Source organism: Musca autumnalis, unplaced genomic scaffold (genome assembly GCF_047663935.1).
Source record: "Musca autumnalis isolate F117 unplaced genomic scaffold, ASM4766393v1 scaffold_4, whole genome shotgun sequence".
Classification (NCBI taxonomy): Eukaryota; Metazoa; Arthropoda; class Insecta; order Diptera; family Muscidae; genus Musca; species Musca autumnalis.
The window spans coordinates 240,658,288-240,935,750 of record NW_027411977.1 but is presented as its reverse complement, the minus strand read 5'-3'; the positions used below and the strand labels follow the sequence as shown (position 1 = coordinate 240,935,750).

Sequence of the window (277,463 nt, the reverse complement as noted above, 5' to 3'; positions counted from 1 at the left end):
ATTCCTCTTTTATTGGACAAGTTTGTTATCGAACAGCATTTTGTAAAAATTTGTGCAAATTTTTGGATTATCGAGAAGGCCTATTATGTCCAGATTTACATTATGCAATTTTCGCACTAAACCAATTACATATGTTGGGCTTTGTTTCATTTCCTCTATTTTTCGTTATAAACTTCATTACCCGGCATTAAAAGAACACTTTCCAATTAATTTCATTAATCAATCAGAAGGTAAACAGATAGAAACTCGAAATTCTCCCGTATTACACAATTGCTGTATTTAAGGTATCACAAAAACCATGGGACAAAAGTCAATTTAGATGAATCTGATGTTGATGATATTAAGTATCTTATAAAATTTTGGGGGATTTCCGTAACAAACTCAAGAAAATATTGCATATATTCATATTATTGTACGATACTATGACATTTTTACTTCAAAATATGTTCAAAAACTTCATAAAAGCATTGCCTCCATTATCCAGGAAAATGGATTATCCTTAATGCCTCCGGTCCCGACCATCACAGATAATCGAGGTCCGACTGTACGATCACATGCTATTTATTAATACAAATAATGGGTACTTTACCCGATATGTTGTTTTACATATGTGTTGTCACTTTGCATATTCCTTTTGTATATAAAAAGTGACAACCCATACGTAAAAAACATTTCGTGTAAAGTACCCATAATAAAATATTAATATTTGCACGCCTACATCATTTTATTCGATTCAATGATATTGCCGCCTTTTTTACTGAATATTTTCTTTATAGAATTTTTCCCAATGGGAAACACTGTGAGATCAAACCAAATGACACACACTCTCATTACCATCCACAAACAGTCTGCGGTGTTTTTTGACATTCCACATGTTTGCTTTCATTAAAAAACACTCGCTTTTTGTAAAGGGGAAATACAAGAAAATAAAAGAATAAACATACCTTGATGTGATTTGATGAATATTGATTAATAAAACTAATTCTGTTTTATATTTTGTTAAAAAATTAAACAAAAAATAAAAATTAAAAACGCGTAGGTACGAAGTGAATAGAGCCGTTCAAACAATGTTGTTCGTCGTTTTAACAATATACCGACCCATGTTGTGTCAACAGACAGAGAATGGGAGAGAGGCAACAAGTGACTGGAGTGTTTACTATTGAATATGTAGGGAGAATATTATTATGAAAGAAACATTGGATTCCACAACTAATTTATAAATGGTCTGTTCCTTTACTTTTAAAAATGATAACAGTGGGCAAAAAAATGGTAAAAGTGTATAAATCTGTATGTATAAATTGTATGCTTTTAAAAGTAATACTATGTTTACATTTACGAAATCCACTCGATTTCATCTGTCAATTCCTTTGTGTATACGTCAAATGAAAACTCATCTGAAATCGATTAGATTTCATTCGACTTTTGAGCAATGGAGTCGACAGTTGAAATCGAGTGGATTTCGTAAATGTAAACATAGTATAAGGAAACATTTTTCAGATAAACAGTGGTAAAAACTGGTAATCTCAAGCACGTAAAGGAACACGACTAATAATACTAGCTTCGTTCCAGTACTTTTTTAATGGTAAAATGTGCAAAAGAGAAAACTGTCAAAAATGAGTTCAACGCATACATTTTTCCAAAATGTACGGGAACGGAAAAATGGCATAAACGTCAAAAATCTAGAACAAATGTCAAAGTCGGCATGTCAGCCAATCAGAAGGCGTTAAACATGTTGCACCTTTTTGGTCGCTCAATTTTTTCGTGTAAAAAGTTTCTAAAGTAGCTTTCTCTTTTCAGCGCCATTTTTGTTGAAAGAGAAGTGAACATTTTGCAACTTTTTTGGTGTATGGGAACGCATTTCGGGTAAAAATGTGCAAAATGTGTAGAAACTCTTTAGTTCAGGAACGAAGCTACTATTCCAAAACAATAATAAGTCTGTCTGGTTACTTTCCCAGCAAGAATTGTCCAGCAATAACTTTCTCAGAGAGTAAGGGGTTTTTATTCTCTTTTGCTAGAAAATTGTAAAAAGTAAACAGACACCTTCCCAGCAAAAACCAGCAAGCAATCAGCTGACTTGCATAAACAGAACAATTTGTCGGCATAAAGGAACTAAAGGAAGCAAAAATGTTGTATTTTATTAAAAATAAAAAAGAAAATGACCCAAAAAAGTATTTCTCCACTTTACAAATTTGTTCTCCATAAAACAACACAATTAGGACCATTATTATATGTGTTCTTTTACTATCTGATGGATTTGAAAACGCAAAATAAACCAATTTGAAGGCATTAAAAATATAATTTTTACATTGAAAGTTAATTCCAAGAAGCTCCTCCTTGAAATTCAATCATCACTTTTAACTTTAAGTTAAGCGGAACGCTATAAATCTGTTCGGTAAATCCAAAATATAACAAAAGAAGACTTGTAACAATGGGGGTTAGACTATGTTATTTCCACAATAAAATTGTTTTTAATGTTCACAAACATAAATCAACAAAAAACTAAAAACAGATGATTGACTGTTTTCAGGAAGAAGAAGCATTGCTAGTGCATGCTAGAAGAAATTTGTCCAGCAAGAATTTGCAAACTCTCAGTGAAACAACTGTCAAAATGTCTCTCTCGAATCGCTTTTTTGTGCTGGTTTTTTGTGTTAACAGACGACTTCCAGCAACAATTGGTACAAGTTGTTACACATTTTAGGGTAACCAGACAGACCTAATATTGAAAATGTAGTAATTTTGTTGTTATTTTGAATAATTTGTATGAAAACATAAACAAACATTTTGACATATTGAAAAATTCTCGGCCGAACAAGATTTTTTGTTGTACTACTTACGTGAGCTCTTGCAATAAATGAAAAATGATACTTTTAGAAAATTTTAATTAACATTTTTATTAAATTAATTTAAGTGACTTTTATTACATTACATTTCATTGTGGACATTTTCGGTGTTGAAAACATTTTCAATCAAAATGCGCCTGTTCGATGATATCATCCACGACACTTGGAGATAATTCACTGTCTGAAATCTTTTTTTGTAGTTCCTCCTTTTCTTTGGGATGCGACCATTTAATGTGTATCGTTAGATCGAATAATTCCTTATAACATTTTCCACAAGCGGGACAATGGTGGCCATGATTTTTAAAATGATTGATGAGGCCGGACTTCGTCTTCATAATTCTACCGCATTTCGGACATTTGTATTTGGTCTGGCTGTCGGAACGAATTTCTGGATGCATTTTTACATGCTTAGCAAGTCCTCTTTCTGTGGTAAACTTTTTATGACATATTTTGCATATATGTTCTGTATTTATAGACGAAGGATGTTTATTTCTTAAATGTACCCGGAGACTACTATCATCTGTATAAGAACAATCACACAGTTCACATTTATGTTTACGTGTTTGAGTGAAACGAATTTCTGGATGTTTATTTCTCATATGCATTTGGAGAGCTTTTGGTCGTATGTGATAACTACCACATATTTCACATTTATGTTCAGTAGCTACCGGATGCCTCCGGTAAGAATGCGTAGCAAGTCCTATTTCTGTGGTAAATTTTTGATGACATATTTTGCAGATGTGCTCTGTATTTATAGACAAAGGATGTTTATTTCTTATATGTTCCCGGAGAGTATGAGATCCCCTATAACAATTACCACATATTTCACATTTATGTTCAGATTTTTTAGTATTATTATTTTCACAGGTTTTATCATAATTTTTGCATTTTCGAACATGCCGAGAACCTTCTTTCTTATTGTTGATCTTAGAGTGTTCATCATCAGTGACTTTAATACCTTTACTATCCGGCTCATCTTCGTGCACATCAATTATTTCTAATTTGGGCAAGGATATCTGTTCAGTTGTTATATTAGTTAGATAATGTTGTGTACCACGTTCATGTGGTGCTTCATCATGGATAATCGCTTTGGTACAATCATCAGATTTCCATGTGAGTGATGACGGTGAGTAGATGCTAGGTGAATCCTTAGGTAAAAACTCTTCCATTTTATCCACGTCCTCTTCTTTGATTACATCAAATGCTACTTTGTCGATCTTCTCTGGTAAAAATTCTTCCAAGTCTAACCTGTCTTCTTTGATATCGTTTAGCATATTTGTAAAATTTTCAAGTTTTGTTGTAGTGTAGCTTAGCGTATTTGTATTATTGTTACAATCTTCCGGTTCACAATCTTTGGCAATGGGTTCAGTTTTTATACAAAAGCTTTCCGACATTTTTACTTGGAATATTTTAGTTATCCGAGTACAAGGTATTTAGGGTTGGCTGTAAAAGAAAAACAACAAATTTCGCATGTAAATATTATTAAGTGTTTGTAAAAACATTTAATTTAAATTTAGCCATTTGAAGCAATGTTCTATGCATTTCCACGGGCAAAATTTTTGAAGATATGGCAGCCCTAAACGATGGCGAAGGAAACGGATATAATAATTTTCCTAAATTCATATTTTAGCTGTGTTCCAGAACTAAAAAGTTTTTACAATTTTTACGACTTTTACACATTTTACCCGAAAAAGCGTTCCCGTACACAAAAAAAAAAGTTGTAAAATGTTCACTTCTCTTTAAACAAAAATGGCGCTGAATGACGCTCTCTTTAAAAACTTTTTACACGACAAATTTGGGCGAGTAAAAAAAATAGTAACATGGTTGCCTGCGTCTGATTAGCTGATACGCCGACTTTGACATTTGTTCCAGTTTTTTTGACGTATTTTCCATTTTTCCGTTCCCGAACTATTTCAAAAAACTTGTGTGTGAGAAAAAAATTTTTGCAGTTCTCTCTTTTACGAGTTTTACCATTAAAAAGTACGGGAACGAAGCTATTATTTTCATTATTTTCTCTCGTAACCATGGTACAAATACACAGGTAGCCGCATCAGCAATTGTTGGTAACATAAGATGTCAAAATTTGACATCAATTCAATGCAATTGACACATTATAGCTCTGTTCCAGAACTAAAAAGTTTTTACAATTTTTACCACTTTTACGCATTTTGCGTTCCCGTACGCAAAATTTATATGAAAATCGTTTACGACTTTTACAACTTTTACGACTTTTACCACTTTATAAAGTACGGGAACAGTCCATATGTTACCATCAGCTGGCTTGATAATGCTACCTGTATTATTGTACCATGCTCGTAACTAATTTTGTCATTAGGTCTGTTCGATAACTTCCCATTCCTGTTTTATTGAACAAGTTTGTTATCGAACAGCATTTTGTAAACGTTTGTGCAAATTTTTGGGCTGTCGAACAGGCCTATTATGTCCAGATTTACATTATGCAATTTTCGCACTAAACCAAATATGACTTTTTGCAAACAAAATATCATAAAATCCTTTTGTAAAGTCGTTATTCTATGATCACATGCTATTCATTAATAAAAATAATAAAATATTAATATTTGCACGGTTACATCATTTTATTCGACTCAATGACATTAGCTCTGTCCCAGAAAGTTTTTACAATCTTTACCACTTTTACACATTTTGCGTTCCCGTACACAAAATTTATATGAAAATCGTTTACGACTTTTACAACTTTTACCACTTTATAAAGTACGGGAACAGGCCAATTGCCTCCTTTATAGAATTTCCCCAATGTAGAACACTGTGAGAGCAAATCAAATGACACACACTCTCATTACCTTCCACAAACAGTCTGCGGTGTTTTTTTGACATTTCACATGTTTGCTTTCATTAATAAACACTCGCTTTTGTAAAGGGAAATACAAGAATATAAAGGAATAAATATACCTTGATGTGATTTGATAAATATTGATTAATAAAACTTATTAATTCTGTTTTATATTTTGTTAAAAAAATTCAACAAAAAATAAAAAGTAAATAACGCGTAGGTACGAAGTGAATAGAGCCGTTTAAACAATAAGTCTGTCTGGTTACTTTCCCAGCAAGAATTGTCCAGCAAGAACTTTCTCAGAGAGTAAGGGGTTTTTATTCTCTTTTGCTAGAAAATTGTAAAAAGTAAACAGACACCTTCCCAGCAAAAACCAGCAAGCAATCAGCTGACTTGCCAAAACAGAACAATTTGTCCGCCAACAAAGGAAGCAAACACGTATTTTATTAAAAATAAAAAAAAGAAAATGAAACAAAAAAGTATTTTTTCACTTTACAAATTTGTTCTCCATAAAACAATACAATTAGACTATGTTATTTCCACAATAAAATTGTTTTTAATGTTCACAAACATAAATCAACAAAAAACTAAAAACAGCTGATTGATTGTTTTCAGGAAGAAGAAGAGCTTGCAAGTGCTTGCTAGAAGAAATTTGTCCAGCAAGAATTTGCAAGCTCTCAGTGAAAGAACTGTCAAAATGTCTCTCTCGAATCGCTCTCTTTTGCTGGTTTTTTGTGTTAACAGACGACTTCCAGCAACAATTGGTACAAATTGTTACAAATTTTAGGGTAACCAGACACAGCTAATGTTTTTCGTCGTTTTAACAAGAGACCGACCCATGTTGTGTGAACAGAGAGTGAGAATGGGAGAGAGGCAACAAGTGACTGGAGTGTTTACTATTGAATATGTAGGGAGAATATTATTATGAAAGAAACATTGGATTCCACAACTAATTTATAAATGGTCTGTTCCTTTACTTTTAAAAATGATAACAGTGGGCAAAAAATGTATAAATATTTGGTCTGTTCCAGTACTGCAAGAATCTACTATTTTTTACTATTTTTTCTGATAACATAAAGGAAAACATGTTATCGTAGTAAAAAGTAGTAGCTTCTTGCAGGTTCTGGAACAGAGCAATGTATAAATTGTATGCTTTTAAAAGTAATACTATGTTTACATTTACGAAATCCACTCGATTTCATCTGTCAATTCCTTTGTATATACGTCAAATGAAAACTCATCTGAAATCGATTGGATTTCATTTGACGTTTGAGCAATGGTATTGACAGTTGAAATCGAGTGGATTTCGTAAATGTAAACATAGTATAAGGAAACATTTTTCAGATAAACAGCGGTAAAAACTGGTAACCTCAAGCACGTAAAGGAACACGACTAATAATACTAGCTTCGTTCCAGTACTTTTTTGATGGTAAAATGTGCAAAAGAGAAAACTGTCAAAAATGAGTTCAACGCACACATTTTTCCAAAATGTACGGGAACGGAAAAACGGCATAAACGTCACAAATCTAGAACAAATGTCACAGTCGTCATGTCAGCCAATCAGAAGGCGGTAAACTCGTTGCACATTTTTGCTCGCTCAAGTTTGTCGTGTTAGAAAATTCTAAAGAGAAAGCTATTCAGCGCCATTTTTGTTGAAAGAAAAGTGAACATCTTGCAACTTTTTTGGTGTGTGGGAACGCCTTTCGAGTAAAAATGTGGAAAACGTGTAGAAACTTTTTAGTTCAGGTACGAAGCTACTATTCCAAAACAATATTATGATAGTATGTTTACATTGTACTGTATTTAGTAAAAATCAGTGGATTTAAATTGTCAGTTTCATTGGGGAACAACCTTCATAAAGATTAACCTGATATAAAAACCCTAATGTAAACATATTATAAGTTGACAATTGTTATGTTTTTAATACCGTATGTTAAAGAAGGGGGTGACGTAGGGGATGGAAGATACCAAGGAACGGTCCTGACCGGTTTTAACATGGCAAAGCCCAGGATTTATCTTGGTCCCTCTTTCATCCCAAGTGGACACTGACCTCCCCGTGGTGTCACCTGGGGAACTGCCTTTAACACCCGTTAAAGGTAGTGAGCTAACATGTGCCGCGCGTTCCCCCATAAGAACGTTAAAAACATGGGTTTGGGCGTCGGGTTAGTAACCCTCCCCTAGAAAAAACAGCCTACTATGAAAAAACGAAAGAAAAGAAAAACAAACCCCTCTAAAGTTGACGAACACCGCAAACGTTTTAAGGAGCATGATCTGAGAATCTGCACCAAGAATGTTCGCCGGAGACTAAAACATTTGGTATCAAGCTTCACCCCAGTGAATGAAAGACTTGCTGCAATTCGAATAAAAGCAAAATTCTTCAACATCAGCTTTATTTGCGCTCATGCTCCCACTGAAGAAAAGGACGAACAGACCAAAGATATATTTTACGAGCGCTTAGAAGAAACATATGACCGTTGCCCTGCCCATGACATTAAAATCATTCTAGGCGATTTTATTGCCAAAATTGGAAAGGAGAATATCTTTGGCCCAACTGTCGGGAAATTCAGCCTCCACAGTGAAACATCTGACAATGGTAGGAGGCTGATAGACTTGGCAGCTGCAAAAAACATGGTCGTTCGCAGTGCCAGATTTAAGGTAGAAACGCAATGAAATACGCCGCTTTATCACGCTCAGTTTCATGTAAAATATTAAAGGCCAAGTACTACCTAATTCAAATTAACTAGGCAGCATTTGAATTAGGTAGTACTTGGCCTTTATTCTTCTACATGAAATTGAGCGTGAAGCAAGCAACAAAGTTCAATGTATTTTAACCTTTAATCATCTCGACATTCATAAGGGCACCTGGCTGTCTCCAGATCAGAAAACAAGAAATCAAATTGATCATGTTGTGATAGATGGAAGACATTCATCGAGCGTGTTGGATGTACGATCGTTCAGAGGCGCAAACATTGATTCGGACCACTACCTTGTTGCGGCATAGGTACGTACCAGATTAAACGTAGCAAACAAAGTGCGAACAGACACAACACGGAAGTTGGACATCGATAGGCTGCAAACACAACAGATAGCCACAGCATATTCCACTCAACTAGCCCAATTGCTTAACGCGAGCACTCCTTTTCCCGATAACATAACAACACAATGGCAAAATATTGCCCACTCCATGCAAACAGCCGCAAAATCCATACTTGGATTCCAGAGACCTCCACAAAGGAATTCATGGTATGACCAGTAGTGTCGTGCTGCTACCGAACAGAAAAATGCGACATATAGAGCTACTTCACAATCAGTAGCAACGCGTAGCGCACGAGAGAGATATCGGGAGAAAAGGAGAGAAGAGAAACGTCTTTTCCGCAAGAAAAAGAGAGAAATGAAAAAGCGGAAGTGTGAAAAAATCGAGATGTACAGGACCCAGAATGAAGTCCGAAAATTCTACCAAAGAGTCAAGCATCAAACTGACGGCTTTGGTACAGGCACATCCTCCTGTAGAGACCAGCAAGGTAATTTGGTAACTGATACAAATAGTGTACTCAGGATATGGAAAGAACATTTTTCAAATCTGTTGGTATCCAATAGCAGCGAAGACGACGAAGATACCACAGTCCCAATCCCAGAAGATGGTATTGAATGTATACCGCCCAGCCAAGATGAGGTAAAGACAGCAATAAATCGACTGAAGAATAATAAGGCAGCAGGGGCCGATGGCTTACCAGCCGAGCTGTTCAAAACCGGAGGCGACACGCTGATAAGGTGTATTCATCAGCTAGTTAGCACCATCTGGCAGGAAGAACGAGTACCCGACGATTGGAACCTGAGTATCCTGTGCCCCGTCCACAAGAAGGGAGATAAGACTGTATGCTCTAACTATAGGGGCATAAGTCTACTCCCTATTGCCTACAAGATCGTGTCAGGGATATTGTGCGAACGACTAAAGCCAATGGTCAACGAGATTATTGGACCATACCAATGCGGCTTTAGACCTGGCAAGTCCACCATTGACCAGATATTTACCCTGCGGCAAATCCTGGAGAAGACCCAAGAGATGCAGATCGACACCTACCACCTTTTTGTCGATTATAAAGCAGCCTTCGACAGTCCGCTGCGCTCAAAGGTATTCCAAGCCATGTCTGAATTTGGTATTCCCGCAAAGCTCATCCGGCTTTGTAAAATGACTTTAACTGACACGAGGTCCTCAGTTAAAATAGGAAAGAACCTCTCCGAAGAGTTTGGTACCAAAAGAGGTTTCAGACAAGGAGACAGCCTTTCGTGTGACCTCTTCAACATCCTGCTAGAAAAGGTTATACGAGAGGCAAACGTCAAAAGAAGTGGCACAATCTACACCAATAGTCACATGTTACTTGCTTATGCTGATGATATAGACATCATGGGTCGATCAGTAAAAGAAGTAACTGATACCTTTATAAAAGTCGAAGGAGAATCTGCTAAAGTGGGTCTGGCGGTAAACGGTGAGAAGACCAAGTTGATGGTGTCGACGCGCAATGCGTCCATTGAGCTCGGACCGACTGTGGAAGTTGGTTCCTATAATATTGAGGTAGTAAAAGACTTCGTCTACCTCGGCACCTCCGTCAACACAACAAACGACATCAGTTGTGAAATAAAAAGAAGAATTGTATTGGCCAACAGATGCTACTTTGGATTAAGTAAGCAGTTTAAAAACAAAGCCACATCTCGTCAAACAAAAATAACGCTCTACAAAACACTGATACTACCCGTGCTGATGTATGGCTCCGAAGCCTGGGTACTTGCGCAAGCAGACATGGCAGTGCTTGGTGTGTTTGAGAGAAAAATTCTTCGAAAGATCTACGGACCAATCTGCGTTGACGGTGAATATCGACGTCGCATGAACCACGAGCTGTATCTGCTATACAACGACATCAATATTGTTAAACGTATCGAGATGCAGCGATTGCGTTGGCTAGGCCATATCAAAAGAATGAGCGATGATGAACCCACTAAAAAGGCGTATGAATACATGCCACATGGCGGTGCACGCAGAATTGGCAGGCCAAGGAATAGATGGCGCAAACAAGTGGATGATGAGATGACAAGGCGCGGTATTCCAGAGAGCAAAGCAACAAATAGAGAGGAATGGAGATCTCTTCTTAGTTCGGCCTATAGAACAAATGTTCTGTAATGGGCCAGCTAAGTAAGTAAGTAAGTAAGTATGAAAAACAAAACCGCTTCACTTGCAAAAATCATCGGTCATTATGTTCGACTCCAACGAGAAATTAATTAAATAACATTATAAATTTATCTTCGCCCTAATAGGCAAAAATTTCAAATAAAATAAATACGGCAGTTTTTTAATATTTTCAAACAATTTCCCCCAATGTGATACACTGTAATGCTTGGTTTACATTTACGAAATCCACTCGATTTCAACTGTCAAATCCATAGGTTAAACGTCAAATGAAATCAAGATGAGATTATTTCCGACCGATTTCTGCATTTATTGGCTTGATGTTGTCATTAACAAGTAAATCAACAGATATTTACAAAAAGCCCAACATTATTGAAAGAACTACTTGTAGTAATTCCTAATTAAATATCTAAATTTTTAAAAATTCATCGTTTGCAATAATATAGTTGACTAACTGTATTTGTAAGAGGGAAATAACTCGAATAAATATAAATATACATACTGATGAATATTGTTTAAAAACACTAATTTATTATTATTATTTTCTTATAAACGTCAACCATAAAATCAAGAGTAAATAACGCGCAGGTACGAAGTGAAGAATGATGCCGGCCAAACTATTTTCTGTTGTCGTTTTAACAAGAGAGCCAAGTTGTGACCACGGTTGCCACCGGGTAAAAAAATTGTCTACCAAAATTTTCCGAAAAACTTACCGAAAAGTTACCAACAAATTATATTTGCAATTTCGTTTGTTACACACCGAACTATGCATCGGAAACCCTGTAAAATGTATATATTCTAGATCAAGGCATATTTATATAAGGTCATGGTGTAATAACAATTTTACAATAACAACATAATTTTATGGGAATTAAATGTCAATGGCAAAGTTTGAATACTAAGGTCTTTCCAAAATATTTCAGAAAAATTTACAAGAAATAAATAAAAAGATTTAAAATTTAATTCTAATTGGCATCGAAACTACTATATATGTATATAATGTGATACATTCTACACTTCATTTATTTATTGTGCGGCACTGAGTAGAACAGATTTGAAATCTATTTATTAAAGTTTGGAATATTCGGGGTAGATCCTAATATATTCTGACAATTCAGTTTATAAAAAAGGTTCAAAGCCGTATGATTGTAACTTACACCTTATATTATTACACCATGTATAAGGTAAATGAATGAATTACAACAACAAACAAATTTACAAAAACAACATAGTTGTTATTGAAAAATTAATGTCAAAGAAAATATTAAATAATGGGGTCGTTCTACAAATATTCTCAGGAAAAACATAAATACATTTTGAAAATCCCCTAGCCATGGCACAATTACCAAGGTAGTGACATCGTAAAATTCTGAAAATGTTATGTAAATTTTTTATGTTGTTCGCGAAATTACAACAAAATTATTTTTTATAAAGGGATTTGACTTTTCATATTCGAACAGCTGGTGTGATACCACTACCCGGGTAACTGTGACATGGCCCTAGCATAGAAAAATTTTGAATCAAAATGCAAAAATAAAGCATACAGAACTGTCGCAGGCCATTATTATTACACGTTTACGATGAAAAGAAGCATTTTATGGTAGCAAATTTCGATGTTTCAAATTTCATGAGTAGACCCTATTACATTTTGAAAACCAATGGTATGTTCCAGTACTGCAAGAATCTACTAATTTTTACTATACGTTGTCGATAACATAAAGGGAAAAATTTTGGCGTAGTAAAAAATAGTAGCTTCTTGCAGGTTCTGGAACAGAGCACTTATAGTTTGTTCAATCAAACCTTAAAAAAGTTACCAAACCAAAAACGAAATTACCAACCCAATAAAAAGTTACCAAATTTGGTAATATTCTACCAACTGTGGCAACCGTGGTTGTGACAACAGAGTAAGTGAGAGAGAGAAGCACCCTAAAGGCCTGCGTACATAAGCTGCTTTGCCTGATTGCCTTGCTTTGCTGCTTCAATAAAAAAATAAAAGAACAAAGAAGGCCGACCCAATTTCCAACTGATGGCAACCCAGTTCGAAATTTCGTCTTTATTCTATTATTTTTATTACGTCAGAAATGAAGCAGGTAAGCAAGGCAATCAGGCAAAGCAGCTTATGTACGCAGGCCTTAATTTGAGCAAACAGTGTTGTTATTGTGCATGGTACAATTACCAAGGTAGATGCATCATCCTAGCTGATTGAACGTGAACTGTTAACAAAAGTTTTTGTAGATTGAACTATACAAAACAAATTTTAACATTTTAATGGTACAAAAAGAGGTTTTTTGTTGTTATTATGTCGCAATATGCCTACCACAACCCTGTGCATTTTCTTTTGCCAGACATTGGCCTAGAGCACTGTAGGCCTATTCTGTAACTTTTATCGATTATAAAGTTGTTAAAATTTCTTTTGTTTTTGTAACAACTACAAAACAAACAAATGAAATTGTTGTAAAATAAACAATGAGTAAAGTTGTTAAAAAGTTAGAGAATAGGTACCCTGATTTTGTTGTCATTTTTTTAATATCGCCACAATCGATTTTCGAAATTGAAGTTTATTAAATTGCAAAACAATTGCCTGACTTACCTGTATCATAGACTAAAAAATTCATAGACGAAGGATTACACAATTTTTCCGCGGTCAAGTAACTCAAACCCGAAAACTCAAAAAAGTTCGAAGTTCATTCAAAAATGTAACCAGTATTTATTGCTTTATGAATTAGGATCATAGAATGCAAAAATCTGAACATTGGAAAAAAATTTGGAACACTATTTATAAATTGAATGAAAAAATACTACTTATGGGTGACGTGGGGGATGGAAGATACCAAGGAACGGTCCTGACCGGTTTTAACATGGCAAAGCCCAGGATTTATCTTGGTCCCTCTTTCATCTCAAGTGGACACTGACCTCCCCGTGGCGTCACCTGGGGAACTGCCTTTAACACCCGTTAAAGGTAGTGAGGTAACATGAGCCGCCGCGCGTTCCCCCATAAGAACGTTAAAAACACGGGTTTGGGCGTCGGGTTACTCCCCTAGAAAAAACAGCCTACTATGAAAAAACGAAAGAAAAGAAAAACAAACCCCTCTAAAGTTGACAAACCCCGCAAACGTTTTAAGGACCATGATCTGCGAATCTGCACCTGGAATGTTCGCACTCTTTATAGAGAAGGTGCAGTCTTCGCATTGGCAGACGTACTTGAAAAGTACAAGACCGATATTACTGCCATACAGGAAATACGATGGATTGGGAAAGGCGTCACAACAACACCTAAAGGTGACGCACTGTATTATAGCTGCCATGACGTAAAGCATGAGTTTGGTTGTGGATTCGTAGTTAGTCGGAGACTAAAACATCTTGTATCCAGCTTCACTCCAGTGAATGAAAGACTTGCTGCAATTCGAATAAAAGCTAAATTCTTCAACATCAGCTTTATTTGCGCTCATGCTCCCACTGAAGAAAAGGACGAACAGACCAAAGATATATTTTACGAGTGCTTAGAAGAAACATATGACCGTTGCCCTGCCCATGACATTAAAATCATTCTAGGCGATTTTAATGCCAAAATTGGAAAGGAGAATATCTTTGGCCCAACAGTCGGGAAATTCAGTCTCCACAGTGAAACATCTGACAATGGTATGAGACTGATAGACTTTGCAGCTGCAAAAAACATGGTAGTTAGCAGTACCAGATTTAATCATCTCGATATTCATAAGGGCACCTGGCTGTCTCCAGATCAGAAAACAAGAAACCAAATTGATCATGTTGTGATAGATGGAAGACATTCATCGAGCGTGTTGGATGTACGATCGTTCCGAGGCGCAAACATTGATTCGGACCACTACCTTGTTGCAGCAAAGGTACGCACCCGCTTAAACGTAGCAAACAAAGTACGAGCAGACACAACACGAAAGTTAGACATCGGTAAGCTGCAATCACAACAGATAGCCACAGCAACTCAACTAGCCCAATTGCTTAATCAAAGCCCTCCTCATCCCGATAACATATCAGCGCAATGGCAAAGCATTGCCCACTCCATGCAAACAGCCGCAAAATCCATACTTGGATACCAGAGACCTCCACCAAGGAATCCATGGTATGATGAGGAGTGTCGTGCTGCCACCGAAGAGAAAAATGCGGCATATAAGGCTACTTTACAATCCGTAGCAACGCGTAGCGCACGAGAGAGATACAGGGAGAAAAGGAGAGAGGAGAAACGTCTTTTCCGCAGGAAAAAGAGAGAGATGGAAAAGCGGGAGTGTGAAAAAATCGAGATGTACAGGAGCCAGAATGAAGTCCGAAAATTCTACCAAAGAGTCAAGCATCAAACTGATGGCTTTGGTACAGGCACATCCTCCTGTAGAGACCAGCAAGGTAATTTGGTAACTGATACAGATAGTATACTCAGGATATGGAAAGAACATTTTTCAAATCTGTTGGTATCCAATAGCAGCGAAGAAGACGAAGATACCACAGTCCCAATCCCAGAAGATGGTATTGAATGTATACTGCCCAGCCAAGATGAGGTAAAGACAGCAATAAATCGGCTGAAGAATAATAAGGCAGCAGGGGCCGATGGCTTACCAGCCGAGCTGTTCAAAACCGGAGGCGACACGCTGATAAGGTGTATTCATCAGCTAGTTAGCACCATCTGGCAGGAAGAACGAGTACCCGACGATTGGAACCTGAGTATCCTGTGCCCCGTCCACAAGAAGGGAGATAAGACTGTATGCTCTAACTATAGGGGCATAAGTCTACTCCCTATTGCCTACAAGATCGTGTCAGGGATATTGTGCGAACGACTAAAGCCAATGGTCAACGAGATTATTGGACCATACCAATGCGGCTTTAGACCTGGCAAGTCCACCATTGACCAGATATTTACCCTGCGGCAAATCCTGGAGAAGACCCAAGAGATGCAGATCGACACCTACCACCTTTTTGTCGATTATAAAGCAGCCTTCGACAGTCCGCTGCGCTCAAAGGTATTCCAAGCCATGTCTGAATTTGGTATTCCCGCAAAGCTCATCCGGCTTTGTAAAATGACTTTAACTGACACGAGGTCCTCAGTTAAAATAGGAAAGAACCTCTCCGAAGAGTTTGGTACCAAAAGAGGTTTCAGACAAGGAGACAGCCTTTCGTGTGATCTCTTCAAGATCCTGCTGGAAAAGGTTATACGAGAGGCAAACGTCAAAAGAAGTGGCACAATCTACACCAATAGTCACATGTTACTTGTTTATGCTGATGATATAGACATCATGGGTCGATCAGTAAAAGAAGTAACTGATACCTTTATAAAGGTCGAAGGAGAATCTGCTAAAGTGGGTCTGGCGGTAAACGGTGAGAAGACCAAGTTGATGGTGTCGACGCGCAATGCGTCCATTGAGCTCGGACCGACTGTGGAAGTTGGTTCCTATAATATTGAGGTAGTAAAAGACTTCGTCTACCTCGGCACCTCCGTCAACACAACAAACGACATCAGTTGTGAAATAAAAAGAAGAATTGTATTGGCCAACAGATGCTACTTTGGATTAAGTAAGCAGTTTAAAAACAAAGCCACATCTCGTCAAACAAAAATAACGCTCTACAAAACACTGATACTACCCGTGCTGATGTATGGCTCCGAAGCCTGGGTACTTGCGCAAGCAGACATGGCAGTGCTTGGTGTGTTTGAGAGAAAAATTCTTCGAAAGATCTACGGACCAATCTGCGTTGACGGTGAATATCGACGTCGCATGAACCACGAGCTGTATCTGCTATACAACGACATCAATATTGTTAAACGTATCGAGATGCAGCGATTGCGTTGGCTAGGCCATATCATAAGAATGAGCGATGATGAACCCGCTAAAAAGGCGTATGAATACATGCCACATGGCGGTGCACGCAGAATTGGCAGGCCAAGGAATAGATGGCGCAAACAAGTGGATGTTGAGATGAAAAGGCGCGGTATTCCAGAGAGCAAAGCAACAAATAGAGAGGAATGGAGATCTCTTCTTAGTTCGGCCTATAGAACAAATGTTCTGTAATGGGCCAGCTAAGTAAGTAAGTAAGTATGTTAAAGAAGGAGTGTTTCTATAGACCGTTTCACAAAGAATTGGTGATTCTTTAGACTCTTTCTCAAAGAAAGAGTGCTTCTATAGACCCTTTTCTAAAATAGGGAGATTCTATAGACGCTTTTTCAAGGAAAGGGTGCTTCTATAGACCCTTTCTCAAAGAAAGGGTGCTTCTATAGACCCTTTCTCAAAGAAAGGGTGCTTCTATAGACCCTTTCTAAAAGAAAGGGTGCTTCTATAGACCCTTTCTCAAAGAAAGGGTGCTCTATAGACCCTTTCTCAAATAAAAGGTGCTTCTATAGAGATTCTATAGACGCTTTTTCAAGGAAAGGGTGCTTCTAAAGACCCTTTCTTAAAGACAGGGTCCTTCTATAGACCTTTTCTTAAAGACAGGGTCCTTCTATAGAACCAATCTTAAAGAAAATTTGATTCTATAGACCCATTCTTAAAGAAAATTTGATTCTATAGACCCTTTGTCAAAGAAAGGGGGCTTCTTTAGACTCTTTCTTAAAGACTGGGTCCTTCTATAGACCCATTCTTAATGAAAATTTGATTATATAGATCCATTCTTAAAGAAAATTTGATTCTATCGACCCTTTGTCAAAGAAAGAGGGCTTGTTTAGACCCTTTCTGAAAGAAAGATTGCTTCTATATATCGATTCTGAAAGAAAGATTGCGTCTATAGGCCCACTCTATGAATTTTGTTCTCCCAAGCAAAAACGTTGCAGAAAATTATCGCACAACATTTTTTAAGTCACAAAGCGTCAAGAAATCTCTCTCAACGCGCTTTCTTTAACTAAAAAATACAAGTTTTTTTCGAATTGAGTGTGTTGACCAAGAAACGCAATTTAAGTGCAAAAAAATACAATCAAATAAATATTTTGTTCTGACAAAAGTCTACATAGGGTTAGTTTTTGATGGGAACTATATCCTCAATAAAAAATCCAAGAAATGCTTGCTATTTTTCCAAAAATCGTTTTCGAATTATTTTGAGTTTTCGAGTTTGAGTGGTTTGACCGCAGAAAAATTGAGATATCCTTTATGTTTATATATTTATTAATCTATGATCGAACAACATTCAACCTTCATAAAGATTAACCCGTTAAAAAGATCTAATGTAAACATATTATAAGTTAACAATTGTTATTGGCCTGTTCCCGTACTTTATAAAGTGGTAAAAGTCGTAAACGATTTTCATATAAATATTGTGTACGGGAACGCAAAATGTGTAAAAGTGGTAAAAATTGGAAAAACTTTTTAGTTCTGGAACAGAGCTTATGTTTCTATAGACCCTTTTCTGAAAGAAAGGGTGCTTCTATAAACCTTTCTGTGAATTTTGCACTTTTTTACTGAAAAATAAAAGTTTTGTTATCGACTAACATTCAGTAAAAATTTGTACGAATTTGTACAAATTTTTGGGTTATCGTATAGACCTAATATGCCTGTTCGATAACTTTGCAAGTTAAAAGTTTCTGCAAGTTCTTGCAATTACTTGTAAGACTTCTCAATTCTCTTTTACTGACCAATTGCTGCGAAGTTGTATTACAAAGTAGTTTCAATTCATCACATTTTTACAGGTATATTTTTAGATTTTATTTTTATATCTATGTATGTATAACTATATCCATATTACTATGTAAAAACAATTTTGTAATAATTTGATTGAATGTAGTATACTATCGGCATATGGCTTTGCTACAAAATGATTTCTATGGTTTCCTTTTCCGAAGGATGGTGGTTTTCGATTCAGCGAGTTGCGACTGTATTTCACATGGATGCACCCGGTTAGAATGTCTCTTAAGACCCGCCTGTGTGGTAAATCTTTGATTACATATTTCGCAGATATACTCTAAATCCATAGATGAAGTATGTTTTATTCTCATATGTTTCTGGAGAACATATGAATTCTTATAGCTATTACCACATACTTCACATTTATGTTTAGTAGATTTTTGAGGTTCTGGATGCATCCGGTTGTAATGCATATCAAGACCTGTTTGGGTTGTAAATCTGTGATTACAAATTTCACAGATATACTCTGAATCTATAGACGACGGATGTTTTTTTCTTGTATGTGCCCTCAGAGACCCAGATTCCGTAAAACAACTACCACATAATTCACATTTATGTTTTGAAGGTTCAGCTCCTGGATGCGTCTTGTTAGAATGCCCATTAAGGGCTTTTTGTGTTGTGAATCTTTGATTACATATTTCACAGATATACTCTGTACCTATAGATGCCGGATGTTTCTTTCTCATATGTGACCGGAGACTAAAAGATTCTCCATAACAACAACCACATATTTCACATATATGTTTTGAAGGTTGAACTCCTGGATGCACCTTGTTGGAATGAATATCAAGACCTGTTTGTGTGGTAAATCTTTGATTGCAAATTTCACAGATATACGCGGAATCTATAGACGAAGGATGTTTATATCTAATATGTCTCCATAGACTTCCAACTTCAGTATAAGAATTACCACATTGTTCACATGTGTGTTTTTTCTTTAATACTATGGAAACTTCTTGAGGGCTCTTTTTATTATCACTGACGTTAGCGTCTGTATTACTACCATTGATCTCAAGGCCATCACTATCATGCATATCCATTATTTCTAGTTTGGGTACGGATATCTGTTGAGTTATTGTAGGATTTAGATGTCGTACTCCATCATCTGTAATAATTTCCGTAATATCATCAGGTTTCCACGTAAGTAATGATGGTGAATAGAAGCTAGGTGAATCCTTCTTGTCCATTTCATCCACGTCCTCTTCTTTGATTATATTAACGGTGTATTCATCGACATTCTCTGTTACATATTCTTCTATTTTATCCAAGACTGGTTCATCTTTAATATCATTTGCCATATTTGTAAAATGTTCAAGTTTTGTTGTACTGTTGCTTAGTGTATTTGTATCATTGTTACAATCTTCCGGTTCACAATCATTGGCTATGGGTTCAGTTTTTATACAGAAACTTTCCGACATTTTTACTTGGAATATTTTACTTATCCGAATACGAAGTATTTAGGGCTGACTGTAAAACAAATAAAGATTTCGCATGTAAATTAATGTAACAAATCGGGATATTGGCAAAAAATATTTTTAATTTTTTTGATTTTTTTTTACTTTATTCTTTTTGAATAATAATGCTCTACACTTCACAATGATATTACTAGTATTGAATGGGGTGGTTAAGTGTTTGTAACATTTAATTTTTATTTAACAATTTAAATTAAATTTAACAAGTATATGCACTCTTTAGCTTTGTTCCAGAACTAAAAAGTGTTTTTAAGTTTTACGACTTTTACACAATTTACCCGAAAAACTGTTCCCGTACACAAAAAAAGTTGTAAAATGTTCACTTCTCTTTAAGCAAAAAACGTATGTGTGAGAAAACATATCTTATCGTTCTCTCTTTTACGAATTTTACTATTAAAAAGTACGGGAACGAAGCTTTTATTTTCACGGGAAAAATCTTTGAAGATATGGCAGCACTAAAGGATGGCAAAGGAAACGGATAAAACAATTAGTGGTCTGTTCCTTTACTTTTGAAAGTGGTAAAACCGACTGCTTCCATATGAATTGTATGGTGTCTGAAGTAAAGGAACGCTTTTCGAGTAAAAAGTTGTAAAACTTGAATATTCTTGCACGTAAAGGAACAGAGCTTTGTAGTTCCTCTCCATGGCATGATTTGATGCAAGTTTCGAAAATCCGTTATGGACCATGGCAGAACTACCAGTAGTGCGATTCTCTAACTCATTTTTTGAGTTACCGACAATTGTCGGTAAAATTAAAATGCTTATAGTTTCGGTAATTAGCGATGTTTTTCGGTAAGTTAGCGACGAATATAATGCAGACGTAAAGTACTACCGATAACAAGAGTGTTGTCAACTTTTATTTGAACTTTTCATTCATAATTTTGCGTTTTAATTTTAGCGATTTTTGTAGGTAACTCAAAAAATGAGTTAGAGAATCGCACTTCTGGTAGTTCTGCCATGGTCCATAACGGATTTTCGAAACTGAAGTTCAGTATAGATGTGTTCGTTTACACAAAAATAGGTCTGTCTGCTTACCCTAAAATTTCTAACAATTTGTACCAATTGTTGCTGGAAGTCGTCTGTTAACACAAAAAACCAGCAAAAGAGAGCGATTCGAGAGAGACATTTTGACAGTTCTTTCACTGAGAGTTTCCAAATTATTGCTGGACAAATTTCTTCTAGCAAGTACTAGCAATTCTTCTTCTTCCTGGAAACAGTCAATCATCTGTTTTTTGTTGATTTATGTTTGTGAAAATTAAAAACAATTTTATTGTGGAAATAACATATGCTCTGTTCCAGAACCTGCAAGAAGCTACTATATTTTACTACGATACCAATTTTTCCTTTATGTTATCGAAAAAAAAATAGTAAAAATTAGTAGATTTTTGGAGTACTGGAACAGACCAATAGTCTAATTGTATTGATTTATGGAGAACTAATTTTTAAATTGGAAATTACTTTTTTGTTTCATTTTCTTTTTATTTTTAATAAAATACAACATGTTTGCTTCCTTTATTGGCGGACAAATTATTCTGTATTGGCAAGCCAGCTGATTGCTTGCTGGTTTTTGCTGGGAAGGTGTCTGTTTACTTTTTTCAATTGTCTAGCCAAAGAGAATAAAAACCCCTTACTCTCTGAGAAAGTTCTTGCTGGGAAAGTAACTAGACAGACTTAATTTGTACAAACATGTACAAGTCCAGTAATTTCTTGCAATCGACTAAGCTCTTTTGCACTGTACAGGAATAATTTTGTTTTGAGCATTTGCTATGTACTGAACAAGCAAAGTGTCAGCCAGAAATGTCAAAATCAGCATTCTGTAGATTCTTTCTCAAAAAAGGGTGCTTCTATAAACGCAGTCTATGAATTTTGATTTCTTTTACTGAAAAAAAAAAATTTATCGTCTAATATTTGTAAAAATTTTTCGGTTATCGTACAGACCTAATGTTTATCCACGTTTTAGACGTTGAATTCATTCCAACATCTAAATTCAGAAAAAAAAAACATGTATATAACCGTGTTTTAATACTGAATAAGTCCAGATTTACATTAGGCGTGTTTACTTGCGGCAATTTATCTCGTTACTTTTTAAACTTGCCTCTTGCGTTTATGGGCGAAACCTACAGCTCTGCGTGTGCGTTCAAAAATACAAAAACAAAATACATGTATTTGTTGTTGTTTTCAATTTGAAATACATGTATTTTGTTTTTGTATTTTTGAACGCACACGCAGAGCTATAGGTTCGCCCTATAAAAGGCAATTCTGTTCCGACAAGTTTTGTTTTCAAAACAATGAAAATATGTCAAATACGAAAGTACGATTTGTACCAAATAAAACAGGGTTCGCTTAAGATTACGTTCCTACAAAGCTTTATTTAATTTATTACACTTATTATTAACTGACTATTATAGCAATAAAGTACACAGCTTTACTTTACTTCTTTACTAGTCCATGATTACACTTCGCGATAAAATTCATAACTGAATCGTCGTTGCTGTATTTATACCACCTGTATTTATACCAAAATCTCCCTGTTGGGGAATTTTCCAGAACGTCTGGTAACACCTCGAATTTGTGCAACGAACACACAGACGCACATTCGCACTAAGGGGTAGTTTACACTATATGTAAATGTCATATGACATACAATTTTTCATCATTATATAGTCGCTAATATGTGCAATATTGGGAATTTTCCTTACGCTATTTACTTTGTGCGTCCACACGAGCAAAATGTAATAAAATTACGTCTCCACATTGTCTGCGTGGGTAGATATGGAATGTTTTTATTTCGTGTCATATTAGCCCGTTTAGACTAGTCATTTTAAATCGACTCGATTTCTAAATCCAACTTTCGAATCCTAGTTGTTTAGACTAGTCTAAAACGATTTAAGATGCCAGTCAGCTGATCTTTGTTTACATATACATACGCGAATTTGCAAAAAGAATTGCTTGAAAATTAAAAATGGAGTGGAATACTGCAAAAAATAATCTGACAAATTGCTATTAAATATGTTTTTTACAATTTATATTAAATTATAGCTACATCCACTTTATTTTTATTTAATATTTTTTCTATGTTTCCCCTTTTGTGTTTACAGTTATTTGAAAAATGTAAATAATAGGGTTATGACTTTTTTACAACCGTACATCCCTGTGTCATATTTTGATGAGCTTTTGCATAAGATGAGATAAAATCATATTGCAAGGTGATTCGATAGAAAAAAGCTCACGTACAAAAAGCTTTTAAAGTTTTTTATAGACAAGCTTTTTGGAAAAATTTTGGAGTCACTTTAAGCACATAAATAACTCAAAACAATCGTTAAAGCCACACGGCATATCCAGAATGTCATCAGCTTTTGTTTCTCACCAATTTTATCGTCATATTATTACATATATATCATTTTATATAATATATATATTCCATGTATCACATAAATTGAAAGTGCTTTGTGCGGGAACTTTTTCAATATTTTAATGGAATAAAAATTATTTTAGTCATAAATATGCAAAATGTCACTTATTCGTGCAACAGGAAAACATTTTGGAGCAAATTTTTAATAGGCAAAAGTTTATTCACTCTCGCTACAGGAAATCATTTTTGAGAAAAAAAGGTCAAAAAGTCATAACCCTAGTAAATAAACGACACATGAACATAGTTGCCCATTTTGGTACAGACTGCAATAGTTGCATTTTTAGGAGCAAAAAGCAGTGTTGTATATCAAAATATTTTGATTTAACATTTGATTTAAAACACATCCAAGGGTATAGTCTAAACGGGCTATATGACATTGATAGATAGTGTAAACTACCTCTAAGCGAACAACCATACTCATATACATGTGCGAAGATCAATACAAGTGGAATAGCACACTAATGACGTAATTACAACAACAAACAAATACAAAAAGTAACAAACTAAAAGATAATTAAATGATTGTGGCAAAACAAAAGCACATTAATGAAAGGCAAAGTAAGAACTAGAATGATGAAGAGAATTCTACATGGTTGTTGTTGTTGCTTAAATAAAGTAACTGCGTAATAAAACATTACGTTATAATTCAAATTTTTAAATTAACGGAAATTAAACTAAATTAACTTAAACCTATCAGTTACATTCGACTATATTTCACATTTATGTTTAGTAGCTGTTCGAGCTACTGGATGCATCCGTATTAAGGGTTTTTTGTGTTTGAGCTTCTGGATGCATCCGTAAAGAATGTCTAGTAAGACCTGTGTGTGTGACAAATCCTTGACTACATATTTCGCAGTTATACTTTATATCTATAGACAAAGGATGTTTTTGTTTTATATGGTTCTGGAGAATATAGGATTCCGTATAACAACTACCACATATTTCACATTCATGTTTAGTAGATTTTTGATGATGCGTCGTGGAGGAATGCCTGTCAAGACCTCTTTGTGTGGTAAATCCTTGACTGCAAATTTCACAGATATATTCGGTATCTATAGACAAAGGATGTTTACTCCGTATATGTTTCCCCAGATATTTAGCTCCAGTAAAACAACTACCACATATTTCACATTTATGGTCAGTTAGTGTTTGAGATTCTGGATGTGTCTTGTTATAATGTGTAAGTTTTTGTGTGTACTCTACTGGATGCATCCGCAAAGAATGTCTAGTAAGACCTGTGTGTGTGGTAAATCCTTGATTACATATTTCGCACATATACTTTAAATCTATAGACGAAGGATGCATTTGTTTTATATGGTTCTGGAGAGAATAAGATTCCGTATAATAATTACCACATATTTCACATTTATGTTTAGTAGGTTTTTGAGCTCCTGGATGCTTCCTGTTAGAATGAATATCAAGACCTGTTTGTGTGGTAAATCTTTGATTGCAAATTTCACACATATACTCGATATCTATAGACGAAGGATGTTCCATTCGCACGTGTTTCAGTAGACTTGAAATGTGTGTATAAGAGCTACAACATACTTCACATTTATGTTCATTTAGTGATTGAGCTTCTTCTGTATGCATCTTGTTCGAATGTATATTAAGCGCTTGTTTTGTTGTAAATCTTTTATGACATATTTCACAGATATACTCTCTATCTGTAGAAGCCGGATGTTTCTTTCTTATATGTGCCCGGAGAGTTCTAGATAGAGTTGTGTAGTACCGGAACGAACTAGTTCATTGGAACTATTCCGAGACTGGAACGATCGGAACGATATCCGACTCGTTCGTTTATATAGTTCCTTTCGTTCATCTCGTTCCTTTTGTCCATCTCGTTCTATTCGCTCATCTCGTTGTTTTTGTTCATCGGATTCAAACGTTTGTTTTTTCTATTTCTTTTGTTATTGACGACGCGTGTGTTTGTGTGTATGTATGTGAAAGGTTGTGATGAAATTAAATAGATTTTGCGTTTAACTATCGAAATGTGTAGGAAAATAAAATAGATTTTCAATAAAAATTAAGTGTATGTTCCCGTAAAAAAGCAATGTCGAGTTTGAGAAATGGCGGTAATTGCCTCACTTATCATTAGTATTATTCCTTAAATAATGAGACGAAAAACTCGCTTTCATAAATTATAAAAATTTACAAAAATTGTTTACTACACTTTAATAAAGTGCATAAATTCTATAAAATAAAAACAATAAAAAAATGTTTTTTATTCGCTTAACACTAAAAGAACCGCAAAATACCATTGAACGAACAATTGATCAAAAGGAGTAATTTATCCAAGAAGAATATTTGAGTTAAATGTCAAACGAACGAAGGAACTATATGGAACGAAGGAACGATATTAAGGAACTAGTTCCTTTTGATAAAAGGAACGAGAAAGATCGAACCGTTCAGTGAACTAGATTGCCCAACTCTAGTTCTAGATTCCGAATAACAACTACCACATATTTCACATTTATGTTTAGTGAGTTTTCGATGCGTCCGGTTACAATGCCTATCAAGACCAGTTTGTGTGTAAAATCTTTGATTACAAATTTTGCAAATATACTCGGTATCCATAGACAACGGATGTTTGTATCTTATATGTCTCTGTAGATTTATATATTCTGGATAAGATTTACCACATAGTTCACATTTATGTTCAGTGTGTGTTTGAGATTCCCGAGAATGTGAATTGGCAGTTTTTTCTGTGTTTTTATCTTTACAGGTTTTACCTGTCTTTTTATATTTTAGAACTTTTTTCTTTAAAACCATGGAAACTTCCTGAGAGCTGTTATTATCATCATTGGCGTTTGTGCCTGTATCACCATCATCACTATCATGTACATCCATTATTTCTAATTTGGGTACGGATATCTGTTGAGATGTTGAAGTAGTTAGATGTTGTTGTAACAATTCGTCCATTTCATCGACGTTCTCTTCTTTGATTATACCAATTGTGGATTCATCGATATTCTCTGGTACATATTCTTCAATTTTATCCATGACTAATTCATCTTCTTTGATATAATTTCCCATATTTGTAAAATGTTCAAGTTTTGTTGTACTATAGCTTAGTGTATTTGTATCAATGTTCGAATCTTCTTGTTCAATGGGTTCAGTTTTTACACAAAAGCTTTGCGACATTTTTATTTGGACAATTTTAGTTTGGAAAGTATAAAGTATTTTGGGTTGACTGTAAAAAAAACAACAAATATTTCACATGTAAATTAATGCTACAAACCGGGATGTTGTGAAAGAAAAAAATATATTTTTTTTAATTTTTTGTTATTTTTTCACTTGTTTCACAATGATTTTACTAGTATTACTAGTGGATTCTATCGCGATTTTCTGTTAAAGGACCGATAATGTAACCCTTGGTTAATCCGTTACCGTATTTGCATTGCCGCCTTTTTTACTGAATATTTTCAGTAAAGAATTTCTTCAAATGTGAAACACTGTAAGAACTAACCAAATGACACACACTCTCATTACCATCCACAAACAGATGGGGGTGTTTTTGACATTTCACGTGCTTCATTTCATTAATAAACACTGCCCTTTTCTAAAGGGAAAAATACAAGAATATAAAATAATAAATTTACCTTGATGTGATTTAATGAATATTGTTTAATAACGCTTATTAATTCTGTATTATATTTTGTTAAAAACTTAAACAAAAATAAAAACTAATAACCCGTATATACGATGTGAAATTCACATTATGAATGGAACCGTTCAAAATTATTTTTGTTGTCGTTTTAACAAGAGACCGACCCATGTTGTTTCAACAGAGTGTGGTAGAAAGGGGGAAGCAACCAGGGATGCCAAGTTGGTGGTTTTCCCGCTACTTGTGGTGATTTTTGACGAACAAAAACCACTTTTAAGGAGCTGTAGCGAATTTTTATTTTAAATCGCTACAGTAGCGATTTTGGCTGTTTAAGGTAGCGATTGCAGCGATTTTTACGCAGCATTGTTTACTGTCATCACTTCTAAAGCAAACGAAAAATAGTATATTGTGCAGTGAGTGAAATATTCATACATTTAGAGGCCAGATAGTGTTCAAAAATTCAGAAAAGCATGGGAATTGAGATATTTCATTGAAGAAATGGATATAAACATGTATGTGCAATTTTTTTAAACTTCTCTCTTTCTGTGTAACGGTTGATAATTTCTGCCGTTTTTACACATTTTCTTAGTGGTTTTTGGTCATAGTCAGTGGAGATTTGTGGTGGTTTTTAACACAATTTTTTTGTAGCGAATTGTGCCTCGGAACAGTTGGCATCCCTGCTAACAGTTAGAGTCTAACTGGTGGTTAGCGAGAGTAAATTTACGCTCACGAAACTCATATTAGACCTGTTCGATAACTTCGCAAGTAAAAAGTATTTGCACGTTCTTGCAACTACTTGCAAGTGCTTCTCATTATACCCTCAGCATTTATGCTAACGAGGGTATATATACACTTTCATACGGACAAAATGTGCCTCATGGAAATAATGTTTTTAGACCCCAAGTATGTTTGGACGAAATCCGTTTCAGACAATTTGGAGTTGATTTAGCCATGTCTGGCTGGCTGGCTGGTGCGCACGATAACTCTCGAATGGATCAACCGATTCGGTCCAAAATTTGGCTTTCGTAATATTTTGCCCAAACTTAGTTTATGTTCGAAGATGGGCTTTATTGCTCCACTCCTTCCGGTACCTCCCCCACAAAAGTTCGAAAATGTTCGGAGATTTTGTGCGCACGATAACTCTTGAAGGAAGTAACCGATTTGGTCCATACTTTGCATTTCGTGAAATTTCTATCAGACTTAGATAAGGTTCCAATATGGACTCAATCGGTCCACTCCTTCGGGTACCTCCCACACAAAATTTCGGATAAGTTCAGATTAGGACCTCCTTTCTAATCGCTTTGATTTTTGTTGCAGCAACTTGTATTGACTGCCCCCCCCCCCCCCCATACGCCGGTACAAGTTTCATCGGGGGCAAGTCCATACTTCCTGAGAAAATAACCTGAAAGATGCAAAAACCCGCTATGACACGTGTGTAGTGGTTGGAGCGCAAGATAACTCTCGAACGGATCTGTTGGGAAAAATTGTGCGGACAATAACTCTTGAAGGGAGTGACCGATGTAATCCATACTTTGCACATCCTAATATATCCACCAGTAGTGCGATTCTGTAACTTTTTTGAATAACGAACCGACATCGGTAGTTAACGAAAATATTCGGTTGAGTTAACGAATGTGCTATTCTGTAACTTTATGTTAACGATTGTAGAAATCGTTAACTCATACCGACGAAAATCGATAGGAAGGAAATGTCAAATATTATATTTTAATATTAATTAAAATATATTTTGAAGTTGAAAACATTATTTCGTCGCGAGTACAAAACATAAAGCGTTTAAGGAGGAAACAATTCAGATTTTTGAAGGAATTTGGCTCAAATGTGTGCTTTTGGATGAATACGGATGCCAGTAAAGAAGGATTTCTTAAGATGTTTTTATTGTGTGTGTGATTTAAATGTAATAAAAGTGATAAAACCATCATTAATCTTTTTTAAAAGCGCAGTTGTATTTTTTTAATTAAAATTGGGATCATATTTTGGGTTGTGGCGCTCTGTATGGAAATTCAGCTTTGATATTTGACATGACTTAAGCAGCTTCAGTGATCGTGGATCCACGTTACCGTCATTTGAGTTTATATATTCACATATTCAATTCACGCCCACATTAAATGAAATTTCTCATAGCGGAGAGTATGAAAAGTTCGAAAATCCAAGCTTATACGCCATTTTTAGCATTCTGATTGTTAGTGATGCTGAGTTAAAATCTATAAGATTATCACAGAACAAAGTAGGTTATAGTAATACTATTCACGTGTTGGCCTCAATGCTAAATTAAAGCCAACGAAAGCCTCCTAGAAAGATATTGTTACGGACATTGGTATAGGTCTTACATAGCAGTACCACACTTGTGTTCTTTTGAAGCATTAGATAACGTTTTTCCTCTTTAGTAAGTAAAACAAAGGTTAGCGTAGTCTTCATATGTAGGATATCATGGGGCAGCTTCGCCACTGTTGCGCCTTCGCCAGCGCCGATTTAATTGATGCTACATGAAGGTGCTCTAAAGGAAATTTATGAGTTAATCGAAGATCAAAGAGAACTTTGATGATCTTTATGCAGTTTCAATAAAATCGGCGCTGGCGAAAGCACAACAGTGGCGAAGCTGACCCATGTTATCATACATAGTTAACCCTTAGGTAAACGCTTTAAGAAGATTTTTCTCAATAAGGCAGAATTTACCTTGTGTACACTCCTCATTAACATAACATATGCTCATATAAAAACGCCGTTTTTAAAAGAAATCAACAAAATATTGCAATAATGTACTGTCGTTAAGACTTAACAACAACTTTTTTTTGGTTGTTAACTTAACAAAAATTTTCGGTAATTAACGACAAAATTTACCGACAAAAATTGTTAAAATTGGTATACAGAATAGCACTTACCGAAAATTATCGTTAACTACCGACATTCGTCGTTAATTCTGTCGTTAAGGAGTTACAGAATCGCACTACAGATATAGATCAGGTTCGAATATGGATTTTATTTGTCCACTCCTTCGGGTACCTCCCACACAAAATTTCGGATAAGTTCACTTTAAGACATGCGCTCGAATCCCTTTGATTTTTGTTGAAGCTATTTGCTTTCGCTACCTCCACTACGATGGTAAAAGTTTTTTCAGGGATAAGTCCATATTTTTTGGGAAAACAGCCCGAAAGGTGTAAAATAGCCCCTATGTCACCATATGTGGCGGTCGGAGAGCACGATAACTCTCGACTTCTCCCCAATATTTAAAAAATTTCACTAAAATGCTAGGACGATATCAATTAAAAGGGGCAACCAATTTCGTGCAGACATTGGATCTCTTAATATTTTGTCAAAATTTAGTTTAACTTCTAAAATGGCCCATATCGGTCCTCCCTAATGGTACCACCCGCACAAAAGTTCAACATTTGTGTCTTAGTGCAGTTAATTCCTAATCCACGTTTTTGTCGACAAGTTCAAATGTCTAAAAAGGGCCACAAAATTCTGAAGAGACCTTAAAAACATTCGATCCGTCCGTAGGTGAAAGTTTCACTTCACATTGGCTGAGGGTATACATACATATATCTGTCGGCAAAGCCGACTGACACTTTTTTACTTGTTTCTCTTTTACTGAACAAGTTTTGTAAAAGTTTGTACAAATTTGTACAAACTTGTGAGTTATCGTACAGACCTATTGCCTTACTCTGGACTGGAGTGATTACTCTTGAATATGTCGGCAGGGATGCCATATTTGACGATTTATTGTCATTTATACTATTTTTGGGTCGAAAATTGCTAAACGATGATTTTTACCCAAAAAATTAAGATTTTTTTTTAAATATGTATTAGTAAAAACTGATCAAATATTCTCTGTTGATTTTAATAATTAATTGTTAAACAATAATCACAAAATGTTGTTCGATACAAAATGTTGTTCGATAACAAACTTGTTCAGAGAAATGAGATGTAATTGCAAGAACTTGCGAATAGTTTTTACTTGCGAAGTTATCAAACAGACATATATGGTCTGTTCCTTTACTTCTGAAAATGGTAAAACCGGCAAAAGTAGTAAAAGTTGAAAACTGCTCCCATATGAATTGTATTGTGTCTGAAGTAAAGGAACGGTTTTTGAGTAAAAAGTTGTAAAACTTGAATATTCTTGAACGTAAAGGAACAGGGCTATAGTTTTGTAGGCTGAAAAGTTGTCTTAGAGTTGGCATAAATAAATATTTCATTTACAGTACCGTTATACTAAAATTTTACCCAAAACCAATAAATGGACATTTGAAGGGGTTATGGCCACATACAAATTTTACAATCGACAAATTTTTATTGGCTCATGTTAAAGTACAGGTAGAATAGAATATGTTGCAAAAAACAATTCGAGTCGATCGTACAAAAATTAGTTCAAAAATGAGCGTTAGAAAGAGAAAATTCATTGTGATTTGTATGTAACATCGAAGTTTGAAACGCAGTTTTTCCAAAATGAGTTACAGTGGGCACCGCAAACAGCTTTAGTAAAAATTGAACATTGTATAACTTTGTAAAAAAAAATCCGAAAATAACTCCAGGTGTAATCTATCAGATGAAAACAAAAGCTTGGTTTCAGCATTTTCTTAATGGTAAAATGTGCAAAAGAGAAAAAATGTCAAAAACAAGTTCAACGCACACATGTTTCTAAAATGTACGGGAACGGAAAAAATGGCAGAAACATAAAAAAATCTGGAACAAATATCACAGTCGGCGTGTCAGCCAATCAGAAGTCGGCAAACATGTTGCACATTTTTCCCTGTAGGAAGCAGAAGATTGTGGAGCCTGACGAATATATTGTCCTGTCTCGCTGGAAATGATAAACACAAATTACATCTGATATTTGGACACGGCATAATAATGACTTACAATGTTGAAGGGTTATTATTTGGCAAAAATCGATTGCGAGATTTTTGCAAATGTTTATACATCTTCAATATGAAAGCAAATTTAGGAACATTTTGTTTATTTATGCTTATTTACACATGTTTATTCCTTCCAAGTCCTAGAATCGCCTGATTAGCCAGCCTTGAAAACATTGGCTTTATTTACTAATTTTGTGCTTATGTGGAATCTTGGGCTTAGCTCTTTATAAAGATAAAAAAAGACTGTAATACGTAATTTGTACTTTTTTAGTATTTTCATAATTATATGTTTTTCTTTAATAAAATATTCTATTTAAACAAAAGTATAAGTATATAAGTTCATCGTCTTATTAAACACACTATATAGTTTTTTAATCTATAAAAAGTTCCAAATAGGCCAAAAAAACTTAATAGTGAAAAATTTGGTACCAATGTCTCCATATGACCCTTAATGTACTATTGACTCACTACCTCCAATGTCTCTATTAACTCACTAGTTCCAATGTCTCTACTGACTTACTACCTCCAATGTCTATACTGACTCACTACCTCCAATGTCAACACATTGTTCCTCAGAAACTACTGACTTACTACTGACATACTAGTTCCAATGTCAATACTGTCTTTCGAATGACACGTTCATAAAAAATGTCTATAGGAAATTACATGAGTTGTCTACAGTTTGTCAGTAGTACCATAGACTAATTAAGCAGAGACTACGAACGCTCTCATTTTTCATTCTCAACCAGATGTCGCACGAATCGATTTGGGGCCAGTCATCTGACTCAAGCCAGACTGGGGCTAGTCAAATGACTCAACTTCGAAAACAATTTATTTGTTTTTCAACCAATTAGGGTCTTTGTTTGCAAACTTCTCCACTTTAAAATGTACTTTACATATGAAATTAACTATGCCACTCTTTTTGATAGGCATATAGTTGGTAAATGTTAATATTTTTAGGAGTTTTCGTTTGAGTGAAACAAGTAGCTGTCACTCAAACCACAAACATGCGTAAACGACATCTGTCTCGCCGCAGAAAAATGGTGAGAGCCATTCTTTGTCTCTACATTAATTAGTCTATGGTAGTACTGTTGACAATGTTAGTAGTAAGTCAGTATAGATTCACTATTGACATTTCCTACAGGGAAGTTTCTAAAGAGCGCCATTTTTGTTCAAAGAGATTTGAACATTTTGGAATTAAAATGTATTAAATGTGTAAAATCTTTTTAGTTCTGGAACGAAGCTAAAATATTCCAGAAAAAATGGTATATTTCTTGCAAAAAATTCATGAAAATGTTTTTTTGTTTTTGGGCTCAATAAGTGGCCATACCCAATAAATTGAACATTGAAAATGATGCACTCTAATAAACACTTAATAATTACCAAATACAAGGCTTTTTATTAGAGCTGGCAAAAAATCAATGGCACTATCGATAATATCGATTGTTATTTATAAATTCAATATCGATAGATAGTTTTACCTATCGATATTATCGGAATAAAAACCCCTAACCTGAAATTCATTGAAATAAATAAAAATTTCGTTACTTTTCGGTTATATGTGTGTGAGATAGTAAGCCCTTAGTCACACGTACACATTTTTCGGTAAAGTAAAATGTATTTTTTATATTTTTTATAAAATAAAAGTAATTGTTTCACATTTCTGTGAACTACTTGTGCAAAATTTCAAGAAAATCATTGACATTTCCGCCATTTTCATTTCCAAATTAATGGTGATGACAACTTAACGATAATATCGATAGCACTCGATATTTTAAAACATTATATCGAAAATATCTAATGTTGGGAATATCGATGGTTTGCCAGCTCTACTTTTTATGCCATTTTAGTAATCAAAAATGGTCGAATATGAGGTTCCCTATCGTTTTCAGTAGTTTTGTCATTGATTCCGATAGAAAGAAAAATGTTCCTGACGTAATTTTCTCATAATTATAACACTGTGTAACAAAATTTATTTTTCAAAATTATGGGAAACCCCGATTAGGCGGGGGGCAAGTTTCGTCCATTTTTAGTTTTTTTTTTTTTTTTTTTTTTTTTGAAATATTCGAGTTAAGATATCTTGGAATCCTTGCATTTTAGATATATAGAGCCTTTGGCAATTTTACAGAGGAGGATGTAGAAAATATTTTTGTTAAAAATTGTGGCCCACATGCGTTTCACCAAAGGCGTCTTTTTGGTCGTCTTTTCGAAAATCTTTTTAAAAAACTCCTTTAAAACGTGATCGATCATACCAAATCTAAATAATCTACAAAGATGTTCAGAATAAATACACCAAATTGGAAATTTTATCTATTCGCCAGAAATCTCTAAAAATGAAAAACACGTTTGTGGTTAATGTAGGACTTCATCTGAGTTCATTCGAAATCCTCCCGGATTATTAAAAAAAAATTAAAAAAAAACCGAAATTCCGGCTTCAAAATTTCAACATCAATTTTAGGTGGATGCAGCGGATATATTGAAAAATCATACACTAGGATCTTGTTGCCCATGGAGTGTTCTGTGATATTTTCTTTGGGGATAGGTCTATAGAATGTAAGGTTAAGCCAGAAATCGGAAGACAACATTTTTCTACATTGATGACAACACAGCTTCCACGAAAATTAATTTTAATTGTCGACATTATGGGATCTCTTCTAAAACACTTCATTTTAAAGAACTTCAGTCATATTATACTGATTTGACAAAGCTGACCCTTGTATTTATTGAGACTTGGATGCTTCTGCATCTACCTTTGATACGGATTCGATATCATCATATATGGTCTGTTCCTTTACTTTTAAAAATGGAAACAGTGGCAGAAAATGGCAAAAGTGGTAAACTGCTATCATATAAATTGTATGCTATTAAAAGTAAGGGAACACTTTACAGGTTAAAAATGGTAACCTCAGGCACGTAAAGGAACAGAACAATAAATTGCATGGATTGCATGGACTTCGATATCATCATATAAATTGAAAGGATTATGTGTCAAAGTTTGCTTAACAAACGACGGAATGTGTGTCAAGGTTTGCTTAACAAACGACGTAAGAAACGAGACTGCAGATATTAGGGGTCACGATATATTTGCTCTCATATGGACATGTGATTTATTTGACAAAGATGACCCTTGTATTTCTTGAGACTTGGATTCTTCTGCATCTATCTTCGAAACGGAATTCGATATCAATTTATAAAGTCCATGGATTGTGTGTCAAAGTTTGCTTAACAAACGACGAAACAAACGAGACTGCAGATATTATGCGTCACGATATATTTACTCTCATACAGTTCGCGAATTCTGAATGGGTGAAACTAGGATTCATCGATTGCAAAATATTTTTGTTTTTTACCATATATGGTAACATGGGGCGCCTTCGCCACGTTTTTGTTCAAAATGTTCTCATACCGACACCGTTAAAGTTTTTTCAAATATTATTTTTGGTACAAATATTAGCATATCTTGACTATAAGTTTTGATATATAAATTGTTATAATTTTGTTTTTAAAATATTATTTTTGAGAATTTACAACTTGTGTAAAAAGTGGCGAAGCCTCCCCACCCATGGGGCAGCTTCGCCATCGATATTGAACATTCTCCAACGGACTCTAAAACTGTAATTTAACATACTTCTTCCTTAAATATCAACATTATGCAAAACAGGAACATGTTTTCTATTGAATAATTAAACATTATTTTAAAATTCACAAAAAGTAACCGATTCTAGTGGTTAATTGAAGTAGGTGCCTTGATTTTAGGTACAAAAATCATAAGATAACTAAAACACGATACGTTTAGGATAATATTTGATTTTAAATTCATATTATAGTGTGGTATATCTATGGTATAAAGAATTTAAGTTAAACATGACAAATTTCTAACATTAACCCACCATGCCCCAATCATGGCGTAGGCACCCCACCCCATACATATTTCATAATATTAATATATTGACATTTGCAATTGCTTTTTTCATGCGAATTATTGGGATTTATATTATTCAGTAGTTGTCTTCTAACGGTATAAAATGTGTTTTTGATATCACAAAAGATAAAGAAGATATCACAAAAAATACCTACCATAATTATTTTTCCCAATACCCTGAAAACACAAAACCGCGTGCGTCCGCTATCATACCTATGACACAACAGCCAACTTTTGGGATATGATAGATCTTCATTAAACTCACAATTTTGCTTTTAACGGATTTTTTCTAGCACTTATATTTTGCGAGAAAATCGGCGCTGGCGTAGCCGCCCCAGTGGCGAAAGCGCCCCATGTTACCGTATTTATTTTAATATTTTCACAACACAGCAAAGTATACGTACCCCTAAAACAAATTGAATTTCAGTTAAACTAACTTAAAAAAACACACATTGGAATATTTTCATTTCTTTTGTATTAAGTGCATTTAATGAATTTTTTATCGAATAGACAAGTTTATAAGTAGTTTACATGGCATGGGGATGACATTTCCCTGCTCAGGCCAGTTTGATTTTCTATGTTTCATGACTACAAACTATAGATCTTCATGGAATGTTCCCATTTAAAGAACTTTTATCACATTAATGTTTAGTAGATGTTGGTGTTTGAGCTACTGAATGTATCCGTTTAGAATGCCTACCGAGACCTCTTTGTGTGGCAAATCTTTCATTACATATTTCGCAGATATACTCTAAATCCATAGACAAAGGATGTGTGTTTCTTATATGCCTCAGGAGTTTTTTAGATTCCGTATAACATTTTCCACATATATCACATTTATGTTCAGCAGGTGTTTGAACTACATGAGAAGATAAAATTGGAGATTTTTCATTGTTTGTATCTTCACAGGTTTTATCTGATTTTTCGTATTTTCCAACTTTATCAGCTGAAAATATGGAAATTTCCTTAGAGTCGTCCTGTTCATTGTCTTCTTGACCATTACTACTCAGCTCATCTCCAGTACAATTCCGTAGAATTATTGATGTTGATTTGTCGCTTGGTAGCGGTAACTGAGTTTGATGCTTCTTCCTATAATGCGTAGCAAGGCGTACTGGGGTGCCAAATCTTCTATGACATAGTTCGCATATGTATTTTGCGTTTATAGACAAAGGATGTTTATTTTTCATATGTACCCGCAGAGATCTAGATCTTATATAACTACTACCACATATTTTACATTTATGTTTAGTAGTATGTGTTTGAGCTACTGGATGTACCCGGTTAGTATGCCTACCAAGACCTCTTTGTGTGGCAAATCCTTGATTACATATTTCGCACATATAATTTGAATCCATAGACGAAGGATGGTTTTTTCTTATATGTGCCAGGAGATTTCTATATTCCGAATAACGTTTTCCACACACATCACATTTATGTTCAGCAGGAGATTTTTCATTGTTTGTGTCTTTACAGGTATTATCTGATTTTTCGTATTTTCCAACGTTGTTATTTGAAACCATGGAAACTTCCCCAGATTCGTCCTGGTCATTGTAATTATCTTCATGACCATTACTATTCAGCTTATCTTTGTGCACTTCAGTACAGTCATTAACTGAAGGTTCAGTCTTTAGAATTTGATGCATCTTCCTATAATGCGTAGCAAGGCGTACTGGGGTGCCAAACCTTCTATGACATATTTCGCATATATATTTTGCATTTATAGACAAAGGATGTTTATTTTTCATATGTACCCGCAGAGATCTAGATCTTACATAACTACATCCACATATTTTACATTTATGTTTAGTACTATACGTTTGAGCTACTGGATGTAACTGATTAGAATGCCTACCAAGACCTCTTTCTGTGGCAAATCCTTGATTGCATATTTTGCAAATATACTCTGAACCCATAGACGAAGGATGTTTTTTTCTTAAATGTGCCAGGAGATTTTTGGATTCCGTATAATATTTTGCACATATATGACATTTATGTTCAGTAGGTGTTTGATTTTTAGAGGTTTTATATGTTCTTTTGTTTATTCGAACTTTCTTCTGCGAAACCATGGAAACATTCATATAGCCCTCTTCACTATCGTTGGCATCAGGACCACTACTAATCTGCAGTTCATCTTCATGCACATCAATTATTTCCAATTTGGGTACGGAAATCTGGGGAGTTATTGTTCCAGGTATATGGTGTTGTGTCATATTTTGCTGCTGTTCTTCATCCTGGGTAATCAAAAATTCATCCATTTCATCCGGTTCCTCTTTTTTAATTATATCAATTGTGAATTGTTCGACATTCTCCGGTAAAAATTCCTCCATATTATCCAAGTCCAGTTCGTCTTCTTTAAGATCATTTACCATATTTGTAACATTTTTAAGTTTTATTGTATTGTAGGTTAGTGTATTTGGATCTTTGTTAGAACTTTCCTCTTTACAGTCGTTGGCAAAGGGTTCAGTTTTTATGGTCGAAAATTCCGACATTTTTACTTGGAATATTTTACTTTTCAATTAACGAAAACAAGATCTTACTACAATATATTTTGGGGCTGTAAAATAGAAACAAAAATCACATACATACGTCAGTATTTTACAGTTTTTTAACAACATTTAATTTTTATGTTAATTTCGTAATTTTTTTAGACATTTTTTTATTATTGTCACATTTAAAATCGTCCAAGTACAATATGTGCGCCTGTATCATGGCACAATAATACAGGTACAGCGACAAAAACAGCTGATCTTCATACCAGTTGTCAAAATGCGTTATTGTGAATAAAATCACATACAAAATGTAAACAAGCAATTCACAATAATACATTATTGTGGCCAAATTTGACGTTTGGTATGATTTGATGTAACACCTTTTTATTCCACCATGTTCTGTACCAAACATGAACACGAAGAGATCGTTTGTATGGTAAATCGTATGAAAACGTAAAGGCGAGTGCTCATCTCGTTCATCTATGGTACAATAATTCTTAGGTAGGCCACAGCTAACAGCTGATTACAATTTTTTTTGTTATGGCTTAATCTGTCAAAACCGTGTTGACATGCAGAGTTGATATTTATTAATGATCAAAAAATTCAACTCTGTTTTATTTTCATTTCAACATTTCGTTCTTCTTCTTCTTTGTTTACTCATCCGTTATCATTCATCAAAACAATTTTGACGTTTTAAGCCATAGCGACAGGGTTGTATTTTTTTGGCGATTCTCATACCTGGCCTACCTATGAATTATTGTACCATGGTCTGTACGTATAGTACGTTTAGACTTATAAATCCACTCGATTTCAAATGTCAATTCCATAGTATATATCAAATAAATCTTAGTTCTAAATCAACTGGATTTTATTTGACGTATATTGTATGGGATTGACAGTTTAAATCATAGAATAAGTCTAACAGGCGTTTTAGTCTCGGTCCACACTAGAGTGATTTCATTGAAAAACTTGCATGAAATTATGAGTCTCTAGATCGACTTCCATAATAGAGTAAAATCATAAAATCGCTGTAGTGGGGAAACGCCTAATTTCATCAATTTTTTTCATGTGGGTGACGTAGAGAATGGAAGATACCAAGGAACGGTCCTGACCGGTTTTAACATGGCAAAGCCCAGGATTTAACTTGGTCCCTCTTTCATCTCAAGTGGACACTGACCTCCCGGTGGTGTCACCTGGGGAACTGCCTTTAACACCCGTTAAAGGTAGTGAGATACACAACAACATGTGCCGCGCGTACCCCCATAAGAACGTTAAAAACTTGGGTTTGTGCGTCGGATTAGTAACCCTCCCCTAGAAAAAACAGCCTACTATGAAAAAACGAAAGAAAAGAAAAACAAACCCCTCTAAAGTTGACGAACACCGCAAACGTTTTAAGGAGCATGATCTGAGAATCTGCACCAAGAATGTTCGCCGGAGACTAAAACATTTGGTATCAAGCTTCACCCCAGTGAATGAAAGACTTGCTGCAATTCGAATAAAAGCAAAATTCTTCAACATCAGCTTTATTTGCGCTCATGCTCCCACTGAAGAAAAGGACGAACAGACCAAAGATATATTTTACGAGCGCTTAGAAGAAACATATGACCGTTGCCCTGCCCATGACATTAAAATCATTCTAGGCGATTTTATTGCCAAAATTGGAAAGGAGAATATCTTTGGCCCAACTGTCGGGAAATTCAGCCTCCACAGTGAAACATCTGACAATGGTAGGAGGCTGATAGACTTGGCAGCTGCAAAAAACATGGTCGTTCGCAGTGCCAGATTTAAGGTAGAAACGCAATGAAATACGCCGCTTTATCACGCTCAGTTTCATGTAAAATATTAAAGGCCAAGTACTACCTAATTCAAATTAACTAGGCAGCATTTGAATTAGGTAGTACTTGGCCTTTATTCTTCTACATGAAATTGAGCGTGAAGCAAGCAACAAAGTTCAATGTATTTTAACCTTTAATCATCTCGACATTCATAAGGGCACCTGGCTGTCTCCAGATCAGAAAACAAGAAATCAAATTGATCATGTTGTGATAGATGGAAGACATTCATCGAGCGTGTTGGATGTACGATCGTTCAGAGGCGCAAACATTGATTCGGACCACTACCTTGTTGCGGCATAGGTACGTACCAGATTAAACGTAGCAAACAAAGTGCGAACAGACACAACACGGAAGTTGGACATCGATAGGCTGCAAACACAACAGATAGCCACAGCATATTCCACTCAACTAGCCCAATTGCTTAACGCGAGCACTCCTTTTCCCGATAACATAACAACACAATGGCAAAATATTGCCCACTCCATGCAAACAGCCGCAAAATCCATACTTGGATTCCAGAGACCTCCACAAAGGAATTCATGGTATGACCAGTAGTGTCGTGCTGCTACCGAACAGAAAAATGCGACATATAGAGCTACTTCACAATCAGTAGCAACGCGTAGCGCACGAGAGAGATATCGGGAGAAAAGGAGAGAAGAGAAACGTCTTTTCCGCAAGAAAAAGAGAGAAATGAAAAAGCGGAAGTGTGAAAAAATCGAGATGTACAGGACCCAGAATGAAGTCCGAAAATTCTACCAAAGAGTGAAACATCAAACAGATGGCTTTGGTACAGGCACATCCTCCTGTAGAGACCAGCAAGGTAATCTGGTAACAGATACAGATAGCGTGCTCAGGATATGGAAGGAACATTTCTCCAATCTGCTGGTATCCAATAGTAGGGAAGACGATGATACCACAGATCCAATCCCAGAAGATGGTATAGAATGTATACCGCCCGGCCAAGATGAGGTAAAAACAGCAATCAACCGGCTGAAGAATAATGAGGCAGCAGGAGCCGATGGCTTACCAGCCGAGCTGTTTAAAACCGGAGACGACACGCTGATAAGGTGTATGCATCAGCTAGGTGTATGCAGGAAGAACGCGTACCCGACGATTGGAACCTGAACATCCTGTGTCCCGTCCACAAGAAAGGAGATAAGACGGTATGCTCCAACTATAGGGGCATAAGTCTTCTCCCTATTGCCTATAAGATAGTGTCAGGGATATTGTGCGAACGACTAAAGCCAATGGTCAACGAAATAAATGGACCATACCAATGTGGCTTTAGACCTGGCAAGTCCACCATTGACCAGATATTTACCCTGCGGCAAATTTCACCTTTTTGTCCATTATAAAGCAGCATTCGACAGTCCCCTCCGATCAAAGCTATTCCATGCAATGTCTGAATTTGATATCCCCGCAAAGCGCATCCGGCTTTGTAAGATGACTTTAACTGATACTAGGTCCTTAGTTAAAATTGGAAAGAACCTCTCCGAAGAAATTTGTACCAAAAGAGGTTTCAGACAAGGAGACAGCCTTTCGTGTGACCTATTCAACATTTTGCTGGAAAAGGTAATACGAGATGCAAATGTCAAAAGAAATGGCACAATTTACACCAACAGCCACATGTTACTTGCCTATGCTAATATCATAGACATCATGGGACGATCAGTAAAGGAAGTAACTGATACCTTTAGGAAGGTCGAAGCAGAATCTGCGAAAGTGGGTCGTGCGGTAAACGGCGAAAAGACCAAATTGATGGCGTCGACGCGCAAAGCGTCCATAAAGCTCGGACCAACGGATAAAGACTACCTCGGCACTGCCATAAACACAACAAACAACATCAGTTGTGAAATAAGAAGAATTGTATTGGCCAACAGATGCTACTATGGTTTAAGTAAGCAGTTAAAAAAAGCACATCTCGTCAAACAAAAATAACACTATAGAAAACGCTGATACTACCCGTGCTAATGTATGACTCCGAAGTATGGGTATTGCGCAAGCAGATAAGGCAGTGCTTGGTGCGTTTGAGAGGAAAATTCTTCGAAAGATCTACCGGCCGATTTGCGTTGACGGTGAATATCGACGTCGTATTAACCACGCGCTATATTAGCTATATAAAGACATGAATATAGTTAAACGTATCGAGATGCAACGATTGCGTTGGCTAGGCCATATCATAAGAATGAGCGATGATGAGCCCGCTAAAAAGGCGTATGAATACATGCCAAATGGCGGTGCACGCAGAATCGACAGGCCTAAAGGCCGCTGCACATACGGCGCGTTGAGCGTTGCGTTACAACAACCACCTGGAAATTTCAAGAACAAACTTGGCATCACTTACACGTTTTTCATGTGGTTGTTGTTTCCAACGCGCAACGCGTCACACAACGGACCGTATGTATTTGGCCCATAAGCTTCGATTGAGCATACAAGTGGATGAAGAAATGAAAAGACGCGGTATTCCGCCTTTCGGTCTTTTCTTAGTTCGGTCTATGGAACAAATGTTCTGTAATGGGCCAGCTAAGTAAGTAAGTAAGGACCGGAACTTACAAGTTCATACTAGAAGAAATTTCTCCAGCAGAACTCACAAGTTCTCAGTGAAAACTGTAAACAAAAGCTTTTTTCCCGAACTTTTTAATAGTAAAACTTGTAAAAGAGAGAAAAATTGTTTTCACACCAACATTTTTTTTTCAAAAAGTTCGGGAACCCAAAAATGGAAAGCTGGAACAAATGTCAAAGTCAACGTACCAGCCAATCAGACGCCGGCAACCATGTTACTATTTTTTACGCGCTCAAATTTATCTAGTAAAGTTTTTAAAGAGAGCGTCATTCAGCTCCATTTTTGTTTAAAGAGAAGTAAACTTTTTACAACTTTTTTGTGCACGGGAAAGGTTTTGCAGACAAAATGTGTAAAAGTCATAAAAATTGTAAAAGTTTTTTAGTTCTGGAACAAAGCTAAAGTGTGTTAACAGACAAATTGTTACAAACTTTTAGGGAAACACACACAGACCTAATATGGCAACCCTAAGCGACGTACAGTGGGAAAAATGCAGCGTGCACTAAATAAAAGTAGATGTTCTGTTGTGTGTTTATCTACAATTATGTAAGAATAGCTTTAGACCAGGGCTGGGCAAAATGGAGAGAGAGGGAAATTTAAGGGAGAATTAATATTTAATTTTTCTTGATGTTTTATTACTTATTTCAACATTTTTTTTTAAACATTAAAGATGTCTAAAATCTTCCACAATGCAAATTATTAAAAATATAAATAAAAAATTGCATAAATGTTTAATTATTCACGGTTCACAAAAATTAAGAGGACGTTTTCACAATTTGCCTGCGTGCTAGCACATAGGCGTGCTCACCCCTGCTTTAGACTGACATTTTTACTTCATTCATTGATATATTCGTAGTTTTCAGATATTTCTGGTTTGAGACCAGCATAGCATAGACAAATAAAGATATAGACGCCGGAATGTTCTCACCGAGTATGTTCGAATTGAGTGTGGTGACCAAGAAACTCAATATAAAATGCCAAAAAATACAAGTTAATAAATATTTTGTTCTGGCAAAAGACTACATGGAGTCTGTTTTTGATGGCAACTATATCCTCAGATAAAAATATTCAAAAAATTGTTGCTATTTCTTCCAAAAATCATCTTCGAACTACTTTGAGTTTTCACGAGCCTAATTACGACATTCGATTCGATCGAGAATTCGAGAATCGTCTGTTCTTAAAAGAACATTGAGAAGGTAGGTGGTTAAAAATGTGTTTATTTTGAAGAAATACTAAAAAAATTTAAATTTATTAATGAAAGAAAGGAAATATTTGTTGAAATCGTTGAATATTAATTTCGGCATGAATTTGTACTAGAAAACTGTACTGAATGATTTACTTTTGTAAAACTTTTTGACATTGTTGTAACAAATTCCTAATGTATCTGCCTTAGTAATTTTCATTCTCGAGCAAATACTCGATCGAATCGAATGTCGTTATTAGGCCCCAGGTTTGAGAGATTGACAGCGGAAAAATTGAGTAATCCTTCATCTATACCTTCATTAGCCTATGACCTATAGGACATTGCTTACATGTATATTATCTATATATATAACCCTATTAGTAGGGACATTCCTATGTCTAATATTTTTTTATAGGCCGTTTATATATAACAAGGTTAACCCAGTGGGTCTGGGTTTCAAATGTCATTTCCATTGTATATACTTCAAACAAATCCTCATAAAGAAGGTTAACCCTGCAAAAAACTATAATATAAACGCCGTATAATACTTGTTAGCAGTTAATCCTTGTTAAGAATAAAATTCATTAAATGTCATGATTTGTAAGCAACTGCCGAAAACATTGGGTATTTTGGAACTGTCATTACATTTTGAAAACATTTAGTTGACACCTTGCATTATGCCTTAACCTAATTAATTGCGTGTTGCGTGTGCATTCAAAAAACAAAAACAAAATATTTGTTTTTGTTTTCAATTTGAAATACATGTGTTTTGTTTTTGTAATACCCTAGACAGACGGCAGAGTTAATTTGCATTAAAAAATTCCTAATTTGAATTAAATTTTCACCCCGACAGACGATAGTTTCTGCATTTATGAAACAGCTGTTTAGCCCTCGGCACATACGGTCCGTTTAGTGACACGTTGGGACACGCGTTGTCCCAAAACAGTTAAATTATGTTTAACTTTAATGCGTTAGCCATATTGTTGTTTTTCAAAAAACTTGGCATCACTAACACATTTTTCATGTGGTTGTTGTAGCGCGACGCTCAACGCACCGTATGTGCCGAGCGCTTTTGTGTTGTTTTTTTGTACCCAGCAGACCATTTCATATAGTTTTACAAAAGTTCGCCAAAATATGCGAAACAAATACACTTTCTACCTTTGATCTTTTCACCACGATGAAGCAAAAATAAATTTAATTTATTCGCGATATTTTTGAGTCTTTTTAATATTATAAAAATATTGCAAAGCTTTAAAAAACATTTAAGGAAGGTATAATTTTCGATAGAATTGGTATGGTGGGTAATGAAATTTTTTGTGAAAATAAAAATTTGAAAAAGAGATTTGTTAGAAGGCGTGAAAAACGATTAGCTGCTATTCTACTTGCGAAAGACCACTACTTATTTCGAAGAAACGCGAAAATAGCTGATTTGCTTTCCCTTTTTATTTTCTTAAACATGGAAATTTGAGAAAAGACAATTGATTTTCAACAGCATTGCCATATTGAAATTGCTAAATTCAGTTTAAATTTCCTTTGATTTTGTGCATTAACAATGTGGATAATGCTCGAATTAATTTGAATTAAAGCAGTTAATGCAAATTAACGCTGCCGTCTGTCTAGGGTATTATTTCGAACGCACACGCAACACGCAATTAATTAGGTAAAGCCTTTACATGTTAATTTATTAGTTTTTGTTATTATTAGGTGTGTTCGTTTACTCGATAATTTCTACAAATTTGTACAAGTCCAGTAACTTATTGTAAACGACTAAGGCCTTTTGCATTGTACTGTAGAGTAAGTCGATGGTCAGACTAGCACGATTTCAACATGGCGACGTCAAGTTTATAGGCGAGGGGTATGAAGTAGTGAAACCCATGTACATGGTTTTCTGTGTTTGTTGTGTTGCCTCTTCTTGTTCTTCGTTGCAAGATTTTTTCTTCAATTTTCTTTCATTTTTATTTTCTCAAGCAAACGTTAACAACAGAACAAACATAAAAAGATTTAATAAAAACATTTAATTAATGAACTAGTGAAAATTTAACTATTAATATTAATTTTATTATTAATGTTAATTATTTTGTGTTGTTTTTTGGTTTATTTATGTCTTCTTTTGTTTTTGTTGGTATGAGAAACACAACAAACGCGAATGGTAAAATAAAGAGGACACGCAAAGATCTTAAATTTCACGTTAACCGATTTAAACAAATAAACTTTTTCTAAAGAAATTATTCACCCCTTTAAAAGGAAGAAGGATCACTAGAAATCCGTTGTGAAAAAAGAATATATGCCCGTTTAAATTTGAAAATGTAAGAAACCCAGATTTGCACCACTTTTACCGTTATAAACAAATAAAACGAAGTGAACCCAACTAACTAAAGGCATTTTCGTTGTCCATGGATCCCAACACGATAGAAATTTTGCATCAGAACGCTTGAATAATTTTCTGGTCAAATTTTGTAGCACAATGTCATTTATCGACATTTTCCGAAAAGTTTGCACATTATTAAGGCCAAAACTGCATGAAGGAGCGTTCCAATGCTTTTGCGATGTATTAGGGAGTTTTCAATTGATGTCTTGGCTACAATTTTTGTCTTTGTGTTGAATCGAAAATCTCAATGGTTTGGCTGTTATACGCCAAAATATCCAAAAAACGTCAATAAAAAACTTCGGGAGGCTCGATTTTCACGGTAGATTGTATATCGGCCAGTGGACTTTTTTGCTCAGTTCAATCCCTGGAATCAGAAACGCGAAGGGCTCATTAAGGTTTTTTCCTTCCACATAAATCGCCCCACCCTAATGTACATTCAATCTAGTATTAAACAAGTCGACCAACTGATATTTGCAAAAAAACCAACATTTTTATCACAACCATTTGTCGTTTTTCACTAATTAATGCATGAAAAGTGTTCATTTTACTAGTGTGAAAACAATAACTTGACAAACTGTTTTCAAAACGTAATGGCAAACTCAAACTCCCTTTTTTTCTAAATATTTTCTTTAAACAATTTACCCCAATGTGAAACACTGTGAGAGCAAACCAAATGACGCTGACTCTCATTACCTTCCACAAACACAGTAAGTGGTGTTTTTGACATTTCACATAATTCGTTTCTTTGTCAGACGGACACTTTTACATTAATATAAAAAATAAATATACCTACCTTGATTTTGAGGTGAGCTTATGAATATTGTTTAATAGCACTTATTTATTGTTATTTTTTATATTTTGTTATTAACTTCAACAAACAATTAAAACTAAATAACGCGTAGGTACGAAGTGAAGAAAGGTGCCGTTCAAACTACGCTCTGTTGTCGTTTTAACAAGAGACCCCAGTTTTGTCAAAAAAATGTGAAAGAGAGAAGAGAAAACATTGTTGTTATTGTGCATGGCACAATTACCAAGGTAGATGCATCTGTCCAGCTGATCGAACGAACTATCAAAATAAATTTTTGTAATTTGAATTCTCAAATGTTGACATTAGCTTTGTTCCTTTACTTTTTAATGGTAAGAGTGGTAAAAGAGAATATTGTCAAAATTGCTCTCTCATGAACATTTTTACCAGAAAAGTAAAGGGAAGGAAAAATGGTAGATCTGGTAGCAATGTCAAAAAGAAACATAACAAAAAATCAATTTTCGTCTTTTATTTCACAGTTTTTAATTCAGTTTTGTCAGCGTTCGACTTTTTCTTCTGTTTTTCGTCCATTTTATTCTTCATTGTGAAATAATCGTCAAACAAAAGTCGACAAATCAGTTCTGCCATTTTTTACCTGCAGAAATTTGTCTGGTGTGCTCTCTCTCCTCCCTCACTCTCTTAAAAATTGCTGCCAGCTTTACCACTTTTTGGGGTTAAGGAACGCTTTGCAGGTTAAAAATGTTAAAAATGGTAACCTCAGGTATGTAAAGGTGTTTACGATAACTTTCCCAGCAAAAATTACTCAGTCAGTGAATTTTACTCTCTCAAGCAAGAAAAATGTCAGAAAGTTATCGAACAGCAGTTTGCAAAAACTTGCATGAATGTCAGCTATTTTCGAAAATGTATGAAATTTGTTTTTGTTTCTTTTTGATATTTTAAAACAAACGGAACAGAAACATAAATTTTAAAATTGCAGTTTACTTATTTATGCTTTAATACTATCCACAACGCCATGGTAGAACAAATACAAGGTAAAGTTAATACTACAACAAATACAACTCGAACAACAACCACAAAGGAATTTGTTTTTGTTTGTAAACCTTAGTGTCAACGTAAATGTAAACAAAACAAGGAAATGTCCATAAATTATTGGAATTTAAAAAACTAATAATTTTTCACATTTGATTGAATATTTTGGAAAACATGAATGAAAACTCGTTAGATTTTCAATTTGAATGTTTCCATATCATTCCACTAAATGCATCATTTCTCGCAGAAAGTAGAATACTTGCAAAAATGTTTCGGGTCGCTGGTAATTCATTGAAAAAAGAGTAGCTGTTTCAATCATTTGCTTTTGAAAACAAAAAAGCACATGCTTATTAGGGCTTTATTCTTTTCAAGTTTAACAAAATACCACACATATTAACAAATATTGTACCGCCTCTATAAGCGGTGTTTTAGTGTGCGGCATGTCGTTCGGACCTGGAGGAGGTTACATGTCAATGATATGAAGCCGTCTTTATGGGAAATAGTTTTTTTTTCTGATGAATAAATTTGTTCTTCAAAAATATTTATCCCTAATATACATCGAACATAGAAATAAATACATAAAATGTCGTATGGAATTTGACACTAACACTACAGCCCAGTTCAGTCAGCTGGGTATTGCTGCTACCTTTTCTTGTTCTACCATGCCACAACGCTGTATAATCTAAAAAAATGTGCAATTGTGAAATTTTCTTGGTCAAAAAATTTAACATTTCGAATTGTTTACATTGAACAGGTGATTAAAAGTCAGCTGATTAGACTTGCAAATTTTCCCAGCAAAAATTGAAAGTTCTCAGTCATAAAACTCTCCAAATTTGCTCTCTCTTGCTGGATAAATTTGTTATCGAACAGCATTCAGTAAAAATTTGTAAAAATTTCCGGGTTATCGTATTAGGTCTGTTCGATAACTTCGCAAGTAAAAACTTCTCATTTCTCTCTCACTGAACAAGTTTGATATCGAACAGCTTTTTGTAAAAGTTTGTACAATTTTGTACAACAACGTGAAATCGATATGAACATTTTCCCGGTCCCTTGAATTACAAATTATCGTGACTCTATTGTGGATCAAATTGAAATAGTAATGAAACATCTTTTACACTAAATAAAACTCTCTCATAATTTTTATTAATTGGTATCTTTATTTAATAATTACATTTGAGCGACTTTTCTTTTCCGTAGGATGAAGGTTTCGGTTAATCGAGGTGCGACAGCATTTCACATTTACGTTCAGTAGGTGTTTCATCTAACCGATGTTTCCAACCAGTATGCCTATCCAGACCTACTCGTGTGCTAAATCTTTGATTACATATTTCACAGATATACTCTGTACCTATAGACGACGGATGTTTCTTCCTTATATGTGTCTGGAGATTTCTAGATGCCAAATAACAACTACCACATAGTTCACACTTATGTTCAGCGGGTTTTTTATCTACCTGGTGCATCCGGTAAGAATGCCTATATAGACCTGATTGTGTGGTAAATCTTTCATTGCATATTTCACAGATATACTCTGTACCTATAGACCACAGATGTTTCATCCTTATATGTGTCTGGAGAGTTCTAGATTCCAAATAACAACTACCACATATTTCACACTTATGTTCAGCGGATGTTTGAGCTACCTGATGCATCCGGTAAGAATGCCTACCTAGACCTGATTGTGTGGTAAATCTTTGTGTTTGAGCTACCTGATGCATCCGGTAAGAATGCCTACCTAGACCTGATGGTGTGGTAAATCTTTGATTGCATATTTCACAGATAAACTCTGTATCCATAGACGAAGGATGTTGTCTTCTTTTGTGAGTCTGGAGATTCCAAACATCTTTAAAACAAATACCACATATATCACATTTATGTTCAGTAACTGCTCTATGAATCTGGTATGTATGCCTATCAAGACCTCTTTGTGTGGCAAATCTTTGATTACATATTTCACAGATATACTCTAAATCTATAGACGACGGATGTTTTTTTCTTATATGTGTCAGGAGATTTCTATATTCGGTATAACATTTTCCACATACATCACATTTATGTTCAGATTCTTCATTGTTTGTATCTTCACAGGTTTTATGCGATTTTTCGTATTTTCCCACTTCATCATTTGAAACCATGAAAACTGCCATAGAGTCGTCCTGCTCATTGTCATTATCTTCATGACCATTACTATTCAGTTTATCTTTGTGTACATCAGTACTGTCATAAACTGTATGTTCAGTCTGTAGAATTTGATGCATCTTCCTATAATGCGTAGCAAGGCGTACTGGGGTGCAAAACCTTCTATGACATATGCCGCATATATATTTTGCATTTATAGACAAAGGATGTTTCTTTTTCATATGTACCCACAGATATCTAGATCTTGCATAACTACAACCACATATTTTACATTTATGTTTAGTACTACATGTTTGAGCTAGTGGATGCATCCGGTAAGAATGCCTACCTAGACTTGATTGTGTGGAAAATCCCTGATTACATATTTTGCAGAAATACTTCATAGACGAAGGATGGTTGTTTCTTATATGTGCCAGGAGATTTTTGGATTCCGTATAATATTTTCCACATATATCACATTTATGTTCAGTAGGTGTTTGACCTACACGAGAAGATAAAATAACTGATTTTTCTGATTTTTTATATTTTCGAACTTTCTTCTTCGAAACCATGGAAATATTCATAGAGCCCTCTTCACTATCGTTGGCTTCAGGACCACTACTACTCTGCAGCTCATCTTCGAGCACATCAATTATTTCTAATTTGGGTACGGATATCTGTTGAGTTATTGTTCTAGGTAGATGGTGTTTTGTCACATTTTGCTGCTGTTCTTCATCCTGGGTAATCAAAAATTCCTCCATTTCATCTGGGTCCTCTTTTTTAATTATATCAGTTGTGAATTCATCGATATGCTCTGGTATAAATTCTTCCATGTTATCCAAGTCCAGTTCGTCTTCTTTAAGATCATTTACCATATTTGTAACATTTTCAAGTTTTATTGTATTGTAGGTTAGTGTATTTGGATCTTTGTTAGAATCGTCCTGTTTATAATCATTGGCAAAGGGTTCAGTTTTTATGGTAAAAAAATCCGACATTTTTACTTGGGATATTTTACTTTTTAACGAAAACAAGATCTTACTATAAAATATTTAGGGCTGTAAAATAGAAACAAAAATTACATACTTTCGTCATTATTTTAAATTTTTTTTAACAACATTTAATTTGTTATATTAATTTCGTACTTTTTAGATAATTTTTTATTATTTTCACGGTTAAAATCGTCCAAGTACAATATGTACGTCTGGTTACTGGAGTTGTTAAATCTAGTTCATTTGAACGACCTAGTTCACTATATAAACAAAGTAGCTTCGTTCCAGTACTTTTTTAATGGTAAAATGTTCAAAAGAGAAAACCATGGTAGAACAAATACAAGGTAAAGTTAATACTACAACAAATACAACTCGAACAACAACCACAAAGGAATTTGTTTTTGTTTGTAACGTTACTGCCAGTTGTATTTGTAAACAAAACCAGGAAATGTCTATAAATTATTGGAATTTAAAAAACTAATAATTTTTCACATTTGGTTCAACATTTTGGAAAACATGAATGACAATTCGTTACATTTTCACTAAATGCATAAATCATTCCACTAAATGCATAAATTCTCGCAGAAAGTAGAATTCTTGCAGAAAAGTTTGGGGTCGCTGGAAATTCATAGAAAAAGGAGAAGCTGTTTCAATGTTTTGTTTTAGAAATCAAAGAAGCACATGTTTATTAGGGCTTTATTTTTTTAAATTTTAACAAAATACCTCAAATATTAACAAACGTTGTATCGCCTCTACAAGCGGGGATTTACTGCGCGGCTTATCGTTCGAACTTGGAGGAGGTTACATATCATTGATATGGAGAAGTCTTTCTGGGAAATGTTTTTTTCCGAATGATATATTTTTTTCTCAAAAAATATATGTCCCTAATGTACATCGAAATAGAAATAAATGTATAAAATGTCATATGAAATTTGACACTAACGTTACAACCCACTTCAGTCAGCTGTGTATTGCTGCTACCTTTTCTTATTCTACCATGAGAGAAAACTATCAAAAATAAGTTCAGCGCACACATTTTTCCAAAATGTACGGGAACGGAAAAATGGCAGAAACGTCAAAAAATTTGGAACAAATGTCAAAGTCGGCGTCTCAGCGAATCGGAAGCCGGCAAACACGTTGCACATTTTTGCTCGCTCAAATTTGTCGTGTAAAAAGTTTCTAAAGAGAAAGTCATTCAGTGTCATTTTTGCTCAAATAGAAGTGAACATTTTGCAACCTGTCCGGGAACGCATTTCGGGGAAAAATGTTCAAAATGTGTAAAAACTTTTTAGTTCTGAAACGATGCTAGAGTGTTAACAAACAACTTTCTGTAACAATAGCTTCATTCCAGTAATTTTTTAATGATAAAAGTGTCAAAAGAGCAATCTGTCGAAAATGAGTCCATTACACAAATTTTTCCAAACTATATGGGAACGGCAAAATGGCAGAAACGTAAAAAAAAAGTGGAACAAATGTCAAAGTCGGCATGTGCGCCAATCAGAAGCCGGCAAACATGTTGCACATTTTTGCTCGCCCAAATTTGTCGTGTAAAAAGTTTCTAAAGAGAAAGCTATTCAGCGCCATTTTTGTTCAAAGAGAAGAATGTGCAAAATGTGTTAAACGTGTAAAAACTTTTTAATTCTGGAACGAAGCTAATTTGTACAAATTGTTATACTCTAGACCAGCGACGACCACAGAAATACAACCAAAGCGAAGACATGTATGAACGTATGAGTGAAAAAAGCAACAACCACATTATGCTTTTGTTTGTTTTCATTCATTTACACTGTACGTGAGAGAGAGAAGCAAATGCAAAAACAACTCAGTGGGCGCCCTCACTATACGATCTAAGCAAAGAAGCTCGTCCCTGCTCTAGACAGACGGCAGATTTAATTTGCATTAACTGCATTAATTCAAATTAATGCATTATACACATTCTTAATGCACAAAATCAAACTGATTTTAAAGGGCATTTAGTTATTTCAATATGGCAATACCGTAGAAGAGAGCCCATATTCATATGAGGGAGACATGGTAGAACAAGAAAAGGTAGCAGCAATACCCAGCTGATTGAACTGGGCTGTAATGTTAGTGTCAAATTTCATACGACATTTTATATATTTATTTCTATGTCCCAATTTACATTAGGCGAGTTTACTTGCGGCAATTGTCAGTTTGTAGGTGAGAGAGGGTGCTGAGAGGCAAAGGGTTACCATATGCCTCACCTCTCTCTCCTACAAAATGACAATTGCCGCAAGTAAACTCGCCCAATGTAAATTGGGACTATGTTCGATGTATATTAGAGATATATATTTTTGAAGAACAAACAAATTTATTCAACAGAAAAAAAAACTCTTTCCCATAAAGACGGCTTCATATCATTGACATGTAACCTCCTCCCGGTCCGAACGACATGCCGCACACTAAAACAGCGCTTATAGAGGCGGTACAATATTTGTTAATATGTGTGGTATTTTGTTAAACTTGAAAAGAATAAAGCCGTAATAAACATGTGCTTTTTTGTTTTCAAAAACAAAAGATTGAAACAGCTTCTCTTTTTTCAATGAATTACCAGCGACCCGAAACATTTTTGCAAGTATTCTACTTTCTGCGAGAAATTATGCATTTAGTGGAATGATATGGAAACATTCAAATTGAAAATCTAACGTGTTTTCATTCATGTTTATCAAAATATTCAATCAAATGTGAAAAATTATTAGTTTTTTAAATTCCAATAATTTATAGACATTTCCTTTTTTTACATGTACGTTGACGCTAAGGTTTACAAACAAAAACAAATTTCAATGTGGTTGTTGTTGAGTTGTATTTGTTGTAGTATTTACTTTACCTTATATTTGTTCTACCATGTGAGGGAGAGAATATTCATGCTCTGAGACCATTGATGGGCAGAAATGCTCTCCCTCACACACAAAAGTGTAAAAAATACATGAGTCTCTCGCAATTTGCCCATCAGTGCTCTGAGACACAAGGAATACAAAAAAATACAGTGCAAACAACAACAAAACAGCAATCAGTCAGGGGTGCTCAGAATAGTTGGTGTATTAGTAGTGGTAAGACACTCTCCCCATTGCTAAGCAATGGCAAATCAGAACTAAAGAGAGAATACGTGTGGTTTGTTTTTACGGTACCGTAAGGGAGCGAGCACCAATGCCCTAGGGTTTTTTTTTTGGTTAAAGGCAAAAATCGGTCAAATTAAAACTCAAAATTATGGAAGAAAATTGGGATACGCAGTGAAATGCAATAATCGGGTTTTCGATTATACGGTTTTCGTAAATAACTTAAAGGGGAGTGCACACTAACAGTCAAAACTGACAGTCAACGTACTTTTAGGACAATTTTCCGGCAAATAACAACTTTTATTTAGCTAAAAACGTTTGAAATACAATATTTACGGTATTATTTAGAGATTACAAAAGAAATTTTTCAGTTATTCTTTGATATTCACGAAATAGACCTCGATGACTGTCAGTTTTGCTTGTCAATGTGTACTATACTTAAAACTCGATTTTCGGTTAGTCGATTATTTGAGAGTGTACTTAAAGTCGAGTTTCGATTATTCGTTAACCGCGGAAAACCGATCATAATCGAATATAATCGACCATTTTCTTTGATGCAATCTGTGATGTACATATGTACAAAAAAGTACCGTCTATTACGCGGTTTTAGCACACCCAATAGTCAACTACGACTAATAGTCGTCCACGATTAATAGTCGACTACGGATAATAATAGATTACGACAATGGTCGACTACGAATAATAGTTGACTCCGACTTTCGAAAGTCAATTAAGAATAATCGGTTATACGGTTTTCGCACCGTCAATAGTCGACTACGATTTTTAGAGATTTTACGGCTAATAACCGATTAATCGATTAACCGAAATCGGTTTTACGTATCCCTAGATGAAAAGTTCAAATAAAAATTGGCAACACTGTTGCTATCGATAGAACTTAGCGACTACTTTTTATTGGGTGCTAACTTACCGAATAATATCGTTAATTACCAAAATTAAAAACATTTTATTTTAACGATTTTTGTCGATAACCAAAAAATGCGTTAGAGAACCCAACTACAGGTGTTTCGAAAATGCAGAAACTGTCGTCTGTCAGGCTAAAATTAAATGCACATCTTAATGCAAATTAACGCTGCCGTCTGTCTAGGTTATTACACACTTTTAGGGAAACAGACAGACATAATATGGCAACCCTAAGCAACGCACAGTGGGAAAATGCAGCGTGCAGGAAATAAGACGAAGATTTATTGTGTGTTTACCTATAATTATGTAAGAATAGATTTAGATTGAAATTTATAATTCATTTATTGATATATTCGTTGTTTTCTGATATTTCTAGTTTGAGACCTATAGCATAGACAACTACAGATATAGATGCCGGAATGTCCGAATTGAGTGTGGTGACCAAGAAACTCATTATAAAATGCAAAAATAAAAACAACTTAACAAATATTTTGTTCTGATAAATATCTACATAGGGTTAGTTTTTGATGGGAACTCATTAAAAAACTTCCAAGAAATTGGTGCTATTTTTTCCAAAAATCATCTTCGAACTATTTTGAGTTTTAAGATTTGAGTGATTTGACCGCTGAAAAATTGAGTAATCCTTGTCTAAACCTTCATTAGTCGATGACTATTAGGACATTGCTTACATGTAATATGATCTGGAACCTCCTTTGTCCATATCGTAACCCCATTAGTAGGCATATTCTATGTCTAATATTGTTTATATTTGTTAGCAGTAAATCCTTGTTAAGAATAAAATTCATAAAATGTCATGATTTGTAAGCATTTGTCGAAAACATTGGGTATTTTGGAACTTTCATTACATTTTGAAAATATTTACTTAACACCTTGCATTATTTGTTTAAAAATTATCTAAGGTTTTACAGACCGTCCGTTATATCGGACGCTATCCACTGGGAACACTTTGCGTGTGATATATTTTATTACTGTTCTGAAGAGCATATATTTTAGATTTTGCAACAATATGCCCGAGAATGTCCTCCGTACAAATAGTTAAAAGAATTTTATTGGGGTCTTTGTGGACTGCGCTTACCGAGTGGGCCCGATTTCCATCCCCCTTTCAATTCGGTAACATGGATCTACTACTATACGCCAATTTTTTTTCGACTTTGAGTATCCGCTTCATTCCACAAACATTTCAATTGCTTTGGTTATAGGTTGCTTAGCTTCTGATATTTAAGTGAATTTTAAAAATATTTTCTGTGGTAATTTGACGCTGGTAATTGTCCCTTTAATGCATGTTCCGAGGAAATGTGAAATAAATTTTTTTCTAATTGGTTTATCGTGTGACGTTAAAAAGCCATGAATGTCCTCTTCAACACATTCAAAGCCAAATATATTATTTGTTATATATATAACGCAAATCGAATGTGTAACGCAAATCAAAACAAAATCTATTATTTTTTGTTAACGCAAAACGAAACGACGCAAATCGAGGTATTAGTGTACATATTATTCTTCTATATCTGTGTCCAGCAGAGAAGTGGTTCCATGTTCATATTCAATGACATCGGAATGTGCGTCATTTTCATTGCCCTTAATGAGAGGAACTACAAAAATATTGATCGTGATTATAACACCAGTCTATGCAAGATCGTCTAATATTGTTAATACAGTCAATGTAAATGTTAGTAACCGTTTTATCGGACGCTTTAAAAAATATTCATTTTCTCTCTATTAATACCTGTTTCAGTAAGACGAATCGAATACTACAAATTCGTTCGAACTACTAACAAACTTCTGTTTTTTGTTTTTCAAAAATATTTGATACATTTTTTTTTTTCAAACAACATTTTTTTACAGCAACAGGAGTTTGGTAGTTATTCGAACGAAATTAAATTCGAATCGTCTTAGAGAAACAGGCCATAGATATCAAACAAAGGCAGAACCCCTTAACTTTGGGAGTATACGAAATAATAACGCGCGCAAAACCATAATGTACTGACTTTTATAAAATTTAATACACATTTACCAACGTGCCGACTAATTGGTTCACTATAAACTTGAAATTCGGTGGGAATCACTTCATAATTATAAATTATGAAATGTTGTCAATCACCCCAAACAGTTTTATACCGACCATCAAGCATGGTAGAATAAGAAAAGGTAGCAGCAATACACAGCTGACTGAACTGGGTTGTAACGTTAGTGTCAAATTTCATATGACATTTTATACATTTATTTCTATTTCGATGTACATTAGGGACATATATTTTTTGAGAAAAAAATATATCATTCGGAAAAACCATTTCCCAGAAAGACTTCTTCATATCAATTATATGTAACCTCCTCCAAGTTCGAACGATAAGCCGCGCAGTAAATCCCCGATTGTAGAGGCTATACAACGTTTGTTAATATAGTTCTGTTCCTTTATGTGCAAGAATCTTCAAGTTTTACCACTTTTTACTCGAAAAGCGTTCTTTTACTTTAGAGACCATACAATTCATATGGTAGCAGTTTACAACTTCTACTACTTTTGCCTGTTTTAACATTTTCAAAAGTAAAGGAACAGGCCATATGTGACGTATTTTGTTAAAATTTAAAAAAATAAAGCCCTAATAAACATGTGCTTCTTTGATTTCTAAAACAAAACATTGAAACAGCTTCTCCTTTTTCTATGAATTTCCAGAGACTCCAAACTTTTCTGCAAGAATTCTACTTTCTGCGAGAATTTATGCATTTAGTGGAATGACGTGGAAACATAAAAATTGAAAATGTTACGAATTTTCATTCATGATTTCCAAAATATTCAACCAAATGTGAAAAATTATTAGTTTTTTTAAATTCCAATAATTTATAGACATTTCCTTGTTTTGCTTACAAATACAACTGGCAGTAACGTTACAAACAAAAACAAATTCCTTTGTGGTTGTTGTTCGAGTTGTATTTGTTGTAGTATTTACTTTACCTTATATTTGTTCTACCATCACCATCAAGCTAAATAAAGAATTGGCGTAAGAAATAAAAACATCCGTTTAAAAGGACGCTATGCATTAATGGGTTAAACAAGTCGACCAACTGATTTTTGCAAGAAACCCGAATTATTACCACAATCATTCGTGTGTTTATGTTATCAGTGTGAAAACAATTACTTGACAAACTATATTCAAAACGTAATGGCAAACACAACCGCCGGTGTTTTTTGTAAATACTTTCTTTAAACAATTTAACCCAATGTGAAACACTGTGAGAGCAAACCAAATGACAGAAACTCTCATTACCTTCCACAAACACAGTAAGTGGTGTTTTTGACATTTCACATAATTCGTTTTTTTGTCAGACAGACACTTTTACACTAATATAAAAAAAATAAATATACCTACCTTGATTTTGCAGTGAGTTTGTGAATATTGTTTAATAGCACTTATTTATTGTTATTTTATTATTATATTTTGTTATAAACTTCAACAACAAATTAAAACTAAATAACGTGCTGGTACGAAGTGAACAATGGTGCCGTTCAAACTATTCTCTGTTGTCGTTTTAACAAGAGACTCCAGTTTTGTCAACAAAGTTGAGTGAGAGAGAGAAGGCGAGAAATGATTGTTGTTATTGTGCATGGCAATTACCAGGTAGATGCATCAGCGCAGCTGATGGAACCAAATATCAAAAAAAGTTTTTGTAATTTGAATTCTCATACAAAAACAAAACAAATTTTGACATTTTTAACGTACAACTAGAGGTTTTTGTAGTTTGTTTCAATGCGATACATATATCACAACCCATGGTTTAATAAGAAAGGTTAGCCAAAGCTTTATGTCAATTTACATTTTTTTATTCGAGTATTCCTAAAACTTCAAAACAATATACACAAACTGTGTATGTGTGTGGTGTTTGAATAATATGTCAAACAATTTTAAAAACAATCGAATTCAATGATTTTTAAAATTATTTTTGGAACATTTGTATGGAAATAATTCGTCAGGTTATCATTGAAACAAACATTTAATCATATCCACAACTTGATTATGCGGAGAAACATTGGTCCTTCATTCATTTTTCGCGATTTTTATAAAATGCTCAAAATTGGTGTTGTAAACAAACCCACTTGTTGCTTAATTTTGAAGTTTTAGGAATTCAGGAAAAACAAGGGTTCTACAGATTTTTTTCATTTAAATCTACCTCTTTACTTATACCATGTCACAACCTCGTGGATGCTCTTTTGCCTGACATTAGCTTATGCCTGATTTAGACTATGCTGGATTTAGCTAATCCAGTGGATTTATGTTGTCATTTTCATACAACATAGGGTAAGTGCACCAATAGTCGGCACTAGAGTAGGGCAAGCTCGTTCCTTTTGCGGTTCGATCTTTTTCGTTCCATTCCGCAAAAGGAACTAGGTCGTTCAGTTAGTTCCATAATCCCTTTTAGTACCAACCTTTATATGTATGTATGTATACCCACACTCATACTCGTTCACTCAGTTCATATCGTTCGTGCTTCTTCTTCATCAAAACAAAAGAAAAATAAATTGTTTTCGTTTTTCTTAATGGTAGATTACAAATATTTAAAACAATTTTGTAATCGTTTTGTAATTAAAAATACTTAAATTGCTTTTTTTTAAATCGGCAAAGATCAGTTTAATAAGAAATGAAAAACGAAATGACACTATGAGATTTCTTATTCACTAATAAAAGACAGGGAGAGAGACAACTGATGTTAAATGAACTGATGAAACTAACTGAAAGAGAAGAGCAAAAAGAATGGGAGAAAAACGAACGAGGAAGCAAAAGGAACTAGCTGAACCGCATAGTCGGACCTAGTACCGGTCCTTCCATTTGTGGAGTAGTTCCTTTGTACTAGTTCGTTCCGGAACGACACAACTCTAGTCGGCACTTATTGTTGAATGCATGGTTTAATAATAAAGGTTAGCTAAAGCTTCCTGTCAATTTAATTTTTTTTCTTTCGACTGTTCCTAAAACTTTAAAACAATATACACAATCTTTGTATGTGTGTGTGATTTTTGAATAATATGCCAACAATTTTAAAAACAATCGAATTCAATGATTTTCAAAATTGTTTTTAGAACATTTGTATGGAAGAAATCCTTCAGCTTATTATTGAAACAAACTTGTTATCATATCCACAACTCGATTAGGTGGAGAAACCTTGGCCCTTCATTCATTTTTCGCGTTTTTTATAAAATGTTCAAAATTGGTATTTTGTAAACAAACCCACTTGTTGCCTTTTTGTTTACTAATTTTGAAGTTTTATGAATTCAGGAAAAACAAGGGTTCTATAGATTTTTTTCATTTAAACCTACCTCTTTACTTATACCATGGTTGAATGTTGTTGAAGCCTTTTTGATATTATTTTCATATTTTGTTACGGTAATTTTGAGTTATTTAAACTCAAATACGAAAGATGCCGACTACTGGTACATGCCGGAGATAGGAGCATTTACCTTATGTCAAATAAAGCCAGATACTTGCTAAATCCAGCGTAGTCTAAATGAACTTTTACAGCACTCACTCTATTTTAATTCCCAAGAATTGTTAAAATTTGTCTGGACCTGTAATAACGAATTATCGTGAATTATGAATTATTCAATTGCAATATTACTTAAATAATACCCCGGTTACACTATTGAAGGTTAACCCACTGGGTTTAATAGATCCAGTGAGTTAATCTTTGCTGGTTACACTTAGCTTTTCGAGGGTATAAACTGTCAGCTGATGTTTGTTTACGTATACATACAAAATAACTAATAAAGTCGTGTGTTACACTTTGACAATTTCTCGTATGAAATATCGTCCCTTCTTTGCTCATATTTTTATATTTTACACACAGGGATACATTTTTGTATCATGGTATCAATCGTACTTTTTGTTAAAAAAGTGGCTAATGAAGAAAATAAATAATTTTATGATTTTCAAATAACTTTAGACTTCGACAATCGTAAACGTGTAAAACACGACAAACTCTGTTGCAAAAACAGTTGCAACTTTTGGTACTTTTTGAGTAGAGTTGTTTTTTTGCACAAATACCGAATACAACACTGTATTTTTGGTGGATTTGTGCCGGATTTAAAATAAACCTAGCCATGAAAGGATTTAAATTTTGTATGGCAAATCTGGTCAGATTTGAGCAGATTAAGCAAATAAATCCTCATGAAGTGGGTTAACCCGGCAAAAAGCTGTAGTGTAACCGTGCTATAACTCTTGAAATAATAAAAAAAAAACTTTTGGAAAATTTTAATTAACATTTTTTTTTAAATTCATTTATTTCATTTGAATGACTTGTGGACATTTTCCACGATCCTTAGAACCTTAGTAAATTCATATGACAACACAATACGACAGTCGAGCGAAATGCCATATTACATACTTGACATTTGCATAACCCTTTATAATTATCTTCAATATGCTGATGTAATGAATTCACAGAATCACTTGTGTGTTAACAATATTTTCAATAAAAATGCTTCGGTTCGATGATATCCATGACACTTGGAGATAATTCATTGTCTAAAGTATTTTTTGTAGTACTTCCTTTTCGTTGGGATGCGACCATTTAATGTGTAGGGTCAGATCGAATAATTCCTTATAACATTTTCCACAAAAGGGACAATGGTGTCTGCAATTTTTAATATGTTTTATGATGCCAGATTTGTTTTTGGTCTGCCTATGTACCCCGGAATGAACTTTTGGTTGCATTCTTACATGGGTAGTAAGGGCTATATGTGAGGTAAATCTTTTATGACAGATTTCGCACCTATACTCTGTATCTATAGACGAAGAATGATTATTTCTTATATGTCTCAGTAGATTATAATGTTCTTTATAACATCTACCACATATTTCACAACTATGTTTAGTAGATATTTGAGGGGAACGCGCTTCTGGATGCTTCCAGGCAGAATGCCTAATAAGACCTTCTTGTGTGGTAAATCGTTTATTGCAAATTTCGCAGATATACTCGGTATCTATAGACAAAGGATGTTTATCTCTTATATGTCTCCTTAGAGTTGATTCTTTTATATAAGAACAAGCACACAGTTCACATTTATGTTTAGTAGGTGTTTGAGCTAAACGGGTAGATGAAATAACAGATATATATTTATTATCACTGACGTTGGCGTTTGTATCACCAATGTTGTCAAGGCCTTCACTATTATCCTCATCTGTGTGAACATCGGTTATTTCTAAATTGGACAAGGAGACTGGTTGAGTTGTACTATTTAAATGTTGTTGTGTAATATGTTGAGGTTGTATTTCATCATGGATAATAACTTCGGTACGATCATCAGATTTTAATGTGAATGATGACGGTGAGTAGAAGCTAAGTGAATTCTCCGGTAAAGGTTGGTCCGTTTCCTCCACGTCCTCTTTGTTAGGTGAATCTTCTGGTAAAAATTCGTCCATTTCATCCACGTCCTCTTCTTTGATAATATCATTTGTGTATTTATCGATATTCTCTGGTACAAATTCTTCCATTTTATCCAAATCGAATTCATCTTCTTTAATATCATTTACCATATTTGTTAAATGTTCACTTTTTGTAATATTGTAGCTTAGCGTATTTGCATCATTGTTAGTGTCTCCCAAATCATAATCTTTGGCAATGGATTCAGTTTTTATATAAAAGCTTTCCGACATTTTTACTTGGAATATTTTAATTATCCAAGTACAAAGTATTAAGGGCTGACTGTAAAAGAAAAACAAAGATTTCGTCGCATGTAAATATTTTAAAGTGTCTGACATCATATAATTTTTATTTAACAATTTAATTTAAATATAACAATTTGATGCACTTTTTATTTTCACGGGCAAAATCTTTGAAGATATGGCAGCACTAAACGATGGTGAAGGAAACGGTTAAAGCAATTAGTAGGTCCTCTCGTAGACTAATATTCTCATTATGTCGAGATTTACATTAGGCAATTTGCCTACCAATCGTAAAAACCGCCATAAAGTTTTTATTCTACAATCAATCATATGCTATTTAATGAAAAAAAAAAAAAAAAAATACATATATGTAGTTAGTCCCAATTCACATTGGGCGAGTTTACTTGCGGCAATTGTCATTTTGTAGGAGAGAGAGGTGAGGCATATGGTAACCCTTTGCCTCTCAGCACCCTCTCTCACCTACAAACTGACAATTGCCGCAAGTAAACTCGCCTAATGTAAACTGGGACTTAATGCTATTAAAAGCTGTGTTCCTTTACTTAGTCCCAATTTACATTAGGCGAGTTTACTTGCGGCAATTGTCAGTTTGTAGGTGAGAGAGGGTGCTGAGAGGCAAAGGGTTACCATCAGTGTGACCAGATCTAAAAAAGATTTACAGCTAAATCAACTTTAAAATTATGCTAAAAAATGCTAAAATAAATATTAAAATGCCAAAAAATAATGCTAAATTTAAAAACGATATATTTTAAGAAAATATACCCTCTACCATAGTATCATGTAGTACCATGCATAGTATGGAGGGTATATTATGTTTGTTTTTCCGTTTGCAACGCATTGAAATAATCGTTCGCAACCCTTCTTGATCAGGATAAAATTTTTAGTCGAGCTATGCATGTCCGTCCGTCTGTGGAAATCACTCTAGCATCCACAAAAATTGAGAGGGGACACTGACATTTTGGAAAGATGTGTCTTTTGTTCAAAGGTGGACTATATCGGTCAATGTTTTGGTATAGCCTCCACATAACGATACCGACCGATTGCTATTTTTGGATACATGTTCAGACCGAATTAGCTATGATTTGGCATATAAGATTCCAAAAGCTTTACCTCCAAAAATTATGAACATAGGGTCCACGTTTTGGAATAGTCCCTATATAAAGTTTTTCTGGTATTTTTATGTTTCAGCCACATTTTCAGACGGAAGTAGATACATATCTATAATTTAACCTTCAACAAACTTCTGTATTAAAAGTTGTTGACATAATTAGGCGTATCCTCCATATGTTCATTTTCGGTTTAAATTTACTGTAATTTAGCATTTAGGTTTCGTAGTGATCAACAAACACCGCTGCCAACAGTTTCGGACATAGGTCATCGTTTTGGAATAGGTAAAAACGGTACCGGCTGATTTAAGTTATTTGGATGGATTTGGCTATTGCGCCATACAATGGCACAAACTAATTCAGTTTTTCTTTTAGTTTTTATCCACATTTTCGGGTAAAATTGGATGTCATTAGGTATTTATAGTTTCCAGTAGTTAAAAACTTTCAATCAAAAATTGTGTAAATAGGCCCAAGTAGTGTGCATGCCTCATAGAACGGTACCGGTACCGTTTTTAGCTAACTGAATTTTTAGGTATTTGAGGTTTTCCTTGGTCAATAACATTTACACCTACCACGTTGGTACTTTTGGAACAAAAAGAAAAAACTAATTATTCCGTATTAGTTCAGAATATTTCATGGCGGCGGCTACAAAAAGTTCGGCCCGTCCAAACTTAATGTTTTTCATTGTTTTATTTCAATTTGCTTTGCACACTTTCATTCGTTTAACGCCCTGTTTTTTGTAACTATGTAATTTTTTTCGTTTATCTAGGTATATGCGTAATAATTTAGGCATCGATAGCTCAGGCCTTAGATGACATACAGACTTAATTCTTCGTAGATGCGTTGTTTTTCGTTCTTTTGAGCTGTTCAAACATATCCCATATTTTATTTTTAATCACTTCATGCTTCTATGCAAGGCATATTTATACAAGGTAGAAGTGACAATCAGCTGTATTCTTACTTTTTTTTGAAAAATTAGTTTTCAAAACGTAATAGGGTCTACTCATGAAATTTGAAACTTCGAAATTTGCTACCATGAAATTCTTCTTTTCACCGTAAACGTGTATTAACAATGACCTACGACAGTTCTGTATGCTTTATATTTATATTTTGATTCAAATTTGTTCTATTTTAGAGGATTTTCAAAATGTATTTATGTTTTTCCTGAACAAATTTTTGGAACGACCCTATTATTCAATATTTATCTTTGACAATTAATTTTTAATAACAACAATGTTGTTTTTGTAAATTTGTTAGTTGTTGTATTTCATGCATTTACCTTATATGAATATGCCTTGCTTCTATGTATGTTTAAATGTGTTGTCAATTAAAAATTATCAGATTTTTTTATAAAAAAAGTATTTGCATATTTGAGGTTTAATGGATCGAATAATGCTAAATTAATAATTGAAAAATGCTAAAAAATATGCTAAATGCCAAATGGAAATTTCGCGGCTAAATACAAAAAAATAATGCTAAATTTAGCTGCAAAAATGCTAAAATGGCCACACTGGTTACCATATGCCTCACCTCTCTCTCCTACAAAATGACAATTGCCGCAAGTAAACTCGCCCAATGTAAATTGGGACTTACCTGAGGTTACCATTTTTACCATTTGTTACCATTTTTAACCTGCAAAGCGTTCCTTAACCCCGAAAAGTGGCAAAACTGTAAGCAATTTTTAAGAGAGTGGAGAGAGAGCGAAAATGGCTTTCTCTTATACTTTTTGAGTTACCGACAAATATCGGTAAAATTAAAATGCTTACAATATCGCTAAATAACGAAAATTTTCGGTAAGTTAACAACCAAAATAAAATTGTCACTAATTCCTACCGATAACAATAGCGTTGTCAACATTTATTTGAACATTTCATTCAAAATTTTATGTTTTCATTTTACCGACATTTGTCGTTAACTAAAAAAAAATGAGTTAGAGGATCGCACTACAGATCTACAATTTTTTCGTTCCTTTACTTTTCTGGTAAAATTGTTCATGAGAGAGCAATTTTGACAGTTTTCTCTATTCCATTAAAGGAACAAGGCTTTTAATCCCCATTATTATAAGTCTTCTGTTGTTATAGTTTGGATTTATCGAACAGGTTTATAGCGTTCCGGTTAACTTAAAGATAAAAGTGATCATTAAATTTCATGGAGGACCTTCTTTGCATTAACTTTTAACGTTAAAATTATATTTTTAATTCCTCCAAATTGGTTTATTTTGCATTTTAAAATCCATCCAATAGTAAAAGAACACATATAATAATGACCCTAAGACAGGGTCGAGCTTCTTTGCTTAGACCGTATAGTGAGGGCGCCCACCGAGTTGTTTTTGCATTTGCTTTTCTCTCTCACGTACAGTGTAAATGAATGAAAACAAACAAGAGCATAATGTGGTTGTTGCTTTTTTCACTCATACGTTCATACAAGTCTTCGCTTTGGTTGTATTTCTGTGGTCGTCGCTGCCCTAAGACCATGTTTATATTATGGCCTTTTGCAGGGTTAACCTTGCTTATGAGGATTTATTTGAAATATAAGCAATGGAATTGACATTTGAAACCCAGTGGGTTTGTTAAACCCGTTTATACATATATAAACGTTCTATAAGTGTGTTTGTTTGTACACTGTACAACAAGAAGTGTTCTGTTGTTATTAGCTCTGTTCGATAACTTCGCGAGTAAAAAAGTAATTGCAACAACTTCTCATTTCTCGCTTAATGAACAAGTTTGATATCGAACAGCTTTGTACACTTTTGTACAACAACGTTAAATCGATATGAACATTTTCCCGGTCCCTTGAATTACGAATTATGGTTATTCGATTGTAGATCAAATTGAAATAGTAATGAAATAGATCTTGCAATAAATGAAACTCTTGCATAATTTTTATTAATAGCTATCTTTATTTAATATTTACATTTGAGCGGATTTTCTTTCCCGGTAGATGGAGTTCTCGGTTAATCGGGGTGCGACTGCATTTCACATTTATCTTCAGTAGGTGTTTCATCTAACCGATGTTTCCAATCAGAATGCCTATCCAGACCTATTCGTGTGGTAAATCTTTGATTGCAAATTTCGCAGACATACTCTGCATCTGTAGAAGAGGGATGTTTCTTTCGTATATGTGCCTGGAGATTTCTAGATTCCAAATAACATCTACCACATATTTCACACTTATGTTCAGCGGGTGTTTGAGCTACTGGATGCATCCGGTATGAATGCCTACCTAGACCTGATTGTGTGGTAAATCTTTGATTACATATTTCACATATATACTCTGTATCTATAGACGAAGAATGTTTTCTTCTTATATGTGTCTGGAGAGTTGAAACTTCTTTAAAACAAATACCACATATTTTACATTTATGTTCAGTAACTGATCTATGCTTCTGGTATAAATGCCTATCAAGACCTCCTTGGGTGGTAAATCTTTTATTGCATATTTCACAGATATACTCTGAATGTATAGACGACGGATGTTTCTTTCTTATATGTGCCTGGAGACTACTAGATTTCAAATAACAACTACCACATATTTCACATTTATGTTCAGCGTGTATTTGAGCTACTGGATGCATCCGATAAGAATGCGTATCACGACCTCTTCGTGTTGTAAATATCTCATTACATATTTCACAAAGGTACTCTGTATCTTTAGACGAAGGATGTTTTTTTCTTCTATGTATCTGGAGATACACAACTTTTTTAAAATAAATACCACATATTTCACATTTATGTTCAGTAGGTGTTTGAGCTTCTGAATGCTTCCAGTAATAATGTTTATCAAGACCTCTTTGTGTGGCAAATCTTTCATTACATATTTCGCAGATATATCCGTCATTTGCAGACGAGACAATAGATCTCTCTTTATTATCACTGACGTTAGCGTCTGTATCACCATTGATCTCAGGGCCTTCACTATCATTTTCATCTGTGTGCATATCAATTATTTCTAATTTGGGTAAGGATATCTGTGGAGTTATTGTACTAGTTGGGTGTTGTTGTGCAGCATGTTCTCTGTGCGCTTCATCATGGGTAATAACTTCCGTACACCCATCAGATGTGAGTGATGACGGTGAGTAAATGTTAGGTGAATCCTCTGGTAAAAATTCGTCCATTTGATCCACGTCCTCTTTTTTGATAATATCAATTGTGAATTTATCGACATTCTCTGGTACACATTCTTCCATTTTATCCAAGTCTATTTCATCTTCTTTAATATCATTTACCACATTTGTAAAATTTTCAAGGTTTGTTCTATTGTAGCCTAGCGTATTTGCATTATTGTTAGTGTCTCCCAGTTCATAATCTTTGGCAATGGGTTCAGTTTTTATACAAAAGCTTTCCGACATTTTTACTTGGAATATTTTAATTATCCAAGCACAAAGTATTAAGGGCTGACTGTAAAAGAAAGACAAAGATTTCATCGCATGTAAATATTTGGAAGTGTCTGTAACAACATATAATTTGTATTTAACAATTTAATTTAAATTTAACGGTTTGATGCACTTTTTATTTTCACGGGCAAAATCTTTGATGATATGGCAGCACTAAACGATGGTGAAGGAAATGGTTAAAAAAATTAGTAGCTTCTCTTGTAGACCAATTATCTCTTTATGTCGAGATTTACATTAGGTAATTTTCCTACCAATCGTAAAAACTACCAAAAGTTTTGATTTTACAATCATATGCTATTTAATAATAATAATAAAAATAAACATACAGTTAATGCTATTAAATTAACATTGCCGCTTTTTTACCGAATATTTTCTTTATATAATTTCTCCCAATGTGAAACACTGTAAGAAAAAACCAAACATGGTACAATAATACAGGTAGCATTATCATAGACTAATTAAGTAGAGACTACGAACGCTCTCATTTTTCATTCTCAACCAGATGTCGCACGAATCGATTTGGGGCTAGTCATCTGACTCAAGCCAGACTGGGGCTTGTCAAATGACTCAACTTCGAAAACAATTTATTTGTTTTTCCACCAATTAGGGTCTCTGTTTGCAAACTTCGCCACTTTAAAATGTACTTTACATATGAAATTAACTATGCCACTCTTTTTGATAGGCATATAGTTCGAAATTTTAATATTAATATGAGTTTTCGTTTGAGTGAAACAAGTAGCTGTCACTCGAACCACAAACATGCGTAAACGACATCTCTGTCGCCGCAGATAAATGGTGAGAGCCATTCTTTGTCTCTACATTAATTAGTCTATGACATTATCATGCAAGCGGATGGTAACATAAGCTTCGTTCCACAACTAAAAAGTTTTTACACATTTGAAAATTTTTCCCCGAAATGCGTTCCCGTACACCAAAAAAGTTGCAAAATGTTCACTTCTCTTTGAACTAAAATTGCGCTGAATAGCTCTCTCTTTAGAAACTTTTTACACGACAAATTTGAGCGAGCAAAAATGTGCAACATGTTTGCTGGCTACCGATTGGCTGACACACCGACTTTGACATTTGCTCCCGTTTTTAGACGTTTTTGTCATTTTTCCGTTCCCGTACATTTTGGAGAAATTTGTGTGTTGCACTCATTTTCGACAGATTGCTCTTTTGACCAATGAACGGAAACAAACAAAACGATTCCCGTACCAATCACACAAAGCCACAAACTTTTCAGCTTCTCTGTATCGTTTCATTCTCACAACCAAAACAAAAACACAAACTTTTCAATGTAAAAAGATGAAAACTGTACGATTGCTGTAATGTAACTTCGGCTATGCTTTGCCGAGTTGTTTCATTCACCACCGAAACGACAAGTATTTTTGGGAAACGTTTGCCGTGCGTATTGTCAATGGCACACTCAGACACACACACACATGTGATTGCTTAAGGGTTGTTTACACCATCTATCAATGTCGTATGAGATGTCAAATTTTCTACCTGCGAATGTTGTACACATAGTGTGACCACTATGAAAATTTTCATCTATCAAAATGATTTGGCAACTCATATGTAAATTTTTCATTTAGGGAGCGCTCTACTTGATCCGGCATTCTCGCATGTAAACATAAATTTATCAGCTGTTTTCTGGCATTCTCAAAAAAAAAAAAAAGAAAAACAATATCTTTTAAAAAAGAAAATAGAAAGTTATGTATATTTAAGTATTTAGAAAAGTAAATAAAGGGTGTTTATAATGTTATTTTTAGATCGATTGGTCGAAAGGAGCAGTGTTGGAAATCATTGCTTTGTGGCAAAACATGAATGCCTCTATAACCCCAAAAACCTATTCTACCACAACAAACATGTTAGATATTCATTTTCCTTCAACCAAAATTAAAAATTTGCGCAAATTTGTAACTCAACAATAAATGTAAACAATGACAAAAACAGCTGTTTTTATATTTATAGGTTGTGTCATACGAAAATAACACTTGTAGGTATGAACGCACAAATTGAAAGTTGTATGGATGACGTCAATTTTGACAAACATAGAGAATGTCGAATGGGTGAAAGAAATGACAGCTCATATGACATTGATAGATGGTGTAAACAGCCCTTTAACAACCCTATAAGTTAGCATCAGCACACCACAGTGAACACAGTGAATTTTATCAACCACCAAACGTTTTTGATTTATTCGCATGTGCCTAGTACTACTCCGTTTTCTATCTGCTCTTGTGGAGTTGAGTACTTTTCGTTTTGTTCGTACTCACGAATGTAAACAAAACAAAACTAAACAGCGAGCTCGGCCAACGTGGGTTATGTTTCGTTTTGTATTGTTCCTATGGAAAATACGAAACGAAACGATTGGAAATGTTATTAAAAGTATTTCTACGTACGCTGCTTTTAACACTTTTATCATTAAAAAAGTAATGGAACGGATCTATATCAAACCCGTTCGTGGGTATTGATTTGGTTACGAAGTTTTTCGGCAAATCACACACACGCGACCCGAACGCAAAGTAACAGAGCAAATGTTTTGATTTTTTTACTTCAGTTTTGTACTGAATGTCATGCAAGCAGGTTGATGCCGCTTTATTTGTTTTTTTTTTTTTTTTGTACACTGAAAAGATTTTGCAGTTGTACAGCAAATATGTGGAGGGAAGAATTTGAAAATGATTTTTTGTTTTGTATTAATATTTTTAATGACGCAGAATGCCTCGTCTGCAATGCAACAATAAAAAATGTACATATGTATATCCATCTTACCTTAGGCGTCATTATAATACGCATACAAAATATCATTTAATGACGGGAAATGTGCGAAAAAAATAATTTGAGTTGATAATTTTCACTGTGCGTTTGAAATCGATGTTGTTTAACAATTTTTATTTTTTTATCTAAATTTACCCGAATTTCGTTAATTTTATTTTATTATATTTAAGTTAAGACCCTAATGTACAAATATAAAAAGAACGAAATCGCAATCATTAATCAACTCTTAGCAATCGCAGTTGTAATAAAAGAAACTGAAGTGGATACTTTTGACTGTGATTCGCTGCATATTATTTTTAATTTTAGTCATACAAAGCGAACGCGCCAACAATATATTTTTTCTATTTGAAAATTTTGCCTTTTTAGGCGAAGATCATTTTTAGTATTAATTTTTTTTTTAATTTATTAATCGAGCTTTTTTATGATCTATAATGCAAATGAAAAAGGAAAGCCAACGATTCGAACCCACACACCCACCACTATGTTTGGCTCTGAACGCTAACACGCCGTGACAACTTTTTTCCTGTGTTTTTCATTTCATACTCAATATGAAAATCATCACCCTGTTCTGTTCTGTCAGTGTAATTTTACCCACACATAAACAATTTAAGCGCTCGCTCTTCTTGGTCGGCTATGATCTATATTGTGTCAATTGCATTGAATTGATGTCAAATTTTGACATCTTATGTTGCCAACAATTGTCGATGCGGCTACCTGTGTATTTGTACCATGAAACCAAATGACTGACACACACTCTCATTACCATCCACAAACAGTTGGTGGCGTTTTTGACATTTCACATTATTTCTTGATAAACATTTTCTATTCTAAGGGGTAATAGGTACACTAATGTAAAAAAACGTAAAAATACCTTGAAGTTGATGTCAGCTGATGAATATTATTAAAAAACACGTATTTATTGTTAATTTATTATATTTTGTTATAAACTTAAACAACAAATTAAAACTAAATAACGCGCTGGTACGAATTGAAGAAGGGTAGCGTTCAAACTATGCTATGTTGTCGTTTTAACAAGAGAACCAAGTTTTGTCAACAAAGCGAGTGAGAGAGAAGAGATAACATTAGGTGTGTACGATAACCCAATAATTTGTACAAATTCGTACAAATTTTTGCTGAATGCTGTTCGATAACAAAATTATCCAGCAAAAGAGAGCGAGTTTGGAGAGATTTTTGGAGAGTTTTGTGACTGAGAACTTGCAAATTGCTGGGAATTTGTCCCGCAAAAATTTGCAAGTCCGATCAGCTGACTTTTAATCACATGTTCAATGTAAACAAATCGAAATGTTAACATTTTCGACCAAGAAAATTTCACGATTGCACATTTTTTTAGATTCTAAAGCGTTGTGGATAGGATTAAAGCATTAAATAAGTAAAGTGCAATTTTAAATTTTATGTTTTTGTTCCGTTTGGTTTAAAATATCAAAAGAAACAAAAACAAATTTCATACATTTTCGGAAACAGCTGACTTTTTTGCAAGTTTTTGCAAAATGCTGTTCGATAACTTTCTGCAATTTTTCTTGCTTGAGAGAGTAAAATTCACTGAGAGAGGTTGCTGGAACTGACTGAGTAATTTGGTCTGTTCCTTTACTTCTGAAAATGGTAAAACCGGCAAAAGTAGTAAAAGTTGAAAACTGCTCCCATATGAATTGTATTGTGTCTGAAGTAAAGGAACGCTTTTCGAGTAAAAAGTTGTAAAACTTGAAGATTCTTGAACGTAAAGGAACAGGGCTATTATTGCTGGGAAAGTTATCGTACACACCTATTGTTGTTGTTATTGTGCATTGCACCATTACCAAGGTAGATGCATCAGTTGATATAACTTGAAGTGGCAAAATAAGTTGCTGTAACTTGAACTCTCATGCAAAAACTCAACAAATTTTGACATTTAAGTGTACAACAAGACATTTTTTGTAGTTATTTTTTCGCGATGCATCTGCCACAAACCCGTGGATTTTTTTTTTGCCTGACATTGGCTTTGAGCCGGTGGTGCTAAAAATAGTTTGTGCATTAGTCCCTCTGATCCTCGGGGGAGCCTGTAACCCCTAGAGGACGCGTCCCCAGGTGGCGGATAGGGGAATGCTTCCCAGATATGGGTGGGTGGTAGGAGGGAAATCAAATACCTCTCGCGGATCTACAGGCAGAGGTGTCTGTTTCCACAGTGGGCGGCTGCAAACAGCGTCTGTACTCTATTAAGAGCGGGTGAAATCAAGACGGTAAACTTAAAACCCATCAGAAGATAAGGGGACAACACTGATGTATTTATCCCTCGAAAACCATATAATAATGAATGCAGAACAAAACACACGGCCCTCAATCTCCGGTAACTCGAGGGTGCTAAGAATCCCCGGAGGTAAAACCAAAAAGACACTGAATATTGGTACATGGAATATTCGAAGCAGGAAAACTGAACAATACCATAGCTGAAATGAATAGACTCAATGTGGACATACTGGGAGTGTGTGAAACTTGGTGGCCAAACACTGGAGATTTTTTTATCCCAAAATGCAAAAATATACTTTTCAGGTAATTCGGATAGAAATCATCGGAATGGAGTTGGCATTATAGTGAAAGAATATATAGCCAAAAGTGTCATCGGATTCATTCCAAAATCTGACCGAACTATGATAATAATAATAAAAATATCAGCAAAACCAGTCAACATTAATATAATCCAAGTCTATGCACCTACAGCAGATAAAAGTAATGACGAGATTGGAGCGTGGAAGGGAAGTGCGTATAGCCAAAAGTAACCACCTGAGCTTGAGCGACTGATGTCACTGCACGACGACTTTCAGTTACACAAGAAAATGAAAAAAGCAGCCGGCATTTACAGAAATACCAAATCATCAGTCCCTTACAACAATAATAATGAACCCGTTTTTGAAACTGCTGAGAAGAAAGATATCTGGAAAGAATACATACAAAACTTATTCAGAGACTCTACCAGATCGGATTATGACAACCGGGTATCACAGCAAATGACAGGCGAGGCAATCACAAACAGTGAAGTTGTAGATGCATTAAAATCCTTCCGAGAACGAAAAGCCACGGGTCCTGATGAAATACCTGCCGAAATTCTAAAAATGATAAATGGTGACAATGTTGACCTGCTGACAAGACTATTCAACTACATATACATATGGCACCGGACAATACCCCCAGGATTGGCTGAAGTCCACATTTATAACCATCCCAAAAAAATCTCCCCCGAGAAGATGCAACGATTACCGACTTATCAGCCTAATGAGCCATGCCCTAAAAATCTTCCTTAAAATTATACATAAACGGATATATGAAAAATGCGAAAAGGAAATGGGTGAAACACAATTTGGCTTCATAGAAACAAAAGGAACGCGTGAATCACTATTCTGCGTACAAGTGTTGGTTCCAAAATGTAGAGATGTCAATAAGGATGTTTTTATGTGCTTTATAGACTACGAGAAAGCATTTGACACCGTACAGCATGACAAGCTCATGGATATTCTGGCGTCAATTGGAATAAGCGAGAAAGAAATTATATGCATTAAAAGTCTGTATTGGCATCAAAGTGCACATGTTAATATCAATGGAGAAATGACGGAAGAAATATCTATATCCGAAGGAGTAAGACAGGGCTGTACACTGTCCCCACTATTGTTTAATATTTATTCCGAAAAAATATTCAAAGAATCAATCAACAACGTCCAAGATGGATTCCTAATAAATAATGAATACGTAAACAATATCAGATACGCTGACGATACTACCCTAATAGCAGACAGCTCATCGGTTCTACAAAACTTTGTCACAAGACTAACTGCTTGTAGTGAAACATATGGATTAAGATTAAACACCAATAAAACATGGTATAAGTAAAGAGGTAGGTTTAAATGAAAAAAATCTATAGAACCCTTGTTTTTCCTGAATTCATAAAACTTCAAAATTAGTAAACAAAAAGGCAACAAGTGGGTTTGTTTACAAAATACCAATTTTGAACATTTTATAAAAAAACGCGAAAAATGAATGAAGGGCCAATGTTTCTCCACCTAATCGAGTTGTGGATATGATAACATGTTTGTTTCAATAATAAGCTGAAGGATTTCTTCCATACAAATGTTCTAAAAACAATTTTAAAAATCATTGAATTCGATTGTTTTTAAAATTGTTGGCATATTATTCAAAAATCACACACACATACAAAGATTGTGTATATTGTTTTGAAGTTTTAGGAACAGTCGAAAGAAAAAAATTAAATTGACAGGAAGCTTTAGCTAACCTTTATTATTAAACCATGCAATAAAACAAAATATATCATAATAAGCAGGAAAAATAATTTTGAAAACATGAATATAATAATTCACAACACTCCACTCGAGAGAGTGTCGAGCTTCAAATATCTCGGGTTTTCAATAAATGATCAGTGAGATAACTCCAAAGAAATGCCGGATAGAAATTGCAAGAGACGCCTTTCACAAATACAAAAGAGTATTAACAAGCCATGATATTAACATTGCAACAAAGACAAGGTTCATAGAGGCCTACATATGGCCAGTTTTGTTATATTCTGTGGAAGTATGGACTTTAAAAGCAATAGATGTCAAGCACTTAGATGCCTTCGAAATGTGGATATATCGAAGAATTCTTAAAATACCGTGGATAGCTCACCTATCAAATGACGAAGTTCTACGAAGATTAAACAAAACAAGAGAACTCTTCGATCACATAAAAAAGAGAAAATTTTCATATCTCCCTTAATTTTCTCGAAATTGGTAACCGAGTCCTGAATGGCTTTCAGAAGATAGAAAATATACACTAACATTCCAAAAAATCGTAAGGATAAAGTCTTTCATGGCCATGACCTGTTTTTTGGCAAAATATTTAACAAAAGTTACAAAAAGCGAATATTTTGGACGCATAGAAAACATGATTCACAAACTTTTTATTGTTATTCTCTCTTATAGAGTTGCCATGGATTCATGTTATATACATTTTTAATTGCCACAGGACCAACATTTTTTTAAGTTGTTGGTTTTTTGGTTATTTGGTATGGACTTAAAAAATACTGAGGTGTTATTATTGGTAAAATTGAAAACCGAATATTTTTGACACTCAGTGTAAGTCGAATTCTCTATAACAGACCTGTAGTGGGATTCAGTAACTCATTTTTGCTGTTACCGACAAAAATCGGTAAAATTAAATCGCAAAATTATGACTAAAAACATAAAGAAAAGTTGGCATCACTGTTTGTGTCGGTAGAGGCTAGCAACTACTTTTTATTCATCGTTAACTTACCGAAAAATTTCGTTAATTATCGAAATTATAAGCATTTTAATTTTACAGGCAATTATCGATAACAGCAAAAATGAGTTACAGAATCACACTATTGGTTTTATGCACTTTTCTTAAGGCCTCGACACATAAGAAGCATGACATTCTTGCTTAAAGGCCTCGTCACATAAGAGGATTTCTGGTATAATTCAATAAGTTGCATGTTCTTCCGGCTTTAAGCTAAAAGTCAAAGCATACGAAAATCGTGTTTCAGCACACATTCAGCCGCGTATAGTTGCCGATTTTCGTATGCTTTGACCTTTGACTTATTTAATGAATACAGCCAGAAATCCTCTCATGTGACGAGGCCTTAAGTCATATTTGGTAAATGACTAAAGACCAAGCTCGACCTAAATCAAATGTGATTCAGAAATCTTTTTATTAGGTCGAACTTGGTGTTTAGTCTTTTATCAGATATGACTTCAGCAAGAATGCCATGCTTCTTATGTATCGAGGCCTTTAAGGTAGAAACACAATGAAATACGCCGCTTTTTCACGCTCAGTTTCATGTTAAAGGCTAAAGGCCAAGTTCTACCTAATTCAAATGATTTAGGCAGCATTTGAATTTGGTAGCACTTGACATTTAATCTTTTACATGAAACTGAGAGTGAAAAAAGCGGCATATTTCATGCTGTTCACACCTTTAGTCTTCGGAAGAAAAGACTGCGACATCTTTTGTAGTGATCAAAAAATTGGCTGGTGAAAGCATAACTCTACATTGCAGCACCTCTTCCACTGTAGAGTGCTTCTGTAGAAAGGGTGCTCTCTCAAGCAAAAAATTTGCAGGAAGTTATCGAACAACATTTTGTAAGTCATAAAATGTCAAAAAATGTCTCTCAAATTTGTACAAACTTTTACAAAATGCTGTTCGATAACAAACTTGTTCAATAAAAGAGAAATGAGAAGTAGTTGCAAGTACATGCAAGAACTTGCAAATACTTTTTACTTGCGGAGTTATCGAACAGGTCTATTCTTTATAGAAGAGACATATTTGTTATTTATTTTTGATTGAAATAGATACGAATTTGTACAAATGTTTGGATTATCGTACAGGCCTAATGTTTATCTGTTTTTGTGTAGTTGAATCCTTTCAAACATCTGAGAGTAGTTTCAATTCATCACATTTTTTACTGTTATATTTTATACTTATATATAACTATATCTATATTATTATGTAAAAACGATTTTGTAATAATTTTATTGATGGCTTTGAAATGAATTAATAATAATAATAATAGAAATTTATGCTTTCTTTTCCCGGAGGATGGAGGTTTTCGATTAGTCGAGGTGCGACCGTATTTGAGATTTAAGTTCAGTAGGTGTTCAAGTTACTGGATGCATCCGTACAGAATGTCTAGTAAGACCTGTGTGTGTGGTAAATCCTTGATTACAAATTTCGCAGATATACTTTAAATCTATAGACGCCGTATGTTTTCTTCTTATATGCGCCTGAAGACCATAAGATTCCGTATAAAAAGTACCACATATTTTACATTTATGTTTAGTTGATTTTTGGACTATCGGATGCATCGCGAAAGAATGTCTATCAAGACCTGATTGTGTGGTAAATTTTTGACTACATATTTCACACATATACTCTGTATCTATAGACGAAGGATGTTTTTTTCTTATATGTGTCTGGAGATACAAAATTTCTTTAAAATAAATACCACATATTTCACATTTATGTTTAGTAGGTGTTTGAGCAACTGAATGTGTCCGGTTAGAATGTCTATCAAGACCAGTTTGTGTTGTAAATTGTCGATGACAAATTTTACAGATATACTCAGTATCCATAGACATAGGATGTTTATCCCTTATATGTCTCCACAGATTTGTTTCTTCTTTATAAGATTTACCACATAGTTTACATTTATGTTCAGTATGTGTTTGAGCTCCACGAAAAGGTGAAATAGCAGATTTTTCAGTGTTTTTATCTTCACAGGTTTTATCTGTCCTTTTATGTTTTAGAAGTTTTTTATTTAAAACCATGGCAACTTCTCGAGAGCTCTTTTTATTATCACTGACTTTAGCGTCTGTATCACAATTGATCTCAAGGCCATCACTATCCTGCTCACCTTCGTGTACATCCATTATTTCTAATTTGGGTAAGGATATCTGTTGAGTTATTGTAGTAGTTAGATGTTGTGGTGTAACCTGTTGATGGTCAAGTATATCATGGGTAGTTACTTCCCTAAGATCATTAGATGCCCATTTAGGTGATGACGGTGAGTAGTTGCTAGGTAAATTCTCTGGTATAAATTCGTCCATTTCATCCACGCCCTCTTCCTTAATTATATCAATTGTATATTCATCTGCATTCTCTGGTAAAAATTCTTCCATTTGATCCAAGTCTAGTTCATCTTCTTTAATATCAGTTACCATCAAGTCAATTTTTGTTGTATTGTAGCTTAGTGTATTTGTATCACTGTTAGAATTTTCCTCTTCATAATCTTTGGCTATGGGTTCAGTTTTTATACAAAAGCTAACCGACATTTTTACTTGAAATAGGTATTTAAGTTATCAAAGTACAAAGTATTTAGGGCTGGCTGTAAAAAAAACACAAAGATTTCGCATGTAAATATTTTTAACTGTTTGTAACAAAAATTTTTATGTAAATTAAACAATTTGTTGCAGTTTTATTTTCACGATCAAAATGTTTGAAGATATGAAGATACGGACAAATCTTTGAAGCACTAAACGATGGTAAAGGAAACGGATAAAACAATTAAGCTTTAAGTTTCTTCAAGTTTTACCATTTTTAACTTGGAAATCGTTCCTTAACCCCAAAAAATAGTAAAACTGGAAGCAATTTTTAAGAGAGTGAGAGAGGAAAGAGCTGGCTTTCTCGTTTACAGCTTTTTGCTTTGACAATTAGGGCAAAAGGAAAAAGAAAACTATGCGCTTTGTCAAAGCAAAATAATAAAAATTGAAACCAGTGAAATACAAATATTGACATTTATTCTATTTGTTATTTTTTAAGCAGCCATGTTTGTTTTTGACATTAGGTCTGTCTGGTTACTTTCCCAGCAAGAATTGTCCAGCAAGAACTTTCTCAGAGAGTAAGGAGTTTTTATTCTCTTTTGCAAGAGAATTGTAAAAAGTAAACCGACACCTTCCCAGCAAAAACCAGCAAGCAATCAGCTGACTTGCCAAAACAGAACAATTTGTCCGCCAATGAAGGAACCAAAGGAAGCAAAAATGTTGTATTTTATTTAGAATAAAAAGAAAATGACCCAAAAAAGTATTTTTTTCCACTTTGCAAATTTGTTCTCCAAACAAACAACATAATTAGGCTTGCTATTTCCACAATAAAATTGTTTTTAATTTTCACAAACATAAATCAACGAAAAATTAAAAGCAGATGATTGATTGTTTTCAGGAAGAAGAAGAGTTGCTAGTGATTGCTAGAAGAAATTTGTCCAGCAATAATTTGCAAACTCTCAGTAAACGAACTGTCAGAATTTCTAGCTCGAATCGCTCTCTTTTACTGACTTTTTGTGTTAACAGACGACTTCCAACAACAATTGGTTCAAATTGTTAGTCTATGGTCATAGACAAATAAATTTATAGACGAAGGAATACTCAATTTTGCCGCTATCAGTTACTCAAACTCAAAAAAGTTCGAAGACGTTTTTTGCGGAAAATGACAATATATTCATGGATATTTTTATCTGAGGATATTGTTCCCATCAAAAACTAACCCCAAGTTGTCTTTTGCCAGAACAAAATATTTATTAACTTGTATTTTTGGCATTTTATATTCAGTTTCTTAGTTACCACACTAAATTCGAACATACTCGGTGAGAGCATTCCGAAGTCTATGTTTTCATTAGTCTATGCTCACTAATACCAATTTTTTTGCCATAAAATAATTATTTTTCTCCACCGACAACTATTTATCAATAAAATGTAATCCTTTAAATTCGTTGAATTTAATGTGGCTTTTTTAAAAATGTTGACAGATCATAGCTTTGTTCCTTTACTTTTTTAATGGTAAAAGTGGTTAAAGAGAAAACTGTCAAAATTGCCCTCTCATGAACATTTTTAGCAGAAAACTAATGGAAAGGTAAATCTGGTAGCAACGTCAAAAAGAAACATAAAAATTCAATTTTCTTCTTTTATTTCACAGTTTTTATACCCTCCACCATAGGATGGGGGTATATTAAGTTTGTCACTACGTTTGTAACTACTCGAAATAATCATTGTAGACCCCACAAAGTATATATATTCTTGATCAGCGTGCAATTCTACATCGATATAGCCATGTCCGTCCGTCTGTCCGTCTGTGGAAATCACTCTAGCGTCCGAACGGATTGACGTAGGTTGATGAAATTTTGGGAAAATATGTTATATTTACGTAGGACTTTTGGTATTGAAAGCGGGCTATGTAGGTCCACGCTTTCGTATAGCCCCCATACAAAATGACGCGTGACGCGTCGTCGTTTTAAGGAATTTTTAAGATATTTGGCCCATTTTACCACCAAATTGGTTGTAATTTGGTACTTTGTGTCTCCAGGGGCCACAAAATATTCCTACCAAAGTTGGGTTATATAGGTCCACGTTTTGGTATAGCCCCCATATAAGGCCCCATATAAAGTACGCGTCATTTTAATATATTTTGAATGTATTAGACCCATTTGACCACAGAATCGGTTGTAACTTTGTATTTTGTGTCTCCAGAGGCCACAAAATATTCCTACCAAAGTTGGGTTATATAGGTCCACGTTTTGGTATAGCCCCCATATAAGGCCCCATATAAAGTACGCGTCATTTTAATATATTTTGAATGTATTAGACCCATTTGACCAAAGAATCGGTTGTAACTTTGTATTTTGTGTTTCCAGAGGCTAAGAAACATTTGTACCATAAAATGTTTATATAGGTCCACGTGTTGATATAGCCCCCATAATAAAATATATCCCGATTTTCGATATTTTGAACGTTTTAGCCTCATTATCACACCGATATGGCTGAAATTTGGTATTTAGTCTTCTTTAGGCGTATAAAACTTTCCCCCAGAAATTTGTAGGTATAGGTCCACGCCATCATATAGCCCCCATGGAACGGTACCTTCCGAATTTCGGTATTTTGAAGGTTGTGGCCACATTAATCCACCAAAACGGCTGAAATTTGTGGTGGAGGGTATAAAAAGTTCGGCCCGACCGAACTTAACGCTTTTCTTACTTGTTAATTTTGTTTTGTCAGCGTTCGCCTTTTTCTTCTTCCTTTCATTTTTCTATTCATTATGAAATAATCGTCAAACAAATGTCAAAAAATCAGATCTACCATTTTTTACCTGCAGAAATTTGTCTGGTAGCCTGTGGTAGAGGAGATAGGCATTTGTGTCCTTTCTCACTCTCCTAAAAATTTCTGCCACTTTTTGGGGTTAAGGAACCCTTTGCAGGTTAAAAATGGTAACCTCAGGTAAATAAAGGAACACAGCTCATATTGCGTCAAATGTTTCTATGTGGTAATTCCCGGTTGCATTTATGTACCTTATTAAATGTGCCTGAGATCAGCAATATTTGCTCTCAGACTCCAATGTCTCTCTTACGTGTACATATATGGTATACAGTGTTGTCCATATTGGGGATTTCCCCCAAATTGGGGACTTTTTATTTGAAATGGGGGAAAAAATTCGACTTGGGGAATTGGGAAAATTTTGAGGAATTTCTTTTTTGACTATCTACTTCAGATTATCTGATCTTTTTAATTTCAGATCGTGAATAGTAGTAGATAGTAATTACCGAGAATTCGTAAAATTTTCCTGGTCCCTTGAATTACGAATTATCGTGATTCTACTGTAGATCAAATTGGAATAGGAATGAAATAGCTCTGGCAATAAATGAAATTCTTGCATAATTTGTATCAATTTTTTTATTTAATTTATTTATTTTTTATTTATTTTATTTAATATTTACATTTTAGTGACTTTTCTTTCCCGGAGTATGGAGGTTTCGGTTAATCGAAGTGCGACTACATTTCACATTAATGTTCAGTAGGCGTTTCATCTAACTGATGTTTCAAATCCGAATGCTTATCCAGACCTCTTCGTGTGCTAAATCTCTGATTACATATTTCACAGATATACTCGGTATCTATAGACGACGGATGTTTCTTTCTTATATGTGAGCGGAGAGTTCTAGATTCCAAATAACAACTACCACATATTTCACATTTATGTTCAGCGGATGTTTGAGCTACTGGATGCATCCGATAAGAATGCCTACCTAGACCTGATTGTGTGGGAAATCTTTGATTACAAATTTCACAGATATACTCTGTATCTATAGACGAAGGATGTTGTTTTCTTATATGTGTCTGGAGATTCGAAGCTTCTTTAAAACAAATACCACATATTTTACATTTATGTTCAGTAACTGTTCTATGCTTCTGGTATAAATGACTATCAATACCTCTTTGTGTGGTAAATCTTTGATTACATATTTGACAAATATACTCTGAATCTATAGACGACGGATGTTTTTTTCTTATATGTGTCTGGAGAGTTCTAGAATCCAAATAACAACTACCACATATTTCACATTTATGTTCAGCGGATGTTTGAAGTACTGGATGCATCCGGTAAAAATGCTTGTCACGACCTCTTCTTGTTGTAAATCTTTCATTACATATTTTACAAATATGCTCTGCATCTATAGACGAAGGATGTTTTTTTCTTATATGTATCTGGAGATACACAACTTTTTTAAAATAAATACCACATATTTCACATTTATGTTCAGTAGGTGTTTGAGCTTCTGAATGCTTCCAGTAATAATGTTTATCCAGTCCTATTTGTGTGGCAAATCGTTCATTACAAATTTCGCAGATATATCCGTCATTTGCAGACAAGGGATGTTTTTCTCTCATATGTCTCATTAGATGTCTCTTTTCTTCATAAGAATTACCACATAGTTCACATTTGTGTTTGGTATGTGTTTGAGTTATAAGAGAAGATAAAACAATAGATCTCTCTTTATTATCACTGACGTTAGCGTTTGTATCACCATTGATCTCAGGGCCTTCACTATCATTTTCATCTGTGTGCATATCAATTATTTCTAATTTGGGTAAGGATATCTGTGGAGTTATTGTACTAGTTAGGTGTTGTTGTGTAGCATGTTCTCTGAGTTCTTCATCATGGTTAATAACTTCCGTACACCCATCTGATTTCCATTTGAGTGATGACAGTGGATAAATGTTAGGTGCACTCTCTGGTAAAAATTCATCCATTTCATCCACGTCCTCTTCTTTGATAACATCAATTGTGTATTTATCGACATTCTCTGGCACATATTCTTCCATTTTATCCAAGTCTATTTCATCTTCTTTAATGTCATTTACCACATTTGCAAAATTTTCAAGTTTTGTTATATTGTAGCTTAGCGTATTTGCATCATTGTTAGTGTCTCCCAGTTCATAATCTTTGGCAATGGGTTCAGTTTTTATACAAAAGCTTTCCGACATTTTTACTTGGAATATGTTAATTATCCAAGTACAAAGTATTAAGGGGTGACTGTAAAAGAAAAACAAAGATTTCGTCGCATGTAAATATTTTGAAGTGTTTGTAACAATAATTTATTGCTATTTAACAATTTAATTTAAATTTAACAATTTGATGCACTTTTTGTTTTCACTGGCAACATCTTTGAAGATATGGCAGCACTAAACGATGTTGAAGTTTTCTCGTAGACTAATTTTCTCTCTATGTTCTGATTTACATTAGGCAATTTTCCTTCTAATCGTAAAAGCAGCTATTAACCCAGATAAAGCCACTGGTCGTTTAAACACCACAAAACATGGTTGCAAAAATTGGCGTAAAACTATACTATAACTCATTTTGTTATAGTATTATAGGTCATTTAGATATGACATCATTAGCCGGATTTAGTCCATTATCAGGTTTTATTTGCTAAATCCGGCCAAAATCAACCAGATTTACCATACAAAAATAAATCCTCGTATTGAGTGGATTTGTTTTAAATCCGGCATAAAACCTCGTATACAACTCTGTTTTTTGCAACATGTTGCTGGAAAATACAAAAAGTTGCAAGCTGGCACAAAAAACAAGGTATATGCATCGGTTAATTGCTACAACAAAAATAATTTTAAATGTCAAAATTTGTAAACAAGGCTGAAAAATCAAGTCTTATGTCAGACTATGAAAATTTTCTTGTACGTGAAAATGAGTTTATAGGCAAGAGGTGTGAAGGGGGTGAAACTCTGTACACAAGGTTCTGTAATCTGGAATTATTCTTTGTGTTTAAATTCATAACTCTCAAACCAATGTAAAGCAAGGGAAATATCAAAATTTTCATTTGATTTAATATACGTGTGTGGATGTCAATGAAATTTTAGAAGAAAATGACAAAGAGTTTTCAATGAAAATTTTCATAGTCTGGCATAAGACTAAATTTGCTTTGATAAACAAAGTTGATTTTAATCAAACAAGACTAATATTTACGATGTCTAAACGATAAAATAATTCATTATTTGGTCATTAGTTAGCTTTAGTAGCATAATGTGCTAACATATTCAATATTAAACAATACATTTGTAATTTGCCTTATGTTTTTTGAGACGAATTCAATTTACAATAAATTCTTTTGACGTTTCAAATTCGATCAGATGGGCTGATGCGTCTACCTTGGTAATTGTGCTATGAACAAAAATCAGCTGACTACCATTTAAATCATCCAAAGGTAGATCTAAATGCAATGAGATTTGTACTGGATTTATCAAATTCAGTTGAGGATTTCCGACTAGTCTAAATGAGCTATTACCTGTTATCTGTCATTTCACGCTTATAAAGCCTTCATTTCCACGCAATTGGCATAAAACCAAAGCAATTAAAAAAAATTGACTTTTTTGTCATTTTCGACTTTTGATGAAAAATTTAAATATGCTATAAAAATTTAATCGTAAATGTTAGAATCGTATAAAGTCAGGGATTTATAGGAATAGGAATATAGTAAGAGTATTTTCTCAATCAAAAACCAAGGTATTGGCATATAAGGATACACCTATATTACCCTCCAAAGTTTTTGGCACTTTTAAAAGAAGGCTCGATTACAGGTAAACTATACGTTTTAGAGAAAAAAGTAATTTATTAAAAAATACTTAGAAAGTCTCAAAAATATTGTTTTCATAGACAATTTTAAGTTTTCTCGCAAAAAAATTCTCGGCGCTAAGTGGGTTGTTTTTATTCTACAATCATATGCATGGTAGAACAAATACAAGGTAAAGTTAATACTACAACAAATACAACTCGAACAACAACCACAAAGGAATTTGTTTTTGTTTGTAAACCTTAGTGTCAACGTAAATGTAAACAAAACAAGGAAATGTCTATAAATTATTGGAATTTAAAAAACTAATATTTTTTCACATTTGATTGAATATTTTGGAAAACATGAATGAAAACTCGTTAGATTTTCAATTTGAATGTTTCCATATCATTCCACTAAATGCATAATTTCTCACAGAAAGTAGAATACTTGCAAAATGTTTCAGGTCGCTGGTAATTCATTGAAAAAAGAGAAGCTGTTTCAATCATTTGCTTTTGAAAACAAAAAAGCACATGTTTATTAGGGCTTTATTCTTTTCAAGTTTAACAAAATACCACACATATTAACAAATATTGTACCGCCTCTATAAGCGGTGTTTTAGTGTGCGGCATGTCGTTCGGACCTGGAGCAGGTTACATGTCAATGATATGAAGCCGTCTTTATGGGAAATAGTTTTTTTTTCTGATGAATAAATTTGTTTTTCAAAAATATATATCCCTAATATACATCGAACATAGAAATAAATACATAAAATGTCGTATGGAATTTGACACTAACACTACAACCCAGTTCAGTCAGCTGGGTATTGCTGCTACCTTTTCTTGTTCTACCATGAATCATATGCTATTTAAAAATAATAAAACAAATATATAGCTATGTTGTTAATGTTATTATATTAAATTAATTTAATATAATCTTTTGAAACGCTTATGACATTGCTGCCTTTTTTACCGAACATTTTCTTTATAGAATTTCAACCAATGTGAAACACAGTGAGAGAAAACCAAATGACAAACTCTCTCATTACCACCCACAAACAGTCTGTTGTGTTTTGACATTTCACATTATTTCTTGATAAACATTTCCTAAGGGGTAATACACTAATATAAAAAAAAAACATTAAAATACCTTGAAGTTGATGTCAGTTGATGAATATTGTTTAATAACACTAATTTATTGTCAATTTATTATATTTTGTTATAAACTTCAACAACAAATTAAAAGTATAATAACGCGTAGGTATGAAGTGAAGAATGGTGGCGTACAAACTATGCTCTGTCTGTTGTGTTTTTAAAAAGAGACCGACCAATGTTTTGTTCAGGGATGCCAACTACTCCGAAGTAGAAATTGCTACGGCCACATACGTCTACATACGCCACATACGTATGTAGGTCTGTAGCGATTTTTACCTTAAAACAGGTAACGTTCTTGGTTAAACAGTGGTTTTTGTAGGTCAAAAATCACCACAAGTAGCGGAAAAACCACCAACTTGGCACCCCTGGTTTTGTCAACTGTGTTTGATGGACATTGCGTGGAGAGAAGGAGTTGCCATTGACTGGTATGTTTACTCGAGAATGTGTAGGCGTCAGCGTTTGACTTTTTCTTCTGTTTTTCGTCCATTTTTTTCTTCATTGTGAAATAATCGTCAAACAAAAGTCGAAAAATCAGTTCTACAATTTTTTTACCTGCAGAAATTTGTAGGGTAGCCTGTGGTAGAAGAGATAGGCATATGTGCCGCCTCTCCTCTCTCTCAAAAATTGTTGCCAGTTTTACCACTTTTTGGGGTTAAGGAACGCTTTGCAGGTTAAAAATGGTAACAAATGGTAAAAATGGTAACCTCAGGTAAGTGAAGGAACACAGCTATTATGAATGCAGCATTGGATTCCACAATAAATTAATAAAAATTACTATTCCAATAGAACGTTTACATTTAAGCGGCTAATAAACCCAGTGGGTTGCAAATGTCAATTCGTGCTTTACTACTGTTAAGTTTCAATCCAGAGTAGTTTCAATTTATCACATTTTTACTGTTATACCTATGTATTCTATGTTTATATTTATGCATAACTAGTGGACTCTGATTTATACATCCACATTATTATTTAGTTCAAATTTCATTGAGATCATTTTATTTTTTTGATTGTAAAATACGTTTATGGTTTTGTTAGATTCATTTAGTATTTCCTCCCGTTGACTAAATTTCTCTTTATGTTCAGATTTACATTAGTCAATTTTTCCACTAAACTAAATATGTATCACTTTTTCGATGAAAATTTTTGTAAAAACGGATATAAAGTTTTTATTTTATTATCATATGTTATTTATTATAATTTTTACATGCCTGCATATTTTGTATTCTATTCTTTTGAAACGGTATCACAACGTTATGACATTAGCTCTGTTCCTTTACGTGCAAGAATCTTCAAGTTTTACCACTTTTTACTCGAAAAGAGTTCCTTTACTTCGGACACTATACAATTCCTATGGGAGTAGTTTCCAACTTTTACTACTTTTGCCGGTTTTACCATTTCCAAAAGTAAAGGAACAGACCAATTGCCGCTTTGTTTTCTAAATATTTTCTTCATAGCTTTTCTCCCAATGTGAAACACTGTGAGAGCAAACCAAATGACTGACACTCAGTCTAATTACCATCCACAAACGAACAGTGGTATTTTGACAATTCACACGCTTGCTTTCTTCAATAAACACTGGCTTTTTGTAAAGGGAAAATACAAGAAGAAATATAAATATACCTACCTTGAATTTTATGTGAGTTGAAAAATATTGTTTAATTATTTATATTTATTAATATTAAATCTGTATTATATTTTGATAAAATCTTTATTAAAAGTCAATAACGCGTAGCTGCGAAATGAATGAAACCGTTCAGGCGATGTTTTGTGTTTTGTTTTAACAAGAAACCGAATCATGCTGTGTCAAAAGAGCGAGAAAGGGAGAGAGGCAAAAGTTAATGAAGTGCATAGCTGCCAGATTTGACGATTTATCGTCATTTTGGCGATTTTTTGGTCAAAAATTGATAAATGACGATTTGACGATTTTTACCCAAAAAATGACGATTTTTGATTATTTTGCTAATTAAGTCATAATTAATTTTGTAAAATACGACTTCTAAAAACTGCTCAAAGTTTCTTAGTTGATTTTAATAATTAATTCTTAGACATTAATTAAATATATTTATGTGTATACACAAAGGAATTGTTAACGGAAAACAAAACAGGACTCAAGTGAAATAAGCAAAATATACAATTGCTAGTCTTCAGAGCCTGCAAACATCTATTTTTTTAACTTTTTGGAAAATTTATGAAGAAAAATTGGTAAAAAATTCAATAATAGTAGACTCTTGCAAGTTCTGGAACATAGCAATTAACTGAAAGTTTTAAAATGTAAATATTTGATTGTGAAAGCATTTCTTTAGTTTTTGGACATTTTTAAAATATTTTCACATTTCGTAAACATCGAGGAAAAACAAAAAATGGATTCAAAATTTCGTGAACTTAGATTTTTGGATATTACGGAAATGTTATAAAATAATGGAAACGGATTTATTTCGCTTTTGGAATGGAATATTCCGTTTGAAACGTGGTGATGTCTCATATGCATTTACTATAAGAACAAAATTTGTAAAGAAACCCACCAAAAATACCCCTTACAAAATCCCTTAATAACCCTTTATCTTAAGAAGGGCATGTCGCGCAAAATGAATGGTTATTTTTGGCCACTAAAATAAGTAGTGACGACTTAAAGTGACCACATTTTTAACTACTTTTTTTTCAATGGCCAAATAATAACTACTTAATTGGCGCGACAGGCCCTTGTTAAAATAAAGGGTTAGTAAGGGGTTTTGTAAGGGATATCTTTGCTGGGAGCTAATGATAGGTATTACCTCATTCGTCAGCAAATGTTGAATGTGTTCTCAGCCAAGTAAATCTTAATAAAATAAAATCTCAAAATTCTCCTCATAATAGCTCTGTTCCTTTACGTGCAAGAATCTTCAAGTTTTACAACTTTTTACTCGAAAAGCGTTCCTTTACTTCAGACACCATACAATTCATATGGAACCAGATTACAATTTTTGCTACTTTTGCCGGTTTTACTACTTTAAAAAGTAAAGGAACAGACTAAATGATTCAATGGAGTGTATACTTTATACCAAAGATGATTTAAAACTTAACAAAACATATTGTTATGACATATTTATAAAGCCCGATCTCTTAAAGATGAATCGTCTTACTTAAACAGGCTATTAATGACGAAACGTTTATTCACTATCTTATTTATCAAATAAATCGCTTCAATTTACTGATTGAAGTAAAAACATGTTTAATAACTTGAATATCCATTTTCTTATTAAAAGAAACAATAAGAAATATATTAAAAGATATATAAAAGTGTGTATTTTAATGTTTGACGATTTTTTTTGACGATTTTATAAAATAGATTTGACGATTTCTAAAATAAAAATCGTCATTTTGACGATTTTCCATAAAAATAATCTGGCAGCCCTGATGAAGTGACGTGTTTAACTCTTGCACAGTGTAACCGTTGTGCTACTAAAGTATCAATATTACTTTTTTAGGCTTTGATACTTCTGTGCCACATATCATATGTGACACTTTTTGAAATTTTGTGCCAATTTGTCATACCTTGTGATACTAATTTTGAATTAAATGCATTGTAATGAAAACTCTGTGGTTAAATCACAAAGAATACTAGTAAAAAAAGGGTTTTTCTATAGTCCCTTTATGAAAGAAAGAGTGCTTCTATAGACCCTTCCTGAAAGAACGGGCGCTTCCAGGGTCCCTTTTTGAAAGAACGGGTGCTTCCAGGGTCCCTTTCTGAAAGAAAGGTTGCTTCTATAGTCCCTTCTGAAAGAACGGGTGCTTCTGGAGCCCCTTCCTGAAAGAACGGGTGTATCTAGAGTCCCTTTCTGAAAGAAAGAGTGCTTCTATAGACCCTTCCTGAAAGAACGGTCGCTTCCAGGGTCCCTTTTTGAAAGAACGGGTGCTTCCAGGGTCCATTTCTGAAAGAAAGGGTGCTTCTATAGTCCCTTTCTCAAAGAAGGGGTGCTTCTATAGTCCCTTTCTGAAAGAAAGGGTGCTTCTATAGTCCCTTCCTGAAAGAACGGGTGTATCTAGAGTCCCTTTCTGAAAGAAAGGGTGCTTCTATTGACCCTTCCTGAAAGAACAAGCGCTTCCAGGGTCCCTTTTTGAAAGAACGGGTGCTTCCAGGGTCCCTTCCTGAAAGAACGGGTGCTTCTGGAGTCCCTTCCTGAAAGAACGGGTGTATCTAGGGTCCCCTTCTGAAAGAAAGAGTGCTTCTATAGACCCTTCCTGAAAGAACGGGTGCTTCCAGGGTGCCATTTTGAAAGAACGGGTGCTTCCAGGGTCCCTTTCTGAAAGAAAGGGTGCTTCTATAGTCCCTTCCTGAAAGAACGGGTGCTTCTAGAGTCCCTTTCTGAAAGAAAGAGTGCTTCTATAGACCCTTTCTGAAAGAAAGAATCAAAAACTTGAATTATTAATATTATTATTTTCTCTAAATTTTTCGAAAAAAATCTCCTTAGGATTTATACTAAATTGTTACCTGTTTTACAGCTTCAAAGATCCGGTTGTTCCTATGCAAATTGTCTAAAAATGTCACAAGAAGTAGATATAAAACCTGAAACTTACTACATAAATCCAACAACAATAAAAGTTGAATATGAAGAAACTTCAGCCACTAATTTGACAAATGAAATTATGCAAATTGTTAAAACAGAAGACTGTGAAGCGGGAGAAGGATGTCCATCAATGGAATTTATCAAATCGGAAGATAGTTTTGGGAAAAATTCCTTCACAACAATAACACCCATAAAACAAGAAGAACATGCTTCAAATCAATTAGTAAATCCAGAACCACCACCTTTTCTTGCCTTAAAGTGTATTGGTTGCAGTGAGACTTTTAACAATGACCAACTGTTACGTCAACATTTTCTCCAAAAACATGCACGACCAAAAAATGTCCAGCAGCAAATAACTCTTCCAAAATTGGAAATAATGGATGTGAATGAAGGCGAAAGCGACGAGGAGGACGATGATAATGAATGTGATGATGTGGATGAATTAAAAGATCGTAATAAGAATGCAAAAGAAAGTTATGCAGAATATCCAAAGAAAGGCCGCAAAACTAAAGAATCCGTTGTTCACAATCTTATAAAATCCCAGTCTGATACTTGGCAACCCATTATGCATTGCACGAAATGTCCCGAAAGTTTTAAAGAATACCACTTGTTACGCCGACACTTTAACCAACAGCATACCGAACATAAATTCTACATTCCCTGTTGCAAACGGAAATTTTTCTCACAATCTCAAATTGAGGAACATTTCAGGTTACATCTCAATCCCCATAAACATCAATGTGACATATGCGACAGCTGTCACACTTCTAAGGAGACTTTGTGGCAACACAAGAAACGCATGCATCCAATGCTTCTAAGTAAGGAATATGCATGTCACCAATGTAATACAATTTTTACCTCCCAACATGGCCTAAAATGCCATATGATCCATATACATTCAGGTTCTTCAGATCGACCCCAACCAACAGTGACGGTATTGTCAAATGGTGTTAGGCAATATGGCTGTACAAAATGTGGTTATGTTTGTGATAATAGAGAGAAATTCAGCCAGCATTGGTCCTACTCGCACCGCCATGTGCCAAAATATAAATGTGGGAAATGTGGTAAAATTGTCGATAGAATCGGCTCCATACAAAGACATATAATAATGCATACATCAAATCTAAAATGTCCTGCTTGTGGAAAGATGTGTAAGCGTCGAAGCGATTTAACAATGCACATTAATGCCAAACATAAAGCCGAACGGGAAGAAATTCAGAAGAAGTTATTAGAAACCCAGGAGCCACTTCCAGCTATCATACGTATTGATGATGATTCATTTCCTTGTAAATATTGTAATTATAATGGCGATTCGTTGGAGTCACTGCGTCATCACATTGACGAAGCCCATAAACTGAAGCACAAGTGTGAATTTTGTACCATGCTGTTTTATTCGAAACGTGGTTTAGTTTCACACATGAGAACCCATAAGAGAGGTGGTATTGATGACGAGGAAAAATATGAAATATGCATCTTTGAGGAGAGTGACACCACCAATGATGAGCAGAAATAACAACATATAGCAGGTGATGGAACTAGCGAAAAAATGGGGAATTCACCAAACATAAGGGAATGTACAACAATTTAATATTTAAAAAAAAAAAATAGAATATAAACACCAACACCAATATGCCACATATATTTGTAATAATAAAAAATATTTTTAATAATAATACGTTAAAAACAACAGTAAACACACTTTTTTATTGTAAATTATTTTTGTTGGCGTTTTTTTATTGTTGGACTGCAGAATTTTACATCTTTGTGTTTATTTCAGCTCTAGTCCATATTTTGTTGTATTCAAGTATTTGAATAACAACAAAATGTTTTACAGTGGATATGAAATTGATTAGTTGCGGGCGGAGGGTGAGGAATACTATAGTTTCAGTTGTCACCAAACAACTTCATCAGTTCCCTTTTCCGCCGACTCTGTATCGATAAACAGGTCAATAAGCCCATCCAGCAAATTAAACAAAATGAGAAAATTGGAACTGAAGGGAACTGATGAAGTTGTTTGGTGACAACTGAAACTATAGTATTCCTCACCCTCCGCCCGCAACTAATCAATTTCATATCCACTGTAAAACATTTTGTTGTTATTCAAATACTTGAATACAACAAAATATGGACTAGAGCTGAAATAAACACAAAGATGTAAATTATTTTATAAATATAAATAATAGTAAATAGGCGTTATGTTCAGATGGGAGGGGCCGGCATTCCATCCATAAATTATATTGAAACCAAATCATTGCAATCTATTTTTCAGAAAGGGTCTATAGAAGCACCCTTTTTTCACAAAGGGTCTATAGAAGCAACCACTCTTTCACAAATGGTCCGTAGAAGCACCCTTTATTTCACAAATGGGTCTATAGAAGCACCCTTTCTTTCACAGAGGTTATATAGAAGCACACTTTCTTTCACAAAGGGTCTATGGAAGCACCCTTTATGTCATAAAGGGTCTACGAAAGCACCCTTTATGTCATAAAGGGTCTACGGAAGCACCCTTTATGTCATAAAGGGTCTACAGAAGCACAGAAGCACCCTTTATGTCATAAAGGGTCTACAGAAGCACCCTTTATGTCATAAAGGGTCTAGAGAAGCACCCTTTATGTCATAAAGGGTCTACAAAAGCACCCTTTATGTCATAAAGGGTCTACAGAAGCACCCTTTATGTCATAAAGGGTCTACAGAAGCACCCTTTATGTCATAAAGGGTCTACAGAAGAACACTTTATGTCATAAAGGGTCTACAGAAGCACCCCTTATGTCATAAAGGGTCTACAGAAGCACCCTTTATGTCATAAAGGGTCTACAGAAGAAACCTTTCTTTCCAAAAGGGTCTATGGAAAGAAAGGGTGCTCCTATAGAACCTTTCCGAAAGAAAAGGGCTTCTATAGAACCTTACTGAACGAATGGGTGCTTCTATCGACCCTTTTCTTTACACCCTTTCATTCAGAACTGGTACTTCTATAGACTCTTTCTTTCAGAAGGAGTGACTGTATAGACCCTTTCATTCGGAACGGGTGCTTCTATACGCCCTTTCCGAAAGAAAGGCTGCTTCTATAGACCCTTTCTGCCCTAAAGGGGGCTTCTGCAGACCCTTTTTGACATAAAGGGTGCCTCTATAGACCCTTTCTGAAAGAAAGGTGCTTCTATAGACCCATTCTGAAGTCTCTTTCTGAAAGAAAGGGTGCTTCTGTAGTCTCTTTCTGAAAGAAAGGGTGCTTCTGTAGTCTCTTTCTGAAAGAAAGGGTGCTTCTGTAGTCTCTTTCTGAAAGAAAGGGTGCTTCTGTAGTCTCTTTCTTAAAGAAGGAATGCTTCTATAATCCCTCTCTTAAAAAAAGGGTGCTTCTATAGATCCTTGGTGAAATAAAGGGTGCTTTATAGACCCATTCTGAAAGAAACGGTGCTTCTATAGACCCATTCTGAAATAAATGGTCCTTCTATATTCCCTTTCTTAATTCCAGTTTTGAAAGAAGGGGTGCTTCTATAGTCTCTTTCTGAAAGAAATGATGCTTCTAAAAGAAAGGGTGCTTCTATAGTCCCTTTCTAAAAGAAAGGGTACATCTATAGTCCCTTTCTGAAAGAAAAGCTGCTTCTATAGAACCTTTCCGAAAGAAAGGGTGCTTCTATAGAACCTTTCCAAAAGAAAGGGTGCTTCTATAGAACCTTTTCGAAAGAAAGGGTGCTTCTATAGAACCTTTCCCAAAGAAAGGGTGCTTCTATAGAACCTTTCCGAAAGAAAGGGTTCTTCTATAGAACCTTTCCGAAAGAAAGGATGCTTCTTTAGAATCTTTCCGAAAGAAAGGGTGCTTCTTTAGAACCTTTCCGAAAGAAAGGGTGCTTCTATAGTCTCTTTCTGAAAGAAAGGGTGCTTCTATAGTCTCTTTCTGAAAGAAAGGGTACTTCTATAGAACCTTTCCGAAAGAAAGGGTGCTTCTATAGTCTCTTTCTGAAAGAAAGGGTGCTTCTATAGAACCTTTCCGAAAGAAAGGGTGCTTCTATAGTCTCTTTCTGAAAGAAAGGGTGCTTCTATAGTCTCTTTCTGAAAGAAAGGGTACTTCTATAGAACCTTTCCGAAAGAAAGGGTGCTTCTATAGTCTCTTTCTGAAAGAAAGGGTGCTTCTATAGAACCTTTCCGAAAGAAAGGGTGCTTCTATAGTCCCTTTCTGAAAGAAAGGATGCTTCTATAGTCCCTTTCTGAAAGAAAGGGTGCTTCTATAGTCCCTTTCTGAAAGAAAGGATGCTTCTATAGAACGTTTCCGAAAGAAAGGGTGATTCTATAGTCCCTTTCTGAAAGAAAGGGTGCTTCTATAGTCCCTCTCTGAATGAAAGGGTGCTTCTATAGAACGTTTCCGAAAGAAAGGGTGATTCTATAAAACATTTCCGAAAGAAAGAGCGCTTCTATAGACCCTTTCTGAAAGAAAGGCTGCTTCTATAGACCTTTTCTGAAAAAAAAGAGTGCTTCTATAGAATTTTTTCAAAAGAAAGGCTGCTTCTATAGACCCTTTCGGAAAAAAAAGGTGCTTCTATAGACCCTTTCTGAAAGAAAGGCTGCTTCTATAGACCCTTTCGGAAAAAAAAGGTGCTTCTATAGACCCTTTCTGAAAGAAAGGCTGCTTCTATTGATCCTTTCTGAAAGAAAGGTAACGGTAACCCATTAGCACGCATTTCTTTAATACTAACTCCCTTAAATCGATACCCTTTTCCTTTTCCCTTTGAGTGACTTTTAAAAAACTTGAGATCACTATTTGAATTTTATTGTTTGTTTCTTATCATCTTTATAACATATGAGGACACAATTCGGTAGCTTAGCGAAATGCCAAATTAAAGAATTGACATTTAAAAATCCGTTTATGAGTATTTGCAATATGTTGATGAAATGATTCCAAAGAAGCATTCGTGTGTTGAGATATTTATGAAAACTGGAGATAATCAATTGTCTAAAATCTTTTTTTCTGGTTTTTCCTTATCGTCAGTGTTTTTTGTTAGATCGAATATTACCACAAGCGGGACAATGGTAGCAACGATCTTTTCAATGTTTGATTAGGTGGCAGGTTTTCCTCTTAATACTTATATGTACTACATTTCTTACATTAGTATTATGGTAGTATCGTTTCATGTTTTTCATTCTGAAAAATTGTTGTTTTAGCACGTGGTACCGGCGATTCAGTTTGATGCATCTTGTTAAAATGCATATCAAGACCTCTTTGTGTGGTAAATCTTTGATAACAAATGTTGCAAATATACTCTGAATCTATAGACGAAGGATGTTTTTTCCTTGTATGATCTAGGAGATGTTTAGATTCTTTATAACATCTTCCACATATTTCACACGTATATTTATTAATACGTCTTACATCTACTGGATGCTTATTGTACAAGTGAATATGTAGACCGTGTTGTGTGATAAATCTTTGATCACAAATCTTGCAGATATACTCTGAATCTATAGACGAAGGATGTTTTTTTCTTATATGTGCCCGTAGATTTTTATCTATTGTAAAAGAACTATCACATAGTTCACAATTATATTTATTAGGTATTTTAGTGGATTGAGCTCTTTGATGCATCCGTTTATAATGCATATCAAGACCTGTTTGTGTGGTAAGTCTTTGATTGCAAATTTCACAGATATATTCGGTATCTCTAGATGATGGATGTTTATTTCTTATATGTGACTGGAGTGTTTTAGATTCCATATAACAACTACCGCATATTTCACATTTATGTTCAGTAGTAGATGGTTGAGTTTCTGGATGCGTATTGTACGAATGTCTGTCAAGACCTCTTTGTGTGGCAAATTTTTGATTACAAATTTCACAAATATACTCGGTATCTATAGACAAAGGATGGTTTTTTCTCATATGTCTCTTTAGATTTTGATTATCTGTATAAGAATTACCACATAGTTCACATTTATGTTCAGTAGGTGTTTGAGTTTGTGGATGCGTCTTGTAAGAATGCCTATTAAGACCTGTTTGGGTGTCAAATCTTTTATTACATAGTTCGCAGATGTACTCGGTATCTGTAGACAAAGGATGTTTTTCTCTAATATGTCTGTTTAGGTGTTGATTTTTTGCATAAGAATTACCACATAGTTCACATTTATGTTTACGAGAAGATGAAACAATCGATTTCTCTTTATTATCACTGACGTTAGCGTCTGTAACACCATTGATCTCAAGGCCTTCACTATCCTGTTCATCTGTGTGCACATCAGTTATTTCTAATTTGGGTAAGGATACCGCTTGAGTTGTTGTACTAGTTAGATGTTGTTGGTGTACTTCTTCATCATCTTCCGGTAAATATTCGTCCATTTCATCCATCTCCTCTTTTTTGATAATATCAACTGGGAATTCATTGACATTTTCTGGTAAAAATTCTTCCATTTTATCCAAGTCTAGTTCATCTTCATTAATATCATTCCCGGTATTTGTAAAATTTTCAAGTTTTGTGACATTGTAGTGTAGTAGTGTATTTGTAACATTTTTAAAATCTTCCGCTTTATAATCATTGGCAAAGGGTTCAATTTTTATGGAAAAATTTTCCGACATCTTTACTTTGAGTATCTCTGACTTTTCAATTTAGGTAAACAAGATTTTTCTGCAATGCATTTAGAGGACTGTCAAAGGAAAACAAACATTACAAATGTAATTAGTTTTAAGCTTTTGTAACAACTTTTAATTTTTTTTATATTAATTTCGTAATTTTATTCAAGACCATTTTAAGCGTATTTTATTTAAGGGGTGTCCCAACTAGAACGCAATTTTTAATAAAACAGATATTTAAAAAAAATCTTGAAACTTTATTACCTATATCGTAGACAGAATGAGGTTAGGTATGGAACAAGATATGGTGCAGAAGGCCGCCGCGGCTTTGCTGGCACACACTTGCAAGACTTCTCAATTCTCTTTTGCTGAACAAGTTTGTTATCGAACAGCATTTTGTAAAAATTTGTACAAACTTTTGCGTTATCGTACAGACCTAATATGTTATTGTTTTTATAATTATTTTCTTCATAGAAGCTTTGCTCCAGAACAGCCGTGTGCACGGCCATCCACTGGTGGTTTCTGTAAAATACTCTTAATTTAATTACTTCAACAACACTTGGGTGTATAAGTCTTTTTTGTAATAATTCTTTAATAACTCATTTGTAGCACGATTTTAGATAACATTAGTGCTTAAAAATGTCTAAGTACACAGTCTTACATAAGTATACGTACGCCCCATAAATCTCGGGTTTTAGAAAAAGTAATGATATTTATGAAATTCCAAGTACACAGGTTTATTTCGTCTCACTAATAAACAATATTTAATACAACAAAAGTATATTCCATAATATAAAAACGGTAAATTTTACAAAAACCATAAAATGATACTTACAAAAGTATACATACGCCCCAAGGAAATATGAGTATTATCGTACAATTTATGGAATTAGCAGCAAAATTTATACATTTTATTGTTTTGGCGAATGTGTCTGGGTGTCCGAGATATATTTTAGAAAAAAAAAATAATTTTTGGGTGTTAAGTGCCGTTATTTAATTCCAAACTTCTTGTATAGCTCGTTAAAGCGGACCGTTGCTGATTTCTTTCCGTTTTAAGTATTTGAGTATACAAAAGCCACAATATTAGAGTCAGATTATAGATTTTGAGATCCTAGAAAGCTTTTTAGTTGACCTTGTGCATAACACACCTTCCTGGGTGTCGATAAATTCACATTTTTCCTAGGATATCTCAGGAAGTTAATAGTTTCCTCGGAATTCTTGGCTCATATTACATACAGAAGACCTTGAATTGTATTATAATATGGTGTTATATAATCCTTGGACACCAATTGAATCAGAAATGTGAAATATTCTGTTAAAAACCTGCTCCCAAAGCATCAAAATATAATCAATACCAAAAAGCATGAAATTTACACTGTGAACAACGTAGTTTTCGTATTATAACCATTACCGTCAATATAGGGTCGGAAAGTATCGGATAATTGTACATTTCTAATACAATTGGTGTCCAAGGATTATATAACACCATATTAAAACACAATTCAAGGTCTTCTGTATGTAATTTGAGCCAAGAATTCCGAGGAATCTATTAACTTCCTGAGATATCCCAGGAAAAATGTGAATTTATCGACACCCAGGAAGGTGTATTATGCACAAGGTCAACTAAAAAGCTTCCTAGGATCTCAAAATCTATAATCTGATACTAATATTGTGGCTTTTGTATACTCAAATACCTAAAACGGAAAGAAATCAGCAAGGGTCCGCTTTAACGAGCTATACAAGAAGTTTGGCATTAAATAACGGCACTTAACACCCAAAAATTATTTTTTTTTTCTCTAAAATATATCTCGGACACCCAGACACATTCGCCAAAACAATAAAATGTATAAATTTTGCTGCTAATTCCATAAATTGTACGATAATACTCATATTTCCTTGGGGCGTATGTATACTTTTGTAAGTATCATTTTATGGTTTTTGTAAAATTTACCGTTTTTATATTATGGAATATACTTTTGTTGTATTAAATATTGTTTATTAGTGAGACGAAATAAAGGCCTGCGTACATAAGCTGCTTTGCCTGATTGCCTTGCTTTGCTGCTTCAATAAAAAATAAAAGAACAAAGAAGGCCGACCCAATTTCCAACTGATGGCAACCCAGTTCGAAATTTCGTCTTTATTCTATTATTTTTATTACGTCAGAAATGAAGCAGGTAAGCAAGGCAATCAGGCAAAGCAGCTTATGTACGCAGGCCTTAAACCTGTGTACTTGGAATTTCATAAATATCATTACTTTTTCTAAAACCCGAGATTTATGGGGCGTACGTATACTTATGTAAGACTGTGTATGTAATAAAGCAACAAGAAAAATTAAATATTAATTCTCTCTTAAATTTACTCTTTTCCTATTTTGCTCACCATTGCTCCAGAACAAAAAAGTTTTTACAATTTTTACGACTTTTACACATTTTACCAAAAATTGTTCACTTCTCTTTAAACAAAAATGGCGCTGAAAGAAGCTCTCTTTAAAATTTTTTACTCGACAAATTTGAGCGTGTAAAAAATAGTAACATGGTTGCCGGCGTCTGATTGGCTGGTTCGTTGACTTTGACATTTGTTCCAGCTTTTTTGACGTTTTTTCCACTTTTGCTTTCTCGAACTTTTTGGAAAAACTTTTGTGTGAAAACAATTTGTCTCTCTTTTACAAGTTTTACTATCAAAAAGTACGTGGACAAAGTTAGCATTTCTACCAATGTAAAACACTGTGCGAGCAAACCAACCCAGTGGGAAAATGGAGAATATATTACATTGATAATAAATAATTTATAGCATTATATGATTTACATTATAGAATTTGTCAAAAATAATCGAGAAAAGAATGCAATTTGAGCAAAAATTAATTATAACACTGTTGTTATAGGATGCATTATATTATTCATCCCAATTGAAGCGAAATGGTAATTTCATTTCACGAAATTTACAGATTGATTACCGTCTATATTCCAGAATCTGTATATGATGGAATGTGTAGTTTCATACTTTGTTTTTTTTTTCTTGATTTTGTGTCCCCTTATTTTCGGACGACTTCATGTCGCGTCATTGTTAACTTTGTAAATTTGTTTAGTTTTGTTTCATTCGTGTGACGGTAAAGATGTATGTACGTTTTTTAAATGTATTCAAAGCGACATTGGAGGCGTTTAATACCAAATAAAAAGAAATGTTGTGCAAGTACATACATCAAATGAAACCAAGTAAAATTGTTCAACATTTGCAAATTAAATACTTTTATAACATAAATACATATTAATATAAATTATTTTTTACAGAAGTGTCAAAGTGCGAAGGATATGACGAGAAAGAATACATAAAGGAGATTAGAAAGACATTCCATCTGACTAAATTAAGACAGTTTAATAGTTGGTTTACTTTTAAGAAATCCTCTCGATTTCAATTGTCAATTCCATTTCTCAAACGTCAAGTGAAAGCCAATGGATTTCGGATGAGTTTTCATTTGACGTATACGCAAAGGAATTATCAGTTGAAATCCACTCGATTTTGTTTTTGTATTCTAGGAATAGGTGCATATATTTATTAAACTATGTTTATTACTAATAAAAAAATAATAAAATTGAATTAAAATATATATTTTTTAAATAAAAAATATATATTTTTAATCTATTATGAGGGAATAAATTAAGTAAATAGTCAATTATATAATGTATTCTTGAAATAGTGTCCAAACATGTATTATATTGAATGCATTATATTACGAATCACTTAGGCAAACAAAAGGAATGCATTATTTTCCTAGGACATGCACCGTGTTATCAATAATGTATTCTGGAATCAATAAATCATAGTGTTTATGCATTACCTCCTCGTTTACCATTGCTTCCATTTTCCCACTGGGAAATGACACACACACTCTCGTTACCATCCACAAACAGTCTGTGGTGTTTTTGACATTTCATATGCTTTGTTTTGATAAACAAACACTACCTTCCCTTCTCGTATTAAGAAACAGGAATGTAGAATATAACAAGAATATAAAAGAATTAATATAAAAATAAGTACATACCTACCTCGGATTTGATGTGAGTTGATGAATATTGTTTAATAACACTTATTTATTATTACCCTGTAGGGACTGTGGCCGATTTAAGGCTCACATAAAGCTAGCTTTTTTTTAAACATAAGTGGCATTTTATCGATAATTTTGCCTTATGCCAACTGACTAATTTTACAAGGCGATGAGCGCCTGAGTAGTCAGTATTGTCCAACGCCAGATAACTTTTCGACTAATAATAAACTAACTTTTTTTTTGCCTATTTTTAGTCAGTTTAAAACATAATGTGAAAAAAAACAATTTTTGTTTCTGTGTGTTTTTTATTTTTGACTTTTCATATTCTCTCTCTCATTCTCTTTGTCTCTCTCTCTTTTTTGTTAGAGAGAAGAAGGGGCAAATTTGTATATTTCCTTTGTGTTCCTTTTTAATTCCAGAATAATATGAGTAATATGTACGAATATGTTCAGTCCATCAACACTGTATTCTATAACTGGATGCTGCATTTATACGAAGAATATTAAGAAAAAGCAAGTGCGAATTATTATACATTTGTGCCTTATTTCTTCGACAAACCCAAAATACTTTGCAGACGGTACATGTTTCTGTTTTTCGAGTGGTTAATCTCTAGATAACTTTTCGACTAACTTTATATTGGTCGAAAAGTTATCTAGACATGGACAATTGCCGAAATTTTTTTTTTGTTCAAAGTGGTTCATCTCTAGATAACTTTTCAGCCAGTTTTTAGTCAGTTTAAAAATTATCGATCTATTATCAATCATTTTATCAACTGGTTAATAAAAGTCCGACAGGGTAATTATATATTTTATTTTGTTGTAAACTTAACAAACAAAAAAATACAAGTTAATAACGCGTTGGTACGAAGTGAATGGAGCCGCTCAAAAGTACGTTTTATTGTCGTTTTAACAAGAGACACAGAGCACAGATCGAGAGAGGGTTGCCATTGACTGGAGTGTTTACTCTTGAATATGTAGGGAGAGTAGTATTAAGAAAAACGCATTGTATTCCACAACATATTAATTGAAATTGCTATTCTTTAGTCATTATTATAGCTCCCCGTTCATTTGCGTTCAAGAATCTTCAAGTTTTACCACTTTTTACTCGAAAAGCGTTCCTTTACTTCACACACAATACAATTCATATGGGAGCAGTTTACAACTTTTCCTACTTTTGGCGGTTATGCCAGTTTAAGAAGTAAAGGAACATACCATAATATAGTACGTTTACATTGTACAAGATTTATTAAATCAGTGGACTAAACAGGTTAATTTCATTGCAAAGCAACTTTTATAGAGATCAAACCTAAAAAAGCTCTAATGTAAACGTGTTATAAGTTAGCATTAGTTATAAGTTAGCATTTGTTGTACTTCTATAGACCCTTTCTGAAAGAAATGGTGTTTCTATTGAACCTTTCCGAAAGAAAGGGTGCTTGTATAGAACCTTTCCGAAAGAAAGGGTGCTTCTATAGAACTTCTGTGGAACCTTTCCGAAAGAAAGGGTGCTTCTATAGAACCTTTCCGAAATAAAGGGTGCTTCTATAGAACCTTTCCAAAGGAAACGGTGCTTCTATAGAACCTTTCCAAAGGAAACGGTGCTTCTATAGAACCTTTCCAAAGAAAACGGTGCTTCTATAGAACCTTTCCGAAAGGGTTCTTCTATAGCACCTTTCCAAAAGAAAGGGTGCTTCTATAGAACCTTTCCGAAAGAAAGGGTGCTTCCATATAGAACCTTTCCGAATGAAAGGGTGCTTCTATATAACCTTTCCGAATGAAAGGGTGTTTCTATAGAACCTTTCTGAAAGAAAGGGTGTTTCTCTAGAACTTTTCCAAAAGAAAGGATGCTTCTGTGGAACCTTTCCAAACGAAAGGGTGCTTCTATAGAACCTTACCGAAAGAAAAAGTGCTTCTATAGAACTTTTCCGAAAGAAAAGGTGCTTCTATAGAACTTTTCCGAGAGAAAAGGTGCTTCTATAGAACTTTTCCGAAAGGGCGCTTCTAAAGAACCTTTCCAAAAGAAATGGAGCTTCTGTAGAACCTTTCCCAAAGAAAGGGAGCTTCTGTAGAACCTTTCCGAAAGAAAGGGAACTTCTGTAGAACCTTTCCGAAAGAAAGAGTGCTTCTATAGAACCTATCCGAAAGAAAGGGTGCTTCTGTAGACCCATTCTGAAAGAAAGGATGCTTCTATGGAACCTTTCCAAAAGAAAGGGTGCTTCTATAGAACCATTCAGAAAGAAAGGGTGCCTCTATAGAACCTTTCCGAAAGAAAGGGTGCTTCTATAGAACCTTTCCGAAAGAAAGGGTGCTTCTATAGAACCTTTCCGAAAGAAAGGGTGCTTCTATAGAACCTTTCCGAAAGAAAGGGTGCTTCTATAGAACCTTTCCGAAAGAAAGGGTGCTTCTATAGAACCTTTCCGAATGAAACGGTGCTTCTATAGAACCTTTCCGAATGAAATGGTGCTTCCATAGAACCCTTCCGAAAAAAAGTGAGCTTCTGTAGAACCTTTCCGAAAGAAAGGTTGCTTCTATAGAACCTTTCCGAAAGAAAGATGCTTATATAGAACCTTTCCGAAAGAAAGGGTGCTTATATAGAACCTTTCCGAAAGAAAGGGTGCTTCTATAGAACCTTTCCGAATGAAAGGGTGCTTCTACAGAACCTTTCCGAATGAAATGGTGCTTCTATAGAACCTTTCCGAATGAAAGGGTGCTTCTATAGAACCTTTCCGAATGAATTCTGAAAGAAAGGGTGCTTCTATGGACCCATTCTGAAAGAAGGGGTGCTTCTGTGGACCTATTCTGAAAGAAAGGGTGCCTCATAGACCTATTCTGAAAGAAAGGGTGCCTCATAGACCCATTCTGAAAGAAAGGGTGTATCTATAGACCCATTCTGAAAGAAAGGGTGCTTCTATAGACCCATTCTGAAAGAAAGGGTGCTTCTATAGACCCATTCTGAAAGAAAGGGTGCTTCTATAGACCCATTCTGAAAGAAAAGGTTCTTGTATAGACCCATTCTGAAAGAAAAGGTTCTTCTATAGACCCATTCTGAAAGAAAAGGTTCTTCTATAGACCCATTCTGAAAGAAAGGGTGCATCTATGGACCCATTAGGAAAGAAAGGGTGCTTCTATGGACCCATTCTGAAAGAAAGGGTGCTCCTATCGACCCATTCTGAAAGAAAGGGTGCTTCTATGGACCCATTCTGAAAGAAAGGGTGCTTCTATGGACCCATTCCGAAAGAAAGGGTGCTTCTATGGACCCATTCTGAAAGAAATGGTGCTTCTATGGACCTATTCTGAAAGAAAGGGTGCTTCTATGGACCCATTCTGAAAGAAAGGGTGCTTCTATGGACCCATTCGGAAAGAAAGGGTGCTTCTATGGACCCATTCTAAAAGAAAGGGTGCTTCTATATACCCATTCTGAAAGAAAGGGTGCTTCTATATATCCATTCTGAAAGAAAGGGTGCTTCTATATACCCATTCTGAAAGAAAGGGTGCTTCTATATACCCATTCTGAAAGAAAGGGTGCTTCTATATACCCATTCTGAAAGAAAGGGTGCTTCTATATACCCATTCTGAAAGAAAGGGTGCATCTATGGAACCATTCTGAAAGAAATGGTGCTTCTATGGACCCATTCTGAAAGAAAGAGTGCTTCTATGGACCCATTCTGAAAGAAAGGGTGCTTCTATGGACCCATTCTGAAAGAAAGGGTGCTTCTATGGACCCATTCTGAAAGAAAGGGTGCTTCTATGGACCCATTCTGAAAGAAATGGTGCTTCTATGGACCTATTCTGAAAGAAAGGGTGCTTCTATGGACCCATTCTGAAAGAAAGGGTGCTTCTATGGACCCATTCTGAAAGAAAGGGTGCTTCTATGGAACCATTCTGAAAGAAATGGTGCTTCTATGGACCTATTCTGAAAGAAAGGGTGCTTCTATGGACCCATTCTGAAAGAAAGGGTGCTTCTATGGACCCATTCTGAAAGAAAGGGTGCTTCTATGGACCCATTCGGAAAGAAAGGGTGCTTCTATATACCCATTCTGAAAGAAAGGGTGCTTCTATATACCCATTCTGAAAGAAAGGGTGCTTCTATATACCCATTCTGAAAGAAAGGGTGCTTCTATATACCCATTCTGAAAGAAAGGGTGCATCTATGGACCTATTCTGAAAGAAATGGTGCTTCTATGGACCCATTCTGAAAGAAAGGGTGCTTCTATGGACCCATTCTGAAAGAAAGGGTGCTTCTATGGACCCATTATAAACGGAAGAGTGCATCTATGGGCCCATTCTGAAAGAAAGGATGCTTCAATGGACCCATTCTAAAAGAAAGAGTGTTTCTATGGACCCATTCTGAAAGAAAGGGTGCTTCTATGGACCCATTCTGAAAGAAAGGGTGCTTCTATGGACCCATTCTGAAAGAAAGGGTGCTTCTATGGACCCATTCTGAAAGAAAGGGTGCTTCTATGGACCCATTCTGAAAGAAAGGGTGCTTCTATGGACCCATTCTGAAAGAAAGGGTGCTTCTATGGACCCATTCTGAAAGAAAGGGTGCTTCTATGGACGCATTCTAAAAGAAAGGGTCTATAGGACCGGTACATATAAAAGCTGTGATCGATTTGCATTTTTCTTTTCTCCAAAATTATTGTACCGATATGACCGGTAACCGGTGTTGCCGAATTTGACGATTTATCGTCATTTTGACGATTTTTTGGCCCAAAATTGAAAAATGACGGTTTGACGATTTTATGGTCCAAAATGACGATTTTTCACTTAAGCCAGAAATGCATGAAATATTTGCACTTTGACCAAAATTTCCGAAAGATTTTAAGGAAAACAATGTTCCAAACTCGATTTTTGAGATTTTTTAATGTTTTATAGCAATTTCCAGACGGAGTAGCTATATTTAGGCACATATCTGGAATACAGGTGTTTTCATAGTTTTTGCACCACATTCAAATTAAATCAGCTGAAAATTTTCGTTTAGTTTTGTTAATGGATGAAAATCTTCCTCGAAAAGTTTTCGAGATAAAATATTAATTGTATCTCTTTTGTTGTAAAAAATATGAGTCCAGCTTTATTAACTTCCTATTAATGCCCCCTTTAAACTGTCAGCCAGTTTTGAAAGACAAGTTTTATCGATTTCCGACTGCCCAACAACCAAAATGTACGTGTACCGACAAACATGGACGGTCACACTGTCAAGAAAGCGATTTTTGAGCTAAGATGTAATTCAAAATGACAATGTGTACCCAGCTTTACCATGCTGCATTACTGCAAACTCGATAACCATAGGAAACTAGCATCTACTGAGTGCTGTTTTTATAGGGTATTTAAGTGATATTGGGTTAGATTTACTGCTGTGGGTTGTATATCTTATGTTGCCAGTCTCATTCACAAAAATATCAGCGAAAAATCGCATTAAACGGTAACCAAACCGAGTTTTAGACTATGTTGACGATTTTTTGTCGATTTTCCAAATTTTAATGACGATTTGACGATTTTTTTGACGATTTCCGATCAAAAAATGTTGGCAACGCTGCCGGTAACCCGTTAACTTGAATTTCTTTGACACTAACTCCCTTATATCGAAACCGCGCTAAATCGTCATTCCTAATATTTTCGTAATATTTCGTAATATTTTCTTTGTCGCTTTAATTACGAATGATCGTGATTCAATTGCCGATCAAATTGGAATATTAAAGAAATAACTCGTGCAATAAATGATAATTGAAACTCTTGCAAAATTTTTATTTACCATTTTTATTTAACGTGTGCATTTGAATGAATTTTAAAAAACTCGACATCACTATTTGAATTTAATTGTGAAGTTTTTTTTTAATTATTTTTTTTTATCATCTTTATACCAAACGGGGATACTATTCAATAGCTGAGCGAAATGCCAAATTACACAATTGACCTTTTTGTATCCGTTTAGATTTTCTTCGATATGTTGACGAAATGACTCCAAAGAATCATTTTTGATGATATTTATGAAAACAGGAGATATCAATTGTCTAAAATCTGTTTTTAGTTGTTCACTATGCCACAATTTTTCATTAAATCAAATATTTCCTTATACAGTTTACCATAAACAGGACAATGGTGGTTATAATTTTTCAAATGTTTGATCCAGGCAGTCCTTCCTCTTAATACTTATATGTACCACATTTCTTACATTAGTATTATGGTATCGGCTCATGTTTTTCATTCTGAAAAGTTGTTGTTGTTGTTTCAGCGCTTGGTATCGGCGGCTTAGTATTATGCATTCTGATACAATGCACAAATAGGCCTTCAGGTGTGTGAAATCGGTTCGAACATATTTCGCAGATAAACTCTGTATCTATAGACATTGGATGTTTATTTCTCATATGTGCCCACAGTTTACGAACATCTATATAACTTCTACCGCATATTTCACATTTATGTTTATTAGTATATGTTATAGCTTCGTGATGTATCTTGTATAAATGAATATCAAGACCTTTTTGCGTGATAAATCTTTGATGACAAACATGGCAGGTATACTCTGTATCTATAGCCGAAGGATGTCTATTTCTTATATGTATCCGCAGTTTTTTAGATTCTATATAACATCTACCGCATATTTCACATTTATGTTTATTAGTAGGTGTTATAGCTTCGTGATGTATCTTGTATAAATGAATATCACGACCTCTTTGTGTGGCAAATCTTTGATTACAAATTTCGCAGATATACTCTGTGGTATCTGTAGGCAAAGGATATTTTTTTCTCATATGTTTAATCAAATTTTGATTTGCTGCATAAGAATTACCACATAGTTCACATTTATGTTTAGAAGGTGTTTGAGTGGAATGGGCTCTTTGATGCATCCGTTTATAATGAATATCAAGACCTTTTTGTATGGTAAAACTTTGCTTGCAAATTTCGCAGATATACCCTGTGGTTTCCGTAGACGAAGGATGTTTTTTTCTTATATGTTCCCGGAGATTTGAAAATACCTTATAACAACTACCACATATATCACATTTATGTTGAATAGTAGCTTGAGTTTCTTTATGCATCATGTAAGAATGCATATCAAGACCTCTTTGTGTGGCAAATCTTTGATTACAAATTTCGCAGATATTGGTATCTGTTGGCAAAGGATGTTTTTTTCTCATATGTCTCTCAAGATCTCCATTTTTTGCGTAAGAATTACCACATAATTCACATTTAAGTCTTGTACCTGTTTGATTTTCTGCATGCAACATGTAAGAATGCCTATCAAGGCCTTGTTTTGTGGTAAATCTTTGATTACAAATTTCGCAGATATACTCAGTATCTATAGACAACGGATGTTTATGTCTCGTATGTTTCCGTAGATTTGCCTCTCTATTATAAGAAATACCACATAGTTCACATTTATATATAGTAGGTGTTTGAGCTACACTAGAAGATGAAACAATAGATCTTTCTGTTTTAGCACTGACGTTAGAGTCTGTATTACAATTGATATCAAGGTCTTCAATATCATCCTGATCCTCTTGAGTTGTTGTACTAGTTAGATGTTGTTGTGTACCACGTTGATGTTGTACTTCATCATGGGTAATAGCTTCCGACGATGAGTAGATGCTAGCTGAATCCTCTGATAAAAATTCGTCCATTTCATCCACGTCCTCTTCTTTGATTATATCAATTGTGGATTCATCGACATTTTCTGGTAAAAATTCTTCCATTTTATCAAAGTCTATTTTGTCTTCTTTAATATCATTTTCCATATTTGTAAAATTTTCAAGTTTTGTGGCATTGTAGTGTAGTGTATTTGTATCATTGTTAGAATCTTCTGGTTTATAATCTTTGGCAAAGAGTTCAGTTTTTATAGAGGTAATTTCCGACATCTTTGCTTTGAATATTTTATTGTTTACGAAAACAATTTTTGGCTGCAAAGTATTTAGGGATGGCTGTAAAAGAAAACCAAAGATTTCGTATGTAAATACTTTTAAGTTTTTGTAACAACATTTAATTTAAATTTAACAATTTAATGCAACTTTTCATTTTCTTTTGGGATGTGGCAACCCTAAACGATGGTGAAGGAAATGGATAAAACAATTTTGTTAAAATTCATTTAGTGTTGCCTCTCGTAGACTAATTTTCTTTTTATGTCCAATTTTTCCCACTAAAGTTTAGTGGGTTTAGTTTAGTGACTAAACCAAATATGACTTTTTGGAAACAAAATGCTGTAAAACCCGTTGTAAAGTTTTTATTCTATATATTTATTTCCACATCTGTATATTTTGATTGCTATTCAATGACTTCTTCTTTGAAACGTTATCAAAACGTAATGCCATCGCCACTTTTATTTCTAAATATTTTCTTCCTAACATTTCTCCCAATGTGAAACACTGTGAGAGCAAACCAAATGACTCTCAGTCTAATTACCATCCACACACAGTCTGTGGTATTTTTGACATTTCACATGCTTTGTTCCTTTTCTTATTAATAAACAAAAGAATATAAAATAAAAAAAAAATAATAATATACATACGTAAATATACATTCCTACCGTTGAATTTGATGTGAGTTAATGAATATTGTTTAATAATAAATTCTGTATTATTTATATTTTGTTAAAAACTTAACCAAAAAATAAAAGTTAACGCGTAGCTACGAAGTGAATGGAGACGTTTAAAGTTTAAACGATGTTTTGTTGTCATTTTAACAAGAGACCGACTCTTGTTGACTCGTTGACTCAACAGAGTGTGTGTGAGGCAGAGTTTGCCATTGACTTGAAAATTTGAAAATTTTAGAGAGAATAGTATTAAGAATGAAACCAGTATGAAATTGGAATGCATTATCTTCGTAATCGTTGAGGCTTTGTATTATGTATGAATCTTGAAATAAGTAAATAAAAGAATGCAAATGGCATTGATTACCTACTACATAGGTATATTCCCAAATCCAATGGTAATGGACTCAGTACACACAATTCATAGATTACACATTAATTTCTTCTGGACTCAAGAAAAGAATGCATTATTTTCCTAGGACATGCTCCGTGTTAACAATAATCGCATTTGCATTCTTTTCTCGATTACAAAGGTAATGCATTCCCCATTTTCCCACTGGGAAGCATTGGGTTTCATAATAAATGAACAAAAATACTATTCCTAAACAATATTATGCTGTTACGTTTACACGTTTGTACATACTGGATTTAGTAAAAATCTGGGGATTTAATTGTCAATTTAATTTTATTCGAAAGGAAGCCTTCATAAAAAATAACCCGATAAAACGTTCTAATGTAAACATGTTATAAGTTACCAAAATTGTTATGCTTCGATCATGGTATAATAAAGAAGGTAGAACAGCTCCTGGGGCTCAATTCTGTTTCTATGAAAATGTGAAATGAAAACTTGTATAAAGGAGAAAACTGTCAAATGAAAAAAAAATTGTAAAGGAAATATTTTTCCTTTCAAATTTTCATAGAACAAGAATCCAGTCCCAGCTCCTGGATTCTTGTTCTATGAAAATTGAAAATGAAAAGTAGTTTCTTTATAAATTTTTTAATTGACATTTTTTCCTTCCAAAAAGTTTTCATTTCACATTTTCACAGAAACAGGCTTAAGGAACTTATGAAAAAATGAATGAAACACCATGTTTTCTCTTCACAATTTAAAATCCGCGCTACTAAAATACTACATATGTATTTCCAACGTGACTTCGATAAATATCATCTACGACAGGTCTATAAAAACGGGGTTTATTGCAATAAATTTTGCTTTACAGCTACAGAGGTATACCTAACTCTCAGTCCGACGTACAAAAATTATTCACCAACCTACCACAACAACGCTCTCTGAGCGTCCGTATTACCCAAATACGTTGAGTCCAAAATCACATTTAGAACACAAAATCGGCGACCGAAACTTACTTAAATGTTGTCTTTCGTAAAACAAATAATTTTCCTTTGCAATGAATTGTATTTCATGTTTTGTCTATATACCCTTTCTAAAAGAAAGAGTGCTTCTATAGACCTTTTCTGAAAGATAGGATGATTCCATAGACCCTTTCTTAGAGAAAGGGTGCTTGTATAGGAGCTTTCTAATGGAAAGATGGTACCCTTTCTGATAGAGAGGGTGCTTCTATAGTCCCTTTCAGAAAGAAAGGGCGATTCTATTGTCCATTTCTGAAAGAAAGGGTGCTTCTATAGACTCTTTCTGAAAGAATTGGCGCTTCTATAGTTCCCTGCAGAAAGAAAGGATATTCTTCCTTTTTGAAAGAAAGGGTTCTTCTATAGATCCTTTTTGAGAGAAAGGGTATTTCAATACCCTGTCTGAAAGTACGGGTGCCTCTATAGACCCTTTCTGGACGAAAGGATCTTTATATAGATCCTTTCTAAAAGAAAGTGTGCTTCTATAGAATCTTTTCGAAAGAAAGGGTTTTTCTATAAACCCTTTATGAAATGAAGGGTGCTTCTATAAACCCTTTCAGGAAGAATGGATACTTATATAGACCCTTTCTGAAAGAAAAGGTGCTTCTATAGACCCTTTCTTAAAGTAGGCGTGTTTCTATAGACACTTTCTGAAAGAAAAGGTGCTTCTATAGACCCTTTCTTACAGTGGGCGTGTTTCTATAGACCCTTTCTGAAAGAAAAGGTGCTTCTATAGACCCTTTCTTAAAGTAGGCGTGTTTCGATAGACCCTTTTTTAAAGTAGGCGTGTTTCGAAAGGCCCTTAAAGTAGGCGTGTTTCTATAGACCCTTTCTTAAAGTAGGCGTGGTTCTATAGACCCTTTCTTAAATTAGGCGTGTTTCTATAGACCCTTTCTTAAAGTAGGCGTGTTTCTATAGACCCTTTCTGAAAGAAAAGATGCTTCTATAGACCCTTTCTTAAAGTAGGCGTGTTTCTATAGACCCATACTTAAAGTAGGGGTGGTTCTATAGACCCTTTCTTAAAGTAGGCATGTTTCTATAGACCCTTTCTGAAAAAAAGGTGCTTCTATAGACCCTTTCTTAAAGTAGGCGTGTTTCTATAGACACTTTCTGAAAGAAAAGGTGCTTCTATAGACCCTTTCTTACAGTGGGCGTGTTTCTATAGACCCTTTCTGAAAGAAAAGGTGCTTCTATAGACCCTTTCTTAAAGTAGGCGTGTTTCTTTAGACGCTTTCTTAAAGTAGGCGTGGTTCTATAGACACTTTCTGAAAGAAAAGGTGCTTCTATAGACGGTTTATTAAAGTAGGCGTGTTTCTATAGACCCTTTCTGAAAGAAAAGGTGCTTCTATAGACCCATTCTTAAAGTAGGCGTGTTTCTATAGACACTTTCTTAAAGTAGGCGTGTTTCTATATACCCTTTCTGAAAGAAAAGTTGCTTCTATAGACCCATTCTTAAACTAGACGTGTTTCTATAGGCCCATTCTTAAAGTAGGCGTGTTTCTATAGACCCTTTCTGAAAGAAAAGGTGCTTCTATAGACCCTTTCTTAAATTAGGCGTGTTTCTATAGACCCTTTCTTAAAGTAGGCGTGTTTCTTTAGACCCTTTCTTAAAGTAGGCGTGGTTCTATAGACACTTTCTGAAAGAAAAGGTGCTTCTATAGACGGTTTATTAAAGTAGGCGTGTTTCTATAGACCCTTTCTTAAAGTAGGCGTGTTTCTATAGACCCTTTTTTGAAGTAGGCGTGGTTCTATAGAAAGAAAAGGTGCTTCTATAGCCCCTTTCTTAAAGTAGGCGTGATTCTATAGACCCTTTCTGAAAGAAAAGGTGCTTCTATTGACCCTTTCTTAAAGTAGGCGTGTTTCTATGGACCCTTTCTTAAAGTAGGCGTGTTTTTATAGACCCTTTCTTAATGTAGGCGTGTTTCTATAGACCCTTTCTGAAAGAAAAGGTGCTTCTAGAGGCCCTTTCTTAAAGTAGGCGTGTTTCTATAGACCCTTTCTTAAAGTAGGCGTGTTTCTATAGACCCTTTCTTAAAGTAGGCGTGGTTCTATAGACCCTTTCTGAAAGATAAGGTGCTTCTATAGACCCTTTCTCAAAGTAGGCGTGTTTCTATAGACCCTTTCTTAAAGTAGGCGTGCTTCTATAGACCCTTTCTTAAAGTAGGCGTGGTTCTATAGACCCTTTCTTAAAGTAGGCGTGGTTCTATAGACCCTTTCTGAAAGAAATTATACTAATATACACACTTTCTGGAAGAAAGGGCGCTTCTATAGACCCTTTTTGAAAGTAGGTGTGCTTCTATAGACCCTTTCTGAAAGAAAGAATGCTTCTATACACCCTTTCTTAAAGCAAGGATGCTTTTATAGACCCTTTCTGAAAGTAGGTGTGCTTCTATAAAATATTTCTGCAAGAAGGGATGCTTCTTTACACCCTTTCTGAAAGAAAGGGTGCTTCTCTACACCCTTTCCGAAAAAGGGTGTTTATAGAGAATCTTTCCGAAGGAATGGGCGCTTCTATAGAAACTTTCCGAAAGAATGGGTGCTTCTATGGACCCTTTTTTAAAGTAGGCGTGCTTCTATAGACCCTTTCTTAAAGTAGGCGTGTTTCTATAGACCCTTTCTTAAAGTAGGCGTGTTTCTATAGACCCTTTCTTAAAGTAGGCGTGGTTCTATAGACCCTTTCTGAAAGAAATTATACTTCTATACACATTTTCTGGAAGAAAGGGTGCTTCTATAGACCCATTCTTAAAGCAAGGATGCTTTATAGACCCTTTCCGAAAGTAGGTGTGCTTCTATAGACCCTTTCTTAACCCAGATATGCCCAAGGCTTGACAGTGACCATGATAATTTTTTACAATTTTTTTCTATATTTTTCTCACAAAAATTAAAATTTTTTGTACTGGGCCCCTCCGAAATGGTATGCAGATGTATTTCTAGCTATATCCTTGAGGTCAGAAATAAAAACGTTAGTTTGATAAAGCTTACATGTCATGAGAACAAGAACTTTTTTGTGTCCTATATATAGGACATTGGACATATCTGGGTTAAAGAAAGAATGCTTCTATACACCCTTCCGGAAAGAAAGGGTGGTTCTATAGAATCTTTCCGAAAGAATGGGTGCTTCTATAGAACCTCTTTCCGAAGGAAAGGGTGCTTCTATAGAATCTTTCCGAAAGAATGGGTGTTTCTATAGAACCTCTTTCCGAAAGAAAGGGTGTTTCTATATAACCTTTCCGAAAGAAAGGGTGCTTCTATACACCCTTTCTGAAAGAATGTGTGCTTCTATGGACCTTTTCCGAAAGAAAGTGTGCTTCTATAGAATCTTTCCGAAAGAATGGGTGCTTCTATAGAACCTTTCCGAAAGAATGGGTGCTTCTATAGAACCTTTCCGAAAGAAAGTGTGCTCCTATAGAATCTTTCCGAAAGAATGGGTGCTTCTATAGAACCTTTCCGAAAGAATGGGTGCTTCTATAGAACCTTTCCGAAAGAAAGTGTGCTCCTATAGAATCTTTCCGAAAGAATGGGTGCTTCTATAGAACCTTTCCGAAAGAATGGGTGCTTCTATAGAACCTTTCCGAAAGAAAGTGTGCTTCTATAGAATCTTTCCGAAAGAATGTGTGCTTCTATAGAATCTTTCCGAAAGAATAGGTGCTTCTATAGAACCTTTCCGAAAGAATAGGGGTTCCAAAGAACCTTTCCGAAAGAATAGGTGCTTCTATAGAACCTTTCCGAAAGAATAGGTGCTTCCAAAGAACCTTTCCGAAAACAAGAGTCTATAGAACCAGTACATAACAAAGCTGTTATCGTGTCGCATTAAAAAAAATCGAGGTTCAAAGTGTTAAAGAAAAACTGTTGCAATATATGATAATTGAAACTCTTGCATAATTTTTATTTACCATTTTTATTTAATGTGTACATTTGAGTGACTTTTATAAAACTCAAGATCTTATATTGTGGAAATTCTTTTTCTTTTTTCATTTTTCATCATCTTTGTACCATATGAGGACATTATTCGGTAGCTGAGCGAATCCGTTAATGATTTTCTTCAATATGTTGATGAAATTATTCCAAAGAATCACATGAGTGTTGAGAATTTTTTGCAATCGAAATCCTCAAGTTCGATGATATTTATGAAAACAGGAAATAATCAATTTTCTAAAATCTTTTTTTAGTTGTTCACGATGCCACCATTTAATGTTTCTTGTTAGATGGAATATTTCTTTATACCATTTACCACAAGTGGGACAATGGTGGCCATGATCTTTTAAATGTGATAATGATAAATCAGGCAGTCCTTCCTCTTAGTACTTACATATATGTATGTTTTATGGTATCGGCTCTTGTTTTTCATTCTGAAAAATTGTTGTTTTTGTTGTTTCAGCGCATGGTACCGGCGGCGATTTAGTTTCATGCATTTTGGTACAATGTATATCAAGGCCTGTCTGTGTGGTAAATCGTTTCGAACAAATTTCGCAGATATACTCTGTATCTATAGACAATGGATGTTTCCTTCTTATATGTGCTCGCAGTTGTTTAGATTCTGTATAACATCTACCGCATATTTCACATTTGTGTTTATCAGTAAATGTTATAGCTTCGTGATGTGTTATGTATAAATGAATATCAAGACCTTTTTGTGTCATAAATCTTTGATTACAAATTTTGCAGATATACTCTGAATCTATAGACGAAGGATGTTTTCTTCGCATATGTTCTTGGAGATTTTTAGATTCTTTATAACATTTTCCACATATTTCACACGTGTATTTATTAATACGTCTCATAGCTACTGGATGCTTAGCGTAAAAATGAGTTTGTAGACCATTTTGTGTGGCAAATTTTTGATTGCAAATGTTGCAGATATACTGTGAATCTATAGACGAAGGATGTTTTTTTCTTATATGTAACCGTAGATATCTATATCCTGTAAAAGAACTATCACATAGTTCACAATTATGTTTAGTAGGTATTTGAGTGGAAGGAGCAGCTCTTTCATGCATCCGCTTACAATGTACATCAAGACCTTTTTGTGTGGTAAACCGTTGATTGCAAATTTCGCAGATATATTCGGTATTTATAGACGACGGATGTTTATTTCTTATATGTATCAGGAGAGTTGCAGATTCCTTATAACAATTACCACATATTTCACATTTATGTTCAATAGTTGTAAGAGTTTCTGTATGTGTATTGTAAGTATGCCTGTCAAGACCTCTTTGTGTGGCAAAACTTTGATTACAAATTTCGCAGATATACTCGATATCTGTAGGCAAAGGATGTTTTTTCATCATATGTCTCCGTAGACTTGAAGCTTCTGTAAAACAAATATCACATATTTCGCATTTGTGATCAGTAGGTGTTTGGGTTTCTGGATGCGATCTGTAGTAATGCCTATTAAGACCTGTTTGGGTGGCAAATTTTTCATTACATATTTCGCAGATATATTCGGCATTTACAGACAAAGTATGTTGATTTTTTGTAACTGTAGACAAAGAATGTTTTTTCATCATATGTCTACGTCGACTTGAAGCTTCGGTAAAACAAATATCACATATTTCACATTTATGTTCAGTAGGTGTTTGAGTTTCTGGATGCGTCCTGTAGTAATGCCTATTAAGACCTCTTTGGGTGTCAAATCTTTTATTACATAGTTCACAGATATACTCGGTATCTGTAGGTAAAGGATGTTTTCCTCTCATATGTCTCTTCAGATGTTTATTGTTTGTATACGATTTACCACATAGTTCACATTTATGTTTAATAGGTGCTTGAGCTACACGAGAAGATGAAACATTAGATCCCTCTTTATTATCACTGACGTTAGCGTCTGTAACACCATTGATCTCAAGGTCTTCACTATCATCATCATCATCTGTGTGCACATCAGTTATTTCTAATTTTGGTAAGGATACCGCTTGAATTGTTGTACTAGTTAGATGTTGTTGTGTAGCATCCTGTTGGTGTACTTCATGATCTGCCGGTAAATATTCGTCCATTTCATCCACCTCCTCTTTTTTGATATCAACTGGGAATTCATCGACATTTTCTGGTAAAAATTCTTCCATTTTATCCAAGTCGTCTAGTTCATCTTTTTTAATATCATTTCCCGTATTTGTAAATTGTTCAAGTTTTGTTGTATTGTAGTGTAGTGTATTTGTATCATTGTTAGAATCAAAGGGTTCAGTTTTTATGGAAAAATTTTCTGACATCTTAACTTTGAATATCTCGTACGTTTACGTTTAGGAAAACAAGATTTTTCTTCAATGTATTTAGAGAACTGTAAAAGGAAAACAAACATTACATATGTAATTAGTTTTAAGTTTTTTTGTAACATGATTTAATTTTTTATATTAATTATGTAATTTGTTTAGACAGTGTCGAAGGTCACACTAGAGTGTTTTTTTTAGGTGATCTTAAATCGAGTTCCCCACTGCAGTAACCGCATCATATTTCTCTAGTATGAAATTAGACCTAGGAACCCTTGGTTTCATGAAATGGTTTCAATGAAACCATATAGTGTGACCAAGGGCAATTTGAAACGTATTTTATTTATATATACATATGTATGTATATATTAATTAATTTATAATTTATATTAAATTAGCGCTTTTCTTGTTCATCTATGATTTAGTATTTCCTCTCAAACACTTGCTCCATATTTTGTTAGTGTTTATAGGTATAATTATAATGTTTATTTTATGTTATGTTTATGTTTATTTTATCTAAATATTTTCTTCATAGAATTTCTTCCAATGTAAAACACTGTGCGAGCAAACCAAATGACACACACTCTCATTACCATCCACAAACAGTTGGTGGTGTTTTTGACATTTCATATGCTTTCTTTTGATAAACAAACTACCTTCCCTTCTCGTATTAAGAAACAGGAATGTAGAATATAACAAGAATATAAAAGAATTAATATAAAAGTAAGAACATACCTACCTGGAATTTGATGTGAGTTGATGAATATTGTTTAATAACACTTATTTATTATTAATTGTATATTATATTTTGTTGTAAACTTAACAAACAAAAAATACAAGTTAATAACGCGTTGGTACGAGTGAATGGTGTTCAAAGTATTTTTTTTTGAGTTCTTTTGTTGTCGTGCCGACCCTTGTTGTGTCAACAGAGTGTTTGTGAGAGAGAGTTTGCCATTGACGTTTACTCTTGAATATGTATATGGGTGAACAGTTTTAAGAAAAACGCATTGTATTCCACAATAAATTAATTAAAATTAATAAATATTATGCTGGTATGTTTACATTGTACTAGATTTAGTAAAATCATTTAATTTTATTGCAAAGCAACCGACAACCTGACAAAAAACCCTAATGTAAACATCTTATAAGTTACCAATTGTTATGATTCTAAAGGTACAATTTTTCTGAAAGAAAAGCTGCTTCTATGGACCATTTATGAAAGGAAGGATGTTTCTATAAACATTATAAATGATAGGATGCTTCTATAGACACTTTCTAAAAGAAATTGTGGTTCCTTACACTCTTACTGAGGAGCTTTTTTTCTGTGGGAGCTTTTTGAAAGAAAGGGTACATCTATAGGTCCTTTCAAAAAGAACGGGTGCTCCTATAGACCCTTTCTGAAAGAAATGGTCTTCTTTAGACAGGGTGCTTCTGTAGATGTTTTCTGAAAGAAAGAGTGCTTCTGTAGACCCTTTCGTTCTATAGACACTTTCTAAAGGAAAGGTACTTCTTATACCCTCTTTAAAAAAGGGTACTTCTTAACCCTCCTTAAATGAAAGGGTACTTCTATAAACCCTTTCCGAAAGAAATAATCACTTAATAGGTAGTATTATTTGAATCATTAATATTATTACATATTTTCACTACAATTTTCGATAAAATGTCCTTAGGAGCCGTACTAAATTGTTACCTTTTTTACAGCTTCAATTATCCAGTTGTATGTACGCAAATGGTCTAAAAATGTCACAAAAAGTGGAAATAAAACCTGAAACTTCTACATTAGCCGCCGGTGACTGTGACATGCAAAATACCTCCAACAACACAAATACACTAAACTACATAAGTACAACAGCAATTAAAGTTGAATATGAAGAGACATCAGCAACCAATTTGGCAAATGAAATTATGCAAATTGTTAAAACAGAAGGAAATGGAGGAGGAGGAGGAGGGGGAGAATATCCATTAATCGAATTTATCAAAAAGGAAGATTTGTTTGCAGAAAATTGCATCACAACTCCTGCACAAATAAAACAAGAAGAACCAGTTTTAAATCACATAGTAAATCCGGAACCACCACCCTTTCTTGCCTTAAAGTGTATTGGTTGCAATGAGACTTTTAACAATGATCAATTGTTGCGTAAACATTTTCTCCAAGAACATGCACGACCAAAAAATGTCCAACAACAAATAACTCTTCCAAAATTAGAAATAATGGATGTGGATGAAGACGAAAACGATGAGGAGGACGACGACGATTGTGATGATGAGGTGGAATTCAATGAGGGTGTTGATAATGCTAATGATGATTCTACAGACTCGCCAAAAATTTGCTGCATAACTAGAGCTTTCTGTGTTCATGCTCTCATAAAATCCCAGTCCAACACTTGGGAACCCATTATGCACTGTTCTATATGTCCCGAAAGCTTTAAAGAATACCACCTGTTACGCCAACACTTTAGTCAGCAGCATCCAAGCCATAGATTTCACATCCTATGTTGTGAACGCAAGTTGTACTCAAAATGTCAAATTGAGGAGCATTTCAGTTTACACCGCAATCCCCGTAAATATCAATGTGATATATGCGATAGCTGTCATATCTCTAAGGGCAATTTGCGGACACATAAAAAACGATTGCATTCAAATCTATTAAATATGCAATATGTCTGTAACAAATGTAATAAATGTTTTACCTCTCAACTGGGCCTAAATTCCCATCTGAACAGTATGCATGAAGGTTCTTCATTTCGCCCCCAACCAATATTGACGATATTGCCAAATGGTGTTAGGCAATATGGCTGTAAAATATGTGGTTATGTTTGTATTAATAGACAGAAATTTAAAGATCACTGGTCCCACTCGCACCGCCAAGTGCCAAAATATAAATGTGAGAAATGTGGTAAAATCGATAGGATCGACGTCATACAAAGCCATGTTCGAAAGCATACAGAAAATCTAACATGCCCTGCATGTGGAAAGGTGTGTAAACGCAAAAACGATCTAACATTGCATATTAATCTCACACATAAGGCCGAACGGGAAGAAATAAAGAAAAAGTTGTTAGAAATCGAAGGACCACCGCCTGCAGTCATACGTATTGATGATGATACGTTTCCTTGTAAATATTGTAGTTATAATGGCAATTCCATGGACTCGCTGCGTCATCACATCGAAGAATCCCATAAACGAGAGCACAAGTGTAAAGTTTGTAATATGTTGTTTTATTTGAAACGTGGTTTAGTTGCACACATGAGAATGCATAAGGGAGAAGCAGATGAATCATCTTCGAAAAGAAATGTCGCCATAGAAACAGAACAGCCACCATCGGTAATTGAACATCGATGTGGTGTATGTGACCTTAGGTTTGAGGATTATAATGAAATGCGTCAACATTATTTTACCCACAAAAAGGGAAACATGTTTATGTGTGCACTGTGTCATCAACAATTTAAATATGCAAATTCTCTGAAAAGGCATCACTTACGTTTGCATGCAAACGAATCGGAGGAGGAGGAGAAGGAGCAGAATGAGAAGAATGTGCAACCTAAAGCAGCTGAGGAAACAACTGAAATTAATGGGAATCCCATAGCTACAAATAACAAAGAATGTACAAAAATTTAATATCAATCATTTTGTTTCTAATAAAAATAAATAAATAAATAACAATAGTAAAATAAACTCTTTAAAAAATCCACGTTTATTGTGCTTAAAGGGACCTCCTAAAAATCTTTAAAAAATCCACGCTTATTCTACTTTAAGGTGCCTCCTAAAATGTTTAAAAATCCTGATTTATTCTGCTACTAAAAATCATTAAAAAATCCACGCTTTTCTGCTCTAAGGTGGGTACCTAAAATCTTATAAGGAACCTCCTAAAAATCTTTAAAAAAATAAACGTTTATTACGCTTTAAAGGATCTCCTAAAGATCCACGTTTATTGTGCTTAAAGGGGCCACCTAAAAATCGTTAAAAAATAAACGTTTATTACGCTTTAAAGGATCTCCTAAAGATCCACGTTTATTGTGCTTAAAGGGGCCACCTAAAAATCTTTAAAAAAATAAACGTTTATTACGCTTTAAAGGATCTCCTAAAGATCCACGTTTATTGTGCTTAAAGGGGCCACCTAAAAATCTTTAAAGAAATAAACGTTTATTACGCTTTAAAGGATCTCCTAAAGATCCACGTTTATTGTGCTTAAAGGGGCCTCCTAAAAATCTTTAAAAAATCCACGTTTATTGTGCTTAAAGGGACCTCCTAAATTTTTTTTAAAAAATCCACGTTTATTGTGCTTAAAGGGAACTCCAAACAAAAATCTTTAAAAAATCCACGTTTATTGTGCTTAAAGGGACCTCCTAAAAATCTTTAAAAAATCCACGTTTATTGTGCTTAAAGGGACCTCCTAAAAACCTTTAAAAAATCCACGTTTATTGTGCTTAAAGGGACCTCCTAAAAATCTTTAAAAAATCCACGTTTATTGTGCTTAAAGGGACCTCCTAAAAATCTTAAAAAATCCACGTTTATTGTGCTTAAAGGGACCTCCTAAAAATCTTTAAAAAATCCACGTTTATTGTGCTTTGAGGGACCTCCTAAAAATCTTTAAAAAATCCACGTTTATTGTGCTTAAAGGGACCTCCTAAAAATCTTTAAAAAAATCCACGTTTATTGTGCTTTGAGGGACCTCCTAAAAATCTTTAAAAAATCCACGTTTATTGTGCTTTGAGTGACCTCCTAAAAATCTTTAAAAAATTCTGCTTTAAGGGACCTTCTAAAAATCTTTAAAAAATCCAAGTTTATTCTGCTTTAAGGGACATTCTAAAAATCTTTAAAAAATCCAAGTTTATTCTGCTTTAAGGGACCTTCTAAAAATCTTTAAAAAATCCACGTTTATTCTGCTTTAAGGGACCTTCTAAAAATCTTTAAAAAATCCACGTTTATTGTGCTTAAAGGGACCTCCTAAAAATCTTTAAAAAATCCACGTTTATTTTGCTTAAAGGGACCTCCTAAAAAATCTTTAAAAAATCCACGTTTATTGTGCTTAAAGGGACCTCCTAAAAATCTTTAAAAAATCCACGTTTATTGTGCTTAAAGGGACCTCCTAAAAATCTTTAAAAAATCCACGTTTATTGTGCTTAAAGAGACCTCCTAAAAATCTTTAAAAAATCCACGTTTATTGTGCTTAAAGGGACCTCCTAAAAATCTTTAAAAAATCCACGTTTATTGTGCTTAAAGGGACCTCCTAAAAATCTTTAAAAAATCCACGTTTATTGTGCTTAAAGGGACCTCCTAAAAATCTTTAAAAAAATCCACGTTTATTGTGCTTAAAGAGACCTCCTAAAAATCTTTAAAAAATCCACGTTTATTGTGCTTAAAGGGACCTCCTAAAAATCTTTAAAAAATCCACGTTTATTGTGCTTAAAGGGACCTCCTAAAAATCTGTAAAAAATCCACGTTTATTGTGCTTAAAGGGAGGGACCTCCTAAAAATCTTTAAAAAAATCCACGTTTATTGTGCTTAAAGGGACCTCCTAAAAATCTTTAAAAAAATCCACGTTTATTGTGCTTAAAGGGGCCTCCTAAAAATCTTAAGAAAATCCACGTTTATTGTGCTTAAAGGGGCCTCCTAAAAATCTTAAGAAAATCCATGTTTATTGTGCTTAAAGGGGCCTCCTAAAAATCTTTAATAAATCCACGTTTATTGTGCTTAAAGGGGCCTCCTAAAAATCTTAAGAAAATCCACGTTTATTGTGCTTAAAGGGGCCTCCTAAAAATCTTTAATAAATCCACGTTTATTGTGCTTAAAGGGGCCTCCTAAAAATCTTAAGAAAATCCACGTTTATTGTGCTTAAAGGGGCCTCCTAAAAATCTTTAATAAATCCACGTTTATTGTGCTTAAAGGGGCCTCCTAAAAATCTTAAGAAAATCCACGTTTATTGTGCTTAAAGGGGCCTCCTAAAAATCTTAAGAAAATCCATGTTTATTGTGCTTAAAGGGGCCTCCTAAAAATCTTTAATAAATCCACGTTTATTGTGCTTAAAGGGGCCTCCTAAAAATCTTAAGAAAATCCACGTTTATTGTGCTTAAAGGGGCCTCCTAAAAATCTTTAATAAATCCACGTTTATTGTGCTTAAAGGGGCCTCCTAAAAATCTTAAGAAAATCCACGTTTATTGTGCTTAAAGGGGCCTCCTAAAAATCTTAAGAAAATCCACGTTTATTGTGCTTAAAGGGGCCTCCTAAAAATCTTAAGAAAATCCACGTTTATTGTGCTTAAAGGGGCCTCCTAAAAATCTTTAATAAATCCACGTTTATTGTGCTCAAAAGGGGCCTCCTAAAAATCTTAAGAAAATCCACGTTTATTGTGCTTAAAGGGGCCTCCTAAAAATCTTTAATAAATCCACGTTTATTGTGCTCAAAAGGGGCCTCCTAAAAATCTTAAGAAAATCCACGTTTATTGTGCTTAAAGGGGCCTCCTAAAAATCTTTAAAAAATCCACGTTTATTGTGCTTAAAGGGACCTCCTAAAAATCTTTAAAAAATCCACGTTTATTGTGCTTAAAGGGACCTCCTAAAAATCTTTAAAAAATCCACGTTTATTGTGCTTAAAGGGACCTCCTAAAAATCTTTAAAAAATCCACGTTTATTGTGCTTAAAGGGACCTCCTAAAAATCTTTAAAAAATCCACGTTTATTGTGCTTAAAGGGACCTCCTAAAAATCTTTAAAAAATCCACGTTTATTGTGCTTAAAGGTACCTCCTAAAAATCTTTAAAAAATCCACCTTTATTGTGCTTAAAGGGACCTCCTAAAAATCTTTAAAAAAATCCACGTTTATTGTGCTTAAAGGGACCTCCTAAAAATCTTTAAAAAATCCACGTTTATTGTGCTTGAAAAATCCTAAAAATCTTTAAAAAATCCACGTTTATTGTGCTTAAAGGGACCTCCTAAAAATCTTTAAAAAAAATCCACGTTTATTGTGCTTAAAGGGACCTCCTAAAAATCTTTAAAAATCCACGTTTATTGTGCTTAAAGGGACCTCCTAAAAATCTTTAAAAAATCCACGTTTATTGTGCTTAAAGGGACCTTCTAAAAATCTTTAAAAAATCCACGTTTATTGTGCTTAAAGGGACCTCCAAAAATCTTTAAAAAAATCCACGTTTATTGTGCTTAAAGGGACCTCCTAAAAATCTTTACAAAATCCACGTTTATTGTGCTTAAAGGGACCTCCTAAAAATCTTTAAAAAATCCACGTTTATTGTGCTTAAAGGGACCTCCTAAAAATCTTTAAAAAATCCACGTTTATTGTGCTTAAAGGGACCTCCTAAAAATCTTTAAAAAATCCACGTTTATTGTGCTTAAAGGGACCTCCTAAAAATCTTTAAAAAATCCACGTTTATTGTGCTTAAAGGGACCTCCTAAAAATCTTTAAAAAATCCACGTTTATTGTGCTTAAAGGGACCTCCTAAAGATCCACGTTTATTGTGCTTAAAGGGGCTCATAAAAATCTTTAAAAAAACCACGTTTATTGTGCTTAAAGGGACCTCCTAAAAATCTTTAAAAAAATCCACGTTTATTGTGCTTAAAGGGACCTCCTAAAAACCTTTAAAAAATCCACGTTTATCGTGCTTAAAGGGACCTCCTAAAGATCCACGTTTATTGTGCTTAAAGGGACCTCCTAAAAATCTTTAAAAAATCCACGTTTATTGTGCTTAAAGGGACCTCCTAAAAATCTTTAAAAATCCACGTTTGTTGTCGTTTAAGGGACCTCCACCTAAAAACCTTTCATAACAGAAATGCTGTGTCAAACAAAATGGTGCATTTATTTTTTGTTTACAAAATTTGTATTTAATAAAAAGTTAATTTTTAACATAAAAAATAAATTTACCTTTTACCTCATAATTATATTATACATTAAAATATATTTTATTTATAAATTACATAAAACAAGGCACAGAAACTGTTGAGGAGTTTTAATCCTATTCCTAAAAAAACTTTATTTTAGCTTACATTTTGATTTAGGACGTTACGTTTAGACCTACTCTTCCCTAGTAGAATCATCTGTATCATATCTTAAAATATATTCTTCTTCGTCGCTGCATTCATCTAGTTCCACTGTTGCATCCATGCTTTCAGTGTTATTTTCTTCACAGTGTCTCGTTGCAATACCTTCATTTGGTCCCGTTGACATACCTTCATTTTTATGCTGCAGTATATGATGGCGATATTGGGTACGTTGTTTAAATGTGAGACTGCAGATGCTGCATATATGTTTGGTATTATGTTTTAACAAAACGTGGTTATTGTATTTGGAATAATTGGTGAATATTTTCGAACATAGATTACAACAATATAAACCCCTATCATTGGTTCTAAGGGGTGCAGTTATTTCTTTATCTTGGTCTTCTTCTCCTACCTCCTTTGTTTTATTAACTTTATAAATATTTTTGGTAAATGTATAGACATAGGAGGAATTCGTGGAAAGTCTTCCCTTGCCAGACCGTTTGTTAATACGAGGAGAATTCGTTTCACCTAATTTGCAATTGGATTCTATTTTCACAATGTGTTTTGATTGATTTTGATCTGAAGATTTTATGGTTGATTTTGGGGACGACCTTGAGGGACTTTTCTTGGAGGATAAATGTATGTGGCACGAGTGCTGTAATAACTGTTCCTTATGGCCAAACGATTCGTTGCAATGTTCACATCGTAAAGTTTTACAAATAATCTTATTTTTATCACTTGGACTTTGCTTTTTCATGGACCGCTGGATAGTAGATTCGGATGTGGGACTCTTTACTTCTTTTACTTTAACTGGAGATATTGCACATGTTTCGTTCTTCGGAATGAGCTCTTTGGTGTTATAGCCATGCAACCAAACACATGTTATGGACGATTCTTCCTTTGCATGCAGAAGTTCCTTGGTTTCCTTTTTGATCTTTATCGTATTTTTGTCATCTATTTTATTATCTTGAATTTCATTATTAAAACTTTTCGTATCCAAAAGTTTTATTTGAGCCAAACTTATTTTCTCCTGGAAGCTTTTAAAATCTTTAATAAATTCAAAACATTGTAAACATACAGAGCTTAAATGCTTGGCCTCATCCATATTAACCGTCTGTAAAATAGAATATGGAAGCAAAATTTAAAATTTGTATTTTTTGGAAGTTATTTTTTAATTTACCTCAGGATGAAAATACTTGTAGAGCATTTGATGCAGTTCACTGGTTTGTCCATCTTTGTTATAAAGTTTTTTGAAATCTTTACACTCATTAAGGCACAATCGGCAAATATCGACTTCAGTCATGCCAATCAAAGAGAATTCAGGCAATATCTACGTTTTGGGTCTGAAAAATATCAACAATAGGACAGAAAGATATCAAATTGATAACACAGGCCGCCCCTTTAATATCTAAAAAAATCCACGCTTATTCTACTTTAAACGGAACATTAAATATCTAAAAATCCACTTTTATTTTGCTCTAAGGGACCTCCTAAAAATCCACGTTTAGTGTGCTTTAAGGGATCTCCTAAAAATCTTTAAGAAAATTCACATTTATTGTGCTATAAGGGACCTCCTAAAAATCTTTAAAAATCCACGTTTATTTTGCATTAAGGGACCTCCTAAAAATCTTTAAAAAATCCACGTTTATCTGCTTAAAGGAACCTCCTCAAAGTCTTAAAAAAATCCACATTTGTTGTGCTATAAGGGACCTCCCAAAATCTTTAAAAATCCAATAAAAGCCTTTAAAAAAATCTACATTTATTGTGCTTTAAGGGATCTTCTAAAAATCTTAATTATTCTTCTCTAAAGAACCTAATAAAAATCTTTAAAAAAATCCATGTATATTCTTATCAAAGGGTTCTCCTACAAATTTTTAAAAAATCCACGTATATTCTTCTCTTAGGACCTTCTAAAAATCTTTGAAAAAAAAACTACGTATATTCTTATCTAAAGGAACTCCTAAAAATATACTATTACTTTGCTTTAATTCTACTTTAAGGAACCTTCAAAAGATCTATAAGAATACTCGAGTCTAAGGAGCCTCTTTAAAATTTTGAAAAGTACAAGTTTGTTGTGATCCATGGTTCAAAATCAAAAAATCTTTTAAATCCTATTTTTTTTTAATCCACGTTTATGCTTTCGTTTAAATGCCGCCTAGATTTCATTTTATTTGTCCTTCAAAGCGTCTGCGCCAAAAGACCTGCTGTTCCCTTAGAATACAGACACACAAAGCAGTGTGGACAGTTGTAAATGGCCAAAATAAAAATACCCGGTGTCGCCAATAAAATTTGTAGTTTTTTTTAGGAATAATTAATTAAAAAAGAATTGAAAATAGAGTGATAAATAATTAAACTAAAAGTATTCTAGAGGAAAAAGAATAAATATTACAAATTATTAAATTTATAATCCATTAATAACAAGATATAAAGTGGAATTAAGGAAAAAGTGGCGATTCAATGTGTTTCGGGGGTGTGTGTGTGAGTGTTTGGAAAATTTGTTTAAAGAAAAATCGCATTAAAAGGCATTAATTATAATAAAATAATAATAAATTGATATTTCATAACCAAACTGCAACAAACTAAAACAAAGGAACCAAGAAGGTACGTGAGTGCTATTTAGTTTTTTTCTCCATTGCATGAGACACCTTAATCATGGATGGCGTAGGTTCAATATTGATTTTTTAAGTTCAAGTTCATATGGTCAAGAAATTTACATACGAAACGTCGAACTCGGATGTGGGCAGGCGGATCCTTTAGGGTTGGTTGGGAATGTTAAAACTTTTTGCTTTGGGACATACCTAGTATGTCGTAGGTATATTTTTTTCATTTGAGAATTTTCTAAATGATATTTTCTGTAAGTTTACAGAGTGTTGGCTCACATCTTCATCGCATGTACCTATGTTAGATATTTATTTCACTAATCCAACAGGAATCGCTGTCCACAATAGTGTATCCGATAACATCTCTTCATGGTCCAAAACATTGAAAATAAGTATAAGGACTCCACCAATTTCCCAAACTAGTGACAAGATTATATTGTTTGCAGTTAAATACAAAAGAAAGGGGTTTCCTATGGACATGCCTCAAAACATAGATTTCGTTGGAACACGTACCTATAAGGAGTTCACCAATTTGCCAAATCTTTCACACTACAAAGAGTGAATGGTTGTTTAGCTTGATGAAATAGATATGGATTATGACAGAGTTATAGATCATTCATTGATTAACGAATTTAATGCTGCGATCCTCATATCAGGCCTAGTCTACGATTAGGAACACAGACTTTGCTGTATGAAGAGAAGGTTTAACCACAATCCTCACGGAAATTCACAACCGACAATTTTGCCTATAAATAAGAAAATATGTATTGCTTAAACATATTCAATTTATTATAGTAACAACATACTACCAAAACTATCTACATTTCCAAGTAATTATTAATACGATTCTTTGTTTTTTGTTTTTGGTACCATCAAACAAAGACTCCCTTGCATTAAGATTTGCAAATCGTGGGTGGAAAGGGATATTCCCGCTATAGATTCCGCTTTTAACAACAAATTATTAATAAAGTAATTGTTTACGATGTATTAGATAAATCCAAGTATTCTTTTAACAAATTTACAGGGATTTGTTTTCCCTGACAGCAACTCTCTCTCATATGTATCTGACTTTTGCATTAATTAAAAAAGAAAGAAAACGGAAGATTTGCATTTTAAACTCACCTTTAGATAAAAAAATATTGATAAATTGTGTTAAATTAGGTATCAAAACATTCAACAATTTCCAAAGTATTTTTTTTTTTGACTTTTGTATTCTCTCACAGTCACTTCCGCACATTCATTAGCACTCTTAAAAGGAAACTAAATAAAAACACAGTAAATTTAATTTGAATCTATAATCAATACATTTTTACAGAAAATATGCGTTTTTTTATTTTCTTATCTCCTATTTTGCTACTAATTTATTATTAAATAATTAAATAAAACAAATCCCAATACAGTGGTCGATAAACATTGAGAGAGAGAGAGCAACAATAGATCGCATTGGGAGAGAAATTTCTCATTCATTCCACAATGTTTTGCTTGACATTTGCCAGCCAGCAGCAATTTGTAAACAAACCGTGTACATGAGAGATTTGTTTATCGATTTTTGTATGTGTATGGGTGTATGTGGAACGACAGATCTTGTGGGTTGTGGATTTGGATTTTGTATGACACACAGAGTTGTATTTTTAATCATACGAAACAGAAGCTCAAAAGCAAAATCCACAACAATAAATTGTATTTTTTGTAGAATATTTGATTAGTGGGTAAAAAATCAATAAAGGAAAGAAAATATTGCAATAGAACTAAAAACAAGATTTCATTGCAAATGTAATTAAGATTTCTTTAAAAAGTGAGCAAATAATCGTGTAAATTAGTTGAAAAGTTCGTTGTGAAACTAAAGTGCTAGCATCATATTTGCTAAAAAAACGTGAAAAAAGATTGCAGAGACGCCACCAACTCCCCGCTTGAAAGCGTTTTGGAACTGTGGTGTGTGGTATGTATTCATGGAAAAAATCAAAGGAAATGACTAAATAAAATTCGCATATTTTGTAGATCAATAGGATGCCATTATTGGTGCTGGGCAAAAGAAGTAGCCCCGTTAGTGTTTTGGTTTATATTGCGAAATTCCATTGAAGAACTTCAACTACCTTTTGTTGATTTTGGGGCATATCTTTCCTTTACCGACAGTGTTCGAATATGAAATTGTCACCACAGATAGTGCTTTTTATGCTGATTCCAAGGCTGTATAACTTTTGTTGGGGAAATGTATACTTCCCGAGATATGGGACTCTGAAGTTCCGAAAATTCCCTTATTGAAAGGCCTGCTACTTAGAGAAAATTTTTAATTTAAAAGAAAATGGTGTTCCCGTTCCCGAGATTGGCTCCTGTCCATAGGAGAAAATCATTAATCCCCTGCCGAAGGCCGGCTAATTAAAGAAACTTAACATTTAAAAAAATTGCGAACTGTCGGTAAGGGAAATTTGTTCCTTGCTATTTTAAGGTCTATAGAGGCAGTATTGTTATATTTCATTTGTAGATTGACGACCCGACACCATTACCGGCATTGATGCTGCCTTTTTGGAAGATTTTTTTTTTTTCAAACACATCAAGTAATTGCCTCATCCAATATCGTTCAGCCAACACCCACGATATGGGTTTGTTTCAATAGGTTCACCCTATAGACGTGGACCATACAAGTAATCCACTTAATTGCAAGCGATAGTAATGTCCATATACAGCACATTTAGGAAACTCTAAATGTCATTGACGTGTTTTAATGGATGTTAAGAGGGATTAATAACCATCTGCACTGCATTAGATAACCCTAAATTTGATCCTGAACTACAGAAGATAACCTTAAGGGTCATCTGCACTGAGGTCCATCTCATGTTTAAAAGGATAATGTAAGAGACTTTTACTATATATAACAAGGCGTAGAACGTTATTAGTCATTAGACACTATGTAGAGAGATCCTAAGGATATTATACTCGTTGATTAAGGGACCAGACAGAAATTTTCTACGTGGCGTATGCCCACAAGTTTCATAATTTTAATTTTAGTTATATGGGCATTTGTCTTTTCTGATTATTATTTTTCTTCTGATATCCATTCAATATTTTAATCTTCAAAGAATTTAACCCATTTTTTTCTTTTACCATTCAGTTGAAACATTAATTGCAGTTGTCTCTTGTTCACATCATATGGGAAGTTCCGTACACCAATAAGCACCTGCCAACATTACCAGGTAGGTTATTAAAAACTATATTCATATTTTATTAGCTGTAATATTAAGAACATTTGAGCCGACAATTTGCATTACAAAAGAAAAGATTAAGAAGAGATTAAGTTAAACAAGTTGTTATTTCCTAAAAAAGGCAAAATGTTTAAATTTCCTTGAGAAGTTGGTTTAGCGAGGAACTAAGTATCTCAAAGGCATTAATATTTTAAAAATCGTTGTGTTTGTCCATTCAGGCCGCATAAACATAAAAACGGGATATAAAAATAACGAGGGAGCAAAGAGGTAAGTATTTTTTTGCACGTTACAAAATGTTCATGTGAAACGTGATCTTCATTGAATTTATGAAGTGTGGGATAATTCCTAATTTACACTCATGTGCAGTACGCGAATTTAATTATTTTTTTAAGAATTATCTGACATTGCCATAATGACATTCGTTCCTCGTTTGTAACGATAACTCATACGTTGAATAACACTATAATAGATACATTTGCTCTCCACCATCGGTTGTGTGATGCAGTCTAAACACCCCAAGGGTCCTCTACTAAAGAGTAGACGACCCCAAGGGTCCTCTACTAAAGAGTAGACGACCCCAAGGGTCCTCTACTAAAGAGTAGACGACCCCAAGGGTCCTCTACTAAAGAGTAGACGACCCCAAGGGTCCTCTACTAAAGAGTAGACGACCCCAAGGGTCCTCTACTAAAGAGTAGACGACCCCAAGGGTCCTCTACTAAAGAGTAGACGACCCCAAGGGTCCTCTACTAAAGAGTAGACGACCCCAAGGGTCCTCTACTAAAGAGTAGACGACCCCAAGGGTCCTCTACTAAAGAGTAGACGACCCCAAGGGTCCTCTACTAAAGAGTAGACGACCCCAAGGGTCATCTACTACAGAGTAGACGACCCCAAAGGTCCTCTACTAAAGAGTAGACGACCTCAAGGGTCCTCTACTAAAGAGTAGACGACCCCAAGGGTACTCTACTATAGCGTAAACGACCCCAAGGGTACTCTACTATAGCGTAGACGACCCCAAGGGTACTCTACTATAGCGTAGACGACCCCAAGGGTCCTCTACTATAGAGTAGACGACCCCAAGGGTCCTCTACTATAGAGTAGACGACCCCAAGGGTCCTCTACTATAGAGTAGACGACCCCAAGGGTCCTCTACTATAGAGTAGACGACCCCAAGGGTCCTCTACTATAGAGTAGACGACCCCAAGGGTCCTCTACTATAGAGTAGACGACCCCAAGGGTCCTCTACTATAGAGACCCCAAGTGTCCTCTACTATAGAGTAGACGACCCCAAGGGTCCTCTACTATAGAGTAGACGACCCCAAGGGTCCTCTACTATAGAGTAGACGACCCCAAGGGTCCTCTACTATAGAGTAGACGACCCCAAGGGTCCTCTACTATAGAGTAGACGACCCCAAGGGTCCTCTACTATAGAGTAGACGACCCCAAGGGTCCTCTACTATAGAGTAGACGACCCCAAGGGTCCTCTACTATAGAGTAGACGACCACAAGGGTCCTCTACTATAGAGTAGACGACCCCAAGGGTCCTCTACTATAGAGTAGACGACCCCAAGGGTCCTCTACTATAGAGACCCCAAGTGTCCTCTACTATAGAGTAGACGACCCCAAGGGTCCTCTACTATAGAGTAGACGACCCCAAGGGTCCTCTACTATAGAGTAGACGACCCCAAGGGTCCTCTACTATAGAGTAGACGACCCCAAGGGTCCTCTACTATAGAGTAGACGACCCCAAGGGTCCTCTACTATAGAGTAGACGACCCCAAGGGTCCTCTACTATAGAGTAGAAGACCCCAAGGGTCCTCTACTATAGAGTAGACGACCCCAAGGGTCCTCTACTATAGAGTAGACGACCCCAAGGGTCCTCTACTACAGAGTAGACGACCCCAAGGGTCCTCTACTATAAAGTAGACGACCCCAAGGGTCCTCTACTATAAAGTAGACGACCCCAAGGGTCCTCTACTATAAAGTAGACGACCCCAAGGGTCCTCTACTATAAAGTAGACGACTCCAAGGGTCCTCTACTATAGAATGGACGACCCCATGGGTCCTCTACTATGGAGTAGATGACCCAAGAGCCCTCTACTATAGAGTAGACGACCCCAAGGGTCCTCTACTATAGAGTAGACGACCCCAAGGGTCCTCTACTATAGAGTAGACGACCCCAAGGGTCCTCTACTATAGAGTAGACGACCCCAAGGGTCCTCTACTATAGAGTAGACGACCCCAAGGGTCCTCTACTATAGAGTAGACGACCCCAAAGGTCCTCTACTATAGAGTAGATGACCCCAAAGGGTCTTCTAAAGAGTGGAAGGTCCCAAGGGCCTTCTACTATAGTGTAGACTACAAATTAAGTGGAACCATGGATTCTATAGGTCCCCTAAGAATCTCCAAGGGTACTATACTATAGAATATACGACCCCAAGGGTCCTCTACTATAGAGTAGACGACCCAAAGGGTCCTCTACTATGTAGTAGACGAACCCAAGGGTCCTCTACTATATATATAGTAGACGACCGCAAGGGTCCTCTACTATAGAGTAACCGATCTGAGTGGTCCTCTACTATAGAGTAGACGACCCCAAGGGTTCTCTTCTATTTAGTAGACGATTCCAAGGGTCCTCTACTATACAGTAACCGATCTGAGTGGTCCTCTACTATGGAGTAGACGACACCATGGATACTCTAGTATGGAGTCGATGACCCCAAGGTTCCTGTACTATGAAGTACACGACCCCAAAGGGTCCTCGGCTATGAAGTAGATGACCCTAGAATTTCTCTTTTATAGAGTAAACGATCGCAAGGGTTCTCGGCTATGGAGTACATGAACCCAAGGCCCCTCTCCTTTGAAGTCGAAGCCTCCAAGTCTTCTACTATGGAGTCGAAGGCCCCAAGAGTCTTTTACTATAGAGTAGGTGAACCCAACGGTCCGTACTTTAGAGCTGCCGATCTCTACGATTCTCCACTTAAAATTAGGTGGAACCTATGATTCTACAGGTCCCCTATGGATCTCTATTATAGATTAAATAACGGCGACGTCCGTGCTAGATCCTATGCTATTGAATAAATGAACCAAGATTTTAGGGTCATTAATTTTTTATGTACCTGTAGGCCTATTCTGTAACTTTTTTTGATTGCAATTTTTTAACTCGAACTTAAAAATACTCGTTTAAAAAAGTTTCTCTAAAACGATTTTTCCTTTTTTGGTTTCTTTTTAATAGAACTTTGTTCCTTCTCTGCCCATTTATTTTGTGGCATAAGTCGCTCTCGCAAAATTTTTTAGATGGTGGGGAATGCTCTGCAAAGATGTCTCAGAAGAATAGCTGCCGTTTATGTGTGAAGTGGTGCGAAAACTTTAAAAGTCTTTACGATGATAGTGGTCAACCAAATGCCTTATACGAAATCATTGTAAAATATTTTCATCCCACGGTAAGAATGATGATGATGATCACCACCCACCCTCCCATCATGCATATATGTTAACATTTATTGGTAAATTGCTACGTAAAAGCGATTGGATTGGCCACCGAAAGAAGTCTCGCCCATGACACAAACAAAAACGCAAGCTACTTCTGAGATGTGAAAAGCATTTTTTCTTTTGCAAATTCCGAACAACTTCAAGTGAAATTTGTTACTGATACACCTTCCACTCGCTTTGGTAGTAATTTATCACTAAATTGCCTGGTTTTGTAAAAATCTGTTAATTGATTTTAAATCTTAGGTTTTGAATATCGAAAAGTACACCTACCTACATGGAATTTGTCGCCAATGTTGGATTCACATCAAAGAGTTTACAACTTTTCAAAAATCCATTAAAGAGGCCCAAATAAATCTACTCAGTTCCTTTCCTGAGTTTCTAAATGATGCAAAATTGGAAGAGGACTTTGAGTGTGGCAACAATGCAGACAATATTCAATTTGTCATAACCTCAAATGTTAACATCAAAGATGAATTTGACGATAATGAAGCGGGGGTAACATGTGAGGAATATCTTGAAGATGATTACAATAACTCTCCGCATAGTCAACAGTATGAAACAAATATTATTAATATAGAAGAATTAAGTGATGGAGATGGTGGTAATTTTGAAGGTGAGGGAGGAGAATCAATTTTACTTAACAACGATGAAACTGAAGACGATGAGGCCAACCAAATGGAATTGTTACGTTTACAAAATGAATTTGAACAGCAGCAGCAACAACACAATATTGATGAAATGAATGCTGCTTCTGGGTCCTCGAATTATAACTCCCACGATTTTCAGGAAATGCCACAAACTAACAATGAAATTCCCAGTGAAAGTCAGGTAGCCCAGGATTTATACCATGATCCATGGAACGAAGAAATGACAATTGTGGCGGAAGATTTGCCGTTTGGTGATGGCTCTCACACACAATTTACCCACGATGAAGGGCAAGAAGTCTTTAACCCATCAACGGATACTGGCCAAGCCACAAATGAGGACTCCTCAATAGTCTTACTAAATGATGAATATCAGCTAGAACCTGCAATGATTTTTAAATGTAAATTTTGTGGCTACTTTTGGAAATCCAAAAAGGAATTGAAATCCCATGTCATGCAGCAGCATAGGGAACAATTGAGGAAAAACAGAAACACGCCACAAACCAGCAGCAGCAGCACTACCTCCAACAATCGGAGTTTATTGCAAGCGCCCAAAGAACGCCTTACACAAAGACCAGCTCAACACAATTCCAAGCCCCCAGAAACGCTATTAAAAGAAAGCAGTCACCATCATCAACCGCTTCCTCCACTAATTCCAAAGAAATATATACTCAATAAAGATCTGAAAACGAATACCACTGTATCCAAAACAAAAAGCGTTGATGATTTCAAACTCTTGCAATTGGAATGCAAAGCCTGTACTAAATGTTTTAATACCGAAAAGGAATTCAATGGGCATCGTTGTATACGTACCATTATTAAGCCGAGAACTGAAATTGCCGTGGGCAAGAGGACTTTTAAAATACCAGTCACAGCAACTAAAATGTTGCAGCATTCAAAAAGTTTACAAAATAAATCACAATCTTCGTCTTCTTCGGCCTCCGCTGCCGCAGCCAATGCTCCCAGTTGGATATATGCCTGTGCATTTTGTCCGAAATCTTATTCAACATATGGTGAACTGAATCACCATCGTGAAAAGGAACATCCTTTGGAACAGAATACAAAATATCTTAAAATTCTGCGATAAAATAACATTTTAATTTATTTTTATTATTCTTTAGTTTTGATTGAAATAATTTCGTAATTTTTGATTATTTCTTTTTCGGCGGAATTGAAATAAAATAAAAAAATATAATTTTGTAATAAATAAATTAAGGAAAGTTGTTTTTTTTTCTATTTTAGATTTATGGAGTAAGCCTTAATTACTCTTCTAAACAACAACAGGTTTTATCTACTTTATATAGGATGAAACCATGGTTCATCTACTCTACAGTAGACGACCCCAGAGTTCATCTACTCTACAGTAGACGACCCCAGGGTTCATCTACTCTACAGTAGACGACCCCAGGGTTCATCTACTCTACAGTAGACGAACCCAGGGTTCATCTACTCTACAGTAGACGAACCCAGGGTTCATCTACTCTACAGTAGACGACCCCAGGGTTCATCTACTCTACAGTAGACGAACCCAGGGTTCATCTACTCTACAGTAGACGAACCCAGGGTTCATCTACTCTACAGTAGACGAACCCAGGGTTCATCTACTCTACAGTAGACGACCCCAGGGTTCATCTACTCTACAGTTGACGACCCCAGGGTTCATCTACTCTACAGTAGACGACCCCAGGGTTCATCTACTCTACAGTAGACGACCCCAGGGTTCATCTACTCTACAGTAGACGACCCCAGGGTTCATCTACTCTACAGTAGACGACCCCAGGGTTCATCTACTCTACAGTAGACGACCCCAGGGTTCATCTACTCTACAGTAGACGACCCCAGGGTTCATCTACTCTACAGTAGACGACCCCAGGGTTCATCTACTCTACAGTAGACGACCCCAGCGTTCATCTACTCTACAGTAGACGACCCCAGGGTTCATCTACTCTACAGTAGACGACCCCAGCGTTCATCTACTCTACAGTAGACGACCCCAGCGTTCATCTACTCTACAGTAGACGACCCCAGCGTTCATCTACTCTACAGTAGACGACCCCAGCGTTCATCTACTCTACAGTAGACGACCCCAGCGTTCATCTACTCTACAGTAGACGACCCCAGCGTTCATCTACTCTACAGTAGACGACCCCAGCGTTCATCTACTCTACAGTAGACGACCCCAGGGTTCATCTACTCTACAGTAGACGACCCCAGGGTTCATCTACTCTACAGTAGACGACCCCAGGGTTCATCTACTCTACAGTAGACTATCCCAGGGTTCATCTACTCTACAGTAGACGACCCCAGGGTTCATATACTCTATAGTAGACGACCCCATGGTTCATCTACTCTACAGTAGGCGACCCCAGGGTTCATCTACTCTACAGTGGACGACCCCAGGGTTCATCTACTCTACAGTAGACGACCCCAGGGTTCATCTACTCTACAGTAGACGACCCCAGGGTTCATCTACTCTACAGTAGACGACCCCAGGGTTCATCTACTCTACAGTAGACGACCCCAGGGTTCATCTACTCTACAGTAGACGACCCCAGGGTTCATCTACTCTACAGTAGACGACCCCAGGGTTCATCTACTCTACAGTAGACTATCCCAGGGTTCATCTACTCTACAGTAGACGACCCCAGGGTTCATATACTCTATAGTAGACGACCCCATGGTTCATCTACTCTACAGTAGGCGACCCCAGGGTTCATCTACTCTACAGTAGACGAACCCAGGGTTCATCTACTCTACAGTAGACGACCCCAGGGTTCATCTACTCTACAGTAGACGACCCCAGGGTTCATCTACTCTACAGTAGACGACCCCAGGGTTCATCTACTCTACAGTAGACGACCCCAGGGTTCATCTACTCTACAGTAGACGACCCCAGGGTTCATCTACTCTACAGTAGACGACCCCAGGGTTCATCTACTCTACAGTAGACGACCCCAGGGTTCATCTACTCTACAGTAGACGACCCCAGGGTTCATCTACTCTACAGTAGACGACCCCAGGGTTCATCTACTCTACAGTAGACGACCCCAGGGTTCATCTACTCTACAGTAGACGACCCCAGGGTGCATCTACTCTACAGTAGACGACCCCAGCGTTCATCTACTCTACAGTAGACGACCCCAGGGTTCATCTACTCTACAGTAGACGACCCCAGGGTTCATCTACTCTACAGTAGACTATCCCAGGGTTCATCTACTCTACAGTAGACGACCCCAGGGTTCATATACTCTATAGTAGACGACCCCATGGTTCATCTACTCTACAGTAGGCGACCCCAGGGTTCATCTACTCTACAGTAGACGACCCCAGGGTTCATCCACTCTACAGTAAACGACCCCAGGGTTCATCTACTCTACGGTAGACGAACACTGGGGTCGTCTGCTGTAAACGACCCCAGGGTTCATCTACTCTACAGCAGACGACCCCAGGGTTCATCTACTCTACAGTAGACGACCCCAGGGTTCATCTACTCTACAGTAGACGACCCCAGGGTTCATCTACTCTACAGTAGACGACCCCAGGGTTCATCTACTCTACAGTAGACGACCACAGGGTTCATCTACTCTACAGTAGACGACCCCAGGATTCATCTACTCTACAGTAGACGACCCCAGGGTTCATCTACTCTACAGTAGACGACACAAGGGCTCATCTACTCTACAGCATACGACCTCAGGATTCATCTACTCTACAGTAGACGACACAAGGCCTCATCTACTCTACAGTAGACGACCCCAGGGTTCATCTACTCTACAGTAGACGACCCCAGGTTTCACCTACTCTACAGTAAACGACGCCAGGGTTCATCTACTCTACAGTAGACGACCCCAGGGTTCATCTACTCTACAGTAAACGACCCCAGGGTTCATCTACTCTACAGTAAACGACCCCAGGGTTCATCTACTCTACAGTAAACGACCCCAGGGTTCATTTACTCTACAGTAGACGAGCCAAGGGTTCGTCTACTCTATTGTAGACGACTTCAGTGTTCATCTACTCTACAGTAGACGACCCCAGGGATCATCTACTCTACAGTAGAGGACGCCAGGGTTCATCTACTCTACAGTAGACGACCTAAGGATTCATCTACTCTACAGTTGACGACCTAAGGATTCATTTACTCTGCAGTAGAAGACCCCAGGGTTAATTTACTCTACAGTAGACGACACCAGGGTTCATCTACTCTACAGTAGACGACACTAGGGTTCATCTACTCTACAGTAGACGACCCCCAGGGTTCGTCTACTCTACAGTAGACGACCTAAGGATTTATCTACTCTACAGTAGACGACCTAAGGATTCATTTACTCTACAGTAGAAGACCCCTGGGTTCATTTACTCTACAGTAGACGCGCCAAGGGTTCGTCTATTCTATTGTAGACGACTTCAGTGTTCATCTACATCTATTGTAGACGACCTCAGTGTTCATCTACTCTACAGTAAACGTCCCCAGGGTTCATTTACTCTACCGTAGACGACCCTAGGGTTCACCTACTCTACCGTAGACGAGCCCAGGTTTCATCTATTCTACAGTAGACGACGCCAGGGTTCATCTACTATACAGTCGACGACCCGAGGGTTCATCTACTCTACAGTAGACGACCCCAGGGTTCAGCTACTCTACAGTAGACGACCCCAGGGTTCATCTACTCTACAGTAGACGAGCCCAGGTTTCATCTACTCTACAGTAGACGACCCCAGGGCTCATCTACGCGACGCCAGGGTTCATCTACTCTATTGTAGACGACACCAGGTTTCATGTACTCTAAAGTAGACGGTACCACCGAACGTCTTTTCTATAGTAGACGATCCATAGGGTATTATGTAGTAGACGATCCCATGTGACATCTAGTGTATAGCAGACGACATTTATTGTGTAGTAGACAACCCCATGAGGCATCTACGGTATAGTATACGATCCCTAGGGGCATATAATTAATATTAGTAAACGACTAATGTAAAGTAGATGGGATTTACCATGCAATAGGCGGTCTCATGGACATCTACTGTATAGTAGATGACCGCATGGAGCATCTACTTGATAGAAGACATCCCCATAGGACATCTACTTAATACGAGACATCCCCATGGGACATATACTCGTGGACAAACTCCGGAACATTAGGTGATCCCATGGGTAATTTACTCTATGGTCCATTAAATCTACACAAGTGTATTCTAGGGGTCATCTTATCTATAATAAAGGACCTAAAGTCCATCTACTCTATACTATAGAATACTCATGAATGGGTCGGTCATCTGCTTTCCAGTAGAGGACTCATGGGTCATCTTCTACCTAGTGAACGCTAACGGCTATCTTCTCCAAAATAATCTGCTTGTAAGAATAGGAACCTAAACTTAGGCAAACAAACTGCGACAGTCTACTCCGCCGTAGAAGTTCCAGTAGTTTTTAGTTGAAGACGCGAAGCGTCACCTAATTGTTATGTGAGGAAAAAATGGATCATCTATTGGATAGTTAACGACAATGTCATTTTATTCCTAGCTGAACACTAAGTGCATTTTTGGTAGTTTTGGCACCTACGGGGTTTTTCCATCGTAGAAGATAGTAAAGCTTATTTACTCCGTAGTACTAATACACCTAAACCTTGCCTTCTTCTTCATCTTTAAATCCCAAACACAAAAAAAATTAAACAGATTTTTCCACAATTTTTCACTACAATTTTCTTTTTTTTATTTTTTTGGTCTTTAGGGAAAAACGTTTAACGAACGACTGACTGCACTTTCTGGAGAATACTTTGAGAATTCTTCAATATGTCCCTGACCAAACGCTGTCGTTTGTGTGTGGGTAGATGCGATGAAGGCAAGAGTTTATATGACGATAGTGGACAAGCCAATGCTTTGCATGGAATCATTGTCAAATATTTTCATCCGACGGTAAGCTTTTGGGGACAAGTGATGTACTGGTGGCAAATACTCATGAAATTTCAATATTTCTTGAATATTTGGCATCACTTAATAGCCTTTAATGTTTTGTCAAAATTACCAACAATTAGTTCTCTTCTATCCCTTAGATTATAGACATAGGAAAATATCGACATCTAACTTCGATATGCCGCCACTGTTGGCGACAAGTATGGAAATTTTGTAATTTTCAAAAATCTATACATGAAGCTCAGCTTAAGTTACTTGATGAGGAGGTACAGTTGGAGGCCAATAAATCAGCCAGTGTGGAACCACCAAGTTCAATTAGTTTTACTCAGCCGAGTGTTGAACAACATTTCAATGCACAAATTTTCCATTGCCCCGAGAGTCAACATCCATCCTCAGAGTCACAACATTTTGATGAATTAATTAATATTGAAACTGATGGCGGTAGTATTGAGTTAAAACCGATAATAATTCAGGGATCTAACGGAAGTAATACGCTTGCAAAAAAGCGCCTTCAAGCTGTAGAAGTGGTGCAGGAATCTACAAAGGAGTCCCAACCTATTGTAAATGAAGCGCCTGCAGATGACCATAACGTTGTAGGTATGGAAATATGCCCAACCAGTTATCGTCAACCGATTATTCAACAAAATTTCAATATACCAAATGTTCAATCTTTGGCGGCTACAACATTGCAAACAACGGAACCAATATTGCCTACCTTGGAATCAACATTACCCTCAACACAACCAACCTTTAATGGATTAATTAATATCCAATCTATGAATGGTAGTATCGAATTACAACAAAAACCAAATTCGGAACTTGAAAAATCTCTACCTGCAACAGACACTCTACCCGAAGAAGAATTTATTTCTCAGCCGGTCATAAAACAAGAAAAACTTAGTTCAGATTTAGATAGCGAAACTGTTCTTGTAATCGATGATTCATCAAGTGAAACGGAAAATAGCCTTCTTGTCGTGAAAAAAGAAGTACAAGAACCGGAACCTTTTCACGGGACATATGGTTTAAGTGTCAATGATACCTTAACAGAATCCGATTTAACCGATTCCACGAAACGACCCTCAAAATGTTATATCTGTAAGAAATTTGTGAAAACGCGAAAGGCGTTGCGGCTGCACATGGATTTATATCATTCCACAAATATTAGCAATGAACCGGTTGAGTGTAAAATTTGCCACTGTATTTTGGAAAATAATATGGCCCTCTATGTCCACTATCACTGTGGCCATCAGTTAGCCACATACAGCTATTCATGTACTCAGTGTAATGAGTTGTTCAACAAAATGGATGACTATCAGACACATCTCAGTTTGGCACATGGTCGAGAATCGTATCAGTTTGGATACAAGCAGCCACCAACAGCAGCGACGGCGGAGTCGGATAGCAACGATGGTTGTGGGCAGAACAGTAAAAGACGACGAAAACAAACTTTAAGGATAAAAAGGGAGTAGAATAAAAATAATAAAAAATAACCATAATTAAAATATAACTTAGGTTTGTATATTGACATAATTTAAATCTTTTTAGTTTCTGCAAATAATTTTGTAATAAAAAAGGATGAATAATTTTCTTTATTTTTTAAATAAAGTGCTGCAAATAACATTCACATTTTCCATTGCATTTTAATTTATTTTCGACTTTCCACTGAATTGACATTTAAAAATATTGTATCACAAAAAACTATTAAAATGACATATTCTTTTACTAGAACGTGGAAGTGTTTGATTTTTTTTTAATAAATGGCCATTTAAAACAAAAGACTTAAGACACATATCGAGCCCCTCCCTCATCATTACCTCACAGCAATCCCTATAGGAGAGACTCTCTTTTAAAATGTATATTATATTATATTTATATATACAACTCAATAACACGATGCAAAAAGGAAACAATTGAAATTGTCTACGAGCCTCTTATCGTTTCACTGAGATTAGCAGGGATACAAGGTTGGTGGTTTTCCCGCTACTTGTGGTGATTTTTTACGTACAATAACCATTGTTTAAACAGGTATGACAACTCTTTCGAGGTTAAAATCACCTTAGAACAGTTGGCATGCCTGGAGATGAGCAAAAATAATAATAGGTGTGTACGATAACTTTCCCAGCAATAATTACTCAGCAAGTTCCAGCAACCTCTCTCAACGAATTTTACTCTCTCAAGTAAGAAAAATTGCCGAAAGTTATCGAACAACATTTTGCAAAAACTTGCACGAAAGTCAGCTGTTTACGAAAATGTATGAAAATTGTTTTTGTTTCTTTTAATATTTTAAACCAAAATTGCATTTGACTTATTTAATGCTTTAATCCTATCCACAACGCTTTAAAATCTAAAAACATGTGAAATTGTGAAATTTTCTTGGTCACAAAAGTTAACATTTCAAGTTGTTACATTTAACAGCTGATTAAAAGTCAGGTGGCCGAACTTACAAATTTTTACGGGACAAATTTTCCCAGCAAAAATTTGCAAGTTCTCAGTCACAAAACTCTCCAAACTCGCTCTCTTTTGCTGGATAATTTTGTTATCGAACAGCATTCAGTAAAAATTTGTACGAATTTGTAAAAATTTTTGGGTTCTCGTACAGACCTAATGACGTGTTCTAGAAGAGTAGCACGAATTTAAAACTAAAGACTTAAGACATATACAGCTTTAATGGGACAGACAGACCTACTCTCTCATTTGCTACTGTACTGTTGACACACTTTGGAAAATACCTAGAACGCAAAATGGGATTCTCCTCCCCCTAGAATGTCTAACAAAACACCCAATCTCTTATTCCAACATCATTGGAAAATTGAACGAGAGTACCCCTCTCTTTTTGTTTCTTATGACCAAGTTTTCTTTTAACTTAAAGGGTCATCTGCTTAAATGTAAAGTGTCATCTATCCTTTAAGAGTAATTTACTCCACAGTAAAGGACAGTACTGTTCCTATAGTTTGCAGTATACGACCCTAAGGGTCATCTAAACATTATCTACTCTACAGAAGATGACCCTAAGGTCAACCAATTCTATAGTATAGGACGTAAATGGTCATCTACTCTACAGTAGTAAATCCTAAGGGTGAAATGCTCTAGAGGACTCTAAGGGTCATTAAATTTATAGAAGACGTTCCTAAAGTTCACCTGCTCTACTTTAGAGGGTACTAAGAGACATCTGTTCTAAAGTAGAGGGTTCTAAAGGTTAAGTAATCTACAGTTGAGAACACACAGAGTCATCTCTGTTACAGTAGAGGACTCAAGGGCAATCTACTCAACAGTAGAAGACCCTAAGAGTCATCTACTCTGTAGTAGAGGTCCACAAGGGGCATCCACTCTCTAGTAGATGACCCCACTTGCCATCTTATCTACAGTAGAACACCCCAAGCCTCATTTGCTCTGGGTAATCTGCTCTGCTGTAGAGGATCCCACGGGTCTATAGATGAGGACCCCTCGGGTCATCTATTCTACAGTAGAAGGCCCTAAGGGTCATCTACTCTACAGTAGAGGACCCTGAGTATAGGACTTATGGGTCATCTACTTGACACTAGAGGACCCTATGGGTCATCTACTTGACAGTAGAAGACCCTATGGGTCATCTACTCGACAGTAGAGGACCCTATGGGTCATCCACTCGACAGTAGAGGGCCCTAAGGCTCATCTACTCGACAGTAAAGGACCCTAAGGGTCAACTACTCGACAGTAAAGGACCCTAAGGGTCATCTACTCGACAGTAGAGGACCCTAAGGGTCATCTACGCGACAGTAGAGGACCCTAATGGTCAACTACTCGACAGTAGAGGGCTCTAAGGGTCATCTACTCGACAGTAGAGGGCTCTAAGGGTCATCTACTCGACAGTAGAGGACCCTATGGGTCATCTACTCGACAGTAGAGCGCCCTAAGGGTCATCTACTCGACAGTAGAGGACCCTAAGGGTCATCTACGAGACAGTAGAGGACCCTAAGGGTCATCTACGCGACAGTAGAGGACCCTAAGGGTCAACTACTCGACAGTAAAGGACCCTAAGGGTCATCTACTCGACAGTAGAGGGCTCTAAGGGTCATCTACTCGACAGTAGAGGGCTCTAAGGGTCATCTACTCGACAGTAGAGGACCCTATGGGTCATCTACTCGACAGTAGAGCGCCCTAAGGGTCATCTACTCGACAGTAGAGGACCCTAAGGGTCATCTACTCGACAGTAGAGGACCCTAAGGGTCATGTACTCGACAGTAGAGGACCCTATGGGTAATCTACTCTACAGTGGAGGACCCTATGGGTCATATACTCGGTAGTATAGGTCCCTAAGGGTCATCTACTCAGCAGTGGAGGATTCTTAGGATCATCTGCTCGTCAGTAGAGGATTCTTAGGGTCATCTACTCGACAGTAGAGGACCCTAAGGGTCATCTACGCGACAGTAGAGGACTCTAAGGTTCGTCTACTCGACAGTAGAGAACTGTAAGGGTCATCCAGTCTGCAGCGGAGGACCCTAAGGGCCGCCATCTACTGCACAGTAGAAGACTTCAAGGGTCATCTACACGACAGTAGATGCCCCCCAAGTGTCATCTACTCGACAGCAGAGGGCCCTAAGGATCATCTACTCGACAGTAGAGGACTCTAAGGGCCATCTACTCCACACTAGAAGACTTCAAGGGTCATCTACTCTACAGTAGATGCCCCAAGTGTCATCTATTCAACAGTAAAGGACCCACAGTTGAAGACACCAAGGATCTTCTTCTTTACAGAAGAGGACCCTAAGAGTCATCTACTCCACAGCAGAGGACCCTAAGGGCCATATACGAACATGTACACACTGAGGTGGCAGCCGCTGGCCGGAACATTGGTTTTGTGTTGTTCCGATGTCAATCCGGTACGAAAAAACCCGCTGCCGTGGGATTGAGAGACAACCCTCCGGCCAAGCTTGAAACGTTGGATAGTCAACTATATGTGTGGACGCCAGTCGTACGTGGAATTCAGGAATAAGAAGTCCAAACCCCGTAGAGTGAAACAGGGAGTTCCCCAAGGTGGGGTGATATCTCCGGAACTGTTTAACCTCTACCTCTCCTGTATTCCACCCCCTCCAGACGGCATTGAGATCGTGACGTATGCGGATGATTGCACGATCTTGGCGTCGGGTACCTATCCTGATGACATCTGTGAGAGACTGAACAACTATTTAACTGATCTTACCACCTTTTTCCATTCGAGGAATATGCAGATTTCCCCCACAAAATCTACAGCCACTCTGTGCATCACATGGACAGCGCAGTTTGGACGTGAGTTGAATGTCGTGGTCGACGGTAGCAAAATTCCGACCACAAACTGTCCTAAAATTTTAGGGGTCACATTCGACACTACATTCACGTCGTGCGCACACGTCACAGCTATCTGCGACAAGTTGAAAAGTAGGAACAAGGTCCTCAAGTCCCTGGCCGGCAGCACTTGGGGTGCAGATAAAGAAACCTTGTTGATACATATAACGCGATAAGTCGGTCTGTGGTAAGCTATGCGGCTCCAGTCTGGTCCCCGAGATTGTGTGATTCGAACTGGAAAAAGATTCAAACTTGCCAGAATGCCGCCCTGAGAACAGCGACAGGGTGCCTCCTCAAATCTTCAGTGGACCATCTACATGAGGAGGCAAAAATTCTTCCTGTAAAGCAACACAATTAGATGCTTTCGTTGCAGTACCTGCTTGGATGTTATCGTGGGAGCCATCCCAACCACCATCTTGTGGGTAGGCCCGGCCCATTCAGGGAGATCAGGAAGGATATCCATGCTCTAGAGGGAGAGGTCCAACTATACAGGAGAGAACCCCTAGATCAACAAGCATATCAAGCAGGATTGAATAGCATTCACACGGACGCAGTTGCCAAGGCCTTAAGCAATTATAGTGTGAATAAAGTACTCGGAGTACATCCTCCATCTATCGCAGCTGAGGAGCGTCAGCTGCCACGACAAACTAGAGTAGTTTTGGCTCAACTACGCTCGGGATATTGCAGTCTTATTGGGCGGAAATCGATCGCGCCGTGCAAGACATCTGCCCAGTATGCGGCATGGGCCCGCACGACACACAACACCTTTTTAACTGCCCCGCCAAACCTACCCATCTAACTCCAGTGAATCTGTGGCTACATCCCATCGAAGCAGCCACTTTTCTGGAACTGGAGATAGACCCAGAGCCAGATTGAACAGAGGAACGAACAAATAAACATAACAAAAACACTGTTACAACAACAACAAGGGTCATCTACTCCACAGTAGAGGACCCTAAGGGTCGTTTACTCGACATAGATGACTCCAGTAGAGGTCCCCAAGGGTAATCTAATCTATAGTGGAGGTTCCAAAAATTATCTGCTCTACAATAGACGTCCCCAAAGAACGTATACTACACAGTAGAGTACCCCAGTCATCTATCTAGAGTAGGGACTCCAAATGCCACCTTCTTTACTGCGGAGGTCCCCAAGGGTCATCAGCTCTATAGTAGGACACCACGGGTCATTTACTCTATATTAAACAATCTAAAGGGCCATCCTCTCTACAGGCGGACCTTATGTGTCGTAGGACCTTATGTGTCTTCTAATCTATATTCTTCAAAAAATACCCTAATACTGAAATTCCCTAAGTGTAATTTATTATTCAGTAGAGGACCTCAATGGAATTCACTCTACAGTAGAGGACACTAAGGGTTATCTACTCTACAGCAAAGGACCCCCAGGGTCCTCCTCTCAATACTGGAGGTACCTAAGGATCATCTACTCTATATTAGAAGACTCTGAGTCGCATTTACGCTACATAAGAGAATCCTAAGCGTTGGTCATCTACTCTATAGTAGAGGATCCTAATAGTTGCAAGTTAATAAGGGTGAATGTCGATAACCAGGAGCTCTATACAGATCTAAATGGATTACGGGGAGCTCTGTAGGCTAAACTGCTTATGAAGAGCACTTTAGATTTGCTGTTAGATTATGTGGAGGTCTTGAGGTGTTCGAAACGAGTTTGAGGATTCCTTTAGAGGTCTTATACATATTATTATAGAACCTTCTACGGATTAACGATCGAAGGCGAAGTATAGGTTGTTTAAAGATGCGAATTTTATGCTTGTCAAGATTTTTTTTATGTAGAAATACATCCTAATCAAATATCGCAACAACATCATCACTAAGGTATTGTTTTCTTTTGTTTTTTTTTTTGTTTCTTTTCATTTCCCAATAGACTCCTTCCTTCGAGTTGTGATGACAGGGGTTTATTTGAAAGTTTCCGAAAATCATGTCCCAAAAGAATTTGTGTCGTTTGTGTCTTAAAACTTGTAAAGACTCTAAAAGTCTCTATGACGACGCGAGTGATGGTGTTGGTAATGAGTTTTATGAACTTGTAGTGAAATATTTTCATGCACCGGTAAGCCTTGAGATCAATTTTTCAAAATTTCAAGAAATAACATGTATTTTTGGTTCCCTTAGATTGTGGATTTGAAAAAGTGCAAACATTTGAAAAAGATCTGTTGGGAATGTTGGAAACACTTACACGATTTTGATAATTTTCAAGCTCAAGTTGCAGAGGCACAAAAGAAATTGCAGGTTACAGATAAGGATGTGGCTGTGGAAAAGAAGGCAGATGACTTTGAGGGTTGTGCAGGATCTACAAGGAGCAAATTGAGGAAGCATAGCGAAGAGGGAAAAGATTCACTGCTTAGAAAAATTCGTAAATCACCAGACTTTTTGGAACATAAGGAAGTTTCCTGTTCTTCATATGACCTTGATGAGGATGATGACATACCACCAACAGATTGTCAATATTTGACAGAATTGGATTTAAGTGAAAGTGAGGTGGACTATGACATAAGTCCAGATTATGAGCCTCCTTCAAATAGGAAAACAACGCCAAAAACTAAAAAGCGAAACACTTCCTCCAGCAAAGCTGAGTTTACACAAATTTTTGAATTTCCCTATGACGTAGAAACTGACCTTTCTAGCGAATTGGAATTGACGGAAAGTGATGAAAATGAGGATTCGGCAACTTCAGAAACTTTAAATTCAACACAACAACATTCCCAAGTGCCACTGTTTGTGGATAAAAGTCAGGCATTGCCACGTAAAACCAAACGGGAATATCTCGAGCAATTGGTGGCCAAATTCATACCCACAGTGAAATGCACAGCTTGCGGTGAAACGTATCCTAACTTAACATCACTACAAAATCATTTTCATCGACATCATCCCAAAGAGAAATTCCAGGTCGAATGTTGCAACCTGAAGCTGCCTGTGCCGACACGATTGCGGGAACATTTAATTGTACACGATGACCCGGATGCATTTAAATGTAAAATATGTGGTCGAAATTATAGTCTAAAATCGGGTCTTCTTAATCATTTAGCCTTACGCCATCCAGAATCTACGGAACCGCAGAAGTTTCCCTGTAAATTATGTCCCAAGACATATAACTCAGTGATACGTTTAAATTTCCACATCAAGGTTACACATGCAAAGCATCAGCGTGAGGGTCGTCAACGTCGCCGACGTTTTCGTTATTGTTCGCAAGAAGACAACCTTTTACCTGATGATCCCAACGGCTATTATACTTGTTCAGAATGTGGCAAAAAATTTAGCACTCTACGAGGTTATCGCAAACACCAATGGCAAAGCCATAACATAAAGACCACACACTCATGTCCCACGTGCGGAAGGACGTTTAAATTAAGGCAGGTCCTACAAAAACACATGGCCATTCACACCGGATACTCGTGTAAATTTTGTTCGGAAACATTTACAAAAGTTGGAGATCTATACAAGCATCGTAATTTGCATCATTTAAAAGTTAAGTCGGAGGCTACAGAGAAATGAAGTAAAGAAGAATAAAATTTGAAATTGCAAAAACATAACTTTTAATGGAAATCATTACTTTAAAATGTAAGTGGCGCCCAACATGGGTCACATCTAGATTTCAGTTTTTGGTAATTAACAAATTATCTAAAGGACCCAAAGTGTCATCGTCTCCAGAGGCAAGGGCCGTAAGTGTCATTTGAACATTAGGGTCATATTCTCTACATTAGAGGACAGCAAGTGTCATCTACTCCACATTAAGGAACCCTCATAAACTCTACATTAGGGGACCCTAAGGATCATCTTTCTTACAGTAGTGCATCCAAAGGTCATCTACTTCACATAAGAGGTCATCTACTTTACATTAGATGAGCGTAGGGGTCATCTACTTTACATTAGAGGACCCTAGGGGTCATCTACTTTACATTAGATGAGCGTAGGGGTCATCTGCATTACTATAGATGACCCTTAGTGTCATCTACTGTAAAGTACTACTTTACAGCAGAGGACACAAAGGGTCATCCACTTTGCAATTAAATACCCTAAGGGTCACCTACTTTTCAGTAGAGGTCCCTAGGACCCTACGAGTCAGCTACTTAGAAGTAGAGGACCCTACGGGTTATCTACTTTGCAGTAGAGGACCCTAAAGGTCTTCTATGTTGCAGTAGACGACCGTACGGGTCACCTACCTACTCTTCTAGAGGACACTATGCGTCATCTACTTTACAGCAGAGAACCCTAGGGGTAATCCTCTTCCCCTAAGGGTCATCAACTTCACAGCTGAGGACCCTAAGGGTCATCTACTTTATAGTAGAAGATCAGGGGTCATCGACTTTACAGCAGAGGACCCTACGGGTCACCTATTTAGCAGTAGAGGAACCTGCGGGTCACCTACTTAGCAGTAGAGGACCCTATGGGCATTCTAATTAGCAGTAGAGGTTATATACTTGCAGGAGAGGACCGTATGGGTCATCTACTTTGTAGTAGAGGACCCAAAGGGTCATCTACTTTACAGGAGGGGACCCTACTGGTCATCTAGAGGAGCCTACGGGTCACCTATTTAGCAGTAGAGGACCCTATGGGCATTCTAATTAGCAGTAGAGATTATCTACTTTGCAGGAGAAGACCGTATGGGTCACCTACTTTACACTAGAGTACCCTACGTGTCGCCTATTTAGAAATAGAGGACCCAACGGGTCATCTACTTTGTAGTAGAGGACCCAAAGGGTCATCTACTTTGTAGTAGAGGACCCAAAGGGTCATCTACTTTGTAGTAGAGGACCCAAAGGGTCATCTACTTTGTAGTAGAGGACCCAAAGGGTCATCTAAATTATAGCAGAGTACCCTAGGGGTCATCTACTTTACAGCAGAGGACCCTACTGGTCACCTAGAGGAGCCTACGGGTCACCTATTTAGCAGTAGAAGACCCTATGGACATTCTAATTAGCAGTAGAGGTTATCTACTTTGCAGGTCATCTACTTTACAGTAGAGGACCCTACGTGTCGCCTATTTAGAAGTAGAGGACCCTACGGGTCATCTACTTTGTAGTAGAGGACCCAAAGGGTCATCTAATTTATAGCAGAGTACCCTAGGGGTCATCTACTTTACAATGGAGGTCCCTAGGATCATCTTCTTTACAATAGAGGACCCTAAGGGTCATCCACTTTACAGTAGAGGACGCAAAGGATCATCCACTTTGCAATTAAAGTCCCTAAGGGTCACCTACTTCTCAGTAGAGAGCCCTAGGACCCCACGAGTAGCAGTAGAGGACCCTACGGGTTATCTACTTTGCAGTAGAGGACCCTAAAGGTCATCTATGTTGCAATAGACGACCGTACGGGCCACCTAGTTTGCAGTAGAGGACCCTACGGGTCATCTAGAGGATACTACTTTCTATCTTTACATCAGAGAACCCTATGGGTAATCCACTTTACAGTAAATAACCCTAAGGGTAATTTACTTTACAGAAGAGGATCCTTTGGGTTATCTAGAGGACACTATGCGTGATCTACTTTACAGTAGAGGACCCTACGGGACACCTACTTAGCGGTAGAGGACCCTACGGGTCATCTATTTTACAGTAGAGGACGCTACTTTACAGTAGAGGACCCAGCGGGTCACCTACTTAGCAGTAGAGGACCCTATGGACATTCTAATTAGCAGTAGAGGTCTCTACGGTCATCTACTTTGCAGGAGAGGACCCTACCTGTCACCCACTTTGCAGTAGAGGACCGTATGGGTTATCTACTTTACAGTAGAGGACCCTAGGTGTCGCCTATTTAGAAGTAGAGGACCCTTGGGGGAAGACCCAACGGGTCATCAACTTTACAGCAGAGGACCCTAGTGATCACCTACTTAAAAGTAGAGGAGCATACGGGTTACCTATTTAGCAGTAGAGGGCCCTGCGGGTCACCTACTTAGCAATAGAGGACCCTAAATTACATTAGAAGACCCTACCGGTCATCTACTTTACAGTAGAGGACTCTATCGGCCATCTTCTTTACAGAAGAGGACCCTATGGGTCATCTACCTTACAGTAGAGCACCCTACGGGTCATCTACTTTACTATAGATGACCCTAGGGTCATTTACATTACAGTAGAAGACCCTAGGGGTCACATACTTTAGTAATCTACGTTACTGCAGGGTTTTATAGTAGAGGACCTTAGGATCTCTATAGAGGTCCAAATAGATTACGGGAAGGTCTGTGCGTAAAACAGCTTTATGGCGCCCAACGTGGGTTAAAATTAGATTTTAGCTCTTGGTAATTTACAATCTAGTAGTAGGGCAGGTCAGGTAATTCTTGCCAATAAGTGGACATAAAAAAAATCCAAAATGGAAAAATTTCGAAGCTTGTTGAAGAACTAATAAGAAGCCGATTTAGTAATAGAAAAATTCTGATAAAAAGAATAATTGATGATACGCAATAGAGAGCTTAAAAATCCAAAATTCCATGGACCTCTTTATCTTTGATTCCAACTTCTATACCCCCTTACAGCATTATTTTGAAACTTCTAGTGACCTGTGTATAATCGTGTCAGTGCTTTGTTCCCTGTATTCTGTTTTGTGTTGTCCATGCCCTCCACGTTTGATGGATTCATACATTCCTTTATAATCCTTACAGTTTGGCAATTAAAATAACCTTTGAAATAATTCAAAAATGGAAAATTCAACTTTGTCGGATTTATGTAACTGCTGTCGTTTGTGTCTAAATACGGATCTTGAGAACGGAAAAACTCTCTATTCTGACACGGGTCAGAAAATGGAATTCTACGATAGTGTTTCAAAATTTTTGCATCCTAAGGTAGGTTTAAAAATATAAATATGATCCAATAACTGATGTTCCCTTATATTTTTTCTAGATTGTGAATTTGGAAATATTTCGCCAAATGAGAACAGTGTGTCTTGTCTGTACGCAGATTATTTGTCACTTTGAAAAATATCAAAATTTGATTGAAGAGACCCAGAACGAGCTTATTGGTGAATATGGATACATGAAGGATGTGGAAATAAAAGATGAACATGAGGGCGAAATAACATTTGCTGAAAAGAATTTAGAGGCTGAGGAGGAGAATGAAGTCGAGAATATTAAATCGGAAGAAGAATTTATGGAACTCTCTCAAACAAGTAATGCAAATGTTTCAGATGTTGTTACAGGGGCCAATATTTCACAACATATCCTAAATGAAGATCCAGAAGAGACTTACGATTCGGAAACTCAAAATCAAAATGATATTGTTGCAGATGTAAATATGTCCCAAAATAGCCTAGATTTTTCTGCAAAAGAAAATTGTTTGCCTTCTCACCGGAAAACTTCAGTAACTTCCACATGTGTCCAGGGAATTAGTGAAGAGGAAACAGATGAAGGCTCTAGCTCTACAAATATATTAGAATGTTCTGCAATAGTCCCTCCTTTGACAACAATGTCACCAACATCCATCTCTCCACGTGAAATCACTGATCACAGAGAATCATCATCTTATGAGGTTGATATAACATCCAGGGAACTCAATGCCACCTCTTCACATAACATAGATGGCATAGAACCGTTAACCGGCGGCGATTTCCATATGGATACGTCAACATTACTAACTCCCAGCACAGGATTGGAAAGCAGAGATGAATTACCCATAGCTACGGAAAATTCTTCGCCAAATAAACTGGATGCACCAACAACTAATAATCACACTAATAGCGAATCAGAAACCCAGCAATCTTCCAACCCTGCACATGACCTCGATTTAAACGTAATCTCTCCAAACCCAGAAGACAACTCACCAATAGATTCTTTATTTCAAATTGATCCTGAAAACCTCTTAATACCCATTGCATCACCTGAAATGGAAACCAACAGCGAAAAGAACCACGAAAATGTTCTAAAGCGAAAGAATTACCAGGCACTGGCCAGGCCATTGAAATGTCGCTTTTGCTCGAACACTTATTCCTATAAATCCTCTTTGAGCAATCACATAAGACGGCATCATCGCAACTCTCAAAAGTTCAGTCATCCTTGTAAACATTGCCAACGAAAATTTTTCACTCGTAGAGGTTTAAACGTCCACTGTTCCCAATTGCACAGAGGTTTTAAGGCTCCAAAACGTATTACCCAATCCGACGGTACTACCGTCTATGCCTGTCAACAATGTGATCAAATTTTTATAAGCTATAAACTTTTCTATTCACACAGATGGTATGTTCACATTCTTCAGCCAAATTACAAATGTAAGCTATGCGGAGAGCATTTCAATAATTCCCACAGACTCTTGCAGGAACATATAATCGAAACGCATGGATATATTAAGTGTTTGTTATGCAATAAAATGTTTGCTAACCGTAAAACTCTTACAGATCATCAACGAATAAAACATTCTGCCGAATATGCTGAAATCAAAGCAAAACAGGCGGCAAGTAAGGCAGCCAAAGGCTTTTATAAATGTCCGACTTGTCCTACGAGCTTTATTAATCTCAGTAACTTTGAATTACATTGTCGTATTGCCCATTCCAAACCCATGTAGCCGGTACTGCTAAAGAAAAGACTAATGAATATCCTCCATTGTTGTTGTTATTTAGATATTAAGATTTATTGTTTTGAATTGATTTGATTAAAGAATAAAAAAAATATGAAATATTAATATCATGTGGTTTCAGTTGAAAGCTGAATTAGACAATCTATAACTTTAGAAATCCAATCAAAGCTTTATTGCAGCACCCTTTCATTCAGGAAGGGTCTATAGAAGCACCCTTTCTTTCCGGAAGGGTCTACAGTATGGCTCAAAAAGGGTCTATTGAAGCAGCCTTTCTTTAAGAAAGGGTCTATAGTAGTAGCCTTGCTTTCAGAAAGAGTCTTTGGAAGCACCCTTTCTTTCAGAATGAGTCTTTGGAAGCACCCTTTCTTTCAGAAAGAGTCTTTGGAAGCACCCTTTCTTTCAGAAAGACTCTATTAGAGCCTATAGAAGCACGCTTTGCAGTAGAGGACCCTATGGGTCATCTACTTTACAGTAAAGGACCCTACGGCTCATCTACTTTGCAGTAGAGGACCCTACGGGTCATCTACTTTACAGTAAAGGATCTACTTCACAGTAGAGGACCCTACGGGTCATCTACTTTGCAGTAGAGGACCCTACGGGTCATCTACTTTGCAGTAGAGGACCCTACGGGTCATCTACTTTGCAGTAGAGGACCCCACGGGTCATCTACTTTGCAGTAGAGGACCCTACGGGTCATCTACTGTGAAGTAGAGGACCCAACGGGGCATCTACTTTGCATTAGAGGACCCTACGGGTCATCTACTTTGCAGTAGAGGACCCTATGGGTCATCTACTTTAAAGTAAAGGACCCTACGGGTCATCTACTTTGCAGTAGAGGACCCTACGGGTCATCTACTTTGCAGTAGAGGACCCTACGGGTCATCTACATTACAGTAGAGGACCTTACGGGTCATCTACTTATCAGTAGAGGACCCTGCGGGTTATCTACTTTGCAGTAGAGGACCTCTACTTTACAGTAGAGGACCCTACGGGTCATCTACTTTACAGTAAAGGACCCTACGGGTTATCTACTTTACAGAAGATGACCCTACGGATCATCTACTTTGCTGTAGAGAAACCTATGGGTCATCTACTTTACAGTAAAGGACCCTACGGGTCATCTACTTTGCTGTAGAGAAACCTATGGGTCATCTAGTTACAGTAAAGGACCCTACGGGTCATCTACTTTGCAGTAGAGGACCCTACGGGTCATCTACTTTGCAGTAGAGGACCCTACGGGTCATCCACTTTGCAGTAGAGGACCCTACGGGTCATCTACTTTGCTGTAGAGAAACCTATGGGTCATCTACTTTACAGTAAAGGACCCTACGGGTCATCTTCTTTACAGTAGAGGACCCTACGGGTCATCTACTTTGCAGTAGAGGACCCTACGGGTCATCAACTTTGCTGTAGAGAAACCTATGGGTCATCAACTTTACAGTAAAGGACCCTACGGGTCATCTTCTTTACAGTAGAGGACCCTACGGGTCATCTACTTTACAGTAGAAGACCCTACTGGTCACCTACTTAAAATTAGGGGAGCCTACGGGTCACCTATTTAGCAGTAGAGGACCCTATGGGCATTCTAATTAGCAGTAGAGGTCTCTACGGTCATCTACTTTGCAGGATAGGACCCTACCTGTCATCCACTTTGCAGTAGAGGGCCGTATGGGTAATCTACTTTACAGTAGAGGACCCTACGGGTCATCTACTTTGCAGTAGAGGATCCTATGGGTCATCTACTTTACAGTAAAGGACCCTACGGGTCATCTACTTTGCAGTAGAGGACCCTACGGGTCATCTTATTTACAGTAAAGGACCCTACGGGTCATTTACTTTGCAGTAGAGGACCCTACGGGTCACCTACTTTTCAGTAGAGGACCCTACGGGTCATCTACTTTGCAGTAGAGGACCCTACGGGTCATCTACTTTGTAGTAGAGGACCCTACGGGTCATCTACTTTGTAGTAGAGGACCCTACGGGTCATCTACTTTGCATTAGAGGACCCTACGGGTCATCTACTTTGCAGTAGAGGACCCTATGGGTCATCTACTTTGCAGTAGAGGACCCTATGGGTCATCTACTTTACATTAAAGGACCCTACGGGTCATCTACTTTACAGTAAAGGACCCTACGGGTCACCTACTTTACAGTAGAGGACCCTACGGGCCATCTACTTTACAGTAGAAGACCCTACTGGTCACCTACTTAAAAGTAGGGGAGCCTACGGGTCACCTATTTAGCAGTAGAGGACCCTGCGGGTCACCTACTTAGCAGTAGAGGACCCTATGGGCATTCTAATTAGCAGTAGAGGTCTCTACGGTCATCTACTTTGCAGGATAGGACCCTACCTGTCATCCAGTTTACAGTAGAGGACCCTACGGGTCATCAGTCGAGGACCCTATTGGTCATCTAATTTACAGTAAAGGACCCTACGGGTCATCTACTTTGCAGTAGACGACCCTACGGGTCATCTACTTTACAGTAAAGGACCCTACGGGTCATCTACTTTACAGTAAAGGACCCTACGGGTCATCTACTTTGCTGTAGAGGACCCTACCGGTCATCTACTTTGCAGTAGAGGACCCTACCGGTCATCTACTTTGCAGTAGAGGACCCTACCGGTCATCTACTTTGCAGTAGAGGACCCTACGGGTCATCTACTTTGCAGTAGAGGACCCTACGGGTCATCTACTTTGCAGTAGAGGACCCTACGGGTCATCTACTTTGCAGTAGAGGACCCTACGGGTCATCTACTTTGCAGTAGAGGACCCTACGGGTCATCTACTTTGCTGTAGAGGACCCTACGGGTAATCTACTTTGCATTAGAGGACCCTACGGGTAATCTACTTTGCATTAGAGGACCCTACGGGTAATCTACTTTGCAGTAGAGGACCCTACCTGTCATCTACTTTGCAGTTGAGGACCCTACGGGTCATCTACTTTGCAGTAGAGGACCCTACGGGTCATCTACTTTGCAGTAGAGGACCCTACGGGTCATCTCCTTTGCAGTAGAGGACCCTACGGGTCATCTCCTTTGCAGTAGAGGACCCCACGGGTCATCTACTTTGCAGTAGAGGACCCCACGGGTCATCTACTTTGCAGTAGAGGACCCTACGGGTCATCTACTTTGCAGTAGAGGACCCTACGGGTCATCTACTTTGCAGTAGAGGACCCTACGGGTCATCTACTTTGCAGTAGAGGACCCTACGGGTCATCTACTTTGCAGTAGAGGACCCTACGGGTCATCTACTTTGCAGTAGAGGACCCTACGGGTCATCTACTTTGCAGTAGAGGACCCTACGGGTCATCTACTTTGCAGTAGAGGACCCTACGGGTCATCTACTTTGCAGTAGAGGACCCTACGGGTCATCTACTTTGCAGTAGAGGACCCCACGGGTCATCTACTTTGCAGTAGAGGACCCTACGGGTCATCTACTGTGAAGTAGAGGACCCTACGGGTAATCTACGGGTCATCTACTTTGCAGTAGAGGACCCTACGGGTCATCTACTTTGCTGTAGAGGACCCTACGGGTAATATACTTTGCATTAGAGGACCCTACGGGTAATCTACTTTGGTTTAGAGGACCCTACCGGTCATCTACTTTACATTAGAGGACCCTACGTGTCATCTATTTTGCAGTAGAGGACCCTACGGGTCATCTACTTTGCAGTAGAGGACCCCACGGGTCATCTTCTTTGCAGTAGAGGACCCTATGGGTCATCTACTTTACAGTAAAGGACCCTATGGGTCATCTACTTTGCAGTAGAGGACCCTTCGGGTCATCTACTTTGCATTAGAGGACCCTACCGGTCATCTACTTTGCAGTAGAGGACCCTACGGGTCATCTACTTTGCAGTAGAGGACCCTACGGGTCATCTACATTGCAGTAGAGTAGAGGACCCTACGGGTCATCTACTTTGTAGTAGAGGACCCAAAGGTCATCTAATTTATTGCAGAAGAAAAATTCTGATAAACAAAAATAATTGATGGATACGCAATGAAGTGCTTAAAAATCCAAAAATTCCATGGACCTCTTTATCTTTGATTCAACTTCTATACAGCATTATTTTGCAACTTCTAGTGACATGTGAATAATTGTGTCAGTGCTTTGTTCCGTGTATTCTGTTTTGTGTTGTCCATGCGCTCCATGTTTGATGGATTCATACATTCCTTTATAATCCTTACAGTTTGGCAATTAAAATAACCTTTGAAATAATTCAAAAATGGAAAATTCAACTTTGTCGGATTTATGTAACTGCTGTCGTTTGTGTCTAAATACGGATCTCGAGAACGGAAAAACTCTTTATTCTGACTCGGGTCAGAAAATGGAATTCTACGATAGTGTTTCGAAATTTTTGCATCCTAAGGTAGGTTTAAAAATATAAATATGATCCAATAACTGATGTTGCCTCATATTTTTTTTAGATTGTGAATTTGGAAATATTTCGCCAAATGAGAACAGTATGCCTCGTATGTACACAGATTATTTGTCACTTTGAAAACTATCAAAACTTGATTCAAGACACCCAAAACGAGCTGATTGGTGAATATGAGGACGTGAAGGATGTGGAAATAAAAAATGAGAAAGATGATGAAAGTATCCCAACAGCTGAGGAAAAGAAGGAAGACGAGGATATAAAATCGGAGGAAGAATTTATGGAACTTTCTCAAACAAGTAATGGAAATATTTCAGATGTTGTTACAGGGGCCAAGAATACACAAGATGTCTTAAATGAAGATATGGAAGAGTCCTATGATTCGGAAACACAAAGTCAAGATGACGTTGTTCGAGAAGTTAATATGTCCCAAAATAGCGTAGAAGAAACTTATGATTCGGAAACTCAAGGTGAAGACAATATTGTTGGAGAAGTCAATATTTTCAGAAATAGTCTAGATTTTTCTGCAAAAGAAAATTGTACACCTTCTCACCGGAAAACTTCATTAACTTCCACATATGTCCAGGAATTTAGTGAAGAGGAAGCATCTAATAACGGTTTGGATACATTGGTAGCAGATTGCGACTCTAGCTCTACAAATATATCAGAATCTTCTGCATTAGATCCCCATAACACATATACCGATTTGACAACAGCATCGACTTTCAAACTCAATGACATCTTTTCACACGACATAGATACCATAGCGTTAAACACCGACGATTCCCATATAGATACGTCAACATTAAAAACTCCCAGCTCAGTATTGGAAAGCAGGGAAATGGAAATATGTTTTACCGCACCGGAAAGCCATGAAAACTCTTCAAATATCACAGATACATTAGCAACGGACAATTACCCACATATTGGTATGGCAAGTCTAAGAACTCCCACCTCTGCATGTGAAGAAAATCGCAGGGAAACATCTCTAAGGGGCCTTGAGACAACAGTATCATTAAAACAACACTCTTTATCACCACTAGATACTTATTCCCAAAATTATATAGGTACCCTAACAACTCCCATCTCTGTATATGAAGAAAATCTTAGTGAATTATCGCCAAGAGGCCTTGAAATAACACCATCAATAAAACCCAACTCTTTACTTCCAAATAATTCGGATTTAGGCACAAACTTGAATATGAATGTGGGTGCCCTAGTAACTCCCATCTCTGCACATCAAGAAAATCTTATGAAAACATCACCAAAAAGCCTTATAAATCCTTCAAATATCACAGATATATTAGTAACAGACCATAACCCACATGGCGATCATGCAAGCCTTGGAACTCCCATCTCTGCATATGAAGAAAATTGTAGGGAAACAACTCCAAAGGACATTCAGACAACAACTTCTTCAAATATCGCAGATGCACTAGCAACAGACAATTACCCACATGGCTATCAAGCAAGCCTTGGAACTCCCATCTCTGCATATGGAGAAAATCGTAGGGAAACAACTCCACAGGAGATTGAGACAACAGCACCATTAAAACACCACTCTTTATTACCGCGACATACTTATTCCCAAAATTATATCGCTACCCTAACAACTCCCATCTCTGCATATGAAGAAAATTTTGGGGAAACATCTCTAAGGGGCCTTGAAACAGCACCACGAATTAAATCTCAATCTTTATTTTTCATGAACTCAAACAGGTCACCAATAGACACAAACTTCAATATTGATAAGGCTAACCGAAGAACTCCCAACTCTGCATATGAAGAAAATACTAATCCAAGGTGCCTTGAGACAACAGAAGCTATAAAACCCAACTCTTTACTTCCGAATAATTCGAATGAAGTCATTAACTCGAATTTTAATATGTGTGCCCTTGTAACTCCCATCCTTGCACATCAAGAAAATCTTTTGGAAACATCTACAAGATATTTTCAGATAACAACACCTATAAAATCCAACTCTCTATTTTCAAATAACTCGGTTTTATCGCCAGTAGACACAAACTCCAATATTTATATGGCTTCCCAAATAACTCCCATCTCTGGATATGAAGAAAATCTTGGGGGTCTTGAAACAACACCACACAGAAAACCCAATTATTTACTTCCGAATAATGCAGATATAGGCACAAACTCGAATTTTAATATGTGTTCCCTTTTAACTCCCATCTCTGCATATCAAGAAAATCGTATGGAAACATCTACAAGAGATTTTCAGACAACAACTCATATACAATTAAACCCAAATAACTCGGATTTATCACCAGTAGACCCAAACTCGAATATTGATATGGGTACTCCCAACTCTGGATTTGCAGAAAATCTTAATGAAATATCTCCAAAGGGTCTTGAGGCAACATCACCAATAAAATGCCACACTTCATTTTCCAGTAACTCTGATATATCACCAAAAGATAGGAATACTATGGCGACCCTAACAACTTCCATCTCTGCATATAATGAGAATATTATTGAATGTCCTCTAAGGGATGCGGAGACAACATCACCTATAAAATCCCACTCTTTATTTTCAAAGAAATCGGATATGTCACAAATAACCAGAAACTCGAAAATTGTTACAGTAACTCCCATCCCTGCATATGAAGAAACTCTTAAGGAAATATCTCTAAGCGACGATGACAAAACTCCAACAATAACTTCCCAATCTTTACATTCAAAAAACACATGCTACAATATGGATATTGCTACCCCAACAACTCCCATCTCTGATCATGAAATCAATGAATGTAATTCTTCCAAAACAATTCTTAATAAATTACCCTTGGCTAAGCAAAATTCCTCACCAAATAGTCTGGATGCAGCAACAAATAATACTCACACTAATATTGCCACGGAAACCCTGCAAATTTCCAACCCTGCACAAGACCCCAGTGAAATCACTATATCTCCAAACCCTGAGAGCAACTCACCAATAGATTCTTTCTCTCAAAATGATCCTGAAAACCTCTTAATACCCATTGCATCACCTGAAACTGAAACCAACCCTGAAAAGAACCAAGAAAATGCTTTAAATTTTACGAATTCCGAGGCACTGGTTAGGCCACTGAAATGCCGCTTTTGCTCAAACACTTATTCTGGTATATCCTCTTTGTGCACTCACATAAGGCGACATCATCGCAACTCTCAAAAGTTGAGTCATCATTGTAAATATTGCCAACGAAAATTTGCCACTCGTAGAGGTTTAAACGTCCACTGTTCCCAACTGCACAGACATTTTAAGGCTGCAAAGCGTATTATCCATTCCGACGGTACCTCCGTCTATGCCTGCCAACAATGTGATCAAGTTTTTGCAAACTATAGTATTTTCTCTTCACATAGATGGCATGTTCACCTTCTGCCGACCAAATACACATGTAAAATTACTCCCATCCCTGTACTGGAAATCAGTGATATTAATGCATCTCAAAGTGGCCTAGATAAATTACCCGTAGCTACGCAAAATTCCTCAGCAAATAACCTGGATGCACCATCAAATAATACTCACACTAATATTGCAACGGAAACCCTTCCAACTTCCAACCCTTCACATGATCCCGACAATTCACCAATAGATTCTTTCTCTCAAACAGATCCTGAAAACCTCTTAATTCCCATTGCAACACCCGAAACTGAAACAATCCCCGAAGCGAAACAAAAAAATATTTTAAATTCAAAGAATTCCCAGCCACGGATCAAGCCATTCAAATGTCATTTATGCTCAAAATCGTATCCTTATAGATCCAATTTGCGTTATCACCTAAGGCAACATCAAGGAGGTTCCCGAAACACTTATTATCATTGTAAAGATTGTCAACGAAATTTTAGTACTCCTAAAGGTTTAAGCTTACATTATTCCGCGTCGCACCGGAGTATGAAATCACCAAAACGCATTACCCAATCCGATGGTACTGATGTCTATGCCTGTCAAGAATGTGATTACACATCTACACGTTATCAAGTTTTCTCTACACACAGATGGTATTGTCACAATCTGCCGTCAAATTATATATGCCCAGTATGCGGAGAGAAGTTCAATAATTCAGCCAGTGTCTTGCAGCAACATAAAATCAAGGAGCATGGATATATTATCTGTGAGTTTTGTAATAAGCTTTGTTCAAGCCATAAAGCTCTACGAGAGCATCAACGTATAAAACATTCTGCAAAATATGCTGAAGTCAAAGCTAAACGCAAGTTGGAGATGGAAGAACGTAGGGCCGCAAAAGTTGCTGCCGCTCGTAAAGCTCGATTGCAGGCGGTAGTTGAGGCAAAAGCTAAACACAAGTTGGAAATGGAAGAACGCAGATCCGCGAGACTAGCAGCCGCTCGTAAAGCCCGGTTGCAGGCAGCAATTCAAGCAAAAGCTAAACGGATGTTGGAAGCGAAAGAACGTAAAGCGGCAAAACTTGCTGCAGCTCGTAAAGAACGTAAAGCGTCAAAACTTGCTGCAGCTCGTAAAGAACTTAAAGCGGCAAAACTTGCTGAAGATCGTAAAGCTCAGAAGCAGACAGAGGAAGATAAAACAGTAAAAAATTCCAAATGGTTTTATAAATGTCCGTCTTGTCCAACGAGCTTTATTAATCGCAGTAATTTGGAATTGCATTGTCGGATTGACCATTCCATTAATATATAAGACTCCTACCCGATGCAGCTGGTACTGGTCAGGGAAGGACTGATGAAAAAAAAACCATTGTTGTTGTTATTTGTTTAGATATTAAGATTCATTGTTGAATTGATTTGAATAAATAAAACTGAATTATTAAAAAAAAAACCTTTAAATGACTTAATTTGGCTACCTGTAGCAGACTTATAAACCTTTATCATTCACTCGGAACTCTTTTCATGGTTGAAGACATCCACCGAGCTTCACACCACCGATAAGAAGAATACATCATAAGATAAGAATACATGCATATCCCTTTATTATAGTGGCCCCTCACTTCTCCCCTTTATTACAGAAGCCCCTTACAAAGCTCTTCATCATCGACATTTATCCATAAAGAGCTCCTATAACATGAAAACATCCTAGTTAACCTAAACACTTTCAACCTTAGCCACTTTTCCATGTCCCTAGCAACCTGAAATAAATCCGGCTTCGATAGAACTTTTCTGAAAGGAAGCGGGCTTCGATAGACTTTTCTGAAAAAAATCGGAATTCGACAGACCCTTTTTGAAAGAAAGCGGGCTTTGATAGACCCTTTCTTTAAAAAAGCGGGCTTCGATAGACCCTTTCTGAAAGAAAGCGGGCTTCGATAGACCCTTTCTTAAAGAAAGCGGGCTTCGATAGATCCTTTTCGAAAGAAAGAGGGCTTTTATAGACACTTTCTGAAAGAAAGAGTGCTTCTATAGACCCTTTCTGAAAGGAAAATTGCTTCTAAAGGCCTTTTCTGAAAGATGCTTCTAAAGACACTTTCCGAAAGAAAGGGTGCTTTGATAACATTTTTCTGATCGAAAGATTGCTTCGGTAGACGCTTCTGATCGAAAGGGTGCTTTGATAGACCCTTTCTGAAAGAAAACGGCACTCGATAGACCCTTTCTAAAAGAAATCGGGATTCGACAGACCCTTTTTGAAAGAAAGCGGGCTTCGATGGACCCTTCCTGAAACAAAGTGTGTTTCGATAGACCCTTTCTGAAATTGACAAGGATTCGATAGACCCTTTTTGAAAGACAGCGGGCTTTGATAGACCCTTTCTGAAAGAAAGCAGGCTTCGATAGTCCCTTTCTTAATGAAAGCGGGCTTCGATAGACCTTTTCGAAAGAAAGAGGGCTTTTATAGACACTTTCTGAAAGAAAGAGTGCTTCTATAGACCCTTTCTGAAAGGAAAATTGCTTCTAAAGGCGCATCCTAAAAGATGCTTCTAAAGACGCTTTCCGAAAGAAAGGGTGCTTTGATAGAATTTTTCTGATCGAAAGGTTGCTTCGGTAGACGCTTCTAATCGAAAGGGTTCTTTAATAGACCCTTTCTGAAAGAAATCGGGATTCGACAGACCCTTTTTGAAAGAACGTGGGCTTCGATGAACCCTTTCTGGTAGAATGCGGGCTTTGATTGATCCTTTCTGAAACAATGGTTTTTTCGATAGATCCTTTCTGAAATTGACAGGGATTCGATAGACCCTTTCTGAAGGAAAGCGGGCTTCGATAGACACTTTCTAAAAGAAAGCGGGCTTCGATAGACCCTTTCGAGCACCCTTTTCAGAGCACCCTGATAGACCCTTTCTGAAAGAAAACGGCATTCGATATACCTTTTCTGAAAGAAATCGGGATTCGACAGACCCTTTTTGAAAGAACGTGGGCTTCGATGAACCCTTTCTGGTAGAATGCGGGCTTTGATTGATCCCTTCTGAAACAAAGGTTGTTTCGATAGATCCTTTCTGAAATTGACAGGGATTCGATAGACCCTTTCTTAAAGAAAACGGACTTCGATAGACCCTTCCCGAAAGAAAGCGTGCTTCTATATACCCTTTCTGAAAGGAAAGTTGCTTCTAAAAACCCTTTCTGAAAGATGATTCTAAAGACGCTTTCCGAAAGAAAGGGTGCTTTGATAGCATTTTTCTGATCGAAAGGTTGCTTCGGTAGACCCTTCTGATCGAAAGGGTGCTTTGATAGATCCTTTCTGAAAGAAACGGCCTTCGATAGACCCTTTCTGAAAGAAAGTGAGCTTCGATAGATTCTTTTCTGAAAGAAAGCGGGCTTCGATGGATCCTTTCTGAAACAATGGGTGTTTCGATAGACCCTTTCTGAAATTGGCAGGGATTCGATAGACCCTTTTTGAAAGGAAGCGGGCTTCGATAGACCCTTTCTGAAAGAAAGCGGGCTTTGATAGACCCTTTTTGAAAGGAATCGGGCTTCGATAGACTCTTTTTGAAAGGAAGCGGGCTTCGATTGACCTTTTCTGAAAGAAAGCGGGCTTTGATAGACCCTTTCTGATCTAAATTTGCTTCGGTATACCCTTCTGATCGAAAGTGTCATTCTATAGACCCTTTCTGGAAGAAAGGGTGCTTCGATAGACCCTTTTGGAAGGGAAGAGTGCTTCTCTAGACCCTTTTGGAAGGGTGCTTCTCTAGGCAATTTCGGGAAGAAATTGTGATTCTATAGACCCTTTCCAAAAGAAAGGGTGCTTCTGTAGACCCTTTTGGAAGGAAGGGGTGCTTCTCTAGACCCTTTTGGCAGGAAAGGGTGCTTCTCCAATCCCTTTTGTATGGAACGGGGGATTTTACAGACCCCTTTCGAAAGAATGTGTGCATCTATAGATTCTTTCCGAAAGAAAATGTGCTGATCTGGACTCTTTTGGAAGGAAATGGTGCTTCTCTAGACCCTTTTGGAAGGAAAGGTCGCTTCTCTGGGCCCTTTCCGAGGGAACTGGTTATTCTATATGCCCTTTCTGAAAGAAAGGGTGCCTCTATAAAACCTTTCTAAAAAGAAAGAATTCTTCGATAGACCCTTTCTGAAAGAAAGGGTGCTTCTATAGATCCTTTCTGAAAGAGAGAATGCTTCGGTAGACACTTTCTGAAAGATAGGGTTCTTCTGAAAGATAGGGTTCTTCTGAAAGAAAGGCTGATTCTATATACCCTTCTTGAAGGAAAGACAGAATCTATACCCTTTCTGAAAGAAATGCTGAAATACTATTTCTGAATGGATGGTTCCATAGACCCTTTCCAAAAAAGGATACCCCTACAGACCTTTATCTACAAATTAAGATACGAATTTATACCCTTCGAAACACCTTTCATCTTTTTTCCATTCCAGAGCTGATTTTAATTTCCTGAAACTCGATGATCCTGATTCTATAGACCCTTCTTGAAGGAAGGACGGCTTCTATAGACCCTTTTTGAAAGAATGACTGAAATACCCTTTCTGAGTCAAAGGGCTATTGCTTCTATAGGTCCATTCTTAAAGAATGGATGCTTCTATAGACCCTTTCCAAAAAAAAAGATGCTTCTATAGACCTTTATGTACAGCTTAGGATAAGAATTTATACCGTTCCAACTGTTATTGAAACTAAATACAAACCTTTCTACTGCTTTTCTTCCATTTCAGAACTGAATTTAATTTCCTAAAGCTCCATGACGGCTGCTACTTAAACCTTTTTCAATCTCTTCTGCTTCTTATAAGGATTCCTAAGACCATTCCATGTCAAGATGACTCAGTCCACAACCTGTCGTTTATGTGTTGACAAATGCCAAGAATATGAGACACTTTATGATGAGAATGGGTTTGGTAATGAATTGTATGAAGTTATCTACAGTTTATTTCACCCAAAGGTAAGTTTCGCCCTTCAACGCTCTTCGATGTATTTTATTTTCAACTTCAATCACCCCTTCCCCTGACATTAACATAACGTATGCTCCACAGATTATAGATATGGACAAATACCGCCATCTGTCCATCATATGCAATAAATGCTGGAATCAGGTATTGGATTTTCACAACTTTCAAAAATTTGTTACCGATGCCCAAGAGCGGCTGCAAGATGATGTCAAAGATGTTAAGCCTAGCGGAGATGTGGGGAGAAACTTCCTCGATGGATTCCCCGACGCGGCGGGAGAATTTGACAATTCCTCCTCAGCACTTAACATAGAAGGTAGTTTTGTTTCCCTCTCCGAGATGGCAGCTATTGAAGCTGATGGTGATACACCGCTCAATTCGCTGGAGGTAGAGGCTGCGGCCATAACTAAACGAAAACTAGCCCAAAAAATTGCACAGAGTTTTGAACCAAAGAAAAGTAAAGCTAGTGAACAGAACAATGGATCGGATAGGTGCTTTCAACAGACCACCACCACCCCGGTGATAAAAATGGAAAAGGAATTTGAACTAATCGATGTCCACGATGAGGAGGGAGATGAAATGCCCAGTACATCATGGAATGCTACCGCGCCGGCGGGTGATTATAGTTTTAATGATGATTCTTCGATTATATTACTCGATGACTCGGATGAGGATGAAGATGTGGAGGCGGAAGAGGATTATTTTAACATGTCCATGTCTCAGTATAATGCCGATTATGAATATGAGGACCAAACACTGGTGGATGCCATAGCTGGGGTGGATGGCCGAAGAGACAATAAATCGCGTGAAGAAAGACAACAGCATTTGAGTGTACTTTTGGCCAACTTTATGCCCATCATAAATTGTGATCTATGCAGCCACAAATGTAAATCCTGGCCAGCTTTACAGGCCCACTTTCTTCAGCGACATCCCACAGAACAATGTTACATTCCCTGTTGTGGGCGTAAACTCAAAGAACACTGGACCCTCAAGGAACACATGCGTTATCACAACGACCCCAACACCTTTAAATGCAAACTCTGCGGCCGCATAAACACCACACGTTGTTCCCTCAAACGGCATATTGATGCCCAACATCCGGGATATCAAAAACTAAGACATTTTTGTCCAAGCTGTGATAAAGGTTTTACAACAAAGAGTGGCCTGCGATATCACTGCACCACGGTTCATGAAAACTATGGCAAACCTGATTGTCAAGTCCAACCGGATGGTAGTGTGCTCTACGTTTGTAAGCAATGTGGTCGGTCCTTTAGAAATCAGGAAATGGCCAGGAAACACATCTACTACAATCACAGTCATGTGGATCGTTTCAAATGTCCGACCTGTGGTTGTGTTTTCAAAAAGTCACGTCCCTATCGGGAGCACGTTGCCTCTCACACAAAGAAAGAACTGTACATTTGCGCCTATTGTCCGCAAAGATTTACCTTCCTCAACACGTTGCGTTGCCACCGAAAGAGTAAACATCCCTTGGAATCGGATGAAAATGGTTATATAGAAATCTATGCTGATAATGAACAATTTTGATAGATTTGAAGAAGTGGAGTTTGTGGTAAGAAGGCTGCCGGAAAAAAAGAAGAATTTTCCATTTATTCATTTTTTTATTTACGGATTTTTATTTTGTAAATAAAAGAACAATATTATTTTCCATAAATCTTCGTTTTTCAGAATGTTATTTCGAAAATTTGACATATTTGCATTTAAAGTTAAAGTTGATATGGAATGCTTTATAAAAAGGAAAATACCGAGGTAAGACCAACAATAAAAGGTTGCTGGGATAAATATCCCAATAACCAATGAGAAGTTCTTTAGAATACCAAATGTGCAATAATGAGTTCTGTGAGGTTTAAATTGCCAAAAGCAGTGTCTAGAGATCCTAAGTAATATCGTTATATAGGGCCTCTAGGCCTTAAAAGCACTGAATTTACAGTGAGAAGGTCTCTAGAAGTCCGATTTGGGAATAAGGATTTGTAGATATTTGAAGTGCCATTAAGGTCCGAATAGCCAGATTGACATCTAGAGGTCTCTTCAGGTCGGAATTTAGAGGTTAGATTTGATTCATTTTTTTTATTTACGGATTTTTATTTTGTAAATTAAAGAACAATATTATTTTCCATAAATCTTCGTTTTTCAGAATGTTATTTCGAAAATTTGACGTATTTACATTTAAAGTTATTGATTGATTGATGCGGAACGTTGGATAAAAAGGACAATACAGAGGTAAGATCAACAACAAAAGGGCGTTAAAATAAATACCCCAATGAAAGATTCAGGATCTTGTATACCAATGATATATAGGGGGTTATCATGAACGGCAATTCCCCGTGAGTTTTTTCACTTTCTCCATTAAGTTGCAACGGCGGAAAGACAAAAAAAAAAATTCACGGGGAAATTTCATTCATGATACCACCCATAATGTATTTGTATTGCCATGTAGGGTGTTTTAGAGGTCATAATAGCCGATTAGAATGTATAGCGCTCTGGAGGTCTTTTTAGGTATAAATTGAGGGGGACCAGAATTGCGATAGTCTCAACACCAATTTGATTGTCAATGGTCGACCGCTCTAGATCTCCGATTTAACCCCTAAAATTCTATAGTTATGAATTAGGCATGAGGAGGGGTCAGAGGTCCGATTTTCCATTGCAGAGATCGATAGAGTGTTGAATTTCAAAAGAAGACGTCTATAGATGCTTCGAATTTGCCTCTAGCTGCCTGAAAAAGAGGGAAGAGTTACGATTTATCAATAAGAAGATCTTTAGAAGCTCTTGAGCTCCAAATTGGCCACTATAGCTCTCCATAAGTTTAAATTGATGTGTCTAGATGTCCAATTTGTCAAAGGGTAAGTCTTTAGATTTTTGAATATGCTATGAGGAGATCTCTGGAGGTTTGGTGCACCAATGGGGAGACTTGCATAAATCCTGAGGATGTCACTAGCGGTGTAAATGGTCAATTGTAACATCAATAAATGTCGCTAAGGTTAATATTAGCAATTATGACAAGTGCAGAAGTACGATTTTCTTATAAGGACTTCTTGAGATGTTTGAATTTGGAATGAGACTTGACCTCCAGAGGCGGTGGCGCCTTTGAACTGGTCATTAGGAGTATTCTAGAGCTTTATGTTTGCAATCCGGAGGTCTGGTATGCCATTGTGGAGATCTGAATATATCTTGAGGTCATTGAGGATGTCTAAGATGGCTAGAGGTCTCTAAGGTTTTAATAAGCCATGGAGACAAGTCCAGAGATCTAATATTTCTCTAAGGAATTTTTGATAGGTTCAAATTTGAAATGAACAGATCTCCAGAGGCTTTGGTGGGTCTGAACTGGTCGTGAGGACGAATCTGAAGTATTGGATTTGCAATGGGGACATATCTAGAGCTCTGATATGACAATCAAGGTATGTGATTGTTATAGAAAATGTCTTTAGAGATCAGACTAGGCGCTTTGAAGCTTCAAAATCCGAATTGGCTACCAAAGGTATCTTTAGGTATGAATAAGCTATGAGTGGAGGTTTTGAGGGTCAATAGAAATTTCTGCATATATTATTGAAGTTGTCTCAAGAGGTTCTAATATGAAATTCGAACCTCTAAAGTTTCGCCTTGAGCTTTAAACACCTCTAAGATTCGAATCAGCCATGATGACAAGTCTAAATGTCCGAATTGTCTAAATATAGGTATTTGAGTTGCAATGTGGAGATCTATGGAACTTCAACACGACCTCAAATGTCCTCATGGGTTTGAATTGTGCGTGAGGATGGTTCTAAGCAGCGAATTTCAATGAAAAGATCTCTAACATTTTAATGTGGTAATGAGGAGATTTGCACGTAACTTGATTGCCAATGAGGATGATTTTAGAGATCGGACTAGTCAATTTGAAACTCTAATGTATCGAATTGGCAAGCATAAGTCCCTTTAGGTTTGAATTGAGAGGTCTAGAGGTAAGCATGGCCAATGAGGAGGTTTTCTGAGGCTTGAGGATATGTCTAGAGCAGTGTCGGACATAATATTTCCATAAATACTAAAGCGTGTGTGTATGCATGGGTGAAAAAAAACAACCACATGATTTTCATCGTTTGTTTATGTACATGTACACTGTACGTGAGAGAGAGAAGCAAATGCAAGAACCTCTCAGTGGGCGCCTTCACTATACAAAGAAGCAAAGGTATAGAGACATCATGTACCAGTGAGATAATATACACACACTTTGATTGTCTTGAGGATGTCTCTAGAGGTCCGAATAATCAAATCAGAGCTCTAGCGCTCAATGAGAATGTGTGTATAGGTTCATATAGTCCATTTGAACCAGAGATCCGAATTGACGTTTAGAGGTTCGACGTTGCAGTACAAAAGTCTGAGGTCCTAAGAAGTTTGGCTTGGCCAATTGATCACCTCAAGACGCCATTGACGATGAATATGTTTCTAGAGCTCCGAATCGATCTCGAATGTGAATGATGACAATGAGAAGGTCTGAATTATTCAGTAGCATGACTCCAAAAGTCAAATTTTTCAGTGAGACAGTCCAGATTTTGATTTGCAAATTATAAGGCCTTTAGAAATCATTATTTGGATATAATTACTTGTCCAAAGGACTGATTTACCATTCAGAAGATCTGAATTGGCAATGATGATGTATCTTCATACGAGTCGGCAGTGGTAAGGTCTTTAGGGGATTATAGTCTTCTCTGCTGTTGCCGAAAGCAAATCAAAATTAACTATCCCTTCTTCGAAAATAATTTTGTTTTCAATTAAGCTGATTTATACAAATGTTGTTCTATAGGAATCTTAATTTACCAGAACTATGCACATGAATTGATCTGATCCTAACGTTTCTAAAATTTATTCTCCTTGAAAGACAATTAATGACCCTACGCCCTAATTTGTTAATGGATTTGAGGCTGGCTTTTAAACATAAAATTTATTAGTTTAAACTGTTTTGCCTAAACAGCAACATATGCCCATCTTTATGGAAGAGAAAAAATGGAATTAAATCTTTAATTGATTACCTGGCCTGCCCAGCATTTGAAATTGCTGTGGAAGCTTTTCATTTGAAATATTGTTATTAACATTTCTTTTTGGGAACTTTGAATAAAAATTTAAATGAAGATACAGTTCGTTGTTTTGTGGCAAACCTTTTTAAGTAAAATTTATGTCGAAGGCTTAAAAAGTTAAATTACCAGAAATGTATTTTACAAGCATATAAAATTGCCTTACCTGTTGTAGTAGCAGCTAGTGGGGCAAGGCAATTTGTTAGACTCCATTAAATAACTGAGGCAGGAAAGCCTATTTTTCTTAAATAAAAAAATATTTAGAATAACGGAAAAGAAATTCCATGGAAAACATTTCGTTGAGAAAGGAACCACTGAATAGACAAATAGCTAGAGACAAGTTCTCCTCCCCAACTTTAGTTTTGTTTTGTTTTTTTTTTTTTGGTTTTCCCACACTCTAATATTGTTGGAAAAGCCCGCAGAATTTTGCTACATCAAGCAGAGAAGAATAAATGAATTTGTATGTTTTTCATTTGAAAACTTTGTTTTTTTCTTTACCATTGATTTGGAAAATCTAGTTAAAGTTAGACCAACCGCCCGCCCCGCCCTGTTATGATGACAGTGGAAAAATAAACAATTTTCGATTGTTGATGATGAACCTTAGAAGGTTGTAACCATGGTAAAACATCATACCATAAAATATTTTCTAATGACTGACTGTCTGTTAGTCAGTCTGTCATGCGTTTTGTTGTAATGGGAATAAATGTCAATTGTAATTGAGTTATCCCTTAAGAGTTCTGTGCAATTTTCCACCCTTCTAAAGTGGAACATTGTGTTTTTAAGTTTGAATTTTTTAACCACCTTTTTCGTGTACCACACACGCAGACATCACGAAATGAGGGTACTCTCGATGGGATCGAACTGAAGTGGCTGAAGTGATAAAAAACAACAGTAAATAAAAAACTTCCCAGCCAATTAAATTTTGGTAATTACATACAATTATTTTGAGAAGATGCGTTCTGGTAAAATGATTTTCCGATTATTGGGAAGAGATCGCTATAATAAAAGGAAGAAAGGTACAGTTTTTCTTTGAGAGCTTTCCGCATTAAAAACACCATATATGGGCAATAGAAATATAAGTGGTAACTGTAAGGCAAATGAACCGGAGGGAGACCTGAGTTGATAAGGAATTGCCTTAATGGGTGTCGTTGAATGTGAAAAAATTATTTGTCAATGAGAAGGTCTTTAGAGAAAAGTTGCGCTGTTGGGGAACTTCATCTAATATTGGAAAATATTTTAATCAGTCAGTTTTCAAGCAGCTACATTTTCTACTAATGTGTTTAGTAGCTCCCTCAATATCTTAATTAGATCTTTACATAAAGGAAAATAACTTCTGAATATCATAAAGGACGAATACCATCATACTTGGGTGACATTATGAGAAACCAGAACAATACAAACTGCAGCAAAGTATTATTCGAGTGAACATTGAAGGTAGGCCTATCAGAGGGATCAACAACATGCAAGAATGGACCGGCATATGTGCTAAGCAAAGCTAGAAACAGAGAAACTTTTGCCTATATTATAGACCTTTTATTTGCATTTTGGTCGCCATCATTCGAAAATCGAATAGCAAATAAAGAAGAAGTATTGTGATAAATGCTTAGAATAATAGAATGCATAGACTAAGAATTTTATTGTAACTTAGCTCTTAAGATTCATTTAATCTCAATAAAATCCGAATTGAATTTAAAAATAAACAATGGATTTGAAATTTGTTGAATATATCTAGCGTGAAGGTTATCTAAAAGAGCAACATATGGAACTTCTCATTATTAACTAAGTATTGTAGAGAGCTGGAGTCTTAAACTTCTTGTCAATCTCTGAAGGATCCTTGGAAGTTTCTTTAGACCCTTTCCGAAAGAAAGGGTGCTTCTATAGACCCTTTCCGAAAGAATGGTGCTTCTATAGACCCTTTCCGAAAGAAAGGGTGCTTCTATAGACCCATTCCCAAAGAAAGGGTGCTTCTATAGATCCTTTCCGAAAGAAGGGGTGCTTCTATAGATCTTTTTCCAAAGAAAGGGTGCTTCTATAGATCCTTTCCGAAAGAAAGGGTGCTTCTATAGATCCTTTTCCAAAAAAAGGGTGCTTCTATAGATCCTTTTCCAAAAAAAGGGTGCTTCTATAGATCCTTTTCCAAAAAAAGGGTGCTTCTATAGATCCTTTCCGAAGGAAAGGGTGCTTCTACAGATCCTTTCCGAAAGAAAGGGTGCTTCTATAGATCCTTCCTGAAAGAAAGGGTGCTTCTACAGACCCTTTCCGAAAGAAAGGGTGCTTCTATAGACCCTTTCCGAAGAAAGCGTGCTTCAATAGAACCTTTCCCAAAGAAATGGTGCTTCTATAGACCCTTTCCGAAGAAAGCGTGCTTCAATAGAACCTTTCCCAAAGAAATGGTGCTTCTATAGACCCTTTCCGAAAGCAAGGGTGGTCTCATAGACCTTTCCGAAAGAAAGGGTGCTTCGATAGACCCTTTCCGAAGAAAGGGTGCTTCAATAGATCCTTTCCGAAAGAAAGGGTACTTCTATAGACCCTTTCCGAAAGAAAGGGTACTTCGATAGACCCTTTCCGAAAGAAAGGGTACTTCTATAGACCCTTTCCGAAAGAAAGGGTACTTCTATAGACCCTTTCCGAAAGAAAGGGTACTTCTATAGACCCTTTCCGAAAGAAAGGGTACTTCTATAGACCCTTTCCGAAGGAAAGTGTACTTCTATAGACCCTTTCCGAAAGCAAGGGTGGTCTCATAGACCCTTTCCGAAAGAAAGGGTGCTTCTACAGACCCTTCCTGAAAGAAAGGGTGCTTCTACAGACCCTTCCTGAAAGAAAGGGTGCTTCTACAGACCCTTTCCCAAGAAAGGGTGATTCTACAGACCCTTTCCCAAGAAAGGGTGCTTCTATAGACCCTTTCCCAAGAAAGGATACTTCTACAGACCCTTTCCCAAGAAAGGGTGCTTCTATAGACCCTTTCGGTAGAAAGGGTGCTTCTACAAACCCTTCCTGAAAGAAAGGGTGCTTCTACAGACCCTTCCTGAAAGAAAGGGTGCTTCTACAGACCCTTCCTGAAAGAAAGGGTGCTTCTACAGACCCTTTCTGAAAGAAAAGATGCTTCTATAACCCTGTCCTAAAGAAAGGGTACTTCTATAGACCCTTTCCGAAAAAAGGGTGCTTTTATAGACCCTTTCCCAAAGAAAGGGTGCTTTTATAGACCCTTTCCCAAAGAAAGGGTGCTTTTATATACCCTTTCCCAAAGAAAGGGTGCTTTTATATACCCTTTCCCAAAGAAAGGGTGCTTTTATATACCCTTTCCCGAAGAAAGGGTGCTTTTATATACCTTTTCCCAAAGAAAGGGTGCTTTTATAGACCCTTTACCACAGAAAGGGTGCTTTTATAGACCTTTTACCAAAGAAAGGGTGCTTTTATAGACCCTTTACCACAGAAAGGGTGCTTTTATAGACCCTTTCCTAAAGAAAGGGTGCTTTTATAGACACTTTCCCAAAGAAAGGGTGCTTTTATAGATCCTTTCCCAAAGAAAGGGTGCTTTTATAGACACTTTCCCAAAGAAAGGGCGCTTTTATAGATCCTTTCCCAAAGAAAGGGTGCTTTTATAGACCCTTTCCCAAAGAAAGGGTGCTTTTATAGACACTTTCCCAAAGAAAGGGTGCTTTTATAGACCCTTTCCCAAAGAAAGGGTGCTTTTATAGACCCTTTCCCAAAGAAAGGGTGCTTTTATAGACCCTTTCCCAAAGAAAGGGTGCTTTTATAGACCCTTTCCTAAAGAAAGGGTGCTTTTATAGACCCTTTCCCAAAGAAAGGGTGCTTTTATAGACACTTTCCCAAAGAAAGGGTGCTTTTATAGATCCTTTCCCAAAGAAAGGGTGCTTTTATAGACCCTTTCCCAAAGAAAGGGTGCTTTTATAGACCCTTTCCCAAAGAAAAGGTGCTTTTATAGACCCTTTCCCAAAGAAAGGGTGCTTTTATAGACACTTTCCCAAAGAAAGGCAGCTTTTATAGACCCTTTCCCAAAGAAATGGTGCTTTTATAGACACTTTCCCAAAAAAAGGCTGCTTTTATAGACCCTTTCCCGAAGAAAGGGTGCTTTTATAGACCCTTTCCCAAAGAAAGGGTGCTTTTATAGACCCTTTCCCAAAGAAAGTGTGCTTTTATAGACCCTTTCCCAAAGAAAGTGTGCTTTTATAGACCCTTTCCCAAAAAAGGGTGCTTTTATAGACCCTTTCCCAAAGAAAGGGTGCTTTTATAGACCCTTTCCCAAAGAAAGGGTGCTTTTATGGACCCTTTCCCAAAGAATGGGTGATTTTATAGACCCTTTCCCAAAGAAAGGTTGCTTTTATAGACCCTTTCCCAAAGAAAGCGTGCTTCTATAGAACCTTTCCCAAAGAAAGGGTGCTTTTATAGATCCTTTCCCAAAGCAAGGGTGCTTTTATAGATCCTTTCCCAAAGAAAGGGTGCTTTTATAGACCCTTTCCGAAAGAAAAGGTGCTTCAATAGACCCTTTCCGAAGAAAGGGTGCTTCAATAGACCCTTTGCGAAGAAAGGGTGCTTTTATAGACCCTTTCCCAAAGAAAGGGTGCTTTTATAGACCCTTTCCCAAAGAAAGGGTGCTTTTATAGACCCTTTCCCAAAGAAAGGGTGCTTTTATAGACCCTTTCCCAAAGAAAGGGTGCTTTTATAGACCCTTTCCCAAAGAAAGGGTGCTTTTATAGACCCTTTCCCAAAGAAAGGGTGCTTTTATAGACCCTTTCCCAAAGAAAGGGTGCTTTTATAGACCGTTTCCCAAAGAAAGGGTGCTTTTATAGACGCTTTCCCAAAGAAAGGGTGCTTTTATAGACCCTTTCCCAAAGAAAGGGTGCTTTTATAGACCCTTTCCCAAAGAAAGGGTGCTTTTATAGACCCTTTCCCAAAGAAAGGGTGCTTTTATAGACCCTTTCCCAAAGAAAGGGTGCTTTTATAGACCCTTTCCCAAAGAAAGGGTGCTTTTATAGACCCTTTCCCAAAGAAAGGGTGCTTTTATAGACCCTTTCCCAAAGAAAGGGTGCTTTTATAGACCCTTTCCCAAAGAAAGGGTGTTTTTATAGACCCTTTCCCAAAGAAAGGGTGCTTCTATATCCATTTCTTTCCGAAAGGTGCTTCTATAACCCTTTCTTTCGGAAAGGTGCTTCTGTAACCCTTTCTTTCGGAAAGGTGCTTCTATAGACCCTTTCCGAAGAAAGGGTGCTTCTATAACCCTTTCCCAAAGAAAGGGTGCTTCTATAACCCTTTCTCAAAGAAAGGGAACTGCTACAACTCTTTCCCAAAGAAAAGTTGCTCCTACAACTCTTTCCCAAAGAAAAGTTGCTCCTACAACCCTTTCCCAAAGAAAGGGTGCTTGTATAAACCCTCTCCAAAGAAAGGGTTCTTCTGTAGACCCTTTCTGAAAGAAAGTGTGCTTCTATAGACCCTTTCTGAAAGAAAGTGTGCTTCTATAGACCATTTCTGAATGAAATGGTGTTTCTATAGTCCCTTTCCCAAAGAAAGGGTTCTTCTATAGACCCTTTCCCAAAGAAAGGATGCTTCTATTAACCCTTTCCCAAAGAAAGGGTGCTTCTATAGACCCTTTCCGAAAGAAAGGGTGCTTCTATAGACCCTTCAGCTCGTCTATAAAGACTCCCTTCAGCTTGTCTATAAAGACTCCCTTCAGCTCGTCTATAAAGACTCACTTCAGCTCGTCTATAAAGACTCACTTCAGCTCGTCTATAAAGACTCACTTCAGCTCGTCTATAAAGACTCACTTCAGCTCGTCTATAAAGACTCACTTCAGCTCGTCTATAAAGACTCACTTCAGCTCGTCTATAAAGACTCACTTCAGCTCGTCTATAAAGACTCACTTCAGCTCGTCTATAAAGACTCACTTCAGCTCGTCTATAAAGACTCACTTCAGCTCGTCTATAAAGACTCACTTCAGCTCGTCTATAAAGACTCACTTCAGCTCGTCTATAACGACTCACTGCAGCTGGTCTACAAAGATTTTTAGCTTAGCTTGTTCCCAAAGACTTCCCTAAGCTCATCCATTAAGTTTTATTTAGGTCCCTCGACTTTCCTTTTTACATTTTTTATTAAAAATTTAAATTTTCTCAATTTTTTTGTGGAGTGTTTCGTGTAACTAGCACCCCCTCGGGTAGTTTGATTTGTCCAACAACTACAAGAACATCTGTTTTTGTTCTGCCATCAAAATTGGTGGTCAGTTTTATTGTCAGCATGGAAATGACATATTTGTGATATATTGCACCGACATGTTCTGTTGGTGTTGGCTGCAGATCCCATGATAATGCTGGCCAATGCATAGCTTATGGTTGGTGCTGGTGCTGCTGCTAATGATGACTCTGCTGATGGGAACTGACCAAAGTGTTATTAATGAGTTGTTGTTTCATTCGGTTTTTTACAATAAAATTTATTGCTTTATTTGTGCCGTATGACTGCCAACAGAGAGAGAGAAAGAAGTGCACTAATTAAGTGACTTTAACATGAGAGTTTTTTTTTTTGAATCATAAATCTAGAGCAGAGCAAATGAGTTACAAATTACTTATATTGTGGTTTAATCGGTTGAAAGACATGATCATTTGGAGGAGATGACTTTAATTAGAAAACTATCAGAAATAAAATGAAACATTCCCATATTGATGGTAATAATGACTTTTTATGGTAGGTAACAATAGGCAAACTCTATTGAAATTGAAACAATAGTCCACCAGTCAGCCAGCAGTGTCCAACATGCATTTGATGTGATATGACATGCCCTGTCAGTCAGTCAGCCAGTCAGTTGGTAGGTATTCCATGAAACCTTAAGAATTGATCTTATTATAACAATACCCGGCCACACTTGTTCGTATTTACCACCAAGTCGCGTTGATTTTCTTCGCAGGAAAACAATGAACAAAACAAAAGGTCACAGCTGTAAACAAAAGGAAAGCCTACTAATCAAACAATAGAGAATCCTTAGAGTATTTTTGGCACTTGTTTTTGTTTCGAAAAAGGAAGAACAAAGGACCGATAAAAACCAATCAAAGAAAACAAATCTTTGTTCAGGATTTTCTTTTTATTCTTCGGGGGGGTTTGATTAGAACACCCACCCATCATTATGGTCGTGATGATCGGTTGCTGTCATCATGGTTTGGTCGGAGAAATCTGTATGAGTAGGGATTTCTGGGAGGTGTCGCAAAACGAAATATTAGAATTAAGTAAATTCAAAGAATAAAACAAATAAATTAAGACTGAGGCGCAGGAAATAAAGAAGATACTCTATACATCATAGGAGCCCGTTCTTATAGAGCTGAAGCGTGGATCTATTTAAATGCTGAATTAGATACGAGTTGAAAGAAGTTTTTATAAACGAACCGAGCGCGTAGACGAACTGAAGAGAGTCTTAATAACCGAGCAGAAAAAGCTGATGGGAGTATTTGTGACGAGCTGAAATGAGTATTTTTAGACGACCTAAAAGGAGTCTTAATAGACGAGCTGAAGAGAGTCTTTATAGAAGAAAGGAAGGGAGTCTTCATAGACAAGAAGAAGGGAGTTTTATAGACGAGCGAAAGGGAGTCTTTATAGACGAACTGAAGGCTTTTTATGTAGATGCGCTGAAGGGAATCTTTGTAGAAGAGCGGAAGGCATTCTTTATAGAAGACCTGAAGGGAATCTTTATAGATGATCTAAAGGGGGTCTTTATGGACGAGCGGAAAGGAGTCTTTTTTGACGAACTAAAAGTGGTCTTTATAGAAGAAATGAAGGGAGACGAGACTAAGGAAGTCTTCATAAAAGAGCTGAAGGTAGTTTTGATAGACGAGCTGAAAGGAGTCTATGTAGACAAGCTGAAAGGAGTCCTTATAGACGAGAAGAAGAGAGTCTTTATACACAAGAATAAAATCACCTCTTCTTTCGAAAAAGGTCTACAGAAGCACCCTTTCTTTCGAAAAGGATGTATAGAAGCACCCTTTCTTTCGAAAAAGGTCTACAGAAGCACCCTTTCTTTCGAAAAGGATGTATAGAAGCACCCTTTCTTTCGAAAAGGGTGTATAGAAGCAACCTTTCTTTCGAGAACGGTCTATAAGAGCACCCTTTCTTTCGAAAAGGCTCTTTGGAAGCACCCTTTCTTTCTAAAAGGCTCTTTGGAAGCACCCTATCTTTCAGGAAGGGTACATATATAGAAGCACACTTTATTAAAAAAAGAGTCTATAGAAGCACCCTTTCTTTCGAAAACGGTCTATAGAAGCACCCTTTCTTTCGAAAAGGGTCTATAAAAGCACCCTTTCTTTTGAAAAGGGTCTATAGAAGCACCCGTTTTTAGTGTCTATAGAAGCACCCTTTTTTAGTGTCTATAGAATCACCCTTTCTTTCAAAAAAGGGTCTATAGAAGCACCCTTTCCTTCAGGAATGGTCTAAAGAAATACCCGTTCTTTCAGGAAGGATATATAGAAACACCCTTTCTTTCAGGAAGGATCTATAGAAGCACCGATTCTATCAAAAAGGGTCTATAGAAGCACCCTTTCTGTTAGGAAGGGTCTATAGAAGCACCCTTTCTGTTAGGAAGGGTCTATAGAAGCACCCTTTCTGTTAGGAAGGGTCTATAGAAGGACCCTTTCTGTTAGGAAGGGTCTATAGAAGCACCCATTCTATTGAGAAGGATCTATAGAAGCACCCATTCTATTGAGAAGGGTCTATAGAAGCACCCATTCTATTGAGAAGGGTCTATAGAAGCACCCATTCTATTTAGAAGGGTCTATAGAAGCACCCTTTTTTTCGAAAGCACACTTTCTTTTGAAAAGGGTCTATAGAAGCACCTTTCTTTCGAAAAGGGTCTATAGAAGCACCCTTTCTTTCGAAAAGGGTCTATAGAAGCACCCTTTCTTTCGAAAAGGGACCAAGAGAAGCACCTTTTCTTTCGAAAAGGGTCTATAGAAGCACCCTCTCTTTCTAAATGGGTCTATAGAAGCACCCTTTCTTTCGAAATGGGTCCATAGAAGCACCCTTTCTTTCGAAATGGGTCTATAGAAGCACCCTTTCTTTCAAAATGGGTCTACAGAAGCACCCTTTCTTTCGAAATGGGTCTATAGAAGCACCCTTTCTTACGAAATGGGTCCATAGAAGCACCCTTTCTTTAGAAAAGGGTCTATAGAAGCACCCTTTCTTTCGAAAAGGGTCTATAGAAGCACCCTTTCTTTCGAAAAGGGTCTATAGAAGCACCCTTTCTTTCGAAAAGGGTCTATAGAAGCACCCTTTCTTTCAGGAAGGGTCTATAGAAGCACCCTTTCTTTCGAAAAGGGTCTATAGAAGCATCCTTTCTTTCGAAAAGGGTCTATAGAAGCACCCTTTCTTTCGAAAAGGGTCTATAGAAGCACCCTTTCTTTCGAAAAGGGTCTATAGAAGCACCCTTTCTTTCGAAAAGGGTCTATAGAAGCACCCTTTCTTTCGAAAAGGGTCTATAGAAGCACCCTTTCTTTTGAAAAGGGTCTATAGAAACACCCTTTCTTTTGAAAAGGGTCTATAGAAGCACCCTTTCTTTCGAAAAGGGTCTATAGAAGCACCCTTTCTTTCGAAAAGGGTCTATAGAAGCACCCTTTCTTTCGAAAAGGGTCTATAGAAGCACCCTTTCTTTCGAAAAGGGTCTATAGAAGCACCCTTTCTTTCGAAAAGGGTCTATAGAAGCACCCTTTCTTTCGAAAAGGGTCTATAGAAGCACCCTTTCTTTCGAAAAGGGTCTATAGAAGCACCCTTTCTTTCGAAAAGGGTCTATAGAAGCACCCTTTCTTTCGAAAAGGGTCTATAGAAGCACCCTTTCTTTCGAAAAGGGTCTATAGAAGCATCCTTTCTTTCGAAAAGGGTATATAGGAGCACCCTTTCTTTCGAAAAGGGTCTATAGAAGCACCCTTTCTTTCGAAAAGGGTCTATAGAAGCAGCCTTTCTTTTGTAAAGGGTCTATAGAAGCACCCTTTCTTTTGAAAAGGGTCTATAGTAGCACCCTTTCTTTCGAAAAGGGTCTATAGAAGCACCCTTTCTTTCGAAAAGGTTCTGTAGAAGCACCCTTTCTTTCGAAAAGGGTCTATAGAAGCAGCCTTTCTTTTGTAAAGGGTCTATAGAAGCACCCTTTCTTTTGAAAAGGGTCTATAGAAGCACCCTTTCTTTCGAAAAGGGTCTAAAGAAGCACCCTTTCTTTCGAAAAGGGTCTATAGAAGCACCCTTTCTTTCTTTCGAAAAGGGTCTATAGAAGCACCCTTTCTTTCTTTCGAAAAGGGTCTATAGAAGCACCCTTTCATTCGAAAAGGGTTTATAGAAGCACCCTTTCTTTCGAAAAGGGTCTATAGAAGCACCCTTTCTTTCGAAAAGGGTCTATAAAAGCACCCTTTCTTTTGAAAAGGGTCTAAGAAAGCACCCTTTCTTTCGAAAAGGGTCTAAGAAAGCATCCTTTCTTTCGAAAAGGGCTTATAGGAGCACAGTTTGTTTCGAAAAGGGTCTATAGAAGCACCCCTTCTTTCGAAAAGAGTCTATAGAAGCACCCCTTCTTTCGGAAAGGTTCTATAGAAGCACCCTTTCTTTTGAAAATGGTCCATAGAAGCACCTTTTCTTTTGAAAAGGTTCTATAGAAGCACCCTTTCTTTCGAAAAGGATCTATAGAAGCACCCTTTCTTTTGAAAAGGGACTATAGAAGCGCCCTTCTTTCGAAAAGGGTGTATAGAAGCACCCTTTCTTTCGAAAAGGATGTATTGAAGCACCCTTTCTTTCGAAAAGGGTCTATAGAAGCACCCTCTCTTCGGAAAAGGGTCTGAAGAGGCACCCTTTCTTTCAAAAAGGGTTTATAGAAGCGTCCTTTTTTTCGGAAAGTGTCTGTAGAAGCACCCTTTCTTTCGAAAAGGGTTTATAGAAGCATCCTTTCTCCTCGCAAGGGTATTCTCTGAAGAGGATAACGGGAGTAACGACCCCGCGGACCCTAGTTTTGGCAGGTGTGGAGAGCGTACCAAAATGGTACAGGTGCTCTGTGAAACCCTGTGTCGGGGCGAATGAATACCGCCCACAATTAAGTATTCCACCATATGGGCACACCTCATGAGAGGTTTGGAAAGGAGGTGACGACTCCATGGTTTTCCCTAGTCAAAACCTACACAAAGAAGAAAACAAATCCCTGCCGAAAGGCATCAAGATCAAGCCAGCACGATCTTGATTATGGCATTACTGGACTACGATTTGGAATTGATGAACCCTGGGCTGACGGCTGTGGTATTCTGGAACCTGAGTATGTCGGGGTGAAACCTTACAGAAATGGCTTTCAGGCTAATGCCACAGCTGCCTCCGTCCCGTTAAAATCTGGCAAGTCTCAAAGTACGTTCAATGCTCGTCCCATTAAGTTGGCAGTGTAGGTTCGGATGTACATTCCCGATTAACACGGATCTGGCTCTGAACGGGAGACCTCATAAGGGTCTCCCGTCAACCCTCGCATGGACCTAGGAATAGGGACCCATGGGATCTTTACGTGACTGCACATTTTACGAGCGGCGATAGCGGCTTTGAGTTGGGACCACGAAACCTAAAATGAACGAAGCAAATCAAGAAACAAGGAGAACAAATATAGAGGTTGAAGAAACCCCACTGGGAAGATGCTCGGGTCTACGAGTCGAAAACACGGGAGGTGTAAATTCCCCATTAGAAAGGAGTTCGGTGATTGTGATGGCGACACCGACTAATAATTCAGGCGAAGAAGCGCCTACAAACAAAAGTCCTGGAAGTGAAAATCTAAGGAGGCTCGGAAGGAAAATAGCTCAGCTGGATGAATTTGTCAAATCGAAAAATAACATCCACAAAGATATCCAATCTATGATGAGAGAGATACAGGCAATATATTTAAAAGTAGCCGATGATATGAATAAGGAAGCTGAAATACGTCAAATGGGCCAGTTAGACAATAAGCAGACCCAAACCGAAGCATGGATTAAGCCTAAACAACCAGGAACCCCAACAACACCTGCGTTGAAAAGAGGCCCCAAGACCCAAAGCCCGAAGGAGAATAGGACAAAAAAGAAAAAAGAAGTAGTACCTAAAATTCAAGAGCCAGATTCTGTAAAGATAATAGAAGAGACAATCAACAAAAATGTGGGAAAATCCGATACCGTACAAAATGCGGCAGCATGGAATAAAGTTCAAACAAGATCTAGAAGGAAAAGGAAACCAAGTAAACCAGATGCTTTAATAATTAAAACATGTGGAGATTCCTCATATTCAGACATTCTGAAGCAAGTGAAAAGTGAAGCAAAGCTGGCTGCGTTAGGCAAAAATGTGAAGACAATTCGGAAGACAGAGAAGGGTGAGCTATTGTTAGAACTAAATAAACCAGCACACCAGAACACAAATGACTTTAGAGAAGCCATTGAAGAAGTCTTAGGCCCAACCGCTGAAGTTCGTGCCTTAACCCAGGAAGTACAACTGGAAATTAAAGATATAGATGGGGTGTCTAATAGAGATGATATTCTCCTGGCTATCAGCGACGTTTCGGACGATTTTAAAGCATTGCAAGCATCTGCAATAAAATCACTACGAAAAGCATATAGAGGCACACAAACTGCTACAGTTTCCGTAAGCTCGTTGCTAGCGAATATTCTTTTAAAGAAAAGAATACTACGTATTGGATGGGCGGATTGTCGAATACGTGAAAAATTGACACCAATGAGGTGTTATAAATGTCTGGACTTTGGTCATACAGCAGTTAGATGTAAAAACCCGAACGACAACTCAGGTCGCTGCATTTGCTGTGGAGAAGCGGGTCACAAGGTTGCTAATTGTAAAACCCCCCCCAAGTGTATGCTATGCAATGAACCATCAACAGATCGTAGCCACATCACTGGGTCGACTGTGTGTCCGAAATACAAGGAAGCTCTACGCCAACTTAGAGGATCTTAATGAAATTTATACAATTAAATTTAAATCATTGTGAAGCTGCCCAAGATTTGTTAAAACAGACAGTTCGGGAACAAGAGGTCGATCTAGCAATTATCAGCGAGCCCTACAAGAACATAAGCTCAGCAAATTGGTTATGTGATAAGTCCGGCACAACCTCGATCTGGTCCTTAAACAAACCAATACAAAATGCTTTGAATTCTGCAACTGGTTTTGTCCGCGCTACTTTCGCCGGATTAACAGTCTACAGCTGCTACATACCACCAAGATATGATATTGAAGATTACAGAAGAATTATAACTGACTTAACAAATGATGCCGCATCCAGAGGGTCCATTTTGATAGCGGGCGATTTTAATGCCTGGGCCACAGAGTGGGGTTGCCCTAGAACAAATGAAAGGGGCCGAATATTGTTAGAATCCTTTGCCCAATTAGATGTGGAAATTTTGAATTCGGGGAGTAATCCAACATTCAGTCGAAATGGTGGGAGTTCCATAATCGACATTGCGTTTGTCAGTACTAACATCTTCAATCAGTTTAACTGGCAAATCAGTGATATGTTCACTTATAGTGATCATCAGGCTATAATCATTAATCGTAATGATGCGACAACAGTAAGAAGATCGGTTCGAATGCCTGAAATATCTGGTTGGAAAAAAGGCTCATTTGATAAAGACATATTTGCGCTATGTATGGAAGACACAGAACTGCAGGGAACCCCCGAAAATATGGCGGAAGAGCTTATTCTTAGAGCAACACAAGCATGCAACGCATCGATGCAAAAAAGGAAGAGGGGTGTCAACAAAGCCCCAGTATATTGGTGGAACGCTGAAATAGCTGAACTACGTAAAGAGTGTCTTCGTGCGAGAAGACGTTTTGTAAGAACTCGTGATAGAGAAGACAATGAAGCGTATAGACAGGTTCTCAAGATGAAGAAGAAAGCCCTCCAAAAAGCCATTCATGCAAGCAAAAGATCGTGTTTTCTCGCTATTTGCGATGATGTAGAATCCCAGCCGTTTGGACTCGCGTACAAGATTGTGACTAAGAAACTGAAATGCTTCGGCTCAAGTACACCTACGGATGCTAAAACATTAGATAACATTGTGAATCACCTTTTTCCTCACCAAGCTGTAACATCATGGGCAACTTTTGACCCTGGGGGACATTTTACCCACCCCCCGGTTACACCAGCGGAGATAAATATTGCCGTCTCTAAATTCGATGACTCTAAAGCGCCTGGTCTCGATGGAATTCCCAACTACGTTCTAAAAGAGATTATAAGTTGCTGTGGAGAACAAATGCTTAAATTACTGAACTCCTGCTTGGAATATGGATCTTTTCCATCGTTATGGAAAAGGCAAAGACTAGTCCTATTGCCCAAAAACGGCAAGCCCTTGGAAAATCCTTCATCATACCGCCCGCTATGTATGATAGATACATGCGGAAAACTCCTTGAGAGCATTATCCGCGACAGACTTGAAGAGTACATTGAACGTGCAAAGGGCTTATCTGAAAGCCAATTTGGCTTCAGAAAAAAAAGATCTACGATCGATGCAATAAAAATGGTAACAGATATCGCAAGGGAAGCAATAAATGGCCAAAGCTGGAAAAAAGAGTATTGTGTTGTCATAACACTAGATGTTAAAAATGCCTTTAACACAGCTAACTGGGAGAATATTATAAACGCTCTGAGACGGTTAAACGTCCCGGCATATCTTGTGGCTATACTCAAGGACTACTTCCGCAACAGAATACTAATATACCAAACTGAGGAGGGTTTAAAAGAATACCAAATATCAGGAGGAGTACCACAAGGATCTGTTCTTGGACCTCTTCTGTGGAACGTAATGTATGATGGTGTCTTAAAGCTAAAACTCCCAGAGAGAGCAAATATTATTGGATTTGCAGATGATATTGCGCTAGTTATAGTTGCAAAAACAACCGAAGAAGCAAAAAATGTCTCAGAAGTCAGCATACAGTTGGTTAAATCGTGGCTGTGTTCACAAGGCCTAGCATTAGCCGATCAAAAAACGGAAGCTGTATTAATTACAAGCCGCAGAACTGTAGAAAGGATAAATATTCAAATCGGAGAATGTACAATCACAACAGCGGAAAGCCTGAAATACCTAGGCGTTATTATAGACAATCGTTTATCTTTCAAGGAGCATTTGAATTACGTAAAGGCAAAAGCCGGAAACACTTGTAGAGCGCTGTGCCGTATAATGCCAAACACAAGAGGTCCGAGATACTTAAAGAGAAAAATTCTGGCAGGAGTTACCAAAAATATTATTCTTTATGCAGCACCAATATGGGCGAAATCCCTGAGGTATGCCACTTATTACGAAAAGATTGGAACAGTATACAGACTGGCAGCACTACGTGTATGCTGTGCATATAGGACTGTTTCTGACGATGCAGCCTATGTTATCGCAGCTATGATTCCCATAGATATTCTTGCAAGAGAATCAGAATACGTATACAACTCAAGAAGCTCACAGGAAATAGATAATGAATCCGACGTCGCAAGAAGACGTAGCATTACCGAATGGCAAAGTAGGTGGTCAGCATCTACAAAAGGCAGATGGACGTATTCTCTGATAAGAAATGTGGACACATGGTCAAATAGGCGACATGGAGATCTAAACTTCTATCTCACCCAATTTCTCTCCGGACATGGATGTTTCAGGTCATATTTATACCGTTTTGGACTTGACTGCTCCCCTGATTGTCCCTGCTGCGTGGAACATGTAGAAGACCCATACCACGTTTTCTTTCTGTGCCCGCGATTCAGTGAAGAGAGGACAAATTTAGAGCGGCAAGTTGGTAGTGAAATATGTGTAGAAAACATAATCGAAATTATGATGGTGTCTTTAAGCAATTGGGAGTATGTATGTGAGTACGTAAAGACAATAATATTGGAATTACGGAGGCAAGACGATATTCGAAGAAGAATAAGAAATAGCAGTGTTCTATAGAACATTCCCCCCTGCGACGAAATGCCTGTACGGCGGTACCGCAGGGATGGTGGATCAGAGTAAAGGGGTTATTTTAGCGTGTTAAAGTCTCGCACACCTGGCGAAACCATAAACCAGGTAGCCAAGTCTTTCGATGATTTTTTCCCCGACCAAAAAAAAAAAAAAAAAAAAAAAAAAAAAAGAAGCATCCTTTCTTTCGGAAAGGGTCTATGGAAGCACCCTTTCTCTTGAAATGGATTTATAGAAGCACCCTTTCTGTCGAAGAGGGAATCACCCTTTCAGAAAGGGACTATAGAAGCACCCTTTCTTTTAGAAAGGGTCTATAGAAGCACCCTTTTTTGCGGGAAGTGTCTATAGAAGCACCCTTTCTTTCAGGAAGGGTACATATATAGAAGCAATGGACTATTCAGGGTTGTGTAACCAGTTCTTCGGCCCATATCTGTTATTGTATATCGTTCTGTTGTTACCTTGATACATTACAGGTTTAACATGTTTGCAATACCTTTGATCTAAGGCGCTTACCTGTTGTTGCTGTTACATGCCGTACAACATAAGTGTGGCTAATTAGTTTATCCTTTTTTTGGTGCCTTGTTTGTGTTAGCATTTGTGTAATAAACGTCCTTTGTTGAACCACCTGTGTTGTTCTTTTTTGGTTAAACATCAAACGGCTGTTGATTGCGGTTTGTTAGCCAAAAAATACAGAAGAAGAAGCTGAACTCAAAGGTAAACGGCGGCAATGGCGCCCAATTGAACATCAAACAAATGTTGTTAGTTTTTTGTAATTTGTTACGAGAAACTAGGGGACTACCATAGATGATTATTAGTATTGTTATTATTGTTGTTATTGACTTTAGAAAAAATAAAACAGAGAACAAATGAGGGACAAATAGATTTGTTAAGGTTTTCAAATGACTGTTACAAATTATTTTTGAGTTATTTTTTCAAATAATCATGCAATAAAGTTCTTTAAAGAACATGATGGGAAACTGAGGAAGAGGAAACAGGTCTTTGTTTCTATTTTTGGATTTTTGCTTTCGTTTCTAAAAAACGGAAATTGTAGTTTTTCCCGACAATGCTGTATAACTAATTTTTATTTCCGTTTCTAAGAAGAAATGCTTTTCCATTTAAAAAGTCATAAAAACCAAGATTAGTATCTGCCTAATTGTTTGTAACGTGACAAAATGATCACGAACATAATACCAACATCATTACGTCCCCACTATGAAACAGCTCAATGCCATCCACACTGATAAAACACCTGACGCTACTATGGAAACGATGCGTTATAATGCAATGTAATAAATCACCAGCATTACAACAACGGAATACTTCTCAATCGCTTTGTGCAACCGTTCACTTAAGTATTTCAGTTTGTGAAGGGACTGGGAGGCTTGCTACTGCAGGGAGCCAGCCATACGGGCTTGAGTACAGTTGTGTGTTCGTGGTCCGCCAACCGACACGGGAGTGTAGAGAGGTTGGGAAGTATTTTTGAGAGCTACCCCTTTGCGCGGTGGCTAATACATTCACTCCACCTTCGGGTGTTGTTCCACTCCACCTTCGGGTGTTGTTCCACTCCACCTTCGGGTGTTGTTCCACTCCACCCTCGGGTGTTGTTCCACTCCACCTTCGGGTGTTGTTCCACTAGTCAGTACTCGTAGAATACCGTAGAGGCTAACGTAGAACTAACACTAACGAACGACAACACGAACAGCCGAGCCGAGTGCAGAATCACCGAGTAGCCGAACACCGAATCCCCGAGTGGCCGAACAGCTACAGCACCGAATCACAGAGTGGCCGAACACCTACAACCCGAATCCCCGAGTAGCCGAACACCGATCATCAGTGGCCGAACACATACGAACTCCGAGTGGCCACACATCTACGACACGAATCACCGAATGGCCGAACACTGAACCCTAAACACCGAATCACCGAGTGGCCGAACACATACGAACAACGAGTGGACGAATATCTACAACACGAATCACCGAGTGGCCGAACACATACGAACAACGAGTGGACGAGTATCTACAACACGAATCACCGAGTGGCCGAACACATACGAACCCCGAGTGGACGAATTTCTACAACACGAATCACCGAGTGGCCGAACGCATACGAACCCCGAGTGGCCGAACATCTACAACACGAATCACCGAGTTCCCGATTATCTTCAAATCGTCGCCGAACAGCGAATCATCGAGTTCCCGATTACCTTCAGATCGGCTACTACCGAACGGCGAATCACCGAGTTCCCGATTATCTTCAAATCGTCGCCGAACAGCGAATCATCGAGTTCCCGATTATCTTCAGATCGCCTACTACCGAACGGCGAATCACTGAGTTCCCGATCATCATCAAACAATTTACTGAATCCAAGTTGCCGATTCCCCAGCCAATTATCCTTCTTATCGTATTTAAACATCAGTAGATTATAAATTAGTTTTATATCAATAAATATCCGATTTAACCCCCCAGGAAAGGGAGATTATTCGTCTTATTATTCCGTAAGGTTTAGTGGGCCCTTATGGCGACCCTGGACACGACTAAGTCTACCCCAGCCGACGACAAAACCACGTTACATGTTGTAGAAAAAATCAGCTACTGTTTGGTAGCTTTTTTCCCTTCTTCATTTTTCCCAAGGCAAAATGTTTCATGTCATCACTGCAGTTAGCCAGCCAGCGAGCTCGTTTACTTGAAAGATTTTCATCTACTAATTGTGGGTAATTGTTTGAAAAAAAAAAATGAGACAATGATTGGGCCACTGATTTTCATTTCGTTGTGACTCGTTTTAACGCCAATGACTTTGGAAAATAAGTCCCAAAAAACGGTGATGACTCCATAAGTCATAATGGAAAAAAGGTAATTATGATGCATGTCCATCAAGCAACGAATTTAAACCGAAAGGTAGCTCAAAACCCAATTTCTTTTTATAATCCCCCACAAAAAATTCTTTGAATTTACTTTCCTCTCATAATTCTCTTTCTTTTCTATAGAACAACAGTTGTTAAAACAAATCAATTTATTTCATATTTTTTCTTCAAACATAGACAAAGATGAGGGTTAGTTTCCACATTTTTTTTTGAATTTTTTGTTGGCTTTATTTTGACATTGAATGATTCCCGGGGAGGTGTGTGCCGGCTCTTGTTTGCTGGTAGAGGCAGAAAAAAAAATGAAATTTCTTTGGGGTAATTATAAAATTATAGGGTTAACCTTGTTTTTGACTTATTAGCCTCATTATTTAGTTGCTTTTGGCTAGCAGCATTTGCTACCGCTCTGCAGTGCACAGAGCCAACAAACCTTCGGGTCAATGGCAAGATGTTTTACAAGAAATAAATAAATTTTCCAAAAAACTTTGAACAAATAAATATTCTCTTTTGAAACAGTAGGTGTTTCTGCTCAAGAGATGATTGATAAGATAATTTCCCCACCCAATGAAATAAACTTTATGTTATTACAGTTCGACTTCCATCTCTCACCTACCACTTCACTAACTTAAATTGTTTTATTTCCATCTTAAATTCCTTGAAATCCCATTTTGATTGCAATTTTTGTTTTGTAATTTGTTTTCGTTTTTCACATTTCAATATTCTCTTGTCTTGATTTGCTGTTGCTGTAAATGTCACCTAATCGCCTTAAAATTAATATTCGAACTTAACAGGGATTTGTCACTTAAGAATTAAAAGGAGATTAGAGAAGCTTAAAAATTTCAAAAACATCAAATTGTTTTGTGGCAAATTGATGATTTCGAAATCACAATTGGAATCTAATTAATAAGCAGAATAAGAGGAAACATTGAGACGGAGGCAGAAGAGAGTCTTTATAGAGAAGCTGAAGGGAGTTTTTATAAACCACCGGAAGGATGTCTCTACAGACGAGCGAAAGGGAGACTTTATAGACGAGCGAAATGGAGTTTTAATAGAGGAACTGAAGGAAGTCTCTATAGACGAATGGGAGTCTTTATAGAAGAGCGGAAGGAAGTCATTATAGGCGAGTGGAAGGTAGTCTTTAAAGACGAGGTTTTTATTTTTCAAAATAAGTTTTGTTAAGAAATCTACAAAACTTGGATATTTTAAAATTTATTTTTTGAAGAAATCTACAAAACTTGTTTTTTTTTTAATTTATTTTTTTCAAGAAATTTACAAAACGTGTTTTTTTCAATGTATTTTTTGAAAAAAAAATTTCAAAGAGGGTTTTTACAATTTATTTGTTAAAAAAATCTACAAAAGTGGGTTTTTAAAATTTATTTGTCGAAAAAACTACAAAAAGTGAACTTTTTAAAATTTATTTTTTTAAAAAATCTACAAAATTGGGTTTTTAAAATTTATTTTTAAACAAGTAAAAAAGTGTCAGTCGGCTTTGCCGACCGATATATACCCTCAGCCAATGTGAAGTGAAATTTTCACCTTCGGACAGATCGAATGTATTTAGGGTCTCTTCAAAATTTTGTGGCCTTTTTTGGACATTTGATTTTGCCGACAAAAATTTGGATTAGGAATTAACTGCACTAAGACACAAATGTTGAACCTTTGTCGGGGAGGTACCCTTAGGGAGGAACGATATGGGCCATTTTAGAAGTTAAACTAAATTTTGACAAAATATTTGGAGATCCAAAGTTTGGACCAAATTGGTTGCCCATTCAAATGTTATCGTCCTATCATTTTAGGGACATTTTTTAAATATTGGGGAGAAGTACCGGAAGTTTTGGACCGGTATTGTCCCATGAAACTAAGTTTGGATATAATATGACGAAGACCAAATGTTGGACCAAACCGGTTGAACAGTTCGAGAGTTATCGTGCTCTCCGACCGCCATATATGGTGACATAGGCGTTTTTTACACCTTTCGGGATGTTTTCGCAAGAAATATGGTCTTGCCCTGAAAAAACTTTTACCGTCGTAATGGAGGTAGAGAATGCAAATCGCTTCAACAAAAATCAAAGTGATTCGAGAGCAGGTCTTAAAGTGAACTTATCCGAAATTTTGTGTGAGAGGTACTAGAAGGAGTAGAAAAATATAGTCTATATTCGAACCTGATCTATATCTGGTAGATATATTAGGATGTGCAAAGTATGGATTACATCGGTCACTTCCTTCAAGGGTTATCGTGCGCACAATTTTTCCGAACATTTTTGAACTTTTGTGGGGGAGGTACCTGAAGGAGTGGACCGATATGGCTTATCTTCGAATTTAAACAATGTTTGGACAAAATATTACCAAGGCAAAATTTTGGACCGAATCGGCAGATCCGTTCGAGAGTTATCTTGCGCTCCAACCTCTACATACGGTGTCATAGGGGCCTTTTGCAACTTTCAGGTTATTTTCTCAGGAAGTATGGACTTGCCCTTGATGAAACTTGTACCGTCGTATAGGGGACAGTGAATACAAGATGTTACAACAAAAGCCAAGGCGATTCGAGAGCAGGTCCTAAACTGAACTTTTCCGAAATTGTGTGTGGGAGGTACTCGAAGGAGTTTACCGATTGAGTCCATATTGGAACCTCATCTAAGTCTGGTAGAAATTTCATAATGTGGAAAGTATGGACCAAATCGGTTACTCCCTTCAAGAGTTATCGTACGCACAAATTATCCGAACATTTTCGAACTTTTGTGGGGGAGGTACCTGAAGGAGTGGACCGATATAATCCATCTTTGAACTTTAACTAAGTTTGGACAAAATATTACGAAAGCCAAATTTTGGAAGGAATCGGCAGATCCGTTCGAGAGTTATCTTGCGCTTTTTATAACTTTCAGGCTATTTTCTCAGGAAGTGTGGACGTGCCCCTAATAAAACTTACAGCGTCGTAAAGAGGACAGCGAATACAACGTGCGTAAACAAAAATCAAAGCAATTCGAGACCAGGTCCTAAACTGAACTTTTCCGAAATTTTGTGTGGGAGGTACCCGAAGGTGTGGACCGATTGAGTCCATATTGGAACCTCATCTAAGTTTGGTAAAAATTGCACGATGATCAAAGTATGGACCAAATCGGTTATTTCCTGCAAGAGTTATCGTGCGCACAAGTTTTGCGACAATTTTTGAACATTTGTGGAGGAGGTACCTGAAGGAGTGGACCTATATGTCCCATCTTCGAACTTAAATCGAATCTGGACAAAATATTTCGATACCCAAAATTTGAACCGAATCGATTGATCCGTTCGAGAGTGCGCACCAGCCAGCCAGACAGACAGACTGACAGACAGACAGACGGACATTGCTAGATCTACTCAAAATTGTCTGAAACGGATATCGTATAAACATACTTGGGGTCTAAAACCATTATTTCGATGAGGCACATTTTTGGTCGTATCAAAGTGTAAATACCCTCTTTAGCCTAAAGGCTGAGGGTATAAAAAATCTAAAAAATTGGGGTTTTAAAATTAATTTGATGAAAAAGTTTACAAAACGCGAATTTTTTAAAATTTATTTTTTGAAAAAATCTACAAATAGTGAATTTTTAAAATTTATTTGAAAAAATCTACAAAAAGAGAATTTAAAAAAATATATTTTTAAATTTTAAATTTAGTTTTTGGAAAAATCTACAAAATTGGTTTTTAAAATTTATTTGTTGAAAAAATCCGCAAAAACTGAACTTTTTAAAATTTATTTTTTGAAAAAATCTACAAAAATTTAACTTTTTAAAATTTATTTTTTTAGAAAATCTACAAAATTTGGATTTTAAAATTAATTTGATGAAAAATCTACAAAACGCGAATTTTTTAAAATTTATTTTTTATAAAAATCTACAAAAGGAGAACTTTTAAAATTTATTTGAAAAAATTTACAAAAAGTGAATTTAAAAAAATATATTTTTAAATTTTAAATTTAGTTTTTGAAAAAAATCTTCAAAATTGGTTTTTAAAATTTATTTGTTGAAAAAATCTAAAAAAATTGATTTTTTATATTTATTTTTTGAAAAAATCTACAAAAACTGAAATTTTTAAAATTTATTTTTTGACAAAATCTACAAATTTTTTTTTAAGAAATCGACAAAACTTGGATCTTTTAAAAAAATATTTTTTTTAAAGTCTACAAAGCTTAGTTTTTTTTATGTATTTTTAAAAAATATTTTTCTCAAAATCTACAAAAATTGATTTTTTTTATATTTATTTTTTGAAAAAAATCTACAAAAAGTGGTGTTCTTAAAAATAATTTTTTTTGAAAAAATATACAAATATTTATATTATATATATATTTTTTAAAAAAATCTACAAAACTTTGTTTTTTAAATTTATTTAGTAAAATAGTCTTAACAACCTAGATTTATGAAAAATATTTTTTTTTTCAAAAAGTTTAATAAACTTTGATTTATTTTTTCTAAAAAAATATATATATTTTTTAAAAAAGTCTACAAAACATGGATTTTTTTGTGAAATAATTTTTACAGGAATTTTAGAAAACCGTTAATTTCTGAAAATGTGGATTTTTTATAATTTATTTTTTGAAGAAATCGACAAAACTTGGATTTCTTCAAAAAATATTTTTTTAAGTCTACGAAACTTGGATTTTGTTAAAAATATTTTTTTTTTTCAAAATGTCTACATATCGTGGGGTTTTAAAAAATATTTTTTTTTTCAAAAATTCTACAAAACTTGTATTTTAAATTTTTTTTTTTCAAATAATTTTTACAAGAATTTTAGAAAACCTGCAATTTATTAACAACTATTTCTCTAAAATCTACAAAGTGTGAATTTTATTTGATCATTTTTTTTTCAAACGTATACAAAGCGCGGATGTTTTTAAGGATTATTTTTCAACAAATCTACAACACCCAGACTTTAAAAAAATTTTTCTTTTTTCATGAAAAATGCCATACGTGGATTTTTAGAAACTATTTTGTTCAAAAAGTTCAAAACGTGGCTTTTTTCAAAATGTCTACAAAACGTGCGGTTTTTAAAAAATTTTTTCATTCAAAATGTCTGCAAGGCTTATATTTAAAAAAAATTGAAAGAATGGTTGTTTTTTTCCGAAAGAAAGGAGCTTTCAGAAAGGATACTTCTATTGAAAGAAAGGGTGCTTCTTTAGGCCCTTACTGAAAGAAAGGGTGCTTTTTTGGGCCCTTACTGAAAGAAAGGGTGCTTCTTTAGGCCCTTACTGAAAGAAAGGGAGCTTCTTTCGGCCCTTACTTACTTACTTATGCCCTTACTTTTTTACGCCCTTTCTGAAAGAAATGGTGCCTCTTTAGGCCCTTACTGAAAAAAGGTGCTTCTATAGGTCGTTTCTGAAAGAAATGGTGCTTCTATAGGTCGTTTCTGAAAGAAAGGGTGTTTCTTTAGGCCCTTTGTGAAAGAAAGGGTGCTTCTTTAGGCGCTTTGTGAAAGAAAGAGTGCTTCTATAGAAAGGGTGCTGAAAGAAAAGGTGCTTCTAAAGGTATTTTCTGAAGGAAAGGGTGCTTTTACAGCTTCTTTATGAAAGAAAGGGTGCTTCTATAGGTTCTTTCTGAAAGAAAAAGGGTGCTTCTATAGGTCCTTTCTGAAAGCAAAAGGGTGCTTCTATAGGTCCTTTCTGAAAGAAATGGTGCTTCTATAGGTCCTTTCTGAAAGAAAGGGTGCTTCTATAGGTCCTTTCTGAAAGAAAGGGTGCTTCTATAAGTCCTTTCTGAAAGAAAGGGTGCTTCTATAGGTCCTTTCTGAAAGAAAGGGTGCTTCTATAGGTCCTTTCTGAAAGAAAGGGTGCTTCTATAGGTCCTTTCTGAAAGAAAGGGTGCTTCTATAGGTCCTTTCTGAAAGAAAGGGTGCTTCTATAGGTCCTTTCTGAAAGAAAGGGTGCTTCTATAAGTCCTTTCTGAAAGAAAGGGTGCTTCTATAGGTCCTTTCTGAAAGAAAGGGTGCTTCTATAGGTCCTTTCTGAAAGAAAGGGTGCTTCTATAGGTCCTTTCTGAAAGAAAGGGTGCTTCTATAGGTCCTTTCTGAAAGAAAGGGTGCTTCTATAGGTCCTTTCTGAAAGAAAGGGTGCTTCTATAGGTCCTTTCTGAAAGAAAGGGTGCTTCTATAGGTCCTTTCTGAAAGAAAGGGTGCTTCTATAGGTCCTTTCTGAAAGAAAGGGTGCTTCTATAGGTCCTTTCTGAAAGAAAGGGTGCTTCTATAGGTCCTTTCTGAAAGAAAGGGTGCTTCTATAGGTACTTCTCCGAAAGAAAGGGTGCTTCTACAGGTCCTTCTCTAAAAGAAAGGGTGCTTCTATAGGTCCTTTCTGAAAGAAAGGGTGCTTCTATAGGTCCTTTCTGAAAGAAAGGGTGCTTCTATAGGTCCTTTCTGAAAGAAAGGGTGCTTCTATAGGTCCTTTCTGAAAGAAAGGGTGCTTCTATAGGTCCTTTCTGAAAGAAAGGGTGCTTCTATAGGTCCTTTCTGAAAGAAAGGGTGCTTCTATAGGTCCTTTCTGAAAGAAAGGGTGCTTCTATAGGTCCTTTCTGAAAGAAAGGGTGCTTCTATAGGTCCTTTCTGAAAGAAAGGGTGCTTCTATAGGTCCTTTCTGAAAGAAAGGGTGCTTCTATAGGTCCTTTCTGAAAGAAAGGGTGCTTCTATAGGTCCTTCTCCGAAAGAAAGGGTGCTTCTATAGGTCCTTCTCTAAAAGAAAGGGTGCTTCTATAGGTCCTTTCTGAAAGAAAGGGTGCTTCTATAGGTCCTCTCTGAAAGAAAGGGTGCTTCTTAAGACCCTTTCTGAAAGAAATGGTGCTTTCTGAAAGAAATGGTGCTTCTTTAGGCGCTTTCTGAAAGAAATGGTGCTTCTTGAGGCCCTTACTGAAAGAAAGGGTGCTTCTATAGGTCCTTTCTGAAAGAAAAGGTGCTTCTATAGGTCCTCTCTGAAAGAAAGGGTGCTTCTATAGGTCCTCTCTGAAAGAAAGGATGCTTCTATAGTTTCTTTCTGAAAAAAGGGTGCTTCTAAAGGTCCTTTCTGAAAAAGGGTGCTTCTATAGGTCGTTTCTGAAAGAAAGGGTGTTTCTTTAGGCCCTTTGTGAAAGAAAGGGTGCTTCTTTAGGCGCTTTGTGAAAGAAAGAGTGCTTCTATAGAAAGGGTGCTGAAAGAAAGGGTGCTTCTAAAGGTATTTTCTGAAGGAAAGGGTGCTTTTACAGCTTCTTTATGAAAGAAAGGGTGCTTCTATAGGTTCTTTCTGAAAGAAAAAGGGTGCTTCTATAGGTTCTTTCTGAAAGAAAAAGGGTGCTTCTATAGGTCGTTTCTGAAAGAAATGGTGCTTCTATAGGTCGTTTCTGAAAGAAAGGGTGTTTCTTTAGGCCCTTTGTGAAAGAAAGGGTGCTTCTTTAGGCGCTTTGTGAAAGAAAGAGTGCTTCTATAGAAAGGGTGCTGAAAGAAAGGGTGCTTCTAAAGGTATTTTCTGAAGGAAAGGGTGCTTTTACAGCTTCTTTATGAAAGAAAGGGTGCTTCTATAGGTTCTTTCTGAAAGAAAAAGGGTGCTTCTATAGGTCCTTTCTGAAAGCAAAAGGGTGCTTCTATAGGTCCTTTCTGAAAGAAATGGTGCTTCTATAGGTCCTTTCTGAAAGAAAGGGTGCTTCTATAAGTCCTTTCTGAAAGAAAGGGTGCTTCTAAAGGTCCTTTCTGAAAAAGGGTGCTTCTATAGGTCGTTTCTGAAAGAAAGGGTGTTTCTTTAGGCCCTTTGTGAAAGAAAGGGTGCTTCTTTAGGCGCTTTGTGAAAGAAAGTGTGCTTCTATAGAAAGGGTGCTGAAAGAAAGGGTGCTTCTAAAGGTATTTTCTGAAGGAAAGGGTGCTTTTACAGCTTCTTTATGAAAGAAAGGGTGCTTCTATAGGTTCTTTCTGAAAGAAAAAGGGTGCTTCTATAGGTCCTTTCTGAAAGCAAAAGGGTGCTTCTATAGGTCCTTTCTGAAAGAAATGGTGCTTCTATAGGTCCTTTCTGAAAGAAAGGGTGCTTCTATAAGTCCTTTCTGAAAGAAAGGGTGCTTCTATAGGTCCTTTCTGAAAGAAAGGGTGCTTCTATAGGTCCTTTCTGAAAGAAAGGGTGCTTCTATAGGTCCTTTCTGAAAGAAAGGGTGCTTCTATAGGTCCTTTCTGAAAGAAAGGGTGCTTCTATAGGTCCTTTCTGAAAGAAAGGGTGCTTCTATAGGTCCTTTCTGAAAGAAAGGGTGCTTCTATAGGTCCTTTCTGAAAGAAAGTGTGCTTCTATAGGTCCTTTCTGAAAGAAAGGGTGCTTCTATAGGTCCTTTCTGAAAGAAAGGGTGCTTCTATAGGTCCTTTCTGAAAGAAAGGGTGCTTCTATAGGTCCTTTCTGAAAGAAAGGGTGCTTCTATAGGTCCTTTCTGAAAGAAAGGGTGCTTCTATAGGTCCTTTCTGAAAGAAAGGGTGCTTCTATAGGTCCTTTCTGAAAGAAAGGGTGCTTCTATAGGTCCTTTCTGAAAGAAAGGGTGCTTCTATAGGTCCTTTCTGAAAGAAAGGGTGCTTCTATAGGTCCTTCTCCGAAAGAAAGGGTGCTTCTATAGGTCCTTCTCCGAAAGAAAGGGTGCTTCTATAGGTCCTTTCTGAAAGAAAGGGTGCTTCTATAGGTCCTTTCTGAAAGAAAGGGTGCTTCTATAGGTCCTTTCTGAAAGAAAGGGTGCTTCTATAGGTCCTTTCTGAAAGAACGGGTGCTTCTATAGGTCCTTTCTGAAAGAAAGGGTGCTTCTATAGGTCCTTTCTGAAAGAAAGGGTGCTTCTATAGGTCCTTTCTGAAAGAAAGGGTGCTTCTATAGGTCCTTCTCCGAAAGAAAGGGTGCTTCTATAGGTCCTTCTCTAAAAGAAAGGGTGCTTCTATAGGTCCTTTCTGAAAGAAAGGGTGCTTCTATAGGTCCTCTCTGAAAGAAAGGGTACTTCTTAAGACCCTTTCTGAAAGAAATGGTGCTTCTTTAGGCGCTTTCTGAAAGAAATGGTGCTTCTTTAGGCGCTTTCTGAAAGAAATGGTGCTTCTTGAGGCCCTTACTGAAAGAAAGGGTGCTTCTATAGGTCCTTTCTGAAAGAAAAGGTGCTTCTATAGGTCCTCTCTGAAAGAAAGGGTGCTTCTATAGGTCCTCTCTGAAAGAAAGGGTGCTTCTATAGTTTCTTTCTGAAAAAAGGGTGCTTCTAAAGGTCCTTTCTGAAAAAGGGTGCTTCTATAGGTCCTTTTTGAAAGAAAGCGTTATTCTTTGTGCCTTTCCTGAAAGAAAGGGTGCTTCTTTAGGCCTTTTCTGAAAGAAAGGGTGCTTCTATAGGTCCTCTCTGAAAGAAGGGGTACTTCTATTGACCTCTTCTAAACGAGAGTGGTACTTCTATAGGTCCTCTCTGAAAGAAGGGGTACTTCTATTGACCTCTTCTAAATGAGAGTGGTACTTCTATAGGTCCTCTCTGAAAGAAGGGGTACTTCTATTGACCTCTTCTAAACGAGAGTGGTACTTCTATTGACCCTTGCTAAAAGAGACCCTTTCTGAAATAAAGTGTACTTCTATTGACTAAAAACTCTCGAACGCTTCAACGGGTTTGGTCCAAACTATGTACATCGTAAAATTTGGAATAAACTTAGATCTAGTTCGAAGAAGGAATATATAGGTCCACTATTCCCTCTGATTCTCACTGGGTAAATTTCTGGGACATTATGACAGCTACAGATGTTCGCCACATAATCAAATCATATTGATGATGAGCTTCCCACCCACGTTTTAAGGAACTTACTCTTTTGTAGACGAGCATTAGAAGAAAAATAGGTTAGACCACCTGAAGCAATGTAACATTGGTACACGATTAAGTAAATTGTGGAAAACGGTTAAATCAATTTCGATTCAAGGAAAGAAGGATGATCGGAAGGATCCGAAGAGGTTCGGGTGTAAGAGCCCTCCGCGCCCTGGAAGGTACCGCCACAATTTACAATGAGCGCTGTTTGCCGACTTCATCCGAAACGCGAATTCATCCAAAGCGTTGAGCCTACACAGAATTTCAATGGTAATGCTTAAGCAACTGGATAAACCAGGAATTGAGTACTTGACAAGTGTCCTCAGCCTATCGTTAGCCCCCCTTATTTTACCAGAAGCCTGTAAAGCAGTGTTGCCGAATTTGCTGATTTATCGTCATTTTGGCGATTTTTTGGCCCAAAATGAAAAAATGACGATTTGACGATTTTATGGTCAAAAATGACGATTTTTCACGTAAGCCAGAAATGCATGCCAAAGTTTCACGAAAGATTTCAAGGAAAGCAATGTTCCAAACTCGATATTTGAGCTTTTTTAATGTTTTATAGCAATTTCCAGACGGATTGGCTATATTTAAATACATATCTGGCATATCTACGCACAGGTATTTCATAGTTTTTGCCCCACATTCAAATTACATGAGCTGAAAATTTTCGTTTAGTTTTGGTAATGGATGAAAATCTTCCTCAAAAAGTTTTCGAGGTAAAATATTAATTATACATATTTTGTTATAAAAAATATGAGTCCAGCTTTATTAACTTCCTACAAATGCCCTCTTAAGCTGTCAGCCAGTTTGAATGACAATTTTTATGGATTTTCGACTACCCAACAACCAAAATGTACGTGTACGGACAAACATGGACGGTCACACTGTCAAGCAATCGATATTTGAGCTAAGCTACCATTTAAAATAACAATGTGTACCCAGCTTTACTATGCTGCATTACTTCAAACTCGATAACCATAGGAAAACTATCATCTTCTGAAAGCTGTTTTTATAGCAGTATTTAAGTGATATTGGGTTAGATTTATTGCTGTGGGTTGTATATCTTATGTTGTCAGTCTCATTCACAAAAATATTAGCGAAAAATCGCATTAAACGGTAACCAAACCGAGTTTTGGACCATGTTGACGATTTTTTGATGATTTTTCAAATATTGTTGACGATTTAACGATTTTTTGACGATTTCCGATCAAAAACTGTCGACAACGCTGCTGGAAAGTCGGCAGTGTTGGCAGGGAAGGATGCTTGCAGATGCATATCGTAAGGGCCTCATGATGAGAAGTCATTTCCCAGTTGCCCAATATCAGCAAAGATTGCAAAAAATGCATAGCACCACAACATCATTACACGCCAAATCCACACATATCAGTCGAGGACTGAACCAGAACATGTCATACGACCGAGTCACCATAACTGTTACTCTTGACGGGCAGTCCAAAGGTTCAATGTGAATTCTGCACTGGTATTTACAAATTTGATTTATTTACACTTCTGTCCACCGGACACAACACCAATTAGTTAAACATAATGGACAAATAACAAACGTTAACTTCCTATATTTCGCTTCTCTTACGAGTTACAATTAGTTTGGTCCTCTATAGGAACTTTGTTTGGGGGGCAAATTTTAAAGTTGTCTATCACCATCATCATGATCAGGCACACTTCATTAATAGCCTTACACGTCCACGAAACTCATATTTATTTGTGCCGTTGCATGTTTGACCTCTTCCTACCCGTATATCTTCAACAGTTTACAATGTTTATCAAATCAATTGAAATTTTCAATTGAGGCACCACGACAACAACAACATTGCTTTGTGCAACATAAAAATATTTGGATTTTATTACCCAGTCTCGTTCTAAAGTTTCGAAAAAAAGGCAATTTAAAAATATTTATATTAAATAATTGATTTTGATTTGTTGTTAATTGTTGCGCTAACTGCTGTTGTCATTCGTCTGCCCGCCTGCCTGCCTTGGATTTTAAAGTCCAAAACAGAATTTTAAACGGATGTTTATTGTTCTGTATTGTTTATTAATTGTAATTTCGGTTTTTAAATAACAATTGTTTTTCTATTGAAATGGCCTCACTTCGTTTGCTGCTCCGCCACCTCATCACCCTCACATTGAAATGAGTTTAGAATTTATGAACAGATTTTAAATTCCAGGATTTATGGTTATTAAATTATTAGAATTTCGAAAAACAAAAATCATAAAGAAAATTCTAATCGTATTGAATTCATTATGAACATCACTCACGTGCGCCTTGTTAGACGGGCGTATTACGTTTGAAAATTCTTGTAATGAGGGGCATTTTGTGAGGAGACGTAGTTCTTCTTTCCATTGCGTATCATGAATGATAATTGTATTCGGGGTCATAAATAATTTTTCCTCGAATAGAAGAGATGATGTTTGGAATATTTTCATAATTAATATAACCTCAAAGTGGATACTTTCATGTTCTAAAATTCTATTAAAAATTCTATAACAAAATTTAGAAAAAAGTTGTCATATTTGTTACTTCATAAAAAAGCCATTAGGCAATTACGTGATTTAAAAAAAGTACTGGTTTAGAAATTATTAAAAAACGTATAAGAAATACTTACAATAACCTCCAGTAGGTCATTGCTATTATAGAAAATCATTTGGAATAGTTTATAAAGTTTTACATATAAGAGAAGCGCCCTTTCTTTGAGAAAGGGTCTATAAAGGCACCCTTTCTTTCTATAGAAGCACCCTTTCTTTGAGAAGGGGTCTATAGAAGCACCCTTTTTTTGAGAAAGGGTCTATAAAGGCACCCTTTCTTTCTATAGAAGCACCCTTTCTTTGAGAAAGGGTCTATAGAAGCACCCTTTCTTTGAGAAAGGGTCTATAGAAGCACCCTTTCTTTGAGAAAGGGTCTATAGAAGCACCCTTTCTTTGAGAAAGGGTCTATAGAAGCACCCTTTCTTTGAGAAAGGGTCTATAGAAGCACCCTTTCTTTGAGAAAGGGTCTATAGAAGCACCCTTTCTTTGAGAAAGGGTCTATAGAAGCACCCTTTCTTTGAGAAAGGGTCTATAGAAGCACCCTTTCTTTGAGAAAGGGTCTATAGAAGCACCCTTTCTTTGAGAAAGGGTCTATAGAAGCACCCTTTCTTTGAGAAAGGGTCTATAGAAGCACCCTTTCTTTGAGAAAGGGTCTATAGAAGCACCCTTTCTTTGAGAAAGGGTCTTTAGAAGCACCCTTTCTTTGAGAAAGGGTCTATAGAAGCACCCTTTCTTTGAGAAAGGGTCTATAGAAGCACCCTTTCTTTGAGAAAGGGTCTATAGAAGCACCCTTTCTTTGAGAAAGGGTCTATAGAAGCACCCTTTCTTTGAGAAAGGGTCTATAGAAGCACCCTTTCTTTGAGAAAGGGTCTATAGAAGCACCCTTTCTTTGAGAAAGGGTCTATAGAAGCACCCTTTCTTTGAGAAAGGGTCTATAGAAGCACCCTTTCTTTGAGAAAGGGTCTATAGAAGCACCCTTTCTTTGAGAAAGGGTCTATAGAAGCACCCTTTCTTTGAGAAAGGGTCTATAGAAGCACCCTTTCTTTGAGAAAGGGTCTATAGAAGCACCCTTTCTTTGAGAAAGGGTCTTTAGAAGCACCCTCTATAGACGCTTTCTATAGACCCTTTCTTTGAGAAAGGGTCTATAGAAGCACCCTTTCTTTGAGAAAGGGTCTATAGAAGCACCCTTTCTTTGAGAAAGGGTCTATAGAAGCACCCTTTCTTTGAGAAAGGGTCTATAGAAGCACCCTTTCTTTGAGAAAGGGTCTATAGAAGCACCCTTTCTTTGAGAAAGGGTCTATAGAAGCACCCTTTCTTTGAGAAAGGGTCTATAGAAGCACGCTTTCTTTGAGAAAGGGTCTATAGAAGCACCCTTTCTTTGAGAAAGGGTCTATAGAAGCACCCTTTCTTTGAGAAAGGGTCTATAGAAGCACCCTTTCTTTGAGAAAGGGTCTATAGAAGCACCCTTTCTTTGAGAAAGGGTCTATAGAAGCACCCTTTCTTTGAGAAAGGGTCTATAGAAGCACCCTTTCTTTGAGAAAGGGTCTATAGAAGCACTTTTTCTTTGAGAAAGGGTCTATAGAAGCACCCTTTCATTGAGAAAGGGTCTATAGAAGCACCCTTTCTTTGAGAAAGGGTCTATAGAAGCACCCTTTCATTGAGAAAGGGTCTATAGAAGCACCCATTCATTGAGAAAGGGTCTATAGAAGCACCCTTTCTTTGAGAAAGGGTCTATAGAAGCACCCATTCATTGAGAAAGGGTCTATAGAAGCACCCTTTCTTTGAGAAAGGGTCTATAGAAGCACCCTTTCTTTGAGAAAGGGTCTATAGAAGCACCCTTTCTTTGAGAAAGGGTCTATAGAAGCACCCTTTCTTTGAGAAAGGGTCTATAGAAGCACCCTTTCTTTGAGAAAGGGTCTATAGAAGCACCCTTTCTTTGAGAAAGGGTCTATAGAAGCACCCTTTCTTTGAGAAAGGGTCTATAGAAGCACCCTTTCTTTGAGAAAGGGTCTATAGAAGCACCCTTTCTTTGAGAAAGGGTCTATAGAAGCACCCTTTCTTTGAGAAAGGGTCTATAGAAGCACCCTTTCTTTGAGAAAGGGTCTATAGAAGCACCCTTTCTTTGAGAAAGGGTCTATAGAAGCACCCTTTCTTTGAGAAAGGGTCTATAGAAGCACCCTTTCTTTGAGAAAGGGTCTATAGAAGCACCCTTTCTTTGAGAAAGGGTCTATAGAAGCACCCTTTCTTTGAGAAAGGGTCTATAGAAGCACCCTTTCATTGAGAAAGGGTCTATAGAAGCACCCTTTCTTTGAGAAAGGGTCTATAGAAGCACCCTTTCATTGAGAAAGGGTCTATAGAAGCACCCTTTCATTGAGAAAGGGTCTATAGAAGCACCCTTTCTTTGAGAAAGGGTCTATAGAAGCACCCTTTCTTTGAGAAAGGGTCTATAGAAGCACCCTTTCATTGAGAAAGGGTCTATAGATGCACCCTTTCTTTGAGAAAGGGTCTATAGAAGCACCCTTACTTTGAGAAAGGGTCTATAGAAGCAACCTTTCTTTGAGAAAGGGTCTATAGAAGCACCCTTTCTTCGAGAAAGGGTCTATAGAAGCACCCTTTCTTTGAGAAAGGGTCTATAGAAGCACCCTTTCTTTGAGAAAGGGTCTATAGAAGCACCCTTTCTTTGAGAAAGGGTCTATAGAAGCACCCTTTCTTTGAGAAAGGGTCTATAGAAGCACCCTTTCATTGAGAAAGGGTCTATAGAAGCACCCATTCATTGAGAAAGGGTCTATAGAAGCACCCTTTCTTTGAGAAAGGGTCTATAGAAGCACCCTTTCTTTGAGAAAGGGTCTATAGAAGCACCCTTTCTTTGAGAAAGGGTCTATAGAAGCACCCTTTCTTTGAGAAAGGGTCTATAGAAGCACCCTTTCTTTGAGAAAGGGTCTATAGAAGCACCCTTTCTTTGAGAAAGGGTCTATAGAAGCACCCTTTCTTTGAGAAAGGGTCTATAGAAGCACCCTTTCTTTGAGAAAGGGTCTATAGAAGCACCCTTTCTTTGAGAAAGGGTCTATAGAAGCACCCTTTCTTTGAGAAAGGGTCTATAGAAGCACCCTTTCTTTGAGAAAGGGTCTATAGAAGCACCCTTTCTTTGAGAAAGGGTCTATAGAAGCACCCTTTCTTTGAGAAAGGGTCTATAGAAGCACCCTTTCTTTGAGAAAGGGTCTATAGAAGCACCCTTTCTTTGAGAAAGGGTCTATAGAAGCACCCTTTCTTTGAGAAAGGGTCTATAGAAGCACCCTTTCTTTGAGAAAGGGTCTATAGAAGCACCCTTTCATTGAGAAAGGGTCTATAGAAGCACCCTTTCTTTGAGAAAGGGTCTATAGAAGCACCCTTTCATTGAGAAAGGGTCTATAGAAGCACCCTTTCATTGAGAAAGGGTCTATAGAAGCACCCTTTCTTTGAGAAAGGGTCTATAGAAGCACCCTTTCTTTGAGAAAGGGTCTATAGAAGCACCCTTTCATTGAGAAAGGGTCTATAGATGCACCCTTTCTTTGAGAAAGGGTCTATAGAAGCACCCTTACTTTGAGAAAGGGTCTATAGAAGCAACCTTTCTTTGAGAAAGGGTCTATAGAAGCACCCTTTCTTCGAGAAAGGGTCTATAGAAGCACCCTTTCTTTGAGAAAGGGTCTATAGAAGCACCCTTTCTTTGAGAAAGGGTCTATAGAAGCACCCTTTCTTTGAGAAAGGGTCTATAGAAGCACCCTTTCTTTGAGAAAGGGTCTATAGAAGCACCCTTTCTTTGAGAAAGGGTCTATAGAAGCACCCTTTCTTTGAGAAAGGGTCTATAGAAGCACCCTTTCTTTGAGAAAGGGTCTATAGAAGCACCCTTTCTTTGAGAAAGGGTCTATAGAAGCACCCTTTCTTTGAGAAAGGGTCTATAGAAGCACCCTTTCTTTGAGAAAGGGTCTATAGAAGCACCCTTTCTTTGAGAAAGGGTCTATAGAAGCACCCTTTCTTTGAGAAAGGGTCTATAGAAGCACCCTTTCTTTGAGAAAGGGTCTATAGAAGCACCCTTTCTTTGAGAAAGGGTCTATAGAAGCACCCTTTCTTTGAGAAAGGGTCTATAGAAGCACCCTTTCTTTGAGAAAGGGTCTATAGAAGCACCCTTTCTTTGAGAAAGGGTCTATAGAAGCACCCTTTCTTTGAGAAAGGGTCTATAGAAGCACCCTTTCTTTGAGAAAGGGTCTATAGAAGCACCCTTTCTTTGAGAAAGGGTCTATAGAAGCACCCTTTCTTTGAGAAAGGGTCTATAGAAGCACCCTTTCTTTGAGAAAGGGTCTATAGAAGCACCCTTTCTTTGAGAAAGGGTCTATAGAAGCACCCTTTCTTTGAGAAAGGGTCTATAGAAGCACCCTTTCTTTGAGAAAGGGTCTATAGAAGCACCCTTTCTTTGAGAAAGGGTCTATAGAAGCACCCTTTCTTTGAGAAAGGGTCTATAGAAGCACCCTTTCTTTGAGAAAGGGTCTATAGAAGCACCCTTTCTTTGAGAAAGGGTCTATAGAAGCACCCTTTCTTTGAGAAAGGGTCTATAGAAGCACCCTTTCTTTGAGAAAGGGTCTATAGAAGCACCCTGTCTTTGAGAAAGGGTCTATAGAAGCACCCTTTCTTTGAGAAAGGGTCTAAAGAAGCACCCTTTCTTTGAGAAAGGGTCTATAGAAGCACCCTTTCTTTGAGAAAGGGTCTATAGAAGCACCCTTTCTTTGAGAAAGGGTCTATAGAAGCACCCTTTCTTTGAGAAAGGGTCTATAGAAGCACCCTTTCTTTGAGAAAGGGTCTATAGAAGCACCCTTTCTTTGAGAAAGGGTCTATAGAAGCACCCTTTCTTTGAGAAAGGGTCTATAGAAGCACCCTTTCTTTGAGAAAGGGTCTATAGAAGCACCCTTTCTTTGAGAAAGGGTCTATAGAAGCACCCTTTCTTTGAGAAAGGGTCTATAGAAGCACCTTTTCTTTGAGAAAGGGTCTATAGAAGCACCCTTTCTTTGAGAAAGGTTCTATAGAGGCATCCTATCTTTCAGAAAGGGTCTATAGAAGCGCCCTTTGTTTATATAGAAGCACCCTTTGTTCAGAAAGGGTCTTTAGAAGCACCCTTTGTTTATATAGAAGCACCCTTTGTTCAGAAAGGGTCTATATAAGCACCATTCGTTTCAGAAAGGGTTTATAGAAACACCCTTTGTTCAGAAAGGATCTATAGAATCACCCTTTGTTCAGAAAGGATCTATAGAATCACCCTTTGTTTCAGAAAGGGTCTATAGAAACACCCTTTGTTTCAGAAAAGGTCTGTAGAAGCATCCTTTGTTCAGAAAGGGTCTAAAGAAGCACCCTTTGTTTCAGAAAGGGTCTATAGAAGTACCCTTTATTTCAGAAAGAGTCTGTAGAAGCTCCCTTTGTTTTAGAAAGGGTCTATGGAAGCACCCTTTGTTTCAAAAAGGGCCTATAGAAGCACCCTTTCTCTCAGAAATTGTCTATAGCAGCACCATTTCTTTCAGAAATTGTCTCTAGCAGCACCATTTCACTCAAAAAGGGTCTATTCCAGCACCCTTTCTCTCAGAAAGGTTCTATACAAGCTCCATTTATTTCATAAAGGGTCTGCAGAAGCATCCTTTTTTACAGAAAAGGTCTATATAAGCACCCTTTCCTTTAGAAATGGTCTGTAAAATATCTCTCTAATGCTTCCCAATGTTATAAGACGGCCCTAAGCAGAAATTTCTCTTAAATCGATTTGTCTCCTGTTTTGATGGTCTTTAGATCCACTTCTGACACTTTCCACCTCAATTATAAAATTGTTGTTTCCCCAGCAAAACTAAACACTTACAGTTTATCAATTTAACTGTGTAACTCCACCTTGTTATCCCCCTCAGAAAATCTCCCACAACAGCAAATTGAACATTATTTAACTTTATCTCATCCCAGAAGACCTCCCCCGGCCCTCTAAATTGCTGTCAAAAAAGGAAAACAACTTCAAAAGCCTACAACATAAGTGACTTAAAATACACATGAACTGTTAAAACGCTCTACAAACTACGACATTCGTAGGTTAACTAACTAACTAAGAGGTTGATTAGGGCCAAATGAGATTGTGTAAATGTACGTTCTTGGAGCACACAAATACAAACACACGCACAGAGAGGTTGTTTTGAGGTATGCGTGTTTAGTTGGTTTTGCCTTAAGCCGGAAATGCGTGCTACAGAACGCTTTAACGCTAAAAAGTAGACGCACGTAGAAGTCAGCAGACACGCACAACATCATCATAATCATCATCTTTACTCACCCACACACACTGACACACTTAGGAGGAGGCACAGAATGACTTGAATGAAATCCACTTTTAATCAGAGGAATTCGTGTGTTGCTGTTGTTGAAATGCGTGCAAAAAAAGAAATACCTATACGAAATAAAATTCCGATATGAAGAAATTGAAGAGTATTCTGAATTTAAGAAAAAAAATTATATGTATTGGATTAGATTGATATTCCAAAAAAACAAGTAAAAAAGCGTCAGTCGGCTTTGCCGACAGAGATATACCCTCAGCCAATATGAAGTGAAACTTTCATCTACCGGCAGATCGTATATAGTGTCTCTTCAGAATTTTGTGGCGCTTTTTGAACATTTGAACTTGCCGACAAAAATGTGGATTAAGAATTAACTGCACTTAGACACAAATGTTGAACTTTTGTGGGGGAGGTACCCTTAGGGAGGACTGATATGGGCCATTTTAAAAGTTAAACTAAATTTTGACAAAATATATGGAGAACCAAAGTTTGGACCAAATTGGTTGACCAATTCAAGTGATATCGTCCTATCATTTTAGTGACATTTTATTGGGGGAAAAGTGCCGGAAGTTGCGGTCCGGTATTGCCCCATGAAACTAAGTTTGGATAAAATATGACGAAGACCAACTGTTGGACCAAATCGGGCTGTTTTCCCAAGAAATATGGACTTGCCCCCGAAATAACTTTCACCGTCGTAATGGAGGTAGCGAATGCAAATGGCTTCAGCAAAAATCAAAATGATTCGGGAGCAGGTCTTAAAGTGAACTTATCCGAAATTTTGTGTGGGAGGTACCAGAAGGAGTAGACAAATATAGTCCATATTTGAACCTGTTCTATAACTCGTAGATATATTAGGATGTGCAAAGTATGGATTACATCGGTCACTCCTTTCAAGAGTTACCGTGAGCACGAATGTTCCAAACATTTTTGAAGTTTTGTGGGGGAGGTACCTGAAGGAGTGGACCTATATGGCTTATCTTCGAATTTAAAGTATGTTTGGACAAAATATTACGAAGGCCAAGTTTTGGACCTAATCGGCAGATGCTTTCGGGAGTTATCTCGCCCTCCAACCACTAACCACGGTGTCATAGGGACTTTTTTATCTTTCAGGCTATTTTCTCAGGAAGTACGGACTTCCCCCAGATAAAACTTGTACCGCCGTATGGGGGGCGGTGAATACAAGATGTTACAACCAAAACCGAAGCGATTCGGGAACTGGTCCTAAACTGATCTTTTCCGAAATTTTGTGTGGGAGGTACCCGAAGGAGTGGACCGATTGAGTCCTTATTAGAACCTCATCTAAGTCTGGTAGAAATTCCACGATGTGCAAAGTATGGACCACATCGGGTACTCCCTTCAAGAGTTATCGTGCGCACAAATGTTCCGAACATTTTCGAACTTTTGTGGGGGGGGCACCGGAAGGAGTGGACCGATATAATCCATCTTCGAACTTAAACTAAGTTTGGACAAAATATTACGAAAACCGAAATTTGAACCGAATCGGTTTATCCGTTCGAGAGTTATCGTGCGCTCCAGCCAGCCAGACAGGCAGACAGACAGACGGACGGACATTGCTCAATCGACTCCAAATTGTCTGAAACACACTTCGTCCAAACATACTTGGGGTCTAAAACCATTATTTCGATGAGGCACATTTTACCCGTATGAAAGTGTATATACCCTCGTTAGCATAAATGCTGAGGGTATAAAAAACTGAAGCAATGATCTAAAGGTCAAATGTATCCATAAATACATCTTGTAGAACGTCTATAAAGACGCACTTTTGGACATCTATAAATACGTCTTACTGGAAGCCTGTAAAGACGCCCATCTGAAAGTCTGTACAGAAGCGCTACTGGACGGCTAGAGAGCACGTCTACAGAGACGCCCTTTGTGACCTCTTTAGATACCCTTTAGGGTGTATTTAGAGATGTCCATTCGGCGTCTATAGAAACTCTCCTTAGTTCATCTATAGAGACGCCCTCTAGGACGTCCATAGAAACCCACTTTCGAACGTCCATAGAGAGGCCTTAAGTACGTCTATAGAGAAGCCCTTCTAGACATCTAGAGACGCACTGGCGAAAAAAAGTAACCAAGTAACCGAAAAAAAATAACTCGTCTATGAAGACTGCCTGCAGCTTACTTATATTATTTAAAGACTCCCTTCAGCTCGCTTATAAAGACTCTCCGCACCTCATTTATAAAGACTCTTAATGGGAAGTATGGGAGAAAGGGTGCTTTTATGTGCTCTTTCTGAAAGAACCCTTCTATAGACCCTTTCTAAAAGAAAGGGTGCTTCTATAGACCCTTTTCTAAAAGAAAGGGTGCTTCTATAGACCCTTTCTAAAAGAAAGGGTGCTTCTATAGACCCTTTCTAAAAGAAAGGGTGCTTCTATAGACCCTTTCTGGAAGAAAGGGTGCTTCTACAGACCATTTCTGGAAGAAAGGGTGCTTCTACAGACCATTTCTGGAAGAAAGGGTGCTTCTACAGACCCTTTCTGGAAGAAAGGGTGCTTCTACAGACCCTTTCTGGAAGAAAGGGTGCTTCTATATACGCTTTCTGAAAGAAAGGGTGCTTCTATATACCCTTTCTGAAAGAAAGGGTGCTTCTATATACCCTTTCTGAAAGAAAGGGTGCTTCTATATACCCTTTCTGAAATGATTGTGCTTATTTGGACAGGTTACTTCTGTGGGCCCTTTCGGAAAGAAAGAGTGCGTCTTTTTACACTTCCTCAAAAAAAGGTGTTTCTGTTGTTTTACGACCCCTCTCTGAAAGAATAGGTTCTGTGGCCCTTTCTGATAAAAAGGGTGCTTCTATGGACCCTTTCTGATAAAAAGGGTGCTTCATAGAAAGGGTGCTACTATGGACCCTTTCTCATAGAAAAAGTGCTACTATGGACCGTTTTTGATACAAAAGGTGCTTCTATGGACCCTTCTAAGAGAAAGGGTGCTTCTATGGACCCTTCTGAAATAAATGGTGCTTCTATCTGAAAGAAAGGGTGCTACTATAGGACTTTTCTGAAGAAAGGGTGGTCCTATGGACCCTTTCTGAAAGAGAGTGTGCTTCTATAGACCCTTTCTGAATGCAGGGGTTACTTCAATAGACCCTTTCTGAAAGAAAGTATGCTTCTATAGACCCTTGCAGCTCGTGTAAAAAGATTCTCTTGAGCTCACGAGATTCTCTTGAGCTCTCTACAGAGATTACCTTCAGCTCTTCTACAAAGACTTCCTTCAGCTCGTCTATAAATTCTTCCTTCAGATAGTCTATAAAGACTCCTTTCAGCTCGCCTACAGAGACTCAATTCATGTCTTTTCGTATGTTTGTCTCCTTAATCCTACTGTGTTTGTTCGTATGACCTCCCTCCATCTCCTCCCTATTCACCCACTTCATATTTGCCGTGCGTGAAAATTTGGAATTTCATGGCAAAAAAACGTTTCTCATTCTAAGAAGACTGAAACAAAAAATTGAAATACAAACCAAGTTATAGTCTTCTAAATCTCCTCTTTAATAAAGTCTTAGTCGTGATGAGGATGAAGTGAATATGAATAGGAGGAGCTGCATAAAAAATAAGTTAACACGTCCTTCAATAAAAGGAAAAAAAGAACAAAAAAGAAAACACCAATAATACAGGAAGAAGAAAAACTTTATTTTTGTTTCATTTCAAGCTAAAAGTCAGACGTGAGCAAATGTTTGGGACCTATATGGGTGTGTGTGTTTAAATGTGTGTCCACCTATAACATATTAACCTTCCCCACGTCCTTGGTCCTTCACTGACATAGTTGTTGTTGTTGTTTTTTTTTTATCTATTAACTGACCAACATTCATCTACTTCTCACCCTTGTGATTCGAAATTGTAGGATATCACCATTTCTCTGTGACAACATAAATGTGTGTTTGGAGTATAACTTCTAAACATTCCAAAGGGGGTTACCACAGAAATTTTGATCTTTATCTTTTAGCCTAAAAATGGTCGTTATGTTATTCCATGGAAAAAATAGAAATAAAAAAAACTACTCAATTTTTTAGGTTTTTTCTATGGCCTGAAAATTGGCTGTGGTCAGAATAGTGACAGCTTCGGCTTTGGATTTACTTGCTCCAATGTTATTAATGTCCTTCAAACATGCAATTGTCTTTGTCATAGTGGCCCTTTTGTGTTATGTCCCTTTTGTTTTATTGTTGTTGTTGGTTTTTTATTCGCTGTGGTTGTAATTTCTGTGAAAACATTTTGTAATTTCGTTTTTTGGAAAAAAAACATCATCAAACTAATTACAACAACCAACACAACCGCACACAACAATATTAATAACAAAATGTGTTTTGTTTTTTTGGTTGTTGTTGCTGCTGATATTGTCACTGTCGCAGATAACATTTAAACCTTGTAATTATTCCCATTATCTTCACTTGAAAGTGTGCCGTTTGCCGAGTGCAGGTTTTGAATTTATAATTCGATTCAACACAATCTCCATTGCTAAGTGTTGTGGACGGTCGCTCGCTCATTTTGTGATTTTTATCAATCAATATCCTTTTTTGGGCTTCGGCGATTTAACCGGAAGCGCATGCGCCACTCGTTTTCATATTTATATTTTAATAATTGCAGTCGGCGGCACAAGACAAAAAAAAAAAAAACAACTCCCATTGGCTATTAATGTTCGTAGGAAATCTGTTATTAATCTGAGATTCATAACCTATCGACCTTTGAAGTGTGCCGTGTGACCACGTGTAAATGGAAGTTGTTTTAAAATTATTAAATATTGTTTATGGCTAATTGGCCATGGCCATGTTTTATGAAAACTTCTCGTCTATTTCCGAAAGAAAACGACAATCAGGTCAAGAAGCTTAGCTTCTTACAATACTTCATTCTGTTATGCATTTTAAACCCTCATCTTATCTTTATGTGGTCTATAGTGACACCGGTCTATAAAATAGCAGGCATCTCAGTCAGCTCTGCCGACAGAGATATACCCTCACCTTCGGACCTAAAGAAAAGAATAAAACCCAATACTTCTGACGTCTATAGGTGGTTTTTGAGTTTGTGGTCGAATTTCACAAGAAGTATGGACTTACCTCCGAAAAAAAACCATCGTAACTAGGGCCGAATTCACAGCCTGTCGAAAAAAAATTAAGAACGATCCCATACGAGTCCTCTTTTAACATTTGTGTGGGTGGTACCCGAAGTAGTAGTCCGATTTAGTCCATACGGACATAATCCGGATCTGTAAGAAGTAATACGATTGGACCAAATCAGTTTCTTTCTTCGAGGGTTATCTCATGCACTACCCAGTTTAGTTGGTGCCGGCAGTATATTTTGGAGCTGTTATCTCAGGGAATATGGACTTGCCCCCGAAAAGAATTGCGCCATCGTAACAGGGTCCACAAGAAGGACGTGTTGCTAAACATTTCAAAACGACCTGTTAAGCAGTACTTTTTCCAATTTTTTCCCAATTTTCAAATCTGAGCAAAAGTATGACCAATTCGGTTACTCGCTACGTGCGCACCATTTTAGCGAACATTTTTGAACTTTTGAGGGGAAATACCGATAGGAGTGGACTGATATGGTTTATCTTAGAACTTTAACTAAGTTTGGACAAGTTATAACGACACTAAAAAATTTTCAGTTTTCCTACCGGACGCGTCCCCAACCGTTGGATAGGGGGAGGTGCATGGTCGGGCCACTCCACCATAAACGAGGGAAATCACTTGTGACATGACCTGTCTAGGGTTGAGTGGTACGATCACCTACCTCTGGAAACCTTTGAGTTTCCCGCGGAGAAAAAACTGACTAAGGGTGTGTTCCCTTAAAAAAATTATGGAAGTTGGAAAAGAGAATAAAGTCACAGTGCAGGACCTAAATAACCCAGTACCGGCGGGGACCAGTGATTTGCCTGCGAGTCACACCTCGTCGTCATCAAGTGATCACCCACAGATGGTGGTGCCTTGGCATCTGTGGTCGACGGTACTGCTACATGCACCCAACCGAAAGGTAAAATGGAGGAGGAGAAAGGGAAGCGAAGGAAGAGTTTAATCTTGGCCCAACCATCCGAGACTGGCAGTGACCCTGACTCCGAATCCGACAGCAGCAGCAAAATCAATACCACCTTTGTGGAAAAGCCCGCTAATGAGGAGGTCCACAAGATGGTAGAAGAGGTAAGCGAAAGTATATCGAAACTTACGACGGAGAAAAAAAGGCAAGGTGAACTGGAGCTCAGAGACAAAGGTTCAAGAAGCCAAAAGAGATCAACAATAGTTCCTCCATTTTCTCGGAAGCGGTGAAGAGGATTAGATCACCAGAGGAACAAAGCGCCGCAAAACCAAGTAAGGAGAAAAAGAGCGTCCCACCATAAAATGCCCCGGACAATTGGCTTGGCAAAAACTAACGCGGAGAAGACTGCCCAAAGAAGCTTTCGACGGAGGACGAAAAGGCGAGCTCGGACATGACGAGGGTGAGCGCGGCCGCAGAATCTTCAGAAAGAATCAAGGACTCAGAACAGAAGCCCAGGTCCTTTCAGAAGAGGAAGATGGTCGCGGAGACCAGAGCGAAGCCGCCATCAACTTACGCCAAAGTATCCAGGAAACACTACAGGGGCGAGCGGTGTTATGCCATGAGCAATACAAGTAAAAGGTCCGGTAAAATACCTAGGGAACATCAACAGGTTATTGAAAAAATGGTCAGCGAGAAAATATTAGAGTACATTCTGAGAAATCGACCAATAAAAATTGCCAGCAGGCAGAGCTCCGATTTGCTCGTTTTTACTCGCGAGTGAAAAGTACTCGCGAGTGGGAGTACTCGAAGAGTGGGAGTAAAAAGTCCGATTTGCTCGTTTTTACTCGCGAGTGAAAAGTACCAGCGAGTGGGAGTACTCGAAGAGTGCGAGTTTTAAAAGAAGTTTACTCTCCACTCTTTTGTTTTATTTGAGAGCACTCGCGAGTACTCGGGGTTTAAAAATAAGAGTGGAAGTGAAAATACACGGAATAGAGTACGAGTTCACTCGAAGAGTAAAATCGAGTAAAAATGAATTGATATATTTTTGGAAAAAATTTTGTGTAATGCTGGTGGGAAATTTATGGGGGGGGGCAAGTTGAGGGGCGGCAAGTTTAAGGGGGGCAAGTTGAGGGGGGGCAAGTTGAGGGGGGTTAAGTTGAGGGGGTGCAAGTTGAGGGAGGGCAAGTTGAGCGGAGCAAGTAGAGGGTGGGGCAAGTTGAGGGGGGTTAAGTTGAGGGAGGGCAAGTTGAGGGGGGGGGGCAAGTTGAGGGGGGGCAAGTTGAGGGGGGGGCAAGTTGAGGGCTTAACCCCCCTCAGCTTGCCCTCCCTCAACTTGCCCCCGCATTAACTTACCACCAACACTATACAAAAATATTTCCAAAAATTTATCAACTCCTTTTTACTCGATTTTATTGAGGGGGGGGGGCAAGTTGAGGGCTTAACCCCCCTCAGCTTGCCCTCCCTCAACTTGCCCCCGCATTAACTTACCACCAACACTATACAAAAATATTTCCAAAAATTTATCAACTCCTTTTTACTCGATTTTATTCTTCGAGTAAACTCGTATTCTATTTCGAGCATTTTCACTCCCACTCGTTTTATCTTGCAAAACTCGTACTCTTCATGTACTCGTACTCGCAAACACATTTCACTCGCGAGTAAAAACGAGGAAGTCTGAAATATGCTTCGCGAGTGACGAGTAAAAATAGAGTATACTCGTTTTATTTTTTCTACTCGCGCGAGTACTCCCGCTCGAACTCGCTCGAATTTCACTCGCGAGTAGAATTCGAGCGAGTATTTCGGAGCTCTGCCAGCAGCGATTTAAAGGGGGACCTATTATTGTACCACAGGGGCCCGCATGCGAACCCGACCGTCCTCGAGGAAGTGCTGAGCAGTGTCACAGCTCCATGGAAGGCGGCAAATTAAAGCTAGTGAGGAAGGATGAAATACCTCACCTGACTAAAGCGGAGGTATACGTTAAAGGGTTTGGCTGCAAGTTCGAGAAGGAGCGCATGCTCGAGGTCTTTGGTAAGCAGAATGAGACCTTGGAAGTGAAGGTGAGTGGGAAGTCTTCCACAGGGAGGAGAAAGAGGATGGCACTCTTCTTGTGGTAGGTATTGACGATCTGTCACTGGCCAGCTTATCAAAGTCAAAGGGCAAGGCGTATTACATCTGTAACCTAAATTAGGGCAAGCGAGTTCAAAAACAATTTCACAGAATTTCTAAAATGATTAATTTTTAAAACAATCCAAAGAAATAATCTCTATCAGGTTTCCAACAGGCCAAGCCTGGCTTAAGTGTATGTCCATACGGACATGTGGCGATTTTTATATCGCCCTTCTTATCATCCTAACTTTAACTAACCTAACCTAAAAAAATAAACTAAATCAGTTGATCCGTGCGAAAGTTATCCGACGCGCATGGCTAGATCAATTACAAATTGTCTGAAACGGATTTCGTTCAAACATTCTTGGAGTCTAAAACCATTATTTCGATTATGCACAATTTTGGTCGTATCAATACCTTTTTAGTCTAAAGGCTGAGGGTATAAAGAAGATCGTATGTTATGTTTTCTATAGAATAGAAGACCTAACTTGAGGTCTCCTAGAGAACAGATGATCAAGTTGTGGTGTCATATTGAATATAAGGAGGTCTGCTATAAAATAGAAAACTTCAGATGAAATCACCTTTAGAATACAAGACCTCATGAGTGGTCTCCTTTGGACTAAAGGTTTGAGGTTTCTTATAGAACAGAAGGTCTCTTATAGAATAGAACACATCATGTGAGGCAGGACCGTATACAGGAATTCATTTCGGGGGGGGCCCACTAGACCAAATGTGACATTTTGGAAGATGAATGTTCAAAATTTGTATGAAAAATTTTCATTTCGGGGGGGGCCCGGGCCCCCCGTGCCCCCCCTCTGGCTACGTCGGTGATGTGAGGTACCTATTGAGTAGAAGACCACATAAGAAGTGCAATATAGAATAGAAGACTTAATTTGATGTGTCCTATAGCATGTAAGGTCACCAATAGAATAGAAGATAGAATATAATTTAAGATCTTTTCTAGAATAGAATAATTTATGCTGCGTTTTTTAGAATATAATGCCTCATGTGAGGACACCTCTAAAAAGGAAGACCTTATTTAAGGATTCCTATATCATAGAAGACCTCATTACTTGATTCGGGATCCCCTCTAGAAGAGAAGACCTCATTTAAGGGCTCCTATATCATAGAAGACTTCATTACTTGATTTGGGGTCTCCTCTAGAAGAGAAGACCTAATGTTAGGTCGCCTCTAGAATGGAAGACCTCATAGTTTTCGCCTCGCATATTGCGGCTCATTTGAAGTCATCTATAAAGGCTCTCAGGACTCGAGCTCGTCTACAGAGTCTCCCTGGCCTTCAGCTTGCCTACAGGAACTTCCTGGACTCCAACTCGCCCACAGGGACCCTCTGGCCTTCAGCTCGTGTATTAAGACTCCCAGGACTTCAACGCATCCCGCTTATTTACAGAAACTCCCTGGCTTCCAGCTAGTCGACAGGGACTTTCTGGTCGTCAGTATGTCTATAGAGAGCCTGGTCTAAAGCACGTTTGTTGAGACTCCATGGCATCCAGCTCATGTACAGTAACTCCCTGGCCTTCAGCACAACTCTAAAACTCGCCCATAATGACTCCCTAATTCTCGTCTATAAAGACTCCTTTCAGCTCGTCTATAAAGAGTCCCTTCACTCGTCAATGAAGACTCCCTTTAGCTCGTCTATAAAGACTCCCTAACGGCTCCTCTATAATGGCTCCCTAACGCACGTCTACAAAGACTCCTTAACACTCATCTATAAAGACTATCTTCACGTCGTCTATAAAGAATCCTTTTAGCTCGTCAATAAAGATTCCCTCCAGCTCGCCTAAAGAGACTCTCTTCAGCTCTTCTATAGAGACTCCTTTCAGTTCGTCTAAAATGACTACGTTTAGCTCAGTCATAAAGACTCCCTTCAGTTTGTCTATAAATACTCTCTTCCGCTCGTCTATAAAGACTCCCTTCCGCTCGTTTATAAAGTCTCCCTTCCGCTCGTCTATAAAGACTCCCTTCTGCTCGTCTATAAAGACTCCCTTCCGCTCGTCTATGAAGACTTCCTAACGCTCGTCTATAAAGACTCCCTAACGCTCGTCTATAAAGACTCCCTAACGCTCGTCTATAAAGACTCCCTAACGCTCGTCTATAAAGACTCCCTAACGCTCGTCTATCAAGACTCCCTAACGCTCGCCCATAAAATCTCCCTAACGCTCGTCTATTAAGACTTCCTAACGCTCGTCTATAAAGACTCCCTAACGCTCGTCTATAAAGACTCCTTAACGTTCGTCTATCAAGACTCCCTAACGCTCGTCTATAAAGACTCCCTATAGAGACTCCCTTCAGCTCGTCTATAGAGACTCCCTTCAACTCGTCTATAGAGACTCCCTTCAGCTCGTCTATAGAGACTCCCTTCAGCTCGTCTATAGAGACTCCCTTCAGCTCGTCTATAGAGACTCCCTTCAGCTCGCCTATAAAGACTTCCTAACGCTCTTCTATAAAGACTCCCTAACGCTCGTCTATAAAGACTTCCTAACGCTCGTCTATAAAGACTCCCTAACGCTCGTCTATAAAGACTCCCTAACGCTCGTCTATAAAGACTCCCTATAGAGACTCCCTTCAGCTCGTCTATAAAGACTCCCTTCCGCTCGTCAATAAAGACTCCCCAACGCTCGTCTATAAAGACTCCCTAACGCTCGTCTATAAAGACTCCCTAACGCTCGTCTATAAAGACTCCCTAACGCTCGTCGTTAAATACTCTCTTCAGCTCGTCTATAAAGACTCCCTAACGCTCGTCTATAAAGACTCCCTAACGCTCGTCTATAAAGACTCCCTAACGCTCGCCTATAAAGACTCCCTAACGCTCGTCTATAAAGACTCCCTAACGCTCGTCTATAAAGACTCCCTAACGCTCGTCTATAAAGACTCCCTAACGATCGTCTATAAAGACTCCCTAACGCTCGTCTATAAAGACTCCCTTCAGCTCTTCCCTAAGGATTCCCTTCAGCTCGTCTATAAAGACTCCCTTCAGCTGGTCCCTAAGGATTCCCTTCAGCTCGTCTATAAAAACTCCCTTCAGCTCGTCCCTAAGGATTCCCTTCAGCTCGTCTATAAAGACTCCCTTCAGCTCGTCTATAAAGACTCCCTTCAGCTCGTCTATAAAGACTCCCTTCAGCTCGTCTATAAAGACTCCCTTCAGCTCGTCTATAAAGACTCCCTTCAGCTCGTCTATAAAGACTCCCTTCAGCTCGTCCCTAAGATTCCCTTCAGCTCGTCCCTAAGGATTCCCTTCAGCTCGTCTATAAAGACTCCCTTCAGCTCGTCTATAAAGACTCCCTTCAGCTCGTCTATAAAGACTCCCTTCAGCTCGTCTATAAAGACTCCCTTCAGCTCGTCTATAAAGACTCCCTTCAGCTCGTCCCTAAGGATTCCCTTCAGCTCGTCTATAAAGATTCCCTTCAGCTCGTCTATAAAGACTCCCTTCAGCTCGTCTATAAAGACTCCCTTCAGCTCGTCTATAAAGACTCCCTTTAGCTCGTCCCTAAGGATTCCCTTCAGCTCGTCTATAAAGACTCCCTTCAGCTCGTCTATAAAGACTCCCTTCAGCTCGTCTAAAAAGACTCCCTTCAGTTCGTCTCTAAAGACTCCTTTCAGCTCGTCTAAAAAGACTCCCTTCAGTTCGTCTCTAAAGACTCCCTTCAGCTCGTCTCTAAAGACTCCCTTCAGCTCGTCTATAGAGACTCCCTTCAGCTTGTCTATAGAGACTCCCTTCAGCTTGTCTATAGAGACTCCCTTCAGCTCGTCTATAAAGACTCCCTTCAGCTCGTCTATAAAGACTCCCTTCAGCTCGTCTATAAAGACTCCCTTCAGCTCGTCTATAAAGACTCCTTCAGATCGTCTATAAAGACTCCCTTCAGCTCGTCTATAAAGACTCCCTTCAGCTCGTCTATAAAGACTCCCTTCAGCTCGTCTATAAAGACTCCCTTCAGCTCGTCTATAAAGACTCCCTTCAGCTCGTCTATAAAGACTCCTTCAGATCGTCTATAAAGACTCCCTTCAGCTCGTCTATAAAGACTCCCTTCAGCTCGTCTATAAAGACTCCTTCAGCTCGTCTATAAAGACTCCCTTCAGATCGTCTATAAAGACTCCTCTCAGCTCGTCTATAAAGACTCCCTTCAGCTCGTCTATAAAGACTCCCTTCAGCTCGTCTATAAAGACTCCCTTCAGCTCGTCTATAAAGACTCCCTTCAGCTCGTCTATAAAGACTCCCTTCAGCTCGTCTATAAAGACTCCCTTCAGCTCGTCTATAAAGACTCCCTTCAGCTCGTCTATAAAGACTCCCTTCAGCTCGTCTATAAAGACTCCCTTCAGCTCGTCTATAAAGACTCCCTTCAGCTCGTCTATAAAGACTCCTTCAGATCGTCTATAAAGACTCCCTTCAACTCGTCTATAGAGACTCCCTTCAGCTTGTCTATAGAGACTCCCTTCAGCTCGTCTATAAAGACTCCTTCAGCTCGTCTATAAAGACTCCATTCAGCTTGTCTATAGAGACTCCCTTCAACTCGTCTATAGAGACTCCCTTCAACTCGTCTATAGAGACTCCCTTCAGCTTGTCTATAGAGACTCCCTTCAGCTCGTCTATAAAGACTCCTTCAGCTCGTCTATAAAGACTCCATTCAGCTTGTCTATAGAGACTCCCTTCAACTCGTCTATAGAGACTCCCTTCAGCTTGTCTATAGAGACTCTCTTCAGCTCGTCTATAGAGACTCCCTTCAGCTCGTCTATAGAGACTCCCTTCAGCTCGTCTATAGAGACTCCCTTCAGCTCGTCTATAGAGACTCCCTTCAGCTCGTCTATAGAGACTCCCTTCAACTCGTCTATAGAGACTCCCTTCAACTCGTCTATAGAGACTCCCTTCAACTCGTCTATAGAGACTCCCTTCAACTCGTCTATAGAGACTCCCTTCAGGTCGTCTATAGAGACCCCCTCCAGGTCGTCTATAGAGACCCCCTTCAGGTCGTCTATAGAGACTCCCTTCAGGTCGTCTATAGAGATTCCCTTCAGCTTGTCTAGAGAGACTCCATTCAGCTTGTCTATAGAGACTCCCTTCAACTCGTCTATAGAGACTCTCTTCAGCTCGTCTATAGAGACTCCCTTCAGCTCGTCTATAGAGACTCCCTTCAGCTCGTCTATAGAGACTCAATTCAGCTTGTCTATAGAGACTCCCTTCAGCTTGTCTATAGAGACTCCCTTCAGCTCGTCTATAAAGACTCCCTTCAGCTCGTCTATAAAGACTCCCTTCAGCTCGTCTATAAAGACTCCCTTCAGCTCGTCTATAAAGACTCCTTCAGATCGTCTATAAAGACTCCCTTCAGCTCGTCTATAAAGACTCCCTTCAGCTCGTCTATAAAGACTCCTTCAGCTCGTCTATAAAGACTCCCTTCAGATCGTCTATAAAGACTCCTCTCAGCTCGTCTATAAAGACTCCCTTCAGCTCGTCTATAAAGACTCCCTTCAGCTCGTCTATAAAGACTCCCTTCAGCTCGTCTATAAAGACTCCCTTCAGCTCGTCTATATAGACTCCCTTCAGCTCGTCTATAAAGACTCCCTTCAGCTCGTCTATAAAGACTCCCTTCAGCTCGTCTATAAAGACTCCCTTCAGCTCGTCTATAAAGACTCCTTCAGATCGTCTATAAAGACTCCCTTCAACTCGTCTATAGAGACTCCCTTCAGCTTGTCTATAGAGACTCCCTTCAGCTCGTCTATAAAGACTCCTTCAGCTCGTCTATAAAGACTCCATTCAGCTTGTCTATAGAGACTCCCTTCAACTCGTCTATAGAGACTCCCTTCAACTCGTCTATAGAGACTCCCTTCAGCTTGTCTATAGAGACTCCCTTCAGCTCGTCTATAAAGACTCCTTCAGCTCGTCTATAAAGACTCCATTCAGCTTGTCTATAGAGACTCCCTTCAACTCGTCTATAGAGACTCCCTTCAGCTTGTCTATAGAGACTCTCTTCAGCTCGTCTATAGAGACTCCCTTCAGCTCGTCTATAGAGACTCCCTTCAGCTCGTCTATAGAGACTCCCTTCAGCTCGTCTATAGAGACTCCCTTCAACTCGTCTATAGAGACTCCCTTCAACTCGTCTATAGAGACTCCCTTCAACTCGTCTATAGAGACTCCCTTCAGCTCGTCTATAGAGACTCCCTTCAGCTCGTCTATAGAGACTTCCTTCAGGTCGTCTATAGAGACTCCCTTCAGCTCGTCTATAGAGACTCCCCTCAGCTCGTCTATAGAGACTCCCTTCAGGTCGTCTATAGAGACCCCCTCCAGGTCGTCTATAGAGACCCCCTTCAGGTCGTCTATAGAGACTCCCTTCAGGTCGTCTATAGAGATTCCCTTCAGCTTGTCTAGAGAGACTCCATTCAGCTTGTCTATAGAGACTCCCTTCAACTCGTCTATAGAGACTCTCTTCAGCTCGTCTATAGAGACTCCCTTCAGCTCGTCTATAGAGACTCCCTTCAGCTCGTCTATAGAGACTCCCTTCAGCTTGTCTATAGAGACTCCCTTCAGCTTGTCTATAGAGACTCCCTTCAGCTCGTCTATAGAGACTCCCTTCAGGTCGTCTATAGAGACTCCCTTCAGGTCGTCTATAGAGACTCCCTTCAGGTCGTCTATAGAGACTCCCTTCAGGTCGTCTATAGAGACTCCCTTCAGCTTGTCTATAGAGACTCCATTCAGCTCGACTATAGACACTCCCTTCAGCTCGTCTATAGAGACTCCCTTCAGCTCGTCTATAGAGACTCCCTTCAGCTCGTCTATAGAGACTCCCTTCAGCTCGTCTATAGAGACTCCCTTCAGCTCGTCTACAGAGATTCCCTTCAGCTTGTCTATAGGGACTCCCTTCAGCTCGTCTATAAAGACTCCCTTCAGCTCGTCTATAGAGACTCCCTTCAGCTCGTCTATACAGACTCTCTTCAGCTCGTCTATAGAGACTCCCTTCAGCTCGTCTATAGAGACTCCCTTCAGCTCGTCTATAGAGACTCCCTTCAGCTTGTCTATAGAGACTCCCTTCAGCTTGTCTATAGAGACTCCCTTGAGCTCGTCTATAGAGACTCCCTTCAGGTCGTCTATAGAGACTCCCTTCAGGTCGTCTATAGAGACTCCCTTCAGGTCGTCTATAGAGACTCCCTTCAGGTCGTCTATAGAGACTCCCTTCAGGTCGTCTATAGAGACTCCCTTCAGGTCGTCTATAGAGACTCCCTTCAGCTTGTCTATAGAGACTCCATTCAGCTCGACTATAGACACTCCCTTCAGCTCGTCTATAGAGACTCCCTTCAGCTCGTCTATAGAGACTCCCTTCAGCTCGTCTATAGAGACTCCCTTCAGCTCGTCTATAGAGACTCCCTTCAGCTCGTCTACAGAGATTCCCTTCAGCTTGTCTACAGGGACTCCCTTCAGCTCGTCTATAAAGACTCCCTTCAGCTCGTCTATAGAGACTCCCTTCAGCTCGTCTATAGAGACTCCCTTCAGGTCGTCTATAGAGACCCCCTTCAGGTCGTCTATAGAGACTCCCTTCAGGTCGTCTATAGAGACTCCCTTCAGCTTGTCTATAGATACTCCCTTCTGCTCGTCTATAGAGACTCCCTTCAGCTCGTCTATAGAGACTCCCTTCAGGTCGTCTATAGAGACTCCCTTCAGGTCGTCTATAGAGACTCCCTTCAGGTCGTCTATAGAGACTCCCTTCAGGTCGTCTATAGAGACTCCCTTCAGCTTGTCTATAGAGACTCCCTTCAGGTCGTCTATAGAGACTCCCTTCAGCTTGTCTATAGAGACTCCATTCAGCTCGACTATAGACACTCCCTTCAGCTCGTCTATAGAGACTCCCTTCAGCTCGTCTACAGAGACTCCCTTCGGCTCGTCTACAGAGACTCCCTTCAGCTTGTCTATAGGGACTCCCTTCAGCTCGTCTATAGAGACTCCCTTCAGGTCGTCTATAGAGACTCCCTTCAGCTCGTCTATAGATACTCCCTTCAGGTCGTCTATAGAGACCCCCTTCAGGTCGTCTATAGAGACTCCCTTCAGGTCGTCTATAGAGATTCCCTTCAGCTTGTCTAGAGAGACTCCATTCAGCTTGTCTATAGAGACTCCCTTCAGGTCGTCTATAGAGACTCCCTTCAGCTTGTCTATAGAGACTCCATTCAGCTCGACTATAGACACTCCCTTCAGCTCGTCTATAGAGACTCCCTTCAGCTCGTCTATAGAGACTCCCTTCAGCTCGTCTACAGAGACTCCCTTCAGCTCGTCTACAGAGACTCCCTTCAGCTTGTCTATAGGGACTCCCTTCAGCTCGTCTATAGAGACTCCCTTCAGCTCGTCTACAGAGACTCCCTTCACCTCGTCTATAGAGACTCCCTTCAGCTCGTCAATAAAGACTCCCTTCAGCTCGTCTATAAAGACTCTCTTCAGCTCGTCTATAGAGACTCCCTTCAGCTCGTCTATAGAGATTCCCTTCAGCTCGTCTATAAAGAACTCTCTTCACCATGTCTATAAAGACCACCTTCCGCTTGGGTATAGAGGCTCCCTCGCGCTCGCCTGAAGGGACGCCCTGCTTTATATAAAAAAATGTGTTACGCGAATTCTAATTCGTTCAATCATCTCCTCTAAGCCAAATAATCCTCTCAATCAAAGCTGTACGTTTATGTAATTCCCATTAAGCTTTCACTTAAAATCTTGATATTCAAACGCACAACACATTTGTCCTTTCGCTGTTTTGCAACCAGTTACCAGTTTGCCGTTTATGACACACTCCATCATAATGCCAATCGACCATCACAACCACCATCCCGGCCACCACCCACATAATACATATGGACCAGATTATAAACATCCTGCTGCTGCTGCAGACACATCAAATTCATGTCAATACAACGGTAAGGATGGCGGACGATAGGCAAATATCCTCAACGATTCAGACGTGTTTCAGGCAAACATCAATTCCGCCGTCGTTGTTGTTGTTCACAAACACAAAACTATGCTGAAAATATTAATGTAATGCATGCATTATGCATGTTTATGCCTGATTGTGTCGAAGTCGATACAAAATCTGGTGGATGGCAGGTGGGGATGAGGTTAACTGGAACTTATTTATGTGGCGCTTTTACCTCTTCATAATCGTTTGGCTGGTTGGCAAGCTGCCTGGTTGACTGCTGTGTGATTTTGCTCATTGTGTTTCCGCTTCCGTTGCCATCGTGTTAACGTTCACGGCGTGAATATAAGCCATGTTAAATGGCATAATCACATTTTAAAATAACGTGAGCCGAACAACTGTGTTTTGAGTGGGTGTTTTGGGCGTTTGCGAGGGGGCGTAACTTTGTGTGGAAGTTCACAAATCGATAAATTGCATTAAAACGGAAAAAGAGTGAGAGGAGGGCATTTATACATCACTTATGATGGTGGCATATGCCGGTTGGGGAAATGCAATTATGCCACAGGTTAATTTTACAGCAAACATCAGCCGAAATGGCAAAAACATCAGCAACAACAACAACTGCCATTAAATGCTCAACTCGGCTAATTAAAGTTAAAAGGCAATTCATGTGAATTGTCAAGATAATTATTCGGAAATTTCCATAAATTTGGATGACATGCTACCGAAATCCAACTCCCGCACAATTTTTCAAAAATCAAATCAGGCTCTACACAGCTCAGTGTGTGTGTGTGAGATCATGTGTGTGTGTGTTCTTGTATCCAGGATATGACATAATTCAAATACGAATTTCAAATTTGTTGTTTATGTTTGGTTAATTAGAGATGGTTGTGTGTTGGCGCCCAACGTTCTCGTAACCAGTCAAAAGCCATCGGAGGTAAATGCGAAAACAATGAGCCAAAACATTATTTTTAAAATTTCCTAAATCCAAATTGTGGTAATCAAAACCCTATCATCTCGTATATGGAGTATGGACACGTGTTGGGTGTCAAATGGCGCCCAACACAATGCCCACAACGCCATGCAAACACGTGGTCCATAATTAAAGCCAAAATCCCTTACCACTCTGCCCAGCCACCCGAAAATAATTAGAAAAAAAGGTAACTGCAAATGGAAATGCATTGATTATTTCATTTCGAAGTAGAGAGAAATGGAAAGGATATTGAATTAAAAACGTGAGTGAAATAATATCCGAGATAATATCAGGGTGTCAGAGGTGGATGGTAAATAATTACAAACGTGGAAATAAGAACTAAGTTAAATTAATTACTTTTTTGCAGGGCTAAGAAACTCTATGTTTAGAGTGAACAAACGAGCGGAAATACAAAAGACATGAGGTCACATATTCCATAGGAGGACATTCATGGGATGTTCTATTCTATAGGAGACCTCGAAGAAGGTCTTCTATTGCATAGGATACCTGAAGTGAGGTATTCTATCCTATATGAGACCCCACATGAGGTTTTTTGTTCTATGCACATAAGCTCTTCAGCTCTATATCTGAATGGAAATTGTATGGCTGAGCTGTAGAGAGTCTACATTGATGATCCGAAGGAGGATTTTGTAGAGGAAAAAGGAAGTTAATCTAGATGAGATGAGAGAATTTTTAAAGACAAACTATGGACAAACTTTGTAGAAGAGCGGGAGCCTCTATACCCACTATGGAGTCAAGTTTCTACAACCTCCTTCAGATGAACTTTAGAAACATCCTTTCAGCTAACTTGCTGGACAACTTCCACACAAATTATGTGAGCTTTTGATTGTTCTCCTCCACCTCCTCGTCCATAAACAAAACAAAATCACTTAAGAGAAGTGAAACAAAGTAAATACATGTGGCCAACAGAGACCTCCTGTAGTGCTCAAAATATTATTTGCAATAAATTGTTTTTTTTTTGTTGTTTGTTTTTTTTTTTTTTCGCCGGCTCTGATGAGTTGGCCCAACGTCCTGATGGTGATGGTGTTTATCACCACGAAAAAGAGGACGTTGGGCCAACTCATCAGAGCCGGCGAAAAAAAAAACAAACAACAACTAAAAAATCCATAAAAATAAATAAAATTTTGTTGTTAAAATGTAACTTAACATGGAACCCCATGGGTTTTGGATATGGCAGTGTAAATAAATAAAATTGGCGGGAGGATATTCGTTGTCTCGTTTTTTTGTTTGTTTCTTAAACAAGCAAAAACATGCAAATTTAATATTAAACAGAGGAATTTTGAGTATTTTTTGAAACTCTTTAAACGAACACAAAGGACTTTTAAGGGCAAAATGCAATAGGACTCTGTCGCCTAGCAGTTTTTTTTTTGGGGGAAACAAATATTGTTTAAGGAAATCCCGTTCAAAATGACTCATAAACATATGGCAGTGAGAGTGAGGTTGAGTAGTTTTTGGCAGGAGGCTTTTGTATTGTCGTAAACATTATGTATTGTGGCAATACTTTTGTCATAAAAAGTAACTTAATATCCTTAAAGAGGATTCCTTAAACAAGACGTCAGAAGACAGTGTGGTACGCTACCCCGGAAACTTGGGTAAACATAAACACAACAAAACAGACTCCAACGATTACCGAAGAGAGATTCCCAATCGAAATGGTGAGGAACAGAAGGAAACGAGTCTTTATAGACGAGCGTTAGTGAGTCTTTATAGACGAGCGTTAGGGAGTCCTTATAGACCAGCGTTAGGGAGTCCTTATAGACGAGCGGAAGGGAGTCTTTATAGACGAGCGGAAGGGAGTCTTTATAGACGAAGGAAGCCGAAGGAAGTCTTTCTAGACGACCCGAAGGGAGTCTTTATAGTCAAGCCGAAGGGAGTCTTTATAGACGAGCCGAAGGAAGTCTATATAGACGAGCCGAAGGAAGTGCTACAGTAGACCTGAACTGAGGTCTACTATTTTATAGGAAACCTTAACTGAGGTATTCTATTATATTCTATAGGAGACCTCAACTTTGGTATTCTATACTATAGGAGACACAAACTGTGGTATTCTTTTCTATGGGAGACCTCAACTGAGGTCTTCTATCCTATTGGAGACCTCAACTGAGGTCTTCTATCCTATTGGAGACCTCAACTGAGGTCTTCTATTCTATAGGAGACCTCAACTGAGGTCTTCTATCCTATTGGAGACCTCAACTGAGGTCTTCTATTCTATAGGAGACCTCAACTGAGGTCTTCTATTCTATCGGAGACCTCAACTGAGGTCTTTTATTCTATCGGAGACCTCAACTGAGTTCTTCTGTTCTATCGGAGACCTCAACTGAGGTCTTCTATTATTTCGGAGACGTTAACTGAGATCTTCTATTCTATAGGGGGTCTTCTATTCTATAGGAGACCTCAACTGAGGTCTTCTATTCTATAGGAGACCTCAACTGAGGTCTTTTATTCTATAGGAGACCTCAACTGAGGTCTTCTATTCTATAGGAGACTTCAACTGAGGTCTTCTATTCTATAGGAGACCTCAACTGAGGTCTTCTATTCTATAGGAGACCTCAACTCAGGTCTTCTTTTCTATAGGAGACCTCAACTGAGGTCTTTTATTTTATAGGAGACCTCAACATAAGTCTTCTATTCTATAGGAGGTCTTCTATTCTTTAGGAGACCTCAACTGAGGTCTTTTATTCTATAGGAGACCTCAACTGAGGTCTTCTATTCTATAGGAGACTTCAACTGAGGTCTTCTATTCTATAGGAGACCTCAACTGAGGTCTTCTATTCTATAGGAGACCTCAACTCAGGTCGTCTTTTCTATAGGAGACCTCAACTCAGGTCTTTTATTTTATAGGAGACCTCAACATAAGTCTTCTATTCTATAGGAGGTCTTCTATTCTTTAGGAGACCTCAACTGAGGTCTTTTATTCTATAGGAGACTTCAACTGAGGTCTTCTATTCTATAGGAGACTTCAACTGAGGTCTTCTATTCTATAGGAGACCTCAACTGAGGTCCTCTATTCTATAGGAGACCTCAACTCAGGACTTCTTTTCTATAGGAGACCTCAACTGAGGTCTTTTATTTTATAGGAGACCTCAACATAAGTCTTCTATTCTATAGGGGGGTCTTCTATTCTATAGGAGACCTCAACTGAAATCTTCTATCATGTAGGAGACCTCAACTGAGATCTTCTATTTTATAGGAGACCTCAACTGAAGTCTTTTATTCTATAGGAGACCTCAACTGAAGTCTTCTATTCAATAGGGGGGTCATCTATTCTATAGGAGACCTCAACTGAAATATTCTATCATGTAGGAGACCTCAACTGAGATCTTCTATTCTATAGGAGACCTCAACTGAGGTCTTCTATTCTATCGGAGACCTCAACTGAGGTCTTTTATTCTATCGGAGACCTCAACTGAGTTCTTCTGTTCTATCGGAGACCTCAACTGAGGTCTTCTATTCTTTCGGAGACGTTAACTGAGATCTTCTATTCTATAGGGGGTCTTCTATTCAATAGGAGACCTCAACTGAGATCTTCTATTCTATAGGAGACCTCAACTGAGGTCTTCTATTCTATAGGAGACCCCAACTGAGGTCTTCTCTTCTGTGGTAGACTTCAACTGTGGTATTCTATGATACAGAATACCTGAACAGAGGTCTTCTATAGGAGACCTCAACTGAGGTCTTCTATTCTATAGGAGACCCCATCTGAGGTCTTCTATTCTATAGGAGACCCCATCTGAGGTCTTCTATTCTATAGGAGACCTCATCTGAGGTGTTCTATTCTATAGGAGACCTCATCTGAGGTCTTCTGTTCTATAGGAGACCTCATCTGAGGTCTTCTATTCTATAGGAGACCTCAACTGAGGTTTTCTATTCTAGAGGAGACCTCAAATGAGGTCTTCTATTCTATAGGAGACCTCAAATGAGGTCTTCTATTCTATAGGAGACCCCATCTGAGGTCTTCTATTCTATAGGAGACCTCATCTGAGGTCTTCTGTTCTATAGGAGACCTCATCTGAGGTCTTCTATTCTATAGGAGACCTCAACTGAGGTCTTCTATTCTATAGGAGACCTCAACTGAGGTCTCCTATTCTATAGGAGACTTCAACTGAGGTCTTTTATTCTATAGGAGACCTCAACTGAGGTCTTCTATTCTATAGGAGACCTCAACTGAGGTCTTCTATTCTATAGGAGACCTCAACTGAGGTCTTCTATTCTCTAGGAGACCTCAAATGAGGTCTTCTATTCTATAGGAGATCTCAAATGAGGTCTTCTATTCTATAGGAGACCCCATCTGAGGTCTTCTATTCTATATGAGACCTCATCTGAGGTCTTCTGTTCTATAGGAGACCTCATCTGAGGTCTTCTATTCTATAGGAGACCTCAACTGAGGTCTTCTATTCTATAGGAGACCTCAACTGAGGTCTTCTATTCTATAGGAGACCTCAACTGAGGTCTTCTATTCTATAGGAGACCTCAACTGAGGTCTTCTATTCTATAGGAGACCTCAACTGAGGTCTTCTATTCTATAGGAGACCTCAAATGAGGTCTTCTATTCTATAGGAGACCCCAACTGAGGTCTTCTCTTCTGTGGTAGACTTCAACTGTGGTATTCTATGATACAGAATACCTGAACAGAGGTCTTCTATAGGAGACCTCAACTGAGGTCTTCTATTCTATAGGAGACCCCATCTGAGGTCTTCTATTCTATAGGAGACCCCATCTGAGGTCTTCTATTCTATAGGAGACCTCATCTGAGGTGTTCTATTCTATAGGAGACCTCATCTGAGGTCTTCTGTTCTATAGGAGACCTCATCTGAGGTCTTCTATTCTATAGGAGACCTCAACTGAGGTTTTCTATTCTAGAGGAGACCTCAAATGAGGTCTTCTATTCTATAGGAGACCTCAAATGAGGTCTTCTATTCTATAGGAGACCCCATCTGAGGTCTTCTATTCTATAGGAGACCTCATCTGAGGTCTTCTGTTCTATAGGAGACCTCATCTGAGGTCTTCTATTCTATAGGAGACCTCAACTGAGGTCTTCTATTCTATAGGAGACCTCAACTGAGGTCTTCTATTCTATAGGAGACCCCATCTGAGGTCTTCTATTCTATAGGAGACCTCATCTGAGGTCTTCTATTCTATAGGAGACCTCAACCGAGGTCTTCCATTTTATAGGAGACCTCCACTGAGGTCTGCTTTTCTATAGGAGACCTCAACTGAGATCTTCCAGTCTATAGGACACCTCAACTGAGGTCTTCTATTCAATAGGAGACTTCAACTGAGATCTTCCAGTCTATAGGACACATAAACTGAGGTCTTTTATTCTATAGGAGACCTCAACTTCAACTGAGGTATTTTATCCTATAGGATACCTCAACTGATATCTTCCAGTCTATAGGACACCTAAACTGAGGTATTCTATTCTATAGGAGATCTCAACTGAGGTCTTCTCTTATATGGGAGACATCAGCTGAGGTCTTTTATTCTATAGGAGACCTCAACTGAGGTATAGGAGATCTCAACTGAGGTCTTTTATTCTATAGGAGACTTCAACTGAGGTCTTTTATTCTATAGGAGACCTCAACTGAGGTCTTTTATTCTATAGGAGACCTCAACTGAGGTCTTCTATTTTATAGGAGACCTCAACAGAGGTATAGAAGAGCTAACCTGAGGTCTTTTATGCTAAAGGAGGCCTCAAGTGACGTCTTCTATTCTATAAAAGAAGTTAATTGAGGTCTATTATATGGGAAACCTTAACTGAGGTCTTTTATTATATAGGAGACCCTAACTGAAGTCTTCTGTCCTATAGTCTGCGGCATTCTATTCGATAGTAGCTCTCCATTCATGACTTCTATGTTATAGGAGACCTCAACTGATGTCTTCCATTCTAAAGAGGACTTCAACTGAGGTCTTTTATCGTGTAGGAGACCTCTATTATTCTACTACCTCAACTCAGGTCTTCTATTCTATAGGAGACCTCAACTGAGGTCTTCTATTCAAGAGGAGACCTCAAATTTTGTCTTACATTCGAGAGGAGACCTCAACTGAGGTCTACTATTCTATAGGCGACTTCAACAAAGGTCTTCTATTCTATAGCAGACTTCAATTGAGTATATTCTATAGTAGACTTTAACTAAGGTCATCTATTTTATAGGAGACCTCAACTGATGTCATCTATTTTATAGGATACCTTAACTGAAGTCTCCTCTTCTATAGGAGACCTAAACTTAGGTCTACTATTCAATATAAGAGACCTCAACTGAGGCCTTCTATGCTATAGGCGACCTCAACTGAAGTCTATTATGCCATAGGAGAAGACCTAAAGTAGACCTCAACTGACATCTTCTATGCTAAAGAAGACCTCAACTAAGGCCTTCTATGCAATAAAAGTTCTCACATGAGGTCTTCTATGCTAAGGAATCTTCACCAAGATCTACTTTTCTAGAGGAGACGTCAAATTACATCTTCTATTCTGGAGGATACCTCAAATGAGGTCTTATATTCTAGATAAGATCTCACATGAGGCATTCTATACTAGACCTCAAGAGAAATCTTCTATGCTATAGGACACCTCAAATGAGGTTTTCTATGGAAAGAAGATTTCGCCTGAGATCTTCTGTTCTATTGAAGATATCAAAGAGGTCCTTTGTTTTATAGAAGACTTTACATGAGCGATAGGAAACTTATATTCAATAGAAGACCTCATCTGAGGTCTCTATTCTATAGGATACCTCAAAGATTGTCCTCTGTTCTATAGGAGATCTCAACGAAGGTCCACTGTTCTATATGAGACCTCAAAGATGGTCCTCTGTTCTATGGGAAACCTCAAATGAAGTCTTCTATGCTATAGGAGACATCTTATGAGATCTTCCATACTATGGATGGCTTTTTATGGAGTTTACTATTTTATAGGAGATCCCCTTTGATGTCTTCGATTCCATAGGTGAGCTCTTATGGGATTTTCTATTCTATAGGAGGTTTCTAACGAGTTATTTTGTTCTATTGGTGACATTTTATGAGGTCATGTATTTGAAAGGATACATCTTCTGAGTTTTTCTATTCTGTTTGACCTCTTTTGATGTTTTATATTCTATAGTATAACCCTTATGGGCTTTCCATTTTATAGGGGACCTCTTATGATATCTTCTGTTCTGTAGGATACCTTGTGTGAGGCCTTCTATATTATTGGAAACCTCGTATGAGGTCTCCTATTCTATAGCAGACCTCTTATAAGGCCTTGTTTTCCATGGAAGACCTAATATTAGGTCTTTTAATCTATAGGAGACCTCTTATGAGGTTTTCTATTCTATAGGAGGTATCATAATATCGTAGATCTTCTATTCATGATGATTCCTCAAATGAAGTCGTCTATTCTATAGAACACTTTAATATATGATCTATAGAATAAGATACCTTGTGTGAGGTGTCTTATAGAAAATAAAACCTCATATGAGGTCCCACACTATTTTGTGTAGTGAAATCTGTTGTCTACTTTTATCTACCTCTCATGCATGCAGGTACTTAATTTCCCATCCGCAAACAATTAGTTATGTAAGTAAGTTTTTTTTCGTTTGCCCAAGTAAAATAAGTCAAGTTTTTATGTTTTTCGTTGTTTGTTTTTTTCACATACAAAGAAAGCTAATATCTCTGGTGGGCCGAAAGGTCAGAAGAGAAAAAGAAACCTCAGCAAAATAGACAAATAGCCAAATTACCAAAATTTTGTTAAAGTTCGTGGTATTCGGGTGTTAATTTTCATTTATGGTCGGTCGGCATAGATCTCAAACTTTGCCATTAAAAGCAGACAGAGAAGCAACTTAAAGACATGCAAACCAACGGAGAAGAAGAAGAAGACGATGAAAAAAACACACCTCTTAAGAAGAAGTTATGGTCAAATGAATGCAAACACGAACTGGACTGGACTGGTGGAGAGAGAGAAATGGATTTTTTATGATTTTATGACATTTTTATGATAGTAAATTTAAGACACGCCAATTGTCAGTCAACCACTCAAAGTATGGCAAACCGCAAAAAATTTCAAAGGTTGGTTCGTTGGCTCGTAACGGAACACACCTTAAACAGAAAAGGAAATTATGGAAATTATGTTTGAATGTGGAAAACAAGCGGAGAAATGGAAAATCCATTCAGTCGTTAATTATTCTTGGGTTAGGTTAAATTAAAATGGAATTTGATTTATGGTGGCATTTAAAGGTTGAAGAGAAAGAAAGGAGGAATGGATGACTGGAGAAAGGGTTTGTGGATTCACGTTTGAGTAATTACTACAAAACTATTTCAATTACAACAAAAAAACTAGATAATGAAAGATTTCACAACTCCAAAAATAGATGTTGAAAAGTAAATGATTTTTTTAAATTAATTTGTTTAGATTTGAAAATTTATTTCCAATTTTTATTAAACGGCAGCTCCAGATTTCACATGGTTTTGTTTATTGCCTTTCGAACAGAACAAAACAACTATCGACAAGCGATTAAAAAGTACCTTAACAACTCACAACACAACACAGACATCCTAAAGTTTAAGGACCCTTTTAAGAACAGCAGGGTTATATAAACAAAAAAAAAGAAAAATCCAACAACATTTAACAACAACTCTAATACAACTTAAATGCCCGGGCAATTAAATGCATTTATGCTACAATTTCGAAATGTTGTAGTTTTTTATTTTGGAGCAAGAACAACAAGAAAATGAGGCAATAAAACCCCAAAAAACAATTCAACAACAACGCATAACAGCGACGGACGTATAAAAGATCCCTTCCCATTGATGCCATGCCACAGATTTATCCATTGAACGAACTCCGATGTTTTGCTTTAAGAAGACAACCAACCAACCCATCATAAAAGTGCACGGCAGGTGATTTACATGGACTAAAAAAACAGAATTTTACAAGGAGAACAAGAGATGGATGGGGAGTGGGAGATTGGGGGGAGAAAAATATAAATCTTTCTTGTTCTTCAACAGCGAACCACCATTCTTCATCTGTTGTTTAATGCACTTTGTCTTGGTAAAGAGGTGCAGTTTTTTTCTTTCCTAAAGAGGCGGCATAACGCCCTACGGTTAGACACTCGAAGAAAAATGTTTTAAATATTTTTATTGATGATTAAAGTTTTCTCAATAAATGTATTTCATTTTATTTTATTTTATAGGGAAGGGTATTTTATTCGTAGGATAGATCAGTAGATTTCAAATCTGAAAGATATATGCTGTTGTTGTTGTTGTAACAGTGTTTGTTATTATGTTTGTATGTTCGTTCTTCTGTTCAATCCGGGTCTGGGTCTATCTCCAGTTCCAGGAAAGTGGCTGCTTTGATGGGATGTAACCACAGATCCACTGGAGTTAAATGAGTAGGTTTGGCTGGGCAGTTGAAAAGGTGTTTTGTGTCGTGCGGGCCCATGCCGCGTACTGGGCAGATGTCTTGCACGGCACGATCGATTTCCGCCCAATAAGAATTTAGGCGACTGCAATATCCCGAGCGTAGTTGAGCCAAAGCTACTCTAGTTTGTCGTGGCAGTTAACGCTCCTCAGCTGCTATAGATGCGGCATGTACTCCGAGTACTTTATTCACACTATAGTTGCTTAAGGCCTTGGCAACTGCGCCCGTGTGAATGCTATTCAAACGAGCTTGATATGCTTGTTGATCTAGGGGTTCTCTCCTGTATCGTTAGACCTCTCCCTCTAGATCATGGATATCCTTCCTGATCTGTCTGAATGTGGCGCGCCTACCCACAAGATGGTGATTGGGATGGCTCACACGGTAACATCCAAGCAGGTACTGCAACGAAAGCATCTCATTGTGTTGCTTTACTGGACGAATCTTTGCCTCCTCATGTAGATGGTCCACTGAAGATTTGAGGAGGCACCCTGTTGCTGTTCTTAGGGCGGCATTCTGGCAAGTTTGAATCTTTTTCCAATTCGTAACACATAATCTCGGGGACCAGACTGGCGCTGTATAGCTTACCACAGACCGACCTATCGCGTTATATGTGGTCAACAAGGTTTCTTTATCTGCACCCCAAGCGCTGCCGGCTAGGAACTTGAGGACCTTGTTCCTACTTTCCAGTTTGTCGCAGATAGCTGTGGTGTGTGAGCATGACTTGAATGTAGTGTCGAATGTGACCCTAAAATTTTGGGCAGTTTGAGGCCGGAATTCTGCTACCGTCGACCACGACATTCAATTCTCTTCCAAACTGGTGAACTCGTGGTGGTGAACAGAGTGGCTGTTGATTTTGTGGTGGAAATCTGCATATTCCTCGAATGGAAAAAGGTAGTAAGATCGGTTAAATAGCTGTTCAATCTCTCACAGATGTCATCAGGATAGGTACCCGGGCCAGGATCGTGCAATCATCCGCATACGTTACGATCTCGATGCCGTCTGGAGGGGGCGTAATACAGGAGAGGTAGAGGTTAAACAGTTCCGGTGATATCACTCCACCTTGAGGAATTCCCTGTTTCACTCTACGGCGTTTGGACTTCTTGTTCCTGAATTCCACGTACGACTGGCGTCCACACATATATTAGTGACTATTCAACGTTTCAAGCTTGGCCGGAGGGTTGTCTGCTCAATGTCCTCAAACAGCCTGGAGTGCCTGACTGTATCAAAGGCTTTTGATAAGTCAAGCGCCACCATCACTGTTCTATCGCACGGCCGTGTCTGGTTGAGTCCTTGACAAATATGTATGTGTGGTAATGGCGTGCAGCGTAGTTGTCGTGCTGTGCTGCTTACGGAATCCATGCTGATGATCGGCAACTTGATAGCTATTTCTGATACTGGGGAGGACTAAGGCCTCAAGGTTCTTTGCTACGGGCGACAAAAGAGAAATCGGTCTGTACGATTCACTTTTGCTGACATCCTTCACGGGCTTCCGTAGTGGGATCAGCCTGCTCGTTTTCTAGACTCCGGGAGCAATGAGGGTGGATAGCGACAAGTTGAGAACTTTAGTGAGATACTCCACTCCCGGCTCATCCAGCTGCTTCAGCATTACCATGGAGATTCCATCAGACTCTTTCTCTAGGAAAGGGTGCTTCTATAGACTCTTTCTGAAAAAGGTGCTTCTATATATACACTTTCCAAAAAGACCCTGTTTGAATAAAAGGGTGCTTCTATACACACTTTTTCCAAACAAGAAGTGCTTCTATAGACGAGGGGTGCTTCTATAGACCCTTTTTTTGGATAAAAGGTTGCTTCTATAGACCCTTTTTGGATAAAAAGGTGTTTCTATAGCCCTTTTTTGTAAGAAAGGGTGCTTCTATAGACCTTTTAAAAAAATGGTGCGTCTATAGAACCTTTTTGAAAGAAAGGATGCTTCTACGAGGGCGGTTCGGAAATTTCTTAGCCTATCAATGAAAGAGAACAGTTAGTATTTCAAAAAATATTTTTATTTTTCAATATAATCTCCTGAAACTTCAATGCACTTAGTCCAACGCTTTTCTAGCAATTCTATCCCTTGATTAAAATAGTTTTCCTCAAGGTCTTCAAAATAGTGGTTTACAACTGTAATTGCATCTTCATTTGAGGTAAAACGCTTGCCAGCAAGGAATTTTTTTTGGATTTGGGAACAAGTAAAAGTCACTGGGAGCAAAATCAGGAGAATAAGGTGGGTGGTCAAGCAACTCGTACTTTAATTCGTTGATTTTAGCCATTGTTAGAACACTCTTATGTGCTGGTGCGTTGTCTTGATGAAAAATATTTTTTTTGTGTTGTAAGCCAGGGCGTTTTTCTCGAATTTGTACATTTAATTGATCCAAAAGGTTGCAATAGTACTCTGAATTTATTGTTTTACGCTTTTGCAGATAGTCAATCAATAAAATATCTTTGAAGTCCCAAAAAACCGTTGCCATAACCTTATCAGCCGATTGAATTGTTTTTGCCTTCTTTGCGGCACTTCCTCCAGCTTCAGTCCATTGTTTGGATTGTTCTTTTGTCTCTGGAGTATAGTGGTGGAACCATGTCTCGTCAACAGTTATGAAACGAAGCTTAAAATCCATTTTATTTCGCTTAAAACGATCCAAACAAGCTTGAGAAATGTTCATTCTTATGCGTTTTTGATCGACTGTTAACAAATGCGGCACCCATCTTGCAGAAAGCTTTTTCATCTGTAGTTCTTCATGCAAAATTAAATGCACTCGATCATTTGAGATGCCCATGATATTAGCAATTTCACGCACTTTTATTCGTCGATCATTTAATACCATATCATGCACTTCGGCTACAATTTCTGTTGTTGTTGCTGTTTTTGGACGTCCACTACGTGGTTCATTTTCAATGCTTGTACGACCACGTTTAAATTCAGCAACCCAATTTTTACTGTTGCATATGAAGGAGCACTTTCATCTAACACATTCACCATATCATTATGAATTTCTTGTCCTGATAAACCTTTTTTATGTAAATATTTAATGACAGCACGCATTTCTAATTTTTCCATTGTAAAAAAATTGCGGATGCGTCTTTTTTGAACACCTGTTTCTATATGAAGGAGTTGCCAGATCGAAACAAAATTTAAGATGTGTTCATAACAGAGATGGAAGTTTCCAAAACACTTAACTTTTTTCTATTTATACCACGCTTTTTGTGCTAGGCTAAGAAGTTTCCGAACTGAAAAGGTGCTTCTATAGACCATTTTTGAAAAACGGGTGATTTTATATACCCTCGTTAGAAGAATGGGTGCTTCTAAGGACCCTCTTCGAAACAAGGGTGCTTCTATAGACCTTCTTTGAATAAAAGGGTCCATCCCTAGATCCTTTTTGAATAAAGGGTACCCCATATACCCTATTTGAATTAAGGGTTGCCTCCAAAGAAATAAAGAAAGAAAGAGTGCTTCTATTGACCCTTTTTGTATATAGACCCTTTTTTAAAGAGGTCTCATATGATTTTTCTTCTATAGGAGGTATTGAATGAGGTCGTATATTCCTCACAATATCCCATATGAAATCTCATATAAGACCATATATTCTAGAGAAGGTTCCATTTGAAGTTTTATATTCGATACAAGGTTTCGTAGGGGTATTTTATTGTATATGAGGTCTCATATGAAGTCTTCTATTAAACAGAACACCTCATATTTGTTCTACAACATCCTATAGAAGACGGCCCATCTTTTATAATAACCTTATAAGAGGTCTTTCAAAGAATGAAGACATTATTTGATGTCTTTGAATGTATAAGAGGCATGATATGATTTCTTTCTAGAGAAGCGATAAACATTATGGCCTTGGTTTTACTTAATTGAGCTTTCATAACCTATGGAGTTGTATTGTCTTGCGTTGTATAGGAAGTCTCATAAGAGTTTTTGTATAAGGCCATCGATCCTGTGGAATGAGGTGTTTTATTAATTAATTGTCCTCTAACACGGGGTTCTATTTAAGTAGGGGACTCATATAAGATATTTTTAATAGAAAGTATCTTCCATACTATACGAGGTCTTATATGAGGTACTCTGTTACATACGAGGTCTTAAAGGAGGGTTTCTATTCAAAATGATGCTTCATATCATATTTTATTTGTTTAGGAGGCATCAAATGAAATCTTCTTTCTATGGTCAGGAGAAGGAGAGATCTTTCCAATAGAATAAAATCGATTAGAACCTCATTTTTAGTATTCTATCCTATAGGAATTTCATATGAGATCTTCATTCCATAGTAGATCTCATGTTAGGTCTTATAATCTATAAGAGATGAGGAAAAAAATGTTTTCTTCATAGATTAAAACCTCATACCAAGGCTTCTATCTTAAAGAATACCTCATATCAACCATTTAATCTGTCATTAGAGGGCTTCTATCATATACAAAAATAAGAGTAGAGCATTTCCATAGAATATAACCTCCTATCGCGTCTTTTATTATATAGGGGACATTCAAAAACACAATTGGGGTCGTCGTCATATTATATCATAGTTGTATAATCTATAGGAGACCTAATTTGAAGTCTTCTATTGTATTGAAGGCCTCGTAATGGCTTACTTATTCTATCGTAAGCCTCACACGAGGTCTTATATTCTGTATGAACCTCATATGAGGCCTTCTGCTCTATAGTATGCCTCATATGATGACTTCTGTTCTATACGAGCTCTCATATGAGATTTTCTATAACCAGGAGACCTAGAATTACGCCATATTTTCTGTGGAATATCACATATTACATCTTCTTTCATATGAGGTCTTCTCCCTTTTAAAAGGCCTCATATGAAGTTTTTAATTCTATAGGTAGCCTATTTCATCCAGGGGTCTGAGATCGTCTATGCTGTAAGAGGCCCCAAGGTAACTCTTCTGTCTTGTAGAAGGATTCATATTGTTACGGAATTAGATTTAACTAATCTCCGTGTAGACGTTGTTTTATTCCCCAGTACGATTTGTACCAAATAAAATAGGGTTCGTTTTAGATTACGTTTCTACAATGCTTTATTTACTTTATTACACTTATTCGGAACCGACTTTAATTACTAAGCACACAGCTCGTCTCTAGTTAGCACGCAGCTATTCTTTAACCGATCTGTTCAGTTTAACGCTTAAAACACAACTAACTCGCCGTTGCGGCTTCCACATGTATTTATCCCCAAAATCTCCCTGTTCGAGAGTTATCCAGAACATCTGGTAACACCTCGAATCTGTGCAACGAACACACAGACGCACATTCGCACTAAGCGAACAACCATACTCACATACATGGGCGAAGATCAATACAAGTGGACAAGCACACTAATGATGTAATTACAACAACAAAATGCAAGAAATACAAGGGTAGCAAACTAAACGATAATTACATGATTATGACAAAATAAAGCACGACAATAAAAAGCACAATAATAAAAGGTAAAGTAAGAACGAGAATGATGAAGAGAATTCTACATGGTAGTTGTTGTTGCTTAAATAAAGTAACCGCGTAATAAAAACTTTACGTTACAATTCAAATTTTTAAATTAACGGAAATTAAACTAAATTAACTTAAATCTATCTACATTCGTAACAATATGATGTCATTTTCTATAGTATACCTCAGAAGTGATCTTTTAATGCATAGGCGGCTTGATATGAGTTCTCGTTTTTACTAGGGGACTCATATAAAGTCTTTTACCCTGCAGGTAGCCTTATGAGAGTTTCCTTCTATACCAGATCTTATATGAAGTCCTGTATATGCGATTTTCTTTCTATGGGAAGCTTCGTATGAGATTATATATAAGATATGAGGCCTTAGGTGAAGTATTCTATTCCATAAGAGTCCTGATACGAAGTTTTCTATCTTGTTTGGAAGCCGCTCAAATGAGATTTTCTTTCCATAGGAGAATTCAGATGTGATTATTTACAGGATAGGATGCCTCATATGAAGCCTTCTATTTCATAAAAGGCCTCGTATGAATCGTTTTATCCGGAAGAGGCCTTATACGAAGTTTTCTATTCTGTTGGAAGCCGCTTATGTGAGATTTTCTTTTTTCTGTAAGAGGCTTCATATGAAGCCTTCTATTTCACAAGAAGCCTCATATGAGGTTTTCTATTCTTTAGGCCAGAATCATGTGGGTGTTATGTCCTATAGGATTTCATTTATTTTCTTTTCATAGGTGGCTTCATATGAGATTATCTATAGGATAGGAGGACTGATATGAACTCTTCTATTTCATAAGAGGCATCATATAAACCGTTTTATCTATAAGAGGCCTGATATAAAGTCTTCTATCGTGTAGAAGGTCTTCTGTCCTATAGGAGTACTCATATGAGATTTTTTTCTGTAGGAGGTTTTATATGAAATCATCTACAGGATAGGAGGCCTCATATGAAGTCTTCTATCCTGTAGGAAGATTGATGTGAGATTATGTATTATGAATCCGCATATGGTTTCTTTAGTCTGTATGAGGCCTAATACCAAGTCTTCTATCTTATAAGAGGACTCATGTGAGTTCTTCTGAACTATTGGATTACTCATATGAGATCCGGGCCACTCCTGTGCCCCTGCGTACGTCCCTAACCTGATATTTCTGATATTTGTGATATTTCTTTTCATAAGAGGTCCCATATGAACCATTTTATCTCTAAGAGGCCTCATACGAAGTATTCTATCCTGTTGGAGGTCTTCTGTCCTATAGCAGTACTGATATAAGAATTTCTTTCTATAGGAGTCCTCATATGAGATCATCTATTGGATAGAAGACCTCATGTGAAGTCTTATATTCCATAAAAGGCTTCATATGAAATATTTTTCTGTAAGGGGCCTCATACGAAGGCATCTATCCTGTAGAAAGCTTGATGTGAAACATATTTCTATAGGAGGCCTCATATGAGTACAGGATACGAAGCCTTATTTGAATTCATTTGTCTGCAAGAGGTCTCATACCAAGTCTTATTTCCTGTAGGACTTATAATTTCGGTAATAAACGAAATTTTTCGGTAAGTTAACAACCAAAATCAAGCTGTCGCTAAGTTCTACCGATAGCAACAGTGTTGTCAAATTTATTTATACTTTTCATTCAGAAGTTTGTGTTTTTAAATGTTACAGAATTCCACTAGTGGTCTATAAGAGGTCTCATATGAGTCTTTTTATCTGTAAGAAACCTCATACTAAGTCTTCTATCCTGTAGGGAACTTGATGTGAGATTATATTTCTATAGGAAGTCTCGTATGAGATCATGTATAATAGGCCTTAAATAAACCCTTTTTCTATAAGACGTCTCATACGATGACTTAAATCCTGTATGAGGCTTTATGTGAGGTCTTCTATCATATAGTAGTACTTATATGCGATTTTCTTTATATAGGAGGCAGCTTTGGCATTTTCTACAGCATAGAAGCACCTTATAACCCATAGGAATTCTTCTATCTGGTAGGAGGTCTATAGGAAAGGTGTCCTTCCATATTCCATAGGTGGTTTCATATGAATCATTTTATCTGTAAGATACCTCATACAAAGTATTTCATATTTTAGGAAGCCTCATCACAAGTTTTCTTCTGCGATTTTTCTCATTTTAGAGAACGTACCGGGATGACCCCTGGTGAAAATAGCCTACATATTTTGTTGAATTCCGAAGGGGGTGGGGAACCTAACCTAGTCCCTATTTTTAAAAACGCTATTTTTTAAAAACTTACGAACGTATCGGTTAGAAAATAAATTTGCGAGGCAGCGGTGGTTGAATCTCCGACCCTAGATACTTATTTAGAGCCTAAAGACCCGACCATGTCTTTTTTAAATATGTTATATCTCTGAAACTACTGAAACGATTTTCCTGAAAATTACAGAGAATGTACAGCGATGCCATACATTTTGTTGAATTTCGGAGGGGGCGGGGAACCTCCCCTGGACCCTATTTTTTAAAAGCGCTTTTTTTGGTAAATCTTACGAACGTATCGGTTTGATAATGAATTTACAATGGTGGTTGTGTCTCCCTACCTAGGTCCTTATTTGCGACTTAAAGGCCCCACCATGCCTTTTTTAAATATGTTATATCTTGAAAACTTCTGGACCGATTTTCAAGTAATTTTCAGATGATATACAGGAATGTCTCCTGGTGAAAATAGGCTATGTATTTTGCTGAATTTCGGCAGAGCGGGATTTGAAAATTAATTCAATAGACAATGATGGTTGAGTCTCCGACCCGAGGCACTTAATTGTGGCGTAAAGACCCGCCCACGCCCACTTTTTTAAGTATGTTATATATTGTTATATTTCCAAAATTTTGAAATCGATTTCCATGTCATTTTCAGATCATGTACAGTGATGACCCTTGGTGGAAAAGGCCTATATATTTTGTTGAATTTCGGAGGAGCGGGTTATTACCTGGGCCCTATTTTTTAAATGCGCTATATATGTATGTAAAATTTACGAACGTGTCCGTTTTCCCGACCCTGGGTACATATTTTAGCCATAATACCCTACCACTCCCACTTTCTTAAATATGTTACAAATCAATGGAAATACCAGATGTTATGCATAACGAAGCTTTGGTCTTATTGGAAAGCAAGTATTTAAATTAGAAGACAACATATCGATAGCTATAGCTTCATCAGGTATAAACATTACATTGTGCGACAACAAAAAAAAATGACAAGGAAAACTGAGTAGATTATGAAAGTAGAGCTAAAAATATGATACACGTGTATCGGTGTTTTTCACGTTTACATCGGAAAGTAACCAAAGTAGGCGGGGTAAGTTCCGCCCATTTCTAGCTTTTTCGGAATATTCGAGTTAAGATATCTTGGAATCCTTGCATTTTAGGTATATAGTGCCTTTTGCAACTGTACAGAGGAGGATGTGGCAATATTTTTATTAAAAAGTTTAACCCTCATGCGGTTCATCAAAAGGGTATTTTTGGTCCTTTTTTCGAAAATCTTTCAAAAACTCCTTTAAAATGTGATCATATCAAATCCAAATATTGTACAAAATTGTTCGTCATAAAATTTTACTATACCCAGAATACACTAAATCTGTAAATCTTAACTAATCGCCAGAAATCTGCAAAAATGAAAAACACGTTTTAGGGTTAAAGTCGGACTTAATCTGAGTTTATTCAAAATTGTCCAACAAAACAGAATTTTAGAGGGATGACGTCAAAGACAAAAATACTCTCCGTCAAATTTTACTATGGGTCACCAAAGAAATGAAATGCCTATTTACATTATATATCATAAAAACATCAGTATCAATTTTGCTGAAAAACATGAAAATATTTCCCAATATTTTCGAAAAAGCTAGAAAAGGGCGGAACTTGCCCCGCCTACTTTGGTTACTTTCCGATGTAAACGTGAAAAACACCGATACACGTGTCTCATATTTTTAGCTCTGCTTTCATCATCTACTCAGTTTTTCCCATCATTTTGAAAAAAATTGAATTTTGTTGCACAGTGTTATAAGAAGGTGGAAGGACGAAGGTGGAAGGATAAACAAATAGAAGTTATCATCTGGAACGAATGTTTGATGGCACATAAAAATTCTTTAGAAGCTTTAGATCGATTCTTGAGGTATTTTAGAAGCAATTCACTTTAAGATTTCAGACAAACATTTCCAGTTATACTATTCGAGCAGATGAAATAAATGCATGCCTCAAGTCATCAGTTCTTTGGCGGTATGTTAAAATTGCATATCGACATCAACATTTCTGAAGATTTTTTTATTTATAGTCCCTTGCAGATTCCGATTAAGACACACGAAAATATAACCTAAAACTGTTTCAAGGGCCAGCAACGCGGACCGGGTCGGATATTACTTTATAATCATATTTTGTATTATCATTTTTTTTTTTCAAGTTTATTTAATAACAATAAAATGGTTTGATTTTCTTTAGTCCAAGGTTTTTTCTCGAGCATATGTATGTTCTGCCATTGTTCTTTGCCTGTTGCATCCGATTGTGTGTGCATTTTGCATTCATTTACTCACTCGCTCATTTGGTTGGGCAATAAATTTCACTTGCATATGAAAAGCGTGGTTGCCGAAATGATTTGCAGACTGCATGCCAGGCTGGAACATAACAACCCGCTGGGCGGTGTGAAAGGCATTTAAATCATTTCCAAAAATGATGCCAGGCAATACTCATCATCATGGTCACATATAAACAAGCCGCAACAAAAAATGTGGAAGAAGATATGGCAATCTTTGGCAGTTGTTTTTAAGCATTTCTGCTTTTTTGGTTGGTTGTGAGATCATTTTTTGGACCGCTTAAAAAAACGATGAAGCGGGAACATAAACAAATCGTAACACCTCTCAGCCATAACTTTTTATGGTGAAATTGGGATGATCCACATATTTTTTTTGTTTTTGTGCATGTTTTGATTTTTTGTAAAAGGGAATAAGCAAAGAGGGAGGGGAGAATGAAAACAAAAAACAAAACTCTCATCCGATGATAACTTAAATGCCTTAATAACACATAAATCTTGCGATGATATATGACATGCAACATAATATGACATGGAGGAGATTTTGATGCTGCAGTTCTTCCTCTTGTTTTGTTCTTCTTCGTTTTGATGGGGAATTTAATTCCTTTGAAATGCCCTGAAATATGAATTATAACCGGTGTCAATTTATGAATGTGTCCCGTGCGTTTAATTCCCAAAATAAGAAAGAAGAGACCAAGAACCAACAACGGCATGAAAACTGTAACATCAATCTTGACACCCTTTCATTGCCCTTCAAAACTGCTGTCTTCCCCCAATTCCTCCTTCCATATGCCAGCCAGCATGTGAGGCATTTATGTGTGTCATAATGTTGTTCAATTCAAAACTTTATATTTAATTCAGCTGAAATGTCGAGATTGTGTTGCACATTTAAGCAGAAACTCCCCCTTTATTCAAATGAAATGACATTTCCCCTCCTCCTGCTTATCGTTCATCAGTTGGAAGCTGTGAATGCATGTTTTTGAGGAAATCAGTTTTTGGGGAAAATTTGTTTATATATTTTAATTGCATTCCCAAATTGTGTTGGGTCTTGTTAGAGCTGATGCTTTTACCACCCCTCTCTACCCCGCTCTCCGTCAATTCTTTGTCAACAATCCTGATGGTGTTGACATTAATGAGTTTCCAGTTTTTGGGGTTATAAATGGTAGCTGCTGAGAACCAGCAAAAAAAAAATAGACAGAAATTATGCTATAATTTTTCGGTTTGATTTTATTACACATCATAAAATACGACGACATATCATCCGCTTCGTATCATATGTTCTTTATATGGTTTCAATAAATTATCAGCTTTTATTTAACACAAAAAATATTAGAAAAACATATACACATATTTTAATAAATATTTTGAAAATATTTGAAACATTTTTAAGCTCAGCGGATAATAAACATTACTGAGGTAAAATAAAACAATAATGGAATTTTATCGTTTCACTTTTGTCTGTTCCTTATTTGTAGCTGGTTTTTGTTCTTTTCTCATCACCCACATTATTTCCTCTTTAAGCCATTTCGGTTGCATTGGTCTGCACTACAAAGACACTTAGGTATGTTTCTTTTTTTCTTCTTTTATTTTAAACAGCTGTCAATTATTGCCAATATCCCTGGGCTATATGTGTCAAACTGGTTGTTATCGGGTGTTATTACATGTCAATATAACGATCAACAATTGTTATTACCCCCACCCATCCCCAACCGAACTCATATAATGTATCCCACATGTCTGCTGTTCTTTCAATATGTTTTCATTACTGTCAATATTGAAATGCATGCAGTTGCATTTAGTGGCCAAACTATAAAGGATAAGTAGGAAAAAAAGTGATAGGAAGGTTTCAATGAGCAGTTTTCTCATTGTAAAGCTTCTTTATTTAAAATCGGTGTACATCATGCAATTTGTGCTATACGATACACTTCCTAGTAAGTGGTCTCGTATAGAACGCAATATAGGAGACTAACAAGTAAGAAAGTATCAGTCAGCTGTGCTGACGGAGATATACTCTCAGCCACTGACCAAAAAACCACAAAACCAAACCAAACCAAACACAAACGTTTTAAATGAGGCCGGTCGAACAACTTACTGAAAAATGAATCAAAACGATGCGAGAGAAGCTCTTAAACTTCACTTTATCCGAATTTTGTGTGGGAGGTATTTGAAGGAGTGGACCGAAATATTCCATATTCCAACCTGATACATGACTGGATGGAATAATACGATGTGTAAAGTGTTTGCAACAATCAGAAAATCTCTGGTTGGTGCTGTCAAGGTTTCTTGGAGCTTTTAGACCAATATCTCAGGAAGTATGGCCCTACGCAAGAAACAAATTGTACCGTCGTAGAGGGAGCCGCAAGAAAAACTTACTGACAAAAATTTCAAAACGATCCGAGAGGAGCTCTTAAACTTCACTATATCCGAAGTTTGTGTGGGAGTTACCCGAAGAAGTGGACCGAAACCGTCCATATCCCAACCTGATACATGACTGGATGAAATAATACGATGTGCACCAATCAGAAACTTCCTGCGAGAATTATCTTGCTTATTTGCCATTTTGGTTGGTGCCGTCAGGGTGTCATGGAGCTTTCAGGACAATATCTCAGGAAGTGTGGACTTGTGCAAGAAAAAAATTATACCGTCGTAAAGGGAGCCGCAAGGACAAGTTACTGAAAAAACGATGCGAGTGGAGCTCTTAAACTTCACTTTATCCGAATTTTGTATGGGAGGTAACCGAAGGAGTGCACCGATATAGTCCATATTCGAACCCGATATATATCTGTAGGGAATAATACGATGTGCAAAGTTTGGACCAAATCGATTGCTCCCTTTGAGAGTTATCGTTCACACCATTTTACAGACATATTTTGAACTTTTGTGGGGGAGGTACCCGAAGGAGTGGGCCGATATGGCCCATCTTCGAACTTAAACTAAGTTTAGATAAAATATTACGATACCCAAAATTTGGTTTGAATCAGTTGATCCGTTCGAGAGTTATCGTGCACCAGCCAGCCAGACAGACGGACGGTCATGGCTAAATCGGCTCCAAATTGTCTGAAACGAATTTCGTCCAAACATACTTGGGGTTTAAACTGTTATTTCGATGAGGCACATTTTTGGTCGTATCAAAGTGTATATACCCTTTCTAGCCTAAAGGCTGACGGTATAAGAAAGGAGTCCTCATATTAGTCATATGCTTTAGGTGACCTCATATCAGGTTATCGGTTCTATAGATCTACTCATATCCGATTTTCTTACTACATTAGGTCTTATATAAGGATCTCTATAGCATAGGAAACTTCATATAAAGTCTTATATCCTGTAAGGGAATTTTACGAGGTTGAAGAGTGGTTTGTAAGGTCTTCTATCGACAAACTAAAACTTTTGAGGTCTTCTATATCCAACGGCAGACCTCTTGAGTTGTTCTATAGCCAACGGAAGACGTCTTGAGGTATTCTATAAACAACAGGAAGTTTTTTGAGGTCTGCTGTAGACAAAAGAAGGTCTATTAAGGTCTCCTATAGACAACGAATGTCTCTTGAGATTTTGCCAACCACAGCAGAAGACCTCTTGAGTTATTCTAAGGACAAAAGCAGACTTCTTAAAAGCTTCGATAGACAAAAAATTTATCTTGAGATCTTCTACTTTGAGACGACTTTTTGAGTTCTTCCGTAGACAACAGAAGACCTATTGAGTCCTTCTTTAGACAACAGAAGACCTTCAGTAGACAAAAAAAGGTCTATTAAGGTCTCCTATTGACAAGCGAAGGTCTCTTGAGGTCTCTATAGGCATCAACAGACCTTATGGGGTCTACCATAGACAATATAAGACTCTTTTGAGGTGTACCTCTTGAGGTCGTCTGTAGACAACAGAAGACTTCGTGAGGTATTCTATAAACAACAGGACGACTATTGAGGTCTGCTTTAGCCGAAAGAAGGTCTCGTATGGAGAGCGAAGGTCTTTTGAGATCTTCCAACCATAACAGAAGACCTCTTGAGTTTATCTAAGGACAAAAGAAGACCTGTTGATAGCTTCTATAGACAAAGGATGTATCTTCAGATCTTCAATAGTCAAAGAGGGCTTCTTAGGGTCTTCTACTGAAAACAGAAGATCTCTTGGGTTCTTTATAGAGAACAGAGGGTCTCTTGAGGTCTTCTATAGACAACAAAATACTTCTTGGAGTCTTCTATAGACATCTAAAGAATCCTTGAGTACTTCTATTCACAACAGACCTCTTGAAGTATCCTGTAGACAGACGAAGTTCGCTTGAAGTCTTCTACAGACAACAGAAAACCTGTTGAAATCTTCTATAGTCCACAGAAACCCTATTGAGTTCTTCTATAGGCAACAAGACATCTCGAGATGTTCCAAATGACATTAGAATAGGTCTCTTGAGGTCTTCTTAGGACAACAGAAGACCTCTTGAGGTCTTCAATCGACAACGAAAGACTTCTTGAGATCTTCTATAGCCAACGGAGGACCTCTTGAGTTGTTCAATAGACAACGAAAGACCTCTTGAGGTAATCTATAAACAACAGGAAACCTCTTGAGGTCTTCTGTAGACAAAAGAAGGTATATTAGGGTCTCCTATAGACAACGAAGGTCTCATGAGATTTTCCAACCACAACAGAAGACCTCTTGAGGTCTCCTATAGAAAACAGAACCACTCTTAAAGTCTTCTATAGATAACAGAAGACCTCTTTAGGTCTCCTACAGACAACAAAAGACCTCTTGAGGTCTCCAATAGACAACAGAAGACCTTTTGAGGCTCTTTAAGACTTCGATAGACAAAAATGTATCTTGAGATCTTCTATAGCCACAGAGGACTTTTTACGGACTTCAGTCCTTGTTTGGACAACAGAAGACCTCTTAAGGTCTCCTATAGACAACAGAACCACTTCTAAGACCTTTTAACGTCTCCTATAGACAACCTAAGACCTCTTGAGGTCTTGTATAGATAACAGAAGACCTCTTGAGGTCTCCTATAGATAACAGAAGACCTCTTGAGGTCTCTTATAGGCAACAGAAGATCTCTTGAAGTTTCCTATAGGCAACAGAAGACCTTTTGAAGTCTCCTATAGACAACAGAGACCTCTCAAGTTCTTCCAAATGACATCAGAGGACCCCTTGGGGTCTTCTACAGACAAAATAAGGTCTCATAAGGACTTCTTAGCATAAATGCAGGTCTTGAAGTCTTCTGTAGTCCACAGAAACCCTATTGTGTTCTTTGAAAGGCAACAAGGAAACTCGAGGTCTTCCAAACATCAGAACAGAAGAGGTCCCTTGAGGTCTTCTTAGGACAATAGAAGACCTCTTAAGGTCTTCTATTGACAACGGAAGACTTCTTGAGATCTTCTATAACCCACGGAAGACCTCTTGAGTTGTTCTATAAACAACAGAACCATTCTTAAAGTTTTCTATAGATAACAGAAGACCCCTTGAGGTCTCCTATAGACAACAGAAGACCTCTTAAGGTCTCCTTTAGACAACAGAAGACCTCTTGAGGTGTCCTATAGGCAACAGAAGAGCTCTTAAAGTCTCCTATAGAAAACAGAACCACTCTTAAAGTCTTCGAGAGATAACAGAAGACCTTTTGAGGTCTCCTATAGACAACAGATGACCTCATGAGTTCTCCTATAGGCAACAGAAAACCACTTGAGGTCTCCTGTAGACAACAGAAGACCTCTTGAGGTCTCCTATAGACAACAGAAGACCTCTTGAGGTCTTCTATAGACAACAGAAGACCTCTTGAGGTCTTCTATAGACAACAGAAGACCTCTTGAGGTCTTCTATGGACAACAGAAGACTTCTTGTGGTCTGCTACAGACAACAGAACACCTCTTGAGGTCTCCTACAGACAACAGAAGGCCTCTTGAGGTCTCCTACAGACAACAGAATATCTCTTGAGGTCTCCTGTAGACAACAGAAGACCTCTTCAGGTCTCCTATAGGCAACAGAAGACCTCTTAAGGTCTTCTATAGATAACAGAAGACCTCTTGATGTCTCCTATAGGCAACAGAAGACCTCTTGAGGTCTCCTATAGGCAACAGAAGTCCTCTTAAGGTCTTCTATTGATAACAGAAGACCTCTTGAGGTCTCCTATAGACAACGAAAGACCTCTTGAGGTCTCCTATAGGGAACAGAAGACCTCTTAAGGTCTTCTATAGATAACAGAAGACCTCTTGAGGTCTCATATAGGGAACAGAAGACCTCTTAAGGTCTTCTATAGATAACAGAAGACCTCTTAAGGTCTTCTATAGATAACAGAAGACCTCATGAGGCCTTCTATAGACAACAGAAGACCTCTTGAGGTCTCGTATAGGCAACAGAAGACCTCTTAAGGTCTTCTATAGATAACAGAAGACCTCTTGAGGTCTTCTATAGGCAACAGAAGACCTCTTAAGGTCTTCTATAGATAACAGAAGACCTCTTGAGGTCTCCTATAGACAACGGAAGACCTCATGAGGCCTTCTATAGACAACAGTAAACCTCTTAAGGTCTCCTATAGACAACAGAATCCACTTGAGGTCTCCTGTAAACAACAGAACCACTTGAGGTCTCCTATAAACAACAGAAGACCACTTGAGGTCTCCTATAGACAACAGAAGACCTCTTGAGGTCTCTTACAGACAACAGAAGATCACTTGAGGTCTCCTATAGACAACAGAAGACCTCTTAAGGTCTTCTATAGATAACAGAAGACCTATTGAGGTCTTCTATAGACAACAGAGGATCTCTTGAGGTCTCCTATAGGCCAAAGAAGAACTCTTGAGGTCTCCTATAAACAACAGAACCACTCTTAAGGTCTTCTATAGATAACAGAAGACCTCTTGAGATCTCCTATAGACAAGAGAAGACCTCTTGAGGTCTCCTATGGACAACGGAAGACCTCTTTGGGTCTTCCATAGACAACAGAGACGTCTCGAGTTCTTCCAAATGACATTAGAGGACCCCTTGCGGTCCTCTACAGACAAAATAAGGTCTCTTAAGGACTTCTTAGCATAAACACAGATCTCTTGAGGTCTTCCCTGTTGTCGTTGGAAGATCTCAAGAGGCTTCTATTATCTACATACCTTCTTCTGTCTATAGAAGACCCCAAGGTCTGCTGTTGTCTATAGAGAAATTTATGAGGTCTTCTTTTTAGACAAAAGAAGTTATAAAGACAACAGAGGTCATATGAACTTTTAAAGTTTTCCAAACGACAAAAGAGTTCCAAGCGTCAAAAGAAGACTTCTTGAGGTCCCCTTTAGACAGACAAGGGACTCTTGAGGTATTCTATAGACATCAGAAGACCTTTTGAGGTCTCCTATATACAGATTTCAAGAAGTCTTCTATAGACAACAGAAAACTTCTTGAGGTTTCCTATAGACAACAGAAGATCACTTGAGGTCTCCTATAGACAACAGAAGACATCTTGTGGTCTTCCATAGTCAAACAGAGACCTCTCGAGTTCTTCCAAATTACATCAGAGGACCCCTTGGGGTCTTCTACAGACAAAATAAGGTCTCTTAAGGACTTCTTAGCATAAACGCAGGTCTCTTGAGGTCTTCCCACGGGCCTCTTTAGTTCTTTTATAGACAACGGAAGACCTCTTGAAGTCCTCCGATAATAGAAGACAACTTGAGGTCTGCACTAAATGGTCTGTTGAGGTATTCTATGGACAACAGATGATGAAGTTCTCTAGACAACAAATGTCTTATGAGGTCTTCCGACGACAACAGAGGAACTTTGAAAGTTTTCCCAACGACAAAAGAAGCCCAAGCCACAAAAAAATACCTCTTGAGATCCCCGAAAGGCGATGGTCTCTAAAAGTATTCTACAGACACCAGAAGACCTTTTGAGGTCTCCTATATACAGATTTCAAGAAGTCTTCTACAGACAACAGAAAACCTCTTCTAATCTTCTATAGTCAACAGAAACCCCTCGTGAGGTCCTATACACAATAGAATATCTCTTGAAGTCTTCTAATGACGACAGAAGACCTCCGGTGGTCTTCCAAGCAACAACTGGAGGTCTCCTGTAGACGGACGAAGTTCTCTTCAAGTCTTCTAAAGACAACAGAAGACCTCTTGAAATTTTCTATATGTAGTCAAGAGATACCATATTGAGTTCTTCCATAGGCAACAAGACATCTCGGGGTCTTCCAAACGACATCTTGAGGTCTTCTAGAGACGAAAAAGGTCTATTGAGGTCTTCTTACGACAACGGAAAACCTCTGGAGGTACCTTATAGACAAACGAAGGTCTCTTTATATCCTCCAACGACATGACAAGACCTCTTTAGTTTTTCTATAGACAACGGAAGACCTCTTGGAGACCTCCGACAACAGAAGACCACTTGAGGTCTTCCCTAGAAAGTCTGTTGAGGTCTGCAATAGACAACACATGACTTTTTGAGTTCTTCTAAGGACAAGAGGAGACCCCTTGAGAACTCCTATAGCCAAAAGAAGGCCTCTTGAGATCTTTCAACGACAACAGAAGACCTCTTAAGGAAAGGAAGTCTCTTGAGGTCTCTTATAGATAACAGAGTTTTTGTATAAACAACGGAAGACCTCTTGGAGTCCTCCGATAACAGAAAACCAGTTAAGGTCTTCCCAAGAAAGTCTGTTGAGGTCTGCTATAGACAACACATGACTTTTTGAGTTCTTCTAAGGACAAGAGGAGACCCCTTGAGATCTCCTATAAACAAACGAAAGTCTCTCTAGGTCGTCTAACTACAACAGAAAGCCTTTATAGACAAACAAAGGTTTCTTCAGGTCTTCTATAGTCAGCAGATGGCTTCTTGTGGTATTATAAGGACGAGAGAACAACTCTTGAGGGTTCATATATACAAACGAGAGCTTCAGCCTTCTATACACAACAGAAGACCTCTTGGAATCTTCACTAAGGTGAATTTTTCCTATACGGAAATCTTCATTAAACTGAAAATTTCCTATACGAAAAAACTTCGCAACACTTTTATAAATTTAAATTTTCCCATGGAAAACTTCACAATAATTATCCTATTCTTTTTTATTTGAAATTTTTCTATGGAAATCTTTACTGATGTAAAATATTCGCTGGTATTGCGTAACATTTAATAATTTTTTTATTGTTAATACAGATGGATGAAATAAATGAACTGAATTTGATTCAGGATATGCTAGGATACATAGCCATGTAAGCTCTCCATTAATCATTGCGATGACAAGAAATTGCTGTCACTGCATCCGTTAATAGTGGAAAATGATCCGGAAGATACACAAATTATTTCGAATTAAATGAATTCACATTTTTGTTGTTGATAATCCACCTGAGACATGCAAAATATGACAACAACTATTTTCATTTAACGAAGGGACTTTATTAAAAACAATTAACCAACTGAGATTTGAAATGATGTGGCTGCAACTCAACTCATAAAGACTTCAGCGAACTTCTTTAAAATTCCCACTAATGAAACTGCACTTCCTCCACACAGAGTGGTTAGTGGTGGTGCTCCCAAAGTGTTGTAAATTTTCATTTCGGACTATTGCTGTCACTTAACTGTTTCGTAATGACTCATTACTTGTCATTCAACAGTGGCATGTTGGTGCAACAACAACAGCAACACAACAAACACCAACATGATTTACTGGCAATATTTTCCAGCGTACGAATTGGCAACCACCGCTCAAAGCGCTTGCTGCCACGCATATTGGCGACATCTACTCCACCTCCAGTGGCATGTTTTGCCCAGTAATTGCTCATGTTTTTTGACATTGTCACAACAACAACAGCAACATCAACAACTGTAATGTGCAACACGATAATAACATAATTTTGTAGCACTTTATGGTGGCAAGGCAACGACAAGGCGAACCAAGCAAAAAATCCCAAAACTTTACCAAGGCATTCCCTGCATATCGCTAGCTGTCCATACTTTTGTCGTTATTTCGTTCTGTCACATTTAGTTTTTGTCCTCGCGCTGTGCACATTTTTGTTCTTTTGGCGTAATGATGAAGCCATCGTTCATTTGTTTGGCGAGAACTACAGCAGCAATAAAAACTGTCACTTCTGTTTGTCATTAAAAACATTATTGACGTGTGTGGAGAAGGAGTGCGGAGGTACCGAGGGAGCAGTGGACGAAAAAGGATGTCATTCGTTGTCTGTTGCCTGCCTTCCCGCATATTGTTGCTGTTGCATTCAGCATAAATTATGTTGCAGCCACTGAAGCCCGCGCAACAATGACTGATGACAATAATTGTTGATGGTGATGAAGGAGAAAATCATGATTTCCACTCTGTTGATGGCCAGCCAACCAACCAGTGGAGGACAAGGACAATTGTGTGCAGAAGCTCTGCAGTAACAACAACAAAATACATTTAATGAAGTTCATGACAACGTTTAACGCGAAACTCGAAAGAGTTTGTCAAACACAATATTAAATTGTTGCAATGAATGTCAATGAATTTTCCAGGGAAAATAAACTGCGGCAATGAAATTTACAATGGAATAAAATTAAGAAGGAAATAGGAAAAACTTAAATAAAGAGAGATTTTCCTATGGAAAATTCGGTATAGTGAAATTTTATTTTTATACAGACGTCTTGAGATCTTCTTTAGACAGCAAAAAACCTCTTAAGGTCTTCTAAATACAACAGAACACCTCCTGAGGTCTTCTAAAGACAACAAAAAGCTCATACGGCCATCTAAAAACAACAGAAGAAGGCCTTCTAATGACAACAGAGGACCTTCTGAGGTCATCTAAAGACAACATAAGCTTTCCTAAGGTTTTCTAAAAATAACAGAAGACTTCCTGAATCCTACAGAAGACCTCTTTAGAGCTTCTAAAGATAACATCAAAGCTCCTACCGTCTTATTAAACCAGCAGAATACCTTCTGAGATCTTCAAAAGACAACGGGAGACCTCTTGAGATTTTCTAAAGACAACAAAAGACCTCCTGACTCATACAGACATCTTTAGCTCTTCTTTACATAAAAGAAAACCTCTTGAGGTCTTCTAAATACAGCAGAATATCTCCTGAGGTCTTCTTATGAAAAACAAATACCTCTCAAGGTTTTCTAAAGACAACAGAATACCTATTTAGATCTTCTAAAGACAACAGAAGAGTTCAAACGTCGTCTAAAACAACATAATACCTCCAGAGGTCTTCTAAAGACAGCAGAATACCTTCTGAGGTCTTCTATAGCCACCAGACGACCTTTTGAAATATTTCTAAAGCAAAAAGAAGATCCTATGAGCTCTTTTAAAGACAATAGAACACCTCTTAAGATCTTCTAAAGACAACAGTAGTTGAGGTTTTCTTAAGACAACAGAAGACTTATACAGACTCAGAAGAAATCTCGGGGTCTTTATATGCAACAGAAGTCCTCTTGGAATCTACTATAGACAACAGAGGACCCCTTGTGGTCTTCTATAGACAACAGAGGTATTACCTCTTGAGGTCTTCTACGGACAACATACATATAACCTCTTTAGGTTTTCTATAGAGAACACAAAATCTTTTTTGCTCTTCCATAGACAACCGAACACCTCGTGGGACCTTCCAGGGACAAAAGACGACCTCTTGAGGTTTTCTAGAAACAACAGAAAACCTCCTGAGGTCTTCTAAAGTCAACAGAAGTCCCCTTTAGGTGTTCGAAAGACAGCAGGAGACATTTATTTGACCATTCTGTAGCCAACGGAAGACTTCTTAATGTCTCCTTTAGACAACAGAAGACCCCTTGCGGTATTCTGACGACTACAGAAGACATCGTGATATCTTTTGTAGACACCAGAAGACCTTTTGAAATACTTCTTAAGTAAAAGGAAGGCCTCTTGATCTCGTCTAAAGACAACAGAACACCTCTTAAGATCTTCTAAAGACAACAGAACATATCTTAAAATTTTCTAATGACAACATAAGACAACTTGGGGGTTTCTTAGGAAAACAGAAGACGTCACTCTCGAGACAGCAGAAGACGCTTTGAGGTCTTCAACACACTCAACTTGGTCTTCTAAAGACAATAACAAACCTCTTGAGCTCTTCTTAAGACAACAGAAGAAATCTCGGGGTCTTCTATAGACAACAGAAAACCTCCCGAGGCCTTCTATAGGAAACGTAAGTTTTCTTGGGATCTGCTATAGAAAACGTAAAACCTCTTGAGGTTTCCTGTAGGGAACCCAAAACCTTTTGAGAGAACAGAAGACCTGAGACAACAGAAGACCTCTAGAGGTATTCCAGATACAACAGATTACCTCTTGAGGACAGAATACCTCCTGAGGTCTTCTAAAGACAGCAGAAGACTTCTTTAGGTATTCTGAAGACAACAGAAGACCTCTTGTCGTATTCTGAAGATAACAGAAAACATCTTAGTGTCTTCTATAGGCAGCAGAAACCCTCTTGAAATATTTGTAAAGTAAAAGGAAGACCTATTGATCTATTCTATAGACAACAGAAAACCTCTTGAGGAGTTCCAGAGACAACAGAAGACCTCCTGAGTTATTCTAGAGACAATAGGTTACCTCTTGAGGTTTTCTACAGGAAACAGGTCTTCATCACACCTAATTAGGTATTCTAAAGACAACAGAAAACTGCTGGGTCTTCGATAGGTAACTTCACTGATATGAAATTTTCCTATGGAAAACTTCACTGATGTGAAATTGTCCTATGGAAAACTTCACTGATGTGAAATTTTCCTATGGAAAACTTCACTGATGTGAAATTTTCCTATGGAAAACTTCACTGATGTGAAATTTTCCTATGGAAAACTTCACTGATGTGAAATTTTCCTATGGAAAACTTCACTGATGTGAAATTTTCCTATGGAAAACTTCACTGATGTGAAATTTTCCTATGGAAAATGTCACTGATGTGAAATTTTCCTATGGAAAATGTCACTGATGTGAAATTTTCCTATGGAAAACTTCACTGATGTGAAATTTTCCTATGGAAAACTTCACTGATGTGAAATTTTCCTATGGAAAACTTCACTGATGTGAAATTTTCCTATGGAAAACTTCACTGATGTGAAATTTTCCTATGGAATACTTCACTGATGTGAAATTTTCCTATGGAATACTTCACTGATGTGAAATTTTCCTATGGAAAACTTCACTGATGTGAAATTTTCCTATGGAAAACTTCACTGATGTGAAATTTTCCTATGGAAAACTTCACTGATGTGAAATTTTCCTATGGAAAACTTCACTGATGTGAAATTTTCCTATGGAAAACTTCACTGATGTGAAATTTTCCTATGGAAAACTTCACTGATGTGAAATTTTCCTATGGAAAACTTCACTGATATGAAATTTTCCTATGGAAAACTTCACTGATGTGAAATTTTCCTATGGAAAACATCACTGATGTGAAATTTTCCTATGGAAAACATCACTGATGTGAAATTTTCCTATGGAAAACTTCACTGATGTGAAATTTTCCTATGGAAAACTTCACTGATGTGAAATTTTCCTATGGAAAACTTCACTGATGTGAAATTTTCCTATGGAAAACTTCACTGATGTGAAATTTTCCTATGGAAAACTTCACTGATGTGAAATTTTCCTATGGAAAACTTCACTGATGTGAAATTTTCCTATGGAAAACTTCACTGATGTGAAATTTTCCTATGGAAAACTTCACTGATGTGAAATTTTCCTATGGAAAACTTCACTGATGTGAAATTTTCCTATGGAAAATGTCACTGATGTGAAATTTTCCTATGGAAATCTTCACTGATGTGAAATTTTCCTATGGAAATCTTCACTGATGTGAAATTTTCCTATGGAAAACTTCACTGATGTGAAATTTTCCTATGGAAAACTTCACTGATGTGAAATTTTCCTATGGAAAACTTCACTGATGTGAAATTTTCTTATGGAAAACTTCACTGATGTGAAATTTTCCTATGGAATACTTCACTGATGTGAAATTTTCCTATGGAATACTTCACTGATGTGAAATTTTCCTATGGAAAACTTCACTGATGTGAAATTTTCCTATGGAAAACTTCACTGATGTGAAATTTTCCTATGGAAAACTTCACTGATGTGAAATTTTCCTATGGAAAACTTCACTGATGTGAAATTTTCCTATGGAAAACTTCACTGATGTGAAATTTTCCTATGGAAAACATCACTGATGTGAAATTTTCCTATGGAAAACATCACTGATGTGAAATTTTCCTATGGAAAACTTCACTGATGTGAAATTTTCCTATGGAAAACTTCACTGATGTGAAATTTTCCTATGGAAAACTTCACTGATGTGAAATTTTCCTATGGAAAACTTCACTGATGTGAAATTTTCCTATGGAAAACTTCACTGATGTGAAATTTTCCTATGGAAAACTTCACTGATGTGAAATTTTCCTATGGAAAACTTCACTGATGTGAAATTTTCCTATGGAAAACTTCACTGATGTGAAATTTTCCTATGGAAAACTTCACTGATGTGAAATTTTCCTATGGAAAACTTCACTGATGTGAAATTTTCCTATGGAAAACTTCACTGATGTGAAATTTTCCTATGGAAAACTGATGTGAAATTTTCTTATGAAAAATTTTCCTATGGAAAACTTCACTGATGTGAAATTTTCCTAGGGAAAACTTCACTGATGTGAAATCTTCCTATGGAAAACTTCACTGATGTGAAGTTTTCTTATGGAAAACTTCACGGATGTGAAATTTTCCTACGGAAAACTTCAGTGATTTCAAATGTTTCTATGATAAATTTCGCTGATGTCAAAATTTTCAGTGAATATTTTCACTGCTCTGAAATTTTATCATGGAAATACTTAATAAAGTGAAATTTGCATTTTAAAAAATTACTAATGTGTAATTTTCCTATGAAAAATTGCACCAAACACTCTCCTTTGCATAAAAAATCTCTTTAAAAATATTTGTTCTCCTGCTTGAAAATTTATTGTTATTACTTTTATGGCTCAAACAAAGAGCTTTGAAATATTTCATAACTGCAATCAATTTCACAGATATTGCAGGGAATTTTCAAAGCTCATACGTTGCAAATATAAAATTTATGGAAATCTTCTCATAAAAATGCGGCAAATGCTATCAAGATTTTTAGTTTATTTTTTCTATGCACTTCGAACAAAAACGAAAAGGAAAAAAACTTAAAAATTCTACAAGGATTTCCATCAGCATAAATCCTTGTTAGTAGAGATTTTTGCAAATACAACAACAATAGTTTATTATTCTGGAAATGCAGATAATGTAAGTTTTGTTGCTGTTGTTGTTGGTCATTAAATATGGTCAAATGTTAAATGGCTTTAGCATTTAGTAGAGCCTAAACGATTTGCAACGGATCTTCAGGATTAAAGTAATTGTGGGCAATTTGTTGTACGAAGGACTAAATATGGATTCTAATAAAAATGGTAATTGCGATTAAGAAACTAGGCAAGTGAATGGATGGGATATTCAAAGAAAACTAAAGGTATTGCTGTGCATTTCTTTTGGGGGTGGATTTCCTCTGCATAATCCTAATGGCAGTTGTCATTACGATTCCACTTGTCGTCATTTATTCCTGGCAAGCAAAGAACAAGTGCAAATATGTTATATGTTATTGTTGTGAAGGTGGAGGCGGGGGAGTTTGAACGGGGGATGTAGCAATTTTGCCTTGGTTCAATGCACTTTAGTTACGCTTTTCATAACCAACTGATATTAATGGCCAACAACCACAAACAGTCATCATTTCGATTATTGCATTGCATACATCATCCGATTCCATTACGCCGTTATTCCGTTTTCGTTTCAGAGGTTTCGTTATGTGTTGTAATTATCCAGCCATATTTGAGGGCATTTTGTTATGCTTCTCAGTGATAAAAATATGTTTTTTTTTTTTTTGGTTTTCCCATTTCATTATTTTTTTTGGGGAGAGGGGTGGTTAAGGCGTACAACAATTGGGGAGGGTGTTTTATATTCGTAATTCGATAAAGCGATTGTGGGGGAATTGAAGTGCATAATCGAATGTTGTGGAGTCTTGATCCGTTCATCCACATGTGTAGTTCATCGTTTAACCACAAATAGCTTGCCTTCTTTCTACTTTGGCTGCTTGTTCTTCAAACGTGACGACTGTATCGGGTTTCCTTATCGATCCATGGAAAATTAAATTGGATTAGAAAAATTTTGTTTAAAGGGATAAACTTGTCTAAGGTGTGATGATTAATTACACAACATGTAATGTAAAGTAAGGCGGCAGTTTGGGGAAGGGTGGTGGAGAAAGTTTTCATGTATATAATTTCACATTCGAAAAGTTGTTTGTTCGTGAAATGTTCTACTTCCAGAAATTTTCAGTAACGACAATTTAATTTTCTCGCATAGGAAAATTTTAAATGAAGTTTTCCATGGGAAAATTTCACATCAGTGAAGTTTTCTATAGGAAAATTTCACATCAGTGATGTTTTCCATAGGAAAATTTCACATCAGTGACATTTTCCATTGGAAAATTTCAAATAAGTGAAGTTTCCCATAGGAAAATTTCATATCAGTGAAGTTTTCCATAGGAAAATTTCATATCAGTGAAGTTTTCCATAGGAAAATTTCATATCAGTGAAGTTTTTCATAGGAAAATTTCATATCAGTGAAGTTTTCCATAGGAAAATTTCACATCAGTGAAGTTTTCCATAGGAAAATTTGACATCAGTGAAGTTTTCCATAGGAAAATTTCACATCAGTGAAGTTTTCCATAGGAAAATTTCACATCAGTGAAGTTTTCAATGGGAAAATTTCACATCAGCGAAGTTTTCCATGGGAAAATTTCACATCAGGGAAGTTTTCCGTAGGAAAATTTAACATCAGTGAAGTTTTCTGTAGGAAAATTTAACATCCGTGAATTTTTCCGTAGGAAAATTTCACATAAGTGAAGTATTCCATAGGAAAATTTCACATCAGTGAAGTTTTCCATAGGAAAATTTCACATCAGTGAAGTTTTCCATAGGAAAATTTCACATCAGTGAAGTTTTCCATAGGAAAATTTTACATCAGTGAAGTTTTCCATAGGAAAATTTCACATCAATGAAGTTTTCCATAGGAACATTTCACATCAATGAAGTTTTCCATAGGAACATTTCACATCAGTGACATTTTCCATAGGAACATTTCACATCTGTGACATTTTCCATAGGAACATTTCACATCAGTGAAGTTTTCCATAGGAAAATTTCACATCAGTGAATTTTTCCATAGGAAAATTTCACATCAGTGAAGTTTTCCTTAGGAAAATTTCACATCAGTGAAGTTTTCCTTAGGAAAATTTCACATCAGTGAAGTTTCCCATAGGAAAATTTCACATCAGCGAAGTTTTCAATGGGAAAATTTCACATCAGCGAAGTTTTCCATGGGAAAATTTCACATCAGGGAAGTTTTCCGTAGGAAAATTTAACATCAGTGAAGTTTTCTGTAGGAAAATTTAACATCCGTGAATTTTTCCGTAGGACAATTTCACATAAGTGAAGTATTCCATAGGAAAATTTCACATCAGTGAAGTTTTCCATAGGAAAATTTCACATCAGTGAAGTTTTCCATAGGAAAATTTCACATCAGTGAAGTTTTCCATAGGAAAATTTCACATCAGTGAAGTTTTCCATAGGAAAATTTCACATCACGAGGTCTTCTGTTGTCTCTAGTGAAGTTTTCCATAGGAAAATTTCACTACAGTGAGAAGAGGCCTTCTGTTGCCTTTAAGAGACCTCAAGAGGTCTTCCGTTGTCTCAAGAAGACCTTCAGATGTCTCTTGTTGTCTCTAGAAGATATCAAGATATTTTCTGAGGTCTTTTTTTATCTCTAGAAGACCTCAAGGGGTCTTCTGCTGTCTTTAGAAGACTAAAAGAGGTCAGATGTTGTTTCTGGAAGACCTCAAGAGGTTTTGTTTTGTTTCTAGACGACCTCGAAAGGTCTTCTGGTGTCTCTAAAAGACATCAAGAGGTCATCTGTTGCGTTTAAAAGACCTCAAGAGGTGTTATGTTGTTTTAAGAAGACCCCAAAAGGTCTTCTGGTGTTTGTAAAAGACCTCAAGTGGTCTTCTGTTGTCTAAAGAGGTCTTTGGTTTTCTCTAGAAAACCTCAAGAGGTCATATGTTGTTTCTAGAAGACCTTAAGAGGTTTTCTTTTATTTCAAGAAGACCTCAAAAGGTCTTCTGTTGTCTCTAGAAGACCTCGAGAGGTCTTCTGTTATCTTTAGAACACGTCAAGTGATCTTCAGTTGTCACTAGAAGACCTGAAAAGGTATTCTGTTATCGCTAGAAGATCACAAGAAGTCTTCTGCTGTCTCTAGAAGACCACAAAAGGTCTTCAGTTGCCTTTAATAGACTTCACGAGGTCTTCTGTTGTCTCTAGAAGACCTCAAGAGGTTTTCTTTTATTTCTAGAAGACCTCAAAAGGTCTTCTGTTGTCTCTTGAAGGCCTTAAGAGGTCTTCTGTTATCTTTAGAACACGTCAAGTGGTCTTCTGTTGTCATTAGAAGACCAGAAAAGGTGTTCTGTTGTCGCTAGAAGACCACAAGAGGTCTCCTGTTGTCTCTGGTAGACCTCACGAGGTCTTCTATTGTCTCAAGTTGACTTAAATAGGTCTTATGTTATCTTTAGAAGACCTCAAAAGGTCCTCAGTTGTCTATAGACTATCTGTTATCTGTAAAAGAGCTCAGAGGTCTTCTGTTGCCTTTAGAAGACCTCAAGAGGTGTTTTGTTGTTTTAAGAAGACCTTAAGAGATCTTGTTGTCATTTTTTTCTTTCCTAAGAAGACCTCGAGATGTCTTCTGTTATCGCTAAAATACCTCTAGAAGTCATTTGTTGTTTCTAGAAGACCACAAGGGGTCTTCTGTTGTCTCTAGAAGACCGCAAGAGGGCTTTTGCTGTCACTAGAAGACCTCAAGGGGTATTCTGAACTTGAGAAGAGCTCTAGAAGTCTCTTTTTTCTTATGAAATCTCAAAGGTTCTGTTGTCTCTAGTAGACCTTAAGAGGTGTTCTGTTGCAAGACCTCAAAAGGTATTATGTTGTCTCTAGAAGACCTCAAGAGGTCTTCTGTTGCACTTAGAAGACCTCAAAAAGTTTTCTGTTGTTTTAAGAAGACCTCAAGAAGCCTTCTGTCGTTTCTAGAAGTCTTCAAGTATTCTGTTGTCTCTAGAAGACCTTAAGATATCTTCTATTGTCACTAGAAGACCTCAAGAGGTCTACTGTTGTTTCTAGAAGACCTCAAAAGGTCTTCTGTTGTCTCTAAAAAGTCCCAAAAGGTCTTCTGCTGTCTCTAAAAGACCTCAAGAGGTCTTCTGTTGTCTCTAGAAGGCCTCAAGAGGGTTTCTTTTATTTCTAGAAGACCTCGAAAAGTCTTCTGTTGTTTCTAGAAGACCACAAGAGGGGTTCAGTTGTCTCTAGTAGACTTCACGAGGTCTTCTGTTGTCGCTAGTTGACCTAAAGAGGTCTTCTGTTGTTTTTAGAAGACGTCAAGGGGTCTCCTGTTGTCTTTAGAAGACTAAAAGAGATCTTCTGATGTCATCAACAGACCTCAGTTGTATTTAGAAGACTTCAAGAGTATACTGTTATTTTTCAAAGACCTACAGAGGCCTTTTGTTGTCCCTAGATGACCTCAAGGTGTCTTCTGTTGTTTTAAGAAGTCCTCAAGATGCGTTCTGTCGTTTCTAGAAGACTTTAAGTCTTCTGTTGTCACTAGAAGATCTCAAGATGTCTTCTATTGTCTGGAGGTCTTTAAGAATATACAAGGATTCAAGAGGTCTTCTAGAAGAACTCAAGAGTTCTTCTGTTTCCCTGAGAAGACCTCAAGAGGTCTTCTGTTGTTTTAAGAAGACCTCAAGAGGCCTTCTGTCGTTTCTAGAAAACTTAAAGTCTTCTGTTGTCACTAGAAGATCTCAAGATGTCTTCTATTGTCTCGAGGTCTTTAAGAATATAAAAGGATTCATTGAATCCTTTTGTATTCTTAATGACCTTGAGAGGGCTCTGTTGTCTCTAGAAAGTCTTAAAAAAGTCTTCTGCTGTCTCTAAAAGACCTCAAGAGGTCTTCTGTTGTCTCTAGAAGACCTCAAGAGGTTTTCTTTTATTTCTAGAAGACCTCTAAAGGTCTTCTGTTGTTTCTAGAAGACCACAAGAGGGGTTCAGTTGTCTCTAGCAGACTTCACGAAGTCTTCTGTTGTCTTTAGAAGACGTCAAGTGGTCTCCTCTTGTCTTTAGAAGACTAAAAGAGATCTTATGTTGTCGTCAACAGACCTCAGGGGGTTTCTGCTGTCTTTAAAATACTTCAAGAGGTCTTCATTTATATTTAGAAGATTTCAAGAGTATACTGCTATTTTTACAAAACCTATAGAGGGCTTTTGTTGTCCCTGGAAGACCTCAAGGTGTCTTCTGTTTTCTTTAGAAGACCAAAAGAAGTCTGGTGTTGTTTTCAAAAGACCTCTTTTGTATCTAGAAAGCCCGAAGATGTCCTCTTTTTTATCTAGAAGACCTCAAGAGGTCTTCTGGTGTTCATGAAAAATTAATATTTCACTGATTTTCCTTTAGAAAATTTGACTAATTTTCCTATACGAAAAATTTCACATTAGTGAAGTTAACAGATGAAAAATGTAACTGGAGTGAAATTTTTTTATGGGAAATGTCATTGAAGTGAGATTTTGGTGAAGTTTTCCGTATAGGAAAATTTCACCGTAATGAAATTCCGGTATAGGAAAATTCCGCACTTGCCTTGTTTTCCGTATGGAAATTGTTAGTTATTATCTGAAAATAGAAAACCACATGTCAAACTGTCATCGCCTCATAAAAAACAACTCCTTCATTAATTTTAATTAAATTGTTCTCCTCCAACTCCATAAAGGGGAGCGAACAACTTCAAAAGCCATAAAACCCTTCGCTCAAATCGAAAAGTTCGGAAATCAAGTTGTTTGTATTTTAACAAACTAATTTAGAAGTTGATTAATGGCAACAAATTATGAGCTGGCAATTGATGTTTAGGATTGTAATTATCACAACAGCAACAACAACCGCAGATACTAGAAGTATTATCAAGTAGTTTGATGGCTCCCCATAAACTTTGGGGCCGTAATGCGATTGCGGAGTAAGAGTAGGAAGCCAAACACTTTTTAATTTGCTATCATTGTTTTGGATGGCAGTCACTTTCACACACCAAAACAAAAAGGAACACAAGAAACCAGATGGCATTGTCGGCATTGTCTAGGAGCGGTTTAAGTAGCCGAAATGTAAACATAAGTAGATACACACACAGCTAGGAATCTTTGTGCTCCGCTCCACTGTATTGTGTATTGTAGCTAAAGTCAACAGATTTTCTTTACAGTTGCCTTTGCCTAATGCCCTTTACAAAAGTTAAGCTGAGTAGTCTTCCACTCGCTCTATTTGTAATAAGGAGCCTGATGATGAAAATGCTGATGATGATGGCCATGCTGGGCCTGTTGCTGCTGCTTTGGGTGATGATTGGTATGGAGGCTGGGGTATTTAAACACAAGTTCAATGTCTCAAGTTCATGAACTTGTGGTACGGTCCAACGCCGGCATTTGTAAGTGCCACAATTACCACAAAAGTACTGACACAGGTCCCCTCCTCTTCCCCCACCCAACACTCCTCAGCTCCCAGTAGTCATGTCTGTGATACCACTGTTGTCTGTTTGTTTTCTTTCTGCTCTACAAAGCAACAAGAGAAAAAACAACAGATACCACTGGAATTTGGAGGCCGGAAAATTTACAACGTAAGACAAGCGGCATCGCACGCTCGCTTGGATGGTCGGTTGGTGGGTCGGTTCGTTGTTTGGTTGGTGTTGTCAACACATTTTCATGTTACAACTGAACAATTTATGGTCTGGCACCACTTGACAATTGAGATTCCAAAGAGAATAGAAGGCCGCATAGATTGGACTGAATGGATGATGATGCTGCTGCCGGTCTATTCTATTCTATCTCCAGCAGCAACAACAACAAAAAAACGGCTAAATAAATTGTAAATAAAAGTCGAGTCAAGAGTGAATTGTTTTTTGTTTAATTTTTTTTTCGTTTTTAAAGCAACGGCATAATAAACTCGTGGTTAGATGGCTGGCTGGCGGATTGTTTGTTTTTTTGTGGTAAAGCGAGCAAATATGGATATTTCATTATGCTTTGCGGTCGGGTCGAATGGAGGATCTCTTTATTTACTTTGGGTATTTAAATTTATTTAAATTTCCCTTACCATTCTTTATGCTTTGTTGAGATAATCTTGGGCCTAGACTTGGTTATTTGACATAGGTTTTCAGTCTGTAAATAATCCACAACTTAAACAAACACAGATATGGAAGAAGACCTCGACAGAAGATGCAAGGCACATGCGGCAGCGGCTGCACACAACAACTACCTACCTATCTACCCTCTACGGCAAACAATCACCATCACCATCATCGTTGTAATCTCTTTTTAAATAAACCAAATTTCATTTATCTTTGTAAATAATACTTTTACTAGCTTCGAACAAACAAAAAAAAAAAGAGCTTTCCAAACACACTAGTTCTTATTTTTTTTATTGGCATAAACCGCCATTACAAAATTTACTACACTTCACTTCAAAAGGTAACCCCATTCGGCCTCATAAACTCTGCATTTTTGGTAATTCCAACGAATTTTAAGAGGAAACCCAGTTACAATTACCAGCCATATTAAGGTCACAGGGAGATTTGTAAGAAGATTTCGTTTTACAATTTCCCAAAAACTCTGCTGGCTTTGATCTGCTTCCTCCTGCTCTTGCATTCCCATTCGGCAAATAAAACCTAATTTGTAAGAAAGCTTTTACGTCGCAACAACACTTAAAATGGCCTAATAACTTAATTAAACTGAAAAAAATTTGGTAAAGTCATTACAGCTCACCAACAAGAGCAACAACAACACCACCGCCACTAGAGGCAAGTACGATAATGCTGAGATGCTTGGAGGTTGAATGCTTAACAACTTACATCATAACCAAGTTAACATAATTTACTAACTTATTCCAAGGAAGTCCTAAACAAATTACAATTAATTTAAAATATTCTAAAGAGAAAAGACTTTAATATTGGGAAGGGATTCTACAGAACGCTTCGTAGATTTGAAAATGACAACAGATGTGAAGGGGTTTTTCTTTCAAAATGTTCCGCAAAGTGAAAATATTCTTACTTAGAAATGGTATAAGTCTTCAAGAAGAGAAATTTTCTATAAAACAATTTTTTCTATAAGAGGAAAAGTTCTTCCCTGACAATTATTGGATATTGTCCACTTGGTTATATGGAGCCATGTCATTGAATTCGGATATTGGACCGAAACCGAGAAGGGACTTTGGCGAGATTTCGTTTAAAACTCAAAAAAAAAGAGATAAATTCTTGGAAAATTCGGAAGGAAATTTACTATATTTGGAAAGACCCACAAACAAAAAAACAGGGGGAAAAAATTAATAAGCAAATATAAATTAAAGATGCTTACACCTGGGAAGTTTTTGCGGATTCTGAAACTGCAATGATCATAGATGAGAAATATAAAAAAAAAAAACAAGTAAGAAAGGCGTTAAGTTCGGCCGGGTCGAACTTGTTATACCCTCCACCACGAGTTGTATGGAAGTAAAATGGAACTATTAGTTGCCTTTCGTTTACGAAGAAGACTAAAAACCAAATTTCAGCAATTTCGGTAAAACAATGTGGCTAACTTTTACAATGCCGAAATTCGGGAGGTACCGTTCTATGGGAGCTATAGCAAAACATCGATCTATACCTATACCTACGCATTTCTGGCGAAAAATTTTTAGACTCAAAGATGACTAAATGCAAAATTTCCTATATTTCGGTAAGATAATGCGGCTAAAACCTTCAAAATAGGGAAAATTAGGAGGTACGCTTCTATAGGGATATAGGACGACGTAGACCTATACTGCTCATTCTCTTCTGGAATATTTTATAACCCCATGGAAGACTAAATGACAAATTTCAGTCTTTCGGTGGGATGATGACGTCACAACATTCAGAATTACGAAAATCGGTAGAAACCGTTCTATAGAGCCTATATAAGCGTGGGCCTGTACCGACGAATTTCAGCCATTTCGGTGGGTTATTGTGGCCACAACCTTCAAAATATCGAAAATCGGGAGGTACCGTTCTATGGGGGCTATATGAAGGCGTGGACCTATACCGACAAATTTCATATGGAAAGTTTTATACCCTCAACAAAGACTAAATACAAGATTTTAGCCATTTCGGTGTGATAATGATGCTAAAACCTTCAAAATACCGAAAATCGGGAGGTACCGTTTAATGGGGGCTATATGAAGACGTGGACCTATGCGGACAAATTTCAGGTGTAAAGTTTCATACCCCCAACGAAGACTAAATACCAAATTTCAGTCATTTCGGTGGATTATTGTGGCCACAACCTTCAAAATACCGAAAATTCTGAGGTACCTTTCTATGGGTGCTATATGAAGGCGTGGGCCGACATCGACAAATTTCTGGGGGAAAGTTTTACACCCCCAGCGAAGACTAAGTACCACATTTAAGCCATTTCGGAGTGATAATGATGCTGAAACCTTAAAAATACCTAAAATCGGGAGGTAGCGTTCTATGGGGGCTATATCAAAACGTAGACCGATATAGCCCATTTGCAATACCAAACATCCTAGGAGTAATAGAAACTTCTATAACAAATTACAAAGCTTTATCTTAAAAATTGCGCGCTGTAGCTTGGTTTCTACAGACGGGCGGACATGGTTATATCGACTTAGAATTTTACCCTGATCAATAATAGATATACTTTATAGGGTCTCCGTGAATATTTCGACCTGTTACATTATACCCTCCATATTATGGTCGCCGGAGTGTTTTTTAAATAAATCGCGGTCAAAGTTCACATTTTTAGGGTTTTTAGGTTTTCACAACTTTGCTTGGAAAACCGCCAGTTCTATGGGTCTAAAGAAAATGTTGTAGAGAAGTTTCACTGCTACAATATTGTCTTTAGTCCCATTTCGATAGGACTTGCCGTTTCGAGGCAAAAACCCTGAAAACCTAAAATAAACCTAAAAATGTGAATTTTGACCGCGATTTATTTATAGTTTTTGGATTTTTCTCAGATATGAACATGCTGTTTTAGAATCCACAAAAACTTCCCAGGTGTAAGCAGTTTTCATTTAAAGTTAGTTAAGACTAACCGTGAATAGAAGAAAACAAATTCCTTTTAATGACGAGAAATTTATGAAATCTTTATGCTGTCATTTAAATGATTGGCCTTAGGCTGGCAAATCCATTGACTATATTTCATCATCGATCAATACATATTACCCCTTATTATAACCTTAGCCTAAACCAATGCCGTTCTTTGGTATTGTTGATGTTACGAAGTTTTTCGGCAATTCACACCCACACGATCCGAACGCAACGAAAGAGCACACAAAAGAGAGCAAGGCCTTGTACACACGCTGCGACTTTTGATGCATGCATCACCATTTTTTTAGCGGTGTTGCAAAAAATAGTAGTGATGGAGGAAATGAAAATGTATGGAATGTAAAATTTCATGACTAATCATTTAATTTATTAATACCATTTAGAATGTTAAAATTATTTAATGTACATCAAGGATTTAAAAGAATGCAATAAAAATAAATGGACTAAACTTCCTCCTTTATTTGATAAGTATGTTGTTAGTTTTTTATTGTCTTCATAGTTGAAACTGAATTGATTGTGTTCCAAATGTGTTTTTAAAACATCAAAATGCGAATTGCAGAAAAAATTAATTTTTTGAATCGATTGGATTAATATTGACGCCGTTCGTTGCTCAATTTGTTGCCCAACATTTCGTAAAAATAGTTCAATAATTATAATTGTGTGAAAACCCATATCAATACAAAGTAATTGTTGTAATTGAAAACAAAAGAAAAAAAGTAAATGTCGGAGTTTTATTACCTGTATCTCGTAGAATGGAATAACCCGAATGTTGGAAAATACATTTTTACCTAACAATGTTTTTTCCAAAAATTTTGTTATTTACATTTGTCGAGAAATATTTACAAATATTTTTACCTGTTTCAATAATTTTGTTTTAACAATTTATACCTACATGCATTCAACAATCATAACATGTATGTAAAATCGTACATGTTTGTTACAAAAATTACACTTCTTACAATATTACGAAAAAATGCAACCCTGCAAGTACGAAAATGATGATGCATGCATCAAAAGTCGCAGCGTGTGTACAAGGCCCAAATGTTTTGATTTGTTTTTTGTTTTGCAGCATGCGTGCATACAACCTTACTAACACAATGCCAAAAGATGCCAATATTCAGAATTTTGTGTGCCCTCTTCTTGGTCGGCAGTGGCCTAAAGGCAGGGGAAATACTCTTCGATATGAATTAGGCATGTCCGTTCTTTGCCTCTCGTAATATTTTGTCCATACTTAGTTTAAGTTAGAAGATGGGTCATATCGATCCACTCCTTCGGGTACCTCCAACACAAAAGTTCGAAAATTCTGACAAATTCTGCGCATGATAACTCTTGGGCAAGTCCATACTTCCTGAGAAAATGCTCCAAAAGTTGTTAAAACCCACCTATGGCACCATATGTAGCGCACGATATTTTCGAAAGGATCAACCGGTTAGGTCCAAAATTTGACCTTCGTAATATTTTGACCAAACTAAGTTAAAGTTCGAAGAAGTTAAAGTTAAAGTTTGGCTCACTCCTTTGGCTACCTCCCCCACAAAAGTTCAAAACTTTTCGCTAAAATTGTGTGCACGATAACTCTCGAATGCTGTAACCGGTTTGGTCCATGTTTTGCACATCGTAATATTTCTGCGAGATAGAGATTAGGATACCTCCCACACAAAATTTCGGCAAAGTGCAGTTTAAGAGCTGCTCAAATCGGTTTGATTTTTGCTGTAGCAAATTCAATTTGCTGCCCCCATCACGACGATACAAGTCTTTTTAGGGGCTAGTTAATACATCCTGAGAAAATTGTCCAAAAGGTTAAAAACTCCTATGGTGTAATGTGGTGTGGCTGGAGCGCACGATAACTCTCGAGCGAATCATCCGATTTGGTCCAAAATTTGACCTTCGTAATATTTTGTCCAATTGTAGTTTAATTTCGAAAATGATCCATATATGTCTTCTTCTTAGGGTACCACCCCCACAAAAGTTCAACATTTTTACTTAAGTGCAGTTCACGATCTGTTCGAAGATCCTTTGGAAAATTATACCGATGCTACACCTTGTGGTCCTGTTTACAGCGATATTACGTTTTGAGTGGGCAAGTCCATGCTACACCTTGTTGTCTTGTGTACAGCGATATTATGGTTTTCATGGGAAAGTCCATGCTTCCTAACATACTGGTCCAAAACCTCTAAGTTATACGGTGGTCAACTACAAGGACTCCTAAAAATGGAGTATGTCTATCAATTCCTTTCACTTGCGAGCTTTAGTTCATACATCCAAAAGGGTCACAATATCTATTGGGGAAAGAATTTTGGTTGCGTAGTCGGTATTCGATTCTATATCGTCCATAAATGAAGGTTTGAACTCGCACAGGCTGAGGGTATATCCAAATTTGTCAGGCACATATCGACGCCTCCAAACAATAGTATGCTAAGTCGACTTAGCATGTTTTCAAGTTCTTTACATTTTTACATTTTACGTCCTTTAACTTAAATTCTGTCAAATTTTGGTAATGATCGGTCAATCCGAACAAAAGTTATAAACAAATGTTTACTTAGCATTGTAAAGAAGGTCAAAGAAAACTGTAAACTTTGAGAGCTTCTCCTGCAAAACTCACTTTTCAGACTTAGCATACTCTTATTTGGAGGTGTCGATATATTCTATACCAAACCAAAGATCTTTGTTCTTTTAGAAGACCAAAATGTTTCCTTTAGATGACCAGAAGGTATTTCTTTAGAAGTTCTACCGTAAGAACATCAGTAGACTTCACTTAGCAGCTCATAGCATCTTAAAGATCAGAAGATCCGATGATATTTTTATAGCAATCCAGAAAGTCTTCCTTTAGAAGATCAGAAAGTGTTCCCTAAAATATCAAATGGATTTCATTCCAAAGATCAGAAGAAATTCGTTTGTATATTAGCACCTCTTCGTTCGAAAGAACAGAGGGTCTTCCCATAAAACATCAGAAGATATTCTAAGGGAAACCAAAATGGCTTCAAAAAAGAAACCAGAAGGGTTTTCTTTAAAATATTGAAAAATATTTCTTTATATGATCGAAAGACATTTTTTTAGCAAAATCTTTCTTAAGAATACCAAATGGTCGTCCTTTGGAAGATCAGAAAATCGGAAGATTTACCTTCAAAGGGTCTTTCTTCAGAAGATTTGTCAGTAGGAACTCGTTAAATGTTCCATTAAAAGACCAAATGGTTTTTATTTTATTATTGTTAATATCCTATCTTTCTTTAAAAGTTTAAAAAAAATCTTCCTTTAAAACATCGAAATTGGAAGATCAGAAGAACTGATGATACTAGATGGACAAAATGTCATTCCATAGAAGATCTCCCTTTACAAATTCAAGGGATTTTTTTAGAAGATCAGAAAATGTTTTTGGAGGTAAAAAAAAAATTCTCCTTAAGAATATCCGAAGGGTTTAATTAATTAATTAAATTAGATGTCTTCTGTTGGAAAATAAAAATTGACCATTTTTGTAGATCAGAAGTACCTCTTAACGACAGATCAGAATGGCTTGCTGTAGTAGGTGTTTTATAAGAAGTCTTACTGTACAAGTAAAACAATAATTTAGAAATGAAAGCCTTTGGTGAGTATTTTAAGAACCCAAAAGGAAATTTTCGCCATAGGTCAAGATTCTGAGAAATCGCGTGATATTTTTTTTTATTTTTCCTTTTAATACTTGGTAAAATAGCTTCATATCTTTCTTTGGCGTTATTGTAGCTTCTTTTTGAGAATACATGTCTTCAGTCAAATCGATGGGCGAATCTTCTAACTCAATTCCGTTCATATCCTTTTTGTTCTTTATTTCATGAACCGTAGTAGAAGTACCACACGATGAGATATTCAACATCTAGAAGTAACTTTAAATGGAAGGTGCTTACAACTGGGAAGTTTTTACGGATTCTGAATGTTCATAGATTAGAAAAATCAAAAAACAAAACAAACGCCGGAGCGCTTTTTAAATAAATCGCGATTTAAGTTGATATGTTTAGGGGGTTTTTAGGTTTTCACGATTTTGCTTGGAAACCTCAAGTCCTATCGAAATTGGATTAAAGAAAATGTTGTAGCTATGAAAATTCTCTAGAAGATTGATCTTCATCAGAATTTCGTAGGTTTTACCGTTATTGAGATATAGAAGTTCAAATTGGGACAATGCATTGACTGTATCGCCTCTTTATAAAACAATGTAATTACTGCAATTTCCCAAATTAAACTAGGAAAAAATAAACAACAACCTAGGAAAAAATAAATCATCCAATCTTGTAGAGAATTTTCACAGCTTCAACATTTTCTTTAGTCCTATTTTGATATGACTTCCGGTTTCCAAGCTAAATCTTGAAGACCTAAGAAAAAATCTAAATGATTGATTTGAAATTCTAT

At 37.2% G+C, this 277,463-nt stretch overlaps 13 protein-coding genes across 44 annotated transcripts; 5 read left to right on the top strand and 8 right to left on the bottom strand.

Moving 5' to 3' along the window:
- Positions 1-2,915: 2,915 nt before the first annotated feature.
- On the bottom strand, positions 2,916-27,130 carry LOC141403811 (uncharacterized). Of its 7 annotated transcripts, none has more exons than XM_073986799.1 (2): positions 26,951-27,130; positions 2,916-4,283 (listed from the first exon to the last, which is right to left on the bottom strand). In XM_073986799.1, the coding sequence occupies exon 2, from the start codon at positions 4,232-4,234 to the stop codon at positions 2,963-2,965; it is 1,272 nt and encodes a 423-aa protein (XP_073842900.1). In that variant the 5' UTR covers positions 4,235-4,283; positions 26,951-27,130; the 3' UTR covers positions 2,916-2,962. The 7 variants fall into 7 exon arrangements, 6 of the variants coding, with proteins under 6 accessions (XP_073842900.1, XP_073842901.1, XP_073842899.1 ...); XM_073986800.1 differs by lacking the exon at positions 26,951-27,130 and adding an exon at positions 11,548-11,558; XM_073986798.1 differs by lacking the exon at positions 26,951-27,130 and adding an exon at positions 5,772-6,453.
- A 9,087-nt stretch (positions 27,131-36,217) lies between these two features.
- Positions 36,218-58,623, bottom strand: LOC141403751 (uncharacterized). Of its 3 annotated transcripts, none has more exons than XM_073986658.1 (2): positions 58,473-58,609; positions 36,218-38,305 (listed from the first exon to the last, which is right to left on the bottom strand). In XM_073986658.1, exon 2 carries the CDS (start codon positions 38,238-38,240, stop codon positions 36,393-36,395), a length of 1,848 nt encoding a protein of 615 aa, XP_073842759.1. In that variant the 5' UTR covers positions 38,241-38,305; positions 58,473-58,609; the 3' UTR covers positions 36,218-36,392. The 3 variants fall into 3 exon arrangements, 2 of the variants coding, with proteins under 2 accessions (XP_073842759.1, XP_073842758.1); XM_073986657.1 differs by lacking the exon at positions 58,473-58,609 and adding an exon at positions 46,980-47,135; XR_012412888.1 differs by lacking the exon at positions 36,218-38,305 and adding an exon at positions 49,119-51,154 and having other exon boundaries at positions 58,473-58,623.
- Positions 49,130-92,827, top strand: LOC141403761 (uncharacterized). Its single transcript, XM_073986685.1, has 3 exons — positions 49,130-49,882; positions 88,044-88,225; positions 91,069-92,827. Exons 2-3 carry the CDS (start codon positions 88,082-88,084, stop codon positions 92,644-92,646), a joined length of 1,722 nt encoding a protein of 573 aa, XP_073842786.1. The 5' UTR covers positions 49,130-49,882; positions 88,044-88,081; the 3' UTR covers positions 92,647-92,827.
- LOC141403799 (uncharacterized) lies at positions 61,549-72,055 on the bottom strand. Of its 3 annotated transcripts, XM_073986776.1 has the most exons (3): positions 71,926-72,032; positions 67,757-68,277; positions 66,760-67,705 (listed from the first exon to the last, which is right to left on the bottom strand). In XM_073986776.1, the coding sequence occupies exons 2-3, from the start codon at positions 68,226-68,228 to the stop codon at positions 66,834-66,836; spliced, it is 1,344 nt and encodes a 447-aa protein (XP_073842877.1). In that variant the 5' UTR covers positions 68,229-68,277; positions 71,926-72,032; the 3' UTR covers positions 66,760-66,833. The 3 variants fall into 3 exon arrangements, with proteins under 3 accessions (XP_073842878.1, XP_073842877.1, XP_073842876.1); XM_073986777.1 differs by lacking the exons at positions 66,760-67,705; positions 67,757-68,277 and adding an exon at positions 61,549-62,796 and having other exon boundaries at positions 71,926-72,055; XM_073986775.1 differs by having other exon boundaries at positions 66,760-68,277.
- Positions 77,493-88,591, bottom strand: LOC141403823 (uncharacterized). Of its 4 annotated transcripts, none has more exons than XM_073986821.1 (2): positions 88,214-88,591; positions 77,493-78,931 (listed from the first exon to the last, which is right to left on the bottom strand). In XM_073986821.1, exon 2 carries the CDS (start codon positions 78,876-78,878, stop codon positions 77,706-77,708), a length of 1,173 nt encoding a protein of 390 aa, XP_073842922.1. In that variant the 5' UTR covers positions 78,879-78,931; positions 88,214-88,591; the 3' UTR covers positions 77,493-77,705. The 4 variants fall into 4 exon arrangements, 2 of the variants coding, with proteins under 2 accessions (XP_073842922.1, XP_073842923.1); XM_073986822.1 differs by lacking the exon at positions 88,214-88,591 and adding an exon at positions 86,585-86,708; XR_012412901.1 differs by lacking the exons at positions 77,493-78,931; positions 88,214-88,591 and adding exons at positions 82,313-83,904; positions 86,585-86,736.
- Positions 92,828-96,237: 3,410 nt separating the features above from the next.
- LOC141403302 (uncharacterized) lies at positions 96,238-97,692 on the bottom strand. The gene has a single exon (XM_073985491.1). It carries the CDS (start codon positions 97,690-97,692, stop codon positions 96,238-96,240), a length of 1,455 nt encoding a protein of 484 aa, XP_073841592.1.
- Positions 97,693-101,655: 3,963 nt separating this feature from the next.
- LOC141403747 (uncharacterized) lies at positions 101,656-121,491 on the top strand. Of its 4 annotated transcripts, none has more exons than XM_073986651.1 (2): positions 101,656-101,741; positions 119,518-121,491. In XM_073986651.1, the coding sequence occupies exon 2, from the start codon at positions 119,536-119,538 to the stop codon at positions 121,432-121,434; it is 1,899 nt and encodes a 632-aa protein (XP_073842752.1). In that variant the 5' UTR covers positions 101,656-101,741; positions 119,518-119,535; the 3' UTR covers positions 121,435-121,491. The 4 variants fall into 4 exon arrangements, with proteins under 4 accessions (XP_073842752.1, XP_073842750.1, XP_073842751.1 ...); XM_073986649.1 differs by lacking the exon at positions 101,656-101,741 and adding an exon at positions 110,011-110,258; XM_073986650.1 differs by lacking the exon at positions 101,656-101,741 and adding an exon at positions 118,459-118,567.
- Positions 107,446-110,372, bottom strand: LOC141403756 (uncharacterized). 2 transcript variants are annotated; one of them, XM_073986671.1, is made up of 2 exons: positions 110,246-110,372; positions 107,446-109,643 (listed from the first exon to the last, which is right to left on the bottom strand). In XM_073986671.1, exon 2 carries the CDS (start codon positions 109,578-109,580, stop codon positions 107,904-107,906), a length of 1,677 nt encoding a protein of 558 aa, XP_073842772.1. In that variant the 5' UTR covers positions 109,581-109,643; positions 110,246-110,372; the 3' UTR covers positions 107,446-107,903. The 2 variants fall into 2 exon arrangements, with proteins under 2 accessions (XP_073842772.1, XP_073842771.1); XM_073986670.1 differs by having other exon boundaries at positions 110,228-110,354.
- Positions 115,473-118,681, bottom strand: LOC141403749 (uncharacterized). 2 transcript variants are annotated; one of them, XM_073986654.1, is made up of 2 exons: positions 118,556-118,681; positions 115,473-117,887 (listed from the first exon to the last, which is right to left on the bottom strand). In XM_073986654.1, the coding sequence occupies exon 2, from the start codon at positions 117,817-117,819 to the stop codon at positions 115,936-115,938; it is 1,884 nt and encodes a 627-aa protein (XP_073842755.1). In that variant the 5' UTR covers positions 117,820-117,887; positions 118,556-118,681; the 3' UTR covers positions 115,473-115,935. The 2 variants fall into 2 exon arrangements, with proteins under 2 accessions (XP_073842755.1, XP_073842756.1); XM_073986655.1 differs by having other exon boundaries at positions 118,552-118,654.
- Positions 121,492-125,595: 4,104 nt separating the features above from the next.
- Positions 125,596-129,810, bottom strand: LOC141403822 (uncharacterized). 4 transcript variants are annotated; one of them, XM_073986820.1, is made up of 4 exons: positions 129,525-129,736; positions 128,916-129,148; positions 126,983-127,145; positions 125,596-126,916 (listed from the first exon to the last, which is right to left on the bottom strand). In XM_073986820.1, exons 3-4 carry the CDS (start codon positions 127,103-127,105, stop codon positions 125,837-125,839), a joined length of 1,203 nt encoding a protein of 400 aa, XP_073842921.1. In that variant the 5' UTR covers positions 127,106-127,145; positions 128,916-129,148; positions 129,525-129,736; the 3' UTR covers positions 125,596-125,836. The 4 variants fall into 4 exon arrangements, with proteins under 4 accessions (XP_073842921.1, XP_073842919.1, XP_073842920.1 ...); XM_073986818.1 differs by lacking the exon at positions 129,525-129,736 and adding an exon at positions 129,209-129,467; XM_073986819.1 differs by lacking the exon at positions 129,525-129,736 and adding an exon at positions 129,212-129,467.
- LOC141403769 (uncharacterized) lies at positions 127,559-169,814 on the top strand. 11 transcript variants are annotated; one of them, XM_073986708.1, is made up of 5 exons: positions 130,401-130,817; positions 130,885-131,251; positions 131,512-131,593; positions 167,915-168,138; positions 168,230-169,814. In XM_073986708.1, exons 4-5 carry the CDS (start codon positions 168,016-168,018, stop codon positions 169,685-169,687), a joined length of 1,581 nt encoding a protein of 526 aa, XP_073842809.1. In that variant the 5' UTR covers positions 130,401-130,817; positions 130,885-131,251; positions 131,512-131,593; positions 167,915-168,015; the 3' UTR covers positions 169,688-169,814. The 11 variants fall into 11 exon arrangements, with proteins under 11 accessions (XP_073842811.1, XP_073842813.1, XP_073842804.1 ...); XM_073986713.1 differs by lacking the exons at positions 167,915-168,138; positions 168,230-169,814 and adding exons at positions 141,467-141,651; positions 141,789-143,274; XM_073986704.1 differs by lacking the exons at positions 167,915-168,138; positions 168,230-169,814 and adding exons at positions 134,835-135,042; positions 135,335-136,950.
- Positions 153,614-155,584, top strand: LOC141402406 (uncharacterized). The gene is made up of 2 exons (XM_073983539.1): positions 153,614-153,756; positions 153,815-155,584. The coding sequence occupies exons 1-2, from the start codon at positions 153,715-153,717 to the stop codon at positions 155,465-155,467; spliced, it is 1,695 nt and encodes a 564-aa protein (XP_073839640.1). The 5' UTR covers positions 153,614-153,714; the 3' UTR covers positions 155,468-155,584.
- Positions 159,673-164,648, top strand: LOC141403726 (uncharacterized). The gene is made up of 2 exons (XM_073986578.1): positions 159,673-159,850; positions 159,909-164,648. Exons 1-2 carry the CDS (start codon positions 159,707-159,709, stop codon positions 164,508-164,510), a joined length of 4,746 nt encoding a protein of 1,581 aa, XP_073842679.1. The 5' UTR covers positions 159,673-159,706; the 3' UTR covers positions 164,511-164,648.
- Positions 169,815-277,463: the final 107,649 nt, after the last annotated feature.

Excerpts from the sequence above, each read along its gene's own strand:
- LOC141403811 (XM_073986794.1), bottom strand. The coding sequence starts at position 19,883 with ATGTCGGAAAGTTTCTGTATAAAAACTGAACCCATAGCCAATGATTGT.
- LOC141403751 (XM_073986658.1), bottom strand. The coding sequence starts at position 38,240 with ATGTCGGAATTTTCGACCATAAAAACTGAACCCTTTGCCAACGACTGT.
- LOC141403799 (XM_073986775.1), bottom strand. The coding sequence starts at position 68,228 with ATGTCGGAAAGCTTTTGTATAAAAACTGAACCCATTGCCAAAGATTAT.
- LOC141403823 (XM_073986821.1), bottom strand. The coding sequence starts at position 78,878 with ATGTCGGTTAGCTTTTGTATAAAAACTGAACCCATAGCCAAAGATTAT.
- LOC141403761 (XM_073986685.1), top strand. The coding sequence starts at position 88,082 with ATGACTGACACTCAGTCTAATTACCATCCACAAACGAACAGTGGTATT. Across the intron at positions 88,226-91,068 it reads ATACCTACCTTGAATTTTAT|CTTCAAAGATCCGGTTGTTC; the intron begins GTGAGTTGAAAA and ends CCTGTTTTACAG.
- LOC141403302 (XM_073985491.1), bottom strand. The coding sequence starts at position 97,692 with ATGTCGGAAAATTTTTCCATAAAAATTGAACCCTTTGCCAATGATTAT.
- LOC141403749 (XM_073986654.1), bottom strand. The coding sequence starts at position 117,819 with ATGTCAGAAAATTTTTCCATAAAAACTGAACCCTTTGATTCTAACAAT.
- LOC141403822 (XM_073986817.1), bottom strand. The coding sequence starts at position 127,105 with ATGACTGAAGTCGATATTTGCCGATTGTGCCTTAATGAGTGTAAAGAT. Across the intron at positions 126,917-126,982 it reads ACAAGTATTTTCATCCTGAG|ACGGTTAATATGGATGAGGC; the intron begins GTAAATTAAAAA and ends TCTATTTTACAG.
- LOC141403769 (XM_073986703.1), top strand. The coding sequence starts at position 134,920 with ATGTCTCAGAAGAATAGCTGCCGTTTATGTGTGAAGTGGTGCGAAAAC. Across the intron at positions 135,043-135,334 it reads TAAAATATTTTCATCCCACG|GTTTTGAATATCGAAAAGTA; the intron begins GTAAGAATGATG and ends TTTAAATCTTAG.
- LOC141402406 (XM_073983539.1), top strand. The coding sequence starts at position 153,715 with ATGGAATTCTACGATAGTGTTTCAAAATTTTTGCATCCTAAG. Across the intron at positions 153,757-153,814 it reads CAAAATTTTTGCATCCTAAG|ATTGTGAATTTGGAAATATT; the intron begins GTAGGTTTAAAA and ends TATTTTTTCTAG.
- LOC141403726 (XM_073986578.1), top strand. The coding sequence starts at position 159,707 with ATGGAAAATTCAACTTTGTCGGATTTATGTAACTGCTGTCGTTTGTGT. Across the intron at positions 159,851-159,908 it reads CGAAATTTTTGCATCCTAAG|ATTGTGAATTTGGAAATATT; the intron begins GTAGGTTTAAAA and ends TATTTTTTTTAG.